Source organism: Desmodus rotundus, chromosome 5, assembly GCF_022682495.2.
Source record: "Desmodus rotundus isolate HL8 chromosome 5, HLdesRot8A.1, whole genome shotgun sequence".
NCBI lineage: Eukaryota > Metazoa > Chordata > Mammalia > Chiroptera > Phyllostomidae > Desmodus > Desmodus rotundus.
The window spans coordinates 112,203,037-112,491,394 of NC_071391.1; the positions used below are offsets into that span (position 1 = coordinate 112,203,037).

Genomic DNA, 288,358 nt, shown 5'->3' on the forward strand with positions numbered 1-288,358 from the left:
AATAAACATCTAATGGAAAATAAGCAAAAACTATACAATTCAGAGGAGAAGCTTTATAATGCCCAGTGAACTTATTGTCTTAATCATAACTAAAGCAATGAGAACTAAAACACATATGCCACACTTTTAAATACACAAAAATAGCAACTTACGAGCAAGCAGGTAAAAAAGTGAACTCCCATATATGTCTGTTGAAAATACAAAGTGGTCATATTTTAAAGATAATTTGATTATACTTAGGAAAAACTTTCATATTCACCATAACTTTTGACCCAGAAAATGCACTTCAAGGAATTTCCTCTAAGAAACATATTCAGGATATACAAAAAGATTTTCACAAGCAAATTTTATAGGGAAAATACTGTAGAGCAAATACACTGGATTCAGCACATAGAACCAAAAAGTACCTCAATCTTTGTCTCTCCCTCCTTTTAAATCTGTGTCTGTTTCATTTCTTGCCTTAGATCAAACACTGGAAAATCCTATGAGACTTTGGCTCATGCTGATAATAAAAAATTTTGTGTTTACTTTAAATCACAAGAAAATTTCAATACAGCAATGAGAATATATTGTCTTGTATTATAATCCAAACTTTAATTTGCTCAGAAATTAAATTCTCCCCTCCCCCGGCTGGAGCCTCATGAAGTTGAAAGGCTGAAGAAGAAGGGCATGGTTCTTTCTCCCCTCGTCTAACTGCTATAATTTCCAACCCTACAGAGTTAAAATGGGTATGGGAAAGAAAATAAAAGAGCAAGAAAATTCTCAATTGATTCATACAGTTGTGATTTTGCTTGACACAGTCTGGGTCTGGCAGATGTTTAAGGTCACATTTTCTCCGCAGTACCTTTATGAGTCCTTAAAAGCCCTCTGTGAGAAAACTTACCTGTCTGTTTTACGATGTGTTGGTATATTTTTGCATGTCTAGTCATTCCCAGGCTGGCCCACACAAACTAATGTCTGGAATCTTAGTGTCTCTCCAGTTGATATTCTTGGACAAGATGTAAATTCTAGCCAGTGTTCTTGGGCCTAGACTATATTGTAGTCATTCTTTGTCATGACACAGTCTGACAATACTGCCTTTGAAATACAGCTATCTTTCCTGTGCTCACACCTTTGGTCAACTAAATTTGTAAGCAGGTGTCAGCCCTGGCTTACTCTGCCCTCCCTGCTTCAAGAAAACAACTCAGCCCTCCAGATTGTCCCACTGGAGCCATGCTCTCTTTGTAAATCAAAAATGAGACACTCTCATCTATCCCCTTTGGGGAGGTTCCCAGAGCACAGCTCTCTAGGTAATGATCCTGACTGTTGATTCTTCATGCAAGGAGTTTGGAAGTCACCACTCCATCCTCACAATAAGTAACAAGCTGAACAGACTGCAAATTCAACATTTTCTTTTGATTAATAAGAGAGGGGAGGACACTTGGCAAACACTGTCCCCAAAATTGGAGAGACAGGTGATACAAAGAGTCACACTTGCCAGAGCAGAGACTTAACATGTGAAAACTACTGCAGAAACCAGTGCCTGGAAATATGAATTGTAGTTGATGAATTACTCAGTGAGAAAGGCTCTGTATGAACAAGTCTGAGAGGTAAAAACTCCGGGGCCCCCACACTTCTGTGAATTTTAACTGCAGAAGCTCTAATCATAGGACTATAGGATCTTTGTGCTGCCCCTACACCTTATCACCACAGTACTCAAGGGTTATTCACGGTAATCCCTTTACTTCCTCAAGTCAGGCTATCAAGACAAATTACACAGTATACTAAAAGACAAAAAACACACAGGGCAGTGGTATTGTAATTATCAGACAGGATATTCAAGATGACTAATTTATATGCTAAAGGCTATAATGTAGAAAATAGACAGCATGCAAGAACAGATGGGAAATGTAAGTAGAGAGATGGAATTCCTATAAAAGAACAAAAACATGCTAAAGATAAAAAATACGCTAAACAGTCACTGAGCTTGAGGATTTATCAATAAAAACATCTAAAACTGTGTGTGGGGTGGGAAGGAGACTGAAACACAAGCAAACAAACAGAACACCCAAGGACTGTGGCTACAAAAGATGGAGCATACACATAATGATAATACCACAGGGAGAAGAAAGAGAGAGAAACAGAAGAAATATTTGACACAATAATGATTGTGAATTTCTCCAAATTAATGGCAGACACTATACCACAAATCCAGAAAGTTCAGGAAAAAAACAAGTAGGATAAATTCCCAAAATATTACACCTAGGAATTTAATTTCAACCTATAGAAAATCAAATATAAAGAATAAATTACCTAGAAAGAAATTGAATGAAGGAAGTAAAAGATCTGTACACTGAACACTATGACATTGATCAAAGACGTTGAAGCACATACAAATAAGTGGAGCCTCAGTGCTCATTGGTTGGAAAAAATCAATATTGTTAAAATGTTCACTCCACCCAAAGCAATCTACAGATTCAATGAAATTCCTATCAAAATTCCAATGACATTTTTCACAGAAATAGAACAAAATGTACTAATTGTATTGAACCACAAAAGATCTAGAACAGCTAAAGCAATTTTGAGAAAGAAGAACAAAGTTGGACTTTCTAACTTGAAACTATAATACATTACAAAGCTATGGTAATCAAAACAGTATAGTATTATCATAAACACAGACACATAGATCAATGGAACAGAATAGAGAGCCCAGAATTGAACCCAGGCATAGATGATCAATTAAATCACAACCAAAGAGCCAAAAATACTCAGTGGGGGAAAGAATCATCTCTTCAATAAATGGTGCTGGGAAAACTAGATAGCCAGATGCAAAAGAATAAAACTAGGTGCTTCACATACACCATAAAGGTAAATCAATTTGAAATCTATTCAAGACTTAAATTTAAGATCTGAAACTATAAAAACCCAGAAGAAAACATAGGGGAGAAGCTCTCTGACAATGACCTTGACATTAAAAAAATTTGACTCCAAAAGCAAAGGCGATAAAAACAAAAATAAACAAGTGGGACTATATCAAACTAAAAGAATCTGCACAGTAAATAAAATCATCAACAAAATGAAAAGGCAAGCTATGGAAAGGGAGAAAATACATATAACTTATACATCTGATAAGGGGTTACTATGTAAAATATACAAAGAACTAATACAACTTAATACCCCCCAAAATCTGATTAAAAATGGGCAGAAGAACTGAAATATTTTTCCAAAGATAAACAAATGGTCGATAGATATGTGAGAAAGTGCTCAACATAACTAATGAACAGAGAAATTGTCAAAAAGATAAGCCATCATAAGTGTCACTGAGGATATAGAGAAAGTACTCCCCCCAAAAAATCCCTTTAAAAAATAGTAAGAAGGAAACCATCTGTGTGTCTTCTATTTCCTCTCTGTCAGCTTCATTTATCATTGATGTGAATGAGGGGTTTAAACACTTCTGACTCCATCCATACTTTGAAACTCTTAAGTGACAGTCTATTGCACGAATCCAATTTTGTACCTAATACTATGTAGTGGTTCAGACAAAATCAACATTTTGATATTGTCATACACTACAGACAAAAATGCATTGGTTAAAATTATATTAAATCTATATCATAGAAAACCATGGAGTCATTAAATACGGTGCTTTAAAAAGATTCACATAATGGTGTGGAGAAACTTCATATTATAGTGTTAAAAGTTTTTGTAAGTCAGGTTAAAATAAAATGTGTTCATGAACTCAAATTTTGTCTACAATAATTATGAATATCAATTCATAAAAGGATGTCATTGTTATAGATTAAAATGTTAGAAAAAGCTCTAAGCGTTAAAATTACAGGTAATTTAGCCAATCTATAATTTATGCCATTTTAGATAGACACTTAAGAGAGTCTCTCTGGGACTATTTCCGCATATTTAAATTAGCGGGGTTGAGTTCTTTCAAAAATACTGATTGAGAACATAGATCACCCCTCTTACTCATCCAAAATTTCTTAAAATGTCAGAAAAAAATACAGGCACAAATTAAAGAAATCCATGGAAGCGCTTGTAAACAGGCTTATCGGTAGCCCAGAAATATTAGCAATGTCCGGGAAAAGAAAGAAGAAGAAAACATGTATGCAGAGAAACAAAACCAAGAAAAGTTAGAACCCTAAACAAACATAGTGAGAATAAAATAGCAGAGGTAGATTTTTTCTGAACTATTCAAATCTCAGACAGAAAAGAGTGGAATCCAATGCCTGGGGGAGGGCGTGTGTGGAAACTCCTCTTGGGGATGCTCAGCAGTCTGCCCTTTCTCTTAATTATAATATTTGAACGAGCTGTTACTATGCTTCAGTCTTTATTTGTAAACTAGACATAATAGTAATGTTTATCTCATAGATTGTCATGAGTTGGCATCTGTAAAGTTTCTGAAACGTTCCTGATACAAAGTAAGTACAATATGAGTATTAGTTGCTGGTACTAGCTGGCTTTAGATGTGGTGGTGCGCTCCTGATACTTAATGCTGAGCAGCTAATAGGTAACCATAAGGGGATAGACAAGTAAACGCAGAGAGGAAAAGCCAGTACCTTGGTATCACGGTACTGCTAAACCAATCCTGGAACCCACCTACCTTCATATTCTTTTGTAAATTAGTAACTGCTACCTTCATCCAAGTAAATGTTTCTACAATCATCCGCTCCTTGCAGAAAAATGTATTTTAATTGTCAAGAAAGAGAATGCCTGAAATACATTTATACAAAGTAGTGCAGACATCAATAATATCAATAAATGTAAAAAATTAAAATTAACTATTAAAAATTCTATGAAAACAATTTAGCCATCTGATGATATAAAAGACAGACAAAACAAAATTACACAGAAGTTATGGAAATAAATGGATATAAAAAGAACATTACACTTGCTGTTTAATAAAAGAAAAGAAAATTACAAGTTAAATACGACTACATAAAGTAAGAAGGAACTGTATCAAGTACTCTAAAGGCTCTTTTATGTAAGTGGAAAATTTCTTGAGGATGGGGAGTATGTCTACCTTACTCACCCACTGTGTACCTCAGCCTTAATACTGTGCCTGCCACATCGACAATAAATATTATATATGGTATATTTCTTCTTGTTTGGAAAAAAAATCTTTGGATGAATGAGGCCACCCTGAGCAAGGGACACTGCATTATGTACTATACAGAAATGATTTTAAATTATCAACTGTTTTTTTTGTTTTTGTTGTATGGTTTTATTTTTTTTGTTATGTCTTTTTTTTGACTTATCAAAGTTTTCCATAGGGAGCTAATATAAAGTTTTTTTTCAAATTATTATTCCTCCCTTTTTATATATGAAGGGGCACATAAACAGGAGACCTTCAGAAGGTTTCAGGAAGAGATCTGAGATCTTGGGGGAAGCAAGGCTGGTGTTTTTAGAGAATTATCATCATAATTCCTTCTTCGTTGCCAAATGAGCCCTATCCTCCGCAGTAAAGTTGCCTCTGTAGGGGAACTCAGTGAGATGTAATATGGTTCCAGCAGCAAAGGTGTCTGGGAAATGTTGGAGACTGAACTGTCTGTAGCCTCAGGCTTGGCTGACTACCAACCCAGAAACTGAAATGCCACCCAAATAAATATAAACATCGTGCCCCCAGGAAGGCTGTTAATGAATGCATAGGGTGTGATAACTGCCTAACGTTATCTGTTAACTTAAACATGCATTATTCTTTCTGCCAGGTCTTCAGGACTACCCACCATATAGTTTTATTATTAACCCCCTATAAAAAAGACTCCCCTCCTGGGAGGTGTGTGGGCTCTTCCCAGCTGGCCACCACTGGGAGCAAGCTGCTGTTACGCCCATGTATGTAAGTTTCTCCTATTAAAGCTCTTGAGAATTTGAATAATGCTATGAGTCAGTTCTTCAGGACTGATTGTGAAGTTAGACTTGGAGGCTTTTCTCCAAAACCTTCATTAAATGATTTGAGCAAGAAAGATTGCAAACCCTGTAATAGGGTTATTGTGAGTATCCAAAAAGGTGAAGAGGCAAAGCCCTTAAAAGAGGACCTAGTACATAATTGCCCTCAATAGTGTTAGTTATTATGATCACTAGCTATTGGAGACCAGTATGAATTCATTTAAAACTAAGGCTCTGACGCAATGGGCTCAGGTCAGCTTTGATTAGTAAGGAGAAAACCTACGGCATGACATACACTGAAAGCTGATGAGGGCTTGTTGGGGAGCCTTCTGTAATTAGAAGGAGCAGAAAAATGTACCTGCTATTTCTTGATATGTAGATCAAGCCAAGGAGTGATGAAGAGACAATAAAATGCAGCTTGAACTGCTTTACCACTTTTTCCAAGGTCATCTCTGTTAAAGTCCTGAGACTGAAAACTTCAAGGCCTGTCTGGCCTGCCCTGGAGACGTGGCTGCCTTCCTCACTGTGTTAGAAGACGCGGTGGAGAGGAGGGGAGCACTTCAAAGAACTGGGCTCTGTGCCCGGAGCCCCGATCTGAGTGCAGCCTCCCTCCGCTGTTGTGATTCTGTAGTCAGGCTGCAGGAGATCAAAAGCTGCAGACACAGACAACAGCATGGTGATGCCCAGAGGGAAGGGAGGCGGGGGGAGGTAGACAAGGGTAAAGGGGGGATAAAGGGTGACAGAAGGAGGCTTGCGGTGGTGGACACACAATGCATTATGCAGATGATGTATTATAGAATTATACACCTGAAATCTATACAATTTTATTAACTAATGTCACTCCAGTAATTCCAATATTTTTTTAGAAAGCTTTCACCAACTGTTACCTCTCTCTGCACACATACTGAAAGCTAATCACATTGGCCACTTCATAAGAAATAAGTTTTTTCTCTCCACTTTGATTTCCCTCTCTACTCTCCCTGTGCTAGGGCCAGCAAACTGCTTTCTATCAGCCTTTCCAGAAATTTCCTGTTCTCCTCATCTGTTATGTCACAAAATCTCATCTGATGGGGTTCTAACCCTGTGTGCATAGCAGGGATAAGCCACCTCCTGGGAACAGAGGTTTTCAGATGTAGACATGCTCCTCTAACTCATATAGACGCCGCCCCTCTCATGGCTTCATTATCATGATGTTGTAATTAAAAAAATAATAATCTAATAGCCCAAATTACTAACGAAGCCATTTATTCCTTACTAAAATAGCCAAAAGAAGAATGTATGTATGTATGTTACTGACGCTGAGCATCTTGTTTCCAAAGTACAGATTCCAAGGCTATATACCTTTAGAAGTTCTGATTGTGTAGGCATGTAGAAGGGACCTGAGGGTCTGCATTTCACCAGTGACCCCGGATAACACTGCTGCGGGTGGTCTGAGGACCACCCTTGGAAAAGCTTTCAGCAGAGAGCCGGGCACAAGCGAGAAAAGCTCAGGAGGATAAAACAGTAGAGCCTAACAAATGTCACAGTAAAGTTTTGCCAGGAGGCAAAGACCCTGAAGGCCTCTAGGAAACATCCCTTCTCCCTGGTCACTGAGAGCATTGCTGGACACTCAGGCTGAGAGTTCTGCCGCTGGTCAATGTAGTGTTGCTTCCTTCTATTTGGTTAGGCTCCGTAGTCCTTGCTTGCCATCTTGGGCCCACTTCTTCCTGGCACCCCAAATGCCTCCTCTAAACTATAATCTCCATTTAACTCCTGGTTTAAGGCTGTTAATGTTACACAACATTTGCCATGGGATTACTGCATACTTCTCAACCTCATGCAGTGATGAGGTTCTCAACCAGTCCCCTTCTGAGAGTATCCAGGAAACCATGACTCCTTTTATGCCACATAAGACCTGGAGGAATCTCAGGGTCACTGTCTTTTTGTACTGAGCAGTTCAGCAGGCATTTCTATCATATCTTATGTGTGAAGCCACAGCCAAGAGGTGGTCTCTCGGAGGTAGCTTGGAATGCTTTCGTCACACCAGAAAGTAAGGAGCAAGCCGCACAAACTTATCTGGTTATGTCAGACACCCATTTCTGACATGGGTAACTGTATGCCATCTGCCTGGCAAAAATCACTGGTCCAAAGTGTTTGGTTAGACCATTAAGATATTGGAATTATTAGCTGTGTATCAATTGGGATATCATAAATAAGAAGTTGCCCTGGCTGGGTGGCATGGGTGGTTGGAACATTGTCCCATATACCAACAGGTCTCAGGTTTGATCCCTAGTCGGGACACACGCCTTGTTTGTGGGTTTGATTCCCCTCAGTGGTGGGTAGGGGAGGCAACCGATAGATGTTTCTCTCTCACATCAATGTTTCTCTCTCTTTCTCCCCCTTCTTCTCTCTCTAAAATCAATAAACATATCCTCAGGTGAGGATTTTTTAAAAAAGAAATATGAAGTTTTATTTCTCTCTCTCTCTCTCTCTCTCTCTCTCTCTCTCTCTATCTCTATCTCTCTCTCAGATTGCTAACTTGGAACCAATTCCATAATGGTAAAATAGTATCCTTTCAATAGGAAACAAATGAAATGAACATGCTAGTTTAAGTCAAGATTAGGGATAAGCGAAGACGATAGACCAAAGAGATTTCTAGGAATGTTGAGGCATAATTGTCTTGTCTTGTTCATTTTTGCTTCTGAATCACCTTACTCTGTCCTGTCCCTGACTCTTCAAGGTAGTTTTGATTATTATTGTATAAAGAACATACATATATATTCATATACCTTAGTGATTTAATATAATCAATAACAATTATATCAATTATATTAATAATTCTAATTATAAATATATGTAATAATAATTATAATATAATTAATAATATATTCGTACATATGAATATATACACACATATATAAAGAGAAAGAGGATTAATGGGGCAAATTAAATTCTTGCTGCTGCTCTTGTAGTTGGTCCCAAGATTATAATTGACATTTTTATCATATTCCTCTTCAACAACCCATTCTAGATTCCCTTATCCTCCCAGTATTTCAGCGAGTTTTGATTGTTTGTCCAGCATAACCCAGACCTTCATCCTGAGAGTTCTGATATCCTATTAAGCTATGATTGTTTCAATTTCCCATTTATAGCTATTGTTAAACAAAAAGCACTAGAGTTGTCCCAATAAATTCCATATGTTCCAGACACGCTCCTCGTTGCCCCATTATTGTCTCATTTCAATTCACCCTCACCTCCTTGGGTGGTGAAGGACCTGATGACACTTTGGGCCCCCTGATACCAATGCAGGTGTACGCCATTGAACCACTATAAGAGTCTTTTAACTGACTTCCATTTATCATTGCCTTTTCTCACATACATCCCCTGATAGAAATGACAACTTAGATTATATATACAATAGTCCTTGAAACTGCTGAATGTTGTGGGATCCCTTTGAGAAAGTATTGGAGAAATCACTACCGCATTATCTCTCTGTGGTTATAGGGATGTTTCTAAAGGAGAGCCAGAGACTCTTTCAACTGACAGGTTCTGAGTCAGAACAGTCAGATACCTAAAAACCAGGTAAGGAATTGTGACTTTTCCAGTAATGTAGTCAACAGAAACCTTCTACTCATCAGCTATTGATTTTGTTTTCATTAAGTAAGTCAACCAGTACACTTGCAGACTGCCTGTCTCATTGGTAGAAACAACAAGGGCTATTTGCCATTGCTACAGACAGATTCCTATTGATTAGAGACTGTCATTCTGATTTTGCTGCCTGTTAACAGCAATTATGTCCCCTTTGCCTCTGTTAACAATAGCCACATGATCTCTTCCCATCTGCATCCTTATCCTGTAATGGTAAAACTAAGTAGACCAGCTCATAGCAGAATTTCCTACTTGGGCCTACAGGTGACAGCCACCACTGAAGTTCTTGATATTGCTGTCACCTTCCTCACTGATGCATTCCTTAGTGCACCTGAGACAGGAGTCTTCCTTGTGCTTCCTGAGGAACTTAATCAGCTTGTTCTCTTGTCTTCCATAATAAATGCATTCTAATGTTCTTATCTCTGAGATTTTTAACCCTTCCTCTGTAGAGAAGTTCTGGCATCTCCATCTCATTTACTGTGGATCATCTTTTAAATTTTTTTCCCAAGCTTCTAAAAGTCATTCCAAAAATGTGTTTAGTATTATTTCCAGGGGCTTACCAGGAGCCACAGGAGGATGCCCCCATATCAATAAACTCTCTTTTATCCAGCTCGATACCCTGCCCCCATTACCAGTCTAGCATCCTTGAGATTCATCCCCACATTCTTTCTGTAGGTTCTGCTGCAGCTCTTTGGTGAGTGGTGGAGTGTTTCCCAGGCAGGCCAAGCTATTGACTCTAACTTGACTCTAGTTATTGATCTATAAATGAGAAGGCCTATCTTTAGGAGGGCAAGCATTAGCTTTTATTTCATCTATTAATAAAGTATGTGCATGGTCTCCATGCAAGAAGAGTTGCTATGCTCTATCAAGAGAGATGGAACACTTCTGCTGCAGAAGAATTTGGGGACTAAAGCTTCTCAAGCACATCTAGTCAGGTATCCTCATCTGAGATGTCAGATGATCACCTGACATCTGATGATCACCTGACATCTGATGAAGGCATTGATCACCTCTTCCCATCGGGGTCTTGACTTCACCATAGGAGACCTGCTTGGACTATGGATTCACCTTTTTTGTAACCGAACTGCTCTCAGAATCAGATGTTAAGCTCAAATACTGGGGCTGACTTTCAGTACAGGTTTTCCGCGGTTTGTAAGAGATGAGGATCTCTATACTCTGTCACGAACCCCACCGCTTTCATGCAATGCCCTGAGTTGTATAATCTGAGCCCAGGCTCCTTTCTCTGGGGAACTAATGACACTTAACATTAATCAGAAAGGTTTTCTTCAAATCTCCCAAATGCTGAAGATATTAGGTAAATCAATCCACCCCATATCACACAATTTGTCACACTTGATTTTGATTTGACAGCATGCCAATGATTATTACCACCTTCACTCACCGCCATAAGTAGTATCATTGCTTCCAGTTGTCTGGAAAGTGATCCATTTTCAAGATTTGATTTTAAGAACCTCTTTTTGCAACCACATTTAGTGCTAATTTTCTTAGTTTGGATATTCCCAGATGTGATTTCTCAAAGAAATATTTGAGTCAGGTATTTTACTGAAGATATACTCTGAAAATACTAGTAGGACAGTAAGGAAGTGATAAAGGGAAGATAAGAAAATCAAGAAGGATTTGTTATCAAACACATTACTTCTGTGGGTGGATAATTGAAGCTCGAGCCCAGAGGGACCAATGTACAAACAGATATCAGAGTTATCTCCCACGAGGAAGAAGTTTGAGTGTTTGTTCTCCAAATCCAAAAAGTCATTGCTTGAGAGATATTCCTAAGGAGTATCAATTTCCCAACACATAGCTCTGCTGTGGAGGTTGCCAAAGCAGGCACTAAAGCAGAGAAGCAAATAAATGGAGGTACTGGCAGTTGGAAGTCAGGGTGACATGCACCAAAGGGGGAAGGGTGAGATGGTACAAGAAGGGCACCAAGAAAAACTATTACAGATGTAGTTTGTTACTTTTAAGTGTTTATTCAATTTGTTAATGAAAAATTCTTATTCATGACCACACTAAGTTAAAAAACACATATGGCAGACCACTCTAGATCTCTAAACAATAAACCAAGGTATTAAACAATATTTTTTGCCTGTGGTTGCTTATGTAAGAATTGCCCCCACTAAATGTAACTCCGCCCATTCTACTTTCATTCTTTTTTTCCCCTCAGAGACTGTTAACATCCAGTCTATCTTAAGTATTTCCCTAATTTACAATTCTGATAATCGTGCAAAAAACAAAAATTGAATTCATCATGACTCCTAAAATAACTTTCTCTCATTGCCTCTATGTTGTCATAATTAATTTGAGCACTTAAAATTCTGTTATCATATATGAGATCTGTCCAGAAAGCATCCAGCCATGTACTATGACTAGTAGACACATTTAGTGAAGAAGATATAAGAAACATTGTACACAGGACAATGATGCTTCAGTTCCCTTCAGAGTAGGCACCTTGGGACCTCACACAGTTCTCCCAATTGCCATCAGCTGCCATGTTGTATTTTCCTGAATCTCATCCACAGTCTGAAATCTCTTCCCTTTCAAAGGTGATTTTAGTTTTGGGAAAAGCCAGAAGTTGCAGGGTGCCAAATCTGGGCTGTAGGGGGGCTGAGTCACCTGGGTGATTTGATGTTTTGCCAAAAAACTCTGCATGAGATGAGATGCATGAGTGGGTGTGTTGTTGTGATGTGGCTGCCAGTCACCAGTTGCCCATATAGCTACGGCCTTCTGAATCATAGTTTCCATGGAGGAATGTTCAAGCTTAAAGCAAAATTTGATGAAAATTCATTCCTCTACTGGCTCAGTCATTTTGAATATGATGGCCACACAGTACACATGCTTATTCAACAATGTCTACCACCCCTACTGACTAGTACAGTGAAGTCATCATGTTCACGCATGAACATTTCAGTCCACTCTCCTTGGCTGCCAGGTTACATCGATGTCACACAAACCATTCTCATTATATTAACAATGGTTGGACTTTTTCCAGACAGACCTCGTATGTTCAGCCAAGCCCGCAGCTTTGGAAAAAATCTGCCTGCTTCAAAGCTCTTTGACATTTGTGTTCATGTCATTTTCTCCAAATGGGTAGCAGCGTTTACTAAATGGTAGAAAAGGATGTCTCCTGGGATTTAGGCTTGTCTTAACCTCAACAAGGCATTGATCACAGTGCCCTCATTTCCAAGATGAATCTAAGGTCCTTTCCAGGTGTAACATTCTCTGAATCTATGATTTCTGGACTATATTAGGCAGAGAATTTCCATTCCTCCCACAGGCTTGACAGGCTGTCCTGGCACCATGCAGACCTGCTCTCTAGTCCCTTCCTTGAGCATGTCATTTCAGCTCAGCTCTAGGGTGAAAATATACTATGCTTCACTCTTCACTGGAGCTGTCTGACTGAGATTTGGGAAATATTCTGGCTTTCCTCCATATGTTGCGTGAAATCTGTTGCTAATATTTATGGTGACTGGTGAATTTGTCTCCAACTGGCAATTTGGAGCAGAGAAGTTTTAAGTAGTTGCAAATAAAATTGAGACTGTGAGTCTTCCTTAGAACACTTCCCCAAAGATCAATAATGTTATGCTTGAAGCATTTTGATATGGATGGGAGGCCACATCTTCCTTATCCAAGTATAGATGCTCTAAAACGTTAATGAAAAATTCAGTGTGAGGGTTGTATAGTAGCACAACAGATGGGGCCATGACCAGGACAAAGATACTGCATTGCACACAAAACAGTATCTTTCGCAGGCTGAGGCAGCATCTTGTGTGAAGCTATTTGGAATTTCTCTTCTTAGCTTAACAGCATTGAACCTGAGTTGATAAAACAGCTTCAAGCAGGTTCCTGATAATTACCTTTAGTTTACAACTGTGTTACTATGAAAGTGATCATAGAAGGCAACATACTGGTAATTTCAAAACAAAAGTAGATTGCAGTAGCATAGGAACTGTGAGCGTCAGCATTCCTTAGATCCTAATAGCTTCTGGAAAAAGTCACCATTCTGATCTCTGGGATTACAATGGCAGGTTTTGTTCTACAGCTTCAGAGAACTGAGTGATGAATAATGGATAAATTCATTCAATCTGGTGATTTAACTTCAATTATCATAGTTAAACTTCAGGGTTTTTTAAAAAAAAGCATCACAGTTATATCTCATTATCTCAAATTCAGGAGAAGATTTAGGACATAATATTATTTGCTCAATGATTCTCAGATTAGCCCCGGCTGGTGTGGCTCAGTGGATTGAGTGCGGGCTGCTAAACCGAAGGGTCGCTAGTTTGATTCCCAGTCAGGGCATATACCTGGGTTGCAGGCCAGGTCCCCAGTGGGGGCCACGTGAGAGGCAACCATAGATTGATAGTTCTCTCTTTTCCCCTCCCTTCCCTTCTCTAAAAGTAAATAAATAAAATCTTAAACATAAATTTAAAAATTCTTAAAGTATTTTTCATTTAGCCTTATTTTAAATAACATCCATGAAACCATAGACTTTGTGAGCTAATTATAATTCCTATTGAAGTAAATGCATCCCTTAAACATATTTTACAAGTACTTTTCAATAGTCATCTGTATCACCAGCAGGACAAAACACAGGATATTAGTTTTTCTTCCCCTGCCCTTAGCCATTTAGGTACGACTGGCCCTGGCCTGATCACATCAGACCCCATAAGCTCTTACATTCTGCTCCTTAGAATATTACCTGCTCCAAGTGTGCCGCTGTCCCCTCCTCTATTCCGGATGCATTATTTTGGTCCTGAGTTATATTGCTCTAAAATAACATTGTTCCATCCACTTATTTGTTTGAATTTGCTTGGAAAGCTTTCCCAGTTGCAGGTGTGCCTTTCTTAAGTGATAAATGTTAAATCTTGTTTTTAGCCCATCTTAGAATCTTAGTGTTTCAGTTTTTAAAAGTATAGATTCCTTACATGTTATCTTTCTCATGTATTCTGTTTTTCATATGACTTTGCTCTTTGATTGTTTGAATTTTCCCGTAGGGCTCATAGACTGAACTGTGACCGAAGTGTCCTAGCACAGTGGTGTGGGCAAGAGAGTTCACCCAAATATTTGTTGAATGATGAATGCAGTAATGAATACATTTGTGCTATGCATTTTGTTTCTTTAGATTGAATTTACCTGCTGATTTTGATGAAGTTTCACATTCTACTTAAGAAGAGTGGTTTTCAAATTTCAAGATATATCAGAATCGCCTGGTGAGACTCTTAAAACACAGGTCGTCCTGCCCCATTTCTAGGGTTTCTTATCCCACAGGTCCGCAGTGGGACTTGAGGTTTTGCATTTTTAACTAGGTGACACTGATGTTGATGGTCTTGGGCTCACACTTTGAGAACCACCCAATTAAAGATTGTATGTAAGTTTCATAAAACTCCCAAGCCTACATTTAAAAAATATTTTCCAGATTCAATAACAATATAGTAACTTTTGATTCCTCTTTATTTAAAGAGAAGGCTCTTGTAGAATTTAAAGTTCTCTCATCCTTCTACATTTCTATTTGGGGGGTTTCAGATTTACACTGTGATATTATTTAACTTCAAACTAAATTTTCAACCTGCTGTTTATCGAACCCCTCTACCATATTTTAGTACATGCTTTCCAGAATTCCACTGAGAAAGCAAAACAATTGTACTCTAAAACCTTTTTCCTGCTCCGCTTCTCTCCTGCATGCTTAGATCATTCTTCCGTAGACGGGGATCTTCCTGCAGGCCTCATGTTATTTTCTGTTTTCTCATCCTCAGACAAGGCTGTGTCCCTCCATGCAGGCTCAGTGATACCAAACTGAAGTATGTTTTCTCTTTGACACTTGAGTAACTTTTAAATCCCTTCAGCTAATCCTGAACTGCAGTGACAACCATTTATATCTAATCCTAATCATGTACATAAGTCTGGAAAGCATTTTCCAAAGGCAGAAATAGTTTACTCTTCCTGTGGTCTCCTCCTCCCTTATTGTAGAGTGGTTCATATATAACTGACTAATTTGAAACAATTGTGTTTTACCAGAGGTAATATAGAAAAAATTAGTCAGCTGAACAATTCCAGTGCTTATTTTGTCTCTGCTTCTACCTTTTGATAACTTTTATGAACTCAATTGTGTCTCTCCACCCCTCCCCACCAAAAAAAAAAAATTCATAGATTGGAGCTGAGGGTCCCAATGTGACTTAATATGGAGACAGGGCATTTAAGGAGGAAATTAATGTTAAATGAGACCATAAGTGTGGGGTCCAGTTCCAACAGAACTGATGTTTTTATAAGAAGAGGAAGGGACAGCAGAGCCATCTCTCTCACCCATGCACACACAGGCAAATGGCCATGTGAAGACTCATCAGGAAGGTACCAGCTGTAAGCCAAGGTAAGAGCTCTTAGCAGAAACCAACCCTGCTGGCACCATGATCTTAGAATAACAGCCCCCAGAAATATGAGGAAATAATTAGCTATTGCCCTGGCTGGTGTAGCCCAGTGGATTGAACGGGGGCCTGTGAATCAATGGGTCACGGTTCAATTCCCAGTCAGGGCACATGCCTGGGTTGTGGGCCAGGTCCCCAGTAGGGGACATGTGGGAGGCAACCACACCTTGATGTTTCTCTCCCTCCCTCTCCTTCCCTTCCCCTCTCTCTAAAAATAAATAAACTCCTTTAAAAAAATAATAATAATTAGCTATTGTTTAAGCCACCCAGTCTATGGTTTCTTCTTACAACAGTCTGAGCAGATTAATGCAGACTTTGGCTATTGTGAAGTAGGATGTTGCTGCACCAAATGCTTAAATATGTGGGACAGGCTTTAGGAGAATTTTGATGGACATGTTAGAAATAGCTTAGAATTGCCCTGAAGGGACTGTTGGTAGAAATTTGGAAGATAAAGGTGATTCTGATCAGAACCCACAAAGAAGAGAGAAGAGAGAAGAGCTACAAAGATAGACCGTATTGTCTTTGAAAATGCGTGTATCATCAGGAACAGAATGTTGGTATAAATATGGATATCGGAGGTGCTTTTGGTGAGGCTGTTACTGAACGAAAGTAGGGTTGGACTGCTCATCACCAAACACAGGCATAAGACACAGATTGGTGGGGAAAGAAAAAGGTCTTTATCAAGTGTTGTATTATTTGGGAGGACAGAAGACTATCAGGCTCCAGGCTCCTCTCTTCTGCAAAACACAGAAAAAAAACCCTTTGTTCCCCAAAACACTTAAATCCAAAACCATGCTCAGAGATCACTCTCCATTCTTATCTGTCCTTCAGCTTCAGGCTCCCTCACTAGAGTCTGCAAGTGGAGTCCTACACTGGGGGCCCCGGGCTGAGACCAATCACAGCAATAGCCATGCAGTGGCTACGTCCATGAGGCCCGGTGCCCATTGCCTTGCCACATGGTTTCCAGGACCCTCCAGGTCCCCTGAGCACCCCAGCCTCCCTCTCTGTGCATGGATCCCAGAGGAAGGGAAGGGGGAGACTCTGACCTCCCTCCATTTAAATCTACCTGTGCAAGCTTCCATGCATTTGGAAGGGTTCACCTTCCCAACCAATCCTTCCCTTTTCCCAGGCTAGATGGACAGGTCAGCACCTCCCTCTGCCACCAAGGTCTGGAAGGGAGTAGGAAGGCTTTTCCCTTTGTCAATCACTTTCGCCAGCCTCGTGCAGACTGCACGCAGGGTCCCCTCCTGCTGCATCTCAGCCTGGTAGGTAAAGAAATCTGTCATCATGCACCACACCAGCTTGTTTGCCCTTCACCTGGGGGATGCAGCCTCACCCCGTAGCCTTGGGACCCTTCCCCTGTGCTCTTGGCACCACACAGGTATCAAGATGCCAAATGGAAATAAGGAGCATGTTACTGGAAACTGGAGGAAAAGTCATCCATGTTAAAAAGTGGCATAGAACTTTCTGAATTATGTTCTAGTGTTTTTTTTGAAAGGTAAAACATGTGAGTCATGACCTAGATTTTAAACAGAGATTTCTCTCAAAACGTTGAAGATATAGCCCGGTCTCTCCTTACTACTTTTAATAAATTATGAGAAAATAAGGTAACTTGAAAGAACAATTAAGCAAAAATGGACCAGAACTTGAAGATATGGAAAACTTTTAGTATATCCATATGGCAAAATATGAAAAAATGTGATCTGGTATGAGTGTGGCCAGACAGTCACTCCATAAGGAGAATAGCCTCAGCTTTAAACAGTCATCTCAGCTGAATCCAGTAATCAGATGGAATTATACCAACAGAAACCCTGCCAACTGGGACGGAAAAGAACAGAGAAAACGGACTAGAATGAAGGAAAGCTGTCAGACTTTTGGAACTCTGCAGGCTGGGACAATAGAACTCTCTGGTATTGAACATGTGTTATCTTTCAAAAAAAGAGTGACTCAGAAGGTGACTACGAGATGATCAGGACTGCCACTCCCACCACAGCCGTGGGGAGCAAGGCCATTTATGTCTTGGTTTCAGAGGGTGGGACCATCTCCTTTGATCATCTGGCCAGGATGCTACAATGCCTGGAGATAAGGTTTTCCTGCACAGTCTTCGGGCGGGGGTGGGGGGTGGGGGAGGTGCTCTGCACATAGTCTAGGGGACTGGCACACCTCTGTGAGCCTGAGGCATCATGCCAAAGAGGATTGATTATTCTCAATGATTAAGACCTAATGATATTTGCCTTGCTAGGTTGTGGACTTACTTGGAACCCATCACCTCTTTCTTCTTTCAGATTTCTCTCTTTTGAATTGGGAATGTCTGTGCTACCCCTGTTCACAATGGTATTTTGAAAGCACATAACTTGTTTGGGTTCACAGGTATACAGCTGGAAATGAGTTTTGCATCAGGATAAATTATACCTTGAGTATCACCAATACCTGATTTAAACATCGTGCACAACACCTGACGCATAATGGGGTCTCAAAACATTAATGCATTAAGATAGTTAAGCAAATGAACACATAAAAATCAATTCTAAAATTTTAAAAAATGGCCAAGGGCATGTATATGAAATTGATAAAAGAGAAAATAAACCTTTAAAAAATTGTTCCACCTCAATAATAAAAACGCAAATTACATTAGCACTATCAAATAGCTAAATTTAATAATACTGGTGAACATCTGGGGAGATGGACTTTTGTAGATGCAGACATAAATGTTACCCCATACAGTGTTTCAGGGGGTCAGTTTGGCAAAAATAAAAAAAAAATACCTAATTTAAATGTCTTTCAACATGGAATTGATTCTGAAATGAGTTAAGATTTTTCAAGTTGTTAGGAAGAAATGAATGTTCTTTGAACATGAGAAAGACATATATTTTGCAGGGCAATGGGGAAGAATACTATAAGTTGTGCCCCCAAATTCATAAATTGAAGTTTTAACCCATAGTGTAACTATATTTGGAGATAGGGCCCTTCACAAGATAATTAAGCTTAAATGAATTAAAAAGCGTGGGGTCCTAGTCTTATAGGAATAATATCCTGATAAGAAAAGAGACTCTAGAATCTCCTTCTGTATGTATTTTCATAGAGAAAATGCTATGTGAACACACAATGAGAAAGCATCATCTGTAGCTTCAGCAGAAACCTCTGGTAGCACCCTGATCTTGGACACCTGGCATCCTGAAATATGGGAAAACTAACACCTGTTGTTTAGGTCATCCAGCCTGTGGTATCCTGTGATGGCAGCTGATCAGACTAACACACTAACCTTGCATCTTAATATGTGATATGGGCTCCACGGTTATCACTGTTGTTAGTACTGAACCTGGCCCCTAATGAGTGATGCATGTGCCAGGGTGTCCACTGCACCTATTGTTCACCTCACATCTTGTAATCTGGTACAGTGCAGGTCATCCTGGTGCCTTTCTCCCCATTGCTGTGTTTCTAAGAGCTTGTTTCACAGGCGGATAAAAATTTAGAAGTGTTGGAGTTTAGAAGCGTTGAGGAGGAGTAGATAGCTCTGAATGCCCTCGAGTGCAACTTCAGTGCAGTGGTGGGTGGCAGACAACTTCCTGATCAGTGGTGCCGCTTCCTGAGTCTCTGCTGTCAGGACATTCAGCGGGTTGATTTAAGGTTCCTTCCAGCCTCTGTCCTGTCTACACTAACAAGGCTAGATATTAACTGCTCGCTTTTCTCAATCCTACTGTCAACACCTGGTTAAGGTGAATTTATCCACAGATTGGCTTTATCAGTGATATCACTGGTCCTTTGCCATGTTTTCACAGGCATTACAAGAAAATATGGTGAAGAATAAATGTAATATGTAAAGTAACCACCATAATAATTCGAATGTCCCCTCTCTTCCCTTGGAACTTGGCTTAAGGTTGAATCTTGAGTAGGTACACATGTTCAGCTGGGACTGTGGTAGGGGGTGGGGTTGGAGTTCAGCCTGTGATTGGGTTTATGGACAGTTTCTGGCTAGTATTTCTTGTCAATATAATACATTACAGAACCAAAATCATAATCTTTGATACTAACCACTCAGGGCTTCAGAACTTTTCTCATATTAAACTCTGGAATATGATATCCTGGAGACAAACTTTCTGGGTTTATATAGAGGCAATAAATGCAATACTCAGTGAAAAATAAGAATTAAAAAATTGCAAAATTTCTTTATGATATCTTTTGACTCTGGCATCATGTTAGATAACTTTTTAAAAAATATTTTTATTTATTTATTTTAGAGAGAGGGGAAGGGAAAGAGAAAGAGAGGGAGAAAAGAGATACACCGATCAGTTGCCACATGTATGTCCCCAACTGGCAACCTGGCCCCCAACACAGGCATGTGCCCTGACTGGGAATCAAACCAGCAACCTTTTGGTTCACAGCCAGCACTCAGTCCACCAAACCACACCAGCCAGGGCCATGTTACATAAGTTTAAAAAATTGTCAAAGTTCTAACCTTTATTTCTTTTTTTAGATGTATTTTTCTTTATTGCTTTCAAGGTTGTATATTTTTCTTTTTAATTATATTTTATTGATTATGCTATTAAAATTGTCCTGATTTTTCCCCTTTCCCCTCCACCCAGTACCCCCCACTCCCTCGGGCTATCCTCACACCATTGTTCATGCCCATGGGTCATGCATATAGGTTCTTTGGCTACTCCATTTCCTGTACTGTACATTACATCCCCATGGCTATTCTGTAACTACCTATTAGTACTTCTTAATTTTCTTACCTTTCACCCATATTACCCTACTATCTGGAAACCATCAAAATACTTCCAAATACATGATTCTGTCTCTGTTTTTCTTTGCTTAGTTTGTTTTTTAGATTCAATTGTTGATAGATATGTGTTTATTGCCATTTTATTGTTCATAGTTTTGATCTTCTTTGTCTTAAGTCCCTTTAACTTTTCATATAATAACAGTTTGCTGATGATGAACTCCTTTAGTTTTTTATTGTCTGGGAAGCTCTTATCTGCCCTTCAATTCTAAATGACATTTCTGCTGGGTAAAGCAATCTTGGCTGTTGGTCCCTACTTTCCATGACTTTTCCCTCCAATCCCTTCTAGTCTGCAAAGTTTCTTTTGAGAAATCAGCTGACAGTCTTAAGGGAACTCCCTTGAAGGTAACTAACTGCTTTTCTCTTGCTGTTTTTAAGATTCCCTCTTTATCTTTAACCTTTGGCATTTTAATTATGATGTGTCTTGGACAGGGCTTTTTCTGCATCCATCTTGTTTAGGACTCTGTGCTTCCTGGGCATGCATGTTTATTTCCTTCACCAAATTAGGGAAGTTTTCTGTCATTATTTTTTCAAATAGATTTCCAATTTCTTGCTCTTTCTCTTCTCCTGGCACCTTTATGATGTGAATGTTGGAATGCTTGAAGTTGTCCTAGAGGCTCCTTACATTATCCTAGTTATTCTTGGGTTCTTTTTTCTATTTCTTGTTCTGATTGGTTGTTTTTTGCCTCCTTATGTTCCAAATCATTGATTTGATTCTGAGATTCATCCACTCTACTGTTGTTTCCCTATAAATTTTTCTGTATTTCAATTAGTGTATCCTTTGCTTCTGACTGAATCTGTTTTATGCTGTTGAGATCCTCACTAAGTTCCTTGAGCATCCTTATAACTAGCATTTTGAACTCTGCATCTGATAGATTGCTTATCTCCATTTCATTTAGTTCTTTTTCTAGAGTTGTGATCTGTTCTTTCATGTGGGCCTTGTCCTTTGTCTCCTCATTTTCGCAGCCTCCCTGTTTTTGTTTCTATGTATTAGGTAGAGCTGCTATGACTCTCTGCCTTGGTATCATGGTTTAATATAGTAGGTGTCCTGGAAGGTCCAGTGGTGCAGCCCCCCCTACCACCCAAGCTGGGTACTTGAGGTGTGCCCTTGTGTGGGCTGAGTACACTCTCCTTTTTTAGTTGAGCCTTGGTTGCTGTTGGCAGATCAATGGGATTTATTCAGGCCAGTCAGCTGCAAGGACTGACTGTGACCACTGACCACCAACCTCTGCCCTCCACGGAGGATCAGCTATGCAGGGGAAAGGTGGTCATGCTCTGACCCAGTCTGTAGCTGTCCACTGGGTCTGCAGGCTCTGAGATTTCCCAGGTGGTACAGGCCAATGTCAGCCCCCACCTGTGTTTTGCTTGTGGCCACCCCCCCTGAGCTATAAAGCAATTTGAGATGGCTGGTACTTAATCTGGGATTGGAGGTTCCCAGGTGAACCTAGGCTATGCACCTAGGCTGTGAACCTAGGCTGGCTGCTGTTAGTGCCAGGCCTGGGGCCACTTAGTAAGAGGTATGGGGGCTGGAGGCTCACTGAGGATGGCTGTTTCTTGTTTGAGAGGATTTGGGAAGTAGTGAAGCATAAGCCAAGACCAGTCATTCATATGGAAAAGCCACTGCTAACAGACTAGGTGGACCTGTAAATTTCGTGGAACAGAGCCTCAGGGGATCTCCAGGGCAAACAGTGTTAGCCAGGTTGATGGAGTCTCAGATATGGCACGTGCCTTCCAGCTCTGTGGCTCTGTGAATGGAAAGTCCAGAAAAGAGACAATGGTCTCTGCCTTTCTTTCTAAGAGAAAGCTGTCCCCCAGCTCTCGCCTTGATGCCAGACATATCAGTCTCTCTGTGACACTGGTGCCTTTCCAGTGCTGGAGCTCAGAGGGAGTGAGTGTGAGTAGGTGAGTCCATGTATGGGTTCTTTAAAATCCAGAAGTTTCTTCCATTGACTCAATCCCCGCTGGTTTTAGCAGCATGATATTATAAGGACTTATCTTTCTGGCACTGGAACCCTGGACTGGGGGCCCTGATGTTGGGCTGGGGCTCCTGCCTCCCGAAATACCCCTCCCAAATTTTTATCTACCACATGTGAACGTAGGACCAGCCCATTCCACATCTGCACCCCTCCTACCAATCTGGGTGGATGTGATTTCTTTAATTCGTAGTTGTCAGACTTCCACTCAACTCAATTTCTGATGGTTCTGACTGATGGTTGTTCAATAGTTTAGTTGTAATTTTGATGTGGTTGTGTGAGTAGGCAAACCATGTTTACCTACAACTCCATCTTGACCGGAAGTGTCTAGCCTTTATTTCTATTTTGCAAATTCTCTCAGCTCAATAGGTGCAAATGACTAAGGAAAAAAAAAGAAGAAGAAGAAGAAGAAAAATAAGAAGCAGAAACCAAGGCAGGGAGAAAACCCAGGTTTTCTCAGATACTCCTGAGGGAAGTTTAGACTATTTCCCAGCAGAGACAGAGAATTTGCTTTGCTTGAAGGCAGCACACACTCCTTTCACAAGTGGCTCCTGTGCTGTGGCCCTGCTCAGACTACAGACAGATTTGCTTCGTACTATAGAGAAGGAAGTGTGGAGGTGGCCTCTGAATGGGAGGGAGACCACAGGAGAATATTTCCGTGAGCTAAGGGGGATGAAAGAAAGTGGGTAATGCATTTTTGGCTGTCAGATTCAGCAACAGCTGCACTCAGACTTTATGTACAATACCCACAGCCAATAGGCCAGCACCAAGGGAAACAGAGGCTCTGGTGGACGGCTTATCTTATTTTCTGGTTTATTCTGGGGAACTTTAAATTGATAAAGATAAATGACTAACTGGAAAAACCCACCAAGAATATTGGCAAATGGAGAAATTCCTAGGTGTCTTCTCCTCCTATCTTTACTATTTCATTTTGCAAAATATATCACATCCTAATTTGACTGTTGTTTCAAAACTGACTAAATGAACGTTTTTAAGCACAGGTCTATCTTTTGCCTACCTGCATCAGCTGTGTAAGCACCTGTTGTTGAAAGGGTCCAGTCTGTTCCTGGAGTATTTTGGTGCTCTCGCACATTCTCCACGTTCCTTCCCAGTCCCTCACCACAGCCTTGCAGCTGTCCTTCCTATGTCACCCTGAAAACCAGTACAGCGGGAGGTGCTGCAGGCAGACAACCTGCACAGCCTCATCACAGGCCTGACCCCATGCTCGGCACCCTCCTCCTCATGTCTCTGACCCCAATTTATTCTCGCCCCACACCCTACCCCCTTAAGGCTCCTGGACATTCTGGCAAAAGAAAATTGTTTTTTTTTAAAGTAAAAATAAATAAAGTCAAATCAAATCAAATCTCCAGATGCGTTTCTTGGGAGTTACGACTGGTGGGATTTTTGCTTCTTTGAAGTAAACATGACCCTGCCACACCAGAGCTAACTCACCTCAGGTTCTATTTCAAGTCACCTCTGAACTTGTTCTTTCTATTGATTCATTCTTGAGTGGGATCTGCCCCTACTTGGCTAGACTATTATAATCTTGAACTTTTCTTCCATAGCTCAGCTCAGTGTTTACTGTTTGGAAGTTGAGGTGGTAAGTGTATAGGGAAGAGTTGGGGGATGCGGTAGAGTGGGCTAATATGCTCTTCCCTTCTCCTGAGAAATTTAAACAATAAAGAGTATGAGTACAAAGAGCATGTGGCCAATGGGGACCAATGTATCACTTTTGTTATTGGCCAGACAAGTGCCAGTAACTGACAAAATGCAGGGCTCCCTGGTATTGCTGACTGTCTGAAACTAGGGATTTCATCATTTTCCCCATCTCTCAGACTTAAGCCTTATTATTTAGATAGTTTCATTGTCTGGGAAACCCTGAGTTGCCCATCCAGCTGTCAGAGTCATAAGGCCTGCTGTTCTACATCTTTAACTAGAAGAACAGAGGGAACAAAAATTCAAAATATAGGTTCAAGTTATTTTGTCACTGCCTAGGAAAACTAACACCCACTGATCATCTGAGATTCGAGTCAACCAGCTTACTTAATCTATTGTGTGAAGAAGTTGGGTTAGGCTTGAAGGGAGCCCTCTGGGACTCACCCGTTGTGGGACAAAGTGTGCAATTCCCTCCCCTATGGAAATTGGAGCGCTCGAAAGAGAAATATTGGTGTTTTCTCAACAGCATTGTTCTAAGTCCTCTTTTTTCATCAAGCCTCTTGGACTGCCAGTGCTTGGCTGCTCCATTGAGCCATCTATTCTCTCTTTTCAGGACAGTATTTCTACATTCGATCAAGGATGTTCTAGAAACAAAGCTTCCACACATAGAAAATGGTCCCAATTGTTGGGGTTTCCAGTCTTGTCGGTAGAGGCCAGTGAATGACATGAGAATAAAAGGATCAATAATAATAGCACTTCACAGAGTCCAGGGCTCCAAGAGTCCCAAAGTGCTTTTCACTGTCATTTTATTTAGCCCTCCGAGAACCCTGTCCATTGTATAAAATTGGTAGTTCTGTTTCACAAGTTTGAAGCACTTGAAGAGAATTGCCCAAGGTCGCATGGACAAGAAATGAACAAATTAAGAATAGAACCCAAATATCACAATTGCTTCAAGAGACCAGTCCTATAGTATACTCTCTTCCTCTTGAAAAGAGTTCTGCTTTATGGGTTGAATTCCCCTGACCCCCCCAAAAGTTACTCTGAAGTCCTAATCCCAGTACATCAGAATGTGATATTTGGAGTTAAGGGTTTTGCAGATGTAATTAGTTAATTATAGTGAGATTATACTAGAGTAGGGTGGGCCCCTAATCCAGTATGGTATCTTTATAAAAAAGGGGGAAGTTGGAGAAAGCCATATGACAGTAAAGGCAAAGGTTAGAGTCAAGAATCTAGCTGCAAGTCAAAAAAAATTCCAGATTGCTAGCAATCACCAGAAGCTAGGAAAGTCAAAGAAAGTTTCCACTACAGTTTTTGGAAGAGCATTGCTCTCCCAACATCTTGATTTTAGACTTCTACCCTCCAGAGCTGTGAGAAAATAAATTTCTCTTATTTTAAGCCAACTAATTTGTGGTACTTTGTTACAGCAGAAAACCAATACAGGCATCGTACAAGATTCTTCTCTGATAGCTCAGAATAATTTGAATCACTTTGTATTCTTGTTTTTTCTTAGTACTTGTCCTTTTAATCTTAATTTTTTTTTTTTTTTTTACCTCTTAATACAGGCTCTCTTTGATGCACTCTTGGAGTGGTGTGATCCTTCCTTTCCTTTCCCCCACCCCAGTAACTCCTTGTCGTCTTTTAAAATCCTACCCATGTTTCAGATCCCTCTTCACACTGCACCTTCCCGAGGAAGGTCTCTCTGCCTGCCTCTCCCTGCTCTGCCGCGGCTTGTCATTTGTTCCACTGTCAAAGCACTTATGAATCATGATGGGAATTGTATTCAAACATCATTTATGAGCCCCGCTCTCTCAAAACAAACCAACAAGTGAACAAACAAACAGAAGCTGGGCTGTCCTTGAAGCATTTTCAGCTGGAACTCTGTATCTGTGGTATTGCATAGAGTTCCTTGTGCAGAATAGGCCGAACAAGGTAAAGTCTAGGCGAATTGGCATTATCAAAACCCAGAAACTTCAACGTTACTTTTGTTTGTGTGTGTGCATGCACGTACATCACACTGATTATTATTTTTTTATTTTTAAACATTTATTATGGAAGTTTTCAAATATATTAAAAAATGAAGAGAATAAGAAATGAAGGCCCATGTGTGAGTTGCTGAAACAATCAATCCATCCTTCATTTATGGCCAGTCTTCAGTCATCTTAGGCCACTCTCTCTACCAGCCTGGATTACTTTGAAGTAAATACCAATTATTTCATCAATAAATATGTCGTTTGTATGTCTAGTACCTAAGGACTTCCATAAAAATGTAAATACAGTATTATCACCACAACTAAAGAAATAAACAATAATTTCTTATTTCAACTATCCAGACTGTGTTTAAAATGTCCCCTATTTCATAAGTTATTTCATTAAATAATCAGTCTTTTAAAAGTATTTTTATAGTTTGTATAATTATAAAAAAGTAAACATATATCAATTAGTATTTTCTAAGATATCATGTAGCAACGTCAGCTTAGCTACCTGCAAGGGGAACTTAGAGACATTTTCTTGAGCAAATATTGGATGGGATCCGTAACAACTAGTTTCAATATTACTTTCAGATCGAATGTATCATAACCTGCATGTCAAGATACAGCACTTGTAGGTAATAAAATAGTAATTTGTTACTTTTCTTCTCTGATGTTGGTATAACAATCTGGTTTAATGATAGAGTTTTACTATATTTTCACACATTCATTCATTCATTCATTCATTTAATCATTCAGTTTCATAGCATTAGTGACTGTCTACTATGAGTCAGCCACTGAGGATACAAACATGAAAGTTCTTGACTAGGAGGACGGACCGAGTTATGCATTTACTTAGAAACTGGTCAATGGCTTGCCATTGGGGATGGAGAAATGTCTGTGTTTGTTTGTCATGGTGGGAGGAGGCAATGGTTGGAAAGAGCCTCACAGAGTCGAAGACATGCATCTTCCTCCCCCAGTAGCCTGGAGCTCCCCGGCACACAGTGTCGCAGTTCCTCACCTCCATCACTCACCTCGTCTGTCTCCCCCGCCATCATCAGCTGGTAGCAGAAAGTGCTGATGTGGCGGTTGCTCACCTAGGTGCTTATCATGTATTCACTTACTTAATCTTCTAACAAACCTAAAAGATAACTGTATTATCTGTATTTTACAACTTAGAGCATTGAGGTAGAAAGGTGTAAGGTAGTAGAATTTGGGGTTCAGCAGTTCGTCTTTGGAGCCTGCCTTCTCAGTAGGTACAACAAGCTAGTTTGGAAAATTAATTGGCTCTTCACTTGGAGCAGTGTTAGGTCCCAAACTTCTAGCTGAGTATGGAATAAAGCTAAGTAACAATCCTAATTCATTTATGTGGATATTATCAATGGTCAAATCCCATTATCTTGTGCATGTCTAATTTTAGGCAACAGAGGAGAGTTTAAATACACTGATGTATAGTAAATTGCAACAGTTAGGCTGCTTTAGTTTCCAGATCGCGCCAAGCGGTTCCAACTTCTTCCTGGAACTTCCCTCTTCCAGGACTCATCTTCCTACCCCTCTTCTCTTGCTATGTTCCTGCTCTTTCAATACCTGGTTTCCTCGTGCCCTCCCTGACCACCATCTTAGCTATGATCTCACCCTGTCTCTGGGAGATGGCCCAATGTGTACATGCCTGAATCATAACTCTGCCATCCTGTAGTTTTCTTATTTGTTTTACTTTCGCTCACTATTTGGGAGGCTAACTTAGAGCCAATGCCTTAATTTCATCATTCCAGATGTGCCAACAATGTGTTATCTATAATTTATCTTCTACTTAGTTAATCTAGAATTGGGAGTCCTGAGTTGGAATCTAAATATTCACTCGGTTTTGAGGTACAATAACTATCTGTGGATGGCAAGAATAATTAGCCAAGCCTTAAATAAGATTCTTCTTTATTATGATTGATGATGCTTAGTTGAATCTGATGCATTGATTACAGAAAATTGCATATTAAACTGGGATCCTATAATGAAATACAACCTGTATTGAAAATAAATGTTCTTTTTTACTTAAAATAATCTGACATTACAAGTCTTAGGAAAACTTGAAGCCACCTAATATAGGTTTCTAAAACTGGTTATTCATAAAATCTCTTGGGAAGTTTATTTGTCATGTAAATTCCAATGCCTTTCGCTTCGGTCCTGTTAAGGTCTTAGAATCTGAGAGAGTGATTCTGCTTCAGCCAAACCATGAATGACTATCCTGGAGTCACTTGTCTAATGCACCTTCCTTGTCCTTACCTTACACATATATCTCTCTTCCAGGCTGATAATTCTTTCTAGTATTAGGTTGGCCGAAAAGTTCATCTGGTTTTGTCTGTAAGATGGTTCTAATAGCACTTAGTTGTCTTTAACTTCATTCAAAACAATTTTATTAGATTGTATTGTGACAGCTGCCATATCAGCATGCATTAAAAAAAATCAAAATTAGTGAACTTTTGTATAGACACTTTAGTAATGAAGAAGGAAGAAAATATGCAACATTTTTTGCATATTATGCTTTATTATTTCAAGAAAGGTAAAAACACAACTGAAACACAAAAGAAGATTTGTGCAGTGTATGGAGAAGGTGTTGTGACTGATCAAACATGTTACAAGTGGTTTGCAAAGTTTTGGCTAGAGATTTCTCACTGGACAATGCTCCCTGGTCAGGTAGACCAGTTGAAATTGATAACAATCAAATCAAGACACTAGTTAAGAACAATCAGCATTATACCATGCAGGAGATAGCCAACATACTCAAAATATCTAAATCAATAAAGTTATTGGTGAAAATGAAAAATGTGCCTTTTATTTTATGAAAAAATCACATGAACTTTTTGGCTAACCCAATAATTGTGAAACTTAAGAAAATGTTTTCCTACCTATGGGCCCTAGTCACATTATGAAAGGTAAGATAACTTATTTAATGCAGATAAATAACTGTCATTATACCACTACATATTTGTCATGTTAATGCATAGATTTGTTCGCTGGTCTTTTCCATGCAGGTACTTCTGCTGTAGACATTCCCCCTCATTCTAGATCACTGACATACATGCAGCAGAATTAGTCCACACGAAATTTACTTTCTGCCCTACAGGAAGTAATAGGCTCACAGAGTCTCTGGATTGGAAGGTGACTTTCTGGTCCCCTAATAAACCTTGAGATGTTTCTCTTTAGCTTTTACAATAAATAGTTATCCAGCAACTGCTTGATCTCAATATTTAAGCAATTACTAAAGTCTGGAGCAGCCTGTTCCAACTGAGGCCAAGTCTCAATTATTTCTACTATATAACATTTTTCTTCAAGTTAAGCTGAGAGCTCTTGTCTGAAACTTCCTTATCTTTGTCCTAATCGGGTGCTGAAAGGGGCTGCAGACTACAAAGGTGTTCATTCTTCCTCCGTACAATCAGGCATTGATGACAGCTAACAACTGTTGTCAACCCGTCAGGACTCTATGATAAACAAAGAGGGTCTTTTTCACTTCAAACGAACAACCCCCCCAATAGCCCAGCAGAGATGTTATCTCTGTATATGACAAGTTACCAATAAAGGCAGATATCACCTTTGTCTAAAGAGGGTTTGGACCAATGAATGTAAACAAAGTAAAATCTGCAGCTCAAAGAAAGATAGTGCTTCTGCCCTGCTGACGCTGCTCCCCACCATCAGATGAGCCCTGAGAGTAACCAAAGTTCATCATCAGTCTTGAAATTACTAGATAAGGGTGAAGTGATTTGGGGTTTCTGGCAGCCTGACAATATAGTAATACAAGTCAAGCCGTTTGAAAGCTCGCCAAATTATAATATTAACCTTGGAAGAGAGATACAGGCCGATTTACAAATCTTATTTTGATCATTAACATGCACCAGTGAGAGAAAACAAACACCAGTCTTTCCCTGGATATCTATTTCTTGTTTGCCCATGCTAATTAGTAAATTTGCATAAATACATAAAAATCCTGTGTGTTCCTCAATGTATTCAGTGCTCATTTCTCATTAACTTCAGTAAATATTCCCACACTGCATACAATCCACTCTCCACCTTCGCCCAGGCCAAACCCAGGAGCATGTCATCTCCTTGCCTTCTATTTCTAAATATGCTGATGTAGAAAACTACATCAGACACATGAGGAACCTTATAAATCATCTGCCCAACCACCTTAGTTTCTAGATTGAGAAACTGAAGTGGGTAAGTTAAGTAGATTGCCCCAAGTCAGTTTTAGAATCTGTGCCTCTGGAATAATCCAATAAGAGTGAACTCTATGACAATGGCATGAAGGAAAGGCATTCTAATATGTATTATCCTAAAGCAGACGTATTCCATCGGTCTTACTTTCTCTGTGCTAAATGCTGAGGATAGTGAGAGTTATTAATATTGTGTAGTGATTCAAAACATTAGGTTTTTAGTCTGAAAGACCTAAATATCACTGCCAGCTCTCTACCAAATTACATCCATTAAAAAAGTAGAAAGTTGACAATAATAACCAAGAAAATTTTTCAAAAATTGGAGCAATGGAGGGTACGAGGACATACCTATAACAAAATCACTATGAATTTATTATAATATTGCAATAATAGAAATAGAATGGTGCCAGCTCAGGAATATATAGCCACTTATCATGCAACAGAAAAAAAATGGGCAAGAAATCTTAGAAAATTTTAGAAATACAGGCTTTATGTATGAATAAAACAAAACAAAATAAAATAAAATGAGTCTTCCAGACCAATGAAGAAACTTGGATTATCAGGAAACAGTACTAGAAAATCATCTAAGTGGGGATAAAAATTAAAGTATATCCTTATATTTCATTGTGCATTAAAAAATTAGTTATATCAGTGATTTCAATATAAAAATTAAAGCCATATAAACAACTACAAAAATTATAGGTGAATATTTCACCAATTTCTAAGTGGGGAAAATATCCCAAGCATAAACTTATTATACAAATTAACAAATTAAATGACAGACTTTATTACAGGGAAAATACAACTACCATGAGGTGAGGACACGACAATAACAAGAATTACCTTCTGGAGGGTGGGCCTCTTGCAGTATAGGCTTCCCCCACTAGGTGGGCTTTCTAGGAGCCCATCTGTATCAGTGCACCAGCTGCCATTGTTGTGAGAGGCTGTGTTTGACTTTGGTGCATTTTTTTTTAAGACTCTTTCAAGGCATTTTCCCATTTCATGATGGGGGATTTACAAGAGCACCTGCCCAACTTGTCCTGAGTGTTCAGTAGTGTTTGACCAAGAATGGTGTGACCACCCCATGCCCCACCCTCCCTATTCACCTGATCTCGCCCCAGCAACTTTTTTTGCTTCCCTGGATGAACAAAATCCTCAAAGGGAAACAGTTTGCTGATGTAGAAGAGGTGAAACAAAAAGTGGCAGAAACAATAAAAGTCATCAAAAACAACGAGTTTAAAAACTCCTTGAGCAGTGGAAAACACATCTCGATAAGTACATTGCATGAAATGGAGAGTACCTTGAAGGTGACTGAAGTTTAAACGTTTAAGAATAAATACACAATTTTTTTCTAAATGAATTCCAGGTTTTTAGTCCTCCCTTGTATATCAAAATAAAATTTGTTCCATCCAATGTATCTCAAGTCAAGGGAGAGTATCAAACTTGAAGAGGTGTAAAACAGTTCTTTTTTCCCTTTCTTTATCCCTCAAGATACTAATTTCTGTGTTCTATGTTCTGGGAGATCTGATAAGGTGATTGTTCCCTGGGCATAAAGATAAGATGTTGAAGAGTTAACTTGGGTAGAGAGAAATGGAAAGAGCTGTCTCTCTCTATGCAAAGCCCCATTGTGGTGAGTTTGATCTGTATAGAATTCCTGACATCTCTTCTCTGACTTCTTGTAATGGGGAGCAGAGTGGGGTCCCCGAAAATAGGGGAGCATAAACCCCCAGAAGTCCCAACTGGGGGAAAGGGGAAGTGGATGATAAGGCATCTGAGGTATTTTGCATAACAATGGCAAGTTGATTGCTGTGCTGCCACCCCAGGCAAAAAGGTGTACTGACTTTCAGAGAGTATAATTACTCATGACCTAGCCAGGGAAGGCAGACGCTCTTTTGTCACAGGAAACTCTTGCCCTAACTAAAGATGGCAGCCAAAAGAATGTAAGAGATACAGAGGAACTGGCAAAAGTAGCACATCATAGGAGGGGCTAGATACAAGGTCACACAAGAAGTTCCAGACTGAGCATTTAAATGAGGGCAGCCAGAAAGAGAAGGGGATTCTACCATGAGTCCTGGTATAGTAAGGAAGAAGCAGATTCCACCATGTGGGTGGGTGTAGTGGACATTCTGCCATGAGGTCTGAAAGAAGGGAGTAAGAGGTATGCTGGAGGAAAAGTAGGAAGAAGAGAGCTAACGGACCTGTGCGGGGACCCAGTAAAGTTGATGGAGCTGTGCAGGGATCTGCCTAACCAAGCACAGTTTTGTGGGAAATGCTAGGAGCTGAAATAAAGTGACTGGGAACACCGAATTACAGACTTCTGCTTCTCTGAAGGAGGTACAGAGAAGCCACTCTGTTGGGACATTTGCTTCCCTGGACTCCACCATGAGCCAGTGTAACATGGCACATGTTTCCCCTGAACCATTACATGGAGGCTGAGAAAAATGTACCCCAGATCCTGAAGGAGAGAGATGGTGCAAGAGGATGGTGACTCCGAAACCCACAAGAGCGCCTTCCAAAAAGGATGGAGGCCTGTTTGTGCAGCCAGCTTAAGGATATGGGGAACTTCTGGGCATGGTTCTGACTTATAGGCTGGTGGGGAGCAAGGGAAGTGCTGGGTCTTGTGGGAGAACAGGGCTCTGAGCAGGAGTGCTCTCAGCCTCCCCAAGATTAGAATTCTATAAATAAAAACTTGTTTCCTTCAACACTGTTGGGTCATGCATGAAGGTGCCATTGGGACAAGCTCTGGTTTGGTTGGTTACACTGACACCTGAACGAATGAGAAGTGAGATTGCATTATTCCTGTATTGTGCACTTCCATTATATTCTCCATACTTCCAAATGTGCCTGGGTCTCGCACCAATTGATAACTAATTTAGTATTATTAAAGTGATTCAAGAAAACAATTTAGGTGATACAAACAAACCCTTAACACTTTATGAAGTGGTAGTTCCACTCTCAAGAGTTTGGAGAACTAAAAAGTAGGGTGCAAAACAGGAAATTTATATAAAATAAATAGTAGGAAATAAGAGAAAGAATAAAAGCACCTGATTGTCTGGGGTTACATAGGGATGTGCGGTCACCCATGTTATAGGCTATTGCGGATCAGCAAGCTAGGTAGTCTAACTTCTGGGAAGATGCAACATTTACAAAAACATGAAACCTAAAAACTAAGTTTCATTTTTCCCACATGGTTTCTCAGGATCAGTGGTTCTTGGCCTACCAAGAAAGGTTAATATGAGATCAATTTGACAGTGTGTATTGCTGCATAACAAATTATCTCCAATTTAGCAACTTAAAACAACACAAATTTACTATATCATAGTACAACTGTAAATCAGAAAGCAGGTTGTGGCTTATGTGGTTCCCCTGGCTCAAGGCCTCTCACTGGCTGTAATCAAGGTGTCAGCCAGGGCTGCAGTCACCTCCAGCCCAGGTAGGAAGGGATCCGCTTTCAAAGTGGCGTGTGTGGCTGTTGGGGAGACTTTTGCAGGCCTCAGAGCTTCATCAGTACTTTGCCTTGTGCTCTTCTGCATAATACTCATTAAGTATGGCAACTGGCTTCCCTCAGAACAAGGAATTTAAGAGAGAGACAATGCAAGTTTTTGTATAACCTAATCCCCAAAGCAACATTTCATCTTCTGCCATAGACTATTTGTTAGAAGTGAGTTACTAAATCCAGCCCATACTTAAAGAGAGGAGAATCATTTATGTGTGTCAGTCCCAAAATGTGGGCATGCGTGAGGCCACCTCCATGATAGAAGCTGCCCTCAGAACACCTGCCTTACCGTGCATACTCCCTCATCTGTGAGGTGCTCCCCTGGCTACCAGAGGGTAGGCAGCTCCTGCAACAGAAGAAGCAGGCTTTTTGAATTACAGATCAGTAATGGAGCATAAGTTGGAACTGGCTGCAGCCTGCCTCAGAGCTGCAGGTACAACAAAATTATGTAAAATTGCAGCACTTCTCTCACTGACCACACCCCCGGTATTGGCGTCTAGGGCCTGGGTGGCTTTTTGCACAGGAGCAGAGCTGAGTTGTTGGTTTGTGGGGATAAAAAAGATGTCAGTGAACAGAAGCTGGAAGAATTGCCTTATTTTAACCACTACTACATAGACATAGCACTTTGATCTCAGAGTAAATAATTTTCCCCTTAATAAACCCATTTTCATTTGAAAAATAAGCCTGGGGTGGTTGTTCTTATTTTCATAAACACAGAGGAGAAAAGTCTATTCAGGCTGAACCTAAAGCCAACAATGCAAATGCCTTCAGGGCCAGCTGTGTGTAAATTGGGCTTTGTGGAAGACAAAGCGGGATGATAGAGACTGAGGGAAAGTAAAGAGGCTGGCTTGGCTAATATCCAGTGGCACTGTGATTATAGTAAGAAGACACGACACGTAGTAATGTACTGCATAAAAATGGTTTGGTCAATGACACACCACGTATGCCATGGTGGTTTCATAAGACTATAATGGAGCTGCAAAACTGATCACCTAATGATGTACTAGCCATCATACATTACTCATGTGTTTGCAGTGATGCTGGTTACAGACCTGCCGTGCTGCCAGTGTTATACAAGCACAGCACGTGCAATTATGTACCGAACATAATATTTAAAAGTAATAATAAAGGGCTATGTTACTGGTTTATGTATTTACTGTACTATGCTTTTCATTGTTATTTTAGAATGTACTCCTTCTGTTTATTAAAAAGCGTTTGCTGTAAAAACAGCATGCTGTGTTATGCTGGCAGCAGCTCCGCACATCTGGCGTCTGCCGCATCTGTTGATCGCGTCATTTCTCTTGTGCTTGATTTAATCTCAAGGTCCCCTAAGCACACAAAATTTACTGCTAATAGCCTATCAAGTGATTGACCTGGAAGCAAAATTAAAAGTGATTAAGGATTACAAAGATGGAAAAATCAGTGATGACTCTTACTCACCAGTCAGGCAGAACTCATTCCACCGTAGCTATGCTCTTGAAGAATAAGGATGAAGTGACAGAAGCCATTAAAAGATGGAATTCATTAAGGTAATAAGACTAACAAAAATGTGAGAAGGGTACATATCAGACATGGAGAAACCTCTGATGACCCGAACTGAAGACCAGAGGCAGAAACATAGCCTTCTCAGCACCATGAAGATCACGGCCAAAGTAAAAAGTTTATTTGCAGTGTTGAAAAAGAAAAGCTAGACCTTTTCATCATAGTTAAATTTAACTGTGATGTTAAATTTACTGCTCACTCTAGATGGTTTAGACAACTCAAGACTCATTATTCATTACGTGATGTGAAAGTGAGTGTAGTCTGTGAGTGCTGATGTGAAAGCAGCTAAGAGTTTTTTGGAAACTCTGGATAGGCTGATCACAGACGAAAATTGCTTCCCAGAGCAAACATTCCATATGGATAAAACATCCCTTTTCTGGAAGTGGATGCCTGAAAATACTTTCATTCATAAGGAAGCCAAGTCAATGCCAAGTTTCAAGGCTTTTAAGGACAGGATCAGAGTCTTGCTTGGAGGCTGTGTCACAGGCTGCAAATTGAAACCCTTTGTGATCTGGCACAGTGAGACCCCAGGGCCTTCGAGAAGATCGGTGAGCAAACATGCCAGTTATCACAGGGACAGTAAGTCATGGACGATCCTTCCCCTCTTCCAAGATGCCCTCCTGAATTGCTATGCCAGAGAAATAGAGAGGTATTATGTGGAAAATAGGTTTCAAGATTTTGCTTATTGTCAATAATATTCCCAGACAGCCTACTTTCATCGGTGAACTTCATTTCAGTATCAGAGTGGTGTTTCCCCTTCCAAACACGACCTCTTTGATCCAACCAATGGATTAAGTGGTTAAAACAGCTTTTAAGGCCGACTCCCTGAGGAATGTCTTTGCCCAGGCTGTGGCTGCAACTGAGAAAGACACTGATGTAATTCTGGAAAGATTACCACATCTATGACTGCATTCAGGATCTTGTTGGGGCTTGGGTGATGTTGTAACGGGGTGCAGCCAGGGCCCCCCCAAAGAGGGATTTGTAACAGGGTCCAGAACTTGTGGTGTCCAGGAAATATAAAAATATAGAATGTCTTCACCCCCATAAAAATGGACTGGGGGATGGGACACATGGAGCAGAGCAGTTGAGAGTTATTTGCATATCAACAGTTGGACAGCTTTATACCTCATATGCAAAAATGGTTATTTTACATATCTATAGCAGCTGGCTAGCTTCATAGATGTGTTAAGTAGCTGCGGCCAAGCTTTGAGTCAGGGAGATGGGAGTGACTTCCACCCATGACACAACTGGGAGGCAGTTCCCCCTGGTTACAGAGCTTGCATGAGAGCTTGGAGATGGTTGGCTCCATGCCACGGGACCAAGCCTGCCTGGACTGTCCGTGATAGCCAATAGAGGCTGGAAAAATACAGGAGTGCTAGCCAATTGTGGGAGGAGTCAGAGATGGGATTGCAGAGGAAGATTCACGCCAGAATTTAAACCCAGGCACAGCAGCTTTGCATGGGGCAGGAACCACGCAGTTTGGGGGCTCCCTTTACCACATGGCTTAGGAAGCAAGAGAGACAATGTAGGACTAGGGACGGGGACAATGCGAGACCTTGCAGGGAAGGAAAGGAGTGAAAGGACTCTTGCTGGTGGGCCATGAGAAGGTGCAACATGGTTTGCGGTTAAGAACTGGAGATCCCAGCCACATAGCTGATGGTGCTGGGAACTGTGGGAGGCCTGCCAGCTGAGCATGGATTACTGGGAGAACCAGGAGCTAACTGAGCCACAGACTTCTATGTTTTCCTGAGATACAGTGGGTCCCCATGACTGGCCTGACTGGGCAAAGGGAGGAAGGAAGTACTGTGTGTGTTTGTGGGTGTTTTAAGGGACTTTGGGATTTTAATGAAAACATTAAGTCCTTACTCTAAGTCTGTATAACTTTTGAATGAATAGATCCTTTCCTTTTCACTAAACTGTGACATTGAGAGCCATAATTCCAATTCCTTTGTGGCTGGCAGAGAATCTACAGTGAAAGAGGGACCCCATAACTCCTGGGTCTATTCTGGAACAACGTCACCAAGGAGAGTGTGAATCGCATCTAGAAGACCCTCAAGAAATTTGTTCATGACTGCCAAAGATTTACCAAGGAGGAGGAGGCTGCAAAAATCAACAAAACTCTAGTTGAGAATGCAAATTACTTTAACCTGGGCATGGATGAGAATGACATCGAGAGGCTTCTAGTGGTGGTTCCTGAGGCATTGACTAACGCAGAGTTTTTGGAACAGGAAAGCAGAACTGAAGAAGAGGCAAGAGGAAAGGAAACTGCAGGAGATAAAAAAGACCCCCCCAAAAAAAATTTACAGTGAAGGGTTTAGCAGAAGCTTCTGTAGACCTCAATAAGCTGCTTAAAAAGTTTGAAAATGTGAACATTAACACTGAGAGGTTTTTGTTAATAGAGAGGAATATTCATGGTGCATTATTTGTTTACAAGCAAAACTACAGTTTAAAAAAAAAGCAAACTACCATGGACATATTTCTGAAAAGAGTGACACCTCCTCAAGAAGAGCCTCAAGCAGGTTCCAGAAGGTGCTGTAAACATGTGCCATGACAGCTCCAGGTGTGATATGGCCCCGAAAGAACGTGCAGTGGGACATGATGTGGAGATGGAACAACGATATTAATACACCTGACCCTGTGTAGGCCTAGGCTAATGTGTGAGTGTCTTATTTTAACAACATTTTAGAAAGTAAAAAAAAAGTTAAAAATAGAAAAAAAGAACTTTTAGGATAAGGTTATAAAGAAATGAAATAGAAGAGGGTATAGGGGGATAAATGGTGATGGAAGGAGACCTGACTTGGGGTGGTGAACACACAATACAATATACAGATGATGTGTTATAGAATTGTACACTGAAACCTATAGAATTTTATTAACCAATATCACCCCAATAAATTCAATAAAATTTAAAAAGAAAGACAATAAAAAAAACAAAGTATTTTTGTGCAGCTATACAATATTTTTGTGTTTTCAGGTTTTAAGTTATTATTACAAAATAGTCAAAAAGTTAATACAATTAAAAAGGTTACAAAATAAAAAAGTTATGAGCTGATTGGCATGGCTCAGTGGGTTGGGCATCGACCCGCAAACCAAAATGTTGCCAGTTCAATTTCCAGAAAGGGCACGTGGCTGGGTTGCAGGCCAGGACCCTGGCTGGGACCCTGCCAGAGGCAACTGATCAATGTTTCTCTCACATACATGAATGTTTCTCTCCCTCCCGTTCTCCCTCCCTTCCCCCTCTCTAAAAATAAATAAATAAAATCTAAAAAAAAGTTACAGTAAGCTAAGTTTAATTTATTGTAAAAAAGAGTAAATTTAAAATGAATTTTGCGCAGCCTAAGTGTGCAGTGTTTATGAAGTCTAGAGCAGTGTCCAGGAAGGTCCCCGGCCTTCCCCTTCACTCATCACTGACTGACTCACCCAGAGCAGCTTCCAGTCCTGCAAGTTCCTGTACAGGTGGACCACTTTTGTCTTTTACACCATGCTTTTACTGAACCTTTCCTATATTTATATATGTTTAGATATACAAATATTTACCACTGTGTTACAATTGCCTCCAGAATTCGAAACAATCAAGTGCTGTGTAGGTTGTAGCCTCAGAGCAACAAGCTGCACCGTCTAGGCTTGTAAACGTACACTCTGTGATGTTCACACACCGAGGAAATGGCCTAATGAAGCATTTCTCAAATTGATTCCCGTTGTTAAGCAACACATGACTGTGTTAATCTTCCTCTCGTTTCTGGCACAGAGCTCCTAAAACCCTTGGGATTTCCTCAGTGATAAGAGTCATGAAGGTAAAAAGAGTCTTTTTTGTTAATAATAAGCTCCTTTCAATCACACCTGAGTTTATGTTAATGAGGTGATTTTTGGAAAGCATTTAAAGGTAGAGATTGATTGCCATGGAAACCTGACGTGTGCTTAGAGGATTGGGATGTTCAGCCCCTCCCCCTGACCTCCAGGAGAGGAGAGATGCTGGAGATTGAGTTTAATCAGCAGTGGCCAATGATCTCATCAATCATGACCGTGTAACAAGCCTACATGAAGCCCCCAAAGGAGAGAATTTAGAGAGCTTCTGAGTTGGCGAGCACGCAAAGATGCTGAGAGAGTGATGAGCTGGGGGAGGACGTGGAAGCTCCTGCCCCTCCCTACGTACCTATCTTGTGCATCTCTCCCACCTGGCAGTTCTTAATTTATTTCCTTTTGTAATAAACCAGTAAGTTAGTAAGTAATATTTTCCTGAGTTCTGTAAGCCCCTCTAGCAAATTAATCTAACCTGAGGAAGGGGTCCTAAGAATCTCCACTGTATAAGATTTGCAGTCAATCAATCAGAAGCACAGATAACTACCTGGACTCGTGAGTTGTGTCTGAAGAGGGAGGAGAAAGTCTTGCTGGACTAAACCTTTTCCCTGTGGAATGTGAAGCTATCTCCAGGCAGACAGTGTCAGGATTGAGTTCATTTATAGGCCACCTGGCTGGTGTTGCAGAATTGTTTGGCGGTATTGAAAAACACACAGAAGACATCTGAATTCAATTCAAAACAAAACACTCAGTACGGCAAATAACTTTGAGGTGAATTCTGTCAAAGACAGTCCAAATGTGAGGCTTCAAGTCTGGAGAAAGAGTAGAAATTATAAACCAGCTCTGAAGCAGTTATCCCAGTGACATGTCAATAGGGCTTTCAGACCGGATCAGCCTGACACAGATCCGGGGAAGATGCTCCTGGGTCCAGGGGGTTGTAGGTGAGGCTCCGGCCCCCTAACTCTGAGTCCAAGTCTCTTTGCATAAATGAAGCTTAAAATATCCGTATATTTCTGATCCTGACACTTCTGCTAGTAAAACCCTCTGAGAGTAAATTCCAGTAAGAACAGGCCAAGGTCAGGATGTTTGTGAGTCCAGAGGGAACCAGGCATTTTCCCAGGAATGTAAATCAGGACATCAAGGTGTCAGAGATGTGAGGAACCCAGACCCATAAGCAGTGTAGGTCCTCAGGAAGGAGGATGTACCAGAGCCCAAGATGGAGACAGATTCTAGGAAGGTACTTGCTTTTTGATGGCTTTAAAAAATTTTCTGAAAGTCTACCTGAACAACAAGAGAGGCTAAATAGACTACAAACATCACATTATTTACTACGACAGTGAATTAGACGGCCTGAGGGCTGAGAAATAGTTTATCTTCAATACAGAGTGACCATATAGAGGGTAAAGGAGACAATGACGGGCAGTTGTTGGCAGAACTAGGCAGCTTTCCAGCCACAGAAGTTCTTACCAGGGCTGTCAGTGGGATGCAGCCTGCTCAGGAGGAATGTAATTCTCAGGCTGGTAAAGTGGGCCGTAGCCATGGCAAACCCAGCTGATGGGAAATACTTAGGGGCCAGGCAGCTGCGTGCCCAGCGATGTCTACCTGCAAGTGGATTTCTAGACCAGAGACTGGGATAGCGACAAAGAACCAACTGCCAAAGAAGAGGGATGGCAGAAGTTAGTGGGGTATCAGCCACTCAGACCAATAGGCAGGAGGTGAAGGTGAGCTCTTAGTCCTAGAGAGAGGGATTAAAGATCTAAGTGAAACGATGGGACAGGAAGACCTAAAGGTCTGTATGGTGTCATGGAAAGAGAGTAAATTCCTGTGCATACATGACTGTAACTGCAAAGTTTTCTACAAGCTACCACTTAACTCATCACCTCAGGCAGGTTTCAGTTAGTTGCTGGTGCAACGTCTGAGGGAATGTCTGAGGAAGGGGGGTTGCAGGGAAAGCTGAGGATGAGACTGAGGAAAAAGGCTCAGGGGTTCCCATTCCATTTTGGAAGCTCCAAAGGAATACCTGAGGAAAGTCAGTAATCGAGCTGAAGATTTGAGTTACTTTATTGAGTCATAAAAATACATAATTTGATCAACACCCAGATAAGGTGATCTATTTTGATGTCAGATGAAAACTTCCTCGGCTTCAATGAGAACTGATCCCAAATTTAAAGCCCAAGAACTAAGACCAGCCCCAGGGACAAAAATTCCAAACACTAGTGGATTCTCAGTTTGTTGCAAAAATGACAGAGATGGTAGAAATTATATACTAAACTCAAGAATACAAACATAAAAAATCAGACTCGATTTAAAAAGCGAACTCACAATGATAGCTATCGTTTCTAAGTATAAACTGATTATGTGGCAGGTACCTTGTCTTTATTATTTCTATTTAGTCCCCACAAGGATACCATTATTGCCATCTTACAAAAACAGAAACTGAATCTTGGGAAGATTAGGTAACTTTTCCAATGATCCATAGCTAGTTTGTAGAAGAGATGGGACTTCACATTAAGTCTGTCTGATTCTCAAGGCTGTGAGATTAGAAGAGCCACATTAAATCAAACGGCTAAGTGGTTGCCTGTGTTTTCTACGAAAGTTCCAGCCCCAGGAATGTCAAGGTGACTCTGCTGGAGACTGGTCGGGAAACTGTAGATAGCAAGGTGCTTAAATCGCTGTGAAAAAAAAAATTAAGAGGGGGAAGATAAGGAAAAGGCTTGATGTTAAAAATTTTCATATAAACACATTCCTGTTGTATTTCTACTATGTAGTCATTGAAATTCAGCTTCTTGAAAAAAATCCATCATTACCTATCACTACCAGAGCTCATGAAGGGTAAAAAGAAGCCCCGGCCAAATTTATACCTGGGATTAGATGAGACTGAAATGTTCTAGGCTAGTGAAGTCTAGAGGTTAGAGACCAGAGTGACCAGGCAAGAGATGCAGCCGATGTGGGAGATGTCCAGTGATTGATGACAGAGGACAACCTCATTGCTGGCAACAGGCATCAGGTTCCAGGTCCGACAAAACAAGGCGGGACTAGAGGTTTGAGCTCTGCATGTTTCCGACACTGAGGTAAGACTTTACGTTGTCTGTAAAGATAATAACTGCTACTTACTGAGCATGCGCTAGGAGTCACTCTGTCAAGTCCCTTCCATGCACTGTCTCACTTTGTGCTCACAACAAGGCTTTGAAGTCCGTGGAAGCATTCTGAGTTTGGTGGTAACCGTCAATGTTTACTTATTAAGTTCTGACCATTAGTCGGAATCACTACCTGGCACCTTCTAGACCTAGCTGTGTGCGAAAGGTGTCTGGTCCAATTTAAACTGTGCTGTAGGTATAAACAACACTAGATGAGAAAGAGAATGTACAATATTTTGTTCATATTCTTTACATTGAGTACTTTGTAATATTATGGATATATTTAAAATAATATTTTAAGTATACAGTTGACTCTTGAACAATGTAAGGGTTAGGGACACTGACCTCCCATACCGTTAAAAATCCATGTATAAGTTTTGACTTCCCCAAAAGTTAACTTCTAACAGCCAACTGTTGGCCAAAAACCTTACCAATAACATAAATAATCAATTAACACATATTGGTATGTATGTTTTATGTGTTATATGTTTTCTTACAATGAACTAATCTAGAGAAAAGAGAGTGTTATTAAGAAAATTATAATGAAGAGAAAATACATTTACAGTACTGCAATGGATTTATCAGTACACAAATAAGTTTATGTAGTCTGTTTGCAAGATTAGTCATTTGTTAGAACCTACATCAATCTTGGCTGATATGATACAAAACACTGTAGATATTTTATGTATTATTAACATTAGACATCACAAATAAAAATATAAGAAATTCATATTTATTTACAGTACAATGATTCATGAATCGATAATGAAGAAACAGCAACACAGTTACTTTCTGATAGCCTAGTATAATTACTATGATTGCTTCACAGGACCCTAACTTACCCACTAATAAATGAATCATTATGAAATTTTTATAGGACATACTACTAGTCATATTCATAATAGAGTACTGAAAGTATTTTTACATTTAGAACACTTGTGATGATATGCTGATACACGGTGTCTCTAATTATAAGAGAGAGAGAGGCATACGTAGTGTAATGTAATTCTTTGAAAGTAATGAAACAATAAGAAAACTAACACATTACTAATTTTTAAAGAAAATACTACTCGCCTTATGCCTATGTAAGGATAGGCTGCCCACTACAGTCTGGTACACAGTGTTCTGCACAATGAATGAATACTTAGGCGCCGATGATCACACAGAAGCACCTCACACAGTGCTTCCTGTGCAGCTATTAGGTTTTCACAGACACAAACACATACACAAAAGATAACTATTAACTGCACAGCATGATAGCAAATTACTGTTCATTAGGTCTTCATCCTTGTCTTCTGCTGAGCAGGCTGAGGAGGAAGAGAAGCACTGGGCTTGCTGTCTCAGGAGTGGCAGAGGAGAAGGAGGCAGAGGAGGTCAAAGGGGAGGCAGGAGAGCAGGCACACGTGGTGTAAATTTATGGAAATGCATAATTTCTGCCTGATTTTTGCTTTTTCATGTCTCTAAAAATATTTTTATATGGCACCAATTCTTCTTCCATTGTTTGCTTTAGTTTCAGTGTGTCATAGAAGGGTTCATGACATAAAAGAAGTCAAAAGCCATCTCGAGTATTTGGAACACTTCGGCCAGGTTGTCTAATATTAATTTGTTTTCTGCCCTGCTTCTTCGAGGTCTTCTTTCCCATTGCCTGGCACTGGTTCGGGAGCACAATCTTCATCACTTCGTCTTCTGTTAAATCTGCTGGGGCTGTGTTTGTTAGCCCTTGATTTCCTCCAAGATCTGTATCCTAAAACTGTTCATCCCCCAACGCCTCTTTTTTTGCCACATTCACAGTCTCATTCATAATCTCCTTGACTGGCTCGGTCATGAATTCTGTGATGTCACGTACAACATCTGGACACAATTTTCTCCCAGTAGGCATTTATTGTTTTGGATGCGATGGCTCTCAGGCTTTTTCAATAGCAACAATGGCATCTTTGATGGTGTAATCCTTCCAGACTATGATTTTCTCTCTATTGGGGCTCTCCCACAGCACTAATAATTCTTTCCATACAGTACTGTGTATCATGAGCCTTAATGGTCTTTACGATCCTCTGATCTAGAGGCTGAATTACAGATGTTGGGTCTTGGAGCAAGTAGACCCCTTTGACACCTTCAGTGCTGAACTCATGGGGTTCTTGGTGGTCAGGGACATTGTCCAAAATCAGAAGAACTTCAAAAGGCAATCTCTTACAGGCCAGGTACTTCCGGACATCAGGGACGGAGCATGGATGGAACCAGTCCAGAAGAAGTGCTCTCCTTGTCCACGCCTTCTCATTGTACAACTGAAATGCTGGCAGCTGTTGCGTATCTTTCCCTTTAAGTCTCAGGGGTGTAGATAAGCAACTGTGTAGATAAGAGTAGTTCTGGTCATGAACCTGACTGCGTTTGCACAAAACAGTGGGGTTAGCCCACCCCTTCCTGCCTTATACCTTGGTGCTCCCTTCTCTTCTTTACTAATTCACGCATTTTGTGGCACCCCCCCTCCCCCAGAACAGGGCACCTTTGTCTGCATTAAAAACCTGTTCAGGCAGATATCCTTTCCTCAACGATTTTCTTAATGGCGTCTGGGACCACTTCTGCGGCACCTTGGTCAGTACATGTTTTTTCTGTTATCTTGACAATTTTCAAGCCAAACCTCTTTCTAAAATTACCAAACCATCCTTTGCTGGCTTTAAATTCTCCAGGTTTAGACCCTTCACTTTCCTTTTGCTTTAAGTTGTCATATAACAAATTTGCTTTTTCTCAAACCATACTGAGTGTCTAGGGTTGCCTTTCTTATACCAAAGGATAAGATAAAAACTTCACTTTCAATGCAAGATAAAAAGAAGTATTTCACAAAAAGTGCACAGTTTTGTGCCTGCCTGTATAGCTGCAGTTATGCTTCACAAACCTCCTTTTTTTTTTTTAAATGGTCCTCACACTAGATTTATTTATCATGAAGCGGTGAACCACCGCAGGCACACCTTAATTTATGGTATGTAACCAGCAATTCAGCTTTTTCTTGTAATGCCGTGACTTCTCTCTGCTTCTTGGGAGGACTTCCAGCATAACCCATGGCATCTTGAATGGGTCCCATCGCGTCACTCAAGGTTTGAGGTACTGCACGAAACATGATGTGAGGTATTTGAGAAACACACGAAATCACTTTTACCACGATGTGCAATTTACTGGGGAGACAAACTGCTCGTGAACAGGTGATTAACGTCACAAGGCATTTTAAGCAGCTACAGCACTTGAGCTCACCGCGATGGCAACAGGAAGTGGCTACAAAATTATTACAAGTAATACAGTGTGTACTGTAGTTAATTTTACGCAGTCATGGTTTAATACTGCATCTTTATGTTTGTTTCCACTTGCCTGGACTGTAAATGGTGCTGCATACAGTCTGTAAGTATTTTTGTGTATAAATTTTGATAAATTTTAACTTTTTAAAATAGATTTATATATATTTGATGATAGTAACAAAATAGACTAGTATTCACATATATTTCAGGTATTAATAACATATCAAATAGTTTATAATTTTTTCATATTTCTAGGCTACACTATTTGCAATTTTTTTCAAATTGTCTCAAATGTTCAAGATATTGTTTAATATATTTATTGAAAAATATATGCATGTTACTAGACCTGCACAGTGCAAACCTGGGTTGCTCAATGGTCAACTGTATCAGGTTACATAAAACATATTATTAACAATAATTTTACCTTTTTTTAAAAAATGTGGCTACTAGAAAATGTAAAATTACGTATGTGGGTCACATATGTGATTTGCAGTATGTTACTAATGGACAGTACTAAACAAGATATTATTTTATACTGTCTCAAAAACTTAAAAAAACCCATGACTAAATTTTTAGTTAGAATTTATAAATGTGGGAGATTCGATAATGTTCCAAGGTCAAGCTGGCCAGTAGTAAATACTGCCTCTGGCCCACGCCTGTCGGTTGCCCTGTGATGGTTTTCTATTGCTGCTGTAAAAAATTACCACACATTTAGTGACTTAAAACACCACAAACTTATTTTCTCATAGCTCTGGAAGCCAGAAGTCTGAAATCAGCTTCATTAAATCAAAATTGAGGTGTCGATGGGGTCATGCTCCTCTGCAGACCGTGGGGCTACACTGGCTTCCCTGCCTTTTTCAGTGTCTAGAGCTGTGTTCCTTTCATTCCTTAACTCAGGGCCTTTTTGCCCATCTTCAAAGCGATCCTTCACATCTTCAAATCCTCTCTGCTTCTTTTATATGGCTCTCTTCTGTATTCAGGTCTCCCTCTGCCTTCTCTTAGGATAGCACTTGTGCTTACATTTTGTGCCCACCTGTATAATCCAGGGCTATATCTCTATCTCAAGAGTCTTAATTTAATCCCAGCTGCAAAGTCCTTTTGTTACAAAAGGTGACATTCAAAGCTCATATTGATAGAAGACAATATTGTGGCTCTTGGGTCAGATATCTAGGGTGCCCCCTAGAATATGCTACACTACAATAAACTTCCCCCTCCTATTAATCTTTTTAAAGTTTAGGCACTGTGCTAGAAGACATCAAAGATAAAGGAATAAATAAGATACACTCTTGACTTTCTACTGGATCGGTCAAAAAAAATTACGTTTAGTTTTTTCCGTAAAATAAAAGGCATTTTTCATTTTCATCAATAACTTTATTGATTTGGATATTTTGAGTGTGTCGGCTGTCTCCTGTGTGGTGTAACATTGATTGTTCTCAATGAATGTCTCAGACTGATCGCCATCAACTTCAACTGCTCTATGTGACCATGGAGCATCGTCCAGCCGGAAATCTTCAGCACGAAACTTTGCAAAGCACTTTTGGCATGTTCAATCAATCTCAGTACCTTCTCCATACACTACACAAATCTATTTTTGTGTTTCAATTGTGTTTTTTCCTTTCCTGAAATAATAAAGCATAGTATGCCAAAAATGTTGCATATTTTCTTCCATTTTCAATATTAAAATGGCTACACAAAAACTCACCAATTTTGATTTTTTTTTAACGCATGCTGATATGTGGCTGCCAGAATACAATCTAACAAAATTGTTTTGAATGAAGTTAAAGACACCTAAGAGTTACTAGAACCATCTTACAGAAAAAAAAAACCAAATGAAGTTTTTGGCCAACCCATACTAAAGGAGAAGACATAAAAACTAATTATAATGCTCTACAACAAGTACCTTTATGAAGACATTCATGCAACCATAGGTGGACAAAAGTCAACTTTACAGAAACTTAAATATAGTACTTTCTTAACTCTTTAAAATATTTTTTCATGTTTATCTTATTTGACAGTTGCTAGCAACTTTTCTGTAAGTCTAAAATTATTTTTAAATTTAAAGTTAAAAAGTGGAAAAAATAGTCCTGTAACACTGGCCAGGTGGAGGAAGAAAGCAGGGGTCTGAAGTGAGCTGTGTAAAATTTCAGTTTAAGAAAGTAGATGATCGTACAGGGGTCTTACGACTTCTAACCTGCAAATGCATACAGTTTCCCAAGGGCTCCCTGCAAGCTTTCTGGGCCAATAAAAGGCAATGGGCGCCTAGGTTACACCTGATGTTTGATTCTGTAGAAGGGTCCAGGGAAAACTGACCTGCAGGATGGTGTAACTCCAAACCCTCAACCATGGAGTCTGCCCTCTTTTCTTTCAGACATCGAGGCATTGTTCGTCCTCTGCTCTGTCCCAGCTGGAGCTAGAGTAATTAGAACTAGCAAGTGTAGTGTCAAAGAAATTGTGAGCACCTCCTTCTCCCTTAGCTTTTAGGTCAATTGTGATTTCTTCCCTGTCTACTGAAGGAAAAGAATCATCACTTTGGAATCACACTTACTGGGGCTCCTTACTTAGTTCTATAAAATTAAACCAACAGAGTGTTGATTTGTAAGCCTTCTTTGAAACAATAACTTTGATGTTTATTGTATCTCCCCTCTTCCTCATCCCTTTTCTTGTTTTTTCACCCTGATCCTTGAGCAAAAAGGCCCCTAGGTCCCATTGCTGGTACTAGAATTGTGAATTGAGGGAAGGAAGACACTGATAGCAAACTCCTGAGGGTTTGTATGACAGTTTGGCAGGTGATGGAAAGAAAAAATATATATGTTTATATATATTTATTTTTAATTTATAAATATATATGTTATATATTTATGTAAGTATAAATGTATATGTTTAATATATTCTATACATTTATATAAATATATTTATATATTTATAAAACAGACAATGCCTAGCATAGAGACCCGGCTGTAAATTATAGAAAAGGAAAGCAATTTGGGAGAGGAAGCAAACACCACTGATGGGATAAAAGAGCCGTTTTTCCTACCAATAAAAAATGGAGTATACCCTGATCTGGATCATCACTGGGTCCAGGAGAGGGTCTCAGGAGTAAGATCCACATAGAACTTTAGAGACCATCTTGCCCATACCCTCAAGCAAGCAGGAAAATGAGTCCCAGCTATGATAAAAAAAAAAAAAAAACTAATCCAAGAAGGGGCAAAGGGGTTATTGAGATCCTGGACTCATATTTCCCAGTCCTGGGCTCTTTTCACAATGTTGGAACCATTTTAGAGAAATTGAAGTTTGGACAAAATCATATTAGCTCCATATACCAATAACTACAATATTCAGCAAAATGTTGGGTGCTAGAAGACCGCCAAGACTGGGGACTGGGCACAGGCATCAAGAAACAGGCTAGAGTTGTCAGTCCCCCTGTGCTCAAAAATGCCTTGAAGTTTGCTGTGGCTGCATTCCTGATATCTGGGGCAAAGTCTTTGCAGAGAGAAGAGGCACAGCGTCAAGACCAGGATTCACATCTGGGAAAGCCCAGGACCTTAGAAAAAGCATTTGGGGCTGAGACCAACCAACCATATCAAAAAGTCACTTAAGCAATTCAGTCCTATCATAGGTCATTTTCAGGACACTTTAAGTAATGTAAGCCAAAGGAACTGAAATAATAAGTCAGCCAAAATTTCTTACCAGTGATCAAAACAGTTTGAATCTGACACCAAAGGCACCTCCCCAAAAGTAAATCTGGTCCTTGAACAATCCCCACAATAGACCTTCCTGGGAGGGTCGGGGCCCAGGCCCATCCTTGGGAAGGTGCAGAGCTCACCACTCTTTGTAAATAGAAAATAGCATACACTAGCATCCAAACGCCATGTTAGGGAAAGAAAGCCTATGCAGCTTGTGCACTGATTTTTTTAATAGCTGGTTGTTTTTAAATTCTATTATTGTTAGTAATTTATTCATTTATTCAATAAATACTTATTAAATTATTACAAAATGATGGGTACTGCTATATTTGAAAGACATACAGTGAACCAAATTAATGACATTTCTGCTATCATGAAGCTTATACTTTAAAGGTCTACAGTCTCTTGTTAAAATTGACAGATTGTTCCATTTTGTGTGAGTCCTGTAAATGCAAATAATTGTCTTTCTACATGTTTGTGATGCTGGGACTTTTTTCTTTCCTCTTCACAACCTGTTTGGGCAGTGGTACAACATCCTCCAAACAAATTTATATAAACTGAGGCTAGTGCCTGAATCAAACCAGCCAAATGAAAGAAAAGGCCCCTCCCTTTCCCCAAAAAATTAAAAACAAAAACAAAATAAAATCCAAGTCAATTATTTGTATTGGTATGAATATGATTAGCATCACAGGGAAGATATCACAGTGTTAGATAAAATGCTGCACCAAAGAATTGCTTAGGATATGCACATGAAACTTTCCCCACACCAGAGAAATGAGATTGATGAAACCCAGCAGAGACCGTGTTAAATTGAAGACGGAGGTCCCAGGAAAAGTTCCCAGGAAGGGAATGAATGGGAAAGCTGCAGCTTGCATTGGGACAATCCACTCACTGACAATGTGAAAGTGATACCACGTCCAAAGTCCACAGAGAAGATGAGGCTCAGAACCAATGAGTAAGTCTCCTACCTTGCGCCATATGCAAAAATTAACTCAACATGAACTACAGGCCCAAATTTAAGAGTAAAATCTATACTAAACTCAGAGGAAAACATGAGGGTAAATCTGGATAACCTTGGATTTGATTATCGTATAGCTATAACCCCAAAAGCATAAGTAATGAAAGAAAAAAAATAATAAACAAATTAGACTATATCAGAATTAAAAACTTTTGTGCATCAAAGAACATTATCAAGATAGAGAAAGATAATCCACCCACAGAATGGAAGAAAAATATTGCAAATATATAGAGTATATTTTAAAAACACATACAACTCAATAGCAAGTACCCAATTAAAAAATGGACAAAGAACTTGAACAGATAGTTCTCCAAATAAAACATGCAAATCACCTATAAGTACAAAAATATGCTCAATATTATTGACCATCAGGTAAATGCAAACCAAAACCACAGTGAGGTACTATTTTATATCCACTACAATGCATATTATTAAGACAGACAATAACAATGTTGTCGAAGATGTGAAGAAATTGAAAAAATTACTGATGAAAATTTAAAATAGTGCATCTACTTTGTAAAACAGTCTGGCAATTTCCTCAAATGATTAAAAATAGAGTTACAATTGGACATGATAATTTCACTCTTATGTATATACACAAGAGAAGTGAAAACATTTGTGTGCACAAAAGGTTATACATCAATGTTCGTAGCAACATAATTCATGATAGTCAAAAGGTGGAACCAATCCCAGATGTCCATCAACCGATGAATGAATAAACAAAACGTGGCATATTTATATAATGGAATATCACTTGACCACATAATGATATGAAGTATTGACATGTTACAATATAGGTAAACCTTGGAAATCTTATGCTAAGTGAAAGAAACCATTCACACACAACCCCTCCCCACAGGTTATATAATTCCATCTACATGAAATGAACAGAGTAGGCAAATGCGTAGGGTCAGAAAGTAGTTTTTTGGCTATTGAAAGCTTGTGATGGGGGAATGCAAGGAGAAGGAAGTGATAGCTAATGTGTTCTGGGCTCTTTTTTTTTTTTTTGAGTGATGAAAATGTTCTGAAATTGATTGTGGTGGTGGTTACATATCTCTGTCAATACACTAAAAACATTGAATTGTGTATTTTAAATGGATAAATTGTATGATATGGGAACTATCTCATTAAGCTGTTAGATGACAAAAATAACACTTAGGACATCCCACAAATCATAAGATACTGTAAAGGTATATCAAAATGAAGACAAATTTATTACATTTTAGCCAGATATTATTCTATGCCAAAGTACATAATCTTAAATTCCACTTTCTTTGTTTTTGTATTTTTTTAAATAGAGGTGTAGTCAGAGATAGCAATGTATTAATGACATACCAGTAAATACTTCCCTTTCTCCCATTAAAAACACATGGGAATGCTGGATGAAGTATAATTTTAAAAATGTGTTCCATGGCCAACTCCAGAAAAGAAAAGGAAACATCCATGTATGAGAACCACAGAGAAAAATCAAAGCCAGAAATGTGAGAGAAACTGACATGGGGGCGTTGCAAGATATAGCAGCTAGGAACTTGGCCAGCATCTGAGGAAAATGGACATCCAGAAATCATTAACCAGCGGAAACTTTGGAATTTCAAATAATTTACTGTTCTTAAAGACTAGAAAAATTCCCAAACTTTGCCTGGTTCAGTGTCAAGGAAACTTACTTTCACAAGAGGAAGATAACACCAGCAAAAATTAAAAATCTCAGTCCTTCATCCTCTCATCTGTGGGTGGAGTGTGAATTTACACGAGTATACATCGATAAGTCTACCAAAAGCAAAAAGGAAAGATAAAGAAAAAGAAAAGAAGTAACAACAACAGCAACAACAAAAACCCCACAAAAACACTCAATCAAGAAATCCATAGGTAATCTCACAGAAGACTTTTGCAAAGCAGAAGACATGAAACATCTCAGGGAGACCATATCTCCCTAAAGATCATCTCATATATATAAAAAAACAAACCTAAAATTACATGAGGAAATAAGCTGCATGAAGAATGCAACAAACAGAAAAATTACTATCTTGAGAAATAAAAAAAAAATGGAATGATCTGGAATAAATATAAGATAGGTATATTTGAGATTTATTAGTACCAATCAGAGGTTTTTCTTCTCGACAGGGATACAAACATTCGACGAAGATGAAAAAGGCCATCTCATGAAGTGATTCAGTGCTATTTTGGGAGGGTGTCAGTGGGCTCTAACCCAATACTTAGAGATTTCCTGAGCTAATCCAGTTACCCATGCTATGCAAGAGTTTCTTCTACAAATTCCAGGTAAGCGGTCCTTTAGCCACTCCTTGAATACCTGTAGAAACAGAGAACATGAATTGATGAAGCAGAATATTCCATCTTCAGACAATTTAATTGATTAGAATATTTTGTTATATTGGATTGAAATAAACCTCCCAATAATCTCCAGTTCTTGCTCCACAGTACAGAATACAATGAACAAATGGAATCCTTCCCTCCATGTAATAATTTTTCCTTATTTGAAAATAGACACCCGTTTTCTCTCAAATCTTCTAGGTTAGCTATTTCAGTTCTTTCACTTTCCTTACATAACCTGACTTTCAGATCCTTTTACCGACTTAATTTGTCCTCACCAGAACTCATTCCACTTTGACAGCCTTCTGCCTAGGTAAGTTTAACTGTCGCAACTTCTTTTTTTGATCCTCATCTGTCATTGAGTTAATTATAATCCTTTTAGTGTGCCATCATTCCCACAGCCCCTCTGATCTCATTGTCTTCACTGATTTGGTTAGTTGATATATGGGACTTAATAGCATTTATCTCAATGCTCCTGTAAAAAATAAATGCAATATTTTTGGAAAAATCTGTACATAGAGCCTGTTATTTACTAAATGCCCAATAATGGTAACAATGATTAGAACTGATACAAAATATTGATCCATCTGAGTTTACATGAGATTAGTTCAGATTGTGTAGAAATTTTAGAACCCTACTAAAAGGGAGGAATAGGGTTATTACTAAGTTACCCATCTACAAAATAAATGCCTTATCAAAAAGAAGTAAGTTGGCTAAAGCCCAGAAAATTAAAGAACAGGAAGGCTGGCAGAGCAACAAGAAGGAGGCAGAGAGCAGAGCCAGGGTACCGAAAGAGGACAAGCAGGAGAGAAATAAAGTGTGGGAGATCCAAAGAATTCTGACCCCTCACTGTCATCCTCATGTGGGGCGAAGGGCATTCTGGGTCATTTTAAGCTTCCTCAGACTCAGGGCTGTTTTGGACAGAAATCTGTGGCAACAGCCAGAAACCTCATCACCTCAGTTCATTAACTGCCAGTCTCTGGGTATCATTTTTCACCCAATTATCAAGCTAGTTTATGTATGTATTGTTCATACCTCATGGCTCCATCTTGACCACAAAATAAGTTAAGAGATTTTTTTCATGTGTATAGAAATATGGTAATTCCTTTGATCAGCCAACCAATTGGTAGTAGATTAATATCATCATCATCAACCACAAACACAAAAAATTAAAATTAAATTTAAAAATGGGGTTAGCCTGATATGAGCTCTACTTCATGAACATGATTAGTCTTACCATAATATCTTGCTTCTCTCACCATTTCTATCTGGTATTCTATTTCAGAATGTATTATTCACCTGAGGAATGGGTCATAAAGTCTTTTAATGAAACTAAGGTCTCCCTGACTGGCGTGGCTCAGTTGGCTGGAGCGGTGTCCCATACACCAAAGGCTGGGGGTTCTGTTCTTGGTCGGGGCACATGTCTATGTTGTGTGTTCGATGCCTGGTAGGGACACATATGGGAGGCAACCAATAAACCTTTCTCTTTCCTCTCTTTCTCTTCCTCTCTCTAAAATCAATAAACATATTAAAATAAAATTTTTTAAAAATCGAGGCTTGTCTTTGCAGCCTCTTCACCAAGTCAGTCTGTCAAATGTCACACCTTAGTTCAACGCAACTCCCTAACCGGGGTCACAGAGCACAATGAGTTAGAGGATCTTCCTTCTTTGTTAAGGCAGCACAACTCCAGCTGTCCTAGCTAAAAAAAAAAAAAAAAAAAACACCTTTCTTCTTTCTTTTGCTCCAAATATTAAAAAGTACTATTTTTCTTGTATTTTCCCGTATGTTCACCTCCTTGACATTGCTCATGCTATTCGGCTTGCATTGGGAGACAGACAAAAAAGATACTGCACCAGATGGCTCATGGGTATTGATTTGACATCCTCACCTATAATGTGAGAATATAGGTACCCACCTACCCAAGTCGTATGTTTTTGTAAAAACCAAAGAGAATAATGGTTGGCCTAGAACAACATAATCTTAAAACATGAAATTAATGGTAAGGCAAATTATTACTTTATGGATATTCTTTCTTTTTTTGAATATATTTACACACACATAATCTTGCCCAAGGATACACCCATTGATCTGACAGAGAGAGAGAGAGTGACGTGAGAGAGAAACATTGTTGGGTTGCCCCACCCCCCACCAGGGACTGAACCTGCAACCCAGGAATGTGTCCTGAGAAGTAATTGAATCTGCGACCCTTCAGTCACGGGAAGACCTTACAACCAATGAAATCACACCAGCCAGGGCTAGACATTCTCTTTTATGATTTCCTATTTCAATCCTTTAAAAGGCATTTTCTCCCCAGGGTTCTACATGAACAATAATTGCAAAAAGGATAGCAATGAATATTATATATGATGCTTTTTCTAACCACAGGACTTTCACAAATAATTTCCCCTTTAACTCCTATTAATATCCCAAAAACTCTTGTCCTGTCTGGTAACTGGCCCAAACTTGGAGGAGTTTACGTTTAATGTCCACCAAAAACTTGTACTTAAGGCCAGTGGGAAATTCATTTGATTTATAAGTTTACTCTGAGGTCTGAGGAGCTTTGGAGACTGCTGAATGTGTTGATCCTCCCAGTTCTGTCTTTGTTTTAACAGGGAGTTCCTCGGCACTTTGAGGCAGTGTGCCAGCCGGGGGGTGGAGGCTTGATATATTGGATTTTAGTAGAGAGTTTGTTACAGAGTCCCTCAGGTCACTCCCTCAGAGCAGCTGTCTGGTTTTGCAGCTAATAAAGTAAAGGCCATGTTAGTACCTTGGGAGACAAACCCATGTTGTACCAGAGCCTGTTGCTAGAAATAAAGTTACCTATACCTCAGAAAGATTTTCCATGAGCCCTGCCACCATAGTCATATAATTCTGGAATCTTTTCATCTAATATTTCATATACAATGCTCTTTTCAGGCATAAATTTTGATTATATTTCATCCTAATAATAAGACAAATTACATCTGTTCATTTATTTTGTTTATTTATTTATTATATGCTCACCTGAGGACATTTTTCATTGCTTCTAGAGACAGAGGAAGGGAGATAGGAAGGGGGAGAGAGAAATATCAATGCCAGAGAGAAGCATCTATTGGTTGCCTCCAGTGTGCATCCAGCCTGAGGATTGCATGTACTTGGACGAGGGATCAAACCCACAACCTAAGTATGTGTCCTGACCAGGAATCAAAACCCACAACGTTTTGGCTATGGGACAACACTCCAATCAACTGAGCCACACTGGCCAGGGCTCTTCCTTTATTTTGTATTAAAAATTCCAAAATTATGAATGGACAATCGTTTTAAAGGACAATCAGGAGAAACATATATTGAGCCACATTGGAAGATAGAAAACAAAATCAGCAAACTCAGGTTCAGGCACGTGAATACCATGCCTGTTATCTCAGTGTATGTGCTTTCCCATTTAATACCCATGATCTAGGAGCAATGAAGTGGTCAGGTGAAATCAGTAAACATGTTCAAAGAGAGTAATGAAAATAACTGACATTTATTGAGCAGTTCTTATAAGCCAGGGACTGTCCTGAGCACTTAATATGCTCTATCTTGCGTAATCCTCTCAACAAAACTGTAAGATGGGCTCTGTTATTATCCCAATTTTATACATGAGAAAGCCAAGGTGTAGAGAGTCTAATTAACTTGCTCAAGAGCCAGACCATGATCTCAGGTGTATCTGACTGACAGCGAAGTTTATTTTCTCACATGCTACACTGAATAAAGTTCTGAGGAAAAATAGCATGAAGCCTGGTAGAGAAAATTCTCCCAGAAAAGCCCACTTAGAAAAGAATAAAGATGAAATTGCACTCTTATAGGAGGAACAGTGGCCCCAAACGCATAGTACGCTACCCATGGTGCTTCCAAGCGAAATATTGATAATATGAAACATATGTAAGACTTTAGAATTCATTTGACTTCATATAGGGTAAGTTCTCTATATTTCATGGGTACACTGGGATATTGGTTTGAATTTTGTGGCGTAAAATTAAAAATTAGAAATAATTTAATACTAAAGAGGTAGCAAGAGAAATGGCCAGACAACCAAACTTGACAGGGCATCTCGTGGAACTGAGACATTTGCGAAAGCCTAATTGGATGTGGCAAATGCCTGCACAGGGACTTAAGGGGCATTTTCACCTTTCTCATACTCTGCTTTTTCTGGACTTAGAGCCTCATTCTGGTTCTTTTCTCAGTGGAATGTCCACCTCATTCCTCGCTTTCTTCTATACCCCTCATAGCACTTTTTAAAAATATCCAGCTTAAAGACTTCCCAGGCAATGATCATCTTTACTCAAATCTTGCAAATCTGACCTTGAGTCAGATTTAGTCACATGGGCCTTATATTTTATTGTCTCATTTTGTGTATGTTAATAATTGTAAGCTTTTTAAGGCCTTTAAGGCTTTTTAAGGACAGGGGGCCATTTTTCCCTTTCACCTGTTACACATCTCGTAGTAGTTGTACACATACAAGTGGACCCTCAAACACATTTTTAAAATGTATTTATAAAAAAGCTGTAAACATAAAAACAAGCTACATGGTTTATTCAATAAATGGCTGGCATTTGGCTCAATTGAAATGCCAGGTAGTGCTGCATATGTCTCAACATGTGTAAAATGAAGAAGACTTTCAAGGCCAAATGTTACTGAGGACATGGAGCAACCGGAACTCAACTGGAGCAACTGCTGTGTTGTTGGTCAGAACGCTCAATGGTAAAAATGGCACAACTGCTTTTCAAAAACCTCTCGCATTTTTTTATTAAGGTAAATATCTACCTACTTTGTAAACTTCCAATTCTACTAGGTACTTACCTGAGAGAAATAAAAATATATTCCCCCCCAAAAATCTTGCACTTGAATGTCCATAGCAATTTTATTCATCATAACCAATCACTGGAAACAGCCCAGTTTTTGACCAAATATAATGGATAAACAAACTGTAGGATATTTATAGATTGTAATATTATCCAGCAATAAAAAAAGACCTATTGATACATACAACAACATGACTGGAACTCAAAGACCTGTTCAATAAATGAAGGCTCACATGTAAACACGCTTAATATATGGTTGCCCCTGGGGAGTAGGCGTGAGGATGGAAAAGCATACAAGGAAACTTCCCAGAAGGATGGTAATGTTCTGCATCTTGACAAGGATTTGGGTTGCACGGGTGAATGTGTTTGTATGGACTCAGTGAATGATGCCCAGAAGATAATGCATTTTGGTTTATATAAATTTTAAATTAAAAATCAGAGGGAGTTGTGGCCAAGATGGAGGCATAGGTAGAAACCCTTCACTTCCTTGCACAACCAAAAGGAGAAAAACAACCAATCTAAAATCAGTAAACAGCCAGAAGTGCCAGAAAATCAAACTGCATGGAACTCTGACAACCAAGGAATTAGAGAAACAGTCAACCAGACCAACCAGACCGGTAAGGCTGTGGATGGAGAGGACCCGTGGTGAGGCAGACCTTGCGAGTGGGGCTGGCTACTGTGAGGCAGGGACTGCAGGGCGGGGCTGACTGAATACAAAACTGAGACTCAGAGCTGAGTACGAACTACGGCCTCATGGGTGGGAGAAACTCCCAGTTTCACACTAGAGTTCATTGGATATGGGGCTAGAGATGAGCAGGCCAGCTGCATTGTTCCCTCTAGGACCCCTCCCCCACATACAGCGTCACAACACAGCCACATGGGTTGCCCTGCCCTGGTGAACACCTACAGCTCCACCCCTTACTACATAAAAGGCACACCGAGACAAAAATAATGGCCCAAATGAAAGAAAAGATCAAAACTCAAGAAAGAGAGCTAAGCCGTGAGGAGATAGCCAACCTATCTGATGGAGAATTTAAAGCCCTGGTAATCAAAATGCACACAGAACTGACTGAGTTTAGTCGAAAAATGAAAGAACAAATGAAAGACACCCAAAATGAAATAAAAACAAATATTCAGGGAACCAACAGTGACAGGAAGGAAACCAGGGCTCAAATCAATGATTTGGAACAAAAGGAAGAAATAAACGTCCAACCAGAACAGAATGAAGAAACAAGTATCCAAAAAAATGAGGAGAGGCTGAGGATTCTCTGGGACAACCTGAAACATTCCAATATCCGAATTTGTGGGGGTGCCAGAAGGAGAAGAACAAGAGCAAGAAATTGAAAACTTATTTGAACAAATAATGAAGGAGAGCTTCCCCAATCTGGCGAAGGAAATAGACATCCAGGAAGTCCAGGAAGCCCAGAGAGTCCCAAAGAAGTTGGAACCAAAGAGGAACACAGCAAGGCACATCATCATTAAGTTACTCAAGATTAAAGATAAGGAGAGAATCTTAAAAGCAGCAAGAGAAAAGGAGACAGTTACCTACCAAGGAGTTCCCATAAGACTATCAGCTGATTTCCCAAAAGAAACTTTGCAGGCAAGAAGGGGATGGAAAGAAGTATTCAAACTCATGAAAGGCAAGGACCTACATCCAAGATTAGTCTATCCAGCAAAGTTATCATTTAGAACAGAAGGGCAGATAAAGTGCTTCCCAGATAAGGTCGAGTTAAAGGAGTTCATCATCACCAAGCCCTTATTACCTGAAATGTTAAAGGGACTTATCTAAGAAAAAGAAGATCAAAACTATGATCAGTAAAATGACAACAAACTCACAACTATTAACAAATGAACCTTAAAAAAAAGAAAAACAATGAAAACAAAAACTAAGCAAACAACTAGAATGGGAACAGAATTAGAGAAACAGAGATCACATGGAGGGATTTCAGTGGGGAGGGGGAAGGGAGGAATAGCAGGGAAAAGGTACAGGGAAGAAGAAGCATAATTGGTAGGCATAAAATAGACGGGGAGAGGTCAAAAATGGTATAGGAAACAGAGAACTCAAAGAACCTATATGTACAACCCATGGACATGAACTAAGGGTGGGGGAATTCTGGAGGGTTGAGAGGTGCAGGGTAGAGGGGGCATAAAGGGGGAAAAATTGGGAAAACTGTAATAGCATCATCAATAAAATTTACTTAAAAATCATCAACAAATCTGAAACTCTAGTTATTAGACACATAGTAGTTGTACTGATATCTCCAACTTACATTGAAATGAGATACATAAAAAAATAAGATGCATTGATCGATAACAGAGGGATGCAGGAATGCACAGACCGTGGATAAAACAAGGAGAGTAAAATGTTCACTGCAGAGTCTAGGTGGTAGGTATTTTAGTGCTCATGGTAAAATTCGGTCCGTTTTTAGTGTGATTGAAAATGTTCGTACTTAAATGTTAGAACAAATTAATAAAGACACATACAAAAATCTCAGCCATTCATTGGTATGGTGAAATTACAGATTCATTTAGATTTTGCTGAAAAACAGGAAAGAAAGCATTACAAGGATTGAGACTGTCTGACAATCTCTATCATCTATCATCTATAGCAAAATACATGCATATGTGCATTTGAGAAATTGATAAAAGTACAATATCTTTGAACACTTTGGCAAAACTCTGAGATCAGAAACATATATCTAAAGGCACTTTTATCTTACCCTTTTTTCAAGGTGAGACCTCTGTCACCTCACTCTTGTCTTTACTTCAGAAAATGTGATTCATGAGTTGGAATTATTTGGAACACTAATTAAGCCTGCAGATTCCAAGACCTACCCTAGTAGTCTCTAAGGGGATGGGTTCAGAAATCTGCTCCCCTGGCTATTTTTATGTCTTTAGAGGTTAGATCACCTCTTGTGGTAAAAGAATATAAAATTTCTCATGATTATGCATTAGGAATTTTGGTTGAGAAGCAGTGCCACCAACTGTCAGTTTAGCTCATTTACCAGGCAACAATGTTGCATTCATGGATTTAGATGTGGGAAAACGGGGTTGGGACCAGCAAGGAGAGAAATAACTGGTGTATAGTATAGTGCCAGTTAGCAGAGAGAGTGCTTTCTGACCAATGGGTATGCTGGTAGCAAGTGACTACGGAAATAGTTAGATCCATGAGAGAGGTGAAACTCCCACACTTACTACTGACGTCTTATAATTGGGAGGGCGTAGTCTCCACTCTGCTATGTCTCCAGTCTGAGAAGAGACATTTCATAATGTACCTTGAGAAAATTCACAAAACGAAGAGGAAAAAAAGGGAGAGAGAGAGAGACAGACAGACAGAGGAATGGAGAAGGGGGGAGGAAGGGAGGAAGGGAGGATGACAGGAGGGAGGCTGGGAGGAACCCGGGACACTGATGTGAAGGCTCCCAAACCACACTGAGCACATGTTGTTCTGAGCAGGCGGTCTTTTCCTGGATGCTGTTTTTTGCTCCTTGTTGAATTTATTTGTGCTTCTCAGCCTTCCGTGAAGACAAAACGCCAGGTTAGAAGTAGACTGGTAGAGCAGAAAGAGCAGGCACACAGCAGTCTGGATGCACCTCAACTTTATCTCAAATATTATCTCAGCTTTAACAAGTTAATTAATCTGGCTTAATCTTGTGTTTTTAATTTGCAGATAGAAACAATAATAATACATGTGCCATAGCATTTTTACGGTTAAATGTTGACATATCTGAAGTATTCCATACAGCACCTGAGATCCTGTAAGCGCCTGTGAAACGTCAGCTTCATGACTCATACTATTAGCATGTGTGTGACAGGACTCATCGTGGATATGCCAGGGTTGTTGAGAGCGTCTGGGGGCAGCTGGCACACAGTGGGCCTCTGCACCCAGTGAAGCCTTTCCATTGTGTATACTGCTCCCCACTCCACCTTCGATGGGACAGGAGACCCCCAGCCCCACATCCGGAAACAATGCTCCGGAGAATGTTAAATAGCAGGGAAAACACTCTGACAATCTCTTTTAGTGGGACATCCTGTCAGCTCTGGCTGCTCCCAAGTCTAGCTGCCTGTGTTGGAGCAAGAAAGCTAACGGACTAGGTGGCCATGTCTTTCCATCTGACAAGCTCTGGGTTTTTAATGAAGAAAGCACCCCACATGCCCAGGAAGTTTGGGTGCCTGTGTGTGCACGCGCCTGTGTCTCCAACAACAAATGATGTTCATCCTGAAAAGAGAGTGGAGAAAACAACAGGCTCAAAATGTCTTCTCATTTTCCTCAATCATAGAAATGCTGCCCAAGACCTTCCTGCACATGCAGATGACCTGTGCACAGGGCAGAGAGGAATAAAAAACACTGCTTTTGGGGGAGGGATGCATAATACACTGAGTAGTTTTAACAGTAGCTTGACCTCTTAATGGTGAATAATTCATATATGTCAAAATGGCCCTAACAGAGTATTTCCCCCCCCTACAAACTCAAAGACAATGAAAAAACAGCATAAAGGCCAGAAGGGGAAAGTTTTTTTCAAATCATCTCTATATCATCTCTATAAAAAAGCTGTGGTACATCTCTATTAAAAAGCTGTGGTACATTTACACAATGTAACACCATGCAGCAGCTAACAAAAAGAAACTCACATTTTGCAACAACATGGATAGATCTGGAGAAAATTCTATTAACTAAACTAAGCCAGTTAGTGAAAGAATAATACCACAGGATCTCACTTGTATGTGGAAACTAACGAACACAAGAAACTAATGAACAAAATAGTAACAGAAGCTTAGACACATAAAACAGACGAATAGCTACTGAAAAGGAGGAGGGGGGAATGGGTTGAAAAATGGTGAAAGGATTAATCAAATAACATTTATGCACAGCCCATGGACACTGACAACAATATGAGGATTGGCTTGGGGTGGGGAGATGGTGGGGCTGGGTGGAGGTAGGAGAAGGGAGAAAAAGCCAGAACAACTGTCAGAGCATAAACAATAAAAACAAAACTAAACAAAGAAAAGAAAAAAATACACCATCTCTACTATTTCTCCTCCTAATTCTATCATATTCATGCTCTGAACTTCATCGAAATCAACTGTAATTTTACTTTACAAAAATATTTTTAAATCCTTTGAATTGTTTCTCATCCCACATAATAGCAAAGTTCATTCAGCCTTCAAATCCTAGTTCAAGTCAAAACTTTTTAAAGTCAACTCTTCCACTCACCTCTCCAACAGAATCAGTCTAACTTTTCCCTTTTGATAACAATTGTTTCTAACATATTATTTCTTTATATCTCTAGCTGAGACTTAAAACTTCGTAAAGCCACACACCTTGTCTTATATATTTCAGCATCACCAGCACCCAGCACAGAGCCTGACATACAGTAGGCACACGGTAAATGCTCATGGAGCTGAAATGACTTGAGTTCTTGAAATAAATAAAAATATACCTGAAGTGAAGAATTGGAATGCTAATATATATTGTCTATGGAACCTAAAGTAGATAAAAATAGTATCTTCAGAACCTCAAAATCATCATCAAATATTATTTCTATTATGTAGCATTAGCGAAGCCCAAATCAAAGACTTAGAAATGCAAGGAGCTGGGATATCTGGTTGGAGGGCTTTTCAGCACTCTTTAGGAGGGTAAGCATTTTAAAGAGAAATATATGTCAGAAATGAGACAGAATTAAAATGGCAGAATCACAATCTAGATCATTTTTATAGTCAGCGTCAAAACATAAACTCCTTAAGCCCCCTTTCTTTTTGATCATAATAAATAAGAATTTACTACAGACATACATCAAATTACAGTTTTCATTTTTCAACTTTCCTCATTTCCCACTTTTCATATTTCTCACCTGTCTGCGGCTTCAGCAAAGCATCACTTTAATGTCAGGAGAGAACATGTTTCTTTGGTGGAGTAAACGCTTGTTTCCAAAGGAAAGTATATAGGGTGCGGCAAAAGCAGGGATACAGTTGTTCATGTGGAACATAATACAATGATTAATAAATACAAGAATAGACTCTATGTTTTACTTACTTACAACTGTGTATTTACTTTTGTCCCACCCAGTGTATATGTATGTAAGCTGAACTATTTATTCACTGAATATATTATGCTTACTTTGTACTAGATACTAGGTTAATAATAAATGGCACATTAAAATGTACATCTCACACTTATGGACCTCATAGTCCAGGAAAGGAGAGAGATGCAATGTGATAATTGCTTTAAAATATTTGTTTCTACTTAATGTTTGAACAGAGTTGTGGTTTTGCTGAAATTGTGACTGATTCTCTCGGAAAGTTAGAAACAGTTTCAGAAAGAGCATGAGTTTTAGTCTGATTCCTAAGCAGTGAGTGGAAAGATATTTACTTTCCAGTGGAAGAAGGGCAGCTGGAGTGTACCAGAAGTTAGCAGTGCTTTCAAAGACGTGGTGCTGTAGAAGGTAGTGACAGAAAGCTCCCCGTGGCTGGGACGCCTTATTCACAGTAAGGGATCAGGCAGGTTAGGCTAAAGACACCAGAAAATACCTACTGTGAAGAACCTTGAATTACAATAGGGGCAAGTATTTTCATGTTAAGATTGTCCTATCAACAGCTTGGGTGGTAATATGGGGAGTAAGTGGGGTGGGAATACCAGTTAGTCATTTCTTTGCAATGAATAAAGAATGACAGTTTGAACAAAGACTATGGAATAGGATAAAGATAAGTCAGGCCCCTCTTTATGGACGGTTATTGAGATCCTTCTGACAGTAAGTCAAATACACAGTAACACTGGACATGAGGATGAGGACGGGGAGGAGAGAATGACGGAGTGAGAGGCTGCCCAGAGGGCTCCATGACATTAGCTAGGCCACGCAATTTCCGGCAAGCTGGGAACACAGTCCAGCACATTTAAAACAAATGTGTTAAACTTGACGACATCAGGACAGTTGCAAATGGAGTCCCAGTAAATTTGGGTGAGGGGGTGGGGGAGGGAAGATAGCCTGGGCCACAGGGGCTGAAATCAAAGGTCAGTCTGCTTTCCACCATTGTTACGTTTATGTCTTGCTCAGTGTTTGCAGGAAAGGTGCCATACAGCTTCTTACAGAAGTCTTGAATGATTTGGCAGGCGAAGCTTTGTTCTTAATAAGCACATATAGAAATCTGCCATTTGTTAAACCTAATGAATTAAAGAATTCTAATTCCTTGTCAGGAAACTAAAATTGTTTTGCATCCACTTGGAAATGCAGTTTGCTTTTTAACTTATTAATTGTTAACAGGTATGTGAGCACCTATTCTATGTCAGGCACTGTCCGGGATACTAAGGATGCAAGAAAGAGCAAAAATGATCCCATTTCCATGAAATGTACAGTCTTTTGGGGCATGATAGATATTAATTAAATAATCAAAACTCTAAATAATTAATTAGATTGAGATTAAACCTCCAAAAGGATGGATAACATTTCTTTGAGTGCACACATGACCTGGACTGAGAGGTGAGACAAAACGTCCCCGAGAAAGGAAGATCTGAGCTGTAATCTGCAGGACGGATGTGGTATCTGAGGCATCCAGACAGCACAGCCTGTTCAGCTGCTCTGTGGCCCGAGGTTAGGAGAGACTTTTGCTGCAGCTGGGAGTACAGAGGAGAAGAACGGAACTGGAGGCAGGCAGCATGTTGACAAGACGCTGAAAGTCAACAAAGGCGCCATACAGATGCTTTGCTAAGATTTTGGATTCTTTTGTTATTATTCTAAGAGCACTGAGTTTTCATGCATAAGTATGTGTCATGATTTTGTTGCTTGAAAATATTTCATTGCTTGATAGCCCTGCCGCGTGGGCTCAGTTGTTGGATGGAGCTTCATCTTGAAACTGAAAGGTTCTGATTTTGATTGCCAGTCAGGGCACATAACTAGGCTGTGGGTTCGATCCTTGGTACAGGCGCTTACAATCCCCTCTCTGGGTGCGAACAGGAGGCAACCAATTGATACTTCTCTTTTGCATCCATGTTTCTCTCTTTCCCTTCCTCTTGCCCTTCCTCTCTCTCTAAAAGCAATGAAAACAAAATGTACTTGGGTGAAGATACAAAGAAAAAAGAAAAAGAAAATATACTGATAGCATGTCACTAAAAGAAGTAGTTAGACCCATGGGGGAGGCGAGACTCCCATACTTATTACCAACCTCATGTAATGGAGAAGAAAGGTCTCCTCTTTTCTATGTCTCCAGTCTGAGAAGGGACATTTTGTAACGGACCCTGAGAAAGTTCACACACTGATCAGGGAAAAAAGGCCAGGGTGAGGTAGGGTGGGGAGAAGCTGGAAAAAAAGAAGGAAGAAAGGAAAGAAGGGAAAGGAGGAGAGGAGGGAAGAAAAAGGAAGGAAAAGAGGAGGATACTGTTAAAGAAACACTCTCCTTCCCCTGGGGTCATTTTATTTTATGGTCCTTTATGCCCACCATCATTTTAAAAACTGTCTCTCAATGCCAGAGTTTGGTAAAAAAGGAAAGGAATTATTTAATTAAAAGTTATACAGGTTTAGAATGATGGTAGAATTCTCTGTTAAATCTCACTCCCTTTAGAAACAAAGATACACCCACAAACACATGGTCCTGCCCTCCCTCTTTGCCCAGTCAGGCCAGTCTCAGAGCATGCCAGTCAGAAGTACCGCCTTCCAGAAGAAAAAAACAGAAATCCGCTGCTCACTCCTCCCAGTTCTTCCCAGTAATCTGTGCTCGGCTGGGCAGGTCTCCCACAGTTCCCAGCACGTTGGGCTGTGCCGTCCCACCTCCAGTTCTTAATCCAAAACCACATGGCACCACCTCCTGACCAGCCAGGGGGAGTTCTTTCACTCCCCTTTTACCCACAAGAGTCCTGTATTGTTTCCGTTCCACATTGTCTCTGTTGCCACATGGCAGCCCACCTTTTTGTTCAAATCCCAGCCTGGAACCTCCTCCATAAGCCCATTTCCGCCGACTCCTTCCACAATCGGCTATACCTGCCAGCACTCCCGTATTGTCTGTCTTTCTTGGCTGCCGTAGTTCGCCTGGGCAGGCGTGGCCCTGTGGCATGGAGCGAACTCTAAGCTCTGGTGCAGGCACTGCAACCGGGGGAGCCGCCTCCCAGCTACATCACAGGTCAACGTCCTGCCCATCTCCCTGGCTCTGCACAGGCACAGGTTTCCATCTTATTAAAACACTGGCCAAGTTACCCCTTCTCAATACCTCTGGAACTGATATGGATGCTCCAAAGCTACACTGTACGCACATCATTCCATCTAGTTTTCCTGGTTATTCTTCAAGTCCCCTGTGTCGGAAAGCAGGGTTTTGCCACCCCCAAATTTTCTCTTTTGTATATTGACTGTAAACTGGTTATTTTTGAGAACCAAAGACTCAAGAAGGACTTAGGTCCCTCCCCCATTATCTGCCTTCAGGAATTTAGATACAGGACCTGCTCCAGGCAGGGAGATGTCATCACTGATAAGTGTAGTCTAACCTAAATCGGTATTGTAGGGAGGAACCTAGCAAGGCTCCCTTTGTTTAAAGCTCTCTCTGTGTCCATTGTTAGATGACCCAGCAAACATTTCTTTACCAAACATTTGCTTTTCCACCTTCATGAAAATGGCCTTTCTTCCCTTTGAAGTTCCAAAACACAAGTCCGCAGCCCCTGCCCCCTAGCCCCTTCTTCTTAGCTCCATATGACATATGCAACTGCCCACTACCTTCTTGGGTCTCATATTATGCCACTCTCAAATGTACATCTGTAAAATTAACTTTGGACCTTTCCTCCCATTAATCTGTTCATGCTAATTTAATTATCAGGCCAGCTAGAAGAATTTAGCAGTTTCTTGAGAACTTAGCCCCTACACCCACCTGTTCTGTTAACAGAAAATTCAGCATCTGAGAGCTGGATTAGGTTATGCTGCCAACTCCCTACACTGCCACAGGGTGTCACTGTGACACTAGTCCCGCCCCACCTAAGGGAACACCTGAGTGCCCAACAGGGAATGTCTGTGGGACCAGATTTCTAGATACTCAGCTGTGATTCTTTGAAAGAGAATCAAATTGCTGCTCAGTCAATGTTCACCAGTGGCCGCAGGTGGTTAAACGCTACCCTCAGAAGTGGTTTGTTTGGCAACTTATTTCACACTGACCTCTTGTCTCTCTGTTTTACACCCCTCCTGACACACACCTTTACATTGCCTATCTGGTGGCATTTGTGCCCGCAGCCCTGATGCTGGTGCTAGGTTAAATCAAAGAAGGACCATGATTTCACTCCCAGATGCAGGCGACTGACCTCGGTGTTTGCAGGTGATGCGAGGTCAGTTCTCAGGACTCCGTCCTGGAATTGGGCACCGACTTTTTCTCTTCCCAGAGGTACATGCCAGGGGCTGGGCAGATTTCCCTTCAATCTCTCGACATAGAACAAGCCTGATTAAACCCCTTTTTGAACAATAGCCCATAGCTCCTGCACTTGTAAGAGTGGTTATCTTCAGTGACCGTACAGCCTGGTGGTGGCAAAGGGTGTGCGCACCTTCAAAGAGCCAAATCAAAGTGAGTTTCCTGACATCTCCTATCACTAGAGGCAATTACCTCTAAATGGTTCGCTTACAGTCCGTAGAGATACAAACCATTACCTCCCGTACCAGTTCCTAGAGTGACATATTAGACTCATAAAGTTGTTCTCCAATATATTGTTTCAGGGGCTAGTGAGTCCTTGGTGTTGAGGACAACACAGAGTTGTGGAATAGTTTTAAAATGTTGCCAGGTTAGCACATTTAAAAACATCTACTATCACCATCATTTTTTTATAATGATTATAAATACTTCCATGATGAACAGCCCCATAACACATGGTTTTGTACATCTGTAAGTATTTCCTTAGGGTAAATAGTCACAATTGGAATTTTATAGTTTTTATTGCTGTTGTGAATGAAATATTTTATGTTGTAACTTATTGCTATAATGGTATTATGCAGTTATTGTTTTTTTTCCTTTTATATTATAATTGATTGCCTTTTAAACAATTTTATAAAAAATGACGTTTGAGCTCCTTTTGTTTTTTGCGCTAGAAATCCCCACTGAGTTTTCGTAGTCCCCCAGACACTTTGACACAGCATTTTGAGAAGGTTGTGTCTGCCGTCAGTATTTGCTTTCTTTTTAGAGTCATTAATTTCAGTTCCCTGATGTACTATCTGTTCACGTTGAAGAAGCTGAACAGTGATGTGCAGAGTTAGGCAAAGATGAATAAATATCTGTGCTTCTTTCCACCAGCTCTCAGGTGAAACCTCCAATTACTTTGTCAAACAGCTAAACTTTTCACAAACATCATGCTAGAATATCATCTATTTGTTGTCCTTAGTGCGAACACTTTTTTGCAGTCTTCCAGTGTCTATGAAGGAGAGAATTTTCCTAAATAATCTCACTGGCCTTTAACTCTTTCTACCGAAGAAGAATAACTTATCAGTTAGAGAATGTAGGATACTCACCCTACTCTTGTAGACTCCTTCCCTTCCTTTCTCCATCACCCGTTTCTTCTCTCTGGGGTCGGCTGTCTGTGGTATGTAACCCTGTGGCCTGCCCCATGTCCTGTGAATGTTCCTGGGACCTGCCGAAGGGGGAGGCCCGCGGTTTTCCAGAGCTGCTTGTGAGTTGGGAGAAGGGTCTAGTTCTAGAGTGAGATAATAGAATTCCCATCCTTGCTGTACCACAAAACCGCATTTTAAACACTTCCATCAGCAATAAAGCTGAATGAGTAACAAACTCAATTAGTTACAAACTTAGTTGGGGTACGAGAAAAATCTTAATTCTGTTCCCCTTTAAATAACTAATAATTCATATATTCAAATATATATATATATTTATATATCTCAAGCCAATTTTGAGAATTGTGTGCTGGATTTGGGAGGATGGATTAAGAGTGGATTTGTAGAATAGGCGGTATCAGCGCACATAGGCGAAGACAGATGAAACATGCTTGTAGGAAGATAAGAGTTTATAACAACATTTTTAAACAAAGAAAACTTTTAAAGGGCAGAACAAATAAAAGCCCTGATTTTAGGTGTCAGTGGAGGTTTTAGCTGCTTATTAGTGTCTCAACCAAAAGGGCGACTCTATATTCTTAGTGTTTGTCTAGAGATTTAATGTTCCCCACAAACTCATTTGCCCTGTGTGTTTTCACCCACGCCAGCCTTTAAGCTTGCAGATACTTTATGCAATCTACAAGGTGACTCTTACGGTTCATGAACATTCCAAAGCTGCAACGAAGAATAGCTCTCAAATATTTTAGAGGCAATATCCTAAAAGACCACAAGATGGGGGTGTTCCTTCATACAAGCAGAAAGTACTTAAAGCCCAAGTCCTGCTCTGACCAACAGGGTAGTCTTTCGCCACCTGTGGCTAATTTGAAATTAAGTAAAAGAAAAAGCCCAGCTCCTAAATTGCACTAATCACATGCCAAGACCTCAACAGCCATATGTGGCTAGTGGATACTCTACTGAGCAGTGCAAAATAAAGTACTTCTATTCTCACAAATTTTCTAGTATTTTTGTTTTTTTCTGAGGGAAAGGGAGGGGGAAAGAGAGGGAGAGATCATTGACCTGAGAGAAACATCCATCAGTTGCCTTTCAGATGCGCCCCAACTGGGGACTGAACCCACAACCTAGGCAGGCGCCCTGACTGGAAATTGAAACAGTGACGTTTCTCTTTGTGGGACTATGCCCGACCGACTGAACCACAGAGGTCGGGGCTTTTCTAGTAATTTTAAAATTGGTTTTTCTTTCATTGAAAAAATAGAGAAGGCCTTAGAAAGTACTGGTCCTTTCTATTATTTATAGCACTGAGGAGGTGACAAATTTTTCAATGTCCAGCAATAGAATTTTGATTATTAGAATTGTGATATAAATATATGCTGAAATATTATATAGCTTTTAAAAAGTGTTTTCTTAGAATGTGGGAGAAGGTTTATGGTACAATTTTAAGGACAAAATGAGGGCACAAAGAGTATGTATACATATATTTTTTACAAATACATGAATATACGTGTATGAACATAATTCCAAATTTGACATTTTATACTGTACATGCATATACATACTTACACAGAAATAAAGAAAGAGAAACAAAGAAAACAGATCATATTATCAGTTAACTGTGGGATTTGAAATTATGGAGAATTTTATGTTCTTCTTTCAATATTCCTTTATCTTCAATCTTTTTCCAAGGTCAGGAAAAGAAAAGTCAATGAAAGAAGAAACCATAAAAATAATGTACAAGTTTTTGAACTTCTGCAAAAGCCAAAAAATTTTTTTTGGAAGATTCAGTTATTCACTTTCTAAAAAACTTCCAAGTTTTCTTCAACTGGTATAAAGTTTTGTATCACGTATAAACACTCGTCTGCTTATGCCATCTGCGTAATTCTTGTCAGCAAGGCCGCTCTCAGGATCTGCAGTTGAACAATGTAGAGCTGGCCTGTGAGAGCGGCTGAGTGCATCTCTGCCTTCTCTCTGTAGCTGCACCTGTCTACACGTTCAGCCCAGAGTAACATTCATTCGCTCATTGGGAAGCAGATCTGCACAACAGTTTCCATGATGGTCAAAGTGTCCTGAATGAGAGTCTCTCCTGTGTCTCTATTGCTAGTTCTTAACTACAAAAATTCTTTTCTCTATTGCTGCTTTTGGAAATTGGTTGAAATTCATGAAGATTCCAGTACGTGCCTTAGGCGAGGAAGTTCAGACTCTCTTGGACTCACTTGCTTTTGTCCCTCCATCTCCGGTCTCCAGGCAGGAGGAGGAGAGCCCTAGACACAAGAGGGAGCTTGCTCTGGTAGAGTTGGCTTGGCTGGATTTGGAGCCCTGCCAACCTCTGGCCTTCGGTCTGAAGTTTGGTGGTTTCAGCTTTCTGGTTTGTAAACCAGGAGGCACCTGGGGGGCTGTTGCAGGATTATGAAAATGTATGTAAAGTGCCTGAATTATGGAAAATAGTTGGGGTTTTTTTTAGTTGTTGTGTAGATGTTATTTAATCAAGGAATAATCCCCCCTTTTCCCTTTCATCAAGTACATTGAGCATGTGTGAGATTTTATGTTATCTGGCTAGATGTCAGGCCGTGTTTCACATTTGCGTAGTTGTAGGTGACAGAGGCTCTGATTTCCTCTGAAGTCTTTGCTTTTGTTTCTCCTGTGGCCTTCAGATCACCCTAAAACTCCTTCTCGAATACAGTTTGTGTCACATGGAGCCATTAGCTGGAATCCATTTGTAGTTCAGAGTGCTAGAGAGTTTCACACCCAGGGGCTATGGTAAGATTACTGTGTGGAGGTGGAGAATGAATGGTTTTCTTTCCTAAAATGAGAGGAGGGGCTGCAAAAGGTGAGGGAAAAAATAAAATAAAATAAAAAACCCCTCTGATGCCTCCTCAGACGGATCACAATTGAGAAGAGTTTCTAAAATAAAATGGAGGAATGCAATTAATTATCTTCAAATACTTTGTATAGACTTACACGCTCTTCAAAAGTGTTTACCTTCCCTTTGTTTTGAAATTGTTCTTCAATGTTACACTAGGGAAGTTCTGGGGGTGGGGGATAAAAAGTAGAAGCAAAGCCTTCTGAGCTCTAGTAACTGTGGGGGAAAAATAAAGAGATCGTGGGAAGCCATGGATGTCTCGTGTTCCCTCCCGTGCAGCCAGGACCCTCAGGGGAGAGGGAGGACATACAGACAGACACTGGGGTGAGCTTTGGAGGGCAGAGAACTCGGGGGCAAGGGGCTATTCTATGGGAACATAGGGGTGCAGACTGGGAGCCCCTAGGAGAGATGCTGCATGTCATTATTTTCTCTGGGTGGTTAGAGCTTGGCAGGTAAATTTGGTGTAGGGAGCCAGGCATGGAACTGGGCTCGCTACCCTGTGAGAGACAAAGAGGGGATGCAAAGACCCTTCCCCTGCTGCAGTAAAAACAACTATGTCCTCCTCGCATCCCATATAACACCAATCCCAAAGGGACTGAGTTCATTTAAAGACAACATTCAATTTTGAGGCTGAACCAAAGTGACTAAATGTGGCTAAATATTTTCCTCTGCACCTCTCCCCTTTATCTTGGGCTGGGGGCACTCAGGAGAAAGATCTGATCCATTCATTTAAAAATAAATAAATGAATTATATTTCCTCTGTGCATTTAATGTACTGAATACATTTGCAACGTCAATCCATATTTATCCATTATTCATACAAACCTAAAACTATGTCTGATTTTACTTTTTTAAAGCTTCTTCCTCAAATTACTGGCTTTTTAGTGAGAAAGATCTATCACATGTAAATACTTTGAAAATATTTAATACGTGCGACACTGTGCTCGATGTTGACAAATACTGACCTGAACCCCTAGTACGGAGCACAGACCTGACATGACTTTTGCGAAAGAAGGAAGGAAGGAGGGGAGGGAGGAAGGGAAGGAGGGAGGGAGGGAGGAAAGAAAAGAAAAGAGCCGAAAAGAAAAGAGAAGAGAAGAAAAGAAAAGAAAAGAAAAGGGGGGGGGGAAAGGCAACTTGACTTTATAATCCCAGATCAGAGCACCTAGCATATGTCATTTGGTAAAAGCAGCTGATGGTTTAATTCCTGTTGTCAGTCTCCCTGGCCTTAACACACACACACACACACACACACAGGACAATCTGTTCATTAGCAAAAGAGGGATTTTTAACTTAGTGCAGCAAGGGAGAGCATTTGTGTAACAGAACCAGCAGTGTCTCAAAAGGAGGAATGGAGGGAAGGGTTCTTGTGGGATTTTGGGTGCCTCAGCCGGATTATTTTAAATCAAGTCTAGCATGGTGCAGAACTGACATAGCTGGGCAATAGGTGATATTAACAGCGTTGAATGTGTGGGCTTGTGGGTTTAGGGTCTTCAAGAGGTAGTCTTGATACATGAGCTGTTTTAATTGGGTCGCAGTCTTCAAGGAGCGGGTGTTCTGTGGTGTGCCCAGTCGCCCGTGAACGCAGGGAAGTACTCCTGACCCTCGTATTATTTAACACAGCGCCACTGGTTTCAATTCCCATTAGTGTTAAAAGATAAATTTCAGAAAAAGGTAAAATCATGACTTTTATGCTGATATAAAAATAAAAAAGTACTAAAAGATTACATTTTACTCATTTAATGAGAACCAGGCAGATGAACTGGTTATCAGTTCTGAAGAAAAGATAAAAGTGACAAATATGTATGGAGTAAAAGAACTGAATTGTAAATGGAGACAAAACTGGCTTTTGCATGGGAGAGTGGAAAGTCAATCACAACTCTATTGGACAAGTAAGAATTTGCATGTCTAGTAACTTAGAAAAGAAACAAAATAGTTTAAAGACAATGAAAGACTAGACTCTCACAGCCCAGGAAGGTTCTGCCCTATGTCTGTGATATGGATGTGCCCTGTGCAAACAAAGTATGTTTTCCATTGAACTACAATTTTTCTACATCGGAATTCTTCGACAGTATTTATTGTTAGTTCACATCTAGTGAAGTTTATTATCTTCCTTGCTTCTCCATCACATCTACATGAGCCTCATCGTCAAAGACCTTGACAAGGGTGGATCCATTCTTTTCACTACACATCTCTGACCTACCCATCTAGTCTCTTCCGTCAAAAAGAACAAGATTAATATAAGGTCACTCATTCTCGACAAGGCCTATTTCCACTCCTCTGAATTTAAATTAAACTTTAAATGGCAAATCATGACAGTTTATAGCCATACTGAGAAGGGGAAATGAGAGGGCCCTGAACTGGGACCAGATGCGCCCACTAATAGAAAAAGCCTAAAAGAAGATGTGGGGCTTGACTGACAGCCAAGATTTGGCTGAAAGAGTAAACCAAGTATCCATGAGAACCAGTAATTACACCATACTCACCCCAAACTGCACAGCTAGTTAACCACAGAACATGCTATTCAAATGCTGGCCTACCTCCAGTTTATCTCTTGCATTCTTTTTCTTCTCTTTCATTTCAAACCTGATGTCCTTCCTGCTAACTAACAGAAATGGAGGTTTAGCTGAAAGGTTTTTCTCTCTTGGTTAGGTCAGTCCACCTCTAGCAAACATGCTCTCCCATCTAGGTAAGATGTACTTCACTCCCAGCCATGAGCGTATTCTTTGAGAATCTTGGAATTTGTTTTAAAAATCCAAGTATTGTTTATTTGCATTGATTGTGGAGCCAATCAATTTACCATTTGTGAAAGACAAAATTCACCAAATAATTAAAGAGATGATTTTATTCAAGCTACTGCAATAGGAGGACTATTCATTAATAATAAAGATTTAAATGAAGGGAAGGAGCCTGAAGATTTACCAAGGCAGGTAGACAAGGGACTCACCCATGTCATCCACAAGTTAAGGGAATCGGGAGGGAGAATGGGGACTGGTCCTTATCCTGGAATTTGTGAGGGAGGGCTGGTCCTTTTTGGTTACCCATTTCCCCGAACAGAAAAGGGTGAGGGGATATTTCTTAGCAATCACTCTGTCTCGGTGCACAGGGCTCAAGTAAAGTCTAGTATCTTTACCACTCAGGTCTCTTTATTTATCCCAAGTTCCGAAAGAAAATCTCCCCAAACACTGCAGTTCCTGTGTCCTGCTGGAGGACGCCATGGTGCTAATATGCCTTCCCCATGCTCTTCTGATGATCTCTTTCACCCCCGATGAGTCATCGGAAGTGGGCAATGTCCAGCTCATTTGAGTTTTCTGGCACAGTCTGGAAGCCCCTCCTGCTTAGTTACACTAGGTCTGCCTTCATGGAGCCCCTTCTCTCTAAGAAGCCCATGACCACCACAGCTGGACCTCATGACCAGGGCAAAAACCACTTTCTTCACAAGTATTCATACTTTGCTGTCCGCCTTGTTGTTCTATTCTGTTACAGAACTTGTGGGCTTGGTTTTTGTCTTTTGGGAGGCTGGTAGTAGGGGAACCCAAGTGATAGTAATCTGGGCTACAGATCTGGATGAGGGCCAGCTGTGGTCCCATCTTCACCATAGTGCTTATGGGCCCATTCTGTTCAATGCCATGGAAAATTTTCTTGCAATTTCCTCAAGGTGGAGATTGGATGTTTTATTTATGGTTTTTCCTGACCTTAAGGGGCAGGTTTATGGGATTCTATCTTTAAAGAGGTAGTGTCTCCTGTTTGACATCTAGTGGAGCCTGGGTTTTGAAGTGCTCATTCTGCCTTCAAGAATTTTCTAGTCATCCCCAAAATAGTGTTCAAAATGTGTGATCAGTTTTGCCTGTTTTGCAAATGTCCTCAGGAGGAAGGTAGCTTAAATGCTCAGGTTCCAGATTTCATTTAGATTTTGTCCTAATAATTTCTTACTATTTGGCGTCTGTTGATACTTTTAGGAAGATGTTTTTTAAAAAGGTTGTCATTTTTAGTTGTTTTCTTCAGAAGATTGGTCCAAACAACAGACTCTGTCATATTACCAGAAATGGCCACTCCACTGGACCTTGCAAAGGTAGAGATGCAATACTGTCACTGATTTTCAGGATACTTTTGGTTGCTAGGAAGAGAAAACACAACTCATACCAGCTTACACAATAACTAACTGATCACATAACAGAAAAACCTAAGGACCACAGTGGACTTCAGGAATAGTTAGATCAAGGCTCTACCTTCGTTTCTGTATGACTTTGTTTACTCTGCCCTTTTCCGTGTGTTAGCTCACCCTCCAGTGGGCTTTATGAGATGGGAGAGAGTACTAAAAGAAACTGGCACCATATCTATCTTGCTCACGGTTATGGGGAAAGAAAAGCTTCCAATAAACACTGAACTTATCACAGTGTCTGAAAGATTCAATGACTATAACTAGCAGGGTCCTCCTGAAGCTGAGGATGTATCCTTGCCATTCATATAGCAAAGTTGATATACAAAAAAGAAAAGGAAATGGATATTAAGGAGACTATCAGAAAGGCAAAGAAAGCTTGACGAGTCTGAAAGCTTTGGAGCATTGAAGTATGTGAGAGAAGACAGCTGAAGGATCAATAAGGTATTTAAGGAGGTCACCACATCATCATCAGATAAAACTGACAAAGATAAAACTCACTTTTGCTGAGGACTGGTGCTCTCTGGATATGGAGAAGTAATCACAATGAAATATAGTGGCTTTGTAGCTCAAAATTAACCAACCACAATTCTTATTATATTTAAAGGTACTTGTCAGTTTTTTCTTATTAAAACATAACTATTCAGGAACATTTTTTTCCCCACACTCATTGGTTTTTGGCTTGGTTGCAGTGTTTCCTCTTTTTTTGGTGCCTTCTCTGCCCCTTCTCACCCGGCCTGGCTTTTCTGTCCTGTGGAATGATGAAGCCGGGTCCCTTCCCACCCAGCCCTCCACTGTCTGGGACCCACCACAGCTGCACTTTTCCACCCAGGATGTCCTCGAAGCTTATGACCCAGGCCACCTTGGGCATTTCCGCTCAACGTAACCACATGCCTTTTTAAAAATTCCACCAAAAAAGCAGCACTTTGCCTCATTCTTTGGGCTGTTATCTCAGAGTACATTTTCTGACCAAGTACACAGCTACGCAGAGGGCCTAGAAGCAGCACTGTAGAGAGAGCAGTTAGACTGCAATGTTGAGCCACTTGGGAATCTAGCTGATGGTGGGGGAGGGGAGGTTCTAGCTCCTTACTTGTCCACGGAGGTCTTCACTTCAGAAATACAAGACTCACATTCATCCAGACTGGTGTCAAATGGGCTTTTCCTGCCAGGATTATCTTGTGATTATTTGGGAGATGTATCAGTGTCTTCTCAAGTGCATTTAGCTGTGGAAGCCTATGCAGCAGGCGTGTAATAAGGCAATGGCCCAGCTCTGCAGCCGTTACTCTTGGAGCAAACTTCTCCATGGATTTGTAGGCTTCATGAAAGGCTCTGTGGAGAGCAGTGTGCCGTTCTTAGGAGCTTTTGTCTATTTGTTCATGTATTATTAAGTCCTGGCTTGTGTGGCTCAGTTGGTTGGAATGTCATTTGGCAAACCAAAGGTTCATGTGTTCGATTCCCCATCAGGGCACATGCTTGGTTGTGGGTTCAATCCCCAGTCAGGGTGAGTGCAAGGGGCAACTGGTCAATCGATGCTTCTCACATCAATGTTTCTTTCTCTCTCTCTCTCTCTCTCTCTCTCTCTCCCCCTCCCTCCCTTCCTCCTTCCCTCTCTGAAATCAATAAACAAGTCCTTGGGTGAGGATTAAAAGAGTAAAATATATTTTTTTAAAGACACCAACCCTGGCTGGTGTGGCTCAGTGGATTGAACACGGGCCTGCAAACCAAAGGGCTGCTAGTTCTATTCCCAGTCAGGGCACATGCCTGGGTTATAGGCCAGGTCCCTAGTTGGGCACTCAAGAGGCAACCATACATTGATATTTCTCTCCCTCTCTCCTTCCCTTCCCCTCTCTCTAAAAATAAATACATAAAATCTATTAAAAAACACCTATATGAAGGTGCATATAAGGAATCTTAGTCATATTTTCTTCCTGGCTACAATGTCCAAGTGGAAATTACTTATACCAGTACTATTGTGATTGTAGCAATTGTATTACTTAAAATAAGCTGAGCTTCTTTCACCATAAACTGATAAAGTATCTTGTGAAAATAGCTTAAAGGTTCTTGTGAGTAGAGAATACTTCCAAGTAACTATGGCTAAAAATAAACTTCAGAATTTTTTTTAAAAGAACAATTTTAAAAGATTTTATTTATTTATTTTTTAGAGGGGAAGGGAGGGGGAAAGAGAGGGATAGTAACATCAATGTATGGTTGCCTCCTGTGCACTCCCTACTGGGAACCTGGCCTTCAACCCAGGCATGTGCCCTAGACTGGGAGTCAAACCTGCAACCCTTTGATGAGCAGGCCAGCACTCAATTCACTGAACCACAGCAGCCGAGGGCTAAAATAAACTTTTAAAGTTAATTGCTGAACTCCCACTCAGTACTAGGGACTTTTTAGTCCTAGCACAGGTCCAGGCACATTCTGGGAGGGAGATCCAGTACTGAAAAACTTGATTATAGAAATGTCTACAAAAAAAAATTTGGTAAATGAACAAAAAAAGCAAAGAAACATTGATAAAGAAGACTTCCAACTCTGATGTTTTTACAACTTAAAGTCTGTTTTCAAAAGGAAGATTTGAAGCTTCCTGCTGTTTTTTAGCTTCTTGAGATTTTTTAAAAGGCAGGAGATCTTAGAAGTCTAATGGGAGAAAAACAAGAAAGGCTGGACGTTCAGAACCACATGCAGCAGAAATATTGGGAGGCCTCAGATAAGTCAGTTCATTGCCCTGAACCAGGTTTAATTCACAACATGATTGATGTGGTTTTACATCAAAAATTGTGTTGGGCGGAAATTTCATGGGCCAGTATGGTCTATTTCATCGTTCCCCTCCTGTATGAGGCTCCACCAAGCAATGAGAACGGGTTCACTGTCGATGAAGGTCCCATGGAAAACAGGGACTTCTGCTTGGTCAGTGTCTGGGTTTCACCATGAGTTCAGTCCTTCCTGCTGAAAAGTGAATTACAGTAATGAGCTCTTATGTACACAGCAAGATGAAGAAATAGGGACAGCATGCTGGTTCACTAGAGACTCCTCTGTACCTTAGCAATCTTGTTTAGGGCCAGACAGGTTTTCAGAGCCCACACATTTCATTACCTTTCAAAGTACTCGATCCGGTTATCTAGTGCTGCCCAACAAGCCATCACAAACTTAAACTACAGTGGCTGTTTATTCTCGTTACCTTTCACAGTTCTGGGTGTTGACAAGGCTTAGTTAGGCAATCCCTACTTAGAATCTGAGTCATTTTTAAGCCTTTCCCACTTGTATCCCGGGAAGGTTCAAACAGTATATGGAGGCAGAAAGAGCCGGCGTCCTTCAGCAATCTCTCTGTGCCTTCTTTACGTAGCCATTCCGGCATGGCAGCTTGAGAGTGGCTAGCTGCCTCCATGGAAGTTCCGGCTGCAAAGGCACATGTCCGGAGAGAGCCATGCAGAAGTCCCTTGGCCTCCTAGGACCCAGCAGCGGAAGTCAGCAATGTCCCTTCTAGTACATTTTAAACTTAAGAAGAATTGAGTCACGGAAGCCATAATCAAGAGAAGGAAATAAACTCCAACTTTTGATGGCTGGAATATCAAAGACTTGAGGATGTTTTAAGTTCTCTGAAAAGTCTGTCATTTCACCTCAAGAACTTTATTCTTTTAACTCTGTGGGCTTTTTAGGAGTCTTATATCCAAGGCATACTAATCCCTGGAAGTAGAAAGATCTTCAGCTATAATCATCTTCTAATTTAGACAGCAATTAGCATACAAATTCATGAGAACTGAGCACCAAGACCACCAGGAGTAGGAAAAAGGTGCTTGGGGTGGGCGAGATGGAGAGCTTTCAGGGGAATAGCCGAGGAACTGAGGTGGCTGGTTAAGACACAGCTGCGAAGAGGAAAAATAGACTGAATGTCAGCAGAGCGTTCCTGAGTTCTGGTGCCTGTCTTAAACTAGCCCTCAGTGTGACTTTGGTTGGCAGGTCACTTTCCCTCTGGGGTCCCATTTCCCTCATTTGTAAAATACAAAATTGAATTAGATGATTTTTAAGGCCCCTTCTGGCTCTTACCCATTATTATTGCTTTAAACGTTGACACATTTCCTTAATAGGCAAAAAATTAAAGTCTTGACACTTGGCTGTCATATCATCTTTGCCAACATTTAATGGGCTGAGATAAATCACTGATGGTGAAAGACACCTGAGCCAGGATGTCAGCAGACACCTCCTTCAAGGGGCAAGGGGAGGAGACAGCTGGCATATTTTACAATTCAGATGAGACAGAAAAGGAGGAAATGCCCCCGCGTGGGTCTTCACTGGGAAAGAGCCATATCAGACGTCATGTGCTTTCCTTGGTACTCAGGTACTGCCTCCCACTTGGATCACAGGAGGGGAGAAAGCATAATTTACGAGCACTTGTTGCTGCAATTTAAGAGCATTGGTGACTGTTTTGACGTTCAAAGGGAGGACACCAAGACTTGATGACCTTTTGTTCAACAGTGTGGGGTTCCTTCATGAATTTGAGGATATGATAGGTATTGAAAAAATTGTACTTCATCGAAAAACTATACATAGTCCATAGCTCTTCCTTGTGGGCAGTCTGGTTCCAGGCCTCTTCATTGTCTTTGAGCAATTTTAAAGTTGCAGGTAACCGTGGGTATGCAAACTCTGTCTTGTCCAGGGAAGTTTCCACTGATTTCTCTCCCCACTGCGGAAAAGTCATTTTGCCTCCATTTCCTATAGGGGACTGTTCTGCATGGTGTAGGCCCAGCTCCCACTCGGAAAGGCCAGTGGAAAGCGAGGTCTGGCACACAGAACCCAGGCCCACTGTCTGTGGGGAATCAGGCCCTCACTGTACCTAGGCCACTTTGAGACTTGCTTTTTGCTAAAACTCCCTCACCTTGAATTGAGGCAGCAAATGTTTACTGCATATCTTTAAAGTAACTTCCTGAAACCTCTGCGAAACCTTCCAAGGAAGAGTGTAATCAGTTCAACCACTTTTCCCTTTACATTTGCAAATACCCTTCCTTTTTTATGTAATTAGCAACACCCTCTCCTTTGTTTTCTGTAACCACCTAAAGCCGAACCTGTGCACAGTAAATGAGGATCGTTCTCAATGTAATGTGCCCAGAAAAGCAATAAAAGCCTGTCAAGCCAAGGTTGGGGGTGGGGGGTGCTCTCCTCTTGAGAGAGTGGCCCTGCGGTCCCTTTTCCTCCACAGGACTCCTTAGTCCTTGTGAATTTGTCTCACCTCAGCCACAATGGTGTCCGCGTCAACTTACATTTTGATTTTTTTATATATTTTTTGCTTTTTCACCTTTCCTCTGAACCATTCCTTTATATTTTATGAATTAGCTCAAATCTTTAAAATGTGTTCATTTTGATATCTGTAGGAAGTCATTATTTGGCCATTTTCTGAAAACTATCTTTTAACTTAAGGTTAGACCCAGACTTAGTTTAAAATAGTGATTGGAGAAAGATTTAAATGTCTCTCCATTAGAAGTGAACAGGCTTTTGGAGATTTGGGCACTGGCAGATTTAGAAAGAGAGAAGACAGGCACCCACAAAGCTGTGGGAGGGAGTGGGAGAGCCCAGGGAACATGCAACCTCTGAAGGCTGGAGAGTGAGGAGGGACATGGAGGGGAATGGTAGCCGAGGAGAATGACAAGGGAGAAACTTACATGGAAAGGGGAATAAAGAACTTCAGAGGCACTCTGGTCTGCTGGTAGACTATGTCCGCGATGCTTCAGGGGACCCTTTCTGTTACCTTCACAGTTTGGTAATAAATGACTGCACCCAAAGCTTCGCATTCACAGCATTTTGTGAGATGTGTAATGGGGGTATTTATTGCATGTCAGGGGCAATGTGAGAACCGTTGCTGGGCTGTGCGGCAGCAGGGATGCAAGTTATGGCAGAGAAAACCCAGAAAACCAGAAGCCCTCCCACCTCCCAAACTTACAGAGATATTGAGGGTGGGAGCTTTGTCTCGCCCAGGGGACCTGACTCTGAGCTATGCTCCTGTAATAATAAAGAACAGAGTGACCTCAGAAGTGCGGAAGACGTGTTGACATCAAAGCAGATGAAACTCAGATTACAGGAAAAATGGAAAAGGACTTGTTTCCCATAGTGTACTTCACACCATCTTTCCTCCAAGAACAATTAAAAAGTGTGATGACTTTTAAATATTTTATTTGTTTATACTTATAGAGCGGGGAAGGGAAGGGGAAAGAAAAGGAGAGAAACATCTGGTTGTCTCTCTCATGCCCCCAACTGGCTACCCGGCCCACAACCCAGGCATGAGCCCTGACTGGGAATTGAACCAGCAACCTTTTGGTTCGCAGACTGGCACTCAGTCCACTGAGGCACACCAGCCAGGGCAAAAAATGTGGTACCTTAAAGAAAATGTACTTCAGGGTACTGAAGAGCTAAAAGAGTTGTGGATAATAACTGAACCAAGATGCAGAAGACACAGAGAGGTGAGTGTGGTGTTGAGGTCTCTTCAGCTGGAGCCACCAGATAATTCCAGGAAAGACAGACTGGTGCATGTGACAGCCTCCCAGGGCTGGGGTGTCGAAACTTGGAGCAAAATCCTCAGGCTTCAGGTTAAACCCCCAAGATTACACCCAAGGACCCATAAACTGGAAGTTAGCTGGTCCTCACATTGTTATCCTGCTTCTAATCACTGGGAAGCCCAGAAGGGTTCAATCTTTATAGTTAGATTAGGGTGGTCAAAACTTTGGTGGCTCCAGGTACCTGGCAGACACAAATTAAATCTTCTCCGGAGGCAGATAATCAGCCTAAATTTCAAACTTTTCTGTAACTAATTTTTATGACAGGTTTTGTTTCTTGGGTTTTTTTTTAGCAAGCTAGCAAAAGGAAAATTCCTTAATCTGATAAATGGTGTCTACAAACAACTAAAGAAAATCAACAACTATAGCCAAATTATACTAAACAGTGAAAGGTTGTACTGGTTATAAATGTGATTACTTGGAATTTGAGTTGATAGTTTATGTGGCCTCCATAATCAGGAGTCTGGAAGTGGGTGGCTCAAAGAATGGCTGGGCACACAGATTCTGCTGCCAGACAGCCTTGTTTCAAATCCTGACTCCACTAATTCTTAGCTAATTCAATCAATCCATGGGATTGGTCTTTTCATTTGTAAAATAATGAAAATAATACCTATTTTCAGGGTGATTGAAGTGATTAAAAGGTCTAATATATGAAAATCACTTAGAAGTACCTGGCACATAGGAAGAGCTACATAATTATTAGCTATTGCTATGAGCCGAATTATATGCCTCCAAAGTTGATAAGTTGAAGCCATAACCTCAAATGTGGTGGTATTTGGAGATGGGATCTTTGGAAGGCGATTAGGTTTAGATGAAGGTAGGGCCTTCACAATAGGATTAGTGTCCTTATAAGAGGATACTTTGCTCTCTCCCTCCTTCATGTGAGAACTCAACAAGAAAGAGGGTGGCCATCTGCAAGCCAGGGATAGAACTCTCCCCAGAAATCAAGTTGACTTAAACCTTGATCTTGGACTTTCCAGCCTCCACAACTGTTAGAAATAAATGTCTGTTTAAGCCACCCAGTCTCTGGTATTTTGTTTTAGTGCCCTGAATAGTACTATTACTAGAACTCCAGTGATTTTCCTTAAGTCCTCCTGCCTTCGTGCACTGGCACAAAGAAATGCCCGAGCTGGAGTTTGCAATATAAAAAGAAAAAATAGTTTAATACAGAATTGGCCACTTTGGAGATGGAGAGCTTATATCCAAAAAATAATGACACCCTGATGGCATATAGGTTATGGATTACATAGGGGAAAATCACAGGACAGCATGGCTTAGGGGTCATGCTAAGAGTTGGCTGGTTGCAGGTGAGGTAAGGGTGCATTTCCTCAGGTCTTGAGGGTAGTAGTTCTGAGGTCTTTTCTGGCATCTCTCTGTGCAGTCTCATGGGAAAGTAGTGAGGGGGCTGTTCCACTTTAGGGTTCAGCAGCTGAAACATAACTTAGGTCAAAGAGGTTAATTCTAGCCTGCTAGAGGTCCTGACCATTAGTGGTCAGGGCTACTGTTTTCTGCTGCCTGAGGGGTTGAAAATGCTAGGTCCCAGAGGGGTGGGGAGAGAGAGAGAGACGGGGGGGAGCGGGGAGGAAGAGAGAGTTTTCTAGAGCTAGGATTTAAAACTAAACTAAAGTCAAAGGAATCCTGAGTTTCAATATAATATAACTATTATATCTTTAATTGCATCTACCTTTCATCTGCAAAAGGGGGAAAGGGAATAGAGGGAGTGCTATACCAATTGCCCTGATTTTATTTTTTAAATCAGGAAATAAAAAGCTTTCCTAGAACTCTCATATGTATAGAAGAGTTTCCCTTACATCACACTGAGCAAAACTAAGGTCAACTGTGAACTCATCACTGGCCAAGGGAAATGATAAAGTGTCATTAGATCGTTTATGGGGGCAGGAGCAGGGAAGTGTGCATTTCCCCGAACTAGGCAGGGTTCTGTCGCAGGGAGGAGTGCTGGAGGAGGACACTGAAGGGGCAGACAGCAAGCCCTGCCACACACGCTGTGTGGTTGCCCTTGCGCTGGAGGCACAAAACTGTGCTTCGCTGGAAATCTCAGCATCGTCAGGGGGGTCCAACCGGTGGCCCGCGGGCTGCATTTGCCCAGGATGGCTATGAATGCGGCCCAAGGCCCAATGAAAAACTGAAATTTTATTTAAACCATTGTGAGATTTTTTTATGATTACATGTCACAATGTATTTAATGTGTCGCCTAAGACAACTCTTCTTCCAGTGTGGCCCAGAGGTGCCAACAGGCTGGACAGCCCTGGTAGATCATTCTGTTCTTGGCTATCTGATCCTATGGGAACTATTTTATAACCCTGTAAATTGTAGACAACTGATAACAAAGCAAAATAATTTTTGTCTGTAAACATGTAAATGAATTCCTTATGTTGGCAGATTTTGTCTCAGGGGAAACCCATTCTGTTTCCCATTTACATACTCATTTCAATATTCCTGAATATTAAGTTTTATTATTCCTGAATATCAACTCTTAGCATGACCGGAACCCCTAACCCCTGCTGTCTTGTGATTTTCCCCTATGTAATCCATAACCTATATGCCATCAGGGTGTCATTATTTTTTGGATATAAGCTCTCCATCTCCAAAGTGGCCAATTCTGTATTAAACTATTTTTTCTTTTTATACTGCAAACTCCAGCTCGGGCATTTCTTTGTGCCAGTGCACGAAGGCAGGCGGACTTAAGGAAAATCACTGGAGTTCTGGTAACAACACTATAACAGATCCATCTTTGAACTGGTTGAGACATCTTACCAATTTCCTCATTAATGAGTTAAATAAAATCTTTAACATTGTAATCTATGACTCATGACTTTACTTTTTTCTTAAAAATTATCTTATGGATATATTTTAAAACAGTGATATAAGTTTTATTTTTCCAACTTTTTTCTTTGTTTTTATTGTTGATACTATTCACCCCCAGATGTCCCTGTTCCCCCTCACCACGTCCCCCTCCTCCCAGTCCCTGTTCCCCCTTGCATCTGGCCACCACCACACTCTCATCTGTGTCCATGGATTACACTTGTATGTTATTTGGCTAATCTCTTCACTTAATATTTTAACAGCCAGAAAAATCTAAATCTCTCAAATTCCATATTTTGTTTGCTTGTTCATTGGCTTTTAATCTCAGGTATCAAAACAATGTCTAAAACATATCAGGAGCTCAATTAATATTGCATGGATGGATGGATGGTTGGACAGATTAAATGGATAGATGAGTGAATAATAGCAGTTAACTAAACACAACAGAGTTCCATTAGAGAATAACTATTCATTAAGCTACTATCCTTGATGGAAATATTTCTTAAGATGATGCAATTCCTTTGCTGATTTGCAAATCTGAAAATAGCATCCTACCATATAAATCTCCTCAGGAAAAAAATATGAAACACTCTTCAAATAACTAATAGTGGTATATTATTTGAGATAAACTATTTTTTATGTGACTTAAATTTATGACATACCTTTTGAGTTAGGTTCCCAGACGGAAGTTAGTATGGTGTGCACTTAGAATAAGGGTGGTTGTTATTATTTATTTAGATGATCAACTTTCTTTTTATTATAAAGGCAATTCATGCTTCTTTTGACCAAATACTCAAAATGGATAAAGAAAAATTTAATAATGCATTTTCCCAGGTGCCACACACCCGGCTTACTAAAGTTAAAGGTTTGGTGTGAATTCTTCCATGGCCTTTTCTAAATAATGGTTCTAGGTAGGACTGGGTCAGTGACTGCTAGTTTTCTTATTTTTTGCCCTGGCTTCCAATTTAGGATTCAGAGAAAGCCACATATATTCTCCAAACCAATCATGTTAAATGCACCACTTCTTGTTCGTCCACGTCCCTCTTCCCCTTGCAATCAGGGTATGTACACCTGAGCCTTCTCTGTTTTCCCCTACAAAGCTTTCCTGCTCCCCAAGTTGCTTTTGAGTCTCTGAAAAATGTAAATGATGGTGGGCAACTCCCTTGCTATATAATAGCAAGCTTGAATAGTCCACATTAGTTCTAATTTGTTGGTCTTTATTTCCACACGCTACATCTCTGGGTGAAGGAGTACAGGAAGGGGAGATAATGTGGGTTTTAGCACTTCGCATGTTTCAATGCATAAAGGAGTGATCACAAAAGTTTTCCTGGGTGCAGATATTCACAAGTGGATGAAGAAAAAAGATTAATAGAAAAGATTTACAGACTCAGAGAAAAAAAAGCAAACCTTGCAAGATGTGCAAAAGAATCTGGAAAAGAAGGATGCTGATGGCACCAAGGTAAATCGAACCATTTCATTTTCTAGTTTTAAACATATAAATCAGAATCATAGAAAGGCTGAGAAGCCATAAAGTGGTAAGCATCCCTAAACAAAAATTCTGCAGCAACAAAAATAGCTGATGACACAACTTGTGACCCCAAGCCCTCTCTACAAGCAGTCTGTACTGCAGCCTTCGCTGAGATGGTGGAATTGCCACTTCCCTCCAGCATAATGCATTTCAGAGAAGGGGAGTAAATTGACACATAAACATTTTTTAAATGTCAGAGAAATCTCAAAAAATCTCCAAATGTTATTTAATTCTTTACTTGTGGACCAAAGCAAAAATGATTATTAAGTATGAGACACTCATAGGCTATGTTGTGAAATATGTACTATAAGAAAATGATTTTCAAAAAGATAAAATCAGTTTGTCACACTGATTGAACATGGTTACAAATTTTATTTAACTCATATGACATGGGGGAACCAGATAGAAATTATCACTGATTCAGAAAAACTGAAGGAAAACCGAAAAAAGCACAAATTTATTTATATGGGTAAAGGAAATGTTGAGGTGAATTACACATTCAGTGAATTAAATTGCAAACAGACCTGTTTTCTCCAAGGGCCAAGTGGGGATGGGATGGGGAGGAAGTCAAATTAAAACTAGGCAGGAGCATATACATTATGTGCAGCTTACAAAGAGTTGCAAAGTAGCTCAAAGACACTCACAATGAACAGGGCTAGAATCTGATAATTCAGGGGGTATGCTTTAGATGATGCATAGTTTTGCACTGAAAGTAATTTTAGAAGAATAAAGTCATAGGGTTAATAAAGGCAAACACTCAACAACTCCTGAGAAGGCACTGGTAACAAGAGCTTAGTGTGTGTGAACTCCATCCCACGGAGCTCTCCTGGCTTCCACGGATGAGAATAAATCTACCAAGACATGATCTGCTTGGGGAGAAAAGGCTGACCAATGTCTCAGAGGAGAAGGGCCTTAAACACCTCTTTCTCTGGGCTTTTGTTAGGTTTAGTTTGCATAGGAATACAGGGTGTATATGTAAAGCTCATCAATCATTGTCAATCAGTAATGATCAAGCAATACATAATATTCAAAGAACTAGAAGGACTATTCTGAGTCAGGGTCAGAGAGATAGAGTGATAAAGGGCCATAAAACTTTGGGAAACAAACTCATTTTATTCTTGAAGCCTAAACAGCCAACATAGATTAACCTAAGGGTATTCTTAGCAAAGCAGGACTCACAGTATTCTCTGCATTCCTTTTCAGGCCTTATTGCCTCCAGGAACCGCCTGAAACAGTATAGGGCTGCACCCCCCTTATCTGGCGTTCTTTCAGGCTTAGGTCAGGCCAGGGAAACAAAGTAGCCAAGACAGTAGGAGACTTCCTGTAGTGGAACGAGGACTAAGGCTATAACAAAGCCGAGGGGAGAAGGTCCATCACACCTTTTCTATAATACCTTAAATCCTTCCCTGATGGTCCCTTTGCAACTGTGCCTGTCTTAGGTTGTTTCTCCCTTGAGGAATCTTACCCCTCACTGGCTAACCAGTCAACCACTAGGGCCGAGTAGAGGGATATGAGAGAGGGGATAAGTTTTTGTCTCCTTAGCAGCTTATGTCCCTAAGGCCTTTTCACTCAGCCTTAGCCTTGGGGGGCTACAGCTTCTGAAACCAGGCAGGGCGGTTCCCAACAGCTTGGCTTCAGTCTGTCAGATGCTCAATTTGCAGTGACTGTGTGAAAGTAGTTGGGAATATGCAAGCACCACAAATTCTAACGTCACTTAAAAGGCCTCGAAGTACTACATTTCAAACTCTAGGTACATAAAAGAGAGTCCACTTCTCCCCTTTCACCCCACCCTTGCATCCTTACCAATATTTATTATTTACCTTTTGTTTTTTAGTTCCCAGGATTTTCTTCCTTCAATTATATTTATTGAATTGTCTCCATAGGCTTGGCCTTGCTCTCTCCCCTGAGGATTCAAGGATGGACAAATCTTGTTCCTTATTCAGATTATATTACTCACCACTCAAGCACATGTGGCAAAAAAAAAAGTGAGGGCAGATATAAACATCTTGAGATCCCTGGGCTGGGAAAATGCTACGGAGACCTGTTGGTATTATAATGTCCTGTTGGTATTCTTCTTCTGACTCTGTGGGAATTAACAGTGTTTGTTTCCTGGTTCTGAGGCAAGTAGCATATGAAGTATGGAAAAGGATAAATGCTCTTTGAATTAGCAGGACAACATTGAGAGGAGTCAGGATTACCTCAAGTAGGAGGCTGAGGGATAGAGGTTATAAAAGCTTTTTCTTGTTGAAGCCCAATTAGCCAAAGAGCACCGAAGACAGGCTTTTAGTTGGTCAAATGATCATTTTTCACTTTTTTGTACATATAAATTATTCCCTAAACTCCTTTGAAAACTGAAAATAATAACAATTTTAATGAAAACCTACAAGGAGTGGATCACCTAATTTTATTCAAAGGCGATGAGGATGAGAAATGAGCCCTTGGGCCCACACACTGATTTTAAATATCTCTTGCTCCAGGTAGAGAAACATACTGGTCTGATAGACATGTGGTTACACACATCTGTTTTACATTTTTAATAAGGCAATTTATATGTCTGATTTTAAAAATACAACTTTAACTATAAACAATGTTATCTGGAAATATAGACAGTACTTTATTATACACTTCAGAATTTAAAGCTTAAGTGCAAAATTAGCTGAATTTTTCATATTGGCTGATGTGTACCCCGATATTCAGGGCCTTGGGTAGTTTATTTGCTTTTAAATGAAAGAGTCTTATTAATTTAAGTGGGAGACATCCCGGTTTGAGAAGGGAATGGTCCAGGGTTGAAAGGCAATGTTTCAGGGGACTCTGTGCTGAACATTTGTGCTGAGTTTAATTCATAAGAGTGTGAAGGGCAGCGCAGAACAAACATCTCCATCTGTCACTCAGTTCGTGGCAGGTTTAGGGCACCTGCTTTGCAGTAGGCAACACAGAATCAGTTTGCAAACAAAGTGTAGGGTGAGTCTCTTAACAAGCCCGGGGTTGGTATGAAATAAGAGTAGCAACTAGGCTGAGACTGAGGAGCAGAGCCCTACAAAGTCTCGGCAATAGATGACTGTCTTGTTCTAATTACTCCTTAAAGAAGTGTCGAACTAAGATAGATTACACACCATTGCACCGGGCATATAGAGAAACATGCACGTAAATTATTTGTTTAAAATGGAATTTAGTTGACGTCATTGAGCCATTTCCCTGAGTGAAGATGGAGGCTCACTCTGTTCTGAACACTAACAGTGCCCATGTCAACTGAGAACAGACAATACATTTGCAGCTCATTTGCAACCATGTCTGCACTTCTTATAATTGGACCTGAATTTGCCAAGCAGTCATCTTGGCAGACACTTGAATGAGACTGTGTTTGGCCTTGCGGAAGCAAAAGCAGAAAAGCCCATCTGCATAGAGTGGGAAAGCTGCACGGGCCCAGAGGGAGAGGTGTACGCCTGCAGTGAGAGCGAGAAGGCGACGGGGAAGAGACAGCTCCATGCGGGGCCATGGTGACTTTGTAGTTTCGGAGTCAATAATCTACCACAGTTGCTCCAGCTTGTCAAAATGCCTTTCTCTTATTTCCAACCCAAATTCCTCATTAAGATAATTGGGGTCCAGCAGCAAACTCAGGGGACCTAGCGTTTTTTAGTGTAGGCACCGATCTATGGCTCATTGCCCCCTCTCACCGGCAAGCTCACAGCATCCCTTCAGATAGTGGTTTTCCTGCCTCGGCACACAGTTGGCGGCCAGTGAGAGTTTTCTTTAGTCAGAGCCACTAAGCCAAAAAGTAGACTCAGGCATGTAGCTTCACAATGACTTTAATCATTTAAAAATATTTTTTGTAGCACCTATGGGCTGTGATGTATATAGAAATTGTACATCAAACATGCCCCAATTCTTCTTTTTTTTAAGTACAAAGTTTTTAGTTTATTTTTCATGATGTGGTAACTACAAAGTGATGGTAAATTTTAAATGATTTTTAATTTTTATTTTAAATATTTTTTCATTAGGGCTATAACTCTCCCCCCAAAAGAAAAGAAATACAAACAACAACAACAATAAAACAAGAGAGCATAACATACAAGTTTCTGATGTATAAAGTCTTGCGGTGTTTGGGGAGAGCAACTCTTCACAGTTTGCTTCATGAATTAAGGGGTGGAAATGGTTGCATATGGATTGATTTAGAAAATGGTTACCAGTACAGACAAAACACACACACACACACACACAACTGAAAAAAAGAAACACAACTTCAAAGACTTTTCAGTGACAAAAATCCACATTTGTATTTTAAGGTAATGTAGTTTAAAAAAAGGAAAAACCTCTTGATGTAAATTCTTTTCTTCTGGCTTAATGAATATCATTTATTCTGTATAAAATCTTTTATATGTACCACATATTAAGAATAAATATACATTAAATCTTGCTAAGCACACACACATAAAAAGAAAGTCTTTCTAAACTACATGAGTCTACTTCTCGGCCTCAGAAAGTCCAAGCTAGTGATGACGACTAAAAAGGAAAGATAATGTCTATTGGCCATTCATCATGTCCAAGTATGGTGGTCATGACAGAAGACAAGACAGAAGAATGAGGTCCAAGTGGGAAGTGGTCATTATATGGGACTAAGGATGAGACAGGGGTTAAGATTCAGGGTGTCCAAGCAGCTGGGAATTCAAGGAACAAAATCTCGGAAAGGCAGAAACTACAGGGATCCAGCTTCAACATCTGCCTGCAATATTCCTTCAAGGCATTTGCCAAATCCTAAATTGAAAGGGGGATTGGTATTGATAGACAAGCAGAAAATAGTGGAGTGAAGGAGATTGGAACAGTGTCCCACCAACCTGACCTGACATATTTAGAGCAGCACCACCTGCAGCTGGAGAACACTAGTTCATTTTAAGTGCATAGGAGACACTTAAAATAACAGACCACATGCTGTTTCAAAGGCCTGAAATCAGAGTGTGCATTGTTATCACTGTCAATTTAATTTATAAAAAAATAAAGATAACTAGAAAATCCTGAAATGTTTGAAAATCAAGCAATAAACTTTCAAACAACCCATGGGTCAAAGAAGGAATCACATGAAAATTAGAAAAGTTTGAACTTGAAAAATGATATATTAAAACTTGTGGTTTGCAGTTAAAGTAGCATTAGGGGGAAAATTATAGTTTAAAAAGCATGCAGTAGAAAAGAGGATAATCTAAATTTTGGCCAAGAGGCCTTAATGTTCCCCTGGGTTTGACTAAACTTTAGAAAGGCTTCTCCCTGATTCTAGGCCCCTGACTTCTCTCTTTTTAGAACATTTACTTTAAAAAAAATCATATTGTAAAATCATTCTCTGCATCTTTGAGATGTAAATCTTTTAAAAAGCCGCATACCAGCTTCATAATCCTGGACTCTTTCTCAGCAACTTCTGAGCGATCCCTTTGAAATGTAATCGCCCAAAAGGGAAGGTATATAATCAATACTATTGTGATAAGTTTGCATGTGACAAATGATTATTAGATTTAGTGTGGTGATCACATTGTAAGGTATATAGACGTTGAGTCATTATGTTGTACACCTGAAACTAAACTATAATTAAATATAAATTTTTAGGAAACCATAAATCTCTGGAAGGATAGAAGCCTAACTCAGTGGGCATCTTTTCCAAGCTGTGAAACTACCTCCAGTCAGGAAGAGAGGAGTAAGTTCATTTTTCTTCTGGGTAAAGGTAATTAGCAAACACAGGTAGTCTAGGGTTCCGGTGCTAGGAGACAGTCAGGGGAGCAATAACAGCACTATTATGGAAGATACTAAGAGCCCAGAAGAAAATAGAATTAGGGGAAGTGACGGGGGAGTGACAGGGACAACACTGGTTTCCTACTGCTGCCCTAACACATGACCTCAGACGGAGTGGCCCAGATCACAGCGTGTGTGGTCATAGGTGCTGCAGGTCCGAACCCTGAGGCAGGTTCATCAGACTCTGCTCCTTCTTGGAGGCTCCTGGAGGCCATGTCCCCTGTTCAAGGGGTGCTGGCAGAATCCACTCCTTATGGAACAGTTCCCTTCTGTGTCCCTGATAAAGTCAAACCCAGCTCCCAGGAGCCCCTGCAAACCTTGGGCTATGGTCCCTTCCTCCATCCTGAAAGTCCCTCCACCTCATCTCTGGCCCACCCTCCTGCCCACTTCCCACTTGCAAGTACACCTGGTCACCTTGGCCCACCTGGCTGATACAGGATGGTTGCCAGGATACCTCTATGACCCGTCTTACCATTGTGACCTGTCTTACCTCTGTGACCTGCTGCCATGTAGTACCCCACAGTGCCAGGTTGAGGCCTCTGCAGGGTGACTCCCAAGCAGGCTCAGGAAGGGCACCCCAAGATCTGGTCAAATTGAAACTCAGACTTGGCTGTTCAGACAGAGCTGGCCACGTGGAGAACTGGGGAAGCCTCTCCCAAAGGGACAGCAGGAGGCCCCAGGACAGAGACAGCAAGGCTGGGTGGGGTGCAGGGCAGGGCAGACAGGGAGAATAAAGGGCACTCGGTGGGCTGACAACGCTTTCAGAACCAGTAGGGCTTTTAGACACGAGAATGAGTAGATCTGATTTATATTGTTAAAGATCACTCTGTGATTGGACATTCAGAATCTTTGACCTGTGTCCTGAGAGCACAGGTAAAGTTTAGACAGATGAAGAGGGTGGGAAACGTGCTTCGGGTGCAGACAGTGGGCCCTGCACGCAGCCCGGAGGCAGGAGACATGAGGACGGGAAACTGGAGCTCAAGTCCTAAGAGGCCTGTGAGTGACGGGACGGGGCAGGAAAACAGAAGACGCTCCATGGAGGGGGTGGGCAGAGGGGACAGGGGACCCGCCATGGAGGGGGTGGGCAGAGGGGACAGGGGACCCGCCATGGAGGGGGTGGGCCAAGGGGACAGGGGACCTGCCATGGAGGGTCAAAGAAGGGGAGAAAGCACCTGCCATGGAGGGTGCAGAGCAGCGGGTACAGGGGACCCTGGGTGGGTCAGGGCAGGAAGAACACAGGATCCTCTGTGAAGGGGTAGGGCATGGGAGAGAGAGGGCCTTCCCTGAAGAAGGCAATAGAGGGCAGACAGGGGATGGAGGGAAGGGCAGAAGGTATGTGTGAGCCTCTAAGAGGGGGTCAGGGCAGATGGACAGGAGACCCTGTATGGAGGGAGTAAGGCAGGAGAGACAGGGACCCTAGGAGGGGCAGGGCAGGGACAAGGGATAGGGGAACCTTCATGGAAGAGGCAGAGATTGAGGGACCAAGGACTGTAAGAGGTGTGGGCCAGGAGAAACCGGGGAACCTCTATGGCAGGGGCAAGGCAGGGTAAACAGGAGATCCCATGAGAAAGGAAAGACAGGGGACCCTCCATGAACAGGGCAGGGCAAGGGTAACAGGGGACCTTGGGAAAAGGCACAGAAGGGGAGAAAGGGGAAGGACAGGGGGCAAGCATAGGGCAGGGTGGACAGGGTATCCTGGGAGAAGGCAGTGCCAAGAGCACATGGGATCCACTGTGGAGGGGGAAGGGCAGGGGAACAGGGAACCCTCCATGGCAGGGCCAGGAAAGGGGCACAGGGAACCCTCCATGGAGGGGGCAGGGTAGAGGCACAGAGGACCCTCCATGGCAGGGGCAGGGAAGGGGGACGGGGAACCCTCCATGGAGGGGGCAGGGAAGGGGAACAGGGAACCCTCCATGGTGGGGGCAGGGAAGGGGGACAGGAGACCCTCCATGGAGGGGGCAGGGAAGAGGCACAGGGGACCCTCCATGGCAGGGGCAGGGAAGGGGGATGGGGAACCCTCCATGGAAGGGGCAGGGAAGGGGCAGAGGGGACCCTCCATGGAGGGGGCAGGGAAGGGGGACAGGGAACCCTCCATGGAGGGGGCAGGGAAGAGGCACAGGGGACCCTCCATGGCAGGGGCAGGGAAGGGGGACAGGGAACCCTCCATGGAGGGGGCAGGGAAGGGGCAGAGGGGACCCTCCATGGAGGGGGCAGGGAAGGGGGACAGGGGACCCTCCATGGAGGGGGCAGGGAAGGGGCAGAGGGAACGCTCCATGGTGAGGGAAGGGCAGAGGGGACATGGAACCCTTTATGGAGGAGCAGGGGGCATTGGGACAGTAGACCCTCCATTGAGGGGACAGGGCCAGTGGACAGGGGACCCTCCAAGGAAGGGAGAGAGAACAGGAGAGGGAACCCCCAGAGGGGCCAGGTGAGGGGGGCAGGGAACCCTCCATGGAGGGGGGAGTGGAATGGGCACAGGGAACTTTCCATTGTAAGGGGAGGGCAGGGGGGGCAGAGAACAGTTCATGGAGTGGTGGAGGGGAGTGGGGACAGGGGACTCTCCATGGTGAGGCGGTGTGATGGGATACAGGGGACCCTCCATGGTGGGGGGATGGGATGGGGTACAGGGGACACTCCATGGAGGGAGCAGGGAAGGGGTCAAGGGACCCTCCATGGCAGGGCAGGGCAGGGGGACAGGCAATCTTCCATGGTGGGGGTAGAGTAGGGGGACAGGGAACAGTACAAGGAGGGGGTAGGGCAGGGGGGCAGGGGACCCTGGGAGGGGGCAGGGCAAGGGAGACATGGGAGCCTCCATAGATGGGGCAGAGCATGGGACAAATGGGACCTGCCACTGAGGGGGCAGGGCAGAGGGAAAGGAAACTAGAGCGGCAGATAGGGAGGAAGACAGGGGAACTTTCATGGAGTGGGCAAGGCAGGTGGGGCAGGAAATGGCGGGAAAAGTCAGATCAGGGGAGACAGAGAACCCTCCATGGTGAGGGCAGGGCAGAGGGGACAGGAGACCCTCTACTGAGGAGACAGGGGACCCTCCAAGGAGGAGAGAGAGAGGGGGAGAGGGAACCCTCAGACGGGGCAGGTGAGGGGGGCAGGGAACCCTCCATGGTAGGGGGTAGGAGGGGGTAGAAGGAATCTTCCATGTTAGGGGGAGGGCAGAGGACACAGGGAACTATCCATGGAGGGGGGAGGTGAGGGGAGACTGGGGACCCTCCATGAAGGGGGGAGGGCAGGGGCAAGAGGGAAACCTCCAAGGAAGAAGGAGGGCAGGGGGACAGGAAACCCTTCATGGAGGGGGTAGGGTAGGAGGGATAGGGAAGGGGGATCAGATGACAAGGTATTCTGCCCCCTCCATAGTGGTTCCCTGACCCCCCCCCATGGTAGGTCCCCTCTCCCCCTGCTCTGCCCCCTTTCCAGGGTCCCCTGTCTCCCCATCCTTCCCCTATCTCAGAGTCCCCTGTCCCTTTTGCTCTGCCCCTTCCAGGGTCCCCTCTCCCCTGTCCCCCTGGGCTTCCTTCCCCGTGGATGGTCCTCTTTCCCCTCTGCCGGGTCTTCTGTGGTCCTGCCCTGGCCACTCACTCATGGGCCTCTGATGGGCCTGCGCTCTGGCCTCTGGTCTCCATCTCTCCTGCCTCCTGGCTGTGTGCCCCCACTCTCTGTACCTGAAGCACACCTCACCCTCTTCATCTGCCCAAATGAGCGATTTTCAACGGGTGTGCCCAGACACACTGTAGCGCCCCGCCAGTTTCGGAAGCTGCAATGCCTGACGACGCAGTGGGGGCGCAGACTGCTTTTCCCTTAGGTGTGAGATGAAAAAGTGCTGACAGGCTTTCAAAGAGAGGTCAAAGAATGTTCTTCCTGTGGCCTACTGGCCACTTCAGAACTCAGGAAATGTAATCGTTGATTCATTAGAAAGAAACATCTGAGAAAAGAGAAAGGAAAAAAGGAGAAAAGGAAACTTAAAAGATAATAACAACACAGACAGGAGCTTTGGGAAGGGGCCAGAGCCCCTGAGTAAACAGTCAGGTGCTGCTGGTTCTAAGTGTTCTTGCCGCCCAGCAGGGCGCCTGCAGGGGCACACGGGTTGGAAATCGCGGGTTTACCTCCTGCCTGTGCTCCCGAGACACATGTCAAACATCATTCGAATGTCAAACCCCAGAGTGATCTCCAGAGGGGAGGGGTGGGGGAGGTAGAAGTGGGTGCAGGGGGTACATGGGGATGGGAGGAGACCTGACCTGGGGGAGAAACACATGATACAATGTACAGATGATGTGATACAGAATTCTGCCCCTGAAACCTGTATGATTTTAGAAAACACGGTCACCCTGATACATTATTAAAAATAAGTAAGACGTGGGTGTCTTTAACATGATTAGATCATGAAGCTGGTGGAGCCCTCGTGATGGAATTAATACTCTTTTAAAAGAGACCCCAGACTAGACTTATCAAGCAGACCACTAGTCAGTGACAACATAGAAATGTCTACCCTCTGTGCTGTACACCTGAAACCAATATTGAATGTTAACTCCAATTGAAATCCACTGTAAATTACTTAAAATAAAAATCTTTATTAGCGACATTTAAAAAATATAAACAGATCATGCCATTCTCGTGTCTAAAAGCCATAACAGGTCCTGCAGTAGCCAGCGGCCCAGACAGAGTGACGGTGGGACGGAGTCTCACTGATGGGAGAGGAGCGTCTTCCTCATTCCCCCAGGTTCCTCCATCACAGGTCTGCTGGCATCAGACACTGGGGCGAGGCAGAGCTCTGCTCCCTTGAGAGTATGAGAAATATTCAGTATGGCTGGTTAGTTCCAGTGTCGGAGCAGACACACAAAATATTAGTAGAAAAAGTCTTGATGATTATGCAAGCATTTTCTACCCCCACTCCGAGGAGCTTTTCCAGCCCCCTGCCCTCCCCTGCACTCCCCCAGTCTGGGTCCCCAAGCTGTGGGGGCAACGGCTGGGAGACTGCAAACACCCGGGCAGCCAGGAAACATGCACCTGGCTGGTCGTCTCAGCAGAACTGCAGCTCTCTCAGGAAGGGAACAGAGGAAGACAGCTGCTAGAATCAGCCTGCATGAGGGGGACTAACTTTTCATGACACAGTGATGGGATCACAGCTGCATGACCTGGCCGCATGATGCTGTCTCTTCCCCACCACATCCAGGGGCCCCGTGAATCACCCACAGCAGGAAGCAGCTCCCTGACCACTGAGAACCCACACAGCCTCTGAGGAGCCCTTGAGCGCTCACACCTGATCTCAGACTATGGACCCTGGACACCTTAAGTCCTGGGATGTTTGGGGCCTGTTTTGAGTATTTCATGCCTCTCTTAACAACAAAAACCAGGTCTGGGTCCCTTGTGCACTACTCAAATGTGGACGAGCACCCAAGAGGTAGAGGCTGCACCTGGTATATCCTGGGACATTTGCTGAGTGGCCTGAGACCCAGCACTGACACCAGGCTTTGAACTGCATCAGTCTGGTGAACACCACTCGCCCCTGCCTGGTGACTCTCCAGAACCTGCCTCACACAGCTCCAGTACCACAAGACACTCTTTTAGTGACTGAGCCTAGGATGCAGCCGGTAGGTGGAGGCTGGCAGAGGAGGGTCTTGGGGTGCCTTGGGACCTTTGCTGACCTGTCCCTGGTCCCTTTGGTGTAAAAGCCATCCCAGGTGTGCTGCTTTGTCCTTCCTGTGCACAGGCCCTGCACAGGCAGCCACACACTGTGGATTGCTTTGTAGCTACAAACTGGTTGCCCAAGTCAGTCACAGGCAGCATCTGATACAAGTCAGCATCAGAGTCCCTCCAGGAAGCCCCAGAACAAAGCACCCTGTGGCCAGCCTCAGACTACAGCACAGCAGGGTCCAGTCAGCTTCACAACAGCCTATCCAAGGAGAGACCGCGGCAGGCACCAGACCCTGCCAATGAAAATTCTGCACCCTGTAGTCAGCACCTGCACAGCTCTTCATACACTGTGGTCGTCACAGTCAGCCAGCCTATGGTTGACAACACACAGGAACAAGCCATGGCCACCAAGACTCAATTCCAAGAGGGGGGCCCTCAGAACCCACACATGGTACAATCCCCGAGCCCCCAGCTCAGGTGATCAAGCGCCTGCACCACTGGACATCGCAGCAAGCCCAAAATCTAAGGCCACACTACCAAGACTGGAAGTCAGAGCAGATATACCTAATACACAGAAACAAATGCTACAAGAGGACACAAATAAACATGCCCCAAATGAGAAAACAGGAGACATCTCCAGAAAAATAAGCTAAATGAAGTACAGGCTAGGAATCCAGCAGATGCAGAGTTAAAATGAATGGTTAGAAGGATGTTCAACTCATGGAGGATGGATAAACCAGTGAGACTTGAACAAAGTGTAAGCATAGCACGAGAAAGGACCCAACAATAAAAACTCAGTAATGAAGGCTACACTATCTGAAATGAAGAATACACTAGAGGAATAAAAAGGGTCTGTTGGAGGAAGCAGAAGGTGGAATCGGTAATTGGAAGATGAAGTAGAAGAAACAATCAGAACAGAAAAAGGAAAAGAATTTAAGAAAAAAGAGGATAGTTTGTGGAATCTTAGGAACACCATAAATTATAACAACGTCCACATCACAGGGTCCTAGAAAGAGAAGAGAAAGAGCAAGAGATCGGGAACATGCTGGAAGAAATCATGACTGAAAACTTCCCTAACCTGGTGAAGGAAAAGGCACACAAGTAGAGGAAGTGCAGAGTCCCAGACAAAAAGAACCCACAGAGGCCCATGCCGAACACAGCATAATTAACGCGGCAAAGGTTAAAGACAGAGAGAGGATCCTAAAACCAGCAAGAGAAAGACAGTTACCTACAGTGGAGCTCCCATAAGTCTTTCAACTGACTTACTAACAGAAACATCTTACACGGCAAGGAATAAGCACAAAATATTCAAAGTGATAAAAAGCAAAAGCATATACAAACAAGACTACTGTTCCCAGCAAGGCTATCATTGAAAATAGAAGGAGAAATAAAGAGTTTCCCATACAAGATAAAACTTAAAAAGTTCATTACCACCAAATTAGGATTACAAAAACTGTTAAGGGTCCTTTAGAAAAAGAAAAAGGAGGAGGAGGAGGAGAAAAACAGGGAATATAGTTAAAAGAATAAAATATCAATAAATTTGTACCTGTCAATAATCACTTTAAATGGAAAAGGCTTAAAGGATTCAGTAAAAAACACAGGACATCTGAATGGACAAGAAAACCAAACCCACATATATTCTGTCTACAAGAAACTCTTCTCAAAACGAAAGATGCACACAGAGTAAAAGTAAAGGGATAGAAAAAAGAAAGAAATGTGGCTAAAGAGACAAAAAAAAGTACAGTGATGGAAAAAACATTTCATGCAGAGGCAGAAAAAAAACGGGTAGAAATACGTTATCTGACAAAACTGACTTTAAAAGACAGGCCACAGTAAGAAACAGAGGAGGTCACTCTGTGATGATGAAGAGAACAATCCATGAAGACAATACCTTTTTAACGCACCCATCATGAGAGCACCTCAGTATGGAAGGCAAGTCCTGACGCACACTCAGGGAGAGATCAACAGTCACGCGGTCATGATAGGGGAATTGAACACTGCTTCATGTGGATTTTAACCAGATAAATGGACCCGCCTTCCAGACAGAAAGGAAAAACCAACACCACTGGCCTTAAATGACACACTTCATCAGATGGGCTTAACTGATATCTTCAGGGCATTTCATCCTGAGCAGCGGAATACGCATCCTTTTTTTAAGTGCACATGGACTGTTTTCTAGAATAGACCACATGTTAGGGCGCAAAGCAAGTATCAATAAATATAAGAAGATTAGAAGGTGGATCATCTTTTCTGACTGTAGGGTATGAAACTAGAAATCAATCATAAGAAAATTGAAAAATACACAAGACATGGAGGCTAAATAACATGTTATTGAACAATGAATTGGTTAACAATGAGATCACGGAAGAAATCAAAAGATACCTTGAAACAAATGAAACACAACAAGCCAACATTTATGGAACACAGAGCAAGCAGTCCTAAGAGGGAAATTCATAGCATTCAAGACTTACGTTGAAACAAGAAAAATCTCAAACAATGTAACTTTACACTTACAGGAACTAGAACTCCTGCCTGGGTAGCTCAGTTGGCTAGAGCATCATCCCACTATGCCAAAGCTGCAGGTTCAATCCCTGGTCCGGGCACATACAAGAATCAACCAAATAACGCATAAATAAGTGGAAAAACAAACTGATGTTTCTCTTTCTTCCTTCTTCTCTCTTGAAAATCATTAAAAAAATTTAAAAAGAGAGAAATATAAAAAGAACAAAAGACAAAGCTCAAAATGAGCAGAAAAAGGAAATAATACAGATCGGAGCAGAATTCAGTTGGTTAGACCATTGTCCCAAAATGCCAAGGTTGTGGGTTCAGTCTCCAGTCAGGGCACATACAAGAAGCAACCGATGAATCTGTAAATACGTGGAATAACAAATCTCTCTCTGTCTTTCTTTCTTTCTCTCTGTCTCTCTGTCTCTCCCTCTCTCCCTCCTACCTTTTCTCTATCTAAAAATCAATTTAAAAAAAAAGAAAAAAAAGACCTGAATAAATAAAGCAGAAGAGAAAAGTGGAGAAGTAGCAAATGACTTCACAGAAATACAAAGTATCGTAACAAAACTTTATGAACAACTATATACCAACAAACTGGACAATCTGGATAACGTAGAAAAATTCCTAAACACATACAATCTTCTAAACTTAATCAGTAAGTTTCAGAAAGTCTGAAAAGACTGACTACAACCAATAAAATTGAAGAAGTAATCAAAACACTCCCAATGAGCAAGAGACCTGGGCCAGACACATTCTCAGTTGAATTTTTCCAAACACTTAAAGATGAATGGAAAAATATCCTTCTCTAAGTACTCTAAAAAATTCAAGAGGAGGGGAGACTCACAAGCTCATTTTCTGAAGCCAGCATTATCCTAATTCCAAAACCAAATAAAGATACTAGAAAGAAAAAAAACCATAGGCCAATATCCCTGATAAAGAGAGATTCTAAAATCCTCAAAAAAAGATCATACACCACGATCAAGTGGAATTTACTCAAGGATGCAAGGTTGGTACAATATCTGCAAATTGATAAATGTGATATACTACATTTTAAAGGAAGAATAAAAATCACATGGTCATATTAACAGACAAAGGAAAAGGATTTGATAAAATGCATTACCCATTTATGATAAAAACTCTCAGCAAAGCAAAAATAGAGGGAACACACCTCAACATAAAAAACGCTGCATAGGAGAAGCAGCCAACATCACAGTCAATGGGCAAAAACTGAAATTGTTTTACTTAACATTGGGAGCAAGACAGGGATGTTGTTTTCACAAGTGTTAATTGACACAGCACTGGAAGTCCTTGCCACAGTCATCAGACAAGAAGAAGAAACAAAAGGCACTAAAATCGGAAAGGAAGAAATGAAAATGTCATCATTTGATGATGACATGATACTAGGAACAAAATGAGGATGTAAAAGACCTGCTCGGCACCTTGGCTGGTCCTGGAGGTGCTCACAGTCACGGTGCCCATGAGTGACGCTGCTCAGGACGCAAGACCAGCAGAGGGAAGGATGCCCCGTTGGCGGGAGCTTATGCTTCTCAATGACCTGCACATCCCAACTGCATAATGACACTTCTGCTGTGCCAAAGGTGAGGGGTGATTAATAATGTTTCTCTGTGTATTTGACAGAATGGTTCTCAAAATTATGGTAATAATGTACCTCGTCTTCATATGCTCTCCCTTCCAGAGATGACTCCACTTTATCTTTCACTGGGCTGAAGAAGGGAAAGGTGACGCTGTGGGTGAAATCACATGTGCCTTCCCGCAGGGGTTGAACGAGATGAGAGAAGGAAAGTGACCCATCCAAGTCCAACTCCTACTCAGGGCTCCAGCAAGGAGAGCACTAACCACCCCTCAGAGACGGGCAGTCACGGTGACCCTGTCGCGCTGTCATGACGGGCTACTCACTGTCGGAGCCCAGGGAACTATCCACTTCACCTCATGGGAGCCACTGCGACTCCTCCTCCCCACACAGTGACCCAGGGACTGCGACCCAGGGACCCAGGGCTTCTCCAACGTGTCACCCCGCCAAAGGCCCTGGAGGCCAGCTGACCCTCCACATCCTGCTGGAAACCAGCACAGACCAGCAGCATGCAGGACAGAGGGAAAGGTGGTGTCAGGAAGCCCCGGGAGGAGTCACTCAGAGCTGGTCCCGCCTCCTGCCAGATCTGAACTGCACAGCGAGAACGTCTTGGAAACGTAGAACAGCACAAACTCCATGCCTCTCAGAACCGAGGACAGCAAACTGACCCTCCTGTCCTGCTATCTGTGCAGCCAGCTCTGTCCATCTCCTTCAGGAAGAATACCAGAGAGAAGAATAAAATAAAAGTAACTTGTGCCAACCAGCATAGCACTTCAAAGGCCTGTGAGTAAAGAAACACTGTCCACTTATTTCTAAAGAAAGTCTACTTGTTATCCAGGCTCACCACCTTCCTTTCCTTTCTTCTTCTTGAAAAAAGGGAACTCGTCATTCGGGAGCCCCCAGGGTGGAGCAGGTCCACAACCGGCAGTGCCCCCACTGATGACAACCATGAGCTCAGGACAGCATAGAAAACCAGCATCCGAGTATTCTGGAAGGAAGCAGCAGGGGCCAGGCTGGGGCCAGGAGTCAGCACTTGAGGAATGACCAGCGTGGTGGTGAACTGATTGGTGTCCCAGCCTAGATCTCGGCTCAGTCCTAAAGGCGGTGAGTCTCAGCACTGCTCCGTGGGCAGGCGGGGAGTGACACAGGGCGGGACAAGGGGCCTGTGGGAGCCAGAGTAGGGACTGCTGGCGACCCTTCCTCTCTTCCCCTGGCTCTGCTCCTACCCTGAAGCTGCAGCCATGCCTGGGGTCTAAGGTCCTAAAACGTGGAGGAAAAAACCTGTCTCTGGGGCATAAGCTCCTAAAATGCCATGAAAAAACGAACACATCTTTCACAAGTACCTGGGAAAATGGGCCCCCAAGATCTACAGTTTGGGGGGAATCATGCTTATTTTTCATTTTTATTTCATCTTCCCAGTTTACCTCAACACAGTGCATGGGGAAGAGGAATCTAAGATTCTGAGAGAATCCATATTTTCTAGCCAAGGGACCCAGGAATGTGGCAAAGATCCCGCAGAAGACTTGCTGAGGATGAGCTGGGCCAGAGCGGAGCCCACACAGCAAGGAGGCCAGCACGGGCTCTGTGCCTGCGGTGCCGAGGTCACCCCCACAGATGCTGAGACAGAACTGCGGTCTGACCTTAATATGCTCCACAGACTTAAAGAGTGGTCTTTGGAACGCTGCCATTCCGCGGTGGGAAGACAGGCTACAGAATCCCGTTCAGTAAGGGAAGCACATCCAACGCTAGCTTTACCTGAACTGAGGAAGGAAAAAATAATTGAATTTGAATAGGCACAGAGGTCAGAGGAAGAAGGCCAGAGCTCTGGACCCCCAGCCTGCAGAGAGCTGTGCCCTGGATTTTGGTTTCCGGAACAAATCTATTTTTGTTTCTAAATCTAGTTTTCTTATGCCCTGTCAGTTTTTCCTGTGTTTCCCTTCTTCAAGACTAAATTTCTTGTGTGAAAGATAATCATAAGCATGTGAGAAAAGCTCTCAGCCCTCTGGGCGGCTGGCAGGAGGGTGGTGCTAATTCAGCACAGACTCCAGGGAGTAAGCAAGCCCAGCGGGAGCTCAGCGCCTGGGAGACCAGGCTTCATGCTGTGCTGTTAACTGGGTGCCTCAGGAGGCTCAGACTCTGCCTGGCGATGGCCCACGGATCCTCCTGGTTCTGATGGTGAATGTGGAGGTGCAGTGACCAAACCCATGCCCGCGCAATACAAACAAGGCATCGCACCCTGCTTTTAAGTAATGTGGGCTTCACTTAACTTGTCCAAGCAACTGACAACTAAAGGGAGAGATTCTGTTCCAGGCATCTTTGTGGGGAGGGGAGGGGTACAGGTAACAGGCCCCCACAGGGCATTGTTCCAAGAGTCCCCCAAATGCCTCCCCTTCCATGACTTGTGGGGTGGTTTAGCACCAAATCACACTCATGACTGGGACATGGGAACTAACACGTGTACACATGTATGGTCCCCTTTCTGCCCTTAATCCCACTCACCCTACTGTGTGCTGTGACTTGTTCTACAGGACACCACACATGCCTGGAAGTGGGCAGGAAAAAAAGAGAAAGACAAGTAGGAACTTCTGTCTTCTCCAGGAGCTCAGAGTAACAGAATTTGCTGGAGGAAAGACTGGCATTGTTGCCAGATTCCACTGTATTTGAGGCATGTGGAGTGTGGTGCATGTAAGCAGCTCAGGAGAGCCTTCAGCTCCTCTGAGGCTTGCTCACTGCTGCTCCCCCCCCCCCCACTTCAAGACTCTTAGTCTACGCATTGGGTCACTTTATGAGTGAAACCATGACTGGCCTCGGGCAATAGGGAGTGCCAGACAAAATGACCTCAAATTAAAAGAAAAATAATATTCACCCTCACAGATGTATCTTGGACTTCAGCCCACCTCTGACAACACATAGATCTATCTCCCTTGACAACATTTTAACACTATGTTTTAATAGCATTTCCTTTGACTTTATCACCCTTTCTGCTGCCCACTGTCAAACAAGCCAAGAAATACAAACTGTCTTCACCTTGGGGCAACTTTCTGATGATAATAGAGTGGGAGCCAGAATGTGGCCAATTGAAGGGATGGGCAAGAGTCCATCCAGTTGCACAGGATGGCAGCAGGGGCAAGGGACGGGGCGCTTTATGTGAAAAGACCCCCTACCCTGCCTAATACCATCCCAATGTCCTTTAAGCACATTGCTGAACTGACTGTTGCTGGCCGTTTAAGTGGACTGAAGTTTAATTTCTCTGTGAGGTCAGCTGAGCTTCACTCTGTAATCTCCACTCTGCTCTGAAGTTCCAGGTCTATCTTCAGCTGATTCCAAGGCAGCAAATAAGAATTCTTTCTTTTATAACAAGAAAAAAAAAGTTTGTCCACAGAAGGAAAGAAATAAATTAGAATTCTGTTTTACTTTTGGAAGGGAGGACAAAAGGGAAGGTACTGAGTTATATATGAAGACAATTTACATCATGCAGGGTGCTGGTTTTTTATATATGAAGACAATTTACATCATGCAGGGTGCTGGTTTTGTGGCTACAACTTTTAAAGTGAGTTAGAAAACCCTTTGGCCACTGGGATGCCTACGGGACATGTACTGAGCTGATGGAAATCTCCAGAACATACACTCAGCTGCTGTGCATGAGTCCTTATTTTAATAAATTAGAAGCAAAACCAATATTTATTAAACCTAATATATTTGCTTTTTCTGAATCTTGGCCATAATCAACAAAGTCAATTATCAAAGATTTACTGGTGGAAGCAGGAGGTGCTAGGGTGAAATTAGGACTTAGGAAGATTGAATTCTGATGTACTTTTATTTTAACAAAAGTAGTTGGGGTGAGTGTTGTCTTGGGCTGCTAGATGGGTCTAGTCTCTGATTTCTCTAACTCCATCTCACCCATCTGCCCTCATTGCTCCTTCCTCTCAACTCCTATCTGATTTCCTCTTTAATCTACATAGTTCACACAGACTGAGAGATTTTCCACTAGCCCAAGAGCCCTCTGGCTGGTCCGATTTCTCCCCAGGAACCGGAACAGCTAAAAACATTCTTCTTACCCAGGCCCCTGTGCTTGGTGGGTACATGCAGAGCCTCTGGTGCCTCCTTGGCTGTCATAGACACACCTCAGCTCATCAGTGTCACCTGTGTCCAAGACCCCTTCAGCTTCTTCTGCCCTCTGGCTGCATCTCACATCACCCATCAGTAAAACCCCTATTTCCTACCCCAACACCTACCTTCGCTGTTTCTAGCTCCAGACTTTCTCAGGTCTCATCGTTTGCCTCTTTGCCAATCAACATCATTCACCCTTTTTGAAACCCTTCATATTTTACCCCGATTTTAATTCTCCTTGGGATTAAACCAGCTATTCACCAGTCTGTACGTTTCATCTAGCCTCAAAGAAAAACCAGAGCCAGACAATAAAGTGATAAAAACAGGCTTTATTCAGGAGTAAACCAAGAGAAAAGACACATAGAGCAGAACCAAACACAACTCTGAGCACAGGGTGGGCAAGTGGGAACTCCTGGGAGGAGCAGGGGGGTCAGTGGGTGCAAAATCACTAAGGAAACATTAGGATCAGGGGCTTTGGGTAAAGCAACCCAGCAGGATGCTTCTGAAGGCAAAGCAGTGGGATCAAACATCACCTGGGGAGGAAGGGGGTGAGGAAATCAGTTAGAAATGGACAGTAATCACATGTGGAGGATCAGTGAATGCAGCTCAACCAACTCAGCAGGATTCTTGCTAAAACTGGGGATTGCAGACACAAACACAGAAGCCCCAAAGTGGAGGCCTCCTTGGAAAGTTCAGGAGAGCCTGTATAGACTCTGGTCAAGGACAGAATCCCTGTCACTGGGCTGTGAGCTCCCTAGGGACAGGGACTATGTCACACTCTTCTGGATCCACCCCCAAGGCAAACCCAAAGCCTGGCAAAGGCAACACCCACCACGAGTCTGTGAATGCAGGTTAAGAAGCATTAGCTGATGAGCTCTCTCCCGTGGCCTAAGGGCTCTGTATTCCATTTCTCCAACTGGGCAGTGCTGGTGCCCTCCCTCTCCCAGGCCCTAGGGCAGCTCCTCTCAAATGTGCACCACTCTACATGGGCTTGGTAGCTGGGGAGTCCAAGGTTGCGGGCCCTTAGGGAATGCTAGATAAAGTGAGGAAATGACTGTGCTAACTCACCACCACCACAGTCAACAATAATGAAGCTAAGACAAGGGTGGGGAAAGCAGAAACCAGAAAGGAAGAGAGGGAGCCCCCATGTGTGAGAAGCCAGAGATGTCTCACTAGAACACGGACGAGGAGGCACAGAAAATCGTGTCAAATGTGCCCACGTGGGGCCTGTGGCTCTTAACTCTGCAGATGTCTACTCTGTTGTGTGTAGCTTCAAGTGCAAGTTAACACTGACCCACCACAGCAGAAATCAGGAGAGAGGACTCGCTTCACATTTCACGGGGAAACGGATTCTGCTTCTGCAGCAGGCAGGGTCGTTCTCATGCCACTTTGCAGGAAGCCAATCAGAGTTGTTTATATGACAGGCAACACAAAAGCTCCAGGTGGCTGTTCTGCAGCAAGTCCTGGGTAATCCCAGACCTTCACTAGGACAACCTAGACATTACCCAGTGACATCCCCCATCGCACAGGCTCCAGGGGTTCCAATGGGCTTTCCCCACAGTGCCCGTGGTGACGGTAACAAAGGCAGTTGTAAGAATAATAACACAGCTGATCCTGGAAGAATGTGGTTTCAACTTACTGATTTCTTTCATTAAATGCCTGACATGTGTTCGATCAGAGTTGGGAGTCAGTGAGTACAGAAGGCCGACTGTCTGCACTGATCTCCGTGTTGTATACAAGGTCTTGAGCATCCGTGGGGTTTGATACCCATGGGGGTCCTGAAACCATTGCCCTGTAGACACTGAGGGACAGCTCAAGGGTTGGGGGAGTCAAAAATCACAGGCTGGATTTATATTACCAGGGACGCTGGCACCTCTACCCCCAGCATTGTTCACGGTTCTAATATAGTATCCTGGTAACAACTTGTAAAACAGCTCCCATTTCTTGGGGTTCTGCTTTGGGCCTGGCACTGTTCTTTTTTCATAACTTACAACATTGAATCTGAGAACACCATCTATAAGTAGATACTATTATTCCCACTTTACAAATGAAGAAACTGAGGCACACAGAAGGTGAGTCACTTGCCAGAGGGACGCCGACATAAGTGGCAGATATAAAACAGAAGCCCAGGTGTGACTGGGACCCCAGCTTTGCAACATCTCTCTAAAGGGCTGTGTCGTACTAGACTCACACCGCGACCCTGCCAGGTAGGCAGCACAAACTTTACCCTCTGATGCCAAGGAAGAAGCTTGCTCAGAGAAGTCACACAATGAGGACTAATCCACCCTTAGTACACTTCTCTTACTTCTTTGTTCCTGCTCTGCTGGCGTGGGCTCTCAGCTGCTTCTGTCCTTCAGGAGACCACACTCAGAGCTGTGCCTTTCTGAACTGGGATGTGTCTTCCACACAAGGAGGCAAGTTTAATGATAAAGATTTTGCAAGGTGGCAAATGGGTGTTAAACAGAACATCTCCTCTTGAAGGCTGGCCTGTCAGCTACTTTGGTCACTGGCTGGGGACAGTCTGAAGGACAGGTTCAAAGAGCTTGAGAGAAGGGCGGGTGGCTGGCTCAGCAGCACCCACCACAGCTTGCTCTGGGTGCCTCCCAGACACTCAGAGGGTGTCACTGTCTACCAGAGGTAAGTTCAGGGGCTACTCTTGTCCAGATTCTGACAGGAGACTGACTCAGGGTACCTATGGTGGACCCAACCTGTTGCCACATCATTTCTAGGGCCACAACATGCTCCTGGCCCCCTTGGACTTTTACATTTTCAGTCCCTTCCCTTAATAAGAATACACCAAGCTGAAGTTAAACAAAGCAGTAACTCACCTTAATCTTTCTTCAGTTTACTCACACCCACCATGTGGAGTATTTCAAAAGGACCACACATTAACAGTTTACAGCCAGGAGGCAGGCAGGTCACATGGATTTGTCCCCAGGCAGGTTGACCTTTTGCATCCTGACGGTCAGGGAGATAGAGCACTCCTCGCTGGAGAGCCACTCAGTCCCAGGTAGCTCCACTGTTCCCATTGATGGGAAATGTGATGATGTCATAGGGCACGAAGGTCCATCAGGTTCCTGCAGAGAAGTTGAGCTTGTCTTTGTCAACCAGGGCCTGGGCTCCAAGTTCAGTGCTGGATCCTTCCAGATGCTGTGAGAGTCACCTTTGCTGTAGGAGCTGGAGGAGCCTGAATAAGTGGCAGAGACCTCAGGCTCCCTTCTCCCGCTTCCTCTCCCAGCAGCTCCAGGATGCTATGCGGTCCCGTGACTCAGGTTCTGACCCCTGGATCTGAACGTGCTTAATGACACCCTCCTCTACTGTTTTAACAAACACACTAAATTGTGAGCCCTCCCAGAGAGGACAAGGTTTTATTGGCTTTATATCCCTAGTACTTAGCGTAGCACCTGAAGCCCAATACACCTTTGCAGAAGGAATAGCTTCAAATGCTACTTGGCCATGACCAGCTGTGACAGATCACACACACTCTGTCAACTTATTCTGTAACATTTTAGTAGATCCTGTTACACATCTCTCAGTTAAGTACCGATAACCCATCTAAAGCTTCAGTTAAAAATAAAGATTGCTCAACACACACAACACAGGGCATGTGTTTTACTGTGCAAATATCGGCCAGAATACTGAGCGATGGGCACTCACTACATTATTCCCTAACACTAGTCAGAACATTAACGACTGGAGGTGTTTCTTTTTTTAATGTCCAAAACACAAAACACAAACAGAAGTGAACACTATGTATATCAAGTGCCTGTACATAAAATAGTAGGTAAAATTAAGTATTGTTTCGGTTTTAAAATCATAGGAATGTGAATTTTAGGATTGAAACTCTAAGTACACTGCCTAATTTCAGGCTGGACCAAATCCTACCTATAGGTAGGTAGTTCAGCTTCACAAACCACTTGAGTAAGTTAATCAACATTTATTACATTTATGAAACTTCTAAGGCAGAAGATATAGCCACGTCCTAATGTTTACAAAAGAACTGACTTTTACCCAAAGAAAATTGGCTTCACCTGAAGCTTTTCATACCCGGGAAGCAACTGGTTCAATGGGAAAAAAAGTGACACATAATGCTCAACTCATCTGTATTTCTGCATCCAAAACACACATTTTACACAAAATATGAAGGACATGCAATTGCTTTTTTAAAAAGAAATTGCTAAATTTACTATTCTGGACATACTGTTTCTACCTAAAAGTCTGTAAATCCACCTTTAACTGCTGACCTTTTCCTACCCCCAGTATATCCTATGAAGGTCACAGATACGGTTAGAGTCTGGTTGAAAAAGAAAAAGTATGACCTTCACTGAGGTCTCCCTTCGTTTGTTTGTCAGCTTCCCAGCCGACACCTAGTCAGTTATAGTGAAGACTTTTTCTGAACAGAACCTACACATGTCATTACAATTCAAAAAGAATAGTCTAATATTAACATAATAGTGCAACCATTGGTTCACTATGAATTCAACAGCTCCCAGAAGTTTTGTTGTTGTTCAAAATAATTTTTAAAAATGTGTCTGTGGGGGATGTGACTACTTGCCTCAGCCCATCAATCCACTACTGCGGCCCACAGCTGGACACACGCAGAGCTTCAAAGAAGGAAGTGACCACAGCTGATTCCCTTCTCAAGTTTTTCAATACAATGTTTCTGCATTAAAGGATGTACCACTACAAATCATACCAAGAGCTACCCTTTCTCTAGCCCCTCCTCTGGGCAGGCAGGATGCTGGTCACGTCACACATGTCATTTCATTTCCTCCTCAAAGAGAGCACGTGAGAAGCAGATGATCTGCATTTAGCAGGTGAGAAAGAGGATACACGGCTGTAACAACAGGGCAGAGCCTGATGGCAAACCCAGGGCTGTGTGACTTCACAGTTCATGCCTATCATATTAAGCTACACTGTTTGGGGTCACTCAAAGATTCACTAAAGTTTTTTAGGTTTCCCAGCAAAATAGATTTCTCTGCAACAAATACAACTGTTTGCAGTAATATACCTATCTACACTATAAATTATTAAGTCTGGTCAAAAGGACAGGACTGACAAGGAGACCCCAATTCTTGTATGAAGGGAGCATCAGAAAATGTAGTTAACTGAGCACTTAGGCACTCAGGCTGATCTTTTCCACATCATGTAAGAGTTGCAATGTGGATACTTCGCCCAAAGTTTTTCCTATTGACTTTAGTGTTATTATATACACATATTACCATACTTGTTAAACAGTCATCTCAAGCCAAAAAAAGAAAAAATTACAAAAAAAGTCAAACAAATAGGTAAGTTTATACTTATATGCAACATTCTTCAAAGGAAATTTGGATTTCTGCTCACCTCTTTTCCTCCAAGTCATACTCATTCCTGTTGCTCCGTTAGTGCAAGGACTGAGAGGCACATGTCACCTATTGTCTCCAGTAAGGGAGCTGTGTGGGAAATCACTCCCGAAACCAAACCAGGTTGACAGCTAGCCTCCTAGAAAGTGAGGATTCCAGCTGTCAGTGCTGCCCTCTACCTTTTTTCAGAATAGCTTCAAACTCATCCTGACCAGCTACGACTCAGTCAGGGCAACTCCTGGGCTCTAAATAAAGATTAATGAGAATCTTTGGCTCTTATTTCTTCCTTAATAATCATCCTTCTACTCAAGTCACTGCTGAATAGACACCACATTGTACATGGGTTCCCGAGGCGATTTCCCTCCCAGATACCCATTCCCTGGGCCTGTTGTGAGTCCTGTGTCTGCCCTCCTCTTGTAAGGACGCACCCCGCAACACACCCTATTTGTCAAAGTGGTTAACTTTCTGCGGACTACAGATCCGTCTTGCCCCCGTTCAAGGCATGAGCCCTGGAAACGCAGCGCCCCCTCCCTGCCCGGCTGAATACGCGGGGCACCGCTGCAGTCCGGCTGCAGCTTTGTCCCCAGCTCCCGCCGCAGACGTCGGCCCCCGCACTCGAATGACAGGGGACAAGCTGCGCCCAGAATTCGGGAAGGAGCCCGCCCTGGGGCTCTGCGTCCCGAGCGACGACCTGCGGAGCCTGTCGACTCTGCTGCTTTCTCACCTCTCACCGGACGGCCCGGCTGGCCAAGGCTCACCCTTCGGGGAAGCCACAGGCTCGAGGTAACCCTCCGGCAGCCCCCGCAGCGCCAGCCCAGGGAAACCTCAATCCCCCAAGAGCTTTAAACATGCGACAAGCCCAAGTTCACGGTTGGAATGAACCCCACATCTGCCCACCGAAGTCACCAACACAAGGTACACTCCGAATCCGGCCCGGGGAGAGACGGGCACCCTCGCTCTCGCCCCCGCCCCCACCTGACCTCGCGCAGGGGCCCGGACCGACTTTTCGGCAGCGGCGGGTGGGCGGGTGAGCAGGAGGGCATCACCGCGATGACACCGACGAAGGTTGTCCTGCCCAGTACTGCGGCCACACGAGCGTCAGCTCCAACTCCTCCTTCCAGAAGCGCCAGAGGAACCAGTCCAGCAGCCGCAGACGAGCGCCAGCACGAGGGCTAGGGCGCGGTGGTGTGAGCCCGAAATCACAGCACGTCTTACGACTGGCCCTCCTGGTCGCAAGACAACTTTGGCAAACCCGCGGGAGTGGGGAGACCCGCCGCCCGGGCACGTCCGCAGCCTGCAGCGCCACCTGGTGGGATCTCCGCCCAGTACTGGGTACCAGTAGGCGGCCCCTGGGCTCCTGGTTAAGCCCTCCTTTGTTCATCAGAGTTGGTTAATTCATTCTTTTTTAAATTTAAATACTTCATTGTTTATGCTATTACAGTTGTGTCAATGTACCCCTTTTTGCCCCCCTCCACCCAGCCCGCCCCCCACAGCCACAGTCAACCCCCACACTGTTGTCCCTGTCCATTTGTTACAGAGCAGGGCAGGGGGTGGTGGTTCAGGATAAATCATTACAGAAAGGATTCCCCTTTCTGTCTCTGGAGGTTCCTCCCCCCACGCCCACCTGCTAGGTTCGCAATGCCCGCCGCCAGAGGAAAGACGTCTCTCAATGCCAGAGACTGGTGAAAAGGAAAGGAATTGTTTATTTAAAAGTTACACAGACTTAAGAGTAATGGCTTAATGTCTTCAATAAGATACCAAAGTCCTCTAGAATACCCACAGATGCACAGTCCTTCCCTCTCCCTGTGCCCAGTCCGGGGTACCGTGTCTCAGGAAAAGAAGTAGAAGTCCGTGATTCAGGCTCCCGGCACCAACAGCTGTGTGGCTGCTGCAATCTCCAGTTAATCCAAAGCCATGTGGCACCTTCTCATGGCTCACCAGCAAGAGTCCTTTCTCCCCTTTCTTCCTGGCAAAGTCTCTCCTGCTGCCTAAGCCGCGTGGCAAAAAGAAGCACTCCAAAACCTTGTGGTCCTCTCTACTCTCCTTCAGAACCCTGTGGTCCTTTTCCCCATTTCAGAACCGCGTGGTTCTCTCTCTTTTTACTTTAGAACCACATGGCCCTCTTCCTTTCCCCTCAGAACCTCGTGGTTCCTTCTTTACTTCAGAGCCACATGGTCTACTCTCTTCTCCCCCAAAACCTTGTGGTCCTCCCCTCCTATGGCTGCCGCGCATAGGTTTAAATCCCAGCACCCATCTTCCTTTGCAGCCCCATTTCTGACTCCTCCTACAGTCAGCTACACCTGCCAGCATCCCTGTATTCTTCCAGCTTTACTGGGCTGCCATAGTAAGTCTGGGCAGGTGTGGCCCCATGGCATGGAGCCAATCATCTCCACGCTCTCACGCAGGCCCTGTAACCAGGGGGAGTTGCTTCCCAGTCCCATCTTGGGTGGAAGTCACTCCCATCTCCCTGGCTCAAAGCAGGGCCACAGCTATTTAACACATCTATGAAACCAGTTAAAGGTTATAGATATGTTAAATGACTGTGCCAGGGGTTAGCTGCAAAGCTGTTGCTACCCAAAACAGCTCTGAATGGCCCTGTTCCATGTGTCCCATCCCCCCTGGCTCAGGCCTGTGGGGGTAAGGACATCCTACATATATTTTCTAATATTTCCTGGACACCCCGAGCTCTGGACCCCATTACAAATCCCTTCTTGGGGTCCTCCTCTTGGCTGCACCCTGCTTCACATTCACATAAGGTCTTTGACTAATCCCTTCACCTTTTCCCAGTTAGTCCCCACCTCCCCCTACCCCTCTTACAACTGTTGGTCTGTTCCACGTTTCTATGTCTCCAGTTCTATTTTGCTCATTAGTTTGTTTTATTCATTAGATTCCACTTATAAGTGAGATCATATGGAATTTGTCTTTCACTGACTGGTTTATTTCACCTAACATAATAGTCTCCAGTTCCATCCATGCTGTTGCGAAAGGTAAGAATTCCTTCTTTTTTACTGCTGCGTAGTATGCCATTGTGTAAGTGTGCCACTGTTTTTCAATCCACTCAGGTACTGATGTGCACTTAAGCTGTTTCCAAATCTTGGCTATTGTAAATAGCTCTGCTATGGACATAGGAGTGCGTAAGTTCTTTTGGATTGGTGTTTCAGGAATTTTAGGATATATTTCTAGCAGTAGACTCCTGGGTCAAAAGGCAGTTCCATTTTTTTTTTTTTTGAGGAAATTCCATACTGTTTCCCACAGTGGCCGCACCAGTCTGCACTCCCCCTAACAGTGCACTAGGGTTCCCTTTTCTCCACATCCTTGACAGCACTTGTGTATTGATTTATTAAGGATAGCCATTGTGGTAGGTGTGAGGTGGTATCTCACCATGAGATGGTGAGATGGTGTTTATTTGCATCTCTCTGATGATTAGTGACGTTGAGCACTTTTTCACATGCCTATTGGTCATCTAAATGTCGTTTTGGAGAAGTGTCTATTCAGGTCCTTTGCCCATTTTTTGATTGGGTAGTTTATCTTCATGGTATTGGTTTGTATAAATTCTTTATATATTTTGGAGATTAAACCCTTGTCTGATGTATTGTTGGCAAATATGTACTTCTATACAGTGAGTTCCCTTTTTATTTTGATGATGGTTTCTTTAGCTGTGCAGAAGCTTTTTGACTTGATGTAGTCTCATTTGTTTATTTTGCCCTAGGAGATATATTGGCAAAAACATTGCCATGTGAGATATTTGAAATTTTACTGTCTATGTTTTAAAGATGTGGATGAAGAAAGAGGCAAGCACCAAATGAAGGAAGCCATGTGGCCTTAGGTTGATTTTATCCTTGCTGTGATGGGAAGGCAGGAGAGTAAACCAATTTGTATTTTTATTTATTTTTTAAATTTTTAAAAGATTTTATTTATTTACTTATTCTTAGGGGAAGGGAAGGAGAAACAAAGGGAAAGAAGTGTCAATATGTGATTGCCAATTGCATGCCCCTACACGGGGTCCTGGCCCACAACCCAGGCATGTGCCCTGACCATGTGCCTTGTGACCCTTTGGTTCTCAGGCTGGCACTTAATCCACTGAGTGACACCAGCCAGGGCCCAATTTGTATTTTTAAAAGTTCACTCTGGCAGCTTCATGGAAAATTGGCTTTAGGAAGCACCTATGGGTTGAATTTTGTCCTCCTCATCAGAAAAAAGAAAAAAAGAAATGTTGCAGTCCTAACCCCAGTATATCAGAATGTGAGCTTATTTGGAAATGGGGCCATTGCAGATGTCATCAGTTAGGGTAGTCATACTGCAGAAGGGTGGGCCTCGATGCAAAATAACTGTAACTTTATATGAAGAAAAGAGATACAGACTCAGAAGTCGAGGGGGTCATGTGACCACAGAGGCAGGGCCAGTGTGTTGCAGTTGCCAACCTGGGAACTCCAAGCATTTGCCCCCAAACCACCGGGAACTGGGGGGCAGGCACAGGACAGACCCTCTCACAGCAGCAGAAGAAATAAACTTGCCAGTCTTGGACATCTATCTTCCAGGACTCTGAGGCAATAAGTATGTATGGTTTGAAGGCACCCAGTTTGTGGTCTTTGGTTACAGTAGCTCTAGTAAACTAATCCAGAGGGAAGGAGCGGAAGCAGTGAAGGGTGAGGAGGCTGTTGTGGTAGTTTAAGGGAGTGATGCCTGGGACCATGACCTTGTAGGCAGTTAGCTGTCAGCTGTCACAGAGCTTCCATTCTTATGGGAAAAACAGACACTAAGCAAGTAAACCAATAAATAAGCTATTTGTAAAATGAAAAATTGAATATGCCTCAACCTCTACAATGATCTTCACCTCTAAAGTCATTAATTAATAGAAAAGTCACTTCTCACCTCCAGATTCTAGTTTTACATTTAAAACACCCTTTAAATTATTTTTATCGTAAAAGCACACTTTGTAAAAATCCAGACAATGTAGAGGTATGATAAGGACTAGGCCATCTGACTCTGGGCACTGACAATCCCCACCTCTGAAGTAACCCGATGTAATCACTCACTCTCTTTCAGTCATATGTATGAGGTTTGTCCCGAAGGTATCCAGCCATGTACTATGAAAAATACATTTATTGAAGAAGACAGAAGATATAAGAAATATTGCACACAGGATAATGACGCCTGAGCCCCCTTCAAAGTAGGCACCTCACACAGTTCTCCCAATTGCCATAAGCTGTCCTGTTGTATTTTCCTGAATCTCACCGATGATCAGAAATTTCTTCCCTTTCAAAGGTGACTTTAGTTTTGGGAAAAGCCAGAAGTTGCAGGACACCAAATCTGGGCTGTAGGGGGGCTGAGTCACCTGGGTGATTTGATGTTTCACCAAAAACCTCTGCACAAGACGTGATGCATGAACTGGTGCGTTGTCATGATGAAGCTGCCAGTCACCAGTTGCCCATAGCCGCGGCCTTCTGAATCAGCCAGATAGTTTCTGCAGAGGAATGTTCAAGCTCAACACAAATTTGATGAAGCTTCGTTGCTTTACTCACTCAGTCATTTTGAATGTGACAGCCACACAGTGCACATGCTCATTCAGTGGTGTCTGCCACCCCCACTGGCTAGTACAGTGAAGTCATCACTGTTCACGCACGTGCATTCCAGTCCTCTCTCCTTGGCTGCCAGGCTACATCGATGTGGCGCAAACCATTCTCATTATGTTAACAATGGCTGGACTTTTTCTGGACAGATCTCATACTTATATTCACATACGGAGTGGGGAGTTTTTACATATGTACAAAAATAAAAACAACTTGTAGGAATTATTTTACAGCTTGCGTTTTCACTTACAATTAAAGATATTTTATTAAAATCAAGGCAAGAAATACTCGAAACTCCTATTTTCTAATTATTTTACTATTATTTATGAAGCTATTTATAAATTAGTGTCTCAAAGGTATTTCTGTATATTGTGTCTGTATGATAGAAACCCCTCATGATGGACAGCTTCTGACCATCTCTTTCCCAAGTTGATGTTCCTCAGCGTCACACTGGTAGCTTGAAATTGACCATAGTGGAAACATGTACCCCAGGAAAACTGACAAACGCCACAGACCAGCAACCCCCTTCGCAAGAAAACCGGTTGTTAAAACCAGCACACCACTGATGACACCTAATTCAGAGCATTAGGATGAGGATTAAAGAAAATAATATTAAATTAGATGTAATGAGGTAATGAAAGGCAGGATGACATACTGCATGGAGCTTACATAGTTGGAATGACTGATCCTGATACTAACTCCTCTACCTATCAGCTGTGTGATCTGTGCAAGTTGCTTAACCTCTCTGTGCCTCCATGTACTGCAGAGCAAAACAAAATGATCTGGCTGGGAAGATGAATGTGAGGAGTAAATGAATGAGTCCACTCAAAGCTCTTACGATAGTGCCTGGGTGGCATTGCCATTCAGCAAATGCTCGTTATTATCTCAGGAACAGAATGACTCCTGTGCACAAGCCAGTAGGTGAGTCGGTGAGTATGAGGACCCTGAAATCTCCTCTCTGAGGCATGTGTTTTGTTAGCTTTGCATTTATCTAATAGGGTGATAGATTTGAACAAAGAAGAAAATGGGTGTGATACATTCCACATATTCTCACTGGCTTGATTATCAGCCTCCTAGTCTTTTAAAATGACATCACCTGGGCCTTATTCACAGGACTCCTTGGCATTTTGGCCAAGTCAGTTACAAAGACAGAATTTTTCGTTAGGTCACCAGTTTGGCCATCATCACACAGAACATCCAAGCTGCACCTGCGAAGGTATCCCTAACTCAGGGATCCCAGTCCCACAGAGCCAACCCCAGCCCCCCAGCTCAGACCCAGCATGAACCATGGGGGTGGGGCTTCTCTTCTTCAACAGCATAAATATGGAGTATTCACAGTGTCACCCTCTGATGCAAATGACATTCTAAAATGTGCATTCTCTGCCTCAGATCCTGCAGTCTTTGTAACAGAAGTGACACCCACTGCCAATCTGCATTTGTGGGGAAGGAGGGGAGGTCAGGGCCTAGACCTTGGGGCAGTAGGAGGCTGCCTGTTTGGACTGATTTTGCAAATCCAGGCAGGGCTTCATTCCTCAGTCAAAACGTCTCCCATCAGCTCTGCTCACTGAAACCATTTTTTATTCATTCATTAGAATTAAGGTTTCGAAGTGCAGAGACACCTGGGAAAGTGACTTTTCTGGGAGCAGGTTTCCATCAGGCAGGGAAAGGACATCTGCAAAGGGCATTCAGAGATACAGCACCATCCCCGCTGGCCATCGATCATTCTGAGGGGAGAAGTGGCTTCTTGTACTATCACCCAAAGGGCAACATGGACCCTGAATAGTGCTCTGGACTTTGTGTTTTCACTTTCCTGCCTCAGCTGATAGCTAATGATCGTTCTTCCATTTAGTAACTCGTGCATGCTGACCTTCTTGTTCCTCCATGACAGCATCTATTAGATGTCTCCTGATATATTCAGATGGCAACTGGATGTATGTGACCTCATCACAGGGCTGCGTCTACTAAGTGTTCAATAAATCCTGTCTGGTAGCAAAATGCTGCAGGTGGATTGTGCACCGCTGCTTTCTAAACCATTGTTTTCCAGATAGCTCCACTGGAGAATTCTGCTAAACACTTAAAGAATATCAAGCCTTCTTAAACTTTTGCAAAAAAAAAAAAAGAGAAAAGAGAAAATGCTTCCAAACTCATTTACGAGGCCAGCATCACAGTGATATCAAAACCAGACAAGGGCACTACAAAAAGAATATTACAGGCTAATGTCTCTGATGAACATAAATGCAAAAATCCTCAACAAAATATGAGCAAACCAAATTCCACAATACATTAAAAGACCGTTCAACACAATCAAGTATATTCCAGGAAACAAGGATGGTTCAATATCCACAAATCAACCAACATGACACACCACATGTACAAAGTGAAGGATGAAAAGCAGGCTGCATGATATCTTCAATCACCTGAAAAACATGATTTATTGTTTCATGTTCTGAATTTCCTTATGTTAGCGCTACTTTTTGCTTTTAATTTACATAGGACAGCAATACCAAATGGGTGAAAAAAATAAAAGGACAATTTTAAATAAATCAAATAATGTAATGTTTAATTAACAGATATACCTTTTGTGACTGTGTCTTACAGGTGAAGCCCCGTGACCCTGGCAACAGGCTCTCTCCTGCAGCTCCCACAGCTGCACCACAGCTGCCCTCTGGAAGGTCACCAATGACTTCTTGTTGCAAAATCAAAAGGCCTTGGGGCCTCATTCCCCTTGACATCTCTTCTGCATCACATTTACCACATCCCACCCCCCCTGGAAAAATACTTTGTGGCTTCCAGGGGATCATATGACCCCAATTTTTCTCTGGCATTTTAGTAATTGATTGTTTTCTCCAGTGGGAGGTCTGCTTCTTGTCTCCTTTTTGCTAAGGACGGGCGATGGCTAGGAGGCAGCTCTGGGTGCTGTGTGCTTCACTCCATGTACAGTCACACAGTTCTCTCAGTTGCTTCTTTCTTTTCACGCTTCTGCAGAATGAGAGGCGATGGGCTCTGCAGCTTTGAACAACCTTCATCTAACCTCACACCTCCTCTCCAGCATCTCCTCCCTGTCTTCATCCTGCTGCCTGACGCAGAGCATGTCCTGAGTTGAATGTGAGTCCTCCTCCTAGACTTTCCTAGTCCCCAACCTGTGTATGTGCTGGATACATGTAATTTAATGCTAAATAATCATTGCACTTAATTATATCAATATTGGATACATCAAAGTACCATTTACAATATACAAGATATTTCCATATATATTTCCTTGTTTGGTTTTTATGAGAACACTCTGAGAAGGAGATAATGGTTATTGTTTTTTTAAAGATTTTATTTATTTATTTTTAGAGAGAAGGGAAGGGAGGGAGAAAGAGAGGGAGAGAAACATCAGTGTGTGGTTGCCTTTCATGTGTCCCCTATTGGGGACGTGGCCTGCAACCCAGGCATGTGCTGTGACTGGGAATCAAACCAGCAATCCTTTGCTTTGCAAGCCCATGCTCAATCCACTGAGCTACATCACCCAGGGCTGTTTTTGTTATCCAAATAAGAATATCAGTGCCCAGGCAAGGTGAGAATTTGACGGAGGATGGTGATTTAATTAGCAATTAGCTTGGAGCCTTTCCTAGTGCTCTCTACAATGTCATAGAAAAGTTCTAGCACAGATTCCCTCTGGCCAAATGAGCCCTCTCCCCAGCTAAGAGCCTAAGTAAGGTGTGTCTGGGATTTCTAACATAAAAATTGAAGATGATGGATTGTGTTACTCAGTCTGCTGCTTCACAAGTGAGCAAAAATGATTTCCTGTCTCATCAACTGAAACACTCATTGCCTAGTGATGGGTCTCCAGATCTAAACACCCACTCTTTACAGAATTGTATGTCTCTTAACTACTTGGTTGGGGTTGTTATCTCTCCTTATCCCTTTTATAGAAATAACAATTCCTCTTAACCGGAGTCTCTGAACCTCCCCCAACATTGCTCTCTGTTCACTGATGTTTGAGACCTCTCCAAATTTGTCTCCAAAGAGGGGCCGAGACTCTGAGTTGCACAGTTGTGGCCTGAATTGCACACTGCTGCTGGGAAACCAGATGAACGGTACTTATTTCAATTCTCCTCACCTTTGCTCTGGCCCTATGTGCTGTCATTTTCCAGATCTGTCTCATGTTACTTCCTTTTTCTTTTCCCTCTTTTTTTGGCAGGAAATCAGGTGATAAACCAAGAAGTTTGTGGAGCATCATGGATGCTTGCCCTTCCTGAGGGATCCCAGTATGTGACTTAGCTGTGGGACCTCAGCTGGAACTCGGTCATGGAATCAGAGATATTAGATGCATCTCACATAACAGAGTTCAAACAAGTGGTGCATTGTTATTATTATTGTCATGTTTCATCTGTGAGGTGGAGTAACAGAATCAACCAGCATGACACACCACATGTACAGAATGAAGGATGAAAAGCAGGCTGCATGATATCTTCAAGCACCTGAAAAATGTGGTTTATGGTTTCATGTTCTAAATGTAATTTGGGACTTCCAGTCATCTATGATTCAGGGCTTGCCTGCTACACAGTTAGTGCTTATTTCAAACTTCAGGAACAAAATTGTAAATGAGCTTTTAAAAGGTGGCTGCTTCCCTAGGACATGTATAGGAATCACTAACACCGGTGCTGAGCACCACCGCTGCTAAGTGGTTTCCCACACTTACATCATGTAACCCTTCCCACAGCCCTGTGATAAGGTGCTGACCAGACATTCACTTGACAGGAACACAACACAGGCATGTGCCCTGACTGGGTATTGAACCGGCGGCCTTTTGGTTTGCAGGCTGGCACTCAATCCACTGAGCCACACCAGCCAGGACATTTATTCACTTTTTAAGCTCTTCCTGCCATGAGAAGAATTATTAATGATGGATAGTTACTTCTTGGAATAACTCAGGCCTCAGGATTTAGATATGTTAAATAAAATACTAAAGAGAGGGAGATCAGCAAGTTTTGTTAATATAACACAAAAATGACCGTGAAGCAAAACTTCTCAGGTAGAAATGAATTAAACTCCAGTATTTAGTGGCTATTTGGTCTTAAGTTACTTACCTGCTCTGCTCTTTGGTCCCTTCATCTGTTATATAAGCTCCATCATAGCACCTACATCATTGCATCGCTAAGTTATGAGGATCAGACAAGTTACTATTTGTAAGGAATCTAGGGTAGTGTCCCGCACACAGAACATGATAAATTGTGCCTTAAATAGAGTTTTCCTTTGAAGTTTAAAATGTTGTCATACTAGGTTTCTTTGTATTATACCTGCAGAGCACAGGTAGCCCGTGGAAAGTCCTCAGTCCATCTCACAGTTCTTTAGCTCCTATTCTCCCCAGTCTAACTTTTGCAGACAGGCTCCTGTTCACATGAATGCCAAGGATTAAATCAAGAAGAAGATAATCTCTCTATAAAAATCTAAAGTGTCCAGTACAAGGGTGGCAAGTGGTGAATTGGTAGGGAAGATGGACAGAGCCTTGAAAGCGCCACAGTCTTGCTAAGAAATTGCTCCACCCGGGGACACATTAACACTGGATGTCCAGGACGTGGCTTTCTATCTATCAAAAACCTTCCAGAGGACATGTGATGGGAAAGGCCTGTGGTGCGTCCTGTGAACCTTGTGAAGGGGGTCAGAGGACAGAACTTTGAGGCTCGTGAGGACAAGAAGATAAATATTGAAGGTTGGGGACCAATATTTCTCTAAAAAAGCATCACTTGGACACAGCAACAGTCCTTGTTTTTATTACCTTGCATGTGGAATTTGGCCAGCCATACAGGTAAGCAACAAGAAAAACTAAGTATACAGCTATCTGAGGGCAATGAAGATATAGATGGGAAACTGCCAGCTGTTATTTGTTTTATTTTATTTTTGAATTTTTTCATTAGTCCACATAAGGGGACCACATAGTCCCCTTATACTCCCCTCCCTGCAGCAATCACCACACTGTTGTCCATGAGTCTTTTTTCCTCTTTGCTCAAACCCTTCACTCCCTGACCAATGCCCCCAACCCATAGCTGTCATCCTGCTCTCCATCTATGAGTCTGTCTCTGTTTTGCTTGTCATTCAGTCTGTTCATCAGCTTCCACAGATGAGTGAAATTGTATGGTATTTGCCTGTCTCTGACTTGCTTATTTCACATAGCATAATGTTCTCCAGGTCCATCCATGCTGTTGCAAAGGGTAAAATTTTCTTCTTTTTTATGGCCAAGTAGAATTCCAATGTGTGTGTGGCCCATAGTTGTTTTATCCACCCATCTACTGATGGACACTTGGGCTGCTTCCCTATCTTGGCGTTTGTAAATAATGCTGCAATGAACATAAAGGTGCTTAGGTTCTTTTGAATTAATATTTTGGGTTCTTTCAGATATATTCCCAGAAGTGAGATCACTGGGTCAAAAGACAGACCCATTTTTAACTTTTGGAGGTATCTCCACACTGCTTTCCACAGTGGCAGCACCAGTCTGCACTCAGTCTGCACAATTTCACTCATCTGTGGAAGCTGATGAACAGACTGAATGACAAGCAAAACAGAGACAGACTCATAGATGGAGAGCAGGATGACAGCTATGGGTTGGGGGCATTGGTCAGGGAGTGAAGGGTTTGAGCAAAGAGGAAAAAAGACTCATGGACAACAGTGTGGTGATTGCTGCAGGGAGGGGAGTATAAGGGGACTATGTGGTCCCCTTATGTGGACCAGCTGTGCAAAAGGGTTCCCCTTTCTCCACATCCTCACCAGCGCTTGTTTATTGATTTATTGATGACAGCCATTCTGACAGCTGTGAGGTGATGTCTCATTGTGGTATTAATTTTCATCTCTCTGATGATTAGTGACGTTGACCATCTTTTCATATGACTATTGGCGATCTGTACGTCCTCTTTGGACAAGTGTCTATTCAGGTCCTTTGCCCATTTTTTAATGGGGTTGTTTGTTTTTTGGGGTTAATTCTTGTAAGTACGTTATAAATTTTGGATATTAACCCCTTATCAAATATATGAAGAGCTCTTTTGGTTAATGAGTTTAGTCACTACATGCCTATTTCTCAGTTCCAAATGGAACAAAATTACCATAATCAGTGCCCTTTGGAATTATATCAACTTCTTATGTGTCTAAAATAATGTCCAGCCCTTTCTGTTTCATGTTCTCAAAACCCTTACGGCTGTCCTTCATTGCTTTTACCATTTATAACTAGATAATGAATTATGTTATTATTTGATTAATTTCTTTTTTATTTTCTCTAGACCACGTGTCAGCAAATCATAGTCAGTGGGCCAAATCTAGTCCATTGCCTGTTTCTATATGGCCCATGATATGAGAATGACTTTTCTTCATTTTTATATGGTTAGAAAACAAGCAAAAGGATGTTTTGTGACATAAAAATAATATGAAATTTAAATTTCAATGTCCATAACTAATGTTTGATTAGAACACAGACATACATTCATTTATATATTGTCTTTGGCTACTTTCATGCTACAATGTCAGAGTTGAGTAGTTGAAATCAAGATGATCTTGTCTACAGAGCCAAAACTATTTACTTTGCAGAAGACCCTTTACAGAAGTTTGCTGACCCTTATCCTATACCGAGAAGATGAAGACCATGTTTTCATTATTAGCACTGTATTTGGACTTCAGAGATTTTAAAATGTGACTTATTACATATCTTAAAATTAACAAGATATGGTAAAGTTTCACCAGTAAAGGAATAGATACATTGTTTGGAAATACATATATGAATAAATACTACACTGTGTTTATAACCAAATCAGTAAACAAGTATTGGAGAGGATGCGGAAAAAAGGGAACCCTAGTGCTCACTATTGGTGGGAATGCAGACTGATGCAGCCACTGTGGAAAACAGTATGGAATTTCCTCAAAACACTAAAAATGGAACTGCCCTTTGACCCAGCAATTCCACTCCTGGGACTATACCCCAAGATTCCTGAAACACCAATTCAAAAGAACCTATGTACCCCAATGTTCATAGCAGAACAATTTACAATAGCCAAGTGCTGGAGACAACCTAAGTGCCCATCAGGAAATGAATGGATCCAAAAACTGGTACATTTACACGATGGAATTCTACACAGCAGAAAGAAAGAAGGAGCTTATACCCTTTGCAACAGCATGGATGGGTCTGGAGAGCATTATGCTAAGTGAAATAAGCCAGGTGGTGAAAGACAAATACCATATGATATCACCTTTAAGTGGAACCTAATCAACAACACAAACAAGCAAGGAAAATATAACCAGAGACATTGAAATTAAGAACAAATTGACAGTAACCAAAGGGGAGGTGGGAGGGAATAATGGGGTAATGGGGGGGATTGGTGAAGGGAAAATGGAGACAACTGTACTTGAACAATTTAAAAAATGTAAAAAAGAAAAAATCAATAAAAAGACAACTTACATCAAAGTAGATAGATTTTTAAAACCTAAAGTAAAATGAACAAAAAATTCCAGAATATCACACAAAATATGATACATGTATATACATCTAGAAAGATAAAATAATACTACATATGATTGATTGATATATCTGTATGTAGTAAATGATTAAACATAAATTGGAAGAATGACTAGAAAATTCATGATGGAAAAGTAATAAGAGAAATATAAAAAGTAAGAAGAGAAAAAAGTAAGAAGAGAAAGAGGACATGTTTATTGATTGGAGAGAGAGAGAGAGAGAGAGAGAGAGAGAGAGAGAGAGGAACATGAATATGAGCGAAAAACATGGACCAGGTGCCTCCCATACATGCCCCAACCGGGGATCAAACCCACAACCTAGGTACATACTCTGACTGGTAATCGAACCTGCAAACTTACAGTGTACAGGACTATACTCCAGCAACTGAGCCCCCTGGGCAGGGCATATTATTTCTTTATTACTCTTTCCTTCTTTATTTCTTAAAAAATGAAAATGTAAAGAAAGATGGCAAAATATCACTTAGTTCTACATGGTGAGTACACGTGTGTTAAATGTTTTTTGTGTCATAAAAAGAATTTATCATAAAAAGAAAAGCAATAGGACTATGGAGAAACTTATTTTTATTTGCCAAAAAAATGTGAATCATGGAAATGCAGTTCAGATCTGCATAGTTATCATCAACAAATAAATATAATTGATGATAATTGGTAGGATTATGGCTACTTATCAGACAATCACTGAATTAAGACCAGCTTATCCTAAAAGCAAAATAGATAACATCCAGTAGCTTTTACAGAATACACAACAGATGTAGTAGAAGAACTAACATGATATACAACAGGGAATTGTTCCAAGACCAATGTAAGACATTGAGACCGAGTAAAACCTGACATTTTCTTGATAAAAACTTTATGGATCCCCAATAACTGCACAGGTCACAAGATAGTTACTGTTCATTACTTACATATGAAAACCAAACTCCAGGAGCTATGGAATTAGCTTCCCAATGCTTTGATAATTTACCTTATTAGTTTCAGGGACTTTGAAGTTTGACCAGTCTGCCTTATTTTCACAAAGTATATTGGTCTTCATTTTATTACCCCTTTTGCGTTTCTTCTGATAGTCTAGGATAAGACCAAAGGACTAGAGCAGCTTCCTGGATATTTGGTAATGTATCAAAGGGCCATACTTTAGTGATAAGTCTCCAATAATTATGTTTCAAGGCTATTTTTGACGTGGTCTCTGCTGAGCCGTCTTCCAGGAATGCTTCGCATTTTGCCATCCTTGGAAAAAATGTGCTGGGTTCCTGGAAGGGCTCATTTCCCAGTGCAGTAATTCTAGGAATAACATCCTGAGTCTTATCTGCAAATACTAATATTGTTGGACCTAGACGATAACGTGGACTGAAAAGTACAAGTTGGGCATCTTATCTTTTGGCAAAGAAAACGTCTTAAAACATAGCCTTGGTCACTCCAAGAGTAAACACTCCTCTTGCACCACCAAGAAGCAGACTGTAAATAATCTGAAAGCAACTATTAAAATATAGTATTAAAAAATAAATACAGTATTTGAACAAACTTCCCAATGCCTGGTTAATAAAGATTGTTGGGAAAAACAATTACAAATAAAAAAAGTCAACTAAATTTTAGTGAGTTTAGTGAGTTGTTATGTGAAACAAAAGTCTTATATTGTGATTAGGGATATTGTAACCTTAAGGTTTATTATAAATATTCCATTATTTCAAGCAAAACCAAAACAAAAATGAGTTTTAATAGTTCCTCACGGGAGGATCTGAGCTTCACTGTCTTCTACCTGGTAATGAGGGAGGTCTGGAAGGATAGTGAACCAGACACAGCTTGAAAAGTATGGGATTATGGGGAGCCACCTTTCATTCTACCTGTTCCGGATAAGTGAAGGGTTCAGAGGTTTCCATACCCAAAAGTGTTTAAGCTCTGTTTTGAAAAGTGGAGTCTGATCACCAAAAAATTTAGCTCGGAAGACATGGTTATTTTTCTGGTTGAACTTGAGATACTGATTTTTGAATATTGATTATTGAATATTGATATCCTTGTTTGTATTTATTTGTTTATATAGCCAAAAATCAAGTAGCCTAACTGTGAGACATTTCAGATATTTTACTATTTATTTATAATACTTTAATATTTTATTTGAATTCTTAATTTTTAAATGTGTACATGGAAATATGATTATACATAAATATTGCTCTATTATGCTATTTCTGGTTTATGGTAATAATGAGAAAATATATGTTATTATTAATAGGGAACATGTAAGTTAAACTATGACTTTCTATTTGGAAATTTTAAACATACAAAAAAGTTGAGAGAATAGTATGAGTAACACCCTTCTATCTTCTATCTTCCACCTAGATTCAGTAATTGTTATCATTTTAAAACATTTGCTTTGCTTCTCTGTCCTTGGCTCATCATTCTCTCCCTCTCTCTCTCTCTCCACACACTCACAGGCACACTCATTATTTTTGAATAACTTGAAACCAGGTTGCAGGCATCATGACACTTTATCTGTTAATGTTTTACCATTAGATATGAAGGTATAAGCAAATTCTTCATTTAACTATAGTACTATTACCAGAAGAAAGAAAATTTAAAAGTCTGGCATTACAAAATGTCTATCTAAAGTTATATTTCCCAATTGTCCCTCAAATGACTTACTTTATTAAAAAAGACTCAATTAAAATTAACTCACTAGATTAGGTTGCTATATCTCTTTAGGTTCTTTTAATCTAAAATGGTTTCCTTTCTCCATGACATTGAGTTTTCCAGGAATTCAAGCACATATTCCATTCTGGACTTGTGACTGCTGTTATTCATTTGTTCTCAGGTCATTATTTTAATAAGGTTACTTTCCAAAACATCTAAACGATCATATTTGCATAGTGTATTATTTTAAACTTTAATGTTCACTGAACACTCCTTTAGTTGTATCTTTGCATCTACATAGTTTTGTTTCTGTTTTGTAAATAATTCATTCTTTTTCCTTTTTAACAAAAGGGTCTGTTGGATAGACTACTTTTTAGATTGTTTGGGGGGTCCATTGACTTGGATTCTGAGGAAATGAAACAATTATAATCTTCATTTAATGAATCGTGAATCATTGTGAATCCCTACCGTGGTAGACACCTGCAGACAAGCTGGCCTGTAGTAACAGCATGAGAATCAGGGTCTGTAGAAAATCCCAGTACACCTTTTTCCCAGACTGAGCAAACTGAACCTGAACTACATAGTATGTTTCCCATAGTTGCAAAATTGCCAACTCAGAAGTAAATCTGACTGAGGAATTTTTCTCAGGGTCCCGCCATGAACCAGGCAACTCTCCCAGTAAGAAGGTAATAAAAATAATATTTATACACAGCCAAAGGACAGGCTCGCAAGGAAGTTGTTAGCAGTCTAGGGTAGTGAGCAACTGGAGGCAGCAGAGGTCTAACTGATGTGCAATGTGAGGTCACGTCTCCAGGTTTATCCAGTTCCTGCTCTGACCGCTTTGGAGCCCGATTCTTTCCTCCCTTAGCTCTGCGTCAGTTGACTCTCATCATCCTTAGGTTTTCTCTTCCTTCATTGCCTCTTATTCTCCCACAGTATTATCATCATCTACCAGGGAAGCTCCAGCTCCCAGATGACTGGCAAGGCGAGTTTATTCATGTGATTTTCTTTAAATATTGGCTCATCTATTAATTTGTCAGATAATTCTGAGTAAATGATGATTTTCTTTAAAACTAGCTACTATGGTTAAGTGCCAGTGCTGAACCTTCACTGGTACTCCTAGCTTCCACTAGTTCTGTGTCTTCTCCAAACTGTGACACTTGCAATTTTCATACTCACCTCCTCTTGTGATTCACCATTTATTTAGTTTTTTGTGTGTGTAAGATAGAAAGGAATAAATGAGTATGTTTATAGAATGGAGATTTTGAGATATCAACCGTATCAACTATACCAGTAGATGTTCCTTAAAAATTTAATACCACATCGTGCCACAGGCCCCTAACGAGAAAGAGACAGGGGAAAGTGCACACTTCCCCTGGTCCCGGGCAAAGTGCTGGCCTGCCGAGGGGAAAGAAACAGCAGCTGTGGCAGTTCCCAGCCATTGCCAGGAAGAGTCCACTACCCGTGACACGAATCTCCTTGAGTGAATGCCAAGCCCTTTCCCACTATCCTTGTCCTGACTTCACATGCCTGTTACTCATTTCAGGGTTCCACCCTCAAGTCCACTTATAAAAGCCCAGTCTTTTCTACCTTCACCAACCATCAAAAGAGACCCGCAAAACAGGTGAGTGGGAGCTGAGAGAAGATGAGAGCCATGGCAGGGGCTTACCACACACATTTGAGGGGAGGCTACAGGAGGATGCTAGTCTTCAGAGAACATAGGAGCTCTGAGACTCAGCTGAGGCCATCCTGGGAGGTCTCAAGGGTAGTAGAAACTACAGATTTTCCAATTATTTTCAGAATCATAGAAGGTGATAGAGTCACCAAGATCAATTTATTCCCAGGGGACTATGCAAAGGAAAAGACCAGAGGGAGAACAGAGGGCTCTCTGCATGCCCTCTCTCTGACCACACTTCTTTCATGATCTCTGATTGCTTCTTCAAGTCCCAGACACGATGCTGCCTCCCGTGGCCCTCCCCAGCGTGTCCTGGCTGCTGCTCTCCTGCCTGATGCTCCTGTCTCAGGTGCAAGGTGAGAGTTCTCTGCCTCCAGCACTGGGTCACTGTGAATGCTCAGGGCCAAGATGAGGAGGAAGCCTCCTGTGTGACGCATGTGGCAGTGGTGAGGTGCAGCCTGACACAATGAAACTGCCTGCAATTCCTCCATCATCACTCCTTCCTCCAGCATAGCTCATGGTGGGAGGTACCACAGTGGTCCATTACCAATGGAATGAGAGAATTCCATTTTGTCAGTGGGCTGTAATTGGTATTGGCAGGGTGAAGAGAGAAAGCATGAAGAGTCAGTAATGACATAAGTGGAAGAAGAATGATTTGAAAACCTAGTGTGAGAACAGTCAGCTCAGAGTGGGAGAAGTGTTGAACCCTTTTTAAAAAAGATGCATTTATTTTTATACAGAGTGGAAAGGAGAAAGAAAGAGAGGTAGAGAAATATCAATATGTGAGAGAAACATCACTGGGTTGCTTCTTGGCCTGCAACCAGGTCATGTGCCCTGACGGGGAATTGAACCAGCAACCTTTGGTGCACAAGCCACCTCTCAATCCACTGAGCCACACTAGCCAAGGTTGGACGTTTGAGTAAAGGGGAAAAGAATAACAAAAGGAGATGGTCCTCCATTTACTGGGACTTGTTTGCGACCAAGAGATCCAATGGAGAGGGAGTCAGAAGTTTGGTGTTACTTCCCCAAACACTGGCCTCACAGATATCCCCCAAGGTCACTTCCTAACACCCATTTACATTCTCATTTCACTCCATCCCTCTCCTTTATTCCCTTCCACCCCAGGTGAAGATTCCAAGAAGAAACTGCCCTTTCCACGGACCAGCTGTCCCAAAGGCTCCTATACCTTTAGCTCACATTGCTATGCCTTGTTTACGAGTCCAAAATCCTGGATTGATGCAGATGTGAGTAGGTACATTTGCAGTTAGAGGTGATAAGGGAAAGTACATTAGAGATTGGGCAGGGGTCTCCATTCTCCAGAGTTTTGGAGGTAAGAGTGAGCACCTTCATCTTTTACTCATACACCTCTTCTCACCTACCTTAGCCCTGTGCTTTCCCCACTGACATTTCCAGCTCCTCCTCAGTGTCTTCCTTCCTTCCCCACACAGATTGCCTGCCAGAAGCGACCCTCAGGATTCCTTGTGTCTGTGCTCAGTGGAGCGGAGGCATCCTTCCTGGCCTCTCTGGTCAAGAACAATTTGAAATACTCCCCATACGTCTGGATTGGGCTCCATGATCCCACACAGGTGCAGTAACATCTGTCTGTTACTTTTCTAGCTCTTATTGTTACCCAGGCCTACTCACTGTCCCTTGTGTGTTTGCACTAAATAAGATAGAGCCTTGGAGCTCAGAAATCTTAGGATATATTTGGGATAAAGGTAGGCCCTTGAGGCCAAATGATGAGCTGAGTTTTGTGGAGGTTCCTAATCTCCAATTGAAATGATCTCTTTTCAAGTTTTTACACAGCTTATACAGGAACCTTTGTGATTCAGTTCTCTGTGTTTACTGAGTCTATACATAGTGTACTGAGGGAATCCTAAAGGAAGATAAGATGCATTTTCCCTTCTAGAACAGACAGTGTCTCTGAGGTTCAGAGCGTGATCACAGATGTACCAATTATTGCTCAGCCAGTAATGTGTTACTCTGAGTGGTACCATTGGTGTTTGTGATTATTGGCTTTGGGATCTACCAATAGAAGAGAGTTGTTGTAGAGAACATCTCAGAGGAAATCTCTGTGGCAAGATCTGGAATAGCAGACCAAATTCCTAGATGTTGAGATGGAGATCAAGTATCCACCAGAGTGGATTATGCAAAAACTCTCATAGTCATTCACCCTTACCTGGCTCCATTCTCTACTCTCTAGGGCTATGAGCCCAATGCAGGTGGATGGGAGTGGAGTAGTACTGATGTGATGAATTACTTTGCCTGGGAGAGAGACCCTGCCACCATCACAAGCCCCGCCTTCTGTGGGAGCCTGTCACAAAGCTCAGGTAAGAAATGGGAGCTGCATTCTGGCCAGTGTTTCCATTCTCTAATCCCTCACTTCTGGGCCTGAGCTTCAGGGAATCCTCCTGAGCTAGGAAAGACAATATTGGTTTATCTTCTCCCCTCCCCTCTCACCTGTCCTTCCTTTGGGTCTCCTTCCCCTAAAGCGGGACCCTGGTGGAGATGAGGGAGAGGTTTTGAATCCTATGCCAGTGTCTGGGATGCCTCTCTGTTGGGTCACAAGCTCCACTGGCCCCATTCAATTTAGCTCTTCTGCCTCCCCAGGTTATCTGTTATGGAAAGATTATGACTGCAACCAGAAGTTACCTTATATCTGCAAGTTCAAGGGTTAGGTCAAATGGGATTCAGAGTCATGAGTTTCATATGGAGCTCATCCTGGACATGGGAAGAAGTGAGAAGATTCACCCAGGAAGAGAATATTCTTTTTTCCCCTCCTCCCCACCCTCATTTCAGGTTCTTCTCTAAATTAAATAACCTGAATTTTCAAAGAGCAATAATAAAAATGTAGTCTGCAGTTGCCTGTCTTGTGTGCTTCATTGTCATTGACAGACACTGAAGAGGAGGAAATTGGTGGGTAGGAGGCTTTGTGAGTCTTATCTCTGCCCAGTTTCACCCAGCCCCTGTGAAAATGACTAACTGTACATCCTACATTTGGGATGAAGTGTGTTGGCCCTGCTCATGTAGTATTCAGGTTACGTATGAAGACATTGCTCTCCCACGACTCTACTGCTTATACATCCCCAACGGCCGGGTGGTATTACTAAACCAGCCCTAGTACTACCTGAACTTATTAGATGAAGCAACTGGTTTTATTTTTTTTAATTTCTTTATAAATTAAAAATTCTGATCTCTCATGAAAGTACAATAACAATGAATGAATACAAATTTTGGATAAAACACTTAAAATACATACCTAATTGTTTTGCTATTGGTTTCCCAGATATAAAAATAATCTGTCAAGTTGCTATGAAACTTTCCGATATCTTTTAGTGTCTGTACTTGCCATACCATGGTTGGCTGGTGAGCTTAGACTGGGAGCATTGGTTCGCTGAACTTTGTGTTGCTTTGTCCCAGGAGGCCACTTGTGAATGGATCCGAGCCCTCCATTGCTGGTCCTTAAAACATTCTGGCTTCGATTAGGTTGCAATTGGGAGGACTCCAATGTCCAGCAGGATTTCTACTGGTAATTTTTGAATGGAAAATAAATAAAACATAAAATATAATACTATTGATTATAAACTATTACAAAAATTAACTTTTTCAAAAAGATTAATAATTTCTTGAAAAAAATGTCTTTTACCTGATTGGAAGCAAGCCCCAGACTTTTTACATATTTGTATATTTCAAGACCACTTTCTGCTTTCCACATTATCACTGCCTCTCCCTAACGACATGTTTCTACTGTGGAAAAAAAATATGCCTAGACAGTTCCCTGATACAGAAAAGAAATTATCATATGAGACACTGACAAAATTATTCATATGGGCCACGATCACTACAACATTATCATATAAAGTATTCTTTCTCAAATAAATAGAGAGATAAATGTCAGAGTCATTTTCATTGGTGTTTGGTAAATCTCTTTTACTTTTTCTAAGATAGACTGCCTTGACTGAAAACCCATTTAGCATTTTAGGTGGAAACACTTTTGCATCAGTTTAAATGAATTCTGGTTGCTCGATATCAGGGGTCTTAATTTTCTGCCCTGGTTAATGTCATAAAATGGGTTGGAAGTGTTCACGGTGATTGTGCTTGTGCCAGTTCTTATTTGATTTTGAGTTCTCCCTTTAATGACAGGTAAGCCTCCACAACTGTGGGGCCAGATTCTGTTCTTCCAGGTGGAGGGCCACTGTGTAAGACCAGACATTGGCATTTACAAATAAGAAAGATCCCAACATAATTTGGCTTTTGGAAGCAAAGGTACTTCCTAGACCACACAACAAAACAACATAACAGTAAGGTAGGCTTCCAGCTCAGTTCACCCAGGGCTCAGGTGTCTTTCTCTGGTGTGCTCTTGTCGGAGCTCTCTGTCATCTCTATGCTTTCTCCCTCTGCTGGTTTCCTTTCACAACTCAAGATGGTTGCTAGCAGCCTCTGGGGCTACTGACTCCTCATCAATGTCAGAAGGAAAATCCTGAACTTTACTTTTTTTAGACAAACCTGAGCAGATCACAACAGCCAGGAGAATGTCATGGGCTGCTGTTTGAAGCCTGAATCACTGACATCTTTGGGCCTTGGAGAAAAGAGGGCATACCACCCTGTTTCAATCACACGAACTACAAACTGTCTAAGATCTTGGAGTGTGATCATTATTTGCCAAACCTCAGGAAGGTTTGTTCTCAGAAGGACAGAGGGGCAGGTTTTTCTTAGTGGAACATCTGGGTGTTATTAGGAAAGACAGTAATGAAACTGGGTAGCTACCCAGGGAAAATCACCACAGACATTCAGACAGGGATCTAGAAATGCAGTAGTCCCCCCTTAACCACAGGGGATACGTTCCAGGTCTCCCAGTTGATGCCTGAAAGTGTAGATAGTACCAAACCCTATGTATACATACCTACAATAAAGTTTAATTTATAAATTAGGCATAGTAAGAGACTAACAACAATAACATAATAAAATATAACAATTATAAAAATATACTGTATAAAAGTTATGTAAATGTGACATTAAGTACAGTAAGAGATATTTTAGCACAGGCTCTGAGATATGGAGAAGGTGGATCTGATAACCCAAATGGCTACTAAGTGACTCACGGGTGGGTAGAGTATATAGTATGGATGCGCTGGAGAAAGGCATCTTCCCATTCTGGGCTGGATGCTGCGGGATGGCATGAGATTTCATCACGATACTCAGCATGGTGTTCAATTTAAATTTTATGAATTGTTTATTTCTAGAATTTTTTATTTAATATTTCCAGACTGTGGTTGACCATGGGTAACTGAAACCTTAGAAACTGTGAATAAGGAAGCGGGGGGGTAATTACTGTAGGTAAAACTGGGCATCATAATTAATTGGGACTAAAGGATGTGAAAAATGATGTAAGCCTTCTCTGTCTGTCTCTCTCTCGCTCTTGCTCTTGCTCTTGCTTGGAAATAAGCAACTGCCATATTACTATCATTGAAAGAATAAAATATAGGCCTGTATAGAGAGGATTTTAAATCATGAGCATTTTAAATCATTTATTCAAAAGAATAGTTATTTCTACATTTTCTAAAATTAAAAATAACAGAAACATTCAACAAACCAGATAAGTTTAACAAATCAAGTTACAGATATTGAATTGAATATTAACCAGTATAAATTACATGGCAATGTTTCATATGTATGAAATTATGAAATGTACATGTGGGAGTTGGAGGCAGTGAAGGGTCTCCTTTCTAATTCCCTGACTCACTGTCCAGCTTGAGTGATTTTGTCAGAGTAAATGGGGAAGTTTTGTCGTATCAGGACCTGAGAGAGGGGCAGAGCCCAAATCAAAGCCTAGCAGGTGGGCAGAGCAAGTGGGACACTGAGAGAGAACACAGGAGCTGTGAGCCCAGGGAGACACCCAGTGTGGGAACAGGCTGTTCCATGCACAGGCTGACATGGCTCTACGTAAGCACGCCCCGCCATCAGTACCGCTTTCCTCTAGGCAAAGGTGCAGTTTTATGATTTTGTAGTTACTCCCAGGTGCCCAGTTCCTATGTCCCTGAGAAGCGAGGGCGGGGGGAAAAAAGATCTTTTAATAGAGGTAGTGGCCCAGATTGAGATGAAGGGAATCATGCCTGGGAATAATGAAAAGATTCGTGGAAGAGAGAAGCAGAATAGAGTAGTCAGACATTTGTTCTACTGAAAGCCATTTCATTTCCGGATTTTTTCTTTTCCCCCAAACTCATGCAAATGACCAGTATTTAGCTACGTAGAATCTGATGATACCAGATGAGGATGACAAAAAAACAAATGATAATTATTCTGGTAGAATCCAACTCTAAGTGTTCCCTGAAAATCTGACATCAGTGTAAAAAGTCTACCTGTGACCTTATTCTAAATTTTTAAATATACGATAAAGTACATGTCCATTCCAACCTCACAACCAACTCTCCAAAACACATAAACGTCCATCTATAAGAAGGAAACTATCATGCGCAAATGGAAATTTATTAAAAACTTGACTTCCTGACTGGCAGTTTGAGTTTGTTAAAACCTTTTTTTAAAACAAAAGTGTGTAAGCTCCCATGACCCAATAATGTCTCTCTTTGCACTAGCAATATCTGGCCCCTTTGTTGACACTTAGTATTCTTTTAAAAGAACACATAATTCTGACGATTTATCAATAGTGCTTGCAATGTATCTTGAGACAGCTCACTTGTAATTTTACTAAAAGATTTGTGGGGAGGTTTGGAAATGCATGTATAAATTTTCTTATATACAGTTTGGCTGAAGAAATTTGCACTGAAAGACATACATATACTGTGGTGTTTGGTGAATTAAAAATCAAGGAAATGTTAACCAGAGATGCTGCCTGCAGAATATGCCTGTAATATGTTAAGTGCTAGAATTTATCATGGGTATGACAAATGAGTATCATAGTCGTATAATGCTTTGTGTGCATTTATTCTTCAGTTCCATCCATTCAAAGATTTTCAAATGCTCAGTATCTCTCTGATGCCAGCTTCCCACAGACCCTTACCCAGATTCTTAAACCCCCACAAATCATATTTTTCTAAAAATCTTTTACTCTCACATGGAAAAAAAAATCCCTCTTGTTTTATTGAGGAAAAAAAAAGAATGTTCAGAGAAAATTTAAGAAACTATTCTCCGTATGGTCTTGAAGTCTGGCCACTTCTTACAAGCAGAGACACCGAGCTTTTAAAAAGGGAAATGCGATCTCCCTCCAAAGCAAAGGGCAGGCTTATTTACAGTTTTGGAACTAGAGATAGAGTTTTCCTCCAGAGTGAAGGACAACAGGCCTGCTTATTCTCTAACACAGTAAAGACATAGGTTTGCTTAAAACCCATTATAAAGATTCAGGTTTCCTGATTTCCTACACCATAACTATAGGACATAGGCCTTTGATATAGCATCCCCACTGCATATGAAAGCACCTGTGTGGTCTATCTATGCCCCTTCATGGAACGTAGGAGTAGAGACAGACAGTTCGGGGCTGAGGTCCTGTGCAAGTGGAGGCTGGTTGGAGCAGTAGAGAAAAAGGGTGACATGGGCAAGTACATTCCAAGGCATAGTGAAAATTTCTCAGGGTTCAAGTTCTTTAGGTGCTTTCACATAAGAATAGGGAAATTATGTTCATTATACAAGGTTGAGAGAGGTCCATCTCAGGGAAGCATGAATGGCAGAAAATGTCAGGCTATGTGGAATTCTAATGACCCCCACTGACCTCGATCTTCTATCCTCCCTTGAGCATAAATAAAGCTTGTAGACACAGTGAAATATCAACCCCTAAATTATGTGATGTTATATGGCAAAAGGGATTCTTGAAGATGTGATTAAGGTCATTATCAGTTGACTGTGAGTCAATAAAAAGGGAGATTGCTGGGACATTACTGAAGTGGGCCCATGTCACCACATAAACCATTTAAAAGCAGTTTTCTCTGATTGGCAACATAAAGGGAAGTCAAGAAATTCAAAGCACCAAAAGGATTCATTGTGCCATTGCCACATTACAAGGTGAAGGTGGCCTCATGCCAGGGCAGGCAGCCAAGAGTGGCACCTCAGCTGAGAACCAGCAAGAAGAAGGGGACCTTGGTCCTACAATTGCAAGGAACCGAATTTTGCCAAAGGCATCAGTGAGTGGGAGTTGTTTTACACAGCAAAAGGAAACCAGTACAATGAGTCTCCATCAGAGGAAATATGTGGGGCTGAGGCTGGAGTCCCTCTTGAGTCACAACGACCTTCTCTGAGAATCAAAGGTCCTGTGCCTCTTAGATTGTAATGAACAGATCTTAACTTATTGTTGGTGTACCCTAAGCCTCTGTGAGGCCGTGCTTAAGGAAAATATTATTATAAGAGGGGATTTTCAAGTTTGGCCCTGTTGTAATCTCTGACTAGAAAAATAACAAGAGAGGACCCAAATAAATAAAACCAGGTATAAAAGAGGGGGAGTAGCAACTGATGCTTAGGAAATACAATAAATTATAGCAAAATATTACAAACAACTGTATGTCAACAAATTGGACAATCAGGAAGAAATGGATAAATTCCTAGAAACATATAATCTTCCAAAACTGAATCAGGAAAAGTCAGTCTTCTCTCTATTCAGAGAATCTGAATAGAGAGATTACGACTAGTGATGTGGAGGCAGTAATAAAAAACTCTCCCAAACCAGAAGTCCTGTACTGAATGGGTTCACAGATAAATTTTACCAAAAATTCAAAGAAGAAATAACACCTCTCCTTCTCAAATGTTTCCAAACAATTCAAGGGGAGGGATGACTCCCAATCTCATTTTATGAGGCCAGGATTATCCTAATTCCAAAACCATATAAAGATACTACAAAGAAAGTAAATTATAGGCCAATATCCCTGGTGAACATAGATGCTAAAATCCTCAACAAAATATTAGCCTGCTGGGTCCAGCAATATATGAAAAACATCAGACACCATGATCAAATGGGATTTATCCTGGGGATGCAAGGTTGGTAGAATAATTGCAAATCAAAAAACGTGATACATCAAATAAACAAAATGATAAATAAAAACCATATGGTCATATCGATAGATGCAGAAAAAATATTTGATAAATTTCAACAATCATTTATGATAAAAACTCTCAGAAAAATGAGAATACAGGGAATATATCTCAATATCACAAGACCATATATGACAGACCCCTAGCCAACATCATACTCAGTGAGAAAAAACTAGAATCATTTCCCTGACAAGACTGAGAGGTGCATTTTCACCATTCTTATTCAACATATTACTGGAAGTCCTAACAATAATCAGACAAGAAGAAGAAATAGAAGGCTTCTGGATTGGAAAGGAAGAAGTAAAACTGTCTATTTGCAGATGGCATGATACTGTATGTAGAGAACTCTCAAGATTCTACAAAAAAAATCCCTGAATTTATGATAAATAAATTCAGTAAAGTAGCAGGATACAAAATATATATCCAGAAATCTGGTGCATCTTTATACTCAATGATGAACCCCACAAAGGGAATTTAAGAAAGCAATCTCATTCATAGTTGCTTCAAAAAAAAAAAAAAACAACCTAGGAATGAATTTAAGCAAGGGTATAAAATGACTATACGCAGAACATTATAAGACATTGAAGAAGGAAATTAAAGAAGACACAAATAAGTGGAAGCATATACCATGTTCATGGATGGGAAGAATTAACATAATTAAAATATCCATACTACCTTAAGGAATCTACAGATTCATCACAATTCCTATCAAGATACCAATGGTGTATTTCACAGGACTAGAACAAATATTCCAAAAAATTATATGAAACCACAAAAGACCCTGAATGGCAATAGCAATCTTACGAAAGAAGAACAAAGTTGGAGAAGTCATGCTACCTGATATCAAACTATACTACAAGGGCAAGGTAATCAAAACAACATTGTATTGGCACCAAAACAGACATATAGATTAATAGAACAGAAGAAAAAAGCCCAGGAATAAACCTACACCCTTTTAGTCAATTAGCACTTGACAAAGGAGACAAGAACATACAATTGTGTAAAGATAGTGTATACAATAAAAGGTGTTGAGAAAATTGGACAGAAACGTGCAAAAAATAAAACTAGACCACCTTCTTGCACCATATACTAGAATGAATTCAAAATGGATTAAATATTTAAATGTTAGACTGGAAACCATAAAAATCCTAGAAGAAGACATAGGCAGTAAAATCACAAACATTTTTTGTAGTAGTATTTTTTCTAATATGTCTCCTTGGGCAAGGGAAACCAAAGAAAAAATAAACAAATGGAATTATATCAGACTAGAGAGTTTTTGGACACAAAAGAACCATTAACAAAATGAAAAGACAACCCACCTAATGGGAGAACATATTTGCCACTACATATGATGATATAACATCCCAAATTTATAAAGAGTAAATTCAACACCAACCACCCTCCTCCCGCCATAAACAATCCAATTAAAATATGGGCAAAGAACTGAATAAATTCTTTTGAAAAGAGGACATACAGATAGCCAATAGATATTTTAAAGATGATCAATGCCACTAATCATCAGAGAAAGGTGAATTAAACCACAATGAGGTATCACTTCACACCTGTCAGAATGGCTATCATCAAAAAGTCAACAAACAATAGGTGTTGGCAAGGTTGTGGAGAAAGGAAAACCCTTGTGCACTCTTATTGGGAATACAGATTTGTGCAGTCACTGTGGAAGGCAGTTTGGAGTTACTTCAAAAAAAATGGAACTGCCTTATGACCTAGCAATTTCACTTCTGGGGCTTTATCTGAAGAAATGTGAAACACTAATCTGCGAGAATATATGTACCCTTATGTTCATTGCAGCATTATTTACAATAGCCAAGATTTGGAAGCAAGCCAAGTGTCCATCAGTAAATGAATGGATAAAAATGCTGTGGTACATTTATACAATGGAATACTACTTGGGCATAAAAAGGAGTAAGTCTTACCCTTTGTGACAGCACGGATGGACCTGGAAAGTATTATACTAAGGGAAGTAAGTCAGTCAGAGAAGGTCCAGTACTGTATGATTCCACTCATAAGTGAAATCGAATGAGCAAAATGAACTAACGTGCAAAATGCAGACAGACTCAGACAGCAGGCTGACCACTGTTGAGGCATGGACCATGGTTGGCGGGCGGAAGGATTGAACAAAAAATACGGAAAGAGAAAGAAAGAAATTGACATGGATGACAGTGTGGTGATTACTGGGGGAGGGGGTGTGGGGGGAGGTAGAAGAGGGTGAGGGCATACAAATGGTGATGGAAGGAGACTAGACTTGCAATGGTGAACACACAATACAATATACAGATGATGTGTTGTAGAATTGTGCACCTGACACCTGTATGATTTTGTTAACCAGTGTCACCTCATTAACCAGTGTCACCTCAATAGATTCAATAAAAAGTGAACATATCTTAAAAAAGTAAAATAAGGAAAACACCAATCTACGTTGACAAGAGCCAATAGAAAACTTCACCAGATGGCAGGAGCAGAGAGCAGGCCAGCTGGGTCCCATCAGGGAGACGCGTAGGAGACACCAGGAGGTGTTTTACACAGGATGCAGTGTGCTCTTGATTGGTCTTAATGTGTGCTCAATAGAGGAAGAGCAGCATGGGCTTCCCGCTGCTTGGGAGATAATCGAAGTTCAAATAAAGAGCGGTTTCGCATTACAGTTATATCAGGGTGATACATACAGACAGAGGACAAGTCAGAAAACTGATGGAACAACAGGGATCTACAAGTAGGGGATGGTCAGAGACAGAAAAAGAACCACGTGAGTTTGAATGAAGAAAAATCAGAAAAAGAAAAGGAGACTAAAAGAAAAAAGAGTTGAATTTTAGTCCCCTTCTTCTTCCACAGTGTGATGCTGGACAAGTCAGTTATGTGAATTCAAGCTGCTTTGCCTGTCGTCCACGCAGAGTTGATCCACATGTTGTGTCTCTGCCTCCCTGTGTCTGTGTCCCACAGATTGTCACACTATAGGTTCACATACTCTCTATCCACCTCCTGCTGCCCCGCCCCTCCCCCACCGTCACTCTTCCAGGAAGGTCTGTCTCTGTTCCCTCCTGAGCTGCTCAGAGACATGGGAACCAGGCATCTGATTGCTTCTGGGGAAGGGCTGCCCTCCTATGACTTGGAGAGTTTGCCAAACTGTTTGCGGGAAGGGGACCTCATCTGTGACAATTCCCAGTGTGCACTAGGAGGAGGTTACTCCTGATGTCAGTTTTCTTGTGTCAGTATCCTCTGAGCTCCTGCCCTTGGCCTCCACTTGTAAGTCAAGTTCAAGGCTTTAACGAGGAGAAATATAGAGAAAAAATAATAAGGAAAAACTTTGGGCAAAGTATCCACATTGCAACTCTTATATGATTTGGAAAAGGTCAGCCTGAGTGCCTAAGTGCTCAGTTAACTACATTTTCTGATGCTGCCTTCATACAAGAATTGGGGTCTCCTTGTCAGTCCTGTCCTTTTGGCAGGACAATTAATTTATAGTGTAGATAGGTGTATTACTTACTGCAAACAGTTGTATTTGTTACAGAGAAACCTGTTTTGCTGGGAAACCTAAAAAACTAGTGAATCTTTGAGTGACCCAAAGCAGTGTAGTAGCTTAATATGATGGACATGAACTGTGAAGTCACACAGCCCTGGGTTTGCCATCAGGCTCTGCCACGTTGTTGCAGCTGTGTATCCTCTTTCAGTCTCTGCTTTCTCACCTGCTGAGTGCAGATCATCTGCTTCTCACGTGCTCTCTTTGAGGAGGAAATGAAATGACATGTGTGATGTGACCAGCATCCTGCCTGCCCAGAGGAGGGGCTAGAGAAAGGGTAGCTCTTGGTATGATTTGTAGTGGTACATCCTTTAATGCAGAAACATTGTATTGAAAAACTTGAGAAGGGAATCAGCTGTGGTCACTTCCTTCTTTGAAGCTCTGCGTGTGTCCAACTGTGGGCCGCAGTAGTGGATTGATGGGTTGAGGCAAGTAGTCACATCCCCCACAGACACATTTTTAAAAAATTATTTTGAACAACAACAAAACTTCTGGGAGCTGTTGAATTCATAGTGAACCAATGGTAGCACTATTATGTTAATATTAGACTATTCTTTTTGAATTGTAATGACATGTGTAGGTTCTGTTCAGAGGAAGTCTTCACTATAATTGACTAGGTATCGGCTGGGAAGCTGACAAACAAACAGAGGGAGACCTCAGTGAAGGTCATACTTTTTCTTTTTCAACCAGACTCTAACCGTATCTGTGACCTTCATAGGATATACTGGGGGTAGAAAAAGGTCAGCAGTTAAAGGTGGATTTACAGAATTTTAGGTAGAAACAGTATGTCCAAAATAGTAAATTTAGCAATTTCTTTTTTAAAAAGCAATTGCATGTCCTTCATATTTTGTGTAAAATGTGTGTTTTGGATGCAGAAATACAGATGAGTTGAGCATTATGTGTCACTTTTTTTCCCATTGAACCAGTTGCTTCCCAGGTATGAAAAGCTTCAGGTGAAGCCAATTTTCTTGGGTAAAAGTCAGTTCTTTTGTAAACATTAGGACGTGGCTATACCTTCTGCCTTAGAAGTTTCATAAATGTAATAAATGTTGATTAACTTACTCAAGTGGTTTGTGAAGCTGAAATACTTACAGGTGGGATTTGGTCCATCCTGAAATTAGGCAGTTTACTTACAGAGTTTCAGTCCTAAAATTCATGTTCTTGTGGTTTTAAAACTGAAATGATACTTAATTTTACCTACTATTTTATGTACAGGCACTTGATATACATAGTGTTCACTTCTGTTTGTGTTTTGTGTTTTGGACATTAAAAAAAGAAACACCTCCAGTCGTTAATGTTCTGACTAGTGTTAGGGAATAATGTAGTGAGTGCCCATCGCTCAGTATTCTGGCCGATATTTGCACAGTAAAACACATGCCCTGTGTTGTGTGTGTTGAGCAATCTTTATTTTTAACTGAAGCTTTAGATGGGTTATCGGTACTTAACTGAGAGATGTGTAACAGGATCTACTAAAATGTTACAGAATAAGTTGACAGAGTGTGTGTGATCTGTCACAGCTGGTCATGGCCAAGTAGCATTTGAAGCTATTCCTTCTGCAAAGGTGTACTGGGCTTCAGGTGCTACGCTAAGTACTAGGGACATAAAGCCAATAAAACCTTGTTCTCTCTGGGAGGGCTCACAATTTAGTGAGTTTGTTAAAACAGTAGAGAAGGGTGTCTGGAAGCATGTTCCGATCCAGTGGTCAGAACCTGAGTCTGGGGACTGCATGGCATCCTGGAGCTGCTGGGAGAGGGAGTGGGAGAAGGGAACCTAAGGTCTCTGTTGCCTATTCAGGCTCCTCCAGCACCTCCAGCAAAGGTGACTTGTACTGCATCTGGAAGGATCCAGAGCTGACCTCGGAGCCCAGGCCCTGGGTGACAAAGACTAGCTTATAACTGCTCTTCAGGAACCTGAGGAACTTCAGTGCCCAATGACATCACAGCAGATCCCATCTCAATAGGAACAGTGGGAGTTAGAGGGCACCAAGCCTCTAGGCCACAGGTGGCAAACAAAAGGCCTGGGGGCCAAATCCGGCCCTATGCCTTGTTTTATTTGGCCTGGACCCTTGTTTCTACCTGGCAGCAGCGCCTAGCTCTCACTTAACTGTTAAAAAGCAGTTACATCTACACAGTCCTAAAATTATATTCGGCCATTTGATGGCAACTGCGAGGCTGATGTGTCCCCTGGTGAAAATGAGTTTGACACTCCTGATCTAGGCTGGGCTGCACACAACACTCTGTCTTCCTGAAAGTCAGGCCTCGAAGTCATCCTGCCCTGGGGACAAATCCATGTGACCTGCCTGCCTCCTGGCTGTAAACTGTTAATGTGTGGTCCTTTTGAAATACTCCACGTGTTGGGTGTGAGTAAACTGAAGAAAGATTAAGGTGAGTTACTGCTTTGTTTAACTTCAGCTTGGTGTATTCTTATTAAGGGAAGGGACTGAAAATGTAAAAGTCCAAGGGGGCCAGGAGCATGTTGTGGCCCTAGAAATGACGTGGCAACAGGTTGGGTCCACTATAGGTACCCTGAGTCAGTCTCCTGTCAGAATCTGGACAGGAGCCTGGCCCCTGAACTTACCTCTGGTAGACGGTGACACCCTCTGCGTGTCCAGGAGGCACCCAGAGCAAGCTGTGGTGGGTGCTGCTGAGCCAGCCACCCACCCTTCTCTCAAGCTCTTTGAACCTGTCCTTCAGACTGTCCCCAGCCAGTGACCAAAGTAGCTGACAGGCCAGCCTTCAAAGAGAAGATGTTCTGTTTAACACCCATTTGCCACCTTGCAAAATCTTTATCATTAAACCTGCTTTCTTGTGTGGAAGACACATCCCAGTTCAGAAAGGGGCAGCCCTGAGTGTGGTGCCCTGCAGGACAGAAGCAGCTGAGAGCCCACACACAAAGGAGAAAGAGAAGTGGACTAAGGGTGGATCAGTCCTCATTCTGTGACTTCTCTGAGCAAGCTCCTTCCTTGGCATTGGAGGGTAAAGTTTGTGCTGCCTACCTGGCAGGGTCGCAGTGTGAGTCCAGTGCGACACAGCCCTTTAGAGAGATGTTGCAAAGCTGGGGTCCGAGTCACACCTGGGCTCGGGTTTTATATATGCCACTTATGTCAGCGTCCCTCTGGCAAGTGATTCACCTTCTGTGTGCCTCAGTTTATTCATTTGTAAAGTGGCAATAATAGTATCTACTTATAAATGGTGTTCTCAACCTCAATGTTGTAATTTATGAAAAGAGAACAGTGCCAGGCCCAATGCAGAATTGTTGGGAACCGCCCTGCCTGGCTTCAGAAGCTGTAACGCACCATGGCTAAGGCTGAGTGAGAGACCTTGGGACCATAAGCCACTAAGGAGACAAAACTTATCTCCCTGGCAGGGGCACCACATCTGCCCACTTTGCTTCACCCTGTTTGGCCCTGAGCCTGACCGGTTAGCCAATGATGAGTAAGATTCCTCAAGGGAGGGACGACCTAAGACAGGCATGGTCATGAAGAGGCCCTCAGGGAAGGACTTGGGGGGCTATAGAAAAAGGGGGTGATGGACCCTCGCCCCTCGGCTTTGAAATAGCCTGAGTCCTCATTCTGTCTGCAAGAAGTCTGCTGATCTCTTGGCTCCCTTACTTCTCCTCCCTGACTCAAGCCTGCAACAATGCCAGAGGTGGGTGCGGCCCTGTACTAGAAAGGGCAGATTCCCGGGGTGATCAGGCCTAAGAAAGAATACAGAAAATCCTATGAAACCTATTTTGCTAATACCCTCCATTCAAATGATAAGGATCCAAGCACAAAATAAGTTTGTTCCCCAAAGTTTTATAGCCTTTTATCTATCTGACCCTGACTCTAAATAAGCCCTCATAGTTACTTTAATGTTATCTACAGTTTGATCATTACTGCCAGACAATGATTGAGCTTTACTTGTATATATATGCCCTCTATTCCTATGCAAATTAAAATCAGTAAAAGCCTATTGAGGAAAAGGCTCCTGGTCCTTCTCCTCTGAGAGATCGGCCATCTTTCCTCCCCAAGCAGATCATGTCTTGGTAGACTTATTTTCATCCATGGCAGACGAGGGGCTCTGTGGGCAAAGCTCCCCGACACAAAACGCCAAGAAATGGGAGCTGTTTTACAAGTTGTTACCAGGACAATATATTAGAACCTTGAACAACACAGGGGATAGGGGTGCCAGCATCCCTGGTAACAGAAATCCTGCCTGTGATTTTTGACTCCCCCAACTCTTGAACTGTCCCTCAGTGTCTACAGGGCAATGGTTTCAGGACCCCCATGGGTATCAAACCCCACGGATGCTCAAGTGACCTGTATGCCATGCGGAGATCAGTGCAGACAGTCGGCCTTCTTCACTCACCGACTCCCAACTCTGATCAAGCACACATCAGGCATTTAATGAAAGAAATCAGTAAGTTGAAACCACATTCTTCCAGGATCAGCTGTGTTATTATTCTTACAACTGCCTTTGTTACCGTCACCATGGGCACTGTGAGGAAAGCCCATTGGAACCCCTGGAGCCTGTGCGATGGGGGGATGTCACTGGGTAATGTCTAGGTTGTCCTAGTGAAGGTCTGGGATTACCCAGGACTTGCTGCAGAACAGCCATCCGGAGCTTTTGTGTTGCCTGTCATATAAACAACTCTGATTGGCTTCCTGCAAAGTGGCATGAGAACGACCCTGCCTGCTGCAGAAGCAGAATCCGTTTCCCCGTGAAATGTGAAGCGAGTCCTCTCTCCTGATTTCTGCTGTGGTGGGTCAGTGTTAACTTGCACTTGAAGCTACACACAACAGAGTAGACATCTGCAGAGTTAAGAGCCACAGGCCCCACGTGGGCACATTTGACGCGATTTTCTGTGCCTCCCCATGTTCTAGTGAGACATCTCTGGCTTTTCACACACAGGGCCTCTCTCTCTTCCTTTCTGGTTTCTGCTTTCCCACCCTTGTCTTAGCTTCATTATTGTTGACTGTGGTGGTGGTGAGTTAGCACAGTCATTTCCTCACTTTATCTAGCATTCCCTAAGGGCCCGCAACCTTGGACTCCCCAGCTACCAAGCCCATGTAGAGTGGTGCACATTTGAGAGGAGCTGCCCTAGGGCCTGGGAGAGGGAGGGCACCAGCACTGCCCAGTTGGAGAAATGGAATACAGAGCCCTTAGGCCAAGGGAGAGAGCTCATCAGCTAATGCTTCTTAACCTGCACTCACAGACTCGTGGTGGGTGTTGCCTTTGCCAGGCTTTGGGTTTGCCTTGGGGGTGGATCCAGAAGAGTCTGACATAGTCCCTGTCCCTAGGGAGCTCACAGTCCAGTGACAGGGATTCTGTCCTTGACCAGTGTCTATACAGGTTCTCCTGAACTTTCCAAGGAGGCCTCCACTTTGGGGCTTCTGTGTTTGTGTCTGCAATCCCCAGTTTTAGCAAGAATCCTGCTGAGTTGGTTGAGCTGCATTCACTGATCCTCCACATGTGATTACTGTCCATTTCTAACTGATTTCCTCACCCCCTTCCTCCCCAGGTGATGTCTGATCCCACTGCTTTGCCTTCAGAAGCATCCTGCTGGGTTGCTTTACCCAAAGCCCCTGATCCTGATGTTTCCTTAGTGATTTTGCACCCACTGACCCCTCTGGTCCTCCCCAGAAGTTCCCACTTGCCCACCCTGTGCTCAGAGTTGTGCTTGGTTCTGCTCTATGTGTCTTTTCTCCTGGTTTACTCCTGAATAAAGCCTGTTTTTATCACTTTATTGTCTGGCTCTGGTTTTTCTTTGAGGCTAGATGAAACATACAGACTGGTGAATAGCTGGTTTAATCCCAAGGAGAATTAAAATCGGGGTAAAATATGAAGGGTTTCAAAAAGGGTGAACGATGTTGATTGGCAAAGAGGCAAACGATGAGACCTGAGAAAGTCTGGAGCTAGAAACAGCGAAGGTAGGTGTTGGGGTAGGAAATTGGGGTTCTGCTGAGTGGTGATGTGAGATGCAGCCAGAGGGTGGAGGAAGCTGAAGGGGTCTTGGACACAGGTGACAGTGATGAGCTGAGGTGTGTCTATGACAGCCAAGGAGGCACCAGAGGCTCTGCATGTACCCACCAAGCACAGGGGCCTGGGTACGAAGAATGTTATTAGCTGTTCCGGTTCCTGGGGAGAAATCGGACCAGCCAGAGGGCTCTTGGGCTAGTGGAAAATCTCTCAGTCTGTGTGAACTATGTAGATTAAAGAGGAAATCAGATAGGAGTTGAGAGGAAGGAGCAATGAGGGCAGATGGGTGAGATGGAGTTAGAGAAATCAGAGACTAGACCCATCTAGCCGCCCAAGACGACACTCACCCCAACTACTTTTGTTAAAAGTGCATCAGAATTCAATCTTCCTAAGTCCTAATTTCACCCTAGCACCTCCTGCTTCGACCAGTAAAACTTTGATAATTGACTTTGTTGATTATGGCCAAGATTCAGAAAAAGCAAATATATTAGGTTTAATAAATATTGGTTTTGCTTCTAATTTATTAAAATGCGGACTCGTGCAGGGCAGCTGAGTGTATGTTCTGGAGATTTCCATCAGCTCAGTACATGTCCCGTAGGCATCCCAGTGGCCAAAGGGTTTTCTAACTCACTTTAAAAGTTGTAGCTACAAAACCAGCACCCTGCATGATGTAAATTGTCTTCATATATAACTCAGTACCTTCCCTTTTGTCCTCCCTTCCAAAAGTAAAACAGAATTCTAATTTATTTCTCTTTCCTTCTGTGGACAAACTTTTTTTTTCTTGTTATAAAAGAAAGAATTCTTATTTGCTGCCTTGGAATCAGCTGAAGATAGACCTGGAACTTCAGAGCAGAGTGGAGTTTACAGAGTGAAGCTCAGCTGACCTCACATAGAAATTAAACTGCAGTCCACTTAAACGGCCAGCAACAGTCAGTTCAGCAACTGTGCTTAAAGGACATTGGGATGGTATTAGGCAGGGTAGGGGGTCTTTTCACATAAAGCGCCCAGTCCCTTGCCCCTGCTGCCATCCTGTGCAACTGGATGGACTCTTGCCCGTCCCTTCAATTGGCCACATTCTGGCTCCCACTCTATTATCATCAGAAAGTTGCCCCAAGGTGAAGACAGTTTATATTTCTTGGCTTGTTTGACAGTGGGCAGCAGAAAGGGTGATAAAGTCAAAGGAAATGCTATTAAAACATAGTGTTAAAATGTTGTCAAGGGAGATAGATCTATGTGTTGTCAGAGGTGGGCTGAAGTCCAAGATACATCTGTGAGGGTGAATATTATTTTTCTTTTAATTTGAGGTCATTTTGTCTGGCACTCCCTATTGCCCGAGGCCAGTCATGGTTTCACTCATAAAGTGACCCAATGCGTAGACTAAGAGTCTTGAAGTGGGGGGGGGGGGGAGCAGCAGTGAGCAAGCCTCAGAGGAGCTGAAGGCTCTCCTGAGCTGCTTACATGCACCACACTCCACATGCCTCAAATACAGTGGAATCTGGCAACAATGCCAGTCTTTCCTCCAGCAAATTCTGTTACTCTGAGCTCCTGGAGAAGACGGAAGTTCCTACTTGTCTTTCTCTTTTTTTCCTGCCCACTTCCAGGCACATGTGGTGGCCTGTAGAACAAGTCACAGCACACAGTAGGGTGAGTGGGATTATGGGCAGAAAGGGGACCATACATGTGTACACGTGTTAGTTCCCATGTCCCAGTCATGAGTGTGATTCGGTGCTAAACCACCCCACAAGTCATGGAAGGGTAGGCATTTGGGGGACTCTTGGAGCAATGCCCTGTGGGAGCCTGTATATTACCTGTACCCCTCCCTTCCCCACAAAGATGCCTGGAACAGAATCTCTCCCTTTAGTTGTCAGCAGCTTGGACAAGTTAAGTGAAGCCCACGTGACTTAAAAGCAGGGTGCCATGCCTTGTTTGTATTGCAGGGGCATGGATTTGTTCACTGCACCTCCACATTCACCAACAGAACCATCAGAACCGGGAGGATCGGTGGGCCACTGCCAGGCAGAGTCTGAGCCTCCTGAGGCACCCAGTTAACAGCACAGCATGAAGCCTGGTCTCCCAGGCGCTGAGCTCCCGCTGGGCTTGCTTACTCCCTGGAGTCTGTGCTGAATTAGCACCTCCCTCCTGCCAGCAGCCCAGAGGGCTGAGAGCTTTTCTCACTTGCTTATGATTATCTTTCACACAAGAAATTTAGTCTTGAAGAAGGGAAACACAGGAAAAACTGACAGTGCAAAAGAAAACTAGATTTAGAAGGAAAAATAGATTTGTTCCGGAAACCAAAATCCAGGGCACAGGTCTCTGCAGGCTGGGGGTCCAGAGCTCTGGCCTTCTTCCTCTGACCTCTGCGCTTATTCAAATTCAATTATTTTTCCTTCCACAGTTCAGGTAAAGCTAGCGTTGGATGCCCTTACTGAACGGGATTCTGTAGCCTGTCTCCCCACCACGGAATGGCAGCGTTCCAAAAACCACTCTTCAAGTCTGCGGAGCATATTAAGGTCAGACCGCAGTTCTGTCTCAGCATCTGTGGGGGTGACCTCGGCACCGCAGGCGCAGAGCCCGTGCTGGCCTCCTTGCTGTGTGGGCTCCGCTCTGGCCCAGCTCATCCTCAGCAGGTCTTCTCCGGGGTCTCTGCCGCATTCCCCGGGTCCCTTGGCTAGAAAATCTGGATTCTCTCAGAATCTTTGATTCCTCTTCCCCATGCGCTGTGTTGAGGTAAACTGGGAAGATGAAATAAAAATAAAAAATAAGCATGATTCCCCCCAACTGTAGGTCTTGGGGGCCCATTTTCCCAGGTACTTGTGAAAGATGTGTTTGTTTGTTTTTTCATGGCATTTTAGGAGCTTATGCCCCAGGCATGGCTGCAGCTTCAGGGCAGGAGCAGAGCCAGGGGAAGAGAGGAAGGGTCACCAGCAGTCCCTACTCTGGCTCCCTCAGGCCCCTTGTCCCGCCTGTGTCACTCCCCCCTGCCCACGGAGCAGTGCTGAGACTCACCTCCTTTAGGTCTGAGCCAAGATCTAGGCTGGGACACCAATCAGTTCACCACCACGCTGGTCATTCCTCAAGTGCTGACTCCTGGCCCCAGCCTGGCCCCTGCTGCTTCCTTCCAGAATGCTCGGATGCTGGTTTTCTATGCTGTCCTGAGCTCATTGCTGTCATCAGTGGGGGCACGGCCGGTTGTGGACCTGCTCCACCCTGGGGGCTCCAGAATGACGAGTTCCCTTTTTTCAAGAAGAAGAAAGGAATGGAAGGTGGTGAGCCTGGATAACGAGTAGACTTTCTTTAGAAATAAGAGGACAGTGTTTCTTTACTCACAGGCCTTGAAGTGCTATGCTGGTTGCCACAAGTTACTTTTATTTTCTTCTCTCTCTGGTATTCTTCCTGAAGGAGGTGGACAGAGCTGGCTGCACAGATAGCAGGACAGGAGGGTCAGTGTGCTGTCCTGCGTTCTGAGAGGCATGGAGTTTGTGCTGTTCTGCGTTTCCAAGACGCTCTCACCATGCAGTTCGGATCTGGCAGGAGGCAGGACCAGCTCTGTGTGGCTCCTCCCGGGGCTTCCTGACACCACCTTTCCCTCTGTCCTGCATGCTGCTGGTCTGTGCTGGTTGCCAGCAGGATGTGGAGGGTCAGCTGGCCTCCAGGGCCTTTGGCGTGGTGACACGTTGGAGAAGCCCTGGGTCCCTGGGTCACAGTCCCTGGGTCTCTGTGTGGGGAGGAGGAGCCACAGTGGCTCCCATGAGGTGAAGTGGGTAGTTCCCTGGGCTCTGACAGTGAGAAGCCCGTCATGACAGCACAACACAGTCACCCTGACCGCCCGTCTCTGAGGGGTGGTTAGTGCTCTCCTGGCTGGAGCCCTGAGTAGGAGGTGGACTTGGATGGGTCACTTTCCTTCTCTCATCTTGTTCAACCCCTGCAGGAAGGCACATGTGATTTCACCCACAGCATCACCTTTCCCTTCTTCAGCCCAGTGAAAGATAAAGTGGAGTCATCTCTGGAAGGAGAGCATATGAAGACGAGGTACATTATTACCATAATTTTGAGAACCATTCTGCCAAATACACAGAGAAACATTATTAATCACCCCTCACCTTTGACAGAGCAGAAGTGTCATTATGCAGTTGGGATGTGCAGGTCATTGAGAAGCACAAGCTCCCGCCAATGGTGCATCCTTCCCTCTGCTGGTCTTGCGCCCTGAGCAGCGTCACTCAGGGGCACCGTGACTGTGAGTGCCGCCAGGACCAGCCAAAGCACCCAGCAGGTCTTTTACATCCTCATTAATTTTGTTCCTAGTATCATGTCATCAGCAAATAATGACAGTTCATTTCTTCTTTCCAATTTGAGTGCTTTTTGTTGCTTCTTGTCCGATGGCTGTGGCTGGGACTCCCCGTGCTGTGTCGACTGACACTTGTGAAAACAACATCCCTGTCCTGTGTTACCACGATCATGTGATCTTTATTCTTCCTTTTGTTTATGGTGTAATGTGTCATGTTCTATTGATTTGCAGATATTGTACCAACCTCGCATCCCTTGAATAAATCCCACTTCATCGTGGTGTATGATCTTTTCAGTGCATTGCTGGATCCAGTTTGCTAATATTTTGTTGAGGATTTTAGCATCTCTGTTCATTAGGGATATTGGCCTATAATTTTCTTTCTTTCTAGTATCTTTATTTGGTTTTGGAATTAGGATAATGCTGGCTTCAGGAAATGAGCTTGTGAGTCTCCCCTCCTCTTGAATTTTTTGGAGTACTTAGAGAAGGATATTTTTTCGTTCATCTTTAAATGTTTGGAAAAATTCACCCGAGGATATATCTGGCCCAGGTCTTTTGCTTGTTGCTGCCTGTGCGGGGCCTGGTTGAGTACAGGAAGGACCAAGCAGCACACCTCGGGTGGCTTTTACCACTAACAGGCCCAGGGACAGGTCAGGAAAGGTCCCAAGGCACCCCAAGACCCTCCTCTGCCAGCCTCCACCTACCGGCTGCATCCTAGGCTCAGTCACTAAAAGAGTGTCTTGTGGTACTGGAGCTGTGTGAGGCAGGTTCTGCAGAGTCACCAGGCAGGGGTGAGTGGTGTTCACCAGACTGATGCGGTTTACAGCCTGGTGTCAGCTCTGGGTCTCAGGCCACTCAGCCAATGTCCCAGGATATACCAGGTGTAGCCTCCACCTGCTTGGGTGCTTGTACACCTTTGAGTAGTGTACAAGGGACCCAGACCAGGCTTTTGTTGTTAAGAGAGGCATGAAATACTCAAAACAGGCAACATTCCAGGGCTTAAGGTATCCAAAAGCCATAGTCTGGGATCAGGTGTGAGCGCTCAAGGGTTCTGCAGAGGGCGTGTTGGTTCTCAGCTGCTTCCTGCTGCAGGTGACTCATGGGGCCCCTGGATGCGGTTGGGAAGAGACAGCATGGCCAGGTCACGCAGCTGTGATCCCGTCAGTGTGTCATGAAAAGTTAGTCCCCTCATGCAGGCTGATTCTAGCAGCTGTCTTCCTCTGTTCCCTTCCTGAGAGAGCTGCAGTTCTGTTGAGGCGTCCAGCCAGGTGCATGTTTCCTGGCTGCCTGGGCAGCAGTCTCCCAGCCTTTGCCCCCACAGCTTGGGGACCCAGACTGGGGGAGTGTAGGGGAGGGCAGGGGGCAGGAAAAGCTCCTCGGGGTGGGGGTTGAAAATGCTTTCATAATCATCAAGACTTTTTCTACTAATATTTTTTGTGTCTGCTCCCACACTGGAACTAAGCAGCCATACTCAGTATTTAACATACTCTCAAGGGAGCAGAGCCCCACCTTGTCTGGGGTCTCTTTTAAAAGAGTATTAATTCCATCACGAGGGCTCCACCACCTTCACGATCTAATCATGTTAAAGGCACCCACGTTTTACTTATTTTTGATAATGTATTGGGGTGACAGTGTTTTCTCAAATCATACAGGTTTCAGGGGCAGAATTCTGTATCGCATCATCTGTACATTGTATCATGAATTTCCCACCCCAGGTCAGGTCTCCTCCCATCCCCATGTACCCCCTGCACCCACTTCTACCTCCCCTACCCCTCCCGTCTGGAGATCACTCTGTGGTTTGACATTCGAATGATGTTTGACATGTGTCTCGGGAGCACAGGCAGGAGCTAAACCTGCGATTTCCAACCCCTGTGCCCCTGCAGGCACCCTGCTGGGCGGCAAGAACACTTAGAACCAGCAGCACCTGACTGTTTACTCAGGGGCTCTGGCTCCTTCCCAACGCTCCTGTCTGTGTTGTTATTATTTTTAAGTTTCCTTTTCTCCTTTTTTCCTTTCTCTTTTCTCAGATGTTTCTTTCTAATGAATCAACGATTACATTTCCTGAGTTCTGAAGTAGCCAGTAGGCCACAGGAAGAACATTCTTTGACCTCTCTTTGAAAGCCTGTCGGCACTTTTTCATCTCACACCCAAGGGAAAAGCAGTCCGCGCCCCCACTGCGTCGTCAGGCGTTGCGGGTTCCGAAACTGGTGGGGCGCTACAGTGTGTCTGGGCACACCTGTTGGAAATCGCTCATTTGGGCAGATGAAGAGGGTGAGGTGTGCTTCAGGTACAGAGAGTGGGGGCACACAGCCAGGAGGCAGGAGAGATGGAGACCAGAGGCCAGAGCACAGGCCCATCAGAGGCCCGTGAGTGAGTGGCCAGGGCAGGACCACAGAAGACCCGGCAGAGGAGACAGGGGACCATCCACGGGGAAGGAAGCCCAGGGGGAGAGGGGAGAGGGGACCCTGGAAAGGGGACAGAGCAGGGGGAGAGGGGACCTTCCATAGGGGGGGTCAGGGGACCACTATGGAGGGGGCAGAATACCTTGTCATCTGACCCTCCTTCCCTAACCCTCCTACCCTACCCCCTCCTTGGAGGGTCCCCTTTCTCCCCTGCCCTCCTCCCTCCATGGAGGGTTCCCTGTGCCCCTTCCCTGCCCACTCCATGGAGTGTCCCCTCTACCCCTTCCCTGCCCCCTCCATAGAGGGTCCCCTGTGCCTCTTCCCTCCCCCCCTCCATGGAGGGTCCCCTGTCCCCCTTCCCTGCCCACTCCATGGAGGGTCCCCTCTACCCCTTCCCTGCCCCCTCCATAGAGGGTCCCCTGTGCCTCTTCCCTCCCCCCTCCATGGAGGGTCCCCTGTCCCCCTTCCCTGCCCACTCCATGGAGGGTCCCCTCTACCCCTTCCCTGCCCCCTCCATAGAGGGTCCCCTGTGCCTTTTTCCTCCCCGCTCCATGGAGGGTCCCCTGTCCCCCTTCCATGCCCCCTCCATGGAGGGTTCCCTGTTCCCCTTCCCTGCCCCCTCCATGGAGGGTCCCCTGTGCCCCTTCCCTGCCCACTCCATGGAGTGTCCCCTTTACCCCATCTCATCCGCCCACTGTGGAAGGTTCCCTGTACTGCATCCCACCCCCTCACCATGGAGGGTTCCCTGTACTCCATCCCACCCCCTCACCATGGAGAGTCCCCTGTCCCCCCTCCCCTCCCCCACTCCATGAACTTTTCTCTGTCCCCCCTGCCCTCCCCCTACAATGGAAAGTGCCCTGTGCCTGTTCCCCTCCCCCTTCCATGGAGGGTTCCCTGCCCCCCTCATCTGGCCCCCCTCTCCTGTTCTCTCTCCCTTCCTTGGGGGGTCCCCTGTCCACTGGTCCTGTCCCCTCAATGGAGGGTCTCCTGTCCCAATGCCCTGCTCCTCCATAGAGGGTTCCATGTCCCCTCTGCCCTGCCCTCACCATGGAGCATTCCCTGTCTCCCCTAGGCTGGCTTTTCCCATGATTTCCTGTCCCACCTGCCTTGCCCATTCCATGAAGGTTCCCCTGTCTTCCTCCCTGCCTGCCCCTCCCAGTGTCTCCTTTCCCTCTGACCTGACCCCTCAGTGGCAAGTCCCATTTGTCCCATGCTCTGCCCCATCTATGGAGGCTCCCATGTCTCCCTTGCCTTGCCCCCTCTCAGGGTCCCTTGTCCCCCTGCCCTACCACCCACCGCCATGGAAGATGCCCTGTCACCCTTCCCTGCCCCCTCCTTGTACTGTTCCCTGTCCCCCTGCTGTACCCCCACCATGGAAGTTTTCCTGTCCCCCTGTCCTGCCCTGCCCTATGTGCCTCTTCCCTGCCCCAACTGTGGAGGGTTCCCTGTCCCCCTTCCCTGCCTCCACCATGGAGGGTTCCCTGTCCCCCTTCCCTGCCTCCACCATGGAGGGTTCCCTGTCCCCCTTCCCTGCCCTGCCATGGAGGGTCCCCTGTGCCCCTTCCCTGCCCCCACCATGGAGGGTTCCCTGTTCTCCTGCCCTGCCCCCTCCATGGAGGGTTCCCTGTCCCCCTCCCCTACCTCCACCATGGAGGGTCCCCTGTGCCCCTTCCCTGCCCCCACCATGGAGGGTTCCCTGTGCCCCTTCCCTGCCCCCACCATGGAGGGTCCCCTGTGCCCCTTCCCTGCCCCCACCATGGAGGGTTCCCTGTGCCCCTTCCCTGCCCCCACCATGGAGGGTTCCCTGTCCCCCTTCCCTGCCCTGCCATGGAGGGTCCCCTGTGCCCCTTCCCTGCCCCCACCATGGAGGGTTCCCTGTTCTCCTGCCCTGCCCCCTCCATGGAGGGTTCCCTGTCCCCCTTCCTTGACCCCTCCATGGAGTGTCCCCTGTCCCCCTTCCCTGCCCCACCATGGAGGGTCCCCTGTGCCCCTTCCCTGCCCCCACCATGGAGGGTTCCCTGTCCTCCTGCCCTGCCCCCTCCATGGAGGGTTCCCTGTCCCCCTTCCTTGACCCCTCCATGGAGTGTCCCCTGTCCCCCTTCCCTGCCCCACCATGGAGGGTCCCCTGTGCCCCTTCCCTGCCCCCACCATGGAGAATTCCCTGTCCCCTTCCCTGCCCCCACCATGGAGAGTTCCCTGTCCCTTCCCCCTGTCCCTGTCCCCTGTCCCCTCCATGGTGGATCCCATGTGGCCTTAGCTCTGTGTTCTTTCAGGGTCCCCTGTCCACCTTGCCCTAAACTTGTACCCTGCCCTGCCCCTTTCCCCCCTGTCCTGCCTTCTCCCAAGGTCCCCTGTTACCCTTGCCCTACCCTGTTCATGGAGGGCCCCCTGTCTTTCCTTTCTGCCTCTCATGGGATCTCCTGTTTACCCTGCCTTGCCCCTGCCATAGAGCTTCCCCAGTTTCTCCTGGCCCACCCCTCTTACAGTCCCTGGTCCTTCAATCTCTGCCTCCTCCATGAAGGTTCAGCTATCCCTTGTCCCTGCCCTGCCCCTTCTAGGGTCCCTGTCTCTTCTGCCTTACTCCCTCCATACAGGGTCTACTGTCCATCTGCCCTGCCCCCTTCTTAGAGGGTCACATATACCTTCTGCCCTGCTTCCCCCCATCCCCTGTCTGCCCTCTATTGCCTTCTTCAGGGAAGGCCCTCTCTCTCCCCTGCCCTACCCCTTCACAGAGGATCCTGTGTTCTTCCTGCCCTGACCCACCCAGGGTCCCCTGTACCCCCTGCCCTGCACCCTCCATGGTGGGTTCTGTCTCCCTTTCTTTGACCCTCCATGGCGGGTCCCCTGTCCCCTCTGCCCACCCTCCTCCATGGGGCGTCTTCTGTTTTCCTGCCCCGTCCCGTCACTCACAGGCCTCTTAGGACTTGAGCTCCGGTCTCCCGTCCTCATGTCTCCTGCCTCCGGGCTGCGTGCAGGGCCCACTGTCTGCACCCGAAGCACATTTCCCACCCTCTTCATCTGTCTAAACTTTACCTGTGCTCTCAGGACACATGTCAAAGATTCAGAATGTCCAATCACAGAGTGATCTTTCAAAATATAAATCAGATCTACTCATTCTCGTGTCTAAAAGCCCTACTGGTTCTGATAGCGTTGTCAGCCCACCCGAGGGCCCTTTATTCTCCCTGTCTTCCCTGCCCTGCACCCCAGCCAGCCTTGCTGTCTCTGTCCTGGGGCCTCCTGCTGTCCCTTTGGGAGAGGCTTCCCCAGTTGTCCATGTGGCCAGCTCTGTCTGAACAGCCAAGTCTGAATTTCAATTTGACCAGATCTTGGGGAGCCCTTCTGAGCCTGCTTGGGAGTCACCCTGCAGAGGCCTCAACCTGGCACTGTGGGGTACTACATGGCAGCAGGTCACAGAGGTAAGACAGGTCACAATGGTAAGACAGGTCATAGAGGTAACCTGGCAACCATCCTGTATCAGCCAGGTGGGCCAAGGTGACCAGGTGTACTTGCAAGTGGGAAGTGGGCAGGAGGGTGGGCCAGAGATGAGGTGGAGGGACTTTCAAGATGGAGGAAGGGACCATAGCCCAAGGTTTGCAGGGGCTCCTGGGAGCTGGGATTGGCTTTATCAGGGACACAGAAGGGAACTGTTCCATAAGGAGTGGATTCTGCCAGCACCCCTTGAACAGGGGACGGGGCCTCCAGGAGCCTCCAGAGAGGACCAGAGCCTGGTGAACCTCCCTCAGGTCAGACCTACAGCACCTGTGACGGCACAGGCTGTGGTCTGGGCCACTCCGTCTGAGGTCATGTGTTAAGGCATCAGTAGGAAACCAGTGTTGTCCCTGTCTCTCCCCCCAACCACATCCCCTAAGTCTGTTTTCTTCCTGGCTCTTAGTATCTCCTGAAATAAAGAGTTGTTTCTATTCACCTGCCTGTCTCCCAGCCCCTCTCAGCACCTGGAAGGTGGCCTGTGATGGCCCCGTCCCCGAGACCCAGGCACAGGGAGGGCCACAGAGCAGTGGACGGCACACACAGTCTGATTCCATAAAGTTTTATATTTGTAGTAAAATCGACTCATTAACATATAGATACACATGATTTCTTCCCCCTCTTTAAGACATCCCAAGTAAATAAATTCTCAAATTAAAAAATCTTTTTTTATTTTTTTGTCCAAACCTGTGTCTCAATTTTTGATCAGAAATGCAGCTGCAGCTCTGTGAGCTGCCTCACGGAGGGACAGGTCCTGCCTGCAGACCAGGGTCACACTGGGTCGGATTTGCCTGCTGTCCCTTGTCCCCCACAGGTCAGCCCTTGGGCCTCTTGCGTCCAGTGGTCCCGGGGCGCTCCAGACACCTCGTCTCATGTTCACCTGCCTGGTGTTGCTTGCGGTGGGGCCGGGGGACTCCCATCCTGGGGCTGTGAGGGCCCTGGTGACCTTAGCTCTCTAGTGCCCTTAGCTCGTTTCTTACTTGGGGGCCAGGAATTGCAGCCATTGGAGGTGGGGGCAGCTCAGATGCTGTCTGCTCACTGTTGCCGGCCTGAGGGGGGAGCAGGTGGTATGGGGTCCCCTCCTAAAGGCCCCCTACTCACTGGCCCACTGCCTGGCCATCCGCCTGGACATCAGCTCCACTCATGGTTCCCTTTGAGGGTCCTGGGGGCAGTGACAGGGACAGAGTGATGTCAGGCATCTAGCCAGTCTCCTGGGATTAAGAAACCAGATGCTGTGGAATCAGGAGAGGCTGACAGGGCTGCCCACAGCAGAGTGCTCCTTCTCTTGGGGCAATGCCTCCTGCCAAGAAACACCAGCAAATATAAAGGCAGTTCTGTGTAGGGATGGGTTTTTCTTCTAAAGATGAGGTTTTGAAAACTAAGAAGCAGTGTGCACCCTGTTGGGAAAACCCAAATAAAACCGTTCGCAGAATTTGTCTGTTTTATGAGCTCTGCACATAAAGCGTGCACAGGAAGCGGGGATGGTGGACCCAGTGGCAGATGTCAGGCCTCTAAATGCCCGTTTTCCTCACTGATGGTTCATCCGCTACTACAAAGGCCCAAACACCTGCAAAGACCAGCAACTGTCAGGTCCCTGTGGCATCGACGGGGCCCAGTCACTCCCCTGACTCTGGCAGAAAGGCACTGGAGCCGGACTCTGCGACTCTGGGGCCTGAGGGCTGTTGGCCCAGGAATGACAGGAGAGGATCCCTGCCTTCCCTGCCCTGGTGTGCTTATTTCTTTTGTGTGGCTGGACCCGGCTGAGTGGAGGCCACGTGCCCTCAGCTGTCTCCATGTCACTGAGCAGCTCTCAGCCACTGGTGCACAGCCCTCAGTCCAGAGCAGCCCCCAGGGCCACCTTCAGACGCAGTTATCAAAAACGAGTTGGGCTTTGTTTCAGATAAATTACCTCCCAGAAAGCAGCCCCATGACTGGGCCCTCATTTCTTCCCCAGGCTGAGAACAATAGGCACTGATTTGCTGTTCAAAGCAAGTACTTCAGTGAAATTGAGTCATCTCTCTAGGAAAATAATATTGTAATCTCATCAACCTTATCTCCAGCGTGAGTCAAGCATTTTATTTCTAATGCTCTCTATACCTTGGGCAGCCCTGAGTTCTCTTTCTACCTGTCCTGCTACACCCTTACATCAGGCTGTGATTGCCACAAGTCCTGTGTATGGTCTGCAGAAACTCCCCCCTGACCGGCTCTATCTCTCTTTCAAATGCACAGCTTCTTTGTTGACAAAAGACAGCATAGCAATGTGGGTGGGTGGCATCGGTCCATTTTACAGATAAAGGGTTTTAATAAATGTACATAGTTTGGCCCAGCCGGGGTCTTTAAATGGCAGTAGAGGAGGCAGGAGAAAACCTTATTCTTCTTTTCCAAATCTTTGAAACCAGAACACACAATTATCCCCTCTCCCTCCTTCTACTATCCCCTAGAATCGACACCACGTGCAGTCGGGCCTTTGCCTGTCTTGTGCCATGGGACAGTGCTGGCCCTCCAAGTCCCAGACCCGTGGTCCTTGCTGAGGGGGTGGCATGAAGGAATGGATTTGTCATCCATCCCCACTGACTCAGCCCAGATGGTTCCTAATATACAGACAACAGAGTCCTGATAGGGGAGAGAGAGGAGAGTCACGTTTAGGTGGGGACAAGTCCAGAGCAGGGGTGCAGGTGGGGAGGAAGAGGGAGAAGGTGCAGTTGCCATGGTGATACTTGTTCCATGACAGTGCTGGGCTCTGGAATGTAGGGCTCCTTTCTGGTGCTCTTGTGACGGAGGGCCAGGGCCTCCTCTCCACAGCCCTGTTTCCCCGGCACAGAGCACGACACACCTTCGCTGGATGCTGGGCATCTGGCACATTGCTTCTCATAGAGATTTGGTTTCCTTACCTGTAAAACCAGGCTGGCAGCCCGCTGACTCAGGACCACTGTGATGAGAAGATGCAGGTCATCCACCCAAGGAGTGCAACTGTGGGTTTGCCAAGTTTTTGGAAATCCTCTGCGTGCCCACTAGATGCGTCAGCCACTTAAATGTGCCTGGCAGATGGAAAGGAAATATGTCTGGGAAGGGAACAGACTCTGGGAACCAGGAAGGGTTACCTGAGTTTTGGGGATGTGTACTGGGTCCAAGTGAGGACTGGCTATGGAGGGGACATTACTTGGGGCTATTGCTGGTGAGATTGGTTGGCAGAAGATTTGTTTGTAGCATCCTTTTGAATAATGGAGTTGTGGGTTAATGTTTGTTTATATGTTCCCAGCGTGCCTGCATTCTTTCAGTCATAGCTTTAGGCCTGTGTGTCTGGGCCAATAGGGGCTATTCTCTGTTGGCTCCTGGAGGGAGCACACTGGGTAGGAATTTGGTGGACTGGGGCATGTACTGCCATTATCCAATGTCCAAAGAGGTATTGGTTTATTATTATAATACTGTGCAGTCTACATATGTTGTTGGGATGTGGGGATGGATGGTTCCCTAGATTACTGTACCACTATGTGGTTGGATCACGATTGCCAACAGTTACACAAATGGGACAAAATCCATTATGGGAAGGCATTTATGTCATTGCATAGTAAGGTTTCACCAGAGATGGAGGTCTGCTTGTTGGTGCAGAGATGGGAAAGGGCCTTGGAACCTCTTCCTGATAACAAGACCAGAGAAGAAAAGGAGAATGAGGAAATAAGCCTCATTAATGCCCTGAACCCAAGGGACACAATGTTTGTAGCAGGGGGACCTCCTCAGTCACCATCCCCACTTCAAGCTACCCCAGAAATAGGGCCCAGAGAGCCAATGGCCCCACCTCTGTATGACAAGGGACAGGTCTCTCCCACAAAGACCTGTCAGGACGCCCACTTTGACAAGGAGGCCTCCCTATCTGAAGGAAGGCTGTTTCCTTTGAGGCAGTATCTTACGGGCAGAGTAACTCAGGGAGGCCAGCCCACTGGCTACGATTGGGCCTGTACTTCATTCTCCACTTCACAATTACTGAGCTGGAAGAATTCCAACCCTTCATATAGTGAGGATCCTCAGATAATGGCAGATAATGCTCCTTTTTTGCCACTCATCATCCAAACGGGGCAGATGCACATGGTCTTCTTAAGATCTTGTTAATCACAGATGGGAGATTGCTGGTTATTAACAAGGAAATGAAGGAGCCCAATGTCTCCACCAAGAGGATCCTACTCAGACTCCCAACCAGCTGGGCAGTTCCCTTGACCGAGCATGATTGGAACCCAAATGGTGGGGGCCTAGCCTTCCTGCAACATTACAGAGAGTGCATACTAGAAGGGCTTAAGACAGGGGTGCCTAAACAAAAGAACCTGAATATGGTACAGGCCTTCAACAAAAACAAAATGAAGGCCCTTCTGAGTTTTTAGAGAGGCTCTGTCCGGCCTATGTAAAGCACACTGATCCCAGACTTGCAGGCACCAGAAAATGTGTGGATGTTGCACATGACCTTTATTGAAAAAACTGCCCCAGGTACTAAAAGGAAACTCCAGAAGTTAGATGGGACATTAGGACTGAATCCCTCTCACCTGATAGTCATAGCCTTTAAAGTCTACAGTGCCTGGGAAGCAAAGAAGATAAAGCAGGCCATGTGTTCTTGGAAAAAGGGTTGGCGAGACCAGAAGAAGAGGGGGGACACTAAAGGGAAAGAGAGAGGCCCACTAGGCACCAATCAATGATCCCGTTGCAAGGACGAGGACCGCTGGAGAAAGGAGTGCCCGAAATTCAAAAGGGAAAGGAGAGATGAAAACTCGTGCCAACGAATGCTATAAAAGGCAAGGGGAGTCTGATGATGAATGAGGAGGCCCAGGGGCTCCCTTGGACATCTCCCAGCCTATTATTGTTTTCCACAGGAGCCCCAGGTACAGTTGACAGTGGGGAACAAGCCAATTGATTTCCTTGTAGATACAGGAACTACATATACCATGCTGAATACAAAAGTAACCAAGAAAAGTTGGGGTGCATTAACAGATACTGGAGTGACTGGACAATTACCAAAACAGGCACATGCTGAGATGTGAGAACAGGAGAGGCTGAGGCACCGACTGACTCTGTCCTTCCAGGTCCCTGTCCAGGTTTCGGTGTATCTGACCCCATAGTTTTTTTACCATGGGTGGAGCTTGCTTGTACCTATGCTGAGATAGAGAAAAACAACACCCTTCTCCCCAACATGTACACACACCCACATGTGATGTTGATGTATGAAGAGACAAATTGTGGGTCAAAGGGTTGGGTGTTTGATATATAATATTTATTCATTCTTTAAGCTCTTCCTCCCATGGCAAGAACTATTAATATTGGGAGGTTACTTACTGAAATAACTCAGACCTCAGAATTTAGATATGTTCAATAAAATACTAAAGAGAGGGAGATCAGCAAGTTTTGTTAATATAACACAAAAATGACCGTGAAGCAAAACTTCTCAGGTAGAAATGAATTAAACTCCAATATTTAGTGGCTATTTGGTCTTAAGTTACTTGCCAGCTCTGCTCTTTGGTCCCTTCCTCTGTTATATAAGCTCCATCATAGCACCTACATCATTGCATTGCTATGTTATGGGGATCGGACAAGTTACTATGTGTAAGGAATCTTGGGTAGTGCCCCGTACACAGAACATGATAAATTGTGCCTTAAATAGAGTTTTCCTTTGAAGTATAAAATGTTGTTACACTAGGCTTCCTTGTGTTATACCTGCAGAGCACAGGTAGCCCGTGGAAAGGCCTCAGTCCATCTCACAGTTCTTTAGCTCCTATTCTCCCCAGTCTAACTTTTGCAGACAGGCTCCTGTTCACATGAATGCCAAGGATTAAATCAAGAAGGAGATAATCTCTCTATAAAAATCTGAAGTGTCCAGTACAAGGGTGGCAAGTGACGAATTGGTAGGGAAGATGGACAGAGCCTTGAAACCGCCACAGTCTTGCTGGGGGCATGTTAAGAAATTGCTCCACCCGGGGACACATTAACACTGGATGTCCAGGACATGGCTTTCTATCTATCAAAAACCTTCCAGAGGACATGTGATGGGAAAGGCCTGCGGTGCGTCCTGTGAACCTTGTGAAGGGGGTCAGAGGACAGAACTTTGAGGCTTGTGAGGACAAGAAGATAAATATTGAAGGTTGGGGACCAAGATTTCTCTAAAAAAGCATCACTTGGACACAGCAACAGTCCTTGGTTTTATTACCTTGCATGCGGAATTTGGCCAGCCATACAGGTAAGCAAGAAGAATGACTATAAGTACACAGCTACCTGAGGGTGATAAAAGTATAGAATGGAAACTGCTAGCTGTTATTTGTTTAAAATCTTCCTCTTTTATCTTGCAACTCTTTCCTCTCTAGTATTATGCAAGTTCCAGTATATTCTTTTATGGATTTTGAAGTATTAGATATTTTATTCCCAGAAAGTCATTGCTCTTTAGAAGTCTTCTTGAAGTAATAAAGCTCTCATATTAAAAAATATGTCACAAAATACTTTTGTTTTAATTTTTAAAAAAGTTTATTTGTGCAAGAGAAATCTACTGTGCCACTAAATATACTGGACTCCTCTGACTGCCATCCTTTGGTAACTCTGAAGAATGTGACTGAATCATTTATTTACTTTTTAGAAAGTCCTCTTCCTTTGGTTATAAGTTCTCGTGAAAATATAACTCCTTTTAGTAAATTCAGAAATAAATTGTCTAGTTAAACACATGTTTATCTACCATTCAGAATAAAAATGTTAACATATTTGTCTCTTTCAAATTTTTAGTGTTTATAAAATGAAAAAAAAACTTGTGAATCCTTCAGGCAAATACTACAATTAATTTTTCTGTATAGTCTTTCATTTTGGGTTTTTATTTTTTAAGCTACATGTAAATTAATAAATAATATAAAGTATGAATCTATGTCTTTTGAAAGCACTATACACTTTCTTAAGTAGTTTGTAACTTCCTGCATCTGACTTCTTTTATTCAATGTTGTGTTAAGATTTATCTTATTTGATTGAGCTTCTGTTTAATATTCCGTTGTATTCTAATTATCCATTTATCTTGATATACTCATCACACTTTCTTTTTTCTTTTTTTTTTTTTAAATTCTCACCCAAGGATATGTTTCTTAATTAACTTTTTAGGGAGAGAAGAAGAGAGAGAGAATATAGATATATTGACATGAGAGAGAAACATCCATTGGTTGCCTCCCAGATGCTCCCGGACTAGAAATGGAACTCGCAACTTTTTGGTGTATGGGCGATGCTCCAGGCGATGCTCCAACCAACTGAACTACCCAGACAGGGCTACCCATCCCTCTTTCTATGGACATTTAGTTCAGTTTTTATCTTCCTAAATAAATTTTAATTGTGCATTGACTTGTGTTTCCTGGGTTTCAAATGTATATGCCTTGATGATTCCTGTAAGTATTCAGTTTCATCACTCTATCTCAGAGGTAGTTGACTTTGCACTAAATGTTTAACCACAAAAAGACCCACACCTAGGTTTGGGCTACCTGTCGCTGAGAAGGCCAAACTCATGAGAAAGGCATTGAAGAGAAGGAAATTGGCTGGCAATTCGAGAAGATGGGGGACTTTTGTCCTCAAAAAACCCATATTAATAATCTCAATGCAGGCGGAGGCTTTTATAAAGATGGAGAGGGAAAGCAGAGCAAAGAGATCAAGGGGAGAGGAATGCAAGGGCCACTTCTCCTGAGAAGGGGGAGCCTGGGAGTCAGGGGGCTGAGGGAGTGCCAATCTGCCCCTTCTCAACCTTCTGCCCTCATTCAGGTGCTCTCCCTTCAAACAGGAATTTTTAGATTTACTGCAGACACCTGTGGATCCTCATGGGCTGGACTGAGCAGCATTTTGTCCCCCCAAACAGGCTTCTCTAAGGTGTGAAAAGAGGCTAGATACTGAGCGAAAACATGGGGCTTTATTTGCACACTTTAAAGAAGCAGCCTTGAGAAAGGATATGCACCACTTTATCCCTTAATTGAAATATTAAGTCGTGATTACAAAAGCTGCAATGACTACAAAAGCCCAGACTCATATCCAGCTATTTGGACCTTCCTTAGGTGTCAGCTCCCTGCAGTTCCCTCTGGGGGGACACTTCGACAACATCTGTATTGTGCTAGCTACTTATGCTCGAACTTAGTGGACATGTTTAAATTTATGGCACTACTAAACCCTGCCTCCTGTTGTGGGTCTTGAGAGGTTACTGAGCCTAAAGGAAATGGAAGCACCACCTAAACCTCAGGAAATTGTGCTTAGTCATTTGGATTCAGCCAAATTCCTCCCCGACCTCTCCCCATGCCTACCACCAAAGAAATGACTCCACGCTACAAAGAGTAGAATGAACTCTACCAACTTACTGTTGGAAGAATGGGGGTAGGCAAAAGAGAAAGACACCTTTGAATGAAATGTTTCCATCAATGTACTGAACCACAAGCCACTAATCCTGAGTAGACTCACCAAGATTTAGCCATTTTCTTTTTGCATCGGCAATCCCAGCTGGGTGTGGTTTGCACTAGGGATTGCTGTTGGTGGTAAAGGCTTTCTATAGATCCTCCTGCAAATTGAGCTACCAGCTTGAGAGCCATGTTTCACAGACACTTGTCAAAAATCTGCTGTCATCTTTCAGAATAGTATCTGTGATTCCTCCATAGTATCACTTCCCATCTGTGAAGTGGTCTTTGCAGAGGAATGGGTAAGTTCTTAGTGCAGAAATTCCATGTGTCCATGACTCAAGCATTTTGGATGCAAAATACATGCAATTCCAGGAGAGAGAGCCCTGAATGGTGAACTAAGCAGATGGTGAATTTCATATGTGGAGTCTTTGGTTTTATCAGCCTCCCACACCCTGTCCAACACACTGGAAAGGGCCAACACACACAATGAGGGTCTTCTATGATTCTATTCAGCTTGTAATATATTGTATTAGTGCCCTATGGCAGTTATAACAAATTTTCACAAACTTCTGGCTTAAAACAACAAATTTTTTCTCTTACCTTTCCAGAGGCTAAACATTTGATAGTATCACTGGGACAAATCCCAGTGTTGGCAGAGCTGTGCTTCCTCCAGATGCTCTAGTGGAGCCCCTTCCTGCCCATTATGTATAATATTGGCATAGTAATAGCACTTCCTTTGTAGGATTGGTTTGAAGTTAAATAAATTAGTACATATAGAAGCTATATAAAATATCTGGCACTCGGGCAACATTTGATAAATGTTGGTTATTATATTTGAATGAGAACAGTGTCCACTCTGAAGAAATATCCAAATATTTTTTTTTTATAAATTACGGATCCTGTGTGTGCAAAGCCTAAAGCAATCTGTGAGACCACTGGTTCCAAGGATAAGCAGTCAACTATGGTAGAATTACTACTGAGGCAGATCTCAAAAATTATGCCAGTTGTTCTCTGTCTATAGGAGAATGTTTCAGGATACTTTTTTATATATAAATAATTATTGAATGGCTGCCTGTAGTAATGTTAATTTAAGAAATATGGTCACACATGTGGGGAGAGACGGTACCAGAAGAGGGGAGGAGACAAAAAATCAAGAAGACAAAATGACAAGGCTTTTTCTTTCCTATGATTTAACACACCTAGTCCTGAAAGGCAGAATTTAGGGGAGGAGCTCAGTCAAGTGTGTATATAAGATTATGGAATCTTCTGGAAGACAGAGTTTCAAGATCCTAGATTCTTCTACCCTGAGAGTGGATTGAAATGTTTCCCGAAAGAACATCTGGAAAGAAGGATCTGCTGGATGTCACTTAGTGACCAGACCAAGAGTTTATCTTTTCATGTTGCTGTTTTCCTAAAATGTGGGTTACAGTTTTGCCTTTGGGTCTCAGTGCCTTGGATCCTCTGGATTTATTACTGGAATTTTCTTTAGAAAATTCTACTCCCTACTTCCTTCCAGGCCTGCTACCTCATGCCTGGATTCTTGCCAGAGATGTTTTTATTTTTATTCCAAGAGAGGAAGGTTTGGGTAGGGAAGTTTTGAGAGGAAGGTAGGGTGAGGAAAAAAGGAAAATATCATGAAAACATCAGAAACTTTGCAGGAACATGAAGGAGAAAAGCACTTGATGACTGTTGTTCAGTAGAGAAACCAGTCTGACACCTGAGAGAATCTGTAGGTTTCCATACATCTTAGAAACTTGGCAGCTGCGTGTGGATGCACTTCGATCTGGGAGCAAACAAAGGGCTGGTGTCGAATTTGCAACACTTTCTATCAGTGCGCCTTCCCTCCCAGAGCACAGCTTACTTGGAGCCTGATGGTGTTGGGAGCAGTCGGCAGGAAGCTGGCGAGAGTCCACCACCAGCTGTTCTCACTTTGTACCAAGATCCAGCACTAGAATCTCCGGAAAAGATCTCCCACTTGTCTTTCTCGGTGAGCATTCCTGAGTTTTTCCAAGGGAGAGCTGGCTCTGCTGGGATGAATGAACAGATGGAATGCATGGTCTGCAGAGCTCAGATTATGTTGGCAGACGGGGGCAGAGCGGGACTGGGGTGCCAGAAATCTAACTGATGACACACCACACTTAGTAAGCTGCCAGCATGGCATATTTTGTTTAATTAGCAGTTTTTGTAAGTCACAAGCATATGCTTTGTTACTTTTTGTTGTTTTAATAGTAAGCTATTATGTTCTTTAGTGAAATCTTATGTCTTCTCTGAGTGAGTTTGGCTTATAATCAGCAACTCAGCAGCATATGTCATGCCCAGCCTCTCCTGCACATGCTCCATCACCCCATCCCTCCACCACCCTGCCTCTTGCAATCCCATAAGTAGGCCTTGTGAGGAGATACAGAGGAAAGGTAAATGCAGATTCTGGTGTGAGCTCCTTTATTGGAATGGAATAGGGAAATGGGCCAGAGAAGGCTGTGGGCCGAAAAGAATTTAACACGTATTTAGAATCAGGGACATGGCCTGTTAAATGCTGGTAAGAAAGGCAGTGGAAGCTAGAAGTTCATAATGAAGTGGGTAGCAGGAGAAATCTGGGAACCAAATTCAGAGAGATATGGAGAACAGACCAAGTGTACGTTAGCAAGAATAGAGCCTGATGCTGAATTGGAAAGTTCCTGAGGTAGGTGCCCCTTGTCGGTGCTTCTTTGACTGCCGGTATCTCACCAATATGTGACTACCACGTGAGCTAACATTGCCCAGATCACTGAGACTGATGATCACGTTCCAGTTGCCTCTTTCAAGCCCAAGTTTTTATAATGGCCCCTCCTTCTGTCACTCTGAAAACTCTCAGGGGATGCCTGCATGTTCCACAGCGTCGAGAGCATATGTTTACAATGTATTCTTTCCTGTAAGCCCCCATGACCTCTAGACCAGGTCTCTTCAGGTTGCTACTTTTATCTGCTGTACGGTTTCATGGCAATCAGCAGAGAACTTTTATTAAATGCTCCCAGTAATGGCTGTTTAAAAGATGAATAGATGAGAACAGTAGAGAATGGGAGATTAATTACTTTGAGATGAACACACTCTTGTATCCTATAAGCCCAGATCATAGCCCATCCCCCAAAGATGCTTTGCTGCCTGGTCTACAGCCGGATGTCATGAGTCAGTAGTCAGTGTATCTCACCCGAAAGGTAGTATTCTATAACAATGCTTCTCAAACTTTAATATGCATTTAAATCTAGAAATCTTGTTTAAATGAACATTATGATTCAACTGGTTGAATGTAGGGCCTAAGATTCTGTATTTCTAACAAGCTCCAGGATGATGCTAACAACAGTATTTAGAATATCAAAGCCTGGAGCATCCCATTTTTACTAAGAATTTAAGGTCAAATGCTAAGATAACTAGAAAGAAGGAAATTCTTACCCATCCAGGAAGTATCCAGCCATGTACTATGGAAAAATAGAGACATTTATTGAAGAAGATACAAGAAACATTGTACAAAGGACAATGATGTCTCAGCCCCCTTCAAGGTAGGCACCATGGGACCTCACACAGTTCTTCCAGCTTCTCTTCCACTGTTAAAAACACTCTGCAAAATGCTTTGTTAGAATCGTCATCACCTGCCCGGTAGTCTTTTCCTGAATCTAATAGAAGGCCTGAAACCTATTCCCTTTAGAGGTGATTTTAGTTTGGGGAAAAACCAGAAGTTTCAGGGTGCCAAATCTGGACTGTAAGAGGGCTGAGTCACCTGGGTGATGTGATGTTTCACCAAAATCTCTGCATGAGACATGATGCATGAGTGGGTGTTGTTGTTGTGATGAAGCTGCCAATTACCAGTTGCCCATAGCTGTGGCCATTTTCATTGTATTGTGTCTCTCAACTGATGAAGAACATTGAGGTATACTCTTTATTAATTGTTTGGCCTGGAGGGACATACTAGTGATGGACAACAACTTCCCAATCAAAAACACAGTTAACATGGTGTTGATCTTTCTGTGACTTCTTTAGGGGTGGAGAACCAGGTGACTTCCATTGGGACAACTGGGCCTTCATTTCTGGATCACAGCTGTAGATCCATGATTCATCTTTGGTTTAGACCTTCTGCTTCTCCTAAGGAAATCTGGTTCATTGGTAACAATTTGAATCAAGTCATTAGCAACTGCAACATGATGTTCCTTTTGCTCTGGTCGTAGAAGCCATGGAACAAATTTTGCCACAAAAGGTTTCATGCCAAGATCCTGCATCAAAATCTTGGACACACTAGTTTTTGGAATCCCCAGATCAGCTTCTAGTTCTCAAATTGTTAGTCACCAATCTTTGTTGATTGCAGTCTGTACACATTTAATATTCTCAGGGGTCCTGTTTGTTGCAGGCCTTCCAGAACATAGATCACTTTCAACCGATTCTTGACCAACTTTGAAGTACTTATGCCAACTTTATTTTCATTGCACTCATTGCATTATCCCCCAAAGCCTTCTGAACCATCTGAATAGTTTCCACGGAGGAATGTTCAAGCTTAATGCAAAATTTGATGCAGATTTGCTGCTCTAACTCGCTCAGTCATTTTGAATGTGATGGCCACACAGGGCACATGCTCACTCAACAGTGTCTACCGCCCCCAGTGACTAGTACAGTGAAGTCGTCATTGTTCACACCTGTGCATTCCAGTCCTCTCTCCTTGGCTGCCAGGTTACATAGATGTTGCGTAAACCATTTTCATTGTATTAACAATGGCTGGACTTTTCACACAACTCTAGTATACATGTCATGTGGTTTCATATTGCTATCCTATATCTTTGTGGGAAATAAACTTATTTCCTAGAGTACAGTGTGTAAAACTTTGTTATCTTTAGACTTTATAAGTACCCAGTCAAAAATATTGTTTTCTATGAACATTTTCCCCTGAAGGCCAGTCTCCTCTCAATTTCTTGAGTTAAGTCAAAACTAGATGTTTCTCTTTCCCCATATATTTTTGCTTGTTAGTGTATTTCTCGTGTAGTTTTCATATTATTTCATTCCTTTCTGTGAAGTAGTTTTTTAAAAAAGCCTGGGACCACCAAGCTGTAAGGATGTATGTTTTTACCTGACAGTTTTACCACAGGCAGACTGACAACTTGAGAAGAGTGAATTGATAGCTTGTATTTGTTTTTAAAATTAAGTTAATCCTGGGTAAGAGTTGCTTTTTCTGGGGGGGGGGGGCGGAGTTAGTCCTTCCTTGACCACTAGTTTGATACCATCTGTTCTGGGTGACCTGTTTTACAAGCAGGCCTGTTATGTTCTCCATTACTAACTGTAGGTGCTCATAGTGGAATAATTGCTTTTCTACATAAAAAATTATTTTCTAAAGTTACTTATATTAGCTCATTTTCTCCAACATCTTCAGTATGGTTGTGTGATTAATTATTTAAAAAGTTATAATTTGTCTGGCTTCCTTTGCATTCTATCCTGGGTCCCTTCCAATTTTATCAAAACATCTCATGCTGTACATCTTAAATATACACAATTGCTATTAGTTAGTTATACCTCAGTGAAGCCAGGGGAAAACAGCTTGGACAGGCTAGTCAATGGATAGTAATGGAGCCAAAACAACTCGATGCCCACATGCGAAATAAAGTAGCTTTGACCTATTCTCACATCTTACTAAAAACTGATTCAAAATGGATTGTTGATCTAAACACAAAATTCTAAATTATAATACTTGGAAAAGCAAATAGAGGACACAACATTGTGACCTTGAATTAATCAAAATTAAAAAAATTATATATAAACTATACAAGCAAAGAAATGGATCAATTTAGATGTGATCAAAATGAAAAATTTTGCTCTTCATGAGACACTGTTAACAATATGAAAAGGCAAGTCTTAAGCTGGGAGAAAATATTTCCAAACTATTTCTGAAAAAAATTTTATCTAAAATATATGAAGAACTCTTACAACTTGATAATAAGACAAATGACTTAATACAAAATGGGCAAAAGGTTTAAGTAGATATTTCACCAAAAAAACCCCATAGATGGCATATTAACACATGAAAAGTTTCTCAGCATGGTTTGTGACTGGAGGGAGGCACATTAAAATCACAATGAGATATCACTGCACACCTATTAGAATGGCTAAAATTAGAAAGATAGACCACACTGAGAATGCAAGACAACAGGAACTCATACACTGCCAGTGTTGACATAAATGGTAAAGTCACTTTAGAAAACTAGGGGCAGTTTTTAAAATGTTAAATATTACCTAGTATGCAGCACAGGTATTTCATGCCTAAGATTTTACCCAAGTTAAATGAAAACATTTGTCTCTGCATACACTCGTACACTATGTTCACAGCAGCTGTATTTAGAACAGGCGGAAGTGGAAAACCACTCAAATGTCCATCAACCAAAGAACAGAGAAATTGTCTTATTTTGACACAATAGTATTACTCAACAATGAAAATAACTGGAATATTGATACTGCAATAATATTAATGATCTCAAAATAATTATGCTGAATATAAGAAATCAGAGAGAAAAAATACAGTATAAAATATATAATATAAATATTCTATATTATATATTATTCTATATTATATATATTCTATTATTATTCTATTCTATTCTATATATTCTATTATTATATATATTCTATATTATTTATATTATAAATATATAATACAAATATATAACATAAATAATATAATATATATATCATTTATATAAATACAATATAAATATTATATTTATATAAATAATATAAATATATAATATAAAAATATAATATAAAAATAAACATGCATAACTAAAATAAATATTTCAAAAAACAGTATTTACCCTCTTTGTGCAATATACTGTGGACTTTTCTACTCTAGTATTAATATAAAATTCTAAAAAATACAAATTATACTCATATATAATGTCAGGAAACAGATCAGTAGTTGCCCTGCTGGGGGGAAATTGGTGAAGTTGAAGGTGAGAGGTGGGGATGGGGGAAGAAACCCTGAGTGGTGATGGATATGTTTACTACGTCGATTATTTTGATGACTTCATGGGTGTATATATATGTCAATATTTTAATGCTTTAAATATGTACAATTTATTACACCTCAAATATCTCTTAATAAAGCTGTACAATCAAAACAAACACAATATAAAGGCTCTTCATTAAACCAAACGTTCATTGGGAGCCTGGAGCACGGGCTCTGGACAAGAAGGAACCAGAAAAGTCTGGCAGCTAAAGGCACAGGCAAGATTACATCGCTAGGGCAGTCTGATGAAACTCCGAGTGAGCCAGAGCCGAGAACCCTCACTGCCGCCACTGCACGGTCTCCAGCTCCGTAGCCAACGTGAATGACCTCTGCTGCCTTCTCTTTGTGCTATTACTTGGCCGTGGCATCCTTGTCATACCTGGACCACATCTCAGGGCCCTAGTCTCTAGCAAACTGGGAGGTGGAGGATATTTGACACCTTTGCTTCTTCACTGGGAGCTGTGACTCTGCCTCTCACCTGGAACTGCACGGAGGGGCTGTCCCAAACACACAGGAAATGTGCACATTTGGAGTAGCCAAGAGAGGAAAAAAGAGAAATGACTCTCTAGTTATCCACGTGACGTTCTGAAGGCATAAGGAGCCCTCGGGTCCCAGTTCTCTCTGACTTACTCCCATCTATCGCATTCTGCACCGCACACCCCTGGTTTTCCAGTTAGTTAGGGACACAGAGGAACTATCCAATTCTGACCCTTCTGTTATTTACATATTGTGTGTATTTGCATTTGCAAAATTTGCCTCTTTGTTCTCTGGTGCATGCTACTGTAGTAGATATTTAATTTAGAGGAGGTATGAATAGATTAAACTACTTTTACCCTAAAGTCTTTTCCTAACTAGTTCTGTTTTTAGAAGTCGCCAGCCCATGCTTCTCATTTTCCCTAGTGCTCCACTCTGGGTTGGGCCAACGCTCCCTCTAGTGGTCACTTGTTGAATCTTCCCACAGTTAAAAGCCTATGCTTTAGACCACCGATTTTCAACCATTTTCATCTCATGGCACACATAAACTAATTATTAAAATTCTGCGGCACTCAAAGAATACACTTTTTTGCCAGTCCGATAAAAAATAGGTATAATTTTGATTCATTCACACTGGATGGCTATTGTTGTGTTGGCTGCTGTCATTTTTTTATTTGACAATCTAAGGACAGACAGGTCAGTGCCCTTGAGTAAAGAGTCAGGTATCACATGTTCTAAAAATTCTTGTGTCATACTGGTTGAAAACCGCTGCTTTATACTAATGGCGTTAAAAATTGGGACTACTTTTTACAATAAAAATATATTTTATTTCTCAACTCTGTTCACATAAACATGCATAACTAAAATAAATATTTCAAAAAACAGTATTTACCCTCTTTGTGCAATATACTGTGGACTTTTCTACTCTAGTCGCATTTCATTTAGAAAAAAATGTATTAGTTTATCCAGTAAATGGATTTAATGATTTCGAACACCAGTAATTTACAACCCATATTTTGGAAACAATGCTTTAGACAATTATTAAAACTGAACTTACCTTGCAATCTGTTAATAGGTATTTTTTCCCAAATAGAAATGCACACATATGTACACAAAACCTGTAACTAAATGCCTGATAAGCTGCCCACTCTGTTACTTTGTTTTATTTTCATTCACTTCCTTACAAAGATTTGGCAAATCCCTACGGTAAAGAAAACTGGTCAACTTTGCATAACATAGTGTTTTCTTAATGTAACCATTGAATGAGTATTCCCAAAGTATATATAAGCAACAAAATTAAAACAGCTTATGAATAGATCATGAAACGAGTATTTCAAGAAATGAGATTTGGGTAATTCTGTTTTAAAATGAGGAAGAAATCCATAGACAAATCTAAGTACCAAATATGCACATAAATCGTAGCAGAGATCTGTGCAGCTGGTGTGCAGTGGACTCCCTGGGGTGCACGTTAAAGCCTACGTAGGAAGAATGCACAAATCTGGTTTCATGGTAGGAAGTTTTGAGGTGGAGAAGGAAGAACTCTGTGAAAGCTAAAATACAGGGAACCGTTCCAAGTGGGAAATGTAGCCCAGCTCCCACTTGGAAAAGTCAGTGGGTGCGAGGTTGGCAGGCAGGACCCACGCCCACGGACAGGTTCTCCCGTGGGGAATCTGGCCTACACTGTACTTAGGCTGCTATGAGGCTTGCTTTGGCTGAAACTCCCTCATCCTGCATTGAGGCAGCAAATGTTTACTGGGTATCTTTAAAGTAACTTCCTAAAGTCTGTGCTAACCCTCCCAAGAATGGAGTGTAACCAGTTCAACCACTTTCCCCCTTGATCTGTAACATCCTTCTTTTTGAAGTAATCAGTGGTATTCTTTCCTTTGTTGTCTGTAAAAGGTAATCATCTACAGTGAACCTGTGCATAGTAAATGAGGACCAACCTTCATGTAATGTACCCAGAAAAGCAATAAAAGCCTGTCCAGGCAGGGCCCAGCTCTCTCTCTCTTGGACTCTCTCTAACCCTCTCACCCTCTCTCACTTAGAGCATGGCCATGCAGTCCCTTTTTCTCCACAGGATTTCTGTAGTCCGTGTGTATTTGTCTATTGCTGCCACAACACAGGATCTGGCTGGCCGGGATCCACATCACTAAAAGGGGTGAATTGCCAAATTACAGGGAATGGGGTCTTTCTGTTTATAGGGTCTTTCTGTTTACCTCTTATGCAGATGTTTTTTGCACCTTCTATTGCTTTCAAATGATTGTCTCCCAAAGTCCAGAAAAAGTTGTGACAGAGGCATCACCAGAGGCCCAGAAGCCTGTGGGGATGTGCTGGTCCAGGTCAGGGAAAGATTTTGTCTTCCAATTCATTGACTCACACTGACTGGCAGAATAACAATAGGTTAAATACATTGTTCTCAAAACAGACAAAGACTGCACAAATGCAATGAAGGTAATGAGCACAAGAACCAGGTGGACAGCTCCTGGAAGTCTAAAGGGCAGAGCAAGGTCAAAGAATACATGGTACCTGGGGCAACATGTCGGTATCCAAAGAAGGGATTCTAGGTCAGAACACAAGGCAAGGTCAGAATGAGACAGTTAAGTCTTTGTTCACTGCAGTAAAACTATGTTAGGGTAACTTCCTGTTCCTCTTCTCTGAGAACTGGGTCTTGTCCACAGGTCTTACTTAAGAGGTTAGTGAATCTCCCATAATGCCCCAGCTGATTGAACTGGGGTGAATATCAGTCCTACCTAAAGTAATCAGGTATGCTCCTGCAAATGAATTTGTTCATTGAGAATGTACAAATCTTTTGAGCCACCGTTGTAAAAAGGTTGGTAGAATTCTAATGAGTTAGCCATATTTGATTACTCTGCTTGTACCCCAAGTGCAAGGAAACTAATTAGTTGAAAGATTATGAACCAAACCCAGTGAAATAAAGAAAGAAAAGGAAGGATAGAGTAATCTCACTTTCTGACTTGTTCTTCCCTTTCTCTAGTCCTTTATAAGACACAGCTATATGCTCTATTCTTGGGTGCATTAAGATAAATTTTGTCCTTCCAAAAACATCCCATTTTGCTTTAGTGAGTTAGAAGGCAGGTCAGCATTTTATATCCAAACAGCTTAAACTAAGGCAACCTGAAAGAAGTCTGTGTCCTATCTCAGGGAATGTACCTTTGAGCTGTTGGCAACCCAATAGGAGTAGGGACTCTGGAACAGGAAATTATGGGGAATTCAGATATTGGATATTACACAAAATTTCTCATACCAAATTTAAATACTATGTGCTCATACAAATTGTAGTGCCTCCATTTTCTTTCCCAAATTGAGGGAGGGTAGTTTTTAGTGAGAGAAAATAAGAGATGAAAATGTTAAGAGACAGGAACATGTTTATCAACTGTGTCAAGAGCAGTGGAGTCCTGGACCGTCTGGCAGGCATTGAATTTTGGAAGGTTCAATGGGACAAAGTGGACACAGGAGGAGGAGAGGGAGAAACTGCCTGTCCACCTGTGTCCTAGACATCTACATGGAAAGGTTTGCGAGAATTCCCCAGGAGGAGGGAATTTATTAAATGGTTTAGGACACACAATGGTTATGAATAAGACTAAGAATTTAGCAAAATAAGCCATTATCAGTATCTCAAGAACTTAAGTGTGGCTCTAGGTATAGTAAACAACGTTGATTGACTTGACAAAAGCCATTCTTTTTAAAATTCTGCTAACAAAACCCTGATTTTTTATGAAAGGCAATAAATCCAGTCCCAGGAAATAAATCCTGATTGGCCAAAGTATATTATGGCAATCTCAATGTCTTTTCTGGTGGCTGATTTGAGAAGAGAGCTGCAACCCAACTCTGGGCTATGTCAACCAGAGGCTTATAAGAAAAGGTTATGTCAACCAGGGGCTTATAAGAAAAAATGTTTCTCCATAATAAGAAAAAGAGTATGAGAAGAAAGTCTTGTTGTCTGCTCTTCCCTTCTTTACTGCATTGGAAATTGTCAGACAATGCCTAGGTTGCTGTGGTTATTTTGTGTCAATGAGGGAAAGGCCAAGATAATCATGCAGATATCAACTTTGAGCCCTGACATGTCTGAGCTTCTGGTGATCTCTGAAAAAGCCATTGCCCAAATTCTTAAGTGAATCAATAAATCTCTGTGTTATTTAAGCTGCTTATGGTTCGATAGTCTGTTACATTTCAAAGTATCATAATTGATGCAGTAGCTGCAAGGAAGTGGAGGCAAATCTAGTACAGAGAAGGAAAGCCCTAGCGAGATCAAATTCATATGTGTTAAGCAAAATGGCAGAAGATGCTGGGATTGAAGGTAACCCAATATAAAAATTCAAGATCAGAGCCAACAATGATTTGTATGAGCAAATCAAGGGAACTAGGAAATGTTTGCCCTGAGTTCCTGTGCTCGGCTTTATGCTGGATGGGAGTGGTGGTAGTGATGTGCTATTCCTGAAGCCACGGTTGTGTTTCTACCCATTTCAAAGGCATGATGGTTGGAATCAAGCATGTAACCTTCTGGTGTACTCCTAAATCCATTTGAGTGCACAAAGGAGTGGAGGGTCATTTGTGGTATAGTGTGGTGGAACTAGACAAGTCTCCACCCAGTCGAATACGTCCTGGGTCTACAATGCAAACTGTCAGTATTTAATGCTTTGCCAGGCACTTTTTGTTGTTTGTTATATACTGCAGAGCATTAGAGCTAAGAGTGTCATTATATATCATTTAATTCACATGGGAAAGCCCATAAAACACTTAGTCTGGAGATACCAGGAACAGATTTCAAGGTTTTAATTGTGAGCAAAAATCTTGGAAGTAGTGGAAAACAGGAACAAAGCACTTACAAAAGCTGGAACAAGAAAAACCTGAATGGGAAAAGTGGTTTGGGGAAATCCCTTCAATACCTGCTGGTGTTCAATACCTTCCTGAGCTAGAAGTTGTTGGGAACCACCCTGCCTGGTTTCACAGGCTGTAACCCCCCATGGTAAGGCTGAGTCAGAGTTGGGACCATAGCCACTAAGGAGACAAAGCTTGTCTCCCTGGCAGAAGTGCCACTTCTGCCCACTTCACCCTGCTTGGCCCTGAGCTTGGCCAGTTAGCCAATGACAGGTAAGAATCCTCAAGGGAGGATCAACCTAAGACAGGCTCTGGTCACCAGGAATAAACTCGCAGGGAAGGACTCGGGGGGCTGTGGAAAAAGGGGGTGATGGACCCTTACCCCTCGGCTTTGAAATAGCCTGAGTCCTCATTCTGTCTGCAAGAAGTGTCCTAATCTCTTGGCTGCCTTACTTCCCTTGCCTGACTTAAGCCTGAAGCAATAACAGAGGGCAGTGCAGTCCTGTGCTGGGAGGGGCGGATTCCCTGGGGAATCAGGCCTAAGAAAAATACATACATTCCTGTGAAACCTACTTAATTTGTACCCTCAGTTTAAGAGATAAGGGTCCAGACCTGAGATGAGTCTGGCGCCTAAAGTTTTATGGCCCTCTAACTAATTGACTGTAACTCAGAATAAACCCTCAGAGTTCTCTGTAAATCTTGTATTGTTTAACCCTTACTGACTGACAATGATTGATGAGCTTTATCCGTATTCCTATGCGAATGAACCTAATAAAAACCCCTGGAGAGAGAGGCTCGGGGGCCCTTCTCCCCTTGAGAGAAACGGCCACCTTTCCTCCCCAAGCAGATCATGTCTTGGTAGTCTTTTCCTTCGGCCGTGGTGGAACCTGGGGGGCTGCGTTAAAGCCCCCCGACATCTGACGCCCAGAACAGGGACCTGAGGATTTTCAGGACCTGCATGGAGCAGAGGCTTCGAGCCACCATCGCCACGGCTTCATCCGTGGCGGACCCGGGGGGGCTGCATTAAAGCCCCCCGACAAGAAGTGGTATCAAGAGTTTGTCTCCTTTACATAATGAGGGGTAACAGAGATACATAGCTAAGAAGAGGTGTAGCAGACATGAGACTGTGGTTTGCCAACTTCTGGTCCAATTCCTTTTCCACTCGATAGCCGTTGTTGAGTTAAAGCTGCAACAATGATGGTAAAGCTGATACTAATGATGGTAAAAGGTAAGTTCCAAAATCAGAATCAGCCTTGGAAATACCCCAAGGCTTCCCATATCAACCTTGCTGATGTGCTCAAGATTCCATCTACTTGGCTTCCCTTAAATCATCTTGCAGCTAAAATACCACAGGTTTCTACCCATGCTCAAGGCATTTAGCCCTCCAGGCCAGATAGTAATGAGAGTAATCACTCTAAATAGACAAATGGACCTTATTTTCTTTGGACAATGTTATTTCCTACTAAGTCACTGACTCTATATTTTGCTTTAAAAAAAAAAATCCCTGAATTGGTGATAGTGAAAAACACGGAAAGGATGACTTTAATAGAAGGGATCGAGTTTACCTCTGATATCAAAACTTCCCCTTTTTGTCTACTAACTTTCCTATGGGTGTGACCCTCTCCTAGAGAATATCACTTTTAACTTAATAAAAAGTGGTTGACAGGGGGGAGTGGGGAGGGGACAGTGGGGAAAGGGGATTACAGGAACTACTATAAAGGACACATGGAGAAAATCAAGGGGCATGGTAGAGGTGGGGGAGGGAGGGGGGTTCGGCTGAGGTGGGGTGGAAGGATGGGGTGAAAAGGCATACAACTTTAACTGAATAACAATAAAAATTTTTTTAGAAAGTGGTTGAACTACTAGTAGTTTGATATTTTCCTCTTTTTTTGTATTTAGGAAAAATATGCCAATTTATTTAAAAATATATCAAAAATATGTAAATGCCTTCCTCTTATTTCTTCTAAACACATTGAATCCCACCCTCTTCCTTCATGTGAAAGACATTAAAGACAATAACTAATAAAGACCTGGTTTTGCTGTGAAGGAGAGAAGAAGGAAGCTTTGTGCACTTACGAGCTAAGGAAGCAGCCTGGGGCTGCTGCAGTTGCATTATTCACTTGTTAAGATAATACACTGTTGATGTACCTTCACTCATTTGCTTTTCCCAGGATTGGGAAATGTGGTCACTTAAACAGCCCAGACCTTGGAAGAACTATTAACACACTCTATCAAAGGCAGGCTTGGGCTTTTCGACTGACCCCTCGGCTTAACGCCAGTGAAGGAGTTGGACCACAGGGTGCCGGGAACCATCCTCATTTTTTTTTCTGTTGTGCAACCCCTAAATGGGCTTCATTTATTTTTTAATGTCTGGAGTTGGGAAATTCTTAATTATTTTAGAGGAAATTAAGATAATTTTGCAAGTCCTACTATAACTACTAAAGCAATTTAATCTATATATTTTTTAAAAATCTCCTAGGTCAAGAGAGATTTTGGAAGACTTTTAGCAAACCACCAAAATGTCTACAAACTATTTAAATCCCATACACACTATTTTGGAGAATAAAGAGAAAATACTCCCTAACTTTGACAGATAATAATATTAATTTTTTTTCTACATAGGAGACTAGATGTGCTTTTAGTTAAGCTTCAGATTGGTGATTGGTGGTCCTCCCTCTTTGAAGATATGAAGTTTATCTTGTAAAGGGTACAGAAAACTTGCTGAGCACCAGTTTATAATAGTAGACACCGTCTATTCATTTCATCCATTTATTTAAGAATGAAAACCTTTGGCAGATAAGTAATATCTGCTAGAATAAGCAAAGATATAATATTTGGTGTATAGTTTTACTAAAAAACTAGTTGTCATTGGATATTCAACTTTAGCTAAAAGTCCTGTATTTTATTTAGCAGCCCAACCTATGTAACAACGTTGAGTTGCTCCAGACCCATATCAAAATTTTTGTCCAAGATCCCATTTCCATTTCAGATGATGAAATTGACCAAATACTTAATTTTTACACAAGATATGAGGTTGGAAATGTGACAACAATGAGGTAGTGAATGGTATCATGGTCTAAAAATATTCATATTCATTGAAAATCTCCTTTTTCACTCATGTAATTGGTGCTTTTCTGTGGTCCATTTACACAGTGGAATACTACATACACAGCAGAAAGAAAGAAGGAGCTCCTACCCTTCGCAACAGTATGGATGGAACTGGAGAGCGTTATGCTAAGTGAAATAAGCCAGGTGGTGAAAGACAAATACCATATGATCTCACCTATAAGTGGAAACTATACAAAACAAAACAAACAAGCAAGCAAAATATAACTAGAGACACGGAAATAAAGAACAAACTGACAGCGACCAGAGGGGAGAGGGGAGGGGGATAATGGGAAAGAAGGGGAAGGCTCAAGTCAAGGAAGATGTATAAAGGACCCATGGACAAAGACAATGGGGGGCAGGAGGATTGAATATAGAAGGTAGAGGGTGGGTAGCGCAGGGGAGAGTAATCGGGGGGAAATGGGGACAACCGTAATTGAACAACAATAAAAAAATTTAAAAATAAGGTGTCATTTATTCAACTTTTTATTCATTCAATAACTAGCCATAGAAATCCTGCCAGATAGCAAGACTTTCCAGCTGTAGTCTTGCTTGAGGCTGGAAAGTTTCCAGGCCACAGGACAGACAAACGACCCACTGAGACCCTCTTTTTAGAAGTATGCCATAAAGTAATTCCACTCAGCAACTATAAGGATAAAGAACTAATCAACAGGACATGAAATGGTACTAGTTCTCAGTTTACTGTCCTGTCTATGACGAGGTAAAGTCCGAAAGCAAGAATAAGATTTTAGAAAATTTTATACCAATTTGATAGGTTAGTTTGTTCTACAGCATCCAAACTTTTAAAGATGGACTCATAATATATATGCTTTTTGTCTTATATTTTGGTGTTTGGTAATTCATTTTGTATAAAACACTTGAATTTTTAGAATAGTTTTAGATTTACAGAAATATTGCAATGGTAATACAGAGCCTCCTTAGCATGTAATGGGCACCCAGTCCCCCTATTATTAACATCTTGCATTAATATAGTATTTGATCCAGTGAGTGGATCATATTTATATTTAATACATTATTATTAATTAAAACATACTTTATTCATATTTCCTTACTTTTTACTTAATGTCCTTTAGACTATCCTTGTTTTTGATACTGTGACTGTTTTGACAAAAACTGGGCAGTTATGTTCTTCTCATACTCTTTTATTGAAGTTTGTCTGATATTTTATTCTCATGATTAGACTAGAGTTATGTATTTTGGGGAGGAAGATCACAGAGATAAAGTGGCATTGTCATCATATTAAATCAAAGGTACATACCAGCAACAAGATTTATCATTGTTTCTGTTGATTTTGATTCCTGGCTGATGTTTGTGAGGTGTTTCCACTGTAAAGTAATTCTTTCCCCCTTTCCGTGCTTTACTCGGTGAAAGAAATCACTACATACAGCTCACACTCAAAATGTGGGAAGTTATGCCCCCACTTTATGAACACAGAGGAGCTCCATAGATTATTTGGATATTTTTGTGCAAAAATATTTGTTTTTGCTTTTATATTAATCAATTGGTATGATAATTATACATTATTATAAATATTATGATAAATATGGTCAGAAATAAATATGAATACTATATTTATTATACAAATATTGATCAATACATAATTAATAATATTTATGTTGTTTCATGGATATTTGCATTATACTTTGAGTTATAATCCCACACCAGTTGATTTTTTGTTGTTCAAATACTTCCAGCTTTGGTCAGTGGGAGCTCTTTCTGCTGGCTCCACTGACACAGGAACCACTTTCCATTTACATATTACCTCCTATCTTAGACTCGTCCACTTCCCCAAGAAGCTCATGCTCTTTTTTCTTGGAGAATGACATTAAAACCAAGATCTAGGTACAAGCGTTGTCCCACAGTTTCTTAGTTTTATGCTCCTTTTTCCCCCAAGCTTTATAGAAGTATAACTAGTATACAAAAATGCACATAGTTAATGTATACAATTTAGGAATTTGGACATGTGTAGACACTTAATGTTACTATCACCACAACCAAGATAATAAATATATGCATCCATTACATATCTTGACATCTCTGAAACTTTCCTTGTGTCCCATTTTTTCTTTACGGGTTTTTCATTTTGTGGTAAGAATACTCAACATGAGATCTACCCTCTTAATGTATTTTTAAGCGCACAGTACCCTTATGGTTAACTACAGGCGTGATGTGGTGCCATAGATTCTGGAAGCTTTTTCTGCATCTATTGATAAGACTGTGAAATTTTTGTCCTTTGTTCTATTAATGTGGTATATTATGTTGATTGATTTGCACGTGTTGAACCATTGTTGACCAGAAGTAAATCCTACTTGGTCATTGTGTATGAAGCTTTTAATGATCTGTTGGAATCGGTTTGCTAACATTTTCTTGAGGATTTTTACATCTATAATGCTGCTGGAGATTAACATGAGTTTTCTTTCTTTGTGCTGTCTCTATCTGCACAGATTTCAGAATGGTATTTTTCTCTTCACCACAAGAATGTGGTGGGGTTCCAGAAGTAAAACCCACAAAAGAGTGGCAACCTCCCTAAGACTGCAGCCTTCGGGAATTTCTCAGTTTTAAACCCAATCCACACTCAGCATTCAGCAATTTGTCACAATTAGCACTTAATATTCCTAAGAGTTTAAGGTTCCAGCAGCTCCTGCTCCAGGTAAGCAGAAATGAGAAAGGCTCTATGAATGCGGGAGTCTCTGCAGAAATCAGGGTTAATAGCGCAGGACAAGTTGTTGGTTTTCAAATTGTTCATTTTTTTTTCTTGTTTTAAGGAACAGTAACAACTTCTAATGCTCCACATATTAGTACTGTTACCAGGGTTCACATAATTAATATTTTACTCTATTTTATAAAAGTTATCATTCAAGGTAGATCACAAATTAAAGAAAAAAATCAATCCTTTGGCAAGCAATTTCAGAAGAGCTGTTATAATAACACCCGAGGCTAACAATATGCACTAATACTGCTGGTGTCACACCATCAGGAGGAAGGTGCATCAGAGTGTGTGGAGACCGATGTTTTGTCTGGACACAACACAGATCCTGTGTGAACAGGGCCTACACACTCATCACAGATACACCAGTGGGGACGCACATCTACTCATTCTCCCAGGGGCCTGAATGAAACTGAACAAATGTAAGACATAGATTTCTTCCGCACCAACTTATTCCTCAGAGTCTTGCAACGAGAGTGGAACACAAAGGTACACAAATATTAAGTAAAATATTTATTATCACTCTCTGAGACCTCAGGCTATCTGATACAAAAAAGCCTAAAATGAGGGGGAGGAGGTGGGAAGGTCTAAAAGTAGAGGTCAGGTTTGAGGGTGTGGGGAATATATTCCTTTCCAGGGTGGCTCTTCACTTAGTCCCACGATGAGCTGCATTCCAAATTTAGGCCATCAACTCTGACCTGACCTAATCCTTGAACTTGCAGACATAGGGTAACTTCTGTTTACAGTTATAATCTTTCCATCTTAGATATCCTGGAGAGAGGGAAAAGATAAAGAGAATGGGGCTGATAGAGCTCGTGAGGCAAAGGAGAGGCATCCTAGACTCTGGCCTACGATTCGAAGCCCCTCTGTCACCTTCACCAGGGACTCACTGTAGGGAAAGGAGACTCCAAGAAAAGAGCGATGAGAGGTGGTGAGAGAAGAAAGACCAACATTGCATCTCCTAGTTTAGGAGGATTCCTTGAAGGGTAGGCCCAGAAGTGGGGGACTAGGGGATGGAAACACTGGCCAGAATGCAGCCCCCCCTGTTTCTTACCTGAGCTTTGTGACAGGCTCCCACAGTAGCTGGGGTCTGTGATGCTGGCAGGGTCTCTCTCCCAGGCAAAGTAATTCATCACATCAGTACTGCTCCACTCCCATCCACCTGCATTGGGCTCATAGCCCTAGAGCGTAGAGAATGGAGCCAGGTAAGGTGGAATGACTATTAGTTTTTGCATAATCCTCTCTGGTGGATATTGATCCTTTCCTCAGAATTTTGGAATTTGGTCTGCTATTCCAAATGTTGTCACTAAGCTGTCCTCCGGGAAACTCTAACAACTTGCTCCTGTTGGCCAATTCAAAAGTCAATAATTACAAAGACCAATGAATCCACTCAGAATGACACATCAGTGGTGCATTTATCATTACCCTCTGAACCTCAAAGACAGTGTTTGTTCTATAAGGAAAAATGCACTTTATCTTCATTTAGGATTCCTCAGCACAGCATGTGCAGACTGATTGAAGCTCTGAAAGATGAATTAAAAGGTGTTATGCCTGAATTGTATAAATCTTGACAAGAGGCATACTAATTTCAACTGGAGACTGTTGACCTTCACAGAACTCAGTTCATCACCTGGCCTCAATGTCCCCCCTTCCCTCCAATATCCATCCAGATCTCTAAGCACTGGGGTTCTTTAAGGTATTTCCTGGGCAGGCACAGGGTACAGGTAGTGGCCCTGATTGGCCATAGCAGCTTCAGAGATGACAGAGTGGAGATATTATTATACCTGTGTGGGATCATGGAGCCCAATCCAGACGTATGGGGAGTATTTCAAATTGTTCTTGACCAGAGAGGCCAGGAAGGATGCCTCAGCTCCACTGAGCACAGACACAAGGAATCCTGAGTGTCGTTTCTGGCAGGCAATCTGTGGGGGTGGGGGGAGACTGAGCAGGAGGTTGAGAGGTCACTGCAGGTAAGACAGGGCTGAGGTGATAAGAAGAGATGTTTGTGCAAAAGATGATGATCCCTATTTTCACCCTCAAAGCATTCTGGAGAATGTAGACCACCCTCCTCCCTGCTGTCTCTAATGTACTTTCCCTTATCAGCTCTAACCACAAATGTACCTACTCACATCTGCATCAATCCAGGATTTTGGATTCATAAACAAGGCATAACAGTGGGAACGATAGACATAGGAGCCTTGGGGACAGCTTCTCCATGGAGAGTCAAGTTCCTTCTTGGAATCTTCACCTGCAGTGGAAGGGAATAAAGGAGAGGGATGGAGTAAAATGAAGAGTGTAAATCGGTGTTGGAAACTGACCTTGGGGAATATTTGTGAGGCCAGTTTTTGGGGAAGTAGCACCACATTCTTGACTACCTATCATTGCCAACGTTTTAAGGATTTTTTTTTTTTATCTTGAGCCAGCCACAGTAAATAAAGGACCATCTCTTTTTGTTCTACCCTTCCCCTTTATTTAAAAGTCCAACACTTCTGCTACTCTGAACTGACTGTTCTCACACTGGGTCTGTAATTATTCTTCCCCTTAAGTCACTCCTAACACTTCATGCTTTCTCTCTTCACCCTGCCAATACCAATTACAGCCCACTGACAAAATGGAATTCTCTCATTCCATTGGTAATGGACCACTGTGGTACCTCCCACCATGAGCTATGCTGGAGGAAGGAGTGATGATGGAGGAATTGCAGGCAGTTTCATTGTGTCAGGCTGCACCTCACCACTGCCACATGCGTCACACAGGAGGCTTCCTCCTCATCTTGGCCCTGAGCATTCACAGTGACCCAGTGCTGGAGGCAGAGAACTCTCACCTTGCACCTGAGACAGGAGCATCAGGCAGGAGAGCAGCAGCCAGGACACGCTGGGGAGGGCCACGGGAGGCAGCATCGTGTCTGGGACTTGAAGAAGCAATCAGAGATCATGAAAGAAGTGTGGTCAGAGAGAGGACATGCAGAGAGCCCTCTGTTCTCCCTCTGGTCTTTCCCTTTGGATAGTCCCCTGGGAATAAATTGATCTTGGTGACTCTATCACCTTCTATGATTCTGAAAATAATTGGAAAATCTGTGGTTTCTACTACCCTTGAGACCTCCCAGGATGGCCTCAGCTGAGTCTCAGAGCTCCTATGTTCTCTGAAGACTAGCATCCTCCTATGGCCTCCCCTCAAATGTGTGCAGTAAGCCCCTGCTATGGCTCTCATCTTCTCTCAGCTCCCACTCACCTGTTTTGCAGGTCTCTTCAATGGTTGGTGAAGATAGAAAAGACTGGGCTTTTATAAGTGGACTTGAGGGTGGATCCCTGAAATGAATAACAAGCATGTGAAGCCAGGACAAGGATAGTGGGAAAGGGCTTGGCATTTGCTCAAGGAGATTCGTGTCACGGGTAGTGGACTCTTCCTGGCAATGGCTGGGAACTGCCACAGCTGCTGTTTCTTTCCCCTCAGCAAGCCAGCACTTTGCCCGGGAGCAGGGGAAGTGGACTTTAGATAATGCCTGGATTTCTTGTTCTGAAAAGCTTCCTGGAATGAAAGTAGCCCTGTGGTACAAATTCTGTTGTTACATAGTTAAGAAAATGTGGCATTGGGTAGATAAGGAAAACGTCAATAGTGTGTTTTTGAGCAATGTGCCAAGATCCCTCCTATAGGCATATGCATACATGTTTTATCTTTTAGTATATATATATTTGTATATATTTGTCTTTATACCTTTTAAGATTAAACAAAAACAGATTACTAAGTAAAAATTGGATGGGCATAGGACTTGGATTTATTGGTGAGAACCATGTATCACTTGAGGGAAAAGAAACGACCGAAGCACGGGAAGGAGCAGTGGTTTGGCATTGCTGTTGCAGAAGCTATGTTACAGTGGGAAAGCCGGGATGGAAAGAAGAGCAGATGAATAACTTGCCACCTCCAGCCACGTCTATGTCAGGAGGCTGAGAAGCAGTTTTCCAGTTCAGTCCAGGTTTGAGATGGCAGTCTGATGCCTCGAAGTGGCATTCGCAGATTGTGATCTGTAGTCCCATGGGGGTGTTCAAGACACTTCCATGGAGACTGTGCAGTTGTAACTTTTGTCATTATACTGAAGGGTTGTTTGTCTTTTTACAGCGGGCAAAAGCAAAGACGGGCAAAATTTCTGATGCACCAGCATTAATTAAGGTGGTAGTATCAACCTGTTTTCTTCATATCCATACACTTTCAAGAAATGACATTTTTTACTGAAGGATGTCCTTGATGAACTTGATGAAACAGTAAAAATAATTATAGTAAATCTCAAACTTGTATACATTTCTATTGATATTCTGTATGATGAAATGGGAAGTCTGCATAATAAAATATAATGGTTGTCTTGTGAAAATGCATTTGTGATAGTTTTAATGACAGATTTCATGGAACATAATTCTTACTTGAAAAATGGACTGATAGAAAAACTTGTTATTCTTATATGGGCATTTTTGACAGTTTTTCAAAAATGATCAAAACAAGTTAGTAAATAAGTATTTTTAAAAGTACAGTTTTAATATCTAGTATTATAAATATCAATGATTCATATGAATAAAAATTCTTTGGAGTCTTCAGTAATTTTTAAGAGTGTAAAAGTGTTTTGAGATCAAAACACTTTGAGAACCTCTGATTAACTTTAGGTTACCAAGTTCCAGAAATAGAGGATGGGAATAGTTTATGTTACAGCACAGCAATACAATCAGCAAAGTCCAGAAGGTGGGAAAATACAGAACAAATGACTTCATTTCCTCAGCAAATAAATGTAAAATAACAAAGCAATATTACAAATGTTCTTAACATTTGAAAGGTGTATCAATCAAATATAATGTATGCACCATGATCCTGATTTGAATAAAGCAAATGGAAAGAAAAAACTAAGTAGAGACAATTTACTAAAAGTGAACACTTGAAAATGTTAAGGGATATAGGGAACCTATCTGCATGGCAGCGGCGAATGTAGCCTAGCCCCCAACTCAGCAAATCCAGTGGGGAGTGAGTCGGCACACAGGACCCATGACCACGGATAGGTTTTCACATGGGGAATCAGGCCTGCATTGTACCTAGGCTTCTATGAAGCTTGCTTTTGCTAAAACTCCCTCACTCTGAATTGAGGCAGCAAATGTTTATTGCATATCTTTAACGTAACTTCCTAAAATCTATGCTAAACCTCCCAAGTATGGAGTATAACCAGTTCAACCACTTTTCCCCTTGATCTGCAACATCCTTCTCTTTGAAATAATTAGTAACATTCTTTCCTTTGTTATCTGTAAAATGTAATCACCTACAGAGAAAATGGGCATAGTAAATGAGGACCACCTCAGTGTAATGTACCCAGAAAAGCAATAAAAGCCTGTCCAGGCTGGGGTCAGGGCCCTCTCTCTCAATTAGAGAACAGCCATGCCGTCCTTTTTTCTCCACAGGACTTCTGTAGTCCCTGTGAATTTGTTCATGAATTTATTCATTTCAGCCACAACATATGGACCGGAGTCCACATCAAAGGGATTATATTATTTTAAGTGTTAAGTGATTATGGTATGGTAGTTACTTAAAATGTTCTTATAATTTAGAAATACATAATAAAGTACTTACAGATAAATTACATTATTCAAGATTTATCTCAAAATAATCCAATGTTGGCAGGGAAAAGAAAGTGATGTAGGGAACATTTTAGATCTTGCTTCCTGGTAGTTGTTGTCAGTTTTGGCTCAAATAAATTCTTTTTTTTAAGGATATTTCATTGATTATGCTATTATTGTTGTCCCAGTTTTTTTTTCTCCACTTTATCCCCTCCCCCTGCACTGCCCCAACCCTCCAGCATCTTGCCCCCCTTAGTTCATGTCCATAGGTCGTACGTATAAGTTCTTTGGCTTCTCTATTTCCTATACTATCCTTAACCTCTCTCTGTCTATATTATGCCTACCAATTATGCTTCTTATTCCTATACCTTCCCCCCGATTCTCCCTCTCCCCAACCCCACTGATAACCGTCCATGTGATCTTCATTTCTGTGACAACAAACTCAGAACTGTCAACAATTGAACCTAAAAAAACAAAAATAAACTAAGCAAAAAATTACAACAGGAACAGAATCAAATACACCCTTATAAAAATTTAAAAACCAAAGTGATGTAGCTGAAATGAGACCATTGGAAGTTGATTGTTTTTGCTAGTGATAGATACATAGAGGTTTATTTCTACAACCTTTGGGTTTGTGTGAATATTTGTTATAAAATATTGAGGAAAGAGTTTTGGACAAAAGAAAAATGAGAAGCAACAATTGAGAAAGAAATCTTAAAGCCAATCTGACTGAAGAACATTGGTATGAAATTTCTGAAGAAAAATACTAAGCAAATGAAACTCACCAATATAATAAATAAAGAGATAAAAGAGTGGATCTTGGAAATGTAAGAATAGTTTACAATGAGAAACCATTAATGTAATCATTGAGAAATTAAAGGAGAACAATACTTTATTATCTTAAAAGGGAAAAATAATTTTGTGAATTTCTACACCCATTAGTGAGTGACAAAAAATAATAATAAGAAGAAGAAAGTGAAGAAGAAGAGGAAGGAGAAGAAGAGGAAGGAGAAGAAGGAGAAGAAGAAGGAGGAGGAGGAGGAGGAGGAGGAGGAGTGGGGGAGGGGAGGGGAGAGGGAGAGGGGGAGAAGACGGCATTTCCTTAAAAATCAGAGAGAGTCCTAGCCAGGTAGCTCAGTTGGTTGGAGTGTCATCCTGTACACCAAAAGTTAGCCAATTCGATTCCAGGTCAGGGCACATTCCTAGGTTGCATGTTTGATCCCTGTTTGGAGTGTGTACAGGAGGCTACTGATCAATGCTTTCTCTCACATCCATCTCTCTCAATCTCTCTCTTTTAAATCAATAAACGTATCCTTGGGTGAGAATTAAAAAATAAAATCAGTGCTATAAAAGAGTCCCACCCTCACTGAATTATTCAACTGTATATGCTATGCTGTAGAAATTATACTTAGAAAAAAATACCAGAAAACTTAAACATGGTAGGAGAATAAATGCAATTATCATTATGTGCAAATCATGTTTTCTTCACATAGAACTCAAAAGAATCTCCAAATAAATTCTTAAAATCAGTGGGAGTATTTGTAAGCAAAAATATGGTATCAACATATAAATTCCAATTGAATTTTATATCCCAGTGATAGAATTACAAAAGTATTTTTAAGAAAGATACTATTTTTACTGGGAAGAAAGATATAAAGTACCTAGGAATATATATGATAAAAAATAGTGAAACTCTCACAAAAAATGTTAAATTATAAAGACCTAAATATATGGCAAAATCTAACATGTTTGTGAAGGGATTCAATACTCTAAAGGTGTTCATTTTCATAATGTTGATCAATGGAAGTTCAAGTAGAATACAAATGGGGTTTTCTTAATAATTTCATAAACTAATTTAAATATCAGAGGTAAAAACAAAGGACCAAGAATAATCAACAGATTTGGGAGAAAAGCAATAAAGTAAAGAATTTTGTTTGACCATACACAAGAGTTTTTCCTACAAAGTAATACAAACGTGAAGACAGCAAATTTGACCAGTGTAATACAAGAGAGAGCCCAGAAACATAATTATGATACATGGAAACTGGAAATAGGGAAGGTCATTGCTGATCAATAGGAAGGATAGGCTAAACGATTTGAATTTATTGGTTACCTATATGAACAGAAAATAAATTGAATCCTAACCCTCAAAACATAAAAACAACCCCTCAATAAATCCAGAAGAATTGATGACTTAAATGTGGAAACAAAAACTTTGTGTTTTTTTTTAAAGATTTTATTTATTTATTTTTAGAGAGGGAAGGGAGGAAGAAAGAGAGTGAGAGAAATATCAGTGTATGGTTGCCTCTCGTGCACCCACTACTGGTCTGCAACCCAGGCATGTGCCCTGACTGGGAACTGAATCAGCGGCCCTTTGGTTCATAGGCCGACATTCAATCCACTGAGCTGCACCAGCCAGGGCAAAAAAAAAAACATTAAAACTTTAGAAAAGAATACTAAAAAATATGTTTTTGACTTTGGTTTAGGAATATATTTCTTTACTTAAACTATAAAATAGTGTTAAATGTGACCACATTAAAATTAAAATTAAAAAAATAAAAATGTGTAAGGCACAAATGAAAGAACATGATTTAGATACATATGGTTGATAAAGAAGTAATAACTAGAATAGGTTAGTAATAAAAATCAACAAGAAAAAGAATAATGCATTTATGAGAAAAGAGTGAAGAAACCTTAGTATTCATTTCACTAAAGAAGTACAGTGATCAATAGATATTTGACAACATGTCAACCTCATGAGCAAGCAATGAAATTAAAGTTAAAATCAAAATGCAATATAATACACCTGCCCGGTTAACAAAAAGAAGATTTGACTTACCAAACTTTTGGTGAGAAAGTGGAGCAATAAATCTTCCATATTTATGCTGGAGAAAGTATAAATTGATACAACCTCTTGGGAAAACTGGCATTGTCTTACACCCTAAGATTTATAGATTTCATATATACTCCAAGTTTTATATACAGGAATGTTCATAGCATCATTATTTATAATGGCAAAGAGCTAAAAATAAATAAGATACCCATTAACAGGAAACTGAACAATTTTTTGTGGTTTGAATAAGTGATAGAATATATTAGAGTAGTGAAATTGAGTGAATCACAGTTGCAGGCATCAGTATGGTTTAACCTGTTGATAGAAAAAAACCAAAATATAGAAAATTTTGTACTGTCTAGTTTTTGTTTTAAAAAAATAAAAAATATAAGTCAATATCATTTAGGGATATGTATATACATAATAAATGAAATTTAAAATAGGAGAATGATAAATTCAAAATTCCAAATTGTTACCTCTGAATGAGGGGAAGAGAAAGTTATTGAAATGTAGATACAAGATGAGTTAAATATATTAGCAGTTATATATACTTTTAAGTAGAGTGATATGTACTTGAACTTTTTAAAAATATTCTTTTGATCATATACATGTTACACATATTTACTAAATATAAAATATAATAAAAGTTAAAGAACAATTACTTAATTTCAGTTTATTTAAGTAAATAGGAAGACTAGAAATAATTTTTAAAAACGGTCTGTAAATTATTGGAGTTAGCCCATAGAAATTAACCTAAAATAAATTTGAACTTCAATTAAAGATTTCATCAAGATATTGGTCTGGCTGTCGTTATCTGAAGGGTTGACTGGGGTTAGAATATCCACTTCCAAGGTGAGTCACTAACATGCTAAATTTGTGCTGTATATTGGCAAAAGGCATCAGTTCCTCACCACTTGAATGTTTTTGTAGGGCTCCTAGAGTATCCTTAAAACATGGTGTTTGTCTTCCTGCAGCTTGAGTGACTCAAAAGAGAGCAAGGCAAAAGCTGCAGAGGTCATTTACAACAGAGCTTCGGATGTTGCACATGGCCATTTCTGGAATATCATTCTGGTTACATGGGTCAGCCTCGTCTGATAGGGTATGGAATTACACAACCATAAGAGTGTAAATGGCAAGGAGCAGGGATCATTGGGTGCTCTCTTTATAGCTCGCTACCAGAGTTGGAACCTAGTGCTTTATCAGTCATGGGTCAGAAGTTCTGTGTAAGCATTTTGGTCCTTTTTTTTCCTTTGGTCAACCCTGAGAGATCCTTTTGAATCCATGTGATTTATACTACTTGTACATGGGAGGAGGAACTTCACCCAATTCCATCCAGTAGCCCTCAAACTTCAAATAAACTTGAATGTGGGTGAGAGTAAGAGACAAAGTGTTTATCTCCTACTTTCTAACTAATCTGATTCCCAGAGCCCTACCTATTCAAAATGTTCAGTTATGAACTGAATTATTATCACTCTCCTGTCCAAAACCTTTCAGTCATTCCTTCATTACCTACTCTCATGATTACCTATTGCTGCACAATAAACTACTTCAAAGTTAGGGGGTTAAAATACCTCTTATTATTTCTCCGGATTCTGTGATTTTACTTATTTGCCTTTTTCTTGGGGCTTCTCAAGCAGATAGTGGCTGGAGCTTTAGCCAGAAGAAGGATCAAATGATCTGAACCTCAAAGATGATGACACACGAGAGTGGTAATTGATGCTAACTGTTGGCGGAGGGCTCAGTTGGGGCTGTTAAATAGAATGTCAACGTAAAACCTTTCCATAGGTATTGTCATAGTTTAAAGGTATCAGGATAGTAGGACTTTTTCCATTGTTGGTCAGGGTTCCCAGAGGCCAAAGCAGAAGCTGCCATTCCTCTTAGAATAGGTTGAAAAGTGGCATAATGCTGTTTCCACCGTACTGTATTGGACAAGCATGAGTCTGCATTCATGAAGAATATTAAGAAGACAATAATGTCTATTAATCTATTCACAATGATTTCAATAATTACTGCAGTTGCTTTTAATTGCATAATGCCTTAACTGTTTAGAAGACTTGAATTTTAATTTTAATGTTATTTAATTTTAATCTGTTATTTTGAGTAAATGACTTTATCTTCCACTCCTTGCATCTGTGTTTCTTAATTTTTTCAGTGAGGATGTGGGATGGAGAAGTCCTTGAGGTACATTCTGTAATCCCCCTCTTGTTGGCTGGAATGCTGGAATGCTGGAATGTCACGAACGTGGGTCAAGAGAGCCCCTGAAAAATGGTTATTGCTCCATATTAAAATCTCAGATAACCTTCGGGAAGGTCATCTTTCTATCTCATCGTACCAAAGGGATCATTTGCGAGCAGGCTTTGAGAAAAGTATACTGTCCTGAAATTGCCTGAAGATGGAGCCATTACAGAGAATTTTCACTTGACTATTTAGATAGTTGGTAATTATTTGGTTATTAGAAACAACTTACTTGCAAAATAAAAACCCATAGAGTAGGAGCTCCTTGCATATTTGCATGAAACCATTATATTTAAAGAATCAGCATATAGTATTTTCAATTAAATATCTTTATTCAAAATGTAATAATTTGTTAAATTCTGTGAGCTCAGCCCCTATGGTGCTTGAGAACAAAGAGCACTTTGCCTATAGTATTTAATGTGGCTACTGGCATATGCATGAAAAATTATCAGGGAAGAATTCAATTACTAAAAGGACAAATGCTTTCAGAAAATCTTTCAAAAATTAGTAAATCTTGGTAAATACTGTTTCTAATTACTCCTTGTTCCGTGGGTTAATTTCATTCTAGTATAGTCAGTCTCCCATAGACTGAAATGGAATACACTGAAATTTGACCTAAGTAGAATAGAGAATGCAGGTTGATGCAGAAACAGATTCTATGGGAGACATTGTTCTGAAGGTCCATTTTTAGAGACTAGTTTACTAAAATAAAATGGAAAAGAAAAAGAAGGATTAAGAACATGAAGAAAACATCAGATAATTTGAAATTCTTCAGATATTTGATCTTGTCGGTTAGCTGGAGACAAGAACTCAGAGAAGTTCTTCTGCTCCTTACCCTGACATTTTGCTCTCTGAAGTTGGAAGAGAGAGAAAATAAATTTTCTAGAAAATACTCAAAGTACAGTGCATAAAATCCAAAGCTTTTTTTTCATTCTTCCTTTTCTCTTTATGTTTCAACCTTTGTTGCTTAGGGGAGGATGGAGACATAAATAAGATTCTATTTTAATTAAAAGGATGACCAAGAGTTAGGTCAGAATCAAAATGCAGACAGCAACCTGAGGACTAGGTAGAAATGGTATGCTAGGTAAGGAAGGTAAAGTAACCAGATACCCCAAACTAAGTTCTCAGTGGAAAAGGAAAGGCATGTCTCAAAGCTGAGATTAATCCAAAACAACTGAGGAGAGTCAAGGAGCAAAAAACTCCAAAAACAAATTTAAGAGCACCATACTCTCAGGAAATGGTGAGAACGCTGGCTCCAGCCCTCAGGGGGTATTTGGAATTCGGTGGTTCGACAAGACCAGGGAACCTAGGTGTGTGGAGCACAGAAAATATGGGGCTGGCCTTCCCAATAGGATTCCTAGGCTGGAAATTATGAGAGAGAGTGTGAATGCTTTAAAGTGACGGTGCTCACTTTCATATTCAGGATGTTCCCCTGGGCCTCCAGATACCTGTGCTTATTTGTCTCCATGACAGCCCAGACAGTGGCTTAGTGGAAAGAATAATCAACAAGGCATAGTGATTAACAGTTGAGCTCCCAAATCAGACAGACTCATCTCATGAGGTTGGGGTGGCAATTAAACAAAATAACGAATGAATATCCTTAAGCATGATGCCAGACACATACAAGTATAATAACACAATAAATGACAGTTAATAATAATATTATCTTCAGGGTCTGGTAGTGTCATAATAGATGCTCAATAATTTTTAGTGGCATTGGTATCGAACAGTAATTGGGGTTCTATTGCCTGCTGCTCAATAGGAAAACTCCAGAGGCAGAGATTTGGTGAAAAGGGCAAGGGGTCATTTACTCAAAAGTGACATATTTTGGAAGAATGACGAGCTCCTACCTCAGAGCCCATTCCCTCTAAAACACCCAAAGACCAATAACCCTACTACCCGTTGACAGATTAGTTCAAAGCTGTGACTAGAATTCCTTCTCCCATTTAAAATACTGTTCTTTGGGAAACACAGGAGACTGCAGCACAACCATCCAAGCGGCTTAGCTGGTTCCTGGTTGCAATCTGTGTTCAGGTGTCTTTCTGGAGTCTGCGCATTCGCGGGAGTCCTACTTGTTTCACGATGCCCTTTCTTCTCCTTCTGCCTGCCAGCCCAGCACCTGTGCCACATCCCTCTGGCTGTCGTCTGGACATTGAGTCTGTGCACCCCACGGAGCTGGACGTGCCAGAGCACGGCACGGTGCCAGCTGCTGGCCACCACCTTTGCCTCTCATTCTGGAGGCGCCTAGGGTCACTGCCAGACCACATGATCTCCAGTGCCCGCCAGCCCGGGATGCTGAGGCACCTGACCCTGCGAGCAAGCGGAACCAGAAGGGGACCAAGTCTTCCCCCATCCTCCTTTTAAAGATCCGGGACCAAAATCCCTTGCGTCCTGGAAGCGTCCCTCTTTTCTAGGTACTCCTAGCTAGACTGGCAGGTGTGCCCCTCCCCTTGTCACAATGGTACCGAAGTGGGTAGGAGAGTTTCTAGCTCTGCACAGCATCTCTGGCCAGGGTGGGGCATCACACGCTGCTGCTGCTGCTGCTGCTGCGGGGCAATGCATCCTCGAGGCACCGGTTTGTTTACCCTGCCTGCGGGTATGGAAATCTATCACGCCCAGGCTGTGATTTCAAACTCACCGCCTCTGGCACTTCCCAAACCCATTCCTTCTCTGGGGCCTGGGAAGGCTCTTAGGACCACCACCTCAGGGGTCCCTCCCCGCTCCCCAGGGATCTCACCAGATCCCCTCCTGGAACAGAATGACATAAATGTGTAAGCTTGGTCTGCAGATGTAAGTTATGGAGAAGTGACTCTGAATTATTGTTTACCTCGTAGTTGATCTGCCCCTCACCAGTGTTCCCTTAGGGCATGGAGCCAGCAGTGGTGTCCACCTTCTGCCGTATTTTCTATACAGCTTTACATGGAATAATATGACACTCAGTTGTCAAGGTGTTCAGATGTTACTGATTTAGGAAAATACTTGACTCATAAATTCAGTTGTCAGGGAATTGTCAAACTAATTTGTGCCGGAGCTCATCTGATTATAGATACCACTTACGCAGCAGGAATTTTGTGCCTGGCACTGTGCTAAGGCTCCACATAAATTATTGTATTTAGTATCCAGAGCATCATTATGAGACAGCTATGTTTACCTCCTTTTTCACACAAGAAAATGAAAACTTTGGAGAGGTTGAATAACTTGGTTATGGTTCCTCAAAAGTGACAGAGTGACAATGAAAACTCAAACACCAAAGCTATGGTCTTAATCATTGTTGTTCACCTCTTTTAGGGGAGATTTCTTTTCTCCTATTAAAAAAAAAAAAAAGGAATATTGTGGTGGCGTGAAAATGGAGACAACTGTACTTGAACAACCATAAAAAAAGTAAAACCTATTTTATCTGTATAAATTGAAAAATAAAATGGAATATTGGCCTTTGCAGCAAGACCATTACCTTCTGTACCATGAGAGAGGAAATATTTTTCTAAGATATTTAACGTACCATTGGGATGGACCTGACATTTAGAAGACTTCAGCCCAGAAAATCAGATTTCTGACATACGTACATGGCGAGGATTAAAAACACCAGGCAAATACTGGGATGAACAGCCGTGTGTTGCTGTTTGCTAAGCTACATTGACTTAATGGACACTGAGAAGAAGAATGTGTTCAATGGCGTTAACAGATTCTCTTTACTTACACAAGTACAATACTACCAACTCCTTGTTTCTAGAAAAACCTTGATATTGTTCTTGTACCTCTAATAAATCATCCAAATGCTGGGAGCTCCAACTTCTCTTTGATTTAGGCAATTATTTAAATTGTCAATACTGTCCATTATTTCTGGCATTCAGTAGCAATGAGTTAAATTCTTAAAAGATCCAATTAATTGCTCTTTGACATGATAGCTTTTTGAAAGGTTTTACCTGAGTTGATGGATTCATTAATTTTAGAACATCTTATTTGCTTTCTGCTAATGGAATTTTCAGCAGATGATTGGTTACCTTTTCTAAGCCTCATGCAGAGTGTAAATGTCATTTTGTACAAAGATATTTACTGCACAGAATATTGGTATAATTAATTCTTGAGAGCAAGTAGGAATTGCTCTAAGTTATTCTTGTCTGCGATTGTACTATTGGCCTTGAAAATATCATTGGGATTTCTTAGTAGTATGGATGTACCCACATGTGTGTGAACATAGGTTTTGAGTGGTGAGTTTGCTTTACAAAACTTAATATGTGTTTTAAGATTTTTTTCAGGTGCAATCTTTTCCCACAATTGTCCAGCTGTAGGTGACCCAAGCGCTTGATCGCTGCATATTCCGGAAAATCCCGCTGGAGTGGGAAGGCATGCCTGTCAACATGCACAAAGAGCCCAGAGAAAACTCACTGAAAGGATGGCCTTCCAAGTTCAGAAATGTAAATGTGAGGGATGGGTACAAACGGAAGTGCAACAGACGTAGCTTTCGTCGTCCAAAGGGATGGACTGAGCATGAATGTTAAGGTCTGGGGGCTACAGTGGTTGTAGGCCTCGGCAGTTTGTATACGTGGAGGAATCAAAGACAGGGCAAGGAAAGACCAGCAGTCTTAGGGAAAGGTGCTGTCAGTGACAAAGAGCAGACTTTCAAAACTTGATGATCCGCCCCCGATAAACACAGGTGCAAATCACGGAGCAAAGGCTGAAACAGGCAAGCTGAGTTGGCTGACGGTATGAGTGGGAGTAAGTTATCTCTAGGGCAGCCTGAGGAATCTATTCCAAGTTCAGCAGTCTCTGTGCTGAGGCTTGAAGAGTAAACTCAGATTCCTTAAGATAGCAGTAACACTGATCTACTGAAACACCGGCCACCTTTGTTTGGCTGTGTGTTTGACAGGAATGGATGGAACCAGCGTGGAGAAAATGATACTTTGAACACACCAGCTTTTCTTCAGCTTCAAACGTTTGACACAGTTTCCTCCTTCCTAATGAAACACTCATTTTCTCCTTCCTTTACACATTCCACAGTTTATTCCTAGTTATCCTTTAGGTTTCAGCTTAAACATTACTTCTTTGGAAGACTTTTCCTGAAATACTGTCTAGAAAAATGTTCTTCTGCTCTGTGTTTCCATTGTATATGACTCTGTACTTCACTGCAATTACTCAATACCTATTTTACACGCTAGGCTATAGGCTCAGTAACGAAAGAGACGCAGTTTTCTTATTGTTGTATCTCAGTCCTTAAGATTGAATCTGGCCTGATTTTGAGCCAGCTGGGACTCATAAGTAAAGGGATGTTTCCCAAGGCCATGTGACTGTAATTGCAGCTGAAGCTGAAACCCGGGTTTCCCTACTTCTAATCCAGTGGAGTTTCAGTCTAGATAGCAGAAAAGAATTCTGCAGTGCAAGACTGTTGTTCTAAATCCCGAACACCGTTTGGCTTGCTTGGACATCAATAAATTTGGACTTAACCTCTCTGGTGTCAACTATCCACTCCTGAGAAATGGTGCACTAATGACCCTTTGTCATTCGGAGGCATAATATGAGAATCTAGTGAGACCCATGATGCAAAAATGTTTTGAGAAAACTTACCTGTAACCGTGGACAAGCACACAGATGGCAGGGACATCATTCTTTTCATAGTGCTTTCCATCTCAAGCTTCAATTGCATTTCATGAGGTCATTTGGACTAGGATTTTACACATATAAAATATGTATATGTATATTTTATATAGGATTTTATGTGTATAAAATCACAGTCCCCTGTATCACACTGATGTCCAAATAACTCACGGGCAGTAGGAGAACTGGATTGGCTTCTAATTCCTTTAAAACATTTTTTCTATAAAAACTTTAGTGGAGCTGTTGTGGTGAACATTTATTATTTTTATTCTAAGTGAAAGAGGTAGACAGCTCTACTTGCTTTAGTTCATTAAAGGTAAAAACCAAAGTAGGAACTTGAATCTTTGGATGCTTGCTCTCCCGCCTCCTATGGTTTAGCTCATCTGGTTTAAGAATTGACCTTGTACCCCATCAGCTGCTCATAAATGCAGGTGTTCAACTTGCAGGGAGAGAGCATGAATCAATAAAACCTTCCACTCTGTAGAGGATATGGCTCACAGTTCAGCACTACTAATGGAGACCAAAGGGTGGTCAGGGACATTGCTTCCAAATGGAGAACGCAACAGGAAAGTGACAGGTGTTTGAATTACAGTACTTAGCAGAATATGCTTACTTTGATATTCTTGGCTTCAGCTCAAGGGAAAGGCAAAGATCCTCAACTCAGTAACTGTAATCATTATTCACCCCTCTCCCCTTCATAAGCAGTGTCTCAGCGATACTCTAAAATGCATTTTAATCATCTCGCAGGGGGATGGTTTGTGGTAATTTAAGTAGTCTTGTCTCTCTGGTTATATACTTTATATATGCTGTAAATAAGGTGTTAAGGTTCTTTCACCTCATAAAATCAGGCACACACAAGCAAAACATTGCAGGGCTGTGATTTAACAGCACAGTCCCTGAACTTATCCCAATAGCAAGTGAGTGTCAGGATGTGGTTCTTTGTTTCTCTGGGAGCAGCCTGATCCACGCCAGGTTCTACGTACAGACACATTTTGAAGATGAGTAAAGAACTGAGTTTACAGGCCAGAAATGGCTTTAAATATGAGCTTTGACAGGTCCTGATTACATGATATAAGTCAAATAACTTAACCTCTCAGCATCTGTTTCATCAGTGATAAAATGGAGACACCATCTCAAGATTCTTCTGAGAATCAAGGAGAAACATTGACTTTCCCTGCACAGCACGAGGCTAATGAGGCTGGCACAGCCCTTGAGGTGTAATTATCCCGAAGATCACGTTCTGTTTCACTCTCCAACTGTGTGTCTGAATACTGTTCCTGTCATCTCAACCTCAGTTTTCATTCTTTTCCTTTATAAAATGGTGATGATAACATCTACCATTCAGGCTGCTTTTTAGGATGAGCAAATATTTACTGCTACCTAACTGCTTCTGAATCGTGTTCTGTCTCCCAACTTTCTACACCCACTCTTCCTTCCCACACCCTTTTGACAACCAGTGTAGGGTACCTATGCTGCCTCACCAAGGCCCCGGCCGTCAGTCAAGTTCTCCATCTCATCCAAACCTCTCCAGTGAAATTCATTCCCAGGACTGTGATTTATTTATTCCTTCTCTGAGAATTATAGACCCCCTTTAACGTTTAAGATGAAAATTGTTATTTTTCAAATTAACTGTTTAATGAGATGTTATAAGACTAGCAAATTAAAAAGATCTTTACGGAGATGTCACTCTTGAAGCACGGACAGGGCAGAGGGTGGAAAGATGGACCCTCAGTTTGTGTCATATCCTGTGAGAGGACTTCCATGGCAGTGCCAAGGCCCCTGCAGTTTGGGGATCCCTCATGCCTGAGCCCGACTGTTCCGGTACATTTTTACTGAACCGGCGTTTTCTGTTTCTGGTGAGACAACCACCTGTCTCCCTCCTGAAGGGCAGGCAGGGGTCCGAGCAAAGGGGCCAGGGCAGGTTTTGTCTGATGCTAATGACACCGTTTCCAGAGTCAGTTCTCTTTGTCTATGGCTTCGGCTTCATGACAGAGTAGACTCGTTTGCCCAGTCCTCTCTTTGAAGTTCTCTCCCCAAAGACTCCTCAGTATCCTGCAAACAAATAAGATTCTGATTGGCTGAAGCACTTCTAGATAGTTGCTGAAACATATCTGAACCCAGGATCTGGGCACAGCTCAGGCTCAGTCTGACACTTTGGGGGCTAAAGTTAAAACCAAGAATCCAGGATAAGTCGTATGGACTCACCTTAGTACAGGAGTGATATGGATGGAAGCTAAATGTGACCAAGCTGCTAAGAAGGTAGACCAGTTAGCAGCTTGTGTATTAAAAATACTATAGGAACAACAGAGAATGTGTACTCAAAGTGCTATCACTATAATATTAGGGATGCCTGATACTGGCACCTGGCTTCATCATTGTATTATTTTTTCCATTGGTATCTTAGTATATGGATGAAAGAGGAGATAGGTTTAGAAGGATGTTAGTCACAGAAATTTGCAAGAAACTGAGTCTCGGAGACGACACATAGCAGCCCAAGTGCACAGAGCTGGTGAGATACATACAACCCAGGAGGAGTCTACACATCAGTAACACATGCACCTGGAGAACAACTTTGTGGCAAGTGAAGATGATTTTGATTTTGGATATGTTGTTTTAAGTTGTTGATAGGAATTCCAAGGGGAAATGTGAGACTAAGATTAGGGACAGGGTCAGGTTTAGAGTTTTATCGTTGAGATGATTCCCGAATGCACCTGTGTAGGGGTGGAAGGACAGAACCAGATGAGAGGAATGAGAAGCCTGAGCCTGAGAAGGTGTGGAGGGCAGCGGTCCAGGCAGAAGCAGTGCTCATTCCCCTCTTTTCCCACATTTAAACTGTGCTGTTCATGTCTCTCTAACTACGTCAAAACTCTTTGAGGGCAGGAATTGTTCCTTTTGACTGTTCCACAGAATTTAGTGCAGGGCTGGATACAGAGGACTTCAACGTGATGGGGCATGAGACATCCAGACAACTCTTTGGCCCCCAGAAATTCTCTAGACACAACTGTCTGTGACAAACGAAATAAGGTGAACAATTGTAAAGGTCATATGATTTATTGCTCCTGTCATGCTGCAAATAAAACCGTCAGTTATTAAAGAAGGAAAAAATAAGAAAAAAAGGATGTTAGCTTATGGCAAAAGTGTGAACCTGCAATCATAACTTGAAGGGAGACTGTTGCACTTTTTTAACAAGAGAGGTGGGAAACAGCTGGTCGCTCACCTGCTCTCTGTGTGCGGTCAGCGTCAGGCTGCCTTCACTTGGAATATTGACTGACCTTTGAAATTCCATTCAACGTGTAATGTTTCCCAACCCAGCTATCTCTGTTGAGCTCTATTATCAGGACTGACTGTTTATCTGCCTGAGCTGCTGCGCTTACCTTCAGCCTTTGAGACTCAATTATTCCAGAACCAGGAGGAGACACATCAAGAGGTGGCTGCCTCAACAGCAATGGCTGAAAGCAGAGAGAGTGGGAAATGGATGGGACCACCAACTGGAAGAAAGGTCTAAAAACTTTCTTTCCTGTGTGGAATTCCTTTGCCATAGAATTGTTGACTGTTATGGTTGGAAATTACCTTAAATTTCATCCAAACCAACTCAATCTAAAGTCTAAGAACCTTTGGTGATGGTGAACTCACTCTCCTTGAACCAAGGATTTAGATCACAGTCCCACCCTTTCTGCAGCCCCGCACTCTGGTCTCACCCTTTATAATGTGACGGGACACCAGGGGTACTGGCAAGGATGCAGGACCTGTGAGGACCACTTCTGGATGGGATGGCATCAGACTAACCCCATCTCCTCACTGTTGATTCAGGTGGGATGCAGCAGTTGTCAGGGGAAGGAAAGGAAAGCAGGTCTCTGCTCAGAGTTGATAAGAGCAAAATGCAAGACGTGAGTGAATAATTTCTGCCAAGCTTGGGAAGGGGTGGAGAGGGTTTGAAGCAAAATAACCAGCTGGTCAGCTCACAGTAATTTATTTTCCCTGAAAAGGGGACTTTTTTATGGGTGGGGGGGAGTATTGCTACAACAGAGCTTTCTTTACCAATGCTTTCTGTCTCATTGTCCCACAAAACTATTTCCCAGGAACGAGGACCCCCTCTGAGCCCCCAGAGCAATGAGATTTCTTATCCTTCCATCTGTTTTTGCTGTTACAACTTAAAAAATTAAAAAAATGCTTTGAGAGGAATACAAAGTTTCAGAAAAAAGTGCTTTGTGTTGCAGTTTGCCTGCGTGAGACCTAAGTCCAGCGTTTTGTCCAGAGGTGGTGCTGTCCGTAGAGGCCAGGATTTGTTGTTAGCAGGCTCTGGATCTATTTCTGCTGCCGGCTGTGCGATCGACAGCCCATGGCTAACCTCAAATTTCATTTGTTGAGAATGAAGTAGTCATCAATCCCTTCCAGATTAAATGTGACTATAAAGCTTCTTTAATGAGGTACGCATCTCTTTATCAGCACTGTCCAATAGAAACAAAATGCAAACCTCAAGTACATATACCTTTAAATTTTCTAGTAACTAGATAAAAAAGTTAAAAAACCAGGTGAAATTAATTTTATAATATTTATTGAACTGAAAATATCCAAAGTGTCACTTACAGATAATCCATATAAAATTATTGAATGTGCAGCTTTTTACAATAATCCGTAAAGACCCAGTTTGTATTGTGTGCTTGCAGCACACCTCAGTGAGACTCCAGCCACTCAGCAGGCGCGTGTGACCAGTGGCTGCAGCGCGGAACAGCACAGCTCTATATAATTATTAATGTGTGTCTGCTTTTTTAAGAGAGCAGGGCTTTTCAAAGGGATGAAATGTTGTCACTCCTATGCAGATGTTTTAAAAATTAAAAAAAGAAAGTTCCACCCTCTTCAGTGAAATTTATCAATTTCCCTAAGGGGGAATAATTTATGAGTTCATTTGAGAGGGACAGTGTATTAAGCCATTACCAGCTCTTAATTTGTTAGGATATAAGTATCTCAGAGCTCTTCCTGCTATTGGGTTTTGAGGGATAGAAGGTGAGGGAAAGAGCAAATAACCTTAAAATGTTGGAGGAGAAGAAAGTCCAGTGGTGGAAGAAAAAGGGCAAAAAAGACAGACTGGGAGTCCCAGGGAAAAGCTTGCTAACACTCCAGCATTCACAGGTCTATGTTGCTTTGTACAAAGGCCTAGAGGGGGGCTCCCCTGAAGAACCAGGTTCCTTTGGCTGAACACACACTTATTCTCCAGGGAACATGGAGAAGGGAGTGAACTGCTTAGTGCGTTAACTCAGCCTGACTCCTGGAGATACCTGCCAGGCTCGAATTAAACACCCTGCCTTACCCAACCCAATCTCCTTGGGCAGAGCCCTGGAGCCTTCACCTGCACCTGGGGCCTCGGTTCTAACCACTCAACCTCTGCATCCTCTAGGTGCACATTTACAGCTGCTCTTGCAGGTGAGGGCCCCACTTCTGTAGGTGTAGCTTAAAAGTATTTGCCCAGAACATGAGTTGGTGAGAAGTTATAAATTCAAAATATTATCAGGGCCAGGCAGCAAAACCCAATTATCTTCATAGCCATTGAACCAACCAACCCACCAATATGCAAACAATAGTAGATAGTGGTTGATAGTAATTAAAAAGTAATTACCTTCTTTAGTGTAGTCTTGAACTCAACAACCTGAAGTTTAACAGTATTGTTGGAGTGATTGCTACAAAAAGAGAGCTTTCGTTTCTAAATGGGTCTCCTGGTTTTGCTATTTCCCTGATTTTTCCTTAGTTGCTTCTTTTGTGCACCTGAAATGTTGCAGGTGCACCAATTTAAGGCCTGTTTGACCTAGAGCTGCTTTGAAATAATGCAATAAGACTCCATGTAGGCTGCTGTGTCTCCCAACATTTTGCTTCTGTCTTCCCTCTCCCCTGAGGGGGAGAGAAAGGTATATTGGGGGTGGGGACAGGGGCAGGATGAGAGCAGTGATTCTCAACTAGGTATGATCCCCCATGCCCCTACCACAGACTTTTGGCAATGTCTGGAGACATGCTTGGTTGTCACAACTCAAGGAGAGATGTTACAGACCCCTTCTGGAGGCGGTGACATTGAGAGAACCTTAATGGGTGAGGAGGAGGCATCCATCAAAAGCGGGGTGGGGAGGGAAGATCACCCAAGCAGGGGGCATCAAGGGCACAGCAGGTGTATGCAGGGGCAATACGGTATCCAGTGACATTGAAATAGAACATATAAAGCAAAGAGGAGCCACTGTGCAATTTGCCATATGGCCCTAACTCAGTCCTTTCCAATCCCTTTCAAATCTTGTTCAGTTTCATCCTGACCGTGTCTTTCATGCTTCCTTTTGGCCTAATCCTTGTTAAATCCTGTGGGAAAGTGGCAAATACATGACATGTGGTTTCTGATTTAGGGTTCCCTGAGCACATGCAGAGTCAAAATGTGACGCTTGCTCACCTCTCTGACCAGACCTCAGACTGCAGTTCCTCCACTCAGCAGTCTGCAGCCACGTGGACCATCATTCCAAAGTCAACCTCGCTTATCTGAAGAGTTTTTCCCTGGCTGTTCCATGACTTGGAACACACTTTGCCCAGAGCTGTGATGGCTATTTTCTTCTCAACCCAAGTTTCACCTCCTCAGCAGCCCTCCTGTAACCTGCCAATATGATTTGCCCCCTCCCACCCTCTGTCTACCATGTTTTGCTGCCTTATCTCCTTCACAGTACTCATTACCATCTGGATGGCCTTTATTTGCTAGCTGGCTAGCCTGTTTCTCTACTGCCTGACCCCTGCTAGAGTACCAGCTCCAGGAGAGCAGGACCAGGCCTGTCCAGTTTAGTGCCATCTCATTAGCACAGGCTGTGGGCCTTGAATCTGCTGACACTGAGTAATAGGTTTCAGTAAATAAAATCATTTACCTAGGAAATCATCAAAGAGTAATTAGTAATACATTTTCTAATATAGTAAGAGGCCCCATTGGGACATTGAGATCATAAATATACAAGGGGGCCATAGAAAGGGAAGGGAGAATCTTCTGAGGGAATTCCTGGCAGGAGGAACCTAATAAATACAGGGTGTATGGCAGACTTCTTTATTACTTTCCACCACATAATTGCTGCCTCTCCCAGATCCTGGAAAAGATGAGGAAAACAGCCCAGGATTTGAAATGTGAACTTAATCCTTTACTAGCAGCTCATCCAGGCAAGGCAGGGCAACTGACCAGCCAGCTCCCCCAGTCCCAAGCCCCCTGGATGTCCAAAAATCTGCTTCCAGATGATGCAAAATAGTTTTCAGTTTAGATTGCTACCATTGCCTTTGCTTTCAGGTAAAGGCCTGGAGACACAGGATCTCTCACTCTGCCAAATGGGCAGCCAGATAATGAACCACTTAGTCAGACAAAGAAAACTTGTCTGAGGTAATCTGGGAGGGGTGACCGAGCTCAGGAGAAGTCATGGAGGAGATGCCATGTATGCAAACTGCCAACTGGCTTGCCCTCAGAGGCAGTGGAGAGGGTCATTGTAGGAAGGGGTCATGGATGCCCAGATAGAGTGGGCTCCTACTCATGCTCAGGGGCCTGTAGGGGTCCCAGCTGAGAAGCGCTCCCTCATGTGGTGTCTCTCCAGCACATGGATACCTAGAGGTCATTTTACAGATGGCTTTCCAAGACATCTTAATCATGACCTTAGTGCTTTCAAACTTGTCTCTTCCTCAGCCTCCCTCAGTTTCCTAAGTGACATCACAGTGTACCCAGTTGCTCAAGCCAAAACCTGACAGAGCTCCTTGATGCTTGTAATGTCCACCACTGTCAACTCTACCTTCCCAATGGATCTACAATCAGCCAACTGCTCTCCATCCCCAATGCTATCATGCTTGTCCAGACCATCATGTTGAACCTGGACTTTAACTGCCAGTCAAGCCTTTTGCCTTCTGCTCATGCTCCCTCCATTCTTTATGCAGAAGCTGAGGGACCTCTGAAAGAATTTAATCTGATAAACTCACTCTGTCTTCCTCATTTATATGGTTTCTGCCTGATTTAGTTTGTTCCTTACTTCTGTTTAGGTGTCTGATCATGTGACTCAGTAGCATCCCCTGGACAATGGGGCAGACAGATCCAGCCTCAGCTGAGAAAGACCACTGCCTCACTTTGAAGCTCAAGGTCCCTGACACTCCATGGTCCTGCAGTCCAAGATTCCCTGAAAGAGAGAGAAAAAATTAATTTCAAATTTTAAGGGCAAAGCTTTGAGGTCTTAGAGATGAGTTTTGCCCTAAGAAATAGCATAGGGGGATACAGAGTAAATATCAGAACAGGTTCCCAAAAATTAAAAAGGAACTAAATTTTCAAGCAAAGACTAATTTACTATGATGTTTGAGCCCTGAAAGGGAAAGCAGTACCTTACTCCCTAGGCCTTGGCCTGGGCTTTTTTTAGGGCTAAAGTGATAAAAATCTCGGATGGCAAAAGGGAGATGGAAAGTAATATGAGCTTATTCAATGTGGTGCTCTCTCTGGCCATGGTCCGTTTGGTATAGGAACAGTACCATGTCCTGTGAAAAAGGAGGCATCTGGATGGATGAACCTTGCTTGGGCCTCCAGATGCCCTAAGCCTGTGGTGGCATACACGGGCCTCACTGGGGGCTCCTCTATGTGTCTGTGGAAGAAACAGGATGTGCAAGAGGCCCAGGTGGACTGGAGGAGCCCTGGGCTTGGGATGAGGATGTCCCAGCATGTGACAGCCTGACGAGTAGAGGAAAATGGCAAGTGCAAAACAGCCACCAGCAGTGGGAGCCAAGTTAGCCCTAGAGAAAGCAAACAGGACAGGCATATGTCTTTAATCCAAAAGAGAGGTCACTCCACATTCAGACAAGATGGGCAGGGCGGATCCACAGGCCGCAGGTAGAACAGTAACCTTCCCTCTGTAGCCATGGCACTGCTCAAGCTTTGCCTACACCCTTCTTCATGGAAAGGAGGATAAAAAGTGACTTCTTGAGTCAGTAGGAAAAACACAGTTTGTTTAAACCTTGACTAACACTGAGTGGGAAATTAGCTTGATGTTGAGATGGCCTCATATTTACTATCAGGCTATCCCAGAGGCCGTGGAACAGAAATGCTCAAATCACACTCTTCGTTAAATCAATGGGAACATACAATGAGAAAAAGCAAAAGGAAAAGATGGTGTAAGTTAGCACACTTTGGAGAGGCTGCAGGTGGGATGCAAGGCCCACACTATCTGAATCCTGGGATTCAAGGTGTCTGTATGTCCCGTTTCCACACTTCAGCCTCCCCACTGATGATGTGGCTACAGGACCAGAGCTGAAGTTCAAGCAGATGGCCCATGGATGGAAGTCAGCCAGGGCCAGTGACACACACTTGCTCTATTAAAAAGACCTAGGGAAAGGACATCTGGTCAACAGCTCAGCTTGCCAATTAGCCAGACGAACAGGTAGCTAGCTTGTCTTATTTGTGCTTGTTGGTCAGAGGACACATAGAGCCAGAGTGAGAGTCTCCAATGGGCAGCTGGATTAAGGCCTCATGTATAGTAAGTGCTCATATATATTTAGTGCCTCTGTGTATTTATTATCTCATAAGTCTTGTGCATGTTTAGTGCACAGCCATTGTTTAGTACCCAGGCATCTCATGACTATTAGGTATCCCTTGCTCCTTCTATCTCTTCCTATCTCTGTTTAGCACACAGATATCACTTAATAACCAGTTATTGTGAAGATAAATTCTACCTACAAATTAATGCAATAGCTTTGATTGGGAAATTTAAGCTTTCTTTTTTGTTTTTCTTTTTCCTTTTTCTGCCATTGGGAATGAGCAGTTAAGAGCAAGAAGAAAAGATTCACAGACAAAGAAAAACTATCTTATTTTCCACATCTGAGCTGTAGTTCATAGAATGTCATGGAACACTTCACAGAGCAGAACGGTATTTGGTGAATTCATTACCGTGCTCCACAGCCTGCTCGCCCACCCCTTTCCTTTCCTGAGGTCCCTTGTCTCTGCTCACTTGGGCTTCCATATGTGCTCAATTCATTGCCTCTGCCCCCTTCCCCCATGGTGGTGGTGACTGTCAGTCCCAGTTCCAGGACATCGGCATTTCTGGCTTTGCCTCTGACTCTCCCCTGAAGTTGGAGGGTGGACTGAGACTGTCTGACTCACACACAGAGGCAGCTGCTGCCCAGGCTGTTTGCATATTGGGATGCCTCCTTCCAGAAGAGGGAAATAAAAACATCTTGTAAAGGGAGCAGTGAGGAGCTCCTGGGCTGTTTTCTGTTATTGTTTTGGAGGTGATGAGCCAAGATCTGCTGAGAGCCTGTCTGTTCTGAAAGAGGCTCCAGCTGGATTCCTGCAGTAGAGCAAGGGTGCCAGGTCTGAAGAGAAATAGCACAAAAAGGGGGGAATGAGAGTCTTGAGGCTTCAATGACAAACATCACCTACACAACTGAGCCACAGGCCAGACTGGAGCACCTGTGTATGGGAGCATGATGTCATCAAATTGCAGGTAACATCATTTCTTATCTTCAGAGCACATCAGTGACTCCTTGGCTAAGTGATAAAGCCCAGACCTCTTACGGAAACGTCACTGGTCCTCTGTACTCTGATCCCATACGGGCTTTGCAGGGACTCTGTCTGGCATAACCCTTCCAACAGCCCCATAGGGCTCTGCCCACCCCCCAAATACCTCAAACAAGTTGTCCCTTCTGAGATTCTGGTCATGCTGTTTCCTCTGCCCAGGATGCCCATCTCCCTCTCCTCTCTCTCTTTTGTGTCTGGTGAATTCTCTGCTTTCTACCATTGCGTGCTTAAGCCAGTATCACAGCTCCTGGCAGGGGCTGCCTTAGAAGCTGAAAAGCTTACTAATGTAATGTTCCTCTAATGTAAATTGTCTCCGAAGGCAGGAACTGTATCTCAACTCATCTCTGACCCTCAGAAACTACACCAAGTTCCCTGCACATGATAATAGAATTAATTAATTTCCTCGATTTATTAATTAATACAGAGCTGTTCCTGCAAGAGGTTGTATCTCATAACCCTGGCAATGGCAGCGACATCCCAAAACACATTTCTCACTGATGGACACTGAATTACTAGGCCTGAACTGATGACCAATTTTGCTTCCTTGAGTAGGAAATAAAAAAGCTGAACTCTTGACAGTTCCTTGGCTGCTGATGTGGTAGCAGAACATTATGTCAAAGACCAAGAAATTGAATCACACAATTAAAGATGTTGATAATTAGTGTTTGTGAACACAATTTAAGATTAAATGGCTATTAAGGGGATACTCATGAAGCTTAGGGTTTCCCTTTTCTGGCTAATACTCTTTTTTTTCATGCTGGAAATCAATTAAGCATGAGGAGCAAAGTGGGCAAATTATACATTTTCATGATGTCTTTACTTTAATGAAGACAAAGCAAGAATGGAAGAGAAAAAGGCAAAGCTCATTTGACTCATGGCTTGGTTGTTCTTGCAAAGAGGTAGTTACTTGCAATCAAATACACAATTGATTTTTCTTAATTTGAGGACTGGAAAGAAATTGCCTCAGTCCAGTGAATAATGGGATTTCCAAATGAAAACTAGGGAGTTCTTCATTGGTATCTTTTCCTGTGACACTTGACTCTAGGAAGAGGCTCCTTTTATGTTACAGAAAAACTTTGATGATGAAATTCAGAGCTCAGGGTGGAGGTGGTATGTCAACCGGGAGGAATTTGGTGATTTCAGTTTGGTGATTTACTTTAGGATCCTGGCCCTTTGCCTGCCCCTGTCCCTTAGAATGACGACGTCCAGAAAAGGTGCAGCCTCAGCTCTGCCGGACAGTTGGCCACTGCCTCAGCAGCCCTGCCGGTGAGGCTTCATCAGATGCCAAATAGAAAACAAACTCTTCTAAAGGGGGCTGCCTCTGTGATTTACATCTTATTATGAATTTCTAAAATTGAACCCCAACTAAAATGGTGATTTTAATTGTTGGTGAGGATTTAGTGATGACTAAAGCATAGATTATATTGGGTTGGCCAAAAAGTCCGTCTATTTTTCATAAAATAAAAGACACATTTTTCATTTTCACCAGGAACTTTATTGACTTGGATATTTTGAGTATGTTGACTATCTCCCATGTGGTATAACATTGATTGTTTTAAATTAATGCCTCAATTTGATCGCTATCAACTTCAGCAGGCTTACCTGACCATGGGGAATCATCCAACAAGAAATCTCCAGCATGAAACTATGCAAACCACTTTTGACACATTCAATCAGTCACAGCACCTTCTCCACACGTTGCACAGATCTTTTTTTTTTTTTTGCATTTCAGTTGCATTTTTATCTTTCTTGCAATAATAAAGCATAATATGCAGAGAATGTTGTGTATTTTCTTCCATCTTCAATATTAAAATGGCTCCACAAAAATTCACTAACTTCACCCCTGCTGGTGTGGCTCAGGGGATTGAGTGCCAACCTGCAAACCAAAGGGTTGTTGGTTCGATTCCCAGTCAGGGCACATGCCTGGGGATCAGGCCAAGTCCCCAGAAGGGGGCACTCGAGAGGAAATCACACATTGATGTCTCTCTCCCTCTCTTTCTCCCTCCCTTCCTCTCTCTAAAAATAAATAAATAAATAAAATATTTTGAAAAAATTCACCAGTTTTGATAAGTTTTTTAAACTTAAATCCACACTGATATGACAGCTGTCACAATACAATCTAACAAAATTATTTGGAATGAACTTAACAAAAACTATGCACTCCTAGAACCATCTTAAGGAAAAAAACAAATGGACTCTTTGGCCAACCCAATATATACATGTCTGTGTATCCATGTATCTATTATCTGCCACAGATCCATCTAGTGACCTAGGGACCAGGTAAATCTGTGTATGGGTGCATGCATATATTGGAGTTCCAAACGGGTTTAGCTCTTTGTTACATAAATGAGAGGCAATACATCATGTTGTTTAAAAGCATGACCTTTGCAACCTGTCAGACTGATGTTTGCATACTGGTTCTGTCTTTTAGTAGCTAAGGGAAATTATACCTACCTCACGGACTGAACATTATCTTCAGCAGCATGATATTTTGATAGACTGCTTGGTTCCCCATAAACTTCAATACATGCTTGTTGTTATTATCGCAAAAAAATGTCTTCATCTCTTCAGCATTCTTCAAAGGTCAGGCTTCACACAGCGGGACTGAATGATGAATATTTCTGCTGTTCTAGTTATGACTTCTCCAACTGCACCCAATATTGGAGTGAGGACTGGCCTCTAGCTCCAGTCCTTTGCTGTCTGGTGACTCTCTTCGCCCTCCTCAGTGGAAGCCAGGGGCTGCCACTCCAGAGGGCTGTCCCTTACAAAATATTCTGGGTGTATGTTCTGAGAAAATCTGAAAATGTTTCCAGGAGCATGTAGTCTTTAAAAACAATCTTGGTTTTTGTGATGACTGATTGCTTGCTCCTTGATTGCGTAAGCAAGAAGTACTCATTACATATCATTGAAAAATACAAAAGAAGGCACAAGAAGCTGAATGGAAGATTGGCTGGACCTCACTTTTTAGTAGGTCCCAAACTGGGTCATCTCAGGGGCAGAGGACGCCATGCATGCAGAGACTGACGAGAGCAAAGCAGGCGTCATGGCAATGAGGGGACCTCATAGTCTGGGTTGCTGGCTGCGGTGCTGCAGCTCTGCCACTTCCATTCTGAGAGCCAAGCAGGAGCTTCTGCAGCAGGGAGGCAGTACCCAGCTGTAGACAAAGCCTCAGGTTCCCGCTTTCCTGCCATCACTTTGTGAACCACAACAGTGGAGAGTCCTGGGAACTCCAGGATGCAGTGGTTTTGTCTTAGGCCCATGGAGACCTGTGCCCTGAACCTGTACATGGATGGAATCCATGCTCCAGGGTCAAGCCTAGGCTTATGAAACAACTTAGCTGCTTGTATGGGGTGTGCTCAGCGCCCACAGAGATGGCGGAGAGCCAGCCCTCTTTGGGAAAATTTTTGGCTCATAAGCCAGAAACACTGAAGGCTGGTTGGAAAAAGATGGTCTGGCTTCACTGCCAGCAAGGTGTAGTCTCAGAGCCCAGACACAGAAACAGTTTGATGATTTAAATCTGGGATAATTTCTTTTCTAATGACCAAGGGAAAGTGAGTTTTCTTTTTGGGGGGGGCGGGCAGTGGGGACAGCGTCCCCAGAGGCAGGATCATGCTTGGGGTCTGCTCCAATGTTTAGGATAGAGATATTTCTGTGCTACGGTCAGACCAGCCTGAGGTGTGGTGCAGCTGTCACCGGTCTATCATCCAAAAGACCGTGACAGGCCCTGGCCAGGTTGGATTGTCATCCCAGTGTGCCACAGTTGCGGGTTCCATTCCTGGTCGGGGCACATAAAAGAATCAACCAATGTGTGCATAGGTAAGTGGAACAACAAATTAATGTTTCTCTCTCTCTCTCTGGAAATCAATCAATAAAATAATAAAAAAGGACCCAAAGATTTCTCAGTACCTAGACTGTTTCAGAAGCTGAGCTTGCTGACAGTGACTGAAAAGGACTCCCGACTGGGAGACCGAGGTGCTGAGCACGAAGACCGAGATGGTGTCAGGGCATCCTGTGCAAGAGGGCCTAGTGCAACAGAAGAATAACCACACGTGCCTGAGAGAATGCCATTTCTCAACGCCCCTGCCCATAAATACAGAAGGCTCCTTCCCTATTGGGGAGGAGCACTGTTAGAGCACGAGCTCACCCTCCTTCACTCCTTCATTTCAAAGGGTTAAGCTTCTGCTTTGCTTTACTGAACTCAGTCTCATTCTATTGGCACGAATGCCACTGGGCAGAGGATCTTGGTTTGGGTCCCTGACCCAGGAGGGTCGGTAACACAGCCACACCACCAGCACCAGCACCCCCACCAGCACCACCACCAGCACCACCACCAGCACCACCATCAACAACAACAAGAACAGATGCCTCTGTCTCCCATTGCCTTCCACTCACTTTCCTTCTCCACTTTATATCAGCTTGGCCTCTTACCCAGACAACTTTGCTTTTTTCTTTCAGCCACATTGCTGTCCCTCAGAGCTGGCCTTCAAAAGTGGCTTCTAACACCTGGCCACTTAGGACAGTACCTGCATGGTCCTGCTCTGTCCTTATGTCCACCCTTAAGTGTCTGTGCTGCCACAACATCACTCTCAGAGGACCAGACAGGTGCAGGTGAGAAATGAATGAGCATAGATTCACTGCCAATGGGAATGAAGAGAAGGTAGAAGGATTAGGGGAGCATGTGGACTTAGGATTGGTGTGGGACGGGGTGATGACATGGATGCTGGAGCTGAGGGCAGGTGAGGAGGCTCAGGATCACTCGCAGTTTTGCAAGTTTGTTTCAGAGTCTACCATGGGCCTGGTCTTGGGTTAGGCCCTGCCAAAGAGGGGACAGGAAGAGGGGAATAACTGGTCTTTTTTTATTTGAAGTTGACTTTATTTGAAGAAAAAGTGATGACAAGCTGAGATATAGTATAGAGTGTGCTATGGTCTGAATGGTTGTGTTCCCCTCCCCCAAATCCACATATTGGAACCTGAATGTCCACCGTGATGGTACTCGTAGATGAGGCCTTTAGGAGGTGCTTATTGCACGAGGGTGAAACTCGCGGGTGGTGTCAGTGCCTCATAAAAAGAGGCTTAAGAGAGATCCCTAGCCCTTTCCACCCTGTGGAGACATAGCAAGAAAGCACCAGTTATGGACCAAGAAGGGGTCTCCTTCAGCAGAAAGTGGCACGCTGGCATCTTGATCTTGAAGTTCTGGCTCCCATGACTATGAGACAATAATCTTTGTTACGATAAACTACTCAATCTGCAGTATTTTGTTATAGCAGCACAAACGGACTCAGGATGGAACCATATGGAGAGTGTGTTGGTACCACTTTTATTTGCTTTTGAGAAAAGAATAGCAGAAGAAGAACAGGACTTGAGTTGATGTAGTAGGTCTGGCCTTGGAATCAGGTGCTAGAAGTTCTATGTAACCTTGGGCAAGACACCTTCTCTGTAACTTTATCTTCTTATTGTTATAACAGAGTTTAAACTGGGTGAAACTACTGCTTTCTGTGTAGAAAGGCTTTGTGGGTTTTGTTGCACTTAATTTTCCTAATGACCTCCCTGAAGATGCTCTTGTCACATTTTACAGACTTGAAAATTGACGGTAGGAAGTTTCAATGACTGCCCCAGGTGGCTGGGTCAAGATCTGCATCTAGGTCTGTCTAGTCCAAAGCACATGCTTTCTTCTACAATGGGTCCCAGTGGATTTCTGTCAGCACCAAATAAAATGAGTGAGTCGTCTATGCCCTCCAGATGCTCAGACTACTGGAGAGACAAATCGCTGCAGAACAATGTATGTCTTGCAAAAAGGTGCACAGACAGCTATGAATCCACAGAGGAGGGGCGCACGTGTGTGCGGTGGAATGGGGGTTACAGGAGAGTAAGTGACGATCAGGAAAAGTCAGAGGGAAGAGAGAACATTTGAACCCGGCTTTGAAGGGGACACATCCAGCCAGCATAATCCGTGTGAGAAGAGATGCAGAAGTACAGACATGCACATGTGGTTGTGGCAGAGAAGCAGAGAGCGGCTGTACCGCAGGGAGCCTGGGGAGAGGGCCCCGGGATGAGGTTCCGTGGGTTGGGCGTGGACTACTCGGTTTTCTGCGGTGGCGTCTCTGCTCCAGACTCCCACCCTGTTCTTCAGCGGCACAGAGCACAAAGGCGGGCCCCTCCTGCCCTGACCACCTGCTATCCAGCTACCCAGCGCAGGTGGGAAAGGTAGGTGGGGGAGGAGGCAGGAGTCTACCTGGCTGCAGTTTTGGCTCAGCCTATTTTCTGACATTGGCTTCCTACTTTACACCCCACCCACACCCCGTGTATTGGGCGACCTCTGCCGGCTCTGGCAATGGCCTGTGCCCGGGAGGGCTGGGGGCTGTGGGCACTGGTGTTCCACCGGAAAAACCCTGAGAAATAACAAATGAGAAATTACCGGTATGAAGCCCGGTGCAGCCAGGGGCCCGAGTCATGTCTACTCATGGGGTCACAGGTTGGCTTTCTGACCACAGGGAAAGCCCTTGGCCTCCTTCAGATGGACATTTTGAAGAAAAAATTGGATGATGTGTAGATTTGAGTACAATACTGGGTTTAGGTGTGGTGTTACACATTTATTCCTCTTTTTACAATTTCTCTGGGGGGTGAATAATGCAGTTTAAATGATTTTTTATGAATGGGAATGCAAAAGATCTCTGAAAACATTGCTCATGTTTGACAGAAACCTGCACTTCTCATAAGTAAACACAAGAGGGCACAATAAACCCAGCTAAGGATCTGCGAGGCCCTAGGAATTTCCCTTTCCGTTTTAAGGCCTGTTTAGATTTCCTGCACTGGCTTCACTGACTTCTACGAGCAGGAGTTAGTTAGCATGGGGCAGCCTCTCAGGGGTGTGTTACCTTGACTCTTGGCCCAGTTCTGACCTTGTCCAATAATTCTAATAAGTGAGCTTTTGCCTGATTTAACGACCTCTTCTTTCTCTCTTGTTCTGTAATCAAAATCTCTGTCTTCATTCTTTCACCTGAATCTCAATCCAGATAACTGACACATTTTAGGACTTGGCTGACAAATTTCTGGTGATCTGTCTCGGGCAGGCGAGGGTGGGAGGTAGAAGCACCACACTACCGAGGGGTGTCTGGCTTGGCAACTGGAGCTGATGCTGTGGAGTGTAGGGCAGGGCTTCTTCCCACGTGGAGGGGCCAAGGCACAGCGGCCGAGGCACAGCGGCTGGCGGTCCCAGCCACCCTGAACGGTCCGAGCAAGGTGGAGCAGGGTTCACGGTGGAGCTGGATCCGGGGAGAACAGAGTGTGTTGCTACTAATTCCTTTTGCTGATGGGATCAGGAACATATGCGGTGACGTCAGTGGTTAATAGCACCCCTGCCTCCAGTGGGGGAAGAGAGCCCACCAGGAGAAGGGCAACATACGGCTCTTGGCAGGACTCTGATCTAGACAGGTTGTGGGAGCCGGAAGTGGAGAGGCAGGGCGAAGCTCTCAGAACTGCAGACCAACAAGTCTGCTGGGCTCAGTTAACTTGAACCCTGAGCTGTAAACACTGACCTGAGCTAAGAGATGTCTAGTGCGGGGCCTGGCAAACTCTGGCCTGGAAACAGCCTCCCGCATTGTGTTACACAGTGTCTGTGGCTGCACTTCGTGCTACCAAGTCAGAAACTAGTAGTTGCAACAGGAATGTGTGGCCTGCAAAGGCTAAAATATTAATATCTGACTCTTTACAGAAAAATGTGCCAATCCTAGTCTAACCACTCCATTTTAGGATAAGGAAACTGATTCTCAGAGAGGGCGGGGGCCAAACCAGAAGTAAGCAGAGATGAGACTAAGTTAACAGTCACCCAGCTAGTTCCGTGTCCTGGTCCTCCCTGCCTCACTCTTGCCTGCCGAGTATATTTTCTCTCTCATATGTATTTGAAGGCTGAGTATCATAATTGTCCAAGAGGAAGTTGTCTGTCACTCAGAAGACCTTTGGGACTTCAGTGAGCGAGCGAGGTGTGTGCGCGTGTGTGTGTGGGTGTGTGCATGTGTGTGCATGTGTGTACTCTTCTTCCCTCTGCAGACCCCTTCCTGCAGCCTAGCCAGTGTCGCTCCTCCCATCGCAAACGTGGCCCTGTCTGGCAAGTATTATCCTCAGGCACCTCAAGGCTGGAAAATGAGGGGCAATTTCCTCTTGAACTAGAGCTTGTGGGAGGCGAAGGTGAAGGGGGAAGAGAAGGGACTTTGCACTCGGTTTCCCAGGAAGTCCCATCACTGGGATTTCCCAGGATGCCAGTCTCAGCTCCCACCCCTTGTCTGCTGTCTCCTTCATTATCTGAGGAAAGAGCAGCCGGCCAAAGACCTGCAATTCAGACAGCTGTTCACCTCACTTGAGACAGGATTCCGGCAATACCTGGAACACACAGCGGAAGATAATAACATAATTGCTGTCCAAAAGAAGGACTAGGAGGCCAGGGGTGAAGGAGATGGTTTTATTGACTTTATAGACTTGTCTCCTTGGGCCTTTCGTATATGTAATGATAAATCTTGGTCCTGCATTTACTAGTGGCTTCATTGATTTACCAGAGGCAGTTCAGTGAGAATTAGAGTTCAGGTTTGGCTCAGCGTGAGGTGGCTATCAGGTCAAGTACTCCTATGCTTCCTCTCCGAGGCCGTGGCCGGTGTCCAGAGTAACTCCCTGACTCTGTGTCCTCAGAGTTTGAATGACCATTTGAAGATATTGTGAGCTGGGGTTGTTACACCCACCTTAGATGTGCAAGTGAATTCACATACCTGTGTTGCAGAGCCTCTCCCAAATTCCAGGCGTTGTGATTTTTCTGTTTCATAGAAAAATGATATAGGTAACCCCTCAATGCCCATGTCAATGTAGCACATATGTGTGAGACCCCAACGTTTGCAAAGCACTAAAATTTGAACCTCAGCAGTCCCTGGACAAGGAGACAGCACTCCCTTCCATTAGCTAAGAGCCAACGTTCACCCAGTGCCTTCGTGTGGGGGGAAAAACACAATTCACCTGGTTGTGGGTTCAAATCCAACACATCAAACCTACTTGTTTCTTTTACCTCCTTATTGAAGGGCCTTTTTGGAGTCTCTATTAAAGTATTTAAAAGAGAGTTGAATTTGTCTCTATCCCAACTCCCTACAATTTGTAGCTGAAGACTAAGGGTTGTAGAGAAGAGAAAAATTAATTTTATAAATACATATTTTCAACTATGAGTAACTCTATCAATAAATCCTTTATATTAAAAAAACTTATATTCAAAAATTTTTAATATTGAGGGAGAAATGCCCACTCTTGTCCACTGGCGTGCGAGAGGCGCAAGACTGCTGGATGCTGAGGCAAGTCCTGTGGTCGGGCTTGTTTGACCCTTTCCTTACATCCCCCGTGACCGGGTTCCACTTTGCCCTTCTATTACTGTTATCTTTGCCATTATTATTGACTGTCTTCGAGGCTCCACTGATCAAACCCCCCAATTTCCAGCTTTTACATCTCGTAGAATAGAAAAGAACATGGGATCAGAAGTCAGACAAACCTGGTTTCAAACTGGGAGTGGAGTGGGGAGAGAAGGGGGATGGAACTTTAGGAGACAGCATCAGGTGTGACGTTCAGGAGGGTGTGCTGGGCCGGGCTGGAGGAGACGGTGAGCAGGAAATGGGGTGGGTGCCAAAGTGCCCGAGCAGCAGGAGAGGGTGCTTCCTGCAGGGAGGAAGGAGCCCCTGGCACAGGCTGTGGCTGATCTCTGCAGTGATCTAGGGTCCTCTCTTTTGGAGACCCTGATCTGCACAGTCTTTGAAAAAAAATTTAAAATACAATTTTAAACATTTTCATTTATTGATTTGAGAGAAAGAGAGGAAGAGGGGCAGAGAGGAAGAGGCTGAGGGAGAAGGCGAGGGAGGGAGGGGTGGAGGGAGGAGAGAGGGAGAGGGAAAGAGAAAGAGACAGAGGGAGAGAGAGAGAGACCAACTGTGTTTTCCCAGCCATCCATGTATTCATTGGTTGCTTCTTGTATGTGTCTGACACAGGACTGAACCTGCAACTTTGGTGTATCCAGTTGACACTCTAATGGAGCCCTGGCCCGCACAGTCCTTTGAGGGCGGGAGCCGGGTAGATCAGAGTTGAAGGAGAGCAGGAAAAGAGCAGGACTCTTCTAAGGATCCCCCCAGGGGGCCAGGAGGCAGGGCTGCCTTGGGGAAGGGTAGGCTGGGGTGTGGGTTACATGGAAGTCTCTGAGGGGTTGGGTGGGACCCAGAGCACCTGTGCAGCCACTGGCCTCCCCTCAGTGGCCAGAGGAGCAACCCACAGGGATTTGTTGGGGGTCCATTAGAGGTAGCTGTGCAGAAGGGAAGGCTTGAGCCTGTGAAGAAGCACATGAGGAGAGTCTCCCTGAAGAGTCAGCCAAGAAGGATCTCTTCTTAGATTGAATCACAAGCTTGGTTTCTCTTCTGTAAAAGGGGAATATTCCTGGTAATGGCCTCATAGGTTCTGCCGAAGGGTGAATTTAAAACAGGTAAAATCATGACTGCAGATATAAAATGAAATGTGTTAAATATTGCATTCAACTCATAAGTGAGGGGACCAAGCAGATATTACAAGAGGTTTAAAGAAGTCAAAAGGGCTGTTTATAAAATGAATTTTCAAATGGTTACAAAACCAGTGTATTTACAAATGATTTAGGGGAGACGTTTGTCCCAACAGGTTGTTTTTTTTTTTGTGGCATGTCTGTAGACAAGAATTGTCTACAGTACATTGCTTTCAGTCACGGTTGTAAAATAGCTCCAGAGACAAAGAAGGGGCCGGCCCCTCTTAGAATCAGATTGAGAAGGAAAACCAGAGGGTGTGCTCCAGTTTTCCTTGAAGCTCCGAAATCTTCCCATGAACGTTCTCTGAGGATTAAGAGTTCTTGCAGGTGGGCACGCAGGATTTTGTAAGCGAAGGGAAGCTTTGACCAAGAGCTGGTGTCCTTGGAGAGAACTGTAAGTGGGTCCAGGGCGCCCCCTGGTGCTGGAGGGAGATCACACGCACCACGTGTCAGGCACTGCCGTAAACTCTATGCAAATTACTCCCATTTAATCTTCCTAATCACCTTGTGAGTCTTTACCGTACCACTTTACAGGTAAGAAAACTGATTTCCTAGGATGGGTGTGTGGGTGCGGAATCTGACATCTCAGGGGTGTGCCTGGCCACCACCGAGGGCACAGCAGGGGCGCTGCGTGGGGCCGAGCTTAGGGCGCCAAGGCTCCCTAGGTGCCGAAGAGAGCACCTGAGAAGGGCTGGGAAGGAGGAGACCTGGGGGGCACCAGGAGCCTTAGCTGGCCAGAAGGGCTACCTAGGGCAGCCTAGTCGCTGTAACATTGACGAGGGATGCAAACCACAACACTCTCCCTCTAGGGGAAAGGACTGGGGACCCTCGGACAACGACGACGGGGCCTAAGTCTCCAAGGAAGAGCAGGTTAGAGCGTCCTTGACGGGTTTTGAGAGTAGAAAGACCTAGGGGCCCAGGAGGCAGGAGGATGCAGGGGTCCTGGAGCATCGCAGACAGGGGGAGCAGGAGGCAGTATCAAAGGGCGTCCGAGATCTGACCGGTGTGGAAATCGCGGCAGCGGTCGGAGAGACAGGAGGGCCAGAACGTGGCGACCTCCCCATGGGCTCCCGCCGGCGCGAGAGGTTTGCCTAGGAAAGGACTCCCCGGGCCCAGGCTGCCGCTGCGGGCGGAGCGGGGAGCTGGACCGCCGCCAGGGTGAGGTCCGCGTCGTCCTCTACGAAGGCTTGGCAGACTTAGAAATCTCAGGGGGAGGGGGTGGGGTGTCGGGCAGACCCTGGGGGCTGACTAAAGCCGGAATGGGGGTTTTCTGGGGCTCCCAGGCGCGGAGAAGGGCGTGAAGGGGCTGAGAAGGGCGGCGCCCACGGTCCCGGGCGCAGGTTTAGAGTGGCTCAGCGGGGCCTCACGTGGGGCAAGGGCAGGTTTTTGACATCAGTCAAGGACGTTTTCTTGGTGATTAGGACACGTAGTGGCAGAGACGGGGACTATAGGATCGGAAGCTGGAAGAGTGGGGAAACCAGCGTGCAGGGACTTGGGTCCAGCAAGGTGGGCGGTCTACGAAGCCGGAAACAAAGGTTCCCCGTTGGGGGGCTGGGAAGAAAAATACAGGATGAGGGTTAGAGAAGCGGCAGGGTAGCCCCTTGGGACGGGGAGGGGTGAAAGTTTAGGGAATTGAGAATTGGTAGGGTGTCTTTAGCTTGGAATCCAGAGACGTTTTAGGCGCGCAGAGCCGCAGAGGCTGGACCGCCGGCTTATAGGGCCCCCTCTGGTGGCCGTTTGGAAGAGCACAGAAACGTTCCCAATATTCACACATAAAAGGCAAAATGCGTTTGTAAAAAGAGGAACAGAAAAAAGGAAAGATACGGGGTGAGGGAGTTGGAGACTAAATTAGGAGATAAAAAAGAAACTCTGGGAAGTAAAGGAGGGAGAAAACTTGCAGGGGTAGCCGTTTTGAAGCGGAGATGTGGGGCACCAGCCTGCCTTTCTCCAACACTAACCCGTCAAGGCCAAAGGTTGACTTTCAGCCAGCTCCACACAGCGCCACCTACCTCCTTCCCCTAGGACTGCAGGGACATGTTCTGACTCGTTGTTCCCAGTTGTAACTACTGCACGCTACACAGAACAGACTATTGGATGAAAATGAATTAGAATTTTAAGAAAAAAAAAGAGACTTTATTCATTCTGATGAATATACAAATGCTTATAAAGAACGACCCTATCCCAAAACCCCAGTGGACACCCCACATTGTCGCGTCTGTGAAACAAGTCAGTGGGGACTTTACTTTCTGACCCAAGTGCCATTTTAATTAATTTGTGAGTGTTTGCCAATGGGCTTTCTTTCAAACAGCTTTTGGCTAAATAACATGTAGTATATGGGAGACAGTTTTCAGTCCAAGGCTCAGGCTAGAGGTAACTTACATCCTCTGTAGCACAATTGGAGAAATAAGTTTCTCCCTGGGCCACGGTTTGCAGAGAAAATGCAGTGGGTGGGGAGAAGACAGCCCTGAGAGGAGAGCTAGCCCTGAATGGGGACTCAGCCCTGGGAGGAGGACCAAGGCTAGTCAAATTGCTCCCTTCTGGTGTTGATTCAGTAATTTACTTTTTGCTGCTCACTTTGTGTTTCGGTGGCGAGGAGCTCTGGACTGTTCCCTGTAGCTATCTGAGGCCCATGTGAAAATAACTTTAGGCCATAGCATCACTGCCTACCCCTACTACTTCCCCTTGGCCTTTCAGGGACATGGTGTAGGCTTTAACACTCAATATCCCAAAAGAGAAAACTGAGGATCACAGAGGAAATGCCTTAGTTAAGAAGATAAAAATTGCCCATGATGCTCTGTGGACCAGGCCCCCAATTTGCCTGCATTTTATTTCATTGCTTTTTACTGCCCTCCCTGCCGAATCTGGAAGCATAGAGAATCACTTTAAAGTAGGGAGGCAGTGTTATGCTGGGCCACCTAATGTCTCTCCGTCTCTCAATCTTTCCCTGTGTGTGTTTCTGTAAATTGGAATAAGCAACCATTTTTCTTGGAGGCTGTTAATGTCGGTTTAACATCCTGGCCCTTGTTGTTTTAATTTGTTAACTGGGATCACATCATTTATTTATCCTTTAGCTTTAAAACATTGAGACTCTGTGTTTGTCACGAATTAGGGGCTGGGGTCAGAAAACTAGTCAGGGAGATGTATGTATACACTAATTGCAGTAAGGTGTGATAACATAAATCAATGCAGGATGTACAAATAAAGCCAGGTGTCCAGGATGGGACAGCTTAATTTGTCTTGGAGTTGTGACTTGGTCCTAGAGATGCAGTGATATTTTTAATTGAATTTTGACGGGTGAATAGAACAAATAGAGTGAAGGTAAAGGGTGATGCTGGGTATTTCCCAGGAAAGGGAACAGGATAGAAGAGTAAAACTATGTAGTTGGTACAAATAATGGGATATGTTTAATTAGAGCTAGAACTCTGAGCGTGAAGAGAGGGCAGGAACCAAAGGTGGGGAGAGGATGTTGAAAAGATATATGTGGCTTTGTATGTCAGGCCAAAGAGTTGGATTTTAATTTTTTTAAGGAGGACATAATTAACTATGCTTCATTATTCATTTCCTTTGTGAAATCTTAGGGCTCTATGAAGAACAGATTTAGGGATGAGGTGGCGCAGGGGCTGGCAGGGTGGAGACCACTTGGGTTGCTGTTTCAGTGTTAGAATGGAGTGACTGAGAGCTGTGACTAGCGTGATGGGAGGCAGTGGCAGTGTGACTCAGTGACTAAGAGAATGGTTTCAGTGTCAGATAAGCCCCAGGTTGGAATTCTAGCTCTGTATGACTTGGGGAAACAACTTGTCTTGAGTTTTCTGTTTTCAAATTATTATTGGAGGATTCAAGAAATTAACTACATGAAGTGGTCAGCACAGTTCTGGCTCGCTGTAAGAACCTCCACTGCCAGGGCATGTAGTTGTGAAAGGGCTTCCAGAGCAGGGGTCAGACACAGTGTATATTCCTGGCACCATCACTTATTTCTTATTCCACTTATTGGGTTCTTGGCCATAGGGAGGCTGATTCAAGGGACATGTTAGATGAAGCCTGTCTAGAAAAAGGGAGTGGAGGGGGAGAGAGAGAGAGAGAAAGAGAGAGAAAAGGAAGTAGGAGAACTCTCGGGTTACTGTCTTAAGATGGACAATAATTGAAATAATTGATGGTGGTCTCATATCAGATGGAGAATTCAAGGGCAAGAGCTGCCCTTGGGGGTGGGAGAAAGAGAGTTTGATTTTAGCTTTGAGATTTAGTTGCCTGCAAAATATCCATATAGATTTGTTTCAAAGGTAGGAGCTGGGGCTTATTTTTGGCATATTTTTGGACTTAGCAGCCTAAAAATGATAATTGAGACTATGGGTCAGTATTCATGTCAAGAAAAGACGAGGCTGAGGAGACAGGTCATTGAAGCCACCAATATAGTAAAGGAATGAGTAGTGTAAAAAGGGAGAGAGGACCTGTTAGTAGAGAGGCCTTTGGTAAATAGGAAGGGAGTTACCGGAGAGGATCATGGGAATGAAAGGAGCTACTTCTGGGAGGGAGCACTCAGCCATGCCCGACTCTGCTAACCGTACTGAAAAGTGAGAACAGGGCAATGAACACCAGGTGCAAAGGGTAGAGCACTTTCGGTAAATTTAGTAGTAAATTTGAGGTAAATAAATAGAAGCATTGAGAATTGTCATTGTGTATACACACGCATTCCAGTCCGCTCTCTTTGGATGCCTGGTTATATCCACGTCATGCAAAACCGTTTTGAGGACAGACCATGTATGTGTGCGTGTGTGTATGTATATGCGTATGACTTTCTTTACTCATTCATTCATTTATCCATCGTGAGGACTTAGGGTGTTTCTGTGCCATGGTTATTGTGAATAATGTTGCAATGAACACGAAGGGGCAGTTACATTTTACAGATACATGTTTCATTTCATCCCCTAGAAACAGGATTGCTGAATCATATGGTAGTTCTCTATTTCAATTTTTTGATGAAACTTCGTACTGTTTTCCATAATTGCTGTACCATTTTACATTCCCATTGACAGTGCATGAGGGCTGCCCTTTCTCCATATCCTGGCAGATTCTTGTCTTTTTGTTAATAGCTCTGCTAACAGTGGTAGGTGGTATGTCAATTTGTTTTTCATTGGCATTCCCTGATGAGTACTGATGTTGAATATCTTTTTATATATCTGTTAGCCATTTGTATCTCTTTCAAAAAATATTCAGGTTCTTTGATCAATTTTTCATCAAGTTATTTATTTTTGCTATTGATTTGTTTGAGTTCCTTACATACATTAATATTTTAGATATTAACTCCATATTGGATACATGGTTTGCAAAAATTTTCTTCCATTTCATAAGTTGCCTTTTCTCTCCATTGACTGTTGCTTTTACTGTGCAGAAGTTTTAAGTTTGATGCAATCCTACTTGTCTACCTTTGCTTTTATTTCCTGTGCTTTTAGTATCATTTTCAAGAAATCAGGGCCCACAGCAGTGCAAATAGTTTTATACTTTCTGGTTTTATGATTAAGTCTTTAATCCATTTTGAGTTGCTGTTTGTATTTGGAATGAGATAAGGGTCCGATTTCATTTTTCTGCACATAGATACCCAGTTTTCCCGACACTATTTATTGAAGAAACTATGCTTTCCCCTTTATTTGCTCTTGGACCCCTGGTTGGGATCAGTTAACCGGAGATGTGTGGCTTTCTTCCTGAGCTCTCCATTCTGTTTCTGTGGTATGTTTTGAAATCAGCAAATGAGATGCCTCTAGCTTGGATTTTCTTCTTAAAGACTGCTTTGTCTATTTGGAGGTCTTTTATGTTTCAATGTGAATTTTAGGACATTTTTTATTTCTGTAAAGAGTGCTACTGGAAATTGATAGGGGTTGTATTGAATCTATTTATCAATTAGAGTAATATTGATATTTTAACAATATTGTCTTCCAATCCATGGACACAGAATGTCTTTCCATTTATTTGTGTCTTTTGTTTTTTATTCCTTCATTACTGTTTTATAATTTTCAGTGTACAGGTCTGTCATATTTTTGGTTTAGTTTATTCCTAACTATTGATAACTTTTTTCTTTCTGTTGTTATTGAGAATAGAATTGTTTTCCTTTTCAGAGAGTTTGTTGTTTGTGTGTAGAAATGCATTTTTTTGTATGTTGATTTTGGATCTTGAAATTTCACTGAATTGGTTTGTTTACTAATTCTAACAGATCTTTTTGTTGTTGAATCTTTAGAGTTTTCTACTTATAATGTCCTCTGCTAGCAGAGATAATTTTACTTCTCCTTTCTGATTTAGATTCTTTTTACTTCTTTTACTTGTATGTTTGCTCTGGCTAGGACTTCTAGTACTGTGTGGTATAGAAGTGGTAACAGTGGGCACCCTTGCCTTTTGCTGCATCTTAAAGGGAGTGTTTTCAGCTTTTCCTTATTGATCGTTATGCTGGCTGTGGGCTTTTTATATATGGCCTTAACTGTATTGAATACGTTCCTTCGATACATATTGTGTTGTGAGTTTTAATCATGAATGGATGTTGAATTTTTTCAAATATTATTTCCATGTCTATTGAGATGATCATGTAGTATTTCTCTTTCTAACATGGTCACACCAATACTAAAGCCACAGATGCAACAAGAAAACTACAGACCAATATCCTTGATGAACACAGACTCAAAAATATTGTGTAAAATACTAGTGAACTGAATCCTACAGCCTATTAAACAGATCACACACCATGACCAAGTAGGATTTATCCCTGGGATGCAAGGGTTTCAATATATACAATCAATGTGACATTAAGTAAAAGGCCAGGCCTTTCACATGGAAGGGCCAGTAGGAAAGAGTGGGAAAGGCTTAGAATAAAGGTACAAGTGGCTACAGGAGAGGTCCAATGGTAGAACAAAAGTTGAAGGGTGATCTCAGCTAGGTAGAGGTGGGTTGTAATCACTGGGACAATTTAGTTACGTATATAGATGTAAATAGAAGAAAGATTGAGAAATCTTTTGATCAAGAACACTTATTTTAATGTCCTTGTCAAAATTGCTGTCTTTGTAGTCACATTTTCTGATTTATGTGTCTGTTCTCCACATAGTGGCTGTATGATCTTGAGTAGTTAGCTTAACCTTAAGGTGCCTCAGTTTCTTCATCTTTAAACGAGAGATGCTAACAGCTTCAACCTTCTAGGATTATTAGGAGTGTTAAATAAATTTATATATATATAAATATAAATTAAAATTGAGGCTAGCCATAGTAAACCTTCAAAACATGTTAGTTGACATTAGAAACACTGATGTTAAAATCTAAGATTGGATTAGTTCTAAGGCTGAGCGTTATGTAAGAGGCAAGTTCAGACTGGAGGGAAAAGTTAAAATGTAGGGAAGACGCTGCTGAGAACAGAAGAACAAGCCCTCCAGGGATGACTGAAGAGTTGTCGCGTGGAGCCAGAGATTCATCTGATCCTGGTTTTGAACATCCCGTGTGCCCTAGCTACCTCTAGGGATCAGGGTCTTGGGGTTTATTAGACTCTTAATGGTTATAAGAGCCCTTTGAAACATCGCTTAGCCAATCAGCTGCAAGTGTGTGACTATTGCTTACTCTGCAGCCTAGAAGCCAAGAATGATGTTGACAGCTTTTTATTTACTTTTAAATATAATTTAGAAATATATTGGTGTATTTCTTTGGATAAACTCTTAGAATTTACATTAAAATTAGAATGTTAATTAGATTTCTTGGACCATATATGCATCTTTAGATGAAATTAAGAAGAAAAGGGCAGCTTTTGTGGATTTGAGAATTTCTGAAATATTTGTAAATTAAATTTATGACAGCAATGTTTTGCTACTATGGGCAATGGTTATGGACATGAAAATCACACTCACCCTGGCCGTGTGGCTCCAGTGGTTGGAGTGTCATCCCCTACACCAAAGGTCACAGGTTTGATCCCTGGTTGGGGTGCATACAGGATGCACTGATCAGTGCTTCTCTCTCTCCCTCCCTCTCTCTCCCCCCCTTCCTCTCTCTCCAAAATCAGTGAAAATATATTCTTGGGTGCAGATAAAAAAAATCACCCTCTGCATTCCATGTCCATGTCAATAATAATGTGTGGTCATCGAGGAGAAGCAAGAAGCAAACTAGCAACATTAAAATGACTTAAAAACGAGGGACAGTGACAATATTGTGAACAGCTAGGCATACTGAGTAACTGGAAATCAACAGAAACATTTGTAGAATATTAATAGAATGAACTAAATTTTAAATACCATATTTCTGTTCTTGTGTTTTGTAATTATTTGTTACATAAAATTTTTTGTACCATAATATGTTAAAAATAAATGCTAAAATTCCTTTATAATAAAAAATGAGTATCTATAAATAAATAAAAAATTCAATTAAAAAATTAAAATGAAAGATTTTTCTCCTGAAAGTTTGGGCCAAAAATGTTATATACACAGGAACACATTAGGGAGGGCTCAGTACAACAACACCAGCTCTTTGTTTGATAAACATTTCAGGTAATACTTGGGGAATTCCCAAGTACTAGCTCCTTGTTGATAATAGAAAAAAATAGAGAAGAGTAATAACCAAGTTAATGTTGAAAACTAAAATCTTAAAAGAGGTGTCTACTGTTATGTAGCTTGTTGGATTCTTTAAAGCTGTGTTGTCAAAATATTATGGGTAGAGAAATCAGTTTGGTGGTTTGCAAACAGAATTTAAAAACATGCAATAAGACAGCAAATTGAAGTAGTAAAAGCAAATGTTCTATGATACTTTTGTTTCCTTGTATGTGTGTTTATATAGGGTTGTGATGTAAAATTAATGTATTGTGGCTTTCAAACGTTTGACAAATAACAGTGTAGAATGTGTTAGGGACAGGACACTTAGAAAGAATAGAAAACTATAAAGTACAGTCGACCTCTCAGCAACAGAGATTTGAACTGCATGGGTCCACTGATATGTGGATTTTCTTCACACAAATGCTGTAAATGCATTTTCTCTTCCTTATAATTTTAGTAATAATATTTTATTTAGTTTATTGTAGGAATGCAGTATATAATACAAGTAACATACAAAATATGTGTTAATTGATTATGTTATTGATAAGGCTTCTGGTCAACATTGTGGAGTCAGAAGTTATATGTGGATTTTCTTTCTTTTTTTTTAAGATTTTATTTATTTTTAGAGAGGGGAAGGGAGGGTGAAAGAGAGGGAGAGAAACATCAGTGTGTGGTTGTCTCTCACACACCCCCTACTAGGGACCTGGCCTGCAGCCCAGGCATGTGCACTGGGAATCTAACTGGTGACCCTTTGGTTCACAGGTCAACACTCAATCCACTGAGCCACACCAGCCAGGGCTGTATTTGGCTTTTCAACTGCACAAGGGGTTGGTGCTCTTAACCCTCATGTTGTTCAAGGGTCAACTGTACGAATAAATCGAATTATTAGAAGATCTTATCAATGAGTAAGCCAATCAACATCTGTGAAACAGATTATTATATGATGATTGAGAAGTTTGAAGAACAGACAGAGAGGAGTTGAGATTGATATTTAAGGCAGGACCTTCTTTTTCAGAGGTTGGAGTGGCATTTAGTGTCATCGCTGGACTGAATGAAATGATCAGAACATGTCCTCTGACCTCAGGGGCCTGGAAGCCAAAACCGAGACTCAGAAACGGAAAACAAAGCAGGGTTTAGGGCAGAGCATAACAATTTGTCCGAATGGTCAGAGAGACTATTGATGACAGAGGAAACCTAGAAACTGAGCCAAATTTGTAGGTGGTTGCCTCTCCTTTTTACTGCCCTCTTTTAAGGTAAAACTTTATTTTGCCTTGTTACATGGTATCTAGTATGAGTGTGCAGGCTGATCTTGTCAAAAAGAAAGAAAAAGGACAAAAGGACATGTCATATGTATCATGTCACTTCTGGGGGATCTGCTGATTGTCTAACTTGTGGCAAAATAATGACAAACTATGAGGCGTGAGTGATTCTCACTTGTCAGGATCTGCACCTTCTCCCCCGTGGGTGCAGTCGTTTATGAAAGTGAGGACGCAGCCTGAGGATTTTTTTGACATGGTGTCTGTGCCTCTTTTAGGCCTTGGCTTCCTTTGGGAAGAGCCCACAGCCATTGGCCTGTGAGTCAACTGCACTTTGAACATCACCTCCTTCCTCACAGTAGGGAAGCAATACATATTTATGTGCTTGAACAGCTGAACGAATCTGAAGACAGGAATGAAAAATGGCCAGAAAAAATAGATACAATGACTTCACATAATCATAAGGAGCACCCAAAACTTAAAACTTATCAAACACATGTATTAATTAATAACAAAGAAAACAATGAGTCCGATGTCTGATGACTTAGCTGTGTTTTTCATGCCTTCGAATGCCTGCTCTTCTCTTCCTCAACGTGGGTGGTGACTTGATCACTTAGGAAACCGGTGTATGATAAATGGCCTACTTGACTCCTCCTTCGTGGCCTATTACTCAGAGAGGTGGTATTGTTTATTGGTTTAGAGCACAGTCTCTACTTCCAGAGATGACCCACATTCAAATCCCATGGCAAGATTTCTGCAAGGTATACAGCCTCTCAAGTCAAACTGGCTTGTGAATAAAAGGAATGTATTAGCTAACACAACTGAACATGGTTATGTTCCAGGGTTTCGGGAGAGTTTATCCAAGGTTCCAGCTCCTCTCCTCTGGGATGCTCTCAGCTCTTTCATTTCCCTGTGATTATCAGCTTGTTTCTCAGATTTGTCTCCATTACGCTTCAAAATTTTGCAGTGACTCCAAATCTGACATGTGCATACTGAATTGAGCAGATGAACAGCGTGTACCCAGCAGAAGGCAGCGCATTTATTTTGGTTCTATTTGTTTAGACTCCTTGGATGAGGTGATGACCTGTGAAGCCCTCACAGGACCCAGAAGAGGCAACTGGGAGGTTGGCCGAGCCAAAGGGGAGTCCTCGGTCCTGGCAATAGAAAACAGAATCAGGTTCCTTGAAACAACATGGATCAGGCAGAGAAATCAGGCTGTTGCCTGTCTGCTTGTTTGTTTTTTTACTTGTCATTTATACACTGGGGAAATAATGCCATTTGTCCTGTAAGTTTCTTTTATTAAAATATATTATTTTATATTAGATTCAGTTGTACTTCATAGTCATTAGACAACTGTATAATTTACAAAGTGATCCCTTGCTAATTCAAACACCCACCTGGCACCATACAGAGTTATTACAATGTTATTGGTTATATTTCCTGTGAATTTCTAACATTTTGGATTTTGCTGATTGCATCCCCAAAGTGTCATTTAACACAGTCTCCCATTCCCTGTGACTTTGTCATGCTGAGCTGGGGGGTAAGAGGAGGGAGGGAACATATCATGGCTCAAATGCCATAGTCTTGCAGTTTCTGTCAAGATTTACTAGATGTTATTAAATAGATATTTTTATTTTCTGTATGTTCTTAGGACACTTTTTAGAGACTTTAATTGTTTTTTTAAATTTTTTAAAAGAATATTTTGTTTATTTATTTTTAGAGAGAGGGGAAAGGAGGGAGAAAGAAGTAGAGAAACATTAATGTGTGGTTGCCTCTCTCTCGCCCCCTGCTGGGACGTGGCTCACAACCCAGGCATGTACTCTGCCTGGGAATTGAACCAGTGACCCTTTGGTTCACAGGCTGGCACTCAATCCACTGAGCCACACCAGCCAGGGCTCTTTGAAATGTTTTTCTTTAATGTTTCCCTAGCTATGATTTTTCCCCTGGAGACAAGAATGTCTCACGCCCCCTTCGTGGAAGTGAGACCCTGCATTATGATAAACAGATTTGGAATTGTTTCCTGTCGTCATTTTCTAAAAATGCGTAGCTATCCCATTTTTATGTGTTTTGCTTTATTTTGAGTTTTCTAAAAAATTGTTTTCTCTCTTTGGAATTTATATAGGGTATTTCTATTTTAGTAGTTGTCTTTGAAATTTTACCATCTATGTTTAGTTTTACAATGTGTAGAGTTCAATTAATGGTTCTCAGCTGGGGGTGATTTTGCCCTCCCCCGACCCTGAGATGCTTGGCGATGTCTAGAGACATTTTCTGTGTGAAAAGGGTGGGGAGGGAGGATGTGGTGCCGCTTGCAGTTAGTGGCTGGAGGACAAAGATGCTGTTTAATATCCTGCAAAGCAAAGGACAGCCCCTCACAATAATTGTCCACGTTCCCCCCATTGTTCTTATCACTCTGGTCCCTGCTCACTATTACTATGTTTTGAGATTTTTGCCTGCCTTTTGTGAAAGCATCTGTGCCACAAATACTGTATCGTTTCTAGCATTGAATTGTGCTGCTGTGAGGGGTGACTTGGAAACACCAGTCAGACACAGCACCAGGGTGCAAGCCTCTTGGATCCCTTTCAAAAGGCCATGCAGAAGAACGCTCCATACAAGCCAGTCCATTGCTCCTCAGTCTTGATGACCAAGTGACAGGACAAGTGAGGGGTGAGTGCGGTGCGCTGTCGCTTTGGAAACTACTTGAAGCTTCTTTTGGCTAATGGTTGGCACCAGGAAACTTTGGAGGATTTCAAGGAAATAGATACTGCTGTTTCCTGGTAGAAGTCAGGTTGGTGAAATGGGCCTGTTATACTGGGTTGCCTCCGTGATTTTCTTGCCTTTGCAGCCAAGTTTTGAGCTGAGATTCTCTGAGATAAAACTTCCTTCAATTCTTCTAGACACTGATGGATCAACTTTGTGAAACGCCAGTGTGTGTAATAGCAAGCACAGGTGCTTGATCCTTCCCCATCGGGGGCTCCTCCTGCTGCGGGTGCGTCGTCCTGGCTGTCACTGGGGGCTGTTCAGAGCTGTCAGGTGTAATAGCTTAGTTTTGACTTCCTTTGTTTTCGGAACCTATTGCTGTCAGAGTGGGAATAAGTAATTTGAACACTTTAGTTACAGCCAGCAGAAATGGAATCAATACATGCCAAGATTAACTTCAGTGATTAATCCCAGAATCAATGAACCAAATGATTATCATTTCTGTCAGCTGAAGATTCTGGATGCAAACTCGTGATGAACGAGGTGGGTTAATTTTCCTCGCTGGCTTCTGCAGCAGGCACGTCAAAACCACTGTCTTCTGCCTCCCTTGCCTTGCAGTCGCGTCAGTGATAGCTTCATGCTGCGGCAGGCTTCTGTGTCACAGGAGCCAGATTTGACAATGACAAAAGGCCAAGTCAGCATAGTCTGAGCTGCTAAATCTCCAAGGATAATGCCAAGCTCGTGAAACTTCTAACTTTTAAATCACAGTGATTATTCTGACTGTGTTATGGGTAGGCGGGTGTCATTCACTCTTTTTCAAAAGGGAGCAGAGGAGTTTGGAGGAAGGGCTGGGAACAGGGCTGCCTACCTGAAGGCTCCGCATCTCAGTCTGCCAGGGGCTGAGAGCCGTTTCAGTGGTGGTGCTATCCAGGGGGGCCCAGGCCTGGGCACCCACTCCTCCGGGTGGGACTGAAGCATGACCGTGTGATCTTACTCCATTTAAGTAGCACAGTGACTGTCTGGGGTGGGTGCTGGGAATACCCGCACTTTCCAGATAAGGAGAGTAGGCCTTAGTCACGTAAGTCACTTTTCGAAAGCCACATGCCTGTTTAACCCAGGTCTCTTTGATTCGAGGTTCTCAGGGTTCAGTTGAGGTTATCTGGGTGTGGATAAGGAGAGATGGCTCTTATTATGTGTTGAATGTATCCCCCAAGATACATTAAAGCCCTATCCCCCAGTACGCAAGAGTGTGAACTGATTTGGAAATAGGGTAATTGAAGACGTTATTAGTTATGAGGAAGTCACGCAGAGTAAGGAGGCCCTCAATCGATATGAATAGTGTCCTCACAGGAAGGTATGATGTGAAGACAGACACCGGAAGAATGCTCTAGGAAAGTGGAGGACTGGAGAGATGCGTCTGTAAGCGAAGGAATGCCAGACATTGCCCTCAAACCACTGAGTTTCAGAGAGAGTGTGGCTCTATCCACTCCTTGGCTTTGGACGCTGAGCCTTCAGAACTGGGAGATAATACACTTTGTTGTTTTAAGACACCCAGTTTCTGGTACTTTGTGACAGCAGCCCTGGGGAGCTCTCGGGTTAAGTGCCTGTGTATGTATCTATGCACGTATGTATCGTTGGAATATCCATTAAAGCAAAGCAGCATGCCAGCAAGCCGCACATAACTCTTAAAGCCTATTCTGCATGGAGTGCAAGGTCAAGAGTAATGGGAAAGTCAGATACCTCAAATCTGGTCTATGTGCTTGGCTAACATAGCGCTTCTGATTTATTTCCTATTTGCTGTTTGCCAGGCAGTCCCCGGGGGATGAGAAGTCCATGTCACACAATAAGTTCTGCCTCTGGAACTTTGTCACCTTGAGGAAATGACTTAGCCTATCCTTTGTCTTAGTTCCTTATCTATAAAGGGAAGCTGATAATAGAGAGGTTGTTGTGAGCATCAATTCCGCTATTTCATGCCAGGTGTTTTGCACAGTGCTTGACATACAAGTGTTCCATAAGCAGGATGTGTAATAACCTTATCTTTGTGCCTTTAGTAAGAGACAGCTAGATTGCAGAAGTGTAAGCCTGGCGCAGCTCTCCAAAGTCTGGGTGATGTCCCTTCCACTGCATGCCTCCCAAAGTGGAGAGCATGCGCCCCAGTCTGGTAAGTAAGAGCTGCTGGTACCTATTAGGAGATCAGTGTGTGTTCAAGGCCGTGCATAGCAGTGAGTCCTGTAGTGGGTCAACCATCCACTGAGGGTGTTCTCATCTTGCTGGGACACCCAGAGGAGGCTCTGCAGTGGAGGAAGTGGGATTTCAGCACCACTGGTGTCCTTTCCATCCATGTCAGAAGCATATCTCCATCTGCATTAAAAAGGTTTTAATAATTTTGGAGAATACTGTCTTTTGAAAGAGATGGGAGGGGTACGCCTGGAGGAGGGGAGGTGGAGGTGGGTGTTTCTTGCCTCATTAGGCTTATGAAATGGAGTAATCTGAGACTGAACACCAATATTTTTAAAAGCCTTATTGGCTAGAAATGCCAAGAAGTTTTTTTGTACTTCTTGTTATTCTAGAGATGGAGCAACAAACAGAGCCAAATGAAACATTTCAATGGACCTTGCGGTTATAAAAGTGTAAAGCCAAAATCTAGCTTCGAAATGGAGAAAGGCAACACAATGTGGAACTAAATAATTCGCCTGCATAAAAATCTAAACATTATTTCTATCATGGACCGAAGTTCAAGGTGAAAAGGGAAGATGGCCACTTCCCCCTCAGATGTTGTGTGTCCGTGTGGACACACGTGCGGACCACACACACACTTGAACAACTGTGGGGAGGGAAAACAAATGGAGGCTCCAGACCTGAAGGACCCTGTCAGTGGTGGAGAAATGCAAAAGCCATTTCAAATGAATTGCTCCTGAACTCTTAGCCTCAAACCACTTTCCTGATAAAAGTGCAGAGCTTGTTTCATTTATAACTGTATTAACTTTTAACCGCTGCACCATTCCAATAGGGAAAGATTACTCACAGAGCCTAATAGTGTAAATTACGAAGGGCAACCCTGAATTACTGATAGTACCAACTGCCAGAAGTGTTAACAAGAATGAGGTTTTTATTATCTCTTGTTGTATACGTAAACAGGGAATTAATAAGTTCCAAGTAAAATAAAGCTCTTTCAACATCACATGACACAATGTGCTTAAAATATTCCTACATGTTGCGAAATGCCTAGTACACATAAATGAGATAATAAAATTACTGTTGAAGGAATCCTCAAATATCCTTGGCTACTAATTTTAGTCAATATCTTTTGTAGGTGTGTGAACTTGAATATCGACAGAGGAATTTTGAACTTTTGTTGCATAAGGCTCTCAAGATTTCATTATACGTTCAGGATGAATACATTCGAAACTATTGATATTTTATGATATATGTAGATAGGCTGCCTTAGTGAGCCCTTTGTTCTGGCCTTGGAAAGTGTTCTTGGTGTAAAACATCAGAGAGCCAGCAGGTGGCAGTGTTTCCCCACCTGTGAGGGACATGCTCCTTATTCGGGAAAAGTCCCACTTCAGGTTGAAAAGTTACAGCAAAATGTTTCCTTGCGCTGTGAAAGGTGGAATTCCACCACCCATGTTCTTTTCTGCACACAGCTGCAGAGGGCTGGCGAAGTACCTATTGCCAGAGTCCTTTTCTTTTTGGGCGGGGGGCTGTCCTGCCAGCTCACCTGTCCTCAGGTAAGGCTGGTGCCCTTGCTGCCTCACAGAGACAGTTTGGAAAACCCTGCTGGAGAGGACTGGTCTGACGATGCCTGAGTCAGCCCTGTCAGTCTAAAGCACTCTCCAGATAAATGGTATTTTCCAGACACTCTCCGGGCAATGAAAGAGGTGACGAGGGAGCATAGGTCAGCGCTGTTCATCTTTCTCCAATGCGCTTTATGAGAAAACAGTCCCTGGATGATGCCAACAATACAAAGTCTTGAATTACTGAGCTGGAAGGAGCCTTAGAGTTCATGGCCATCCTCCTCATTTCACAGAGAAACCGACTGAGCAGACCAAAATTATTCAGCCCAGACCACACAGCTGGCTATGTGGTAAAGTCAGAATGGATCTCAGGCCTCTCTCCCACTCGGTTACTCTTTTCCCCTTACATTTACAATGCCTTGACATTAGGTAAAGAAAAATTTTGAACAGGCAAAAGCAAGTAATGTTGTTCTGACTGGCATTTCTTTTCCAGGCACTGTGTTCGTTCCTTTTGTACACATGTAGTCCCTTCAGTCCCCCAAACAAACCGTCAGCTGCTGTGACCTTCAATTGGTAAATTCATCACCTGAAGCTCAGAGCGGTTAAATGGCCTGCCCAAGGTCATGCAGCTGGCAAGCAGGGGTGGAGATGTTCGTCCAACACCTACAAAGAGAAGCCAGGGCTGGTTTTTAGGAGTCCTTAAGTATTCCGCACGGAGGAGGCACGAGAAGAATCAGTAGAGACCCATAGTCAAGTAGACTGAGCCTTCGCCTTTGCAAATAGCAATCTTCCTTTCATGGGATGTTTTCCAGAGTCCTGTTTTCTATATTCGGATCCTGCTACAAAACTTCCTGTGAACACTAAGTGCTCAGTCTGAACAAATATATTTTTTATGGTGGGTGAGCTCATCAGTCATGTATCACTTATTGCTTTTCAGAAGCAGTTATCAAAAAGAGAGAGAGAGAGAAGCAGTTATCTCTTCATGTGTAAAAAAATGTTTTCTTCCAGTTTGACAGTAGGTGCTCACTAAATATTTTGAGGGACTAATGAGTTAAATGTTTTTTTTTAGCACAGCACAGTAAATTTATTAAAGCAATAGTATGTACTTGAGTAATGAGTTAAATATTTAAGTAGCTAGTAGGACCTTATAAAGATAGGACACATCCCTCAAGGGAATATTAATACTACGCTCTTAATTTCAACATTTTCCAGTTCTTTTTGTTCAGAATCTCTCTAAGAACAGGGATCACTGCCACCAGCCCCCCGGAAGCAGAGAACTAGTGACCCGCTGAGCTGCTCAGGCTAGCCTGGACTGTTGGGGTTGCGTGGCACCGCTGGAGAGACGGAGCGACTGTCAGTGTTCCCGGGCTCCAGTGCTGTCATTTACGCAGTGTGTTTTGTGCATGAGGGGAATCCTGGTACAGCACGGTCAGAGGAACTTAGGTTGTACAGGCTGCCCTATGCCTGTGGTGAGAGAGTTCAGTTACCTGTGGGGTGGCTTACTGCTAACTCCTCCCAAAAAGGAGTTCCATGTTGAACAGTAGCCATCATCATGCTCAGCTAACACGTGTTTTCCTGAGGGACTATTTGTGCTAGGTAAAAAATAAAATAAAATAAAATGGGCCATTTGGGCTCATTTTTTGTGCTGAGTGACACTAAAGGTTTTTCTGTTCCCAACCTGTGTTGGTAGTGGAGTCTTGGGGCTCTTGGTGCTGACGTCACATTTGGGTGAAGCATCTTTCTATAAACCTGCCTCACTAATGGTTAATATCTCTCTGTCTCTCTTTTTCTGTCTCTGTCTCTCTCTTTAAATGCTGAGACAGAGTCACAGAGCTTGGTAGCTTGTTATTTTATTTCCTGAAATACCAAAATCAGAAAGGATAAAAGGGAGAAGAGCATAGACTTGGAGGCAGATGCAAGTGAACTTGATACTTGCCTCTGTCATACATTAGGCGTTTGAGCTCGTGTGTCATTTCAGATCTTGTTTTTATGCCTGTGAGTGAAGTGAAGATAATAACACGAGCTTCAAAGAGGAAGGAATGGAGTAATAGTTGGAAAGTATCTAGAACGCTTTATGCCATTTAACAGGTGCTGAATAAAAAACAATGAGTTATATCAACCAGTGGGGCAAGGACCACTTAAAAATGCTTTTGACATTAAGGAGAGAAGCAAAGCTGCAACTGTGCAAACTGGGGCTCGGCCGCTTGGTGCCTTTACATATGACCCAAGAACTTGTGTTGAAGGAAACAGGTTTTTATTTAATAGGGTTGCAACCTTGCAGGAACCCTGTTAATAGAGACCCAACACTTCCCTTGCTCCCCAAAAGGCTATGAGCCAAAACCATGCCCAGAAGTTCCCCACATACTCGTGTGTCCATCAGCCAGTCCTGCAAACAGGTCTCCATCCTCTCGGGAATGTGCACTTGTGGTTTCAGAGTTGCCGTCCTCTTGCAGCTGCTCTCTCCTTCAGGACCTGGGGTGTGCTATTCTCAGCTTCCATGCAGTGGTTCAGAAAACCATGTGCCGTGTTACACTGCCCCAGCCCAGGATCCTGCCTCCAGGAGTGGGCTCCCATCCTCTGCATGGTCTAAGCCCATGGTGGGCCCTGCATTTCCTGGTCCCATGAGTACTCCTGTCCATGCAGGTAGCAGGGCCAGAAGCTCAGGTTTCCAAATGCCAAAAGCCCAGAAGGAAACAGCTTGCTCTAACCTGTAAAGTCTGTACCAAGACTCCCCATACCAAGAGAGTGACTTCTCAGTACGTTCTTCATAGAAGCAGAAGTCTGCAGCTCAGCGTTCCCAGTCACAGCTCAGCTCCAAGCATCCCTCATGTGTCTGTGTTTGGCCAGACAAGTGCCCTGCACCACCACCAGCTCTGTCTCTGTCTTCTCCAGGCAGGCCTCCTCCTTTCCGCATGACTTCCCTCCTGACCTTCAGCCTACTCTAATTTAACTGCTCCACTCAGAACTTCCATGTGACTGCATATCTGGCTCTTCCTATGGTGTGTTAGGGTTTGCCATTTTTGTCAGCTCCCCAGGGTCTTTGACCCTCTTTTGGCTGCCATCTTTAGATAGGGCAAGAGTTCCCAGTGATGCATGGGCATCTGCCCCCTGGCTATGTCACAAGTCACTGCATATGCTCACAGTCACGTCATGCACAGTTCTGCATGTTCTGAGACCTTCCTTTCAGGAAGGCACAGCTGTTAACCTTGCCTTTGTTATGAATGTGTGTTAAATTCTGTACTTTTGTTCTGTGGACACCCCTCCTGCCCCCAACGCTGCCTGAAGATAGGATTGGGAGGGTCGTTCCCCTGTTATCAGGAGACCCATGCTCTATACCCAGTGACAAAGGCTTGATTTTAAATGTGAGCCACTTGCTCCTCTGCTTATCATTTACTCACTTGCTAACTCTCAAAAATATTTTACTAGATCTGAACTAGGTAGAGTTATTTTTTTACTTTGGAAATAAACTTTATTGAGACATAATTTCATACATTAAAATAAACCTATTTTGAAAATTAAGGTAAGAGCAGAGATTAAATTATACAAAGAATAGAAAAAAATAGGGAAAACCAATAAGACCAGTAGTTGGCTCTTTGAAAAGATGAGTAAAATTGGCAGACTCGTAGTTAGATTTACTAAGAAAAAGAGGAGACTCAACTAAAATCAGAAATGAAAGAGAAAATGTTACTATCAAGTTTACAGAAATAAAAGGCTTATAAGAGAGTACTATGAACAATTGTACATCAACAAATTGGATAACGTAGATGAACGGACAATTTATTTTTATCTTAATTTAATTTTTTAAAATTATAGTTTAATTTAATATTCTTTTGTATTAGTTTCATGTGTACAGCACAGTGGTTAGACAATCATATACTTTACACAGTGTTCTCCATGATCTTTCCAGTACCCATCTGGCACCAAACATAGTTATCACAATAATATCGACTATATTTCCTATGACTATTTAGTAACTACCAATCTGTATTTCTCAATCCCTTCACTTTCTACACCCAATCCCCCAACACCCATCCCCTTTGGCAACCATCAGCCTGTTCTCTGCAGCTATGAATCTGTTTTTGTTTTATTTGTTCATTCTTATTGTTCTTTAGATTCCACAGATAAGTAAAATTATATGGATTTTGTCTTTCTCTGACTGACTTATTTCACTTAGCATAATACCCTCTTATCTATCCATGCTGTCACAAATGGTAAGATTTTGCCCTTTTTTGTGGTGAGTAATATTTTGTTGTATATATATATACCACATTTTTTATCCACTTGTCTACTGAGGGGCCCTCAGCTTGCTTCCATGGCGTGGCTGTTGTAAATAATGCTGCAATAAAATAAATGTTCATATATTCTTTTGAATTAGTGTTTTGGGTTTCCTCAGATATATAACCAGAAGTGTAATCTCTGGGTCATAAGGCAGCTCTATTTTTAATTTTCGGGTAACTCCATACTGTTTTCCACAGTGGCTGCACCAATCTGCAATCCTTCGAACAGCGCATGAGTGTTCCATTCTCTTCACATCCTCCCCAACACTTGTTGATTGTTGATGTATTGATGATAGTCCTTTTGACAGATGTGAGGTGATATCTTACTGTGGTTTTAATTTGCATGTCTCTGATGATTAGTGACATTAAGCATCTTCTCACATCTATTGGCCATCTGTATGTCCTCTTTGGAGAAGTATGTATTCAGGTCCTTTACCTGGTTTTTAATTGGATTGTTTGTTTTTTAGGTGTTGAATTGTATGAGTTCTTTATAAATTTTGGATATTAACCCTGTATCAGATGTATCATTAGCAAATATGTTCTTTCATTCAGTGGGTTGTCTTTTTATTTTGTTGATGGTTTCCTTTGCTGTATAAAAACTTTTTAGTTTGATGTAGTTCCATTTGTTTATTTTGTCTTTTGTTTCCCTTACCCAAGGAGATATATCAGAAAAAATGTTACTTAAAAATGAAAATAGATAAATTCTTGAGAAATACAGTCTATTGAGACTGAACATGAAGAAACAGAAGAGTCTGAATCAACCTCAAACTAGTAAGGAGAATAGAATCAGTGATTCGGGACCTCCCAGCAAAGGAAAGCCCAGGACCAGATAACTTCACTGACCAATTGTACCAAATATTAAAAACAAATCAATCCTTCTTAAACTTTTCCAACAATTGAAGAGGAAGGAACGCTTCTGAACTTATTCTATAGTGCTATCAGTACCCTAATACCAAAGCTGAACTAAGATACTACAATTAAAGGAAACTATAGGCCACTATCTTTTGTAAATAGTGATGCAAAAGAATCTCCAAGAAAATACTAGCAAATTGAATTCAGTATCATATTAAAAGGATTATATACTCTAATCAAGTAGGATTTATTCCTGGAGTTCAAAAATGGTTCAACCTATAAAAATCAATATAATATACTACATTAACACAAAGAAGAAGGAGAAAACTCTGTAGGATCATCTAAATTGATACAGATAAACCATTTGACAAAATTCAATGCTTTCTCATGATAAACTAATGATCAAACCAGGAATAGAATGAAAGTATCTCCACATATTAAAAACTATAGTAAAAAACTATCTATAGAAACCAATAGTCAATGTTGTGCTAATAATGAAAGACTGAAATCTTTTCCCCTAAGAAACAACACAAGGACGTCTGACTTAGACATTCTATTCAACATAGTACTAGAAGTCCTAAGCAGAGCAATTGGGCAAGAAAAAAATAAATAAAAGACATCAAAATTAGAAAGAAAGAGGTAAAATCATTTCTGTTTACAAACAATATGATATTATATGAAGAAAACTATAAAGATTTCACATAAAGGCTATTAAAACTAATAAATGAGTTCAGCAATGATACTAATTACAAGGATATAGTATTCAAGGCAGTTAGGTACTGGCATAAAGACAGACATATTGACCAAAGGAATAAAATAGAAAGCACAGAATTAAACCCTTGAATATATGGTCAACTGATTTTTAACGAGGGCATTAAGACAATATAATGAAGAAAGAACAATATTTTCAACTAATGACGTTGGGAAAATTGGGTATCCACATGCAGAAAAAGGAAGCTAGACCCTTACCTTACACCTTAAACAAAAATTAACGTAAAATGGATCTAAGGCCTCACCATAAGACATAAAATTATAAAATTCCTTCACCCTGGCTAGTGTGGCTTAGTGGAATGAGCACAGCCTGTGAACCAAAGAGTCACTGGTTCATTTCCCAGTCAAGGCACATGCTTGGGTTGTGGACCAGGTCCCCAGTAGGGGGTGCATAAGAGGCAACCACATATTGATGTTTCTCTCCCTCTCTTTCTCTCATTCTTCCCCTCTGTCTAAAAATAAATAAATAAAATCTTTTAAAAAATAAAATAAAATTCTTAGAAGAAAAAAGGAGAAAAACTTTATGGTAGTGCATTTAATAACAATTTATTAGATATGATATCAAAAGCACTGGAAACAAAAGAAAAAAGAAATTTGACTTCATTAAAATTAAAAACTTTTGTGCAAAGATGGATACAATCATCAGAATGGAAAGGCAACAAATGGAATAAACAAATATATTTTCAAATCATACTTATAATAAAAGATTAATATTAAGAATGTATAAAGGACTTTTCTAGTTCAATAACAGCAGCAACTAAAAAACAACCCAATTAAAAAATGAGCAAAGTACTTGAACAGACATTTCTCTAAAGAAGATATACAAAATGGCCAATAGGCATGAAAGACACTCAGCACCACTAATCATTAGCAAAATACATATTAAAACCATAATAAAATATTACCTCATACCCATGAGAATGGAAGTTATCAAAAAACAAGACAAAACAAAAACAGTAAAATCAAGTGTTGTCAAAGATGTGGAAAAATAAGAACCCTTATCCATTGCTATGATGAAGCCACTGTGGAAAATGGTATGGCAATTACTTGAAAACTTAAAAAAATAGGATTACCATATAATTTAACAATTCCATTTCTGAATGTTCACTCAGAAGAAGTGAAATTTGGAATTCTAACAAGTGTTTGCTCACCCATTTCATAGCAGCTTTGTTTACAACGGCCAGAGGTAGAAGCAACCCACGTTTTCCTCTACAGATGGACTGGTAAGCAAAATTTACGGTGAGTATATTCTAATATCTACTATATGTATAGCTTTTAGTATATCACTTTAACGTATAGCATGTATATTAGACTATTACTCAACCTTAAAAAATAAGATAATTCTGGATCATGCTACACAATGGAAGGAACTTAAAGACATGCTAAGTAAAATAAGCCAATCACAAAGAACAACTATCGTATGATTACACTGATATGAGACACCTAAGGTCTCAGCATCGTAAGGACAGGAAGCAGAATGGTGCTTCCCAGGGACTGAGAGCAGCAGGGAAAGGGAAGATATTCTTTAATGGTGTGGGGATGAAAATACTAATACTTTTCCTCCCACATTCTAAGTTCTTCTGGCTGGGCCAATAACCAAATTAACAGAGACAGATTAATAGGAGAGAATCGAAGTTTAATACACGTATGGAGGATTCATGGAGACACAATAAATTCATGAAAATTCCAAAGACAATGAGACGACACTGGGCATATAAGACATTTTGAACCATGGAGAAAAAGGTGGGAATGGGCATTTATTATATTTCAGAAGTGAGAATGGGTGACGTACAGGTAGTTGAGGAAGAGCTGAACACATGTGGCAGGCAGATCCTTGCTAGGCGGTGACCAGAAACAGTGGGACCCAGGGCTTATCTGGCTAACAGGCACCTGTGTAAAGCCCTCTTATTTATCACACTGAATTTAATTCAGGATAAGGGGAACGTCCTAAGATCCCCTTCTTCAAGCAGATTTCTCTGTCTGAATTTCTTGTGAGGGAAAGAGGGGAAGGTCAAAGTTCTTTCTGAATCTTTTGTTTCTTAGTAAATAGCTTAAAATCAGTATCCCTCAAAGCAGCTGCAGAGGGGTGGCATTCGGGTTCCTGCAGTGATAAGCGGTCTTAGTTGTGGAAGGTGAAGCGTATCGGAGGTGGATGGTGATGATGCTTGTACAACAGTGTGAGTGCTCTTGAATGCCACGACACTGTATACGTACAAATAAATAGAATGGGAAGCTCCATGTTATGCATTTTAAAAATCTTCACCCAGGGATACATTTATTGCTATTGAGATTGAGAGAGAGAGAGAGAGAGAGAGAGAGAGAGAAATATGATCGGTTGCCTCTTGAATGTGCCCTGATCAGGGGTTAACCTAGGTATGTGCCCTGACCAGAAACTGAACCCACAACCTTTTTGGCATATGGGACGATGCTCCAACCAACTGAGCCACCTGGCTAGGGCTATGTTATATATATTTTTAACCACAATTTAAAAAGTGTCTATTTGCAAGCATAAACAACTGCTCAAGCCTAACTGACTAATAAACAACTGGCCTAAATTTTAAAAAGTACCCCTTTTCTACGTGAACCATTTGATTGGTTTGATAAATATGTACATCTGTATATCCATCACCCACCCATGGAACCACTACTCCAGTCAAGAAAGAGAACATTTCTGTTACCCTAAATACTTCCCCTTTGCCCTTTTGTAGTCAATCTAACCCTTACTGTGAGCCTCCAGTGCTGATCTTCTTTTAACTCACTGAGGGTTAATTTCGCATATTCCAGAAACTCCTTTAAGTGGAATCATAGCATAGGTATTCATTTGTATCTATCTTCTCTCAATTGGCCTAACATTTTGGCTATCATTCATGTTTTTGATATTGTAATTTGTTCTATTTTTATTGCTGAATAATGTCCCAATATAGGAATATAGCTCCATTTTTATGTCTGTTCACTTGTTGATAAAGTTTTTTTTTATTATTTCCAGTTTTTAACTATTATGAATAAAGTGTTCAAGTATTTGTGTTGATCTACATTTTCATTACTCTTGGGTAAATACCTTGAAAAGGGATTGCTGAATCATATGTTAAGTGTATATTTAACTTTACAAGAGACTTGCTAAACTATTTTTCGAAGTGTTTGTAGTAATTTACACACCCATCATTTATGAGATGGTACAATATACGAGAGTTCCAATTGCACCACACCTTTGCCAACACTTGATATTAGTAACATTTTAAAAACGAATCCCCTTTAGTGGGCTATAGAGGTCTCTCCGTGTGCTGAAAGGGTGTGGAGCCCCAGGAACTCCCACTCATTGCTGGCGGAAATGCAGACGGGTACAGACGCTTTGGAAGACGGTTTGGCAGTTTCTTAGGAAACTAAGCACACTCTTAGAGTAGGATCCAGAGATTGCACTTCCTGGTATTCACTCAAAGGATTATAAAATGTATGTCCACAGAAACCTGCACATGGGTGTTTATACCAGCTTAATTCATAACTACCAAGACTTGGAAGCAACCACGATGTCCTTCAGTACGTGAGTGAATAAATAGACTGTGATACAACCAGACAGTAGAATATTATTCAGTGCGGAAAAGAAATGAACTATAAGCCATGAAAGGATGTGGAAGAACCTTAAATGCATATTATTAAAAAAAAAGCCAATGTGAGAACCCTATGTACTGTACAAGTCTAACTACACGCCATTTCGGAAAAAGCAAAACTATGGGAATAGTAGATTGGCGGCTGCTGGGGGTTGTTGTGGGGAGAGGAACAGGCAGAAGAGCAGAGAGGGTCTTTAGGGTGGTGAAGTACTCTGTAGGGACCTTAAGGATGTGCACACGTCATCATACACTTCTCCAAACCCACATAGTTAGTGCACAGTGCCAAGAGTGAGCCGCAGTGTCAGCCATAGACCTCGGGTGACAATGGTGCGTCGATGTGGGTTCAGCAGTTTCACCAAACGTACACCCTGGTGGGGGAGGTTGGTAACGGGTAGGGCTAAGCATGTCTGGTGGCAGAGAGTTTATGGGAAATCTCTGTTCCTTGCTCTGAATTTTGTTGTGAACCTGAAACTGCTCTAAAAACATAAGTCTTAATTTAAGAACAAAGAACCTGGGGTGTAGTGAGGGGACTAATTCAGAATCGGAAGGGATGTGATGAACTTGTCTGCATGGCAGTCTGAGGCATGGACCATGTGCAGGCAGGAGACTGAGGGATGGTGCGTGGCAATAGATGACAGGGGGTGGGGCACTTCCAGGGCCTTGCTCTACATCCAGCACCAAGGATGTAGGGGTGTGGATTTCCCCTTACCCCAGGACAAGAAGTTAGGTGCTGCTTACTGTCCCAATAAAGTCCCAAATAACCCTGCAAGAAAAGGCTAATGAAAAAGATGGTATGAGACCTGATTTTAAAAAGCACACACTCCTTGGCAGGTTAGTTTTCTGTCATCACTCTTGTTATTTCATGCTATTTCATCCAGATACAACCTATAAATTTTCAATCAGGAGGTATTCCTCACTCTAGATAGGAATGTAAGCTTCTTATCCTAAACTTGTCTTTTGTTCAGGGTTATTTTGCCTCTGAGCAAACATAAATATCTGATCAGTGGCTTTGAGAGCCAGCGAATTCACTGTTAAAACCAGTCAGTTCCAAATGAACATTTCTGACTGCCTCAAACATCACTAGTCCTGGTGTCCTTTTGGACCTGGTACCAACAATGTTCTTTGCAAAAGAGAATCCCTGGCAGAAGAGCTAGCAATAAGTTCAAGGTCTGAAATAGAGTTCATTCTTTGAAATTGAAAACTGAAGAAAGAAATTCCATGACTTGGCCCAAGACCCAAGTTTGATCTGTACAAGAACCAAAGCCTTCAGACTCCTGGAGTCTTTAATTATATGGCTGTGTTTCTGCAAGGGGTGGCTAGTAAGCCAAATTAATAATTTAATGTACAATTTTATTTGAGAAAGATTTAAATGCATTTGGCTAGGTTTGTGGATAAAGGCTCAGTAGTCAGTTTATTAAGCCAGGGATATTTCAGATGCATAATAAACCTTTCAAGGTCAAGAGTGATTTTGGTTTAGAAGACAGAAACTGTTTTGCCTATCTTACCATTGAATTCATTTTGAATCCCAAACGGTGTCTTGTGGCTGCTATTTAAGAGGCATTTTGTGTGGTGGAGTCCAGCTCTCGGGGGCGGGGCGGAGCACAGCTATCAGAAAGCCAGGATGATGCACTGCTCTTCTGAGAATGACCTTGACCTCGCTTTTCCCACAATGGCTGAGACTCACGTTCTCTTTGCCACGGTGTCAGTTTTCATTACCTTGACATTTCTCATGCTTTGATGTGTGATATGAAATGGTAGCCTTTGGCAATAGATGGGGAAATGAGGCTTCACAGGGACACGGGGCGCTTGCCAAAGGAAAGGTGTGGAAAATGGATGTGACAAGGTTATTCGGATTGCTTTCTTAAGGCGTTTTAGTTCAGCTGTACACGATGATGCCAGCTTCTGCTCTGGCTTGCTTATTATAGTGGTAACTATGTACCAACTATGTATCCCTGTGTGAATTTTTCATGGATGTTTTTGCCATCATGTTTGTCTTTGGAAAGTACTGTCTGGTAGAGAAAACAAACTAACCAGTCATGTAGGAAAGCCTTATTATGAACACCGCTAATTTCCATTTCGAGTTCTGAGACCTCAACATTATAATGGTGACCTTTTTTTTTTCCACATTGTTATTGCTCATTCTCTTTTTACAGGTTTTAAATATTTTGTTATTATTTAGTGAGAGTCTTTATGAATTAAAGAGCACCGTAATCTTTTTTTGTCTATAGAAAAATAACAAAAAGTGGTAATAGAAATACCCAGATGGTACTGCCTTATTTTTTTTGCTTAAGATGTAATGATAAGAACATGGGATTGAAACATAGAAGGTATCACCAGAAACTTAACGCAGACTTCTAAAGGGACATGTGACCCCAGGTATGCTCTGGGATAAGATTCCTGTACAGCGGGATCTGGTCTGCTGGAGCAGGCAGTGAGCTCTCTTAGGCAGGTGGGCAAGGACAGCATGATTCCGAATGACAGATCTGTTGGTGTCAGGATTCTGCTCGGCCAGGGGCTGGAAGAACAGTGTGTGCATGAATGAGCATGTCCATGTGCTTGTGGGTGTGTGGGTGTGTGTTTGTGTGAAGTGTGGCTTCTGTCCTTGTGTTAGTTTCCTATCACTGCATAACAAATTACTTCCGCTGGACCAGTGGGATTATCTCTGATGCTTCATTCCTTTTTCAAGGCCTCATCTGTCTAACCAGTTCAGGCCCACCCAGGCTAACCTCCTTCTCAATGATCTCAAATCTAATTGATTAAGGCTATCATTACATCTTCAAAGTCTTTTCACCTTTGCCAGATTCTACTGGCCACAAATTACAGGCCCTAACCAGCTATCGAGGGTGTGACACTATGGGGCGAAGATCAGGGGAGCAATCGCACGATGTTGCCTCTCCCAGTCCCCAGTCACTCTACCTCATCTATTGTTGTAGGAGCCATTGGTGGCCTCCTAATTGCCAGGGCCACAGCCCCTTCTCAGCCCTCACTCTCTCTGGCACCGAGTGCTGCTAGCTGCTCTTCATCCTTCTCAGGGTTTTCTGATGTTGCTCTCTCTCTCAGTTTCCCTACCGGGGAGGCAGTGTAGGATCAGAGAAAGCATCTCGTATTTGTGGTCAAAGAGAACCAAGTCTCAGTCCCAGTTCTGTCTGTTATCAGGAATAACCCACGAGTAGCAATAGCTTGCACCTGCTTCTTGAACGAGGCTGGCGGGAATTGGAAAATGCAGAGGAACTTCTCTGCTTCCCCGTTTCACTCCCCGTTGTTATTCAGTGCCTTCCGTTAGCAGAACTGAAACAGAACCCAGTGGTTTCCAGCAAGAGAATCTGAGAAATGCAGACTGCAAGCGCCAGCCCCAGCATCCCCGAGCAGCATAGGTGGTCGTGAACCGGAGTGACAGTAGGTAAATAATGAGCACAGTCATTTACCTGTTGTAAGTAATAGTGACAGTTGAGCAAATACATCTGTGACCTTGTTAACTCCAATCTGGGATAACAAACATTCCCTGTGGGTACAACGCAGCTTTGTGTCCCAAATATAGAATGTTCTTTTGCCTTAAAGTTCCTCTCTCACTCCTTAGACCTGCTTGACCAGCTAACAGTAGCTTCCCCTCTTTCCACTTCACCTCTGCATGATTTCAACACGGAGACTGAGGTTTCCTGGGTCCCCCTTAGAGAGTTTTCAGAATCATTTAAATCCCTCACTGAACACGGTTTCCGAGAGCTCCACCCTTCGGGACTCCTCAGTGCCACTGTGATCATCTTCCCTCCCACGCATACTTGCCTGGTACTTTGAATCTCAGCAGTCTGGCACACAGCAGGCATCGCGGGAGGGGCGGCAGGAACAGCAGAGTTGGTCTGGACACAGTCGCCCTAGGAGAGACCGCTCATGACCCTGCTCCCCCCCCCCCGGGGGGCCTAATGCTAGTCTGACCCACTTCAAACCACCAAGGCCGGAAGAGACTGGCCTCCTGCAGGTTAATCTGCTCATACATTAATCTGCTCCTTTCGTCGTGCCTTTTATCTCTCTGGGTTATTGTAAAGGTGCAGAGATTAATTAACCTTGAAAGCTTCATTACATAATTTTTAGTCATCAGCAAACCTTGGGAAAACCTAAAAAGTGAAGGTACTAAATCATTTTAATTGGAAATTTAACTGAGTGTCTTTGTAAAATATTTCAGTGCTCATCTTCTGAACAGACAGCTGCCTCCGTGTGTGCGGAGACGCTGGAGTTCGTGGCTGGGTGCTCCTCAGGAGATCGTGTTCTTGTCTTGTTGTGAGAAGGTGGGGTGTGTCTGAAGCAACAGGCATCCTTCACAACAGGCAGGCCCTGCTTTAGGGAACGTTAGTGTTACTGGAGGAAACATGCTCTTCTGCTGTGTAGTGGAGAAAGGATTTCAAAGACACTCACATGGGAGGTGTTTTAAGCAATAATGGCAAGATTTATTAAAGCAGAGAAAAGTGGTTCACTCTCACAGAGGAGGAGAGTGGGCGAGATCAAGGCCAGAAGCTGCCCCAAGGTCTTTGTTGAGTTTCCTTGTATTTCCTTGGGTTTGGAAAAGAGCAGGCTTTCTTTCTAACTATCCCAGATTTTTTCCTGGTTTTTCCCAGGCGGTGCTTGTGCCCGCCCCCTATCCAGTCTCGTTCCTGGCTTTTCCAGGGCCAGTGCCCCTCCCCTGTCTGCTCTTTCCCCCGGCTTTCCCAGGCTTTGCCCTCCCCCTTTATGGCCAGCATTTGGGTTCTGGCTGCACACACCCTTAGTCTGGAAAAACTGTCCTTCCTGCTTAGTTGGATGTTTTGCTCTATTTGATGGAAGGATGTCTGTTACTCCCTGCATGGGATGGATGTAAAGCTGTTTTTTTCCTACTTAATCAGATATCTGGTTCCACTCTCCGCTTTTGTTAATATCTCACTAACTGCGTACTCTAACACCAGCATCTGAAAGCCAGAATGTGAAAATTATGTTACACAAAGAATCTACTTTTAGAAATTGAGATTCTAAAATAGTGCCTATCTTTCTGTTTTTGTTGGATAATCTACTTGGTGAGGATATATTTTTCTCACAGTTACTCCAGGGACATGTGCACTGGGCCCCAGAAGAGCCTGCCACACCTGGGGACAGCAGAACATGTACAGTCGGAGACTGAGTTTTCTGTCCGCTGCATGGGCGCACTGCCGTCTGGTCAGTGCAGGGGACCTCCTCCTCCCCATCTTGCTCTGCACTTTATCAAAGGTAATGCAGGGAAGGGATCACCTCTGAGGCTCCATTAACATGCTCAGAAGGAGATAATGCTGGTTCCTCGACAGAGAAAAGTGAAAATGGAAAGAGAAGTAAAATATTTTATAAACATAATTTAAAAAGTAAACTAGCCTCAACACAAACTCAATGGTTGTTTTACATTTGATGTTTACCCTTTTCCAGAAATGTATTGGACCAAGGCAACCCAATCCTTCTGACTCCCTTGAGGAGTGAGAAATAAGCCTCCATGAGTTGGGCTGGGCCTCTTAGAGGTAGCCTGAGCCCCTCCCCTCCCTCCACCAACCACCATCCCCCCGGATTCGTGATGTTTCATATAAGTGGCTAACAATTAGAGGGGAGGGGCAGTTAAAGCATCTCCATTGTCCTGCATGTCTTGTTCTGAACTGCTCTGTGAGCATGTGGTTCTTTCTCGGCCAAGGCCTCTCGTCCAGACTCTGTGCAGAGGCTGCGCAGGGTACACGCAGCTACAACAAAAGCCCAAGCCCCGTCTTTAGCCTGTGTCTGTTGCTGCCCATCCCGGAGTGATCCTGGGCTTGCTTCTCCTCCCGTTTCAGTCTCTGAGACTGTGTGTGGGCACGCATGCACCTGAGCCTCAGTTCGTCTCTATTAATCTGAGTGATAGTCATATGGAATGATTCACAATTTTTTTTTATAATAGGCACTCCTAGTCAGATGTAGACCTTGGAGTTGCACTTTATGGTTTGCTGTGTTTTATGTACTAAGAAAATAATTTGAAATGTATCTTTTGAGGAAAATTTATATTACCTATAAAAAAGAACTATATTTGTATTAATGCTGACAGTATTTTCCTCTTTGTACAACTTTTTCTATCATATCCTTAAAAATTACATTATTGTCAATGCCGATTATACAAAAATAATTCCTATCCCTTTTGAAAGTTGAAAGACTCATAAAAGTAGTTAAGATACCAATGCTCAGAGAAAACCACTCACCATGAATTGTGAGCTGCTATGTTTCTAGCCGTTCTTTCTCACTTCCGTCACCATGATCACTTCCAGCCCTTCTCCCCTTGGGACTGTGGGGTTGTGCTTGTGTCCGGGAGGGAGTGTGGGTTTGTATCTAGTTCAGGTGTTTGTCAGTAATCTATAGTAGCTTCTACCGAAACGTCCTTCTTCCCATCTGGTCTTCAGGGGTCCGTTTTTGGTGACACAGACTGCTGCTGTCTTCTCTTGAGTCCCCATCCTGAAGCAGCTTTGTTCTGCCAAGGTCTGTGTCCACCTACACACATGAGAGGTGCCTCACTTTCCCTCATGAGGTTTGGGGACAGATGGAGGTGTCCACTCTGAGATTCTCTCAGCCCAGTTTTTCAGTGGAAACATTTCTCCCAATTCATCCCCCTTAACAGCATCTATGTCCTGTATCAACCATCAACCTTCAATGTCTCCACCTTCAAACTACAGTGAACACTTCTCATAGATTTCCTTTTCTATTTAGAGGAGGCCTTTTCTCCTCATATTTCCTTAGTGTAAAGTGATTTCCCCAGAATTTTACTTTCTTATAAAAATTTTCAAACATATAAAACATTGAAAGAGTTGTACAGCCAACACATATACATCTACAACTTAGATTCCACAGTTGTTAATATTTTACTGTATATGTTTTCTACTATGGCCATCAGGATATTTATTCAACTACTTATCCATTGATCAGTTCCTCTGTTTTGGGTACATTTAAAGATTTAATGTAAAATATAGGCATTGCTGACCTTGTGGTAGCTAGCCTCTGAGCTATACTCTCACCTTTGTACAGTTCCTGCCTACGTTTTATTAGGTGTGGTCAAATGTGACTGATAGGAGAGAATATAGCAGCAGCCATGGTGTGTGACTTCGAAGGCTAGATTATGAAATGCACCCGGCCCTACACCCTTCTGTCTTCCCTGGATCATTGATCTAGGGGGAGCCAGCTACCATGTCATGCGTGGTGCTGCAGAGAGTCCTACTTGATGTGGAGCTGAGCCTCCGGCCAGCAGCCATGTGAATGAGCTCGTAAGAAGATTTTCCAGTGTCAGTCAAGCCCTCAGGTGACTATAGGTTCTCCTGTTATTTTGATTGCAACTTCCTGAAAGAACATGCACCAGAACCACTCACTAAGATGCTCTCAAATTCTTCACCTATGAAAACTGTAATATAATATTATTTAAAGGCACCAGAACCACCCACTAAGATGCTCTCAAGTCCTTCATCTATAAAAACTTGTAATATAGTATTTTTTAAGGCACCATATTTTGGGGTAATTTGTTACAGAGGAATAGATAGGTGTTGCAATATATCACTTCATCCTTAAACACTATAGCATGCATAAAAGTAGCTAGAAAATTAAATAGAATTCTAGATTTGTTTCCTGTTTCCCTCCTCCTCCTCCTTTTTTTTTTTTTTTTGTTAGAACAACTGAGCAAAATAAAATTCTGATTTATTTTGGGGCAACATTGTTTCACATATACATCGAACAGGTCAAATAAGTAAGTAAATAAATAAACAGCAACTTTATAGACAAGAAAAGGGAAAAAAAGAAACCATGTATCTTTGTCCTTTTAACCATCTCGTACAAACCAACTACTTATAGTACAGCTAAGTATTGTACATACATAAAAGAAGTTACTGGAATGCTTGGACTATTGTTGGTTTTTGTTGTTGTTTCTGCCTTTTTTACCAGTAATTTTTTCGCCTTTGAGTTATAATGAACATGGTCACACCACAAGCATAGTCAGAAGGCTGGTTTGATCTAAAATCATTAAAAATGACTACCCCTAAAAATGTGTACAAAATATAAAATTCAAATAAGCCCTGACCAGTGTGTCTCAGGGGTTGGGGTTCACCTCGCAAAGGGGTGCCGGCCCCTTGGTTCCCTGTCAGGGCACACGCCTGGGCTGCAGGCAGGTCCTGGCTGGGGGAGTGTGAGATGCTACCCATCCGCGACTCTCCCACGCCTCAGCATTTCTCTCTCCATCCCTTCCTCTCTCGCTACAAAATAAATAAATCAAATCTTAAAAGATGAAATGTGAATGAAAAACACAAACACATTTTTCTTTTTAATGTATTTTTAAGAAAGAAAGCAGGGCCTTGGCAGTTTTGGGTTTTCCCCTGCCCTGTTGCATGCTCACGTTGTGGTTTTGGTTGGGTGGAGGAGAGCGTGTGTCATCCGCGTGAGTGCTGCTGCCCGCGGGGCGCGGGCTGGCGGGACTCTCTCTACTGGGAGGTGAGTGTTCGCATTCTTAGCGGGAAGTGCAGGATGAAAGGTCACGGCAGCCTTTTAACAATTTTTTAAGTATAACTTTTCCTTCTTTGCTGTCTAATCATCCTCATTGATCTTCTGTTTCGTGGTGTCAACATCGTCCTCCTCAATCATTTTCAGCTGCCTAAATGCCCATGGCTGCCCCAGCCTCCTCATCTTCATCTCCATCCTCTTCCTCATCATACCCTCGTCCTCTTTCTTCTTCCTCTTCTTCATCTATCCTGTTGTCAGCTGCTTCCTGGTTTTCTCATTAGTGTTCCCATACGCAGGTGCCTCTCTTCATTCTCTACCTCCTCCACAACTTCCTTCTCCTTTAAGTCCTCGGTGGTGATCTCGGAGCTGGTGTCCATGGCTACATCTGACGTGGTGGGGCACATCGCTGATACGACGAAGTGGATTTTTTTTTTTTAAGTGGGAGTTCGCGGACTCTGGCGAAAAAGTTGCAGGAGACTGGGATAGAGGAGGTGGTTGCTGGAGAGCGGGACAAGGCAAAGATGACTTTTCAGAGCAATCTGTGGGGCTGTTTCCTGTGTTTCTGAAGCTAAATTTACATGCAATGAAATGCACGAATATTAAATCAGCCATTCATTGAATTTTTATTAAGGCCCTATCATCAGCCAAAAATGTTCCTTCATATCTTTTCTTAGTCAATTTCTGCCGAGTCCCACACATAAACTTTACTCTCATTTTTCATCACAGATTGGTTCTGCAGATGGAGAAATTAATACAAACTGAGCCACAGAGCATAGGCTGTTATTGTAAGGTTTAGGTGTACTGTTTGACAGATTCATTCACTAGTGATTTTTTTCTAGAAGTTTGTTCCTATTTTTGTTGAGTAATTTCCCAATGTATAACTACACCACAATTTAAAAAAATCTATTAACCTATTGATAGATATTTGGGTTGTTTTCAGTTTTGGGCCATTATGAAGAAATCACCATAAACAATCTTGTGCAAACTTTTTTGCAGAAATATAATCTCATTTCCCTGCCAGATTGTTTGACAAAGTGGCTGTACTACTCTACGCTCTCCTTAATGCTGCATGAGTGTGCCTTCCCTGGTATGGTGATGAGCAACTGATGCAGCATCTAAAGGGAGTCTCTCCTGTCCTTTAATTCCTCTGTAGCACCTCTAGGTTGTGTGGATTTGGGTGTTAAGACCTATATCTTATCTTATATTTAGTATTCAGATTTCCTAACACATAGAAGACTTTCAAAATATGTTATATTTAGCTGGACTATACTGAATTATATCTAAGTTTTATGGGCAAATATGAAATATTTTTGCAAAGCCACATGCCGCAGATTCTTCATCCATTACCCTCCCTAGGCTAACTGGCATTCCCCAGTGACAAGTGCGGGACTGGAGGGAAGTCACAGCTCTCCGATCTCAACTTACACGGAACTTGCAGTCTAGTCTCCTGCAAGCTATACTATGAGATATATTTTTCAAAATGCTCTACTTGACTGCTATATACAAACTATTGAACTGCAGTTCATAGGAAGAATGTGGAGGGATGCAATGCGTATGGGAGTGAGGGGAGGAGTGAAGGTGGAGAGGGGGCTCAGAAATTACTGAGGGGAGCAACTGAAAGCAGGAAAATGTTAGGAACAAGATTCTGCAGGAAGGAATTTGAGCTCAGTTCTAGCAACTGTTGATTTGCTCTCCCTTTGTTTTTAACCATGATTGCTTGTTAGTTTTACCTGGGAAACTTTCAACAAAACGCTGATGTCTGGACCCAGGGATACAGAAGTCTGTAGTGCATCTTTGTGTAAATAGAAAAGGCATTGCCCCTGAGCAGATGCGTCCTTGGTCCCTGGTGGCTTGGCCATCAGGCACATGTTTGTGTGGGTTAGGAATAAAGGATCCCCTCTTCTGGGCAAAGAAATAGGTTGCCCGATTTCTAAAGCTCAGGCTGAACTTCCAGCTCCACTTGCCTCCACTTGCCTGAGCACCCTCGCACGTGAGCAGCCTGTGCGACTGTCTCTGAAGGCGTGGTGGGTCCCTCTGTGACCAGTCACAGTGATATTTCTGGGGAGGAATCTGGGAAACTGTATTTTTATAAAATCTCCCAAGTGGTGCTGAAGGAAATGAGGGTGAAAAATCCTCTGAAATAGAACCAGGCACAGAAGGTGACAGTACTTCATTCATTCTCCATTTATTCATTAACAGCCATTAATTGAGCACTTAAAGGTTATTTTTTGAGCATTTAACCTATGCCCTTTTGAGAACCGCCTACATTTGATACACTTTTCTGCAGTGGTGAGACTTTAAAGGTTTATCACATATAAGCATCTCTACTCATATTGTAAGTGCAGAGATGGTGCCGCACCCTCTGTGAGAAATAAAGTAACTTCTTACACAGTGGACACTGCAACGCTGTGCTCTAGCGAAACTACCCAACTGTTGGCTCTTCGGGGTGTTTCCTTTCAAGGTCATCCTGAAGCAGTAGCTTTGAAGGGACTGACATAATGAGGAACCTTTGTCCAGAGAAAATAATTCTATCCCCAGCATCTGTCCAGCTTCAAAAAGTTAGTCCTGAAATTGCCTGACTATCAGCAGAAGGATTAAACTTCACAGTGACAGACTCAGAGAGAGAGAAAGAGAAATTATTTTGGCCTCAGAGTTCTTCAGAGAGCTTTTCCATTCCTGAATGGGAGCCAGCATTGTGGGGAGTGGCTACTTTATTCAGGTGTCTTACAGAAAAGAGCCCCCAGCACCACCTCAGAGGAGGACCTACATTGGAATAAGAAAAAATAATAGGGTAATGAGTAACATGTGTTGAATTATTTTATGATGATAAAAGTAACATAGTTTCCTGAAGAGTCAGTGGTACTTCCACAGTCTGGAGAGAGCCACTTGATGTATTTTCTTATTAAATTGGCGTATTAGATAGTACATGAATTTTTAATTCTCTTTTTATTTAAACTGTATTGTACATGTGCTCTATTTCTTACATGACTTTAAGAACAATATTTTAATTTGCTTAATGATATGACATTTTTAAGGTTTTTAATAAATATATTGCCAAGCTACTACCACAAGTTTAAAAAATATTACCTTTATCAGCATCACAGGAATGTCTTTTTCCACTACCTTCACCACTTGGGAATATTTTTTAAGCTTTACAAATTTTGAGATAATAATGTACTTTTTAACCCATAATTTTGATTTTGCATTACGAATGCACTGCATGTTATTTATATGTTTATTAATCATTTTTAGTTCCATGCATTGTGGAAAATACACATTGTTCACATTTTATATTGAGTTTTGATAACTATTATTGATTTCTAAGGGTTGTCTTTTATTATAGAAATTTATTTTTCCACCTATTGCAATTTTTCCAGTTTGTCTTTTAAATTTTTATGTATTTTTCTAGGAGGAAGAAATACTATTTAATGTTTTCGAATATCAATATAGTAACATTCTCTTATTTGCAAGTCTTGAATTTGCAGTTTCAGATTTATTCTCCAATGTACTAACATTCCAGTTTCTAACTAACCAGTTTCTTTATAGTTTATTTTTTAATTTAACTACATAGTTTATTCTGGAATTTATTTGGATTAGTGGTATGAGGTAGATCAATAATAGTTTTATTACTGGTAACTATTCATCTCAGTGGCACTTATGAAATACACTTTCTTTTACTTACTTATGACATATCATCCTTCTCCTGAATTCAACTCTTGCCTTACTAGGGATTGTCTCTGGGCTTTCTGTTCTATGTCACTGATCTTTAATTTTGTGGGGCAACCTCTCTTACTTCTCTTTTTACATTGAATATTTTTTTGTATTTTAATTTTTTCCAAATAAATTTTTGGATAATTTTGTTAAAACTTCCTCCAACACCACCTTGCAACTTGTTGATGTTTTGATTTAAGGAGGTCTTATGTTCTTTTAATATTTTTTTCTCACTGTTCTAGAACATTAAACAGTGTAAAGTTTTAAATTGACTTAATGATATTAACATGAGCATGAGTAGCAAGAGGTTATAGCCAAATTGCACTTCTAAACAGAGATCTACATTTTTTTAAGAAAAAAATGAAAATTGGTTATACAGGCCTTCAGCTCCTGGAGAAGATGCAGTAACAAGGGCTGCATTTTTTTTTCTTGTATGATGAGTAGAAAAGTGGACAAAATACATAAAAATATATTCAGAAAGGTAGAGGCAATATTGAACATATTTAGTAGAGAAATGGAAGATATAAAAGAGGCCAAAATTGGCCTTCTAAAGATGAAAATTATGTCTGTGATGAGCAACAGATTGTATACTTCACAAGAATTGATTAGTGAACTTGAAGACATGCAAAAGAAACTATCCAAAGTAAAACACACAGAAAAATACTGGAAAATAAAATGAACAGAGCATCAGTTAGCTCCAAGACAACTTCGGACAACCTAATAAACATGTAATTGAAATCGCTGAAGGGGAAAAGCAACAGAGGGCAGAAGAAGTATTTCAATACAATTTCAAATTTGACAAAACAACTCAAAATACACATACCCAAGAAGGTTAATGAACCCCAAGTATAAAAAATATGAACAAAGCTACACCACATCCCATCATAAGAAATTGTTTAAAACAAGAGATAATGAGAACAGGTAGGGGTAGCTCAGTTGGTTGGAGCATCCTTCTGTACACCAAAGGGTCATGGGTTTGATTCCTGGTACAGGCATGTGCCTAGGTTGTGGGTTCGTCCCCTGTCATGATATCTGCAAGAGGCAACTGATCAATGTTTCTCTCACATCAATGTCTCTGTCTCTTTGCCTTGCTCTCTCTCTGAAATAACTGTGGTTGCTGGGGTGAGGGGGTGGGATGGGTGGAGGAGGGCAAAGGTGAAATACTTGGGATGACTATAATAGAATGACAACAAAAATGATTTTAAAAAAATTAATGGATGACTGATATGTGCAACCATGTAGATGAATCTCAGAAACATTAAAAAATAAAAATAATAAAGTAAGGGATAAAGAGAAAAATCTTTAAAGCAGACAGAGGAAAACAATAGAGTATACCTTATATCTATGAAAATTTTTCTCCTTCCAAAGAATCTAATGATAAATTATACTCAAAATGTATTAACAAATTTAATCATGATAAATGAAAATAATCATTTGATGAATCACCAAAAATACATTGTAAATCAAGAGAGAAATCATCCCTAGGCATGTAAAGCCATTGTGTGTATGAGAACCAATGAAGTAAAGTAACAGAATGCATATGATGTCAGCTCTTCCCTGCTTAATGTATGTTTATTGAGAATAGTAAAATAACCTTGAGGAGTTTTTTTGTTTTGTTTAGTTTTTATTTTTTGCTTTGAGCCTGTTTACTTATCTTAACTTCTTTTTGGAAGTGAATCTGAAAAATAGATTGAATTTTACTACTGACTCTATTAGGGCTTCAAGGTAGAAAATGATGTCATGTATGAATAATTAATTATTTTTTTCAGCAATGGATATTTTAATCTATATCTCCATAATTGTATTGATTGGAATGTCCAGAACAAAACAGACAGCAAAAATAGATATGTGGTAAAGAACATGGCCTTGTCTAAAGAGATCTGACTCTTGTCTTTGATTTCTGGGAGGTAACTTTCAAATCCTCAGCGTTTCCTGAGTGATAGGAGTGGGCCTCTTGGTCTACTCCTATGACATCAGTAGGATCTTTGAGATGGGGCAGTAAAGACTGAGTTTAACAACACGGTCAATTGATCATGCGCAGATAATGAAGCCCCAGTAAAACCGTGGACACCAAGTTTCAACGAGTTTCCTGGATTGGGATACCCCCCTCCCCCCCGCCGCCCGCCGAGTGTCAGTGTCATCAGACATAGGTGCGGCGGGAGATCATCCTGAGCATAACAGAACCTTCCCGTTTACAACTCTCCAGGCTCTATGAGACTGTTTATTTTACTTTTTGGCTGATATTACTGTATTTACTATCCCTGACATCAACCATAATCACGTATATAATACTTTTCAGTGAGTTTTGTGAATCTTTCTAGTAGATTAGAGTTTGGGAGCCTTCTGAACTCGCAGTTAGTGTTGGAAGTGAGGGTGATTATATGTGGACTTCTGAAAACTCTGGAGCTGGACCCAAACTCCTTGCAGGTGGTGTTAGAAGTCTTGGGCCAATTTCGCAAATCTTGAGCATTGTGTCGTTAACATTGTGGTTTAACTAAAACTCTGGGTAACAGAGGTCACCTGTTTTATTCCTGACTATATTAGAATTTTTTTATTGCTAAATATAATCATTAGGGTTTCAAATACATATGATCTTTATTTTGTCCTGATATTTATTCTTATTTTAAAAAAAATATTTTATTTACTTATTTATTTTTAGAGAGGGGGGAAGGGAAGGAGACAGGAAGAGAAACGTATCCGTGAGAGAAACGTTGATCAGTGGTGTCTTGCACACCCCCAACAGCGGGCCTATCCCGCAGCCCAGGCATGTGCGCTGACTGGGAATCGGACCAGGGACCTTTTCAGTTTGCTGGACGATGGCCAATGCCCTGAGCCACGCCAGTCAGGGCTCTGATATTATTCTTTAATTCCTAGTTTATTAATTAAAACAAATCAGGAATGGATGTTAAATTTTATCAAATGCTTTTCAAAAATTGTTTTCTGTCTATCCAATGGTAAGTAATAGCTAATTATTGATGACTTCCAGGCTAGGTACTTTACATACATTATCTCATTTAATCCTCACGGCAATAAATAAATATTTATTTATCTGTGAGATAAATAATGTTTTATCTTCATTGGTCTGTGAGAAAACAGAGGCACAGAATGAGTAGGTAATTTTCCCAAGGTCACATAGACGGTAATTGGTAAAGCTGGAGGTGGAAGCCCAATCTGTTTAAATCTAGATTTGGAGATCTGAAATCACACTATGTGAATTATATCAACATATTTCCTTGTGCTAAAATATTCTTTTAAACAATCGACTCTATGGATTTAATACTGTGTATTTTTCTATTAATATTCTTCTAGATTTGATTTACTGGTGTATTAAATAGAATTCCTACTTTGGGATGTGAGATTTGTATACAATTTTCTTTTATTGTGCTTTGTAACAGGTTTATTAAGCCAGCTTGAATAAATGAATTGAAAAGCTTTATTTCTTTTTGTGCTCAGGATAAATTTATGTATGATGGGAATTCTTTGGTCCATGACTATTTAAAAACAATTTGTCATTTAATCATATGTGCTTTCAGCCCTTTCTAGGAGTGGATTTTCTTTTATATATTTTAAAAATAATTTTTTCAGTATCTTTTCAGGTTACTGATTATTTCAGACTATCTAACTCTTTTGAGTCTATTTTAAAACCTTATATATGTATATGTGTGTATATATAAATGTACATATATATGAAATAAAATCTTTATATCATTCTTTTCAAATTTTTGTTGAATTTCATGTAGTATTTCTTTTATTACAATTTTATCCCTTTTCTGCCATTGTTTTTTATTGTAGTAAAAATAGATTGTATTAAGTTTTCCATCTTAACCATTTTTAAGTGTACAGCTCAGTAGCGTTAAGTATATTTACATTATTGTGCAATGGATATCTAGAACTTTTTATCTTGCAACAACAAATTTCTATGCCAACTGAATACTGATATCCCCTTCTCTCAGCCCTTTCTACTTTCTGTTTTTATAATTTTGACTTTAAATGCAGGGGTGGGCAAAAAGTAGGTTTATAGTTATAAGTACACAAACACAGCATTTCTTCTTGTATTATTTATTAATTCTTGTATTTTGCATACAAACAATTGTAAACCTACTTCTGTCCACCCCTGTATTTTATAAGTAAAATCATACAGTATTTGTTTTTTTGTAACTGGCTTATTTCACTTAGCATAGTATCCAAATGTTCCTCCATGCTATAGTATTATCAGAATGTCCTTTAGTTCAATGCCGCGTAACATCCCATTGCATGTTTATATCACATTTTCTAGTTCTATTCACCTAGCAATGGACATTTGGGCTGCTTACGCCTCTTGGCTACTGTGTGCAGTGCGATGAACATGAATGTGTAAATGTCTCTGATATCCTGCTGCAAATTATTTTACATAAATGCCTGAAATGGATTGCTGAATCATATATGGTAATCCTGTTTTTAATTTTTTGAGGAACTGCCATGTCGTTTTTTATAATTACTTCCCCATTTTACTTTCCCATCAGCAGTTTTTTAGAAATCCACCTCCCCAACATCCTTGCCAAGACTTGTAAAAAAAAAAAGGCTCATTATTTTCTATTCTTTTGATAGTGCCGTCCTGATGGATGGGGGGCAATACATCATTGTGGTTTTTAATTACATTCCCCTAATCATTAGTGATGTCGAACATTTCCCATGTGCTTATTGGCCATTTGTATATGTTATTTGGAAAAATGTCTATTTAAGTCCTTTGGCTCTTTTTTAATGTAGAAATTCCTTATGTGTTCTTCATAATAATCCTTTATCTCATATAAGATTTGCTGTTATTTTCTCCTATTCTGTATGGTGCCTTTCTCTGTGTTGATTGCTTCCTTTTGATATTTAGAATTTTTTGTTTGACATAATGTTTAATATATTTTTTATTTTACTGTGATGCTGTTAGTGTTATATCTTAGAAACCATTGTTAAACCCAATATCCTGAAGCTTTTTCCCCATATGTTCTTCTATGAGTTTTATAGTTTTCGGTCTTAAATCCATTTTGAGTTAAATTTTGCATATAGGGTAACGTAAGGGTCCAATGTCTTTATCTGGCATGCAGAAATCCAATTTTCCCAACACCAGATGTTAAAGAGACTGCCCTTTCCCTGTTGTGTGGGCCTGGCGCCTCTGTTGAACCTGTTTTACCATATATAGGAGGCTCTGTCTTTGAGCTGTTTCATTTGTGTATGTGACATTTTTCACGTCGGCACCACAATACCATCTTAATTACTGTTGCTCTGTATTATGTTTTGAAATCAGAAAGTGTGATGCCTCCAACGTTATTCTTTTTAAAGATTATTTTGGCTAATTGGGAGCCCTTGAATTTTCAAGGGTATTGTTTTCCTATTTTGTAAAAAATATGACACTAAAGTTTTGATAGGTTTTACACTGAATCTATAGATCACTTTGGGTAGTATGGACATTTTCAAAATATTATGTCTTATCTGCAAACATGGAATGTCTTTCCACTTATCTGTATCTTCTTTAATTTCTTTTAGCAATGTTTTGTATTTTTTGGCAAAAATTATTCCTAAGCATTTTATTGTTTTGATACCATAGTAAATAGGGTTGTTTTCTTAATTTTCTTTTCAATTGTCATCATTGTTAGTGCATAGAAATAGAACTGATTTTGTGTATTGATTTTGCATCCTGCAACTTGGCTGAAACTTTTTTAGCTTTACTCTGGTGTGTGTGTGAGTGTGTGTGTGTGATCTTTAGGGCTTTCCACATAAAGGTTATGTCATCTGTGACTAGAACTCACTTTACTTGGCCTCAATCTGGTTGACTTTTATTTCTCGTCTGACTGTTCTGGCTAGGACTAATTGGGGCTAGGACTTGCAGTACTATCTCGAACAGAAATGATCAGAGTGTGCATCCTTGTCTTGTTCCTGATCTTAAAAGAAACACTTCCGCTTTTCATTGTTGAGTATGATGTGAATTTTGTGATTGTCAAATAAGGCCTTTATTACATGGAAGCATATTTCTTGTATCCCCAATTTGTTGAGAATTTTCATGACATTATTTAAATTTTGTCGAATGCTTTTTCTGCACTGAGATGACCACATGACTTTACCCTTCATTGTGATAATGTAATGTTTAACACTGATAGATTTTCATACGTTGGATTGCCCTTGCATTCCAAGCCCGAATCCCACCTAGTTGTGGTTGCGTGATCATCTCAGTGTGCTGTCGGATTTGGTACGGCAGTATTTCGTTTAGGATTTTGCATCAAAATTCATCAGGGATATTGGTCTATAGGTTTCATTTTCCTTGTGTCTTTTTCTGGTTTTCATATTAAGGTAATTCTGGCCTCAAATGCATTTGGGTGTGTTTTTTTCTTCCCAATTTTTGGAAGAGTTTGAGGGGATTGGTACTAATTATTATCTAAATGTTTGGTAAAATTCTCCAAAGAAGCCATTTTGTCCTGGGCTTTACTTTTCCTTTTTAGGACATTTCCCCCACCCCCACCCCACCCTGATTCAGTATCCACTGTAGTTATAAGACTGTTCAGATTTCTTTATTCCTTTGTTATTCAGTCCTGATAAGTTTGTGTTTCTAAGAATTTATCTGTTTCTTCTAAATTATCCAATTTATTGACATATTTGATCATAGGAGTCTCATAATTGTTTGTATTTCTGTTACATTTATTATGTTCCATTTTACTCTTGTGTTTACGTATGTGAGTCCTCTCTATTTGTTAAGTTAGTCTAGCTGAGGATTTTCTTTTTTTCCATTTATTGTTGCTCAGTTACAGTTGTCCCGCGTTTTTCCCCATTGCCCACCCCAACTGGGGACTTTTCAATTCTGTTGATCTTTGTTAAGAAATTCTCTTAAAGTTTTTTCTATTGTAGTTTTATATTCTCTGTTTAATTTATCTCTGCTGTAATTATTATATACTTATTTCTGCTAACTTTGGGTTTAGTTTATTTTCATTTTATAGTGTCTTGAAGTATATGGTTCGTTTGTTGAATTAGAGAGCTTTGTTTTTTTAAATCCAAGTGTTTACTGCTATAAATTTCCTTTTAGTATTCATTTTAAAGCATCCCACAAGTTTTGGTATGTTATGCTTTTGTTTGCATTTTCTCCAAGTGTTTTCTAATTGTTCTTATGATTTACTTTATCAGTTGGTTGTTTAAGAATACATTAATTTCCACATATTTGTGGAATTTCCTGTATTCTTTCTGTTATTGATTTCTAACTTTATCTTGTGGTCAGAGAAGATCATTTGCATGGATTCAGCGTTTTTAAATGTGATAACATTTATTTTGTGGCCTAACATGTGGTCTGTTTTGGATAATGTTCCATGTGCTCTTGAGAAGAATTTGTATTCTGCTGTTGCTGGGGGTTCTGCATACTTCTAGGCCCAGTGGTCTATAGGGTTGTTCAGGTCTTCTGCATCCTCATTGGTCTTGTGTCTGGTTTTTCTACCCATAACTGGAAGCAGAGTGTTGAAGTTGCCTTTTATATTATGTTGTTGTCTACTTCCCCCTTCAGTTCTGTAAATGTTTGCTTCATATATCTGGGAGCTTTAATCATAGACCCATACAGATTGGTAATTATTTTAGCTTCCTGGTGAATTGGCATTTTTATCATTATATAATATCCTTTTATTTTTTATTTTTTATTCCTGACACTATTCCAGATGTCCCCATTCCACCTCCCCCTTCACCCACCTCCACCAAGCCTCCACCCTCCCTCCCCTCCCTCTGGTTGTCACCATGCTGTCCATGGCTTTTACATATATGTTCTTTGGCTAATCCCTTCATTCAGTCCTCCCCTCCCATCTCCCTTCTGACAGCTGTCAGGCTGTTCCATGTATCCATGCCACTGTTTCTATTCTATTCATTAGATTCCACATATAAGTGAGATCACATGGTATTTGTCTTTCATTTACTGGCTTATTTCACTGGCATAATAATCTCCATATCCATCTATGCTGTCACAAAAGGTAAAAGTTCCTTTTTAAATTTTTTAAATTTGTTATGGCTGCATGATGTTCCATTGTGTTAATGTATTGTACCACAGCTTTTTTAATGCACTCATTCACTGGTGGACATTTGGGCTGTTTCCAGACCTTGGTTATTGTAAATAATGCTGCTATGAACATAGGGGTGCATATATTCTTTCTGAGTAGTGTTTCAGGATTCTTAGGGTATATTCCCAGAAGTGGGGTTGCTGGGTCAAAAGGAAGTTCCATTTTTAATTTTTTGAGGAAATGCCGTACTGTTTTCCACAGTGGCTGCACCAGTCTGCCTTCCCACCAACAGTGCACTAGGGTCCCTTTTCTCTGCATCCTCGCCAGCGCTTGTTGTTTGTTGATTTATTGATGACAGCCATTCTGGAAGGTGTGAGGTGATACCTCATTGTGATTTTAATTTGTGTCTCTCTGATGATTACCGACTATAATGTCCTTCTTTGTCTCTGTGGCAGTTTTTTTCTGATATAACTGCAGCCACTACTGTTCTCTTTAGGCTCCTATGTGCATGGAATACCTTCTTCCACCCTCTCATTTTTAGCCCATGTGTGCTCTTAGATCTAAAGTGAATCTCTCACAGACAGCATGCAGTTGGACCTTGTTTTGGTTTTTTTAACCCATTCAGTCAATGTGTCTTTTAGTCAGTGCATTTAATCTATTTACATCAGTAATTACTGACAGGAAGAACTTCCTGTTGGCCTCTTGTTCATTGATTTCTGTATGCTTGGTAGCATTTTTGTCTTTCCTCTTTTCCCTTTGTGTTTCATTGTGATATGTTTTGATTCCTTTCTCACTTCCCTTTTTGTGTATTTTATAGATATTTTCTTTGTGGTTACCTTTGCTATTCTTTGAGACAATGTAAAGTTGTAACAATTTATTTCAAATTAGTAACTTCATTCCCATGTAAAAAACATACTTCTTTACATCTGCCTCACCCCACTTTATGCTACTGATGGTACAAATTGTCACCTTTTCATTGTAAATACATTATCATAGATTTAAAATTTTCTTTTATGCTTTTGGTTTTTCAATTTCATGCCAGATTTAAAAATTTTTACACACCTATATTACAATACCACAGGTTTCTATGCTTGCCTATATATTTACCTATATCAGGGAGTATGTATTTCCATATGGATTTGTGTTACTGTTTATCTTCCTTTCTCTTCAAGTTGAAGAGCTCCCTTCAGTATTTTTTATAGGGTAGATGTAGTGACAATGAACTACCTGAACTTTTATTTGGGAGGGTGTTAATTTTTCTTTACTTTTGGGCAGTTTTGCCAGGTATAGTATTTTTGGTTGGCAGTTCTTTCTTTTAGTACTTTTAAATACATCATACAACACCCTTCTGGCCTACAAGGTTTGTGTTGGTAAGTATGCCAAAATTCTAATAGGCACTTCTTTGTATATGACAAGTTACTTTTCTCTGCTTCTTTCAAAATTTCCTATTTATGACTGTTGACAGTTTGATTATAATGTGTCTCTGTGAAGATCTCTTCAGATTTATCCTGGCTGGAGTTTAAGTTTATTGAATTTGTAGGTCCTTGTGTGTCTGAAGATTTGGGAAATGTTCAGACATTATTTGTTCAAATCGATTCTCTGCCCCTTTCTCTGTTTCTTTTCCTGGGTTTCCCAAGATGCATATATTGTTCTGCTTGATGTTATCCTACAAGTCCCTTAAGTACTCATCATTTTCTTTTTTCTCCTTTGCATCAGTCATTTAGAAAGTACTGTTTCAAGTTCACTGATTCTTTCTTCTGCCTGGATAGTCCAGGCCAGGGGTGTCAAACTCATTTTTACCCGGGGCCACATCAGCCTCATAGTTGCCTTCAAAGGGCCAAAAGTAATTTTAGGACTGTATAAATGCAACTGCTCCTTTATTAGGGACAAGGAGCTCAGCGCTGTCGCTGGGTAGAGACAAGGCATTGGTCTGATAAAACAAAGTGGAGGGCTGGATCCAGCCCACAGGCCTTGTGTTTGCCACCTGTGGTCCAGGCAGGAAAGTTATATTCTTCAGTTGTAGAATTTCCATTTGGTTCATCTTCACAGTTCTGTCTCATTGTTGATGTTCTCATACTGTTTAAGTGTTGTTTCTCTGATCTAGTTTCATCATCTATCTGTTCTCTTTTAATACAACCAGTATTCATTTATTTATTTATGTAATTCTCACCTGAACATTTTTTCATTGCTGAGAGAGAGAGAGAGAGAGAAATCGATTTGTTGCCTCTCACACATGCTCTGACGAAGGATCAAACCCACAACCTAGGTGTGTGCCCTGACCAGGAATCAAACCCTCACGTTTTACTTTATGGGACGACATTCCAACCAACTGAGCCCAACTAGTGAGTAGTCAGGTAGACAGTGAGTGTTCTTAAGATGATAATTTTGAATATTTTGTCTGGCAATTCATACATTTATTTTTCTTTAGAATCAGTTTCTGGAGATTTAATATTTTTCTTTAAATTTGCTTTGCTTCCCTGTTTCTTTATGTCTTGTTATTTTTATTAAGATTTAGATATTTAAAGAATCTGCCACCTCTCCCACACTTTGTGATTTGGTTTCATAGAGGGGGGGTCTTTCTCCACTCAGTCCTACTAGAAAAAAGGCCTCTCAAGTCTTATTCTGGGGAGTTGTGGACTCCGGGGTTCTGTTATAATGTCCCAATTGGTGAGGTTTGCTGGTCTCTATCCTGGCTCTCCCCTTGGTGACTCTGCCATATTGCTGCCTCTCTGGTGGTGTAATAATCCACAGTACTGAAGCCTCACCTCTTGTCTTTCTGGGGTACTGCATAATCTGGTGCACTTTAATTGCCTTTGTTCTGAGCCCCCCAGTATACCTCCCCCTTCCTGTCAGTATATGTATTTAGAGAGGGCAGAAACTGGTTCCTCAGGAAGGCTTCCCTACAAGTCTGATTGTTGGACAGACATTCTACTTCTTTTCCATCCTGGGGAGAAGATGTGAATTAGGCGTTGTTTCCCCCACCCCCAATTATGTTGCGTCTTTCAGGGAAGGGGGTGTGTATCCCTGGAGTTCATGTATCGTTGTTAGGTCAGTGTCTGCACAGGGGAGTGAGGGTTTAGGGCTTTGTATTCCACTATCTTGCTGGTGTGAACTCTTCCTTGTGTCATCTTAGGTTTTTTTTTCTTTAGACAAACTTCATTTTTCAGAGCAGTTTTAGGTTTGTAGCAAAGTTGAGCAGAAGGTACAGATTTTCCACATACTTCCTGCCCCACATGCGTAGCTTCCTCCATTATCAACAGTCCCGATCAGCGTGGTGTATTTATTACCACTGACCTACACTGATAATCCTACACTGACACATGGTTATCACTGATGACGATTATTTACATTAGGGTTTATTCTTTGTGTCATACATTCTGTAGGTTTATAATGAGTTGAATCCTCCTTATAGAATCATAAAACATAATTTCTCTTCCCTAAAAATCCCCTATGTTCCACCTGCTACCCCCCAACTCTTGGCAAGCATTGGTTTTTGGACTGTGCATAGATAGTTTTGCCTTTTCCAGAATTTTACATGTCAGACTCATATAGTATGTAGTCTTTTCAGACTGGCTTTTATCACTTAGTAATATGCATTTAAGTTTCTTTCATGTCTTTTCATAGCTTTATAGCTCTTTCTTTTCTCTTTTTAGTGCTGAATAATATACCATAATCTAGATGTCCCACATTTTATTTTTCCATTCATCCTCTGAAGGATATCATGGATGCTTCCACCTTTTTGCAATTGTAGATAAAGTTGCTGCGAACATCTTTGTGAGGTTTCATGTAGACACAATTTTCAGCTCTTCTGAGTAAATTCCAATTGGCGTGACTGATTGCCCGAACATGTAGCAGGAGTATACTTAGCTTTGTAAGAAACTGCCACACTTGTCTCCCATAGGGGTTGTGCCACTTTACATTCCCATCAGCAACAAATGGTAACTTTTGTTGCTCCATATCCTCGATAGCATTTCTTGTGGTCAGTGTTCCAGATTTCGGTTATTCTAATAAATGTGTGGTGGTATATTATCCTTGTTTTAATTTTAATTTCCCTAATGTCATATAATGTGGAATATCTCATTGATGCATATTTGTCATAATTATATCTTCTTCAGTGAGTTATCTGTTAAGGTCTTTGGCCCATTTTAGAAACAGATTGTTTTTTTTTATTGTTGGGTTTTAAGTGTTTTTTGTATGTTTTTCATAGCAGTCCTTTGCCACATAGTATGTCTAGCTTTTCTTCTCATTCTCTTGACTTGCTTTTCAAAGAGCAGACATTTTTAATATTAATGGTCTAGCTTATAAATTTTTTTCATTGATCATTTCCTTGGTATTATAGCTAAAAAGTCATTCCCATAGAAAAAGTCAGTTACCTGTATCCTGTATTACCTTCTAGGAGTTTTGTTGTTTTGTGTTTTACATCCTGAGTTAGTCTGTGAAAGATGTAAGGTCTGTATCTACATTTTTTTATTTGGATATCCGGCTATTTGTTGAAAACACTATCTTTGCCCCATTACATTTCTTTTGCTCCTTTGTCAAAGTTCAGCTGGCTGTATTTATGTGGGTTTGTTTCTGAGCTCTTCAAGTTCCATCAGTCTATTCTTGTGTTATTTTACCGGTAGTGCCACACTGTGTCGATAACAGTGAGTAGCGTTGGTCCTCCAACTTTGTTCCTCCCAGTTAGTATTGTGTTGGCTCCTCTAGGTCTTCTACCTCTCCCGATATACTTTAGTAGCAAAATGAGTTGCTAGGATTTTGATTGCAATCGCATTTAACCTATAGATCAAGTTGGTGAGAACTGACATCTTGACAATATTGATACATTTTATACATTATAATGGAATAATTCTCCATTTATTTAGTTATTTGATTTTTTACCATAGCTCTTGTTTTCTTCAAATATATCTTTAACATAATTTTAAAAATTTATGCTTAAGTTTTTCATTTTTCAGGTGCTAATATAAATAATATCACATTTTAATATCAAATTTCACTTGTTCATCGCTTTTACTTAGAAACGTATATTAACCTTAGTATAATTGTTTATGAGGTCCAGAGATTTTTTTCATTAATTCTTTTGGATTTTATGTGTAGAATATCACATCATCTGTGAACAAAGACTATTTCATTTCTTTCTTCCCAATTTGTATACCTTTTATTTTATTTCATATTTTATTGCAATAAGTAGAAATTCTTGTCCACTGTTGAAAGGAGTGGTAAGAGAAGACATTTTTGCCTTGTTCCTGGTCTTATTTGGAAGGCTTCTAGTTGCTCAGCATTAAAAATAATGTTAGCTGTAGGATTTTTAACCCTGTTGATTGGTGGACACATTAATTAATTTTCAAATTTTGAACCAGTCTTGAATATTGTAGACAAATCCCACTTGGTTATGTGTGTAATTCTTCTTCTTCTTTTTTTTACATCATTGAATTTGATAATACCAGGGTGGGTCCAAAAAAACCCCCCTAGAATTTATCTATTAAAATTGTATATTTATTCTTATATGTTTAAATTTCAGTCATCTTCAAGTTACTCTCGATCTGATTCGATACACCTAGCAACACATTTTTTCCACTGCTCATAACAGTTTTTGAACCTGTCAATTTTGATGCCTTTTAGTACTTTTGCTGTTTTTGTTTCACCTCTTCCACATCAGCAAAACATTTCCCTTTAAGGACTTTTTTCATCTGGGGAAACAAAAAAATGTTGCTCGGGGCAAAATCGGGTGAATAGGGAGGCTGGGGCAAGCGGGTCATGCTGTTGTTGGTCAAAAGCTGCTGAACACTCCGCGTGGTGTGGGCAGGTGCACTCATTAATCACCCATCATGAAATGGGCAAATGCGTTGAAAGAGTCTTCAAAAAAAGTTCACCAATGCCAAACACAGCCTTCACAACAATGCCAGCTGGTACATTGATATGGATGGGTTCCTAGAACTCTCATCTAGTGGGGGAAGCCTGTACTACAAGGGGCCCACCCTCCAGAAGACAATTCCATCTATTTTGGGGTCCCACCTTATATTTGTTGATGAGCTTCACATTAGCGTTTGTGAGAGATAATGATCTATAGTTATCTTTCTTGAAATATATTTACCTGATACTGTTATTAGAGTTTATGAGAGAGTTGGTCTATGGCTGTCTTTCTTGAAATATATTTACCTGACATTGGGATTAGAATGATGCTGGCCTCAAAAAACAAACTTAAAAGTATTCCTGTACTCTGTCTTCTGAAATAATTTTATAGACGTGGTATGATTTCTCCTACATATTTGGTAGAATTCATGACTGAATTCACCTGGGTCTGCTACCTCTGTTTTGCTATGTTATTAATTATTGACTCACCTTCTCTAACAGATATATACCTGTTCAGATTATCTATTTATTCTTGCATGAGTTTTGCCAATCGTGTCTTTTATGAAGTCAGTCCATTTCATTAAATTTGTGACTTTAGAGTGTTCATAGCATTCCCTTATTGGTCTTTAAATGTCTCTGAGATCTGTAGTGATACTCCCTATTTTATTTCTCATATTAGTAGTTTTTGTACTCTCTCTGTTTTTCTTAGTTAGACTGGCTCAAGGGTTATCAAATTTATATATATTTTTTATTTTTTTTAATTTATTTTATTTATTTATTTTTAGAGAGGGGGAAGGGAGGAAGAAAGAGAGGGAGAGAAACATCAATGTGTGGTTGCCTCTAGCATGCGCTGAACTGGGGGTCTGGCCCACAACCCAGGCCTGTACCCTGACTCAGAATCGAACCAGTGACCCTTTGGTTCATAGGCTAGCACTCAATCCACTGAGCCACACTAGCCAGATCTCAAATTTATATCTTTTCAATGAAAATGCTTTTGGTTTCATTTGCTTTTCTTTATTTTCTGTTTTCAATTTCATTGATTTCTGCTCTAATTTTTATTAATTCTTTTTATTTACTTTGGATTTAATTTGTTATTCTTTTTCTAGTTTCCTTGGGTGAAAACTATATAACTGACTTTAGGTTCTTTTTTAACATATGCATTCAATACTATAAAATTTCCTCTAAGCACTGCTTTTGCTGGATCGTATGAATTTTGATAATGTGTTTTCATTTTCATTTAGTTTATTTAATGTCAGTTGGTTCCCCCTGAGATTTCTTTTGTCCCATATGTTATTTTAAAGTATATTTTTAATCTCCATGTATTTTGGGATTTTCCTGTTTTTGTTTTTGTTTTTGTTATTGATTTCTACTTTAACTCCATTGTGGTCTGAGAATAAACATTGTATTATTATTATTATTATTGCTATTATTATTATTTTATTTTTACTTTCTAAATTGTTAAGATATATTTTATATATTTTATTTTATGTGGTCTATCTTGGTGAATATTTTGTACGAGTTTGAGAAGAATATTCTAATGTTACATTGAATAATCTATAGATGTCAATTACATATAACAAATGTATTGTTATATTAAAATACTTCTGATCTTTTTTCATTCTTCTTCTGCTACTTTATTATGTATGGGTCATACCTTTTGTCTTAGGATATTTTTTTTTTATTTCAGTCTTTATTCTTTTTCTTTTTCTCTTTTGGAGGGTTCCATTGAGATACATGCATGCTCAGAGGCTCTTTCCCAAGCTGTGTTCAGTTTACCAATAAACCCATCAAATGTATTCTTTACTTCTGTTACAGTGTTTTTGGTTTCTGGTATTTCTTTTTAGTTTTTTTTTTTCTTAGGGTTTTCATTGCTCTGCTTACATTGCTCTCTCTTCTTTTTGCTTGCTGACTACTTTATTCATTGCTCAGTCTCTTCAAACTGTCTTTTTTGCCTTTTATATGTCTTTTAGCATTTTGTCGATAGCCAGACTTGTACTAGGCAAAATGAACCGTTATAAATAGATCTTCAGTAATGTGGTGGTAAGCCGTGGGTTGGGGGGAAGCATTCCATTGTCCTGTGATTAAGTTTGAATCCTTCAGTGAGTCTGTGCCTCTGGACTGTAAACTTCTCAGGTGTTTTTGCCCCTCCCCTTAGGTGCAACAGGATGGCTAGACTGGATGCAGTCAGGTGCTGCCCTTACCCCGGGTCAGCAGGCTCTGGTACAAAACCAGTAGGTTAGGCTCTGGTCATTTTGTTTCCCCTGAAGGCAGGTCTTGTTAAGAAGAACAGAGTTCTCTAATATACAGGCACACCTTGGTCTATTAGGTTTGGCTCCTTAAATATGGAATCAGAAACCAGAAATCTTATGTTTACTCTCTTAATTTTATATTTTTACTTAGAATTGCTGGGTGTATATTTATATCACTCTTGTTATTGTAACTAAATATTTAGTTAGCCTTTTCAATAGGAAGTTTTATATGAGGTGTTAGTTTGTCCCTTTACTTAAAATTGGGGTGAGAAGCAAACACTGCCTTACTTAAAATTTTTAAATTATAACCTGCTCTTGCTTAGTCTTATTCAATCTTTCTCTTAGTTGCAAAATAGCATTTGTATTATGTTGCTGCTGGTTGTTTGCTGGCCTCGTGGTACTGGATGGAGAAGGACCACGGGCCATAATGTTCAGGAAAGCTCTGACCCTGTGCCCCCGGGGACCATGTGCCCCAAAATAATGAATTGCAAGGACACTTTCATCCAAATCCCTGACTTTCAAAGTGCAGAGAAGTGGTGTCGTAAACTGAAACGTTTCCCTCATAAAGTCGGGTATCAGCCAGGCTGAGTTTCTCCTGTGAAATCCACTCCAGGACTTTCTAAGGACCGCAGCAACAGTAACATGAGTCTGGTCGCTGGCAATGAGAGAGGCCTTTTAGATACATTGATTATTGCTTTCCGCATTTTAATTCTTTATTTATTGATTATATATATAGAGAGAGAAACATCGATTTGTTATTGCACTTAGTTATGCATTCATCGGTTGACTCTTGTATGTGTTGCCCGGGGATCGAACCCACAACCTTGGCATATTGGAGTCTGCTCTAACCAACTGAGCCACCTGGTACCCAGCCAGGGCTGTTTTCTGCATTTTAATATATTCGTTGTTGCTTCCATCCATCCTTTTTTCTTGTCTTTGAATTGATATTCAGTGCTGCACCTTGAGTTACTTTTTTCTTTTGTACTGAAGGTTCCTGACCAACCAGGATGGTTCTCTGAGACCCTCTGTTCAAGAGCTGTGCCTGGAAATGAGTTCCAGAGAAGGGAATGCTCTACATGGGAAGCACCATCTTCTCCTTCAGCTGTGGCTAGTCTAGCAATGGGAGACACTATCTATCATGAATGTTTATACTGAATTCAGTCTGGGAGTCTATAGGGGTTTTGATAAATAAATCGCTTTTATGTCCCCATCCCCTTAAAGTCAGGTGTAGCCATTTAAACTGGCTTTAGGCAATGAAATGTGATCAGAATTTATAGTGGTTTTTGTGTGTTCTAGGTGGATGTTTTCAAAGCCTGTGCATGTTTTCCTGCTTTTTATCACCCTTCTGAGAAACTGTGGAAGCCTCTGCCAGCCTGGGTGACAACAATGAGCAGAGCCCCGCTGGATACTCTTGTTGGAGATGTAGTGCTAATACCCAATAAACATTAGCTTTAAGAGACTGACGTTTTGGAGTTGATTCTTACTGCAGCCTATTTAGCCTATCCTGATGGAAACATCCATAGTCATTTAAAAATTTAAACTACAGTGGATGTGATGAATCTTCCAAGGCTCTTAGATCTAAGTAACGAGGTGCTTTGAAATTTTATCGTGCATTTTATGTTTTTTTTTTTAGTATATGTTTTTATGTCTCGTAAGACCTACCAGGTCTTACTTTGCATGATAATGTAGTGATTAAAAAAATTGGTTCCAAAGCCAATCTACCTGATTTCACATCCCAAATCTGCTACTTAACAGTTGGGAAAGGTGCAAAGTCACTCTCTTTCTTCATTTTCTCTTCTGTAAAATGGAAAGAACAATTTCACTTACCTCGTGGGGTTGTTTGGAGAATTAAATGAGTTAATACATATAAAATATTCAGAAATAGTATGCCTCACTAGGGAAGAATTCACCAAATATTGGTATTATTCCATATTTTTATCTACTTACAGTCCTTAACTGAGTTTCTTGTACATACTTGGTTCATTTTTTAATTGTATTTAGCAAACATATCCTGCCTCTATTATTTGGTGAATTAACTGGTGATTTATTTTTTAAATAATGCTTTTGGAATCTCAGACAACTGTCTGCATGAGTAGTCCTTAATGACTGGGCAGGATCTTCTGGAAGTTGTAAGGAAGCGGGAAAATTTACAGGAGGGAAGAGAACCTGTGCTGAAACTCTTGGATGATTCCCCCATTGGCCTCTTACTTGATACAAAACATCGGATATGAAGGTGCTGCCATGGCCCAGGTTTCAAACATTTTCCAGTTCATCTCTTTCCACCCTTGATTTGTACTGAAACATCTTTACCTGAATATTCTCTTGCAGAGTCAATGTTTCAATTTGGATATCTATTGCCAAAGGCATCTCAGCTCAGTGTGTCTGAGATTGTCCAGAAAACCTCCCTGTCAGACCGATTCTGCCCTCACCTTCCCCACATTATTTGGATGAACACTGGCACCAGCACTCATCCAAATTCACATGCAAGGAGCGATGGACTATCTTCATGGCCTCCCTTTGTCTAACGTACACTCCGTACACTCAAGTCATCACCCATTTAGGTCAAATTAACCTCCAAATATCTCTTGGATCTATCTTTCCTCATCTCTACTGCTAACACGTTTAGTGCAAGTGGCCCTTACCTCTCTTGCACAATGCTATGTAGTCTTCTACTTCGCCTACCTGCTTTTCTATTCACGGCTCCTCCTGTAGCGCTCTTCATTTTCAGTGGGATGATTATATTGAAATATTGTCTCAGTGATCTTGTCACATCTCTTCTTACACTCTTGAAAATCTTCCCATTGCTCCCAGGGTGAAGAATAAAGTCCTCAAGGCACTGTATGGTCTTCCTCACTTAGTGACTTCATCTTGTGCCTGTTTCCCCAACTTCTAGCATTGTTAGTTTCTAAACGTGTCTTTATCTCACTTCTAACTTTTGCAAAAGAACACTCTCTGCTATTTGCCTAATGGAATCTCTCATCTTTTAGGTTTCAGCTGAAACACCCCTTTCTCAAAGGACTTTTCCTGATTTCTCTGGCCATCCCCTGTTAATTTCAGTCTTAGATATTTACTTTCTGATTAGGCATTTGATGTCTTTAAGTATGCCTGCAACTTTTTACCTTAAACCAGGAAGAAATGTTGCACAAAAACCACAGGATGCACAAATTGATTATTCACTGTGCACCTTAAGAGGGTATCTCTGAGTCCCATTCTAAGGTCTTTCTTCTTTTGCTTCTGTCCCATGAAAACACCACCTTTTTTACACACCTGTCCTGCTCTGTGCCCCTAACCCCAAGGAAGTAAGATGCAGCAGCTCGAGGGTTTCATTGTAGGAGGAGGTGCTGGTTCTTCCAGATTGCTTAGAGGGAATCATTGCAACAATGTTTCTCTGCCTAGGGATGCCACTATTTTCTTGTAACTTTGTTCCCATGTTCTTCTTTTTTTTATCTTATCAAATATACTCTCTCATGAACAAACAAAAAAAATGAGTGTGGGAGCAGCAAAGATGGAAATGTGAAAGAAAGGAAATAGTCATGTAAGAAAAGATCCCATCTTGTAATAGACTTACTACAGACTTCAATGTGTTTATTTGAAAATTGTCTGTCTTCTCCACTACACCTGAGGGCAAGGACCCTCTCCATTTTTCTCATCACTGTATTAACTACTGCTGTATTATATAGCACAATGCCTGATGATAAGAAGACTTCGTTGAGTGCCTTAGCGAATATAGGATGACTTCTCTGTACAAGTATTGACTATGATCCAAATTGAACAGCCATCCTACAGCCTGTTTTCCCTTTAAAACACTTTTCTTTAACATGGGATATTAAAACTGTAAAAGCAGTGCATATCCTATACCTAAATTAATTTTAGTTTGTGATTTGTAGGTGTCAGGAGACACTGAGAACAACATTATTTATTTTTGTTAATTTATATTTTACTGTTTATATATTTATAATCAGTGAAGCAAGCTTTATTTTTCAATTTGTATGTGTTTCTCTGATATGTTTACTCATGTATTGACAAATCAGGCCATTTTTCTCACAATTACCAGACACTCATGTTCGGGGGCACAGTGTGTACCACTGTGATGTGGGGGAATAACAGATTAGGAAGTAAATTCTCAGCTTTGTCCTTTCTGACAGCTGGGTTGTGATGACTGGCAGGTAAGCGGGAAATTCCGGCAGGGTTTACTGTGTGTCATGAGACACCTCTAATACACTGCTCCAAAGTGTGGCTATTTACTTGAATGCACATCCATGAGCAAAGGTCTAGAATTCCAGGTTATTTTTACTTTTCATTCTCTCTTCCTATTTTCACATCGTACCTTCCATTCTTGCTCAATGGCAAGCGTGTCTGTGCATAGCTCGGTTTTCAGTTTCTGCTCGGATCCACTGGACCTGAGAACGAGGTAAGTGAGTGTGAGCTTGCAATTGTCATTTCCTTTAGTATTTTTTGTCTTCTGTATTTGAGTTGATTAAGATCTTGCTGGAATAAAACAAAAAATATGAAAATAAAGAAAAAACAAAAAAAATTAATATAAAATTATCTTGTTTAGGCAAGGCTGATATTCAGAAGGTTTGCTTAATTCTAATTTACTAGTATTTTTTGTATATTTGATGGTAGCAAAAGTATCTGATTATCAATGTTAACATAATCAATAAAATACTTTTGTTCTATGAATCACTTCTTTATAAAGTAAGAAAAAGTAGAAATGATGCTGCCATTCTAATCTCAGTTGGGATTGTCTTTTAATTAAATAATAAAAATATCTTTCTTATGTTGAACAACAGTAAAATTAGATGTTCTTTTTAAGCCTTTGGGTGAATGTGATGAACAGTTTAGAATTTTATGTTATCAAATTTTCTTTCAACAAATTTCATTCACATAATAAAAATGGTCAGACATAGGAACTATACTTAAATAAACCAGCATTAATTTTTATGTGTTTATTAAAGCCAAATATATAAATCAGATTGTAGGAATTGGAAGTGGACTTTTACTATCTTTAAGAAATATCCCTGTTATAAGGAAAATTAAAAATCAAATAACTAACTATACATTATTCTTTAATAGAAAGTATCACCCATAAGCTCACTACTCAGAAATAAGCACTGTTAATACCTATGTGCACAGCCTGGCCAGTGTCACTCGGGTGGTCGGGGCGCTGCCCCACACACCAAAAAGCCAAGGGATTGATTTCTGATGAGGGTGCATACCGAGGTTGGGAGTTCAATCCCCAGTTGGGGTGTATGAGGGAGGTAACCAATCGATGTTTCTCTCTCACATCAATGTTTCTCTCTCTTTCTCTGCCTCTTCCTCTCCCTCTAAAATCAATAAACATATTTAAAAAATTAAAAAAGATATCTCTGTGTGCATTATTCCAAACATGCACTCACACTGAGGCGCACACATAACACCCATATAACCGCACCAATAGGATTTCATACTGTTTAACTGGCATTTATATTTAAATTTGTATGGTTGACATCCTTTATTCTATTTAAATTCTTCTACATAATATTCATGAGGAAGAATTCTATTATGTGAAAATATTATAACTAGTGTTACTAATTGCCTATTCTTTAAAGATTGGAATATTTTTGATGTTTTTATTACTTAAAGTAATAGATATCTTTCAAGTTTCTATTTTTGACAAAATACTTATTCTCCGGTATTTAGAAAGCTCTGAGCATTTTTCATGGAAGGAGAGAGTGCTTGTCAGAGGGCACTGAAGTCCCCTAGAAAATACGAATACCAAGGGGAAAGGGAGTGAAGCAAACTGGCTCGGTCCAGTAAGGATAAATGTTTCAGATATGTGTCCAGGGGGATTGGAATAAGTTCATTTCTTTGGATTCAAATGTTTCCCCTGGTGCACTCCACAGTTTGGGGGTTGAACTGTAGGGAGGAAATGCTAGCATGAAACTCAGTGGTTATTGTCACTAAAACTCAGACATTGGGCAAAGTAACACTTGGGTTTCCAGAGGGACGGAGTACAGGTAAGTAGGGGGTGGGGAGATGTTCTCTGAATTTTTCTCAGAGCACACCATTGCTATGGGGGGAGGGGGCTCCAGGGTCTCCAGGCAGCTCTGGTGCTCATCCACTCACACATTTGCAGTGCCTGGGCCATGGCAGCGATGGCCAGAGCCAGCCAGCTCGCCCCTGTCAGGATTCTACGCTCAACGACATGCTCAGAGAGTTGAGCTCTTAGAAACACACAGCCCAAGAGACAGGATCGGAAGGAAGGATGCCCTTATGAGGTAGTACATAGACATTTAGAACAACTATCTAAAGTTTTTAAATATGTTAAATGTACAAGAGGTTGAAAGTATGTTTTTATTATTTTGAAACTATTTATAAAGTGACCATCTGGTTGTGACTATCCAGATTCAGAAATCGATCATTGTTTGTATCGTAAAGTTTCCTATATCTCTCCCCCCCCACCCCCAGTCTTGACCTCAGTCATGAGTTCTGTGGCCACCATTTTCACAATCATTTTTACAGGTTTTAACACACGTGTATGCATTCCTAAACAATGTGTTGTTAGACTTGGCTTTATGTTTGCTTTTTAAGAAAAATTCTTACTATTGCAGTGAGATATGCTGCTTTTTCTCAACATTGTTTAAAATTTATATATAAACATCTTTTTAAGATTAAACCAAGTTAATATATATACAGGCAGTCAATTCATTTTTTTTTCCATTGGATATATTCTCAAACTATTTGTTCATCCCATTATTGGTGGTCATTTAAATTACTTGAAGTTGTTTTGTTCTCATGGACACTGCTGTTATGGACATTCTTGTACACATCACTTAATTCACACGCAAGAATTTTCCCTAAGGTGTGTACCTATGAAATGCAATAGTGTTTCCCTAAGAAATGTGTCTGGGTAGAATTACTGGCTTTTATAGCATGAAAATATTCAACATCAGTTGGTAATATCAAAATGTTTTCTAGAATAGTTATAGTAATTTGTACATTTATCAGTAACATGTGTTTTCTCATTTCTCACCATCTATGCCAGTACTGGGGTTATAGATTTTGTAATTTTTTGCCAGCCTATTTGGTTTAAAGTGTATCTAATTGTGGTGTGTTTGCTATGAATGACTATTCTTTTTTAATGACATTCAAAAATTTTACATATTTATGAACTATGTTTACTTCCCTTTCTGTGGAATGTCTCTGCCCTCTATTCTCTATGGAGCTGAATTGATGTTGTTGTATTATTAATACTCACTGCACAGGGACGTCGATCTATTGTATGTGCTTCCTTAGGTCTTCTTAAATGTTTTAAGCTTCATATTTTCACATAGAAGACTAGAGTATTTTTGTGTGACATATGTATGATGTATATATCACACATTCATACCCACATAGCATACATGCATGTAAATACAACTGACTGCTGGTATGTAGAAGTACGATACATTTTTGATCTATCAACCACAAATGCAGCGATTTCACACAATTCACTTATAAATTTTCATAATTTATCTCTGGATTACTTTGGATTTTCTATGTAGACAATTAAATCACTTTCAAATGGCAACTTCCTTGTTTTTGTTTTTTCTTTCCAATATCTTTTCTCTTTATTCTTGTTTTGTTTTTCCTCACTGCATTGAAAGGTCATCCTTGTAATGTTGAAGAGAATAGGTGCAGTGGGCATTACCCACCCAGTTTGCTGTAGCTCTAGTTGTGTGCCTGTTCTTATACATGTTCTTTATCTGATTCAGGAAATGGTCTTCCACCCAACTTTGAATAATTTTGTCATGAGTAGAGGTTAAATTTTTTTATAACCGTTCTTTTTATTCACACCACCTGAGATAATCACATATTTATTCTCCTTTAGTATGTTAATAGGTTGAAGTAGCCTTTTCAGTGTTCTAATATTAAATCATCCCTAGATGCCTGAAATTAGCCTGCCTTGGTAATGGTTTCCAGAGGAATTTTCCAACTTTGTTCATGAAACAGTCTGACTGAAATTTTCTTTGTTCTGCTCTTGTTTGGTTTTAGTATAAAAGTTATTCTGGCCTCACACAGTGAAGAGAAAAGCACTTCCTCTATTTCTATCCCCTGCAAAAATGTGGGAGTTTCATAGTCTTTAAAAGTTGAGCCCCGGCAAACTTTATAGTTATGTGCCCTTTCTTATTCTTACTATTTGTTCTTTTTACTTGATCAATTTCAACAAATATTTTTATCAAGATTTTTATGTCTCAAAAAGAATCTACTTTTGAGTTTATTGAGCCTTTCTATTATGTTTATTTTTATTTCATTAGTTTTTGACTTTGAACTTTCTATTTTCTTTGGATTTATTTGAAGTAATTTCTATAACTTCATATGGTGAATGTTCAGTTCATAAATTTTGAAATGTTTTTCTTTTATAAATAATTTAAGAATTTAAGGCCATATATTTTTTAAAGTACTGCTTTAATTTCATACTAATATTTTTATTGTATAATATGGTAATAATGTTAATCTAAGTCTATTTTCTATGTCAGTAACCTCTCTTCACTGGGTTGCATTGTGAATAGCAAGTCTGTCCAGAAAAAGTCCAGCCATTGTTGGTATAGTGAAAACAGTTTGTGAAACATCGATGTAACCTGGCAGCCAAGGAGAGTGGACTGGAATGCGCATGTGTGAACAATACCAACTTCACTTTACTAGTCAGTGGGGTGGTAGACACCATTGAGTGAACATGTGTACTGTGTGGCCCTCACATTCAAAATGACTGAGCAAGTAGAGCAATAAATCTGCATCAAATTTTGTGCTAAGCTTGAACATTCCTTGCGGAACTATGTGGGTGATAGAGAAGGTCACAGTTATGGGCAACTGGTGATTGGCAGCTTCATTCCGACAACTTACCCACTCATGCATCACATTTGGTGCAGTTTATTTGAGAAACATCAAATCACCCAGGTGACTGAGCCCCCCTATAGTGTAGGTTTAGTGCCCTGAAACTTCTGGCTTTTTCCAAAGCTAAACTCACCTTTGAAAGGGAAGAGATTTCAGACTGTCGATGAGATTCAAGAAGAAAATGATGGGGCAGCTGATGATGATTGGGAGAACTGTGTGAGGTCCCAAGGAACCTACTTTGAAGGGGACTGAGGCGTCATTGTCCTATGTTCAATGTTTCTTGTATCTTCTTCAATAAATGTCTCTATTTTTCATATTACATCGCTGGACAGACCTCATATGTCTGGACAGATTTCATATTTCTTCTGAACTATTTTCTTTTTTTAAAAAATTAAATTAAATTAAATTTTTTTATTGCTGTTCAAGTACAGTTGTTTGCCTTTTCCCCACCCCAGCCCAATTCCCCAGCTTGCCCCACCTCCCTCCCGTTTCCACTCTCCTGACCTGTTTTCTAATTCACTAATTCTCTCTTCATTTAATGTGTCGAATGTGATTTATTTCTAGAAAATTCATTTTTTCACCCTAAGATATGCTTGCTTACTTTTCTATCTGCTTATAATTTTAAGGTTTTATACTATTTAAAAATATTAAATGTCATTATTTAATATTCCATAACTGAAGATATTTATGTCTGCAGTTCCTGTTTGCACTGTGTTGTTTCTGCTCGTTCTCCCTCATTGCACTTTATTTCCTTGTGTATTTTTAAAGTGTTTAAATTGCGTTCTGCTTGTTCTCCTTGGAATTTTATCTATGAACATTCCTTAATGTCTAGGTTCATTTTAGATTTTACTTAATAAGATTGACATTTAGTCTGATGACCTCCTGACTCACTAACCGTTTTGATTACTTTAAACTGAATTGTTCACTTGAGGTTTTTCAGATAAATTTGGATCAAAAACCCACATGAAATGGGCTTGCATTTATAAATTTTAAGGAGAGACTTTTGTCTGTTTTTATTCCACTAAGTGCTGAGTTTGAGAAAAGCAATTTTCCTTATTTTACTTTTTTCCTGTTTATTTCTCATTATTCCTTATAAAGCAGATGTGGCTAGCTTTTTTCCCCAAGGCTATCCCATTATATTTCCCTGTTTAGCAAAGCCCTGGACTTCTTTTCTCCTCGTAATGTCCCATGCAACCTCAAAGCAAAACTCAACATTTCCAGGCTATATAAAAAAATTCTCACATTGAAATCTAGCTTAAAGGTTAGTTTATTTCCTAAGGTTCTTATTCTCAATTTGTTTTTTAGATCTGTGGGTTCCCTAGTTTGTGACAAATCAACAATTCAGTTAAAATAGGATTTTACAATAAGTTACTCAATATCACTATACTAGTTATCTATGGTTACATAACAATATTATCACAAACTCAGTGGACTGAACAATACATATTTATTATCACACACTTTCTGTGGGAAACAGCTTAGCAGGGTCCTCTGCAAGGCTGCGGTCACAGTGACAACCAGGGCCAGTTCTCATCAGAAGTCTTGACTGGGGCGGGGCCTGTAGTTAAGCTCCTGTGTTTATTAACAGGATTCAGGTCCTTGAGTGACATCAAACGGAGGGCTTCAATTTCTGCTAGTTGTCAGTTGGAGGCTGCCCTTACTTCCTAGCTGGTCATTGGCTGGAGAATGCCCTCAGTGTATTGCCTCACAGATTTCCACAACATGGCCACTTACTTCATCCAAGCCACCAAGGGAAAGCATCTCCTCCAAATCAATGTTACGATCTTATGTAGCATAATCACGGAAGTGGGTTTTGCCATATTCTGTTGGTTGGAAGCAACTCACAGATCCTGTCCACACTCAAGGCGAGGAGATCACACTACCATGTGTGCATCAGAAAGCAGAGACCACAGGGGCTGCCATCCTAACGTCTTTCAGTTATTGAATTGGGAATGTTGCTCAGAGTAGCTGACACAGTGACCTTCCAGAAAAGTGGCATGAGACACACTTGAAGACACTTCAGAATACCTGAGGGTGAAAGTAGGGATCTGAAGAAAGCTGAAAAAGTAAAGTAAGCAATCACAAGCAATTCTTTTTAATACTATATATATATATATGTATTTTCCTTTTTAATGTTTTATTGTTTATGCAATTATAGTTGTCCCAAATTTTCCCCCTCACCCCCCTCCGCCTCACTCCCACAGTCAATCCCCACACCGTTGTTCACGTCCATAGGTCCCTCATATATGTTAACTGGCTCATCCCTTCACCTGCTTTAAGACAGTCCCCACTTCCCTCCTCCCCTCTTACTACCGTCAGTCTATTCAACAAAAGCTCTGCTTTACTTTGGTGCAATTTTTGGAAAACAAACAAACAAACCTTAATACCGCATTTATTTAAAGCATCCAGTTTGCTTTAGCTCGAGCATCCTAAATGTCAAGTGAAAATGCAGTTACGCATGCGTCTTTCCAAATGTCCTGCTCTCTTTAAGCAGGCCTTGTACCAGCTTCCCTCTTTCCTTTCTTGAAC

The 288,358-nt window shown here is 41.9% G+C and overlaps 2 protein-coding genes across 3 annotated transcripts; one reads left to right on the forward strand and one right to left on the reverse strand.

Moving 5' to 3' along the window:
• Positions 1 to 130,633: 130,633 nt before the first annotated feature.
• Positions 130,634 to 133,227, forward strand: LOC112303108 (regenerating islet-derived protein 3-gamma-like). The gene is made up of 5 exons (XM_024558600.3): positions 130,634 to 130,729; positions 131,499 to 131,617; positions 131,822 to 131,959; positions 132,577 to 132,703; positions 132,984 to 133,227. Exons 1-5 carry the CDS (start codon positions 130,654 to 130,656, stop codon positions 133,049 to 133,051), a joined length of 528 nt encoding a protein of 175 aa, XP_024414368.2. The 5' UTR covers positions 130,634 to 130,653; the 3' UTR covers positions 133,052 to 133,227.
• A 53,014-nt stretch (positions 133,228 to 186,241) lies between these two features.
• Positions 186,242 to 188,516, reverse strand: LOC112303107 (lithostathine-like). 2 transcript variants are annotated; one of them, XM_024558598.4, is made up of 5 exons: positions 188,426 to 188,516; positions 187,731 to 187,849; positions 187,386 to 187,523; positions 186,656 to 186,782; positions 186,242 to 186,372 (listed from the first exon to the last, which is right to left on the reverse strand). In XM_024558598.4, the coding sequence occupies exons 1-5, from the start codon at positions 188,499 to 188,501 to the stop codon at positions 186,305 to 186,307; spliced, it is 528 nt and encodes a 175-aa protein (XP_024414366.1). In that variant the 5' UTR covers positions 188,502 to 188,516; the 3' UTR covers positions 186,242 to 186,304. The 2 variants fall into 2 exon arrangements, with proteins under 2 accessions (XP_024414366.1, XP_024414367.1); XM_024558599.3 differs by lacking the exon at positions 187,386 to 187,523 and having other exon boundaries at positions 188,426 to 188,508.
• Between the last annotated feature and the right edge of the window lie 99,842 nt (positions 188,517 to 288,358).

Excerpts from the sequence above, each read along its gene's own strand:
- LOC112303108 (XM_024558600.3), top strand. The coding sequence starts at position 130,654 with ATGCTGCCTCCCGTGGCCCTCCCCAGCGTGTCCTGGCTGCTGCTCTCC. Across the intron at positions 131,618-131,821 it reads AATCCTGGATTGATGCAGAT|ATTGCCTGCCAGAAGCGACC; the intron begins GTGAGTAGGTAC and ends TTCCCCACACAG. Across the intron at positions 131,960-132,576 it reads GGCTCCATGATCCCACACAG|GGCTATGAGCCCAATGCAGG; the intron begins GTGCAGTAACAT and ends TCTACTCTCTAG.
- LOC112303107 (XM_024558598.4), bottom strand. The coding sequence starts at position 188,501 with ATGCTGCCTCCCGTGGCCCTCCCCAGCGTGTCCTGGCTGCTGCTCTCC. Across the intron at positions 187,524-187,730 it reads AATCCTGGATTGATGCAGAT|ATTGCCTGCCAGAAACGACA; the intron begins GTGAGTAGGTAC and ends CCACCCCCACAG. Across the intron at positions 186,373-186,655 it reads GAGCCTGTCACAAAGCTCAG|GATATCTAAGATGGAAAGAT; the intron begins GTAAGAAACAGG and ends CCCTCTCTCCAG.